This window comes from Onychomys torridus, chromosome 17 (assembly GCF_903995425.1).
Source record: "Onychomys torridus chromosome 17, mOncTor1.1, whole genome shotgun sequence".
NCBI classification, from domain to species: domain Eukaryota; kingdom Metazoa; phylum Chordata; class Mammalia; order Rodentia; family Cricetidae; genus Onychomys; species Onychomys torridus.
In genome coordinates this window covers 48,508,332-48,796,689 of record NC_050459.1, presented here as the reverse complement: position 1 = coordinate 48,796,689, position 288,358 = coordinate 48,508,332, and the positions used below count along the sequence as shown (strand labels likewise).

General features: G+C 36.4%; 1 protein-coding gene across 2 annotated transcripts; it reads right to left on the bottom strand.

The window, feature by feature from the left end:
- Positions 1–87,712: 87,712 nt before the first annotated feature.
- Positions 87,713–247,341, bottom strand: Glra3 (glycine receptor alpha 3). 2 transcript variants are annotated; one of them, XM_036166467.1, is made up of 10 exons: positions 246,849–247,341; positions 195,019–195,146; positions 183,948–184,015; positions 156,420–156,643; positions 144,122–144,204; positions 125,925–126,062; positions 121,916–122,130; positions 106,945–107,088; positions 104,678–104,722; positions 87,713–94,146 (listed from the first exon to the last, which is right to left on the bottom strand). In XM_036166467.1, the coding sequence occupies exons 1-10, from the start codon at positions 246,917–246,919 to the stop codon at positions 93,868–93,870; spliced, it is 1,395 nt and encodes a 464-aa protein (XP_036022360.1). In that variant the 5' UTR covers positions 246,920–247,341; the 3' UTR covers positions 87,713–93,867. The 2 variants fall into 2 exon arrangements, with proteins under 2 accessions (XP_036022360.1, XP_036022361.1); XM_036166468.1 differs by lacking the exon at positions 104,678–104,722.
- Positions 247,342–288,358: the final 41,017 nt, after the last annotated feature.

The following is a 288,358-nucleotide window of genomic DNA, read 5'->3' as shown; positions in this document are numbered from 1 at the left end:
GAATTCAAAGAACAGCTATGAGTGAGTGTGACAACATGCATTTAGTTGGTTAAAATTTTCTTTTTAAGTTCTGTGAAAAAAATTAGACAAGATGATTCAGACAGGCGCTGTCATAATTTTGTACTGTGCTCACATTTTTATTAACATGTCTCTGCTCTATTAATTCTAAAAGTGGCTTAACATCTGAAATCCTATTCTCTAAGTTTTCTCTCATTTATTCCTTTAAATAATTTCTTACCAAAACTCTATTATCATTAGTAGAGATGGACAGTAAAAATAAATAAATTTAGAAATCAATTCTAAATATTTCACAGTATAATAGAATATTTTACACTATCTATTTTACAGTATAGTGAAGAACAATGAATTTTATAGGATATAGAATATTCTCAACATATATAAATGGTGAAAGGCTGAGGTCACATATATGATGATTACTCTAACCTGATCATTACACATTCTATGCATGTATAGAACATAATCTGTTTGTTTCTGTCCATCAGTGAAATGTAAAAAACATTTTAAAAGGCAACCCAGTGTTATAGGAATCTAGTGTTCTTAGACACAATGATCAAGTATTTCTTCCATTTAAATTGCTCATTGTCATGAGAGAAACAAAGGAAAAACTATTAGAATGTAATCCAGGATGATGAACAGTATATCCAACAGTTAACTGAAGGAGAAAGAAGGATTAAGAAACTGCTGGATGGTGGTGGCACATGCCTTTAATCCCAGCACTCAGAAGGCAGAGCCAGGTGGGTCTCTGTGAGTTCAAGGCCAGCCTGGTCTACAGAGCGAGATCCAGGACAGGCACCAAAACTACACAGGAAAAAAAAAAAAAAAAAGAAAGAAACAGAAGAAACTTTACAGAGGAAGTAATACTTGAGCTCTGTGGGAGCTAAACAAAGATAGGGAAAGCTTATTCACAGGCTGATGGATGGAGCAGCATGCACAGAGACCCAGAAAATGAGGGACAACAGACAGCCAATCACCAGCAGCCACCTCCACAGACTCAGGTCTTTAAGTTGCTCTTCACTACTAATAGTACTATACTTGAGATGATGGAAACTGTAGTTGGTAGAATCTAGCTAGAGAAACTAGGTCACCAGTGTGTGCCTTTGAAGAGTATCTTGTCACCAGTACATATTGTCTTTCTGCATCCCAGCGACCATGAAGTAAGACATTTCTTCCCCCTGTATTGAACTATTATATTCTGCTTCACAACAGCCCTGAAACGTCAACCAGTCAACAATGGTGTGTAACTTGTAAAATCATAGGCCAAAATAAATCCACCCTCATTTTATACTTTTATTTCAAGTATTTACCATAATGCTGGAAAGTCTAGCATAAAACAATTTTGATTCATTCTTGTCCTTAACATTGCATTTTATATAATTGCAATATACAATGATACAAGAGTCATTATTTTATTAAGTTCTATGGCCAGGACCCTTGTTTCTTATTTCAAGTAGTCATAGCCAAATCATCTAAGGCAAATCATCTGAGAGAAAACTGTCCTAATCCTTCAGTCAACATAGGTTCTGGTACTAACTTATGTGTACTCTTTTTCCCTATTAGGCCTGAGGGGACAGCTCAAACACATTTAACATCACAGCTCTATAATTCCATACAAGTAATGCAGTGGAGGGAGTGTGGCAGAAATGAATACTTTCATGTGGTTGATATCTATACCATCTTATTAATATACTCCAAAGTTTGGGTGATTTCCACAGCTCACTGAACATTGGATGGAAACTTGACCTTGCAGATTATTCTATGTGACTGATAGTTGTGGCTTCTTCTATTTGGTTACTCTGAATGATTAGTCATAAAGCATTACCAGAAATATGTGAAGTATGAAGTATGTTAAGTACAAAGGATGGAACAGGGCATAAGAAAGACAGAGATGACTATCAGCAGGCACAGTGAGCTTAGGGTGTTGCGGCCTTAATGACCACAGACTCTTTGCTTTGGAATATGTTTATAGAAAAGCCACACAAGGGAACACTAATACAATAAGTAATAAGGACACAACAACATATCCATTGTCAGCAGCAATGGGAAGATATAAATTGGAAACAAATTTATGATGCATTTTGATCCATGTGCTTTTGATTTTCTTCTCCACAAGGGACTCAAAGACTGATTTGCTTAAATATTGGGAAAACAGCAGTACAAACACTTATAATGGAACATTAACCACAGTAGAAAGAGGGGAAAGGGTGGGTTCTTTTAGGAGGAATCTTAATTAGATCACAACCATGAAGGTACCATAGTGTCTAAATAGCAGAACGTTACAAATGGGGAAAACAGAGCAGTCTGAAAACACAGAGAGAAAAACTTGCATGCTTTCTAATTTGCCAAATGTAGATCACAGACTGTCTGAGTTCTAACTGGGTGTGGTAAGCTCTTCAACCCTCTTCTGTGCCATTACACACACACACACACACACACACACACACACACACACACACAGAAACAAAATGAAAATGTGGTCCTACCTAACCAACTGCAAATGATAAATGTAGTCTTAAGGCAGATAACACAATACAAGACACACAGCTTACTCTACTTACTTCTGACTGTCTGCTAATGAGTAAATTTAGACAACAATAAAGGTGTTTACAGAGTGTGACCTTTTCATTTCACATGTGGCATTATCAGAAAAGTTCACCAAAATATAGGCCAAAGCTTGTGATTTCATTAAATATACTTTAAAAATATTTGTGTGGTTGGCTTTTCAGGTGAGTGCATCTTAAGAAGTGTTTGCTCTCTGTTAAGAGTATCCTCAGGGCTGGATAGATGGCTCAAATGTTAAGACCACCTGCTGCTCTTTCAGAGGATTGAGTTCAATTCCCAGCAACCACATGGTGGCTCACAACCATCTATGATGAGATTTGGTGCCTTCTTCTGGAGTGCAGGCATATATACAGGCAGAATGCTGAATGAATGAATGAATAAATAAATTTTTAAAAGTGAAGAGTATCCTCAAAAACAAAACAAAACAAAATAAAAAAGTAGATTAGAGAACACTAGAAACCAACATACATTCATAAGTTCTTGTAATGAGACAATTTAGCTTTTTAGTCAAGGATAGTAATTCCAGTGTCTGTTTGGAGCACAAAACAGCATCTCAGCACAAGCTTCCAGATGATTCTGCACAGTTACTTTCAGGGATGATTATACATAGGTGGTCAATAGCTGTGATGGAGTGCGTGATTAAGTTAGCACTCTGGAAATTACTTTAATCAACACTAGTTGATGTTTCAATACAAGTAACCCGACCAATCATGAAAGGTCTTCATGGCAATGGTATGTTTTAGCACTTTTCATTTTATAGGCACACAGAGAGACAGATGTTCAATTGATACAATTTTTCTCATTAATAACTAAATAATTTTCCATAAAATTAATGACCCTTCTTATTAAAGATGGACAATTTACACTGGAAGACGGAGACAGTGAGGTAGCACACTGGGCACTGACCACAGACTCAATACTTTGTAGCTAAGAAATAAGTCTGAAAATGCCCCATGCTTTCTGGGGGGGATTTTATTCTTCACCAATTTACATACATGCTGAGCTTCAGCTGGAAACCCATTCTTGAAACTCAGGGGGTGTTGAGCCCTCTCATTTTGTTCATTTCAGAATAGAAACTTTAGGAAACAGAATGGCTCTGAGCTAAAGAATTACACCTCACTCTGCTTTACCTGTAGCTTGTGTCCAAAGATCAAAGCTGAAAGCCAGCTCTCTGGTGGACACTGCCCCTACTACAAGCCTACCCTGGCAATTTTGAGGACTGCCTCTAGACAATCTCCAAGCTGGGGATGAATGTCACTTCATAACAAGAGTCTTTTAAATAATTTGAATAATAGATCATTAAAAACAGTAATGTTTATTCTTTATTGATACGTGGATTTGAAAATCTAAAGTTGTGGAGAGCAAAGCTATGAATGGGCTCCACTTGGAACCTTGCTGAGAACCCTTCTTAGTGCCTTTCTATCTCTCAGACATGTATGCCATACTCTATTTACTTCCAATTTTGTGGGTACTATATAGTTCTGCATGTATCAGTTTCATCCCCAGCATCCCCTTTCACTGGACAAATACTTCCCTGCTATTATCTTCTGTCCCATTCCATCTCATTTCAACATGTTAAGTCTTCCTAGAGCCTAAGGACTGTGGCATTTAAAACAATACAATAGGACTAAACAAAGACGTAAGCCTATTTTTCCCAAGTAGGTCTTATCTCTATATTTTTCTTAAACTTTGTGACAAGAGAAAAAATAAAATGTTTTTCCCCATACATTTGTCTTTTTTCCAGGCAAATTCCTACAGCTGTTCAGCTTTCTGTCTTTTTATGTATCCTATCTCACTTCTTAGCTTTGCCCAACTATGCAGTGGATTATGTCAGAAAGCCCAGTGTTTCTATATCACAATTTCTTTTTGAAGCAAAACTCATAGAAATGCATACTGCTGCTGAAAAGTACTTTTAAGTATTGATGAAAAAAAGCATATGCAAATTCTTAAAAACAAGGATCAAAGTTTCTTACCCAAGATAAGATATCAGATAATGCTTACAATGGACAAAAAGGGTCCATGTGTTCTTATCTTATAACAGAATGCTTTTTGCTGGAAGTAATTTAAAAAACAATCAAGAAACCAGCCTAAATAATCCAGGTAACATGTCACTTATATAAATAATAAGCATTATTTAATCAAAGATGATACTCTATTTATTTACAATTTTTGAGCCTTATATAGTTCTCCATATGTCAGTTTTGTCCCCAGCATCCCTTTTCACCTGGACAAACATATCCCTGCTATGTATCTTTTGTCTCATTCACATGGAAGGCCAGGCATTGACAGAGCAAGCCAGATGATGTTTGCAACTACAAATAACATTCAAATTCAATTCAAATTGGCTCTTATTTCTTGCATGCATAGTGACTCTTGGGAGGCATGAGGAGACTGATTTCTTCTTGGATTGCTTAGCCATTGCTGTAAGCTCACGGAGTCAATGAGATACCGGATTGTGATGATTCCTATTGGCTAGTCGGGGGGTGGGTTGAACTGAAGGCCACAGGACTCACAGAGAATCAAAGCTATGCAATATATCACAGACAGAATGGATGCTGGACTAGCGAACACAGTTCTCCTGATGCTCAGTTGCAGCCAATCTAGTATTGAAATTGACTAAGGAGATAGAGTAATTTCAGACAACCTGCCATAACCATGGTTCTGCTGATGTTCATAGATGTGAGACAAAATGAATCACCCAACTTCTTGCTCTACTGTCCCATTAAAGAAAAAAAAATAATAATAATAAAGAGCTATGAGGTAAGGAGTCTTAAAATTCCATTAACTAAAAATTAAGCCATGTTTTATCACTATTTCATGGTACTTGACAAAGAATTCTCATTTCATAATGAATGACTCCAATAAACCTCAACACTTTTTTTTTTTTTTGATAAGAAATCTTTGGCTAATTTGAAAGGCGATTGCGGCCATCATAACATCATCTCCACAAGCATTTCCAAAGTTTATTTCAGACAAACACAAATAAGTTAAACCAATGCACTTGGTAGGCAAACATAGATCCAAGCTAACCCTTTCAAGTCCTTGCCGTCAAAGAGAACACAACTGCAAGTCCATCAGTTCAAGCTCTGCACTCAAGAGCATGAAGCAGGAAAACCATGAGTCTTGGGAGAGCTTGGGCTACTAAACTAGATCATATCTCAAAACAACAGTCAAAATGTAATCACTGCACTTACCTCTTTTATATCAAGTCTGTAATTACGAAAGGTTTTGGGTCAGATATTATCATAGAAACAACTCTTCTTTTTCTTTCTTTTTTTTTTAAGTGAGAACCTGAATCAGAACAAGGGCCTGTCACATTCCAGAGAACACTAAGGATGGGCACATCTGAACATTATATACATATACATTGTGTGTGGGGGTGGGGGGTTGGGGGGGTGGGGGCAAAACAGCTTGATCACACAGCTGTCATGACAGGCTTCTAGGCCCAGCGACAGCTTCTGGCAGACTCTACCCAGTGGGGCCTGTGTCTAAAGGGAAATACCTGAGGCCCAGACACAGTTCCTGGCAGGCAACACCTGGACCCAGAAAAAGCCATAAGTTGTCCCCACTCAGTGGGGCCTGCACCTAAGAGGAAATATTTGACATTCCAAACATTCCCTATACCCCTAAACAAATGTCAGCTAATGTAATCAATAAACAAATATGCACAGGATGAGCTGGCTTTTTGGAGCACATTGCCTATGGTGGGACATCTTGCACAGCCTTGATATAGGGGGGAGGGACTTTGACCTGCCTCAACTGAACCAGGCTCTGCTGACTCACCATGGGGAGGCCTTACCTTTTCAGAGGAGAGGATGGGGGATGGCTTGGGTGGGGAGAAGGCTGGCATGGGGAGACAGGAGGAGGGATGAGAGGGGAATCTGTGGTTGGTATGTAAAATGAATAAAAGTAATTCTTAATAAAAAAAATACTGACAGGTTGATGAGCTGGGTCAGCAGGTAAAAGCTCTTGTTGCTCTTACAGATGACCCAAACTTGGTTCCCAGCACTCATATGGGGGCACACAAATGTCTGCCATACCAGTTTAAGAGGCTCTGAAGTCCAAATTCTTCTGGCCTCTGTGGACACCGGGCACACAAGTTCTGCACATGTATGCATGCAGACAAATGGATACACAAAATAAATCTTTTAAAACAAACAAATAAATAAAAATGCACTCATGTTCCATTTTGTCTGATCATTCATGGGTAATGTTTTAAAAGCAACAAACTCCTATGGCACCCAATGAGCCGTAAACTCTAGCTTTCTGGACTTGTCTGAGTTAAGGACAGTACAGGTATTCAGTATCTGAGGAAGACACTCTGAGCTTGTTAAATTCCCCAGCAGGGCCCATCATCCTCTGTGACATAAGGCAATCTGAACCTTGAAACTGTAAAAAAGACACAGGAAAGGATCAAGCCAACTCAGTGCATGTTAAATCACTACAGGGTCTCTCCTGATGGATCCCATTAAAATCCCCAGAAGTCCATTTGGGTGGGCTTCAAATGCTTGTCTGTGCTATTGCCTGATTTAAAAAAAATATTTACTTTTATTTTTTCTCAATAGAAAAATATGCTAGTCAAAACTCCGTTTAGGTAACAACATGGTTTATTTAATATTGCATTAAATAACACTAATTTAATTGGCAAGGAAGTTGTAAAATATACACATCTAAAAACTGCCAATTTGAGCACCAAGTTCCCTACGAGAGCTCAAGTTTTATCTGATTCGGGATGTGGGTGATAGCAATACATGCTGGAATGCCCCATTCAAAATCAGTTTTCCATGGCAGCTCTTTTATTGAAAGCTTTATTTGTGATGATAATGTAATTTAGTTTTGGAATACATGGTGAACACCACAGTACAAGAGGTCAAACTAAGTTTCAATTTTTGTTTTGAAAAGAATCAAGAGAGGATCTGGAAGGATATTTTAATAAAGGTCCTAGATTTCAGGGTTTATTTAAGTTTATTTTCAAAAACCCATAGAAACTCTTTTTTAAAAACACTATAGTCAGCAAGTTCAAGTTATCTTAAAAGCAAGAAATTACTAGACGATGTCTTATTTTTAAAAATATCTATGCAAGCCATATATAGTACATATATTCTCATATTATATACAGCATCATATATACTATGTTATACACATATGTACTATATATATCTTGAGTTATCCTATACAGCAATATAGTGCTATTTGTGGTATAAATTGTATTGGTGTTAAATGAATATGTAGTTGTATACTTGAGAGTTCAAACTAACTGATAAAATCTTTTTGTCATCCTGACTGAAGTTGAATCTATGATAAACTGACAAATATAATAATGTTCTTCAAAGATCACCAAGGAATAGGCAAATTTGAGGTTTAAAAACCATCCCCACTGAATAAGAGTTAATTTTCCTTAGGCAATTAAAGATGTTGATTTGTGGGGCAGAGAGATGGGTGAGAGGTTAAGAACACATACTGCTCTTGTAGAAAACCGGTGTTCAGTTCCCAGTTGGTAGGTCTGGTGACTAATAACAACCTGTAACTCTGATCTTAAGGGTGTCTAATGCTCTCTTCTAGACTCTGAGGGCAAAGTCACTCATGTACACGCACACACACACACACACACACACACACACACACACACACTTGTAAAGAATAAAAATAAATCTCGAAAAAAGTTGTTAAGGTGTAACCCACAGGGCAGCAGAAATGGCTCACCTGGTAAACTGTGCACAAACACAAACATGAAAACCTGAGATTTGGATCATCAGGATCTATGCAAAGAGCCAGGCACAGAGACACTCATCTGTAATCCTACTGCTGGGGAGGCAGAGATAGGAGGATTCCTGGAGCTCTTGGCCAGTGATCTTGTCAACGGTGAGTTCCACATTCAGTGAGAGAATAATTATTCAAATAACTAAAAGTAACTAGAGAGAGATGAAGACACCTGCCATCACCCCCTGACTCACCAAACACACACATACACATGCCTACATATGTACACACACACACACACACACACACACACACACACACACACACACACACTACATCCAATAATATAGTCTACCTTTTCCTTCTTTTAACCTATTCTGGGGTTGGAACCTGAGAATGTGAAAAAAAACAAACAAAAAAAAAACAACAAAAAACCACAGAACTTGTTTATCTTACCTCAGGCTTTCTGTACCTGCTCTAGAATTCTTGCCTTTGATAATATTTCCCTTTTACAAATACACTGAACTCTGCCTAATTAACTAGTATCCTGCCTCACAAATCCACAGATTTCAGAGTCCACCACTGCCATGTTTTTATTTCCACAGTGGTCAGTTACTATATTTACCTATGGCCCACCATTTGGGGAAAAATGTCTGAGTGTAGAAATTGGAGACAGGGAATGAGAATGTCCTGAAGTGCCTCGTGCTCTTTTCCAATGTTTGTTCAAAGCATCTACTAAAGAAAATACAAGCCCAGAATCCAGTTATATGGCCTAGAGGTTAGGAGTCATTGCCTCCAAGCCTCAGTGGAGCTGAAGTTTTCCTGGTCCTGCTTGGCCCATGGTCAGGACAAATCTCTCACCTGCCAGTCCCACAGCCAAGTAAACACACAGAGACTTATATTACTCATAAACTATATGGCTGTGGCAGGCTTCTTGCTATCTAGTTCTTATTCTTAAATTAACTCATTTCTATAAATCTATACCTTGCCACGTGCCCAAGCATATTGCTTAAAAAAAAAATATTGAGAGATTTTTCTGTCCCATATCAGACCTTAAGACCTGAGCACTTGAGGTGGATTCCCAGAGGCTAAAGGGGGAGGGAATTAACTGACCCTTCTAGTCTACCTCTGACCTCCACATGCTGTGGGATGTTCTGTATGTCATATATGTTGCTCTGATTGGTTAAAATAAATAAAGTGCTGATTGACCAGTAGCCAGGCATGAAGGATAGGGTAGGCGGGACAAGGAGGAGGAGAAGGCTGGGAAGTAAAGGCTGGGGCAGGGAGATGCTGCCCGCCACCACCATGACAAGGAAGATGTAAGTAAGGTACAGGCAAGCCACGAACCAAGTGGCAAAGTATAGACTAATAGAAATGGATTAGTTTAGGATAAAAAAATAGATAACAAGAAGCCTGCCACGGCCATACAGTTTATAAGTAATATAAGTGTCTGAGTGATTATTTTAAACATGGGTTGTGGGACTGAGGGACCTTGGTGGCACCTGGAGAGAAGATCTCCAACTACATCCACACATGTGCCATGGAGTATACACACACACACACACACACACACACACACACACACACCATCCACTATAATATATAAATATATAAATAATATATATATATAATAATTGAAAAAGAGGAAAGTACAAATTCAACTAACAGCTATATTAGCAATTATGACTAATTTATTTTGGCTAATTCTATATTACTGTATTACTAAATTTAAAGCTCTAGACCCATTCACATTTAGAATCTTTACTCTGATGTCCTTAGTAGCCTAAAAATTTTGGAGGTCAAATGATATAGGAACAAAACATATTCACAGAAGCTTTTTATTTAATAAGAAAATGAAAGTCTTGTTTCTAATAGTTAAATCATAGCTTATAATCATTATCAAATATTTACTATATGTGCTAAATTGTATTTAACATATATGTAGAATACAGTTAAGTTGCCATTAAAATTGTATTTGCATAAAGTATTCATTTAATAACTGAAAAAAATTAAGATTAAATTTAAGTTGTAATGAAAGCAACTGGGGAATAAACAAAATAATAACTTTTTTAGGATGGCCAGTGAGTTTTCTTTCATTTAAAAATATTCTTTGTTTTATTATAGCCAGAAAAAATAGACAAACAGATTAACATATAGCAAATTTTTTATGTGTATATCGGATATATTAAATATTACATATTATTCTGAGTGGATCATAAATTATAATAGGTTTTATTAGTATATGTGTTTGGTTGCTTCAGATAAACAATCAGAGGTCAAACTTAGCACTAAAATTCCTGTATTTGTACATTGCCTGAGTCACATAATTCCATCCTCTGATTCTAGGCTATCACAACCAATGAAATTTCTCCAACCTAGACAGAGTTTCTTGATGTTCCAACGTGAGAGAAACTTTGTTCAATTTTAGAGTTGAGAAACTAGGACACGTTGGAGAGAAGGATGGCTCGACCCTGTCTTACTCACTCTTTCTGCTTCTAAGCTTCCTTCCTGCGGTGGGGCTGATAGCCAAAGAGAAATTGTTCAGTCATAGAATGTCCAAGATAGCAACCCATCTTAAATAGTGCTCTAGCCCCTTATTCCTGTCTATGTCCCTAATGAACCTGTAATATTCATATTCTTCGAGTTGTTAGGAATTTAAGATACTCACTAATACAATCTTCTCTATCTAATATTGCAAAAAACCATTGTGACATGCATGCTGACTTGTGCCACACAAATCACAAGCTAGTGAGTATGGAAACTATTTAAAGAGAAAAAGATTTACCTCAAAAAGTAACTGATTGTTCCATGATATAAAAATTTGTGTGTCACTGTATTTCGATTTTTGTTTTGATTTGTTTTTTTGTTTTTGTTTATCGAGACAGGGTTTCTCTGTGTAGTTTTGGTGCCTGTCCTGGAACTCACTCTGTAGACCAGGCTGGTCTCGAACTCACAGAGATCCTTCCGGCTCTGCCTCCCGAGGGCTGGGAGTAAAGGCATGCACCACCACCACCCGGCAATTCCGATGTTTTCTAACTGTGAACTTGTGAAGTAACAGCTCTAATAGTCTTTTGTTGTTGTTGTTGTTTTGTTTGTTTGTTTGTTTTGTTTTTGTTTTTTGTTTTTTCGAGTCAGGGTTTCTCTGTGTAGCTTTGCGCCTTTCCTGGAACTCGCTTTGTAGACCAGGCTGGCCTCGAACTCACAGAGATCTGCCTGCCTCTGCCTCCCGAGTGCTGGGATTAAAGGTGTGTGCCACCACTGCCCGCCTCTAATAGTCTTTTTAGAAATGAAAAGAATGTGGAAAACAACTTGAAGTGGTTTAGATGCAGAAAAGATGTTTAATAACATTACTGATCATGTCATACTTTTATTACTGGCATAGATTTAAATATATTGACAACCAAATTGAATAATCACCAACACAGATTTTGGTTCTGTCCTTGGTCTTTTCTCATCTACAAATCAACAGTGAAACAAAACAAAACTCCCCAGAAATTGTGATTCATAAATCCTTCTTAGTGTAGAAGGGAAACTAAAATGTAAATCTAAATGTGTACCAGCATTTGTTCATTTTCTAATTTGTTTATATTTATGTGCTTACTGTATTTTTCTGTTATAAAACATTTTACCCTGCTCTACTTCCTGTTCCTGCTTAAAGAGCTGTCCTGTTCTTGTTTAAAGAACTGCTTTTAACGCTGCTCCTCCTCACCCATTTGTAGAGGTACTTAAAGCCCATTCCTGCGTGTGAGTAGGTGATAAATACTTTCTGGAAGGCAATCCCCCAGGGGTACTCCTTTTAATTCGCTCTATTTCCTCTTACTCCCTTAATGGATAGTGACTTCTGTCACCTGTCAAAGCAAAACATGTCCTTACCCAATCTGTGACTTAAAATCCCATCCCAGAATAGCAAGCATTATCTAATTCAGTAACTTTGATCTAGTTCTTTAACCTCCTGAGACACTATGCACTGATGCTAGAACACTTGGACCAGACATAGCTTAGTAACAAACACAAGTTGTACATCAGGCTGGTGCTGATCAAAATTCATCTTTCCCATCTGCTCTTCAATTAATTCTTATGGCATCCTGGGCAATGACCTAGGCCATGTGAAAAAGTAAATCTGGAGCTAGAAAATTCAATACTGAGCAAATAAAATATCATGGTGTTTTAAATCGTTGTTTTCCATTATAAGAACCACTTAAAATTCTGGGACTGTAGAATTTATTTCAATCAAGGACTGCTGAAAACATTTCCTCTATTTTGTATTTTCCCTTAAAACTCATGTTTGCATTGATTTCCCCACCAACAACCACTCAGACTTTACTTATTTCTTTTAGTTTATATAGAGCATTCAGTTTGTTTTCTCAGTGTTAAGAATTGTTCTACCATATTTTGATTATCTCTAACAATTAAATCTAAATCCAAATCTAAATCCTAGAATCCTGAACATCAATAAATATCAACCCCCTGGCCTTTTGAGAGCTAAATAGTATAATTTTTGGGTTGTGCATACATGTTCTGATTTTTTTATAGATGTCTTAGGGTACATTTGAAAAGAGAAGATAATAATAATGCACAAATCTCTTAACTGTGAGTAAAATTCTTTTTAGCTGGTCACACAAGGATGAGAGAGAATTTGAAGGTATCATAGGAAATCATAGTAAACTACAAAGAGAAGTTGAAGCTATGAAAACTTAGGGGCACTGACAATGAACCCCAGAACTTTGGAACAGATCAATAATATTAACATGTGTTTGCTGCTCAGCTGGTGACATTTTGTGTAAGTTTATAAGAGGTTCCTTGGCCTGGCCCCCTTGTTTTGCCTGATGTGTAGAGCCAACATCTATGGAATCATTTATCACTCTCGCTTTTAAAATATGGAGAAAACCACAGAATGGATTCATCTGGTGCTATGAGGAGGAATTGATGTCCCCAGAGTAGAAATAGTCACAAGGGTGACATAGGACAGAGAAAAGTTGGCTATACACGGAATTATAGAGTAGCTGATAGCAGGACCAGAACTGTACAACTGTAAAGCTGGCTCTGCACTGCTGTTGAGGGGCATGTCCCTGTGGCCCAGACAGACCAGACCAGCTGCCTCCCAGACTCACATCCTGGGCCTTAGGTTGGCCCACTCTACTATCTACCCCATCTATGATCTGCTGGAATGTGTGAAGGGAATGGTCCTATGGAATGATAACTGCAGGATTCCATGACTCAGGGCAACAGCAGGATATCCTAGAGGAGGTTGGGTGAGCATCCAGTGATGGTGGTGTGCCAGAGGCCTTAACCCAGACCAATGACTCATTGTGATGAACATTTCATGGGTAAGGCTGATTGGACAAAAGGATGGATTTAGTGACTCTCCTCAGCACCCAACGCCACTAGGATGAATGAAGATGTGTTAGAAGATGGAGGAGAGAGGTAGGGATGTAGTTTTCATTTGTTTGTTTGTCTTATTTTTGAGAGGATGCCAGGGTTACAGTCATCTTAGAGAAGGGTCAGATAGGCCCTTGGACAAATTGTTTTAAAAAAAACCCACCAGAGGATGCACTGCCCCTTTGCCCCTAGACCAAGACAGTTAGGAGCTACACACCAGACATTTCCTGCCATAACCTAAGAGCTATAATATAACATAACTGGTGAAATAGACAGAGCACCAGGTACGTCCTGTGGGATGTTTTCTGCTGTTATAGATTATGTACCACAGCTGTCAGAGGGAATGAGTTTCCTGTAGATAAAAATGGGATGTCAGAGGAATGGATCTGCTGGCAATATGGATACTATAACATAAATTGTTAGAGGAGATGGCAATGTCCTTGCAGCTGCAGCTCTCCAATCAGTTCAAACCGAGCATCTCTAACCTGAGGTAAGTAAGCATCAATCCTGAGATTGTAACTATATAGAGTTGGAATTCTCCCAGATCCCCTACCATAATTATTATAAAAATCCTGCTTTGCTACTCAAGGTCTCTCCTGCTCTGCTGCTGTGTCAGATGGGCAGAGAGGCCTGAGTTAACTCGAAACAATAAAAAGACTCTTTGATTTTTGCATCGGATTTGGTCTCTTGGTGGTCTTTGGGGAACTCTGGGTACAACAGTTTTTCATTGTTTTTGGGGGGAGGTTGGGGAGAGATGCTGCAGGGGTGACGGGAGGATACAGAAGAACTGGGAGGTGAGTGGGATTTCGTGCATGAAGTAAAATTTTCAAAGAATCAATAAATAATTATGCGACATATGTAATATATTACATTCATGCACATACACAAACTCACACACACACACACACACACACACACTCATATATATTATTAGTTAAGTTGCTTCCTACTTACAAAATAAATGACAAGAAGGCCACAGGTTCCAGAAAAAAGTAAATCATATATGATATATGATGCTGATAATATTTTAAAATTTAACTTATTTATTAAAATTTTGCTTGTTTATTCATTTAGTGCATGTGTGTGTGTGTGTGTGTGTGTGTGTGTGTGTGTGTGTGTGTGCCTTGTAAAAGCTTGTGGACCCTGGAGATCCAAATCCGTTCAGCAGGCCAGCAGGGAAGGCCTTCACCTTGTGAGCCAGCCCTCTATTTTAAAAATTATTACAATTCACTATTGAGTTGACATGATTATACTGTCCAACAATGCCTATTTTGATCACATTAAAATTACAATTGACAAAGAAGCCTTGACTTAATAACTTTGTTTTTTTTTTCACAAAGGATAATTTATCTAAGTATAGTAACATTAATAGAAAGAGTGATCACCAATATTTTAAAAAATGAAGACAAATATAGCCCATATGAAACTGATAGAGCATTGCTACTTTTGTGTTAGTGTCAGAAATAATGCATATCAAGTATTTTTTAATAAATTTAACACCTCTTTAAAATGGTAAGATTTCAAATAAATTATAATTAGTGTGCATACAGGCTTTAAAAATAGATATCTAATATCCATTTGTTGTCCTCCTCTCAGCAAGGACTCCACAGGATAAAGAATTTCATCCAACCATATGATCTGAAAACAAGTCCCAGCATTTATATGCAATTGCTAATGGGTGAAAAACAGAAGTCCCATGGGTCCATAACTAGTTGTTTCCTCAAATGTGCATTGTGAAAGCCATAAAATTCAGACTAGAACTTGAGTTAGTTTTTGAGAAAGTTTTTTGATATTCCCCCATCTCACCTCAGTGTCAAAATAAAGCCCCACAGTAGCAAAAGTGGTAAGAACAAGTTTTAGCCAGCAGTAACTATGGCAACAGGGACAAAAGTCCAGAATGAAGTGATTTCCAGCTTGTATGGAGATGAATAAGTATTTTAAAGTGATAGTGAGGCAAAAAGAAGTAAGGAAGGATGTAGGTGGGGAGGTTGATAGCGTCAAGTAAAAAAAAAAAAAAACCACAGTCTGCTGTTAATGTGACTTAGGGGAGCCCTGTCCACACACAGATGGTCGTAAAATTGTCTTCCCACAGCAACAGGCTAACTAGATACCACCCATGCCAAATTGTCTGGAATACATTGTAAACCTTTTTAATAGATAATGGGTCTCTATGTAAATAACTATAACACAGTATCTGAGGTAAGCTAGTTTTATAAAGAAAGGAAATATCACAGTTTTGGAGGTTCCAGGGTAAGCCACTGGTATTGGCTTAGTTTTGGTGCTGGCTTTCTTGCTCTGACAGCATTGGACAATACATAGCAAGAGATAGAATCCACAACTGTCTGTATCTGGTTTGTATCCTTCTCCTTACAAAGCCACCAGACTTAACTATGGGATATTTCACTATAGTGACCTTATTTAAATCTAGTAACTGTCTAACAGGTCCCACCTCTCCAAACCACCACAGTTGAACTGAGTTCCCACCATAGATATCATTATTGTGTGATGTGAATGGCCCAGCTGTCTAAGTTCAGGAATAAGTCACATTGAAACCACAGTGGCAGCCTAGAGATTTCTCAGGCAGCTCCTTTAAAAGGAGAACTATGGCTTTCTTGGGATGTGGCCTGGAGCTAACAGACAGTATACTAGTGTTGTTTTCAAGCTTTTACAGATCAAGGTTTCTGCCTATTCAAGAAGGGGGTTTATACCAGACTGATGAGCTTCACTATGCTAAACAAAAGGAATTAAAAGAATGACCTCCTGGATTTTGATCATGCTGATTCTTGGACCTGATTCTTGCTTTAAAAAAATCTAGAGGAAAAAGATTCACTAGAGGAACCTGTAGCAAAGAACAAAAAAGAAATACTTTGCCCATGGCCTGCCCAGCTATGGCTGCTTAGTCATGTTTTCCACCATCCAGACTTTGCACATGTGCTGTCTTGGAAGGGAGGTAGTTGTTCAAAATCTCTAGAAGTGAATGAACCAAGAGAATCCCTGTGGAAGGCTGCCAGAAGCCAAGAGCAGTCATAAGAGAGTCAGCAGAGATGTAGTTCATTCACTCAAAGTCACTGTCTCAGAAATAATCAGCACTTGGTATCTGTTACCCTAGAGGGTTCCACCTGGTCATGCTAACTATCTCATTGAGTGTGAAGTATTGCATTTCAATATTTCTTGGCCCTATTCTGACTTCCACCCCCGACTCTTAAGGGTCAGAGGCTGAAAGGTGAGGGCCAGGCAGTAGAAGCTAGAGATGCTGAAGAACGAAAGTACCATCCATGCAAAAGAAAAAAGAAAAAAAAAGCAGTGTCCTCCCTTGGCCAAGCTTTTTTTTGCAACATAATTGAACTAGGGCAAAAAAGATTTAAATCTGTGGAGAGTTTGACAGTTTTATATGAAGGAGCAATTCCTCTAAAACCCGACACCATTAATTAATTCATGAGAATGGCTGGAAAAGCTGCAGCATCTTTGTTGAGGGAGAGACAAGAAAACTTAATGGAATGCATTTATGGAAGCATTTAGGGGGAGAGAACAAAGGTGCTTCTTGGCTATTCCCATTCCCATTTCAGTTGTACAATAAATCGCTCACATAAGTACCATAAAGAGCAATAAAAACATTTTAAATCAAGGAACCGACATCAAGGAAGTTTATCCAGTAAACAATTAGGCTGAAATTATTCCAAAGACTTTTGTTTTTGTCAAGTGCAGTGGAAAATTTCACATGAAAAACACACTATTTAAGAATATATACTGCAATTTGTGGATGATATCAGTTTTAGTGAACCTATACCTGCTGTGGGATGTTCTGTATGTTATGTGTGTTGTTCTGATTGGTTAATAAATAAAACACTGATTGGCCAGTAGCCAGGCAGGAAGTATAGGTGGGACAAGGAGAGAAGATTCTGGGAAGTGGAAGGCTGAGGCAGAGAGACACTGCCATCTGTCGTGGTAACTTTTAGATGAATAGAAATGGCCTAATTTAAAATAGAAGAAGAGTTAGCAAAAAGCCTGCTACATCCATACAGTTTATAAGTAATATAAGTCTCTGTGTGTTTACTTGGTTGGGTTTGGGCAGCTGCAGGACTGGCAGGTGAGAGAGGTTTGTCCTGACCCTGGGTCAGGCAGGAAAACTCTAGCTACACATGTCTATGTAGTTTTGATGGAAAACGAGGCTCAGCCATTAAAAATAAATGCTATATTTCACAAGAAAACTACATCCTTCCATGCAAATTAGCCATATCCATATCTGATTTAAAAACTCCAGAGGAACTTTTTAATGGATGAATAAAATAAACGTATCAGTACTTATTATTTTCACCTGTAGTTTAAAGGGTGGATTAAGAGCAGTACAATTCATAAAATCTGGAGTGTAATGCTGAATTTGAAAGAACATTTCCCTAGCTGTCAAGACTGAGATCACATGCTTCCTGAGGCTAGGGAAAAGATGGAGCTTGTGTCTCGGGGAATCTCCCATGAAAAGGACAGCAAGCCAGAACTCGAGAGCAGTGTGACAAGAAAACTTGTGTCCTGTATAATATTAGAGGGACAAGCCTTAATATTAATACTTTCCAGGGATTCAGGAAAGAGAACTAACGGCGAGGACTATTTTTGGGAAATAGAATCTCAGTGCACCAGGCTCTATTTGCTTTAATTCCTTTGGCATAACATCCTCTATACACAGCTTCAGTTCTATTCTCGTGCCTAGCTCCGTTCTTGTCTGATTTCTCTCTATATTTATCTGCTGCTCCCTCTAAGTTCTATCTTAATTCCCTGTCTTAATTCTGCCTCATCTAGGTCCTTTTCACCGTGTTCTTACCCAGCTAGGACTTCCCCATGGGCTCTTCCTTATGTTCCATCTCATCCACATGTACTCTCTGGTCAAAATCCTCCTTATCTCTCTCTGTTCTCTGTCACTCCACTCTCCACATTCCACCTAAATCTCCCAGGAATCCAGTTATAAACTCAAGCAATAGCAGTCCCCTGGTGGAGCAAGGTCACCAGGCTTGAATTCTACAGGGTCATAAAGGCAGGTAAGAATTTCCCTCAGGCAGTGACCACCAGGCTTTCTTTTACAATCCAAAATGGGAGTGGTAAAAGAGGAGGTCAACTGAGTGCTAATGACCAGTTAATATATCAAAAAGAGGATCTATGTACTCAATTTACATTCCTAGAAGCGGTTAGGTAAGAAGTTAGGGGTCTATTAGTAAGGTTGTATAAGAAAGGAGGATCTCACCCTAAATTGCAAAAGAAATAAAGCTATCTGCCTGACCTAGGAGACAGGTGTTGTTTTGTAATGGCCTTGGATGCATGCTAGGCATTTTAGATAAATACACTGTTAGGGGTTCTTGGAAGCACACCAGAAAATCATTTTAGGAACCAGCTAATACACATACATAAGCTAAAATGTCACCAAGACTCCTTAAGCCATGCCTTGACCTTTGGAGAAGTCCTTGACTTTTCCAAGTAGTAGCTTTTGTGATAGTAGCTGGATTCCATTATGTTTTCCAGCAGCTCACAGCACTTGTGTATCTGAAGAGTCGTCTTGTGTTCTTTCTGAAAGTCAAGATGGGAGTCTCTGAGCACTTCAGAGAGAAAAACGGGTCTCCATTTGAATATGAGATGTGACTAGACTTTCAGGATGAGACATACAGTTGAGGTGCAGGCAGCAGCATTGGAAGTAACAAGCATTGAAGACTTTCTTATCCATATTCTCTTCTCTCAACAGTCCTAATGAAGAACTGGAAGAGAAAGGACGAGGAGCAGAATCTAGCATGTTTTGAAAGTCTGTGATGCTTAAAAGCAGTGACAGGAACCGAATACTTCATAGAATCAAACCATAATGCTAGGCTCTCTCTAGGTTATCAATGTTATTTTCAACTTCAGAATTAATGGAGACATAACAAGTGACTTGCTTAGGTTCACCTGACTAGTAAATTGAAGAGTCTCTGTACAAAGACAAGACTTTCTCATTAGGAAATATTTTTTCCTATGATGTGAAAGAACACATCTTCCAAGGGATTTGTATTGAAGCCTGCAGTGCAGAAGGGATCACAGAGAAGATATAAAATGAAGAGTCTATCCCTACATTCAAAATCAACATGAAGACTAGGAAGCACCAACCAAAGACCAAATAATTTCAGTTGTTCCCCATTGCTACCTATGCTTGATAATGTTAACAATTTCAACTTTTCTGGTTAATGTTTCCCAATAAAATTCAGTGTATCTATTTATATTTCAAGTACTAGAGATATACTTATGCTCAAATACTGACAGTTCATATGATGTTCAAAACTAGTACATGTGGCATACTGCAAATGTGTCACACTGGTGACTCTATTCTATAGGTATTGGTATCTCACTCTGATTTTAGTCTACATGAACATGATAATTTGGACACTTTTATAAATATTTTAGTCACTCAGGTATAAAATTATGTGATGTCCTTGGCATCTTTTTTTCTACTTTTCTATCAGGGACTCAGGTTTTCCTTCCTGATTTCCAGAACTCTTCAAATAGTCTTTATTTATAGTCTTTGTAAGATAAGTTGTAATTACTTTTCCACAGTCTTATTCAATATTATGTTCAATAATTATGATGAAATCTTTTGATGAATAAAGATTGTTGTATTAGCATTTCTCTTATAGAGAACTGCTTTAATTCTTGTTAAACAGGAACCTCCCCATCCTAGGAACAGAACTTTCTGACCTGAGATTGATAGGATGTTACAGAAGGGTAGCTACACAGAGGAGGAGATGTTAACTAAGGCACAGCTTGATTTATTTGACCTTCTTGCAAATTCATTGGCAGGTGTTTGTCAAATTAGTTAGAAGACTTACAAAATTAGCTAGTGGGCATGTTCACAACTAGTCAGCATGGGAAATGAGCAGACAAATCATACAGCATATACAGTGCATGAGAATTGGGAATTAACATTAAGGATTGTGTAGGTAGTCTAAATCGCTAATAGAATCTTTTCTCTCTCTGTTTCTGTCTCTATATATGATACACATACAGTAATAGTAAGTAATAATAGTAGTATGATACATATGAATATAAAAGAGAAAATACTTCAAAATGTCTAAAATATTTGACAATGTGTTTCTCTGAGGAAAAGAGAATACCATGTGGGGAGGCCCTGCATATGTGCCATTTTCGATAAATCAACTTGTCATTTAAAAGTGAGACCATAGTTAGTCTCCACCAAGCACTTCATATTTAAGAAACTAAAAGATGAATATAATCTTCCCTTTTGTTCTTTCCTTAAATGATATCCTTTTAATTAAAGTTTGATTACAAAACATTTTTTTTCTAGATAAAGTACCTGCTTTAGCTTTTCATTACATAAAAAAAAAATGCCTGAAACATTCATCAAATAATGAAGGCAACTCAAAACTTTTTTTTTTTTTGAGACAGGGTTTCTCTGTGTAGTTTTGGTGCCTTGGATCTTGCTCTGTAGACCAGGATGGCCTCGAACTCACAGAGATCCACCTGGCTCAGCCTCCTGAGTGCTGGGAATAAAGCTGTGTGCCACCACTGCCTGGCAACTCAGAACTTTTACACCACTAGATGGGATGTCAGATGGTAATAGCAGGGAGAATATTCAAAGACAAAAAATCTTCTCATCTTATGGCTGCAGAATTAGAGGAAAATATGGGGAGTGGGTCCCACAACTCTGTTCAAGTGTAAACTCCCACTCATCTGGAGACATCCCAATAGACCCTACCTCTTAAAGGTCTCACGACTTCCCAACAGCACCATTCTGAGGACCAAGCCTCTGTGTGTCTTTTGGATGACATTCAACCTTTAAACTATACAAAGACTCTTACTAGCTCCATGATCTTGGACTTCCTAGCTTCCAGAACTGTGAGTCCCCAAATCTTTGCTCTTTATAAATTATCTAGCCTTTGGTATTCTCCTTTAGTGGCTCAGACTAAGACAAATGCACAACATTATGCCAAAATCAAAACTTAAGAGGAATAAATTAAAAAATTGGAGGGGTGGTTGAGGACTTCTTTTATCATGACAGTTAAATACTTTTAATTTGATTGTTAAGAGGGAAAAACAAACGGCCTATTGAGATCAAAGGATAAAGCAGAATTGGAAGCAGAAAAAGGTCTCTAAGCACTGCTTTCAGTGACTTGGCACAACAGCTTATTCCAGCATTTTGCAAATCATTTTAAAGATATTGTTAATTGTTCTTCAAAATACATTTGAAAATAAGCTCATATAAAACATGTTTTGATGTTATAAAAAATGTAAGTGCAGTATAAATCAAATTGTCTTTATTCAATGCCAAGTAATGCTTTGTGGCCTAAGGAGCTATTTTCACTGATCATTGGCTCACACACATATCAGTCGACTTGGCTGGGTTTCTAGAATTCTTTGGGTTTTATGTGAGGCGCCACACATCTATTTCCATTAATTGAGCCATATGCCCTTGATCTCCATGAAGCAAAATGTCGTCAGTGGTCAATTTGGTTAGTTAGAATTCAAAGAAACTACTGCTAGTTAAATACCTAGCCAGAAGAGAAAACATTAAGATATGATCAAATTTATAACAGACATCCAAAAGTATTATAAATGTCCTAGTTCCATCCAACAGCAAAAATTCTGTAAACAGAGGTGGGGACACACAGTTCATGGAAGCTTATTGGAACAATTCCTGTCTGACCTGCACCTCTTTGGCCCCAAATGCCCCTTGTATTATAGCACTGTTACATGTGTGGCTTACTTTATCCCAGGTATTCAATCCTGAGTTTACTTGGCTTACACTTCCACATCCCTGTTCAATACTGGGGGAAGTCATGGAAGGAACTAAAGCATGGTGTCATGTAGGCAGACATGGTACTGGAGTGGTGGCTGAGAGTTCTACGTCTAGTTCCCCAGGCAGGAGAAAGAGACTGAGTCAATAGGCCTGGCTTGAGCTTCTGAGACTTCAAAGTCCACCACTTAGTGCCAGACTTTCTCCAACAAAGTCATACCTACTCCAACAAGGCCACACCTCCTAATAGTGCCACTCTCTATGAGCCTATGGGGGCATTTTCTTTCAAACCACCACAGCTATCTTCTTTGTACAGCCCAGGGGTAGCACCTCCAGCAGAGGACTATGCCCTCCTACATCAATCATTGATCAAGAAAATGCATTCCCCAAGATGTGCCTATAGGCCCATCTATGATGGAGACAATCCTCAACTGAGGTGCCTTTTTCCAGGTGACTTTAGTTTGTGTCAAGATGACAAAAGCTAATCTATACCAGCTCCTTCAAGATGTTCTTTCCTTTCCACATACAAGCAATGGCATGTCATCCCTCCACATACACATACAGAGGCACACAAAATAAATAAAAACCTAATAATCATTTTTAAAGGATGTCTAGGAGGTTCAAGAATGTAAACAAAGTGTTTGCAAGGAGATTTGGCATTGGGTCCATAAATTCTCACTGCTTTATTTAAAAGTGAATTTACATATCAGTATTTATTTTAGTAACTCAATAAATAGATGGGTTTTAAGAACAGAAATATCATTTCATTTTCTCTAAACAATACTCATTTAATGGGGGAAGAGATGTATTTATTTCAAGGTTATAGAAGAACCTGCTTAGCCAAGAAAACAGATTTCTGAGTTGAAGAGAAAGTTAATGAACAGGCAAAATGTAAATAAAAAGAAAATTTACTAAGGAAGAAGTGGTTATTAGAAAGAAAAGCATTTATAAAAACTGTACAAATTAACTTTAAATCATACAAAAAAGGAAAGAAATACAACAAAAAATTGAAAGAACTTAGGTTTGTCTGTTCGGAAGACCTGACTCCACTGTTGACTGACTTGTTGGTTGTCCTCAGTGTCTTCATAAATAGACTTCTGTGAATCATGGGTAGTTAAGAAAATGTCTGCTGCTGCATAATAATTTTTTCAGGAGACACAGAAATTTATAACCACTGAAATGACCACTTTTCCACAGTCTCTTTGATTGTGGTAAGGGACCTAAGCAAGTTACATAATAGAATGCGTAGACTTTTAGAACAGAAGGTCTAAGAAAAAAAAAAGGGCTTGACTGAGTTCTATGAAGATGGTTGCTGATGAGATAATGTAATAGAAATCTATCCTAAGTGTTTAAGAAATATGATACTGTTAAAAAGTTAATGTGAGGGATGTGGCACTGTTGAACTAATTTCACCTACTGAATGTACAAAGGAAGTTATAAGTGAGTATTAAAACTGTAACAGTGAGAAAAGAACACATGATGAAATACATAGTATAGTGTTAAATGAAGAGATAGAATATCTATTCAAGAACTAAAATCATATTAGTCAATATTAGAATTGCATGTTGGGGTTAAACTTGTTCCCCAGAGACTATATAGAAGATGGATCTCATAACACTAAATGACATATGTTTAAACCAACCAATCCTACTCATACAAAGTGTACACAAATATGGAAACTCCACCCTAGTTTATGAAGGCTAATACACAAATAGGTTTAAGTTATTTAAAGAAATCATTCAACTCTCAATGATATTTTAAACTCACATTATTTCTTCAAGACATTTCAGGGATTCAGTGTTCATAGGATACCCAGTTGCCTTCAAGAGTCCACAGACCAGTTGTAGAATGAAAGACCCCACAACTCGGAGAAAAATAAAATAATCATGCCAAGATGGCATATTTTAGAGTGCCATATTGTGATCCTTTTGGTGGCAGCAATAACATAAAAATGCAAATTAAAAGCAGAATGATATATTAATGCATACCTAAATAAGTTAATATATAAAAAAGCAACCAGCTTTCTCAAATGTTGGATAAAATATCATGTCCTAGTAGGAATTTGTAGCTCGAGTTTTCTCCAGTCCTGCTCAGCCCAAGGTTAGGACAAATCTCTCTCATCTGCCAGTCCTGTAGCCACTTGGACCCAAGTAAACACAGAGAGACTTATATTACTTATAAACTGTATGGCTGTGGTGGGATTCTTGTTATCTAGTTCTTATATCTTAAATTAACCCATCTCTATTAATCTATATTGTGGCTTACCAGTACTTTTACATCTTGCTTCCTCTGTGTCTGGCTGGTGACTCCTGACTCAGCCTTCCACTTCTCAGCATTCTCCTCTCTCCTTATCCCACCTACACTATACTCCCTGGCTACTGGCCAATCAGTGTTTTATTTATCAGTCAATCAGAGTAACACATTTAGAGCATACAGAAAGACATCCCCAGCACTCCCCATTTTCTTTGGTTTCAAAAAGGAAGGTTTTAACTTTAACATAGTAAAATTACATCTAACAAAACAATTATCAAGCAAGACTTATAGTTATAATATCTAGTCTATTTGTATTTGGCAAAATTAAAGAAGATATCCTATCTATCCTATATTTGTGAGTGTAATGTTTCATATCTAACTTATCTTTTGTCATAACTTAGGAAATGATATCTATGTAGTCTTCAACTACACCAAAGTCCCCAGAAGGATATAATATTATCTCAGAAATGAGAGAAGGATGCAAGCAACTTTTGGGAGTCTTGTGAGAGTAGACAGAGAAAGCTGGTACCCTGGACAGTCACCCAAAGTTCTTCTGTAAAGTTAGGGCATCTGTCTTTAGCCCACAGGACAACAGTCTCTCAGTCACTTCTCTCTGTGTCCTGTAGAATGTCTGGCAGTTTCCTCTGTGAAGTAGGAACCTGAAGGACATTTTGCCAAGCAAAGTTCAGTGGTCGCTTTCCTATGGGTCCTGCATGTCCAGTCAATACATTTTTTTTTCAAGCAGTTCAGGCAAGAACATTTTCTTGCCCAAATGGCTATTTTTGCCACGAAGAAGATAAACTCCATATGGAGTGTCTTCAATGCCCATTTTCCTCTCTGAAGTAAGTTGGTGCTGCCAGGAGCAGACATGTCTCACTGTCCAGAAAGTCTAAATTTTTTAAAACATTTTAAATGTCATATTCTGTAGGTCTTTGAAGTGTTTGAAGATTATCTACCTAATTGAATTATATCTATGTGTTGGCAATGTCTTTCTGTATGCTCTAAATGTGTTACTCTGATTGATTGATAAATAATACACTGATTGGCTAGTAGCCAGGCAGGAAGTATAGTGTAGGTGGAATAAGGAGAGTGGAGAATGCTGAGAAGTGGAAGGCTGAGTCAGGAGTCACCAGCCAGACATAGAGGAAGCAAGATGTAAAAGTACTGGTAAGTCACAAGCCACATGGCAACTTATAGATTAATAGAAATGGGTTAATTTAAGATATAAGAACTAGATAACAAGAAGTCTGCCATGGCCATACAGTTTATAAGAAATATAAGTCTCTGTGTGTTTACTTGGGTCCAAGCGGCTGCAAGATTGGTAGGTGAGAGATATTTGTCCTGACTTTGGATCAAGCAAGACTGGAGAAAACTCCAGCTACAGGAATTTAAAAAGATGCCACCACTCCAGAAAACAGGTTTTTTTTTTTTTTTTTGTTGTTGTTTACTAAAAAGTCAAACGTATTGACTACCATATAAACCAACAACTTCTCTCCTATATGTTTGCCCAAGAGGAAGACAAGTATAAATCTACCTAAATACTGATTTTACTGTGTACCTAATGACTTTGTTTGTGATAGTTCAAGTGTATTCTAACAAAAATGCCCATTAATAGGCCAATAAATTATAAATCTGATACATACAAAGAAATACATGCTACTTGGTAATGAAGGAAGTCCCAATTCTGTGTGTGATAGCATGAACATATCTCAAAATAACCATAGTAAATAAAGAGGTAAACATGAAGGGATGCACACTGAATAAATGCCACATTTATATCACTCTAAAACTGAAACTAATCCATAGTGACAGCCAGCAGGTCAATGTGTGACTGTCAAGGAAAGCAGTAGTGACACCCAGGGAATAATAGAAGGTGCTCTCTTCATGCATGAAGAACAAGTTTGCTGTCCTGGTGATCGTTTCACAGGTTTATACACATGTCAAAAGTTCATGCTGCAGCTTTAAACAGTGCAGTGGATTTGTGATACAAATTGACTGAAGTTCAATTGCCAGAAAAAATAGGTTAGGATTTCAGGAAAGCACTCCAGACTATTCTAAAAGGTTAGAGGGAGAGGAAATGAATTATTGTGAAATAGTTTTATTTTTTCTTTATTCCAGTGTGTGGACTAAAGCAAATACAATCTGAAAACAAGAAATTTGTGTTAGAAATGTCAGTGCATGCCTGGAACCCCAGCAGTTTAAAGTTTAAGGCCAACCTGGACCACACAATGAATCAGAAACCCACCAGGGTTATAGAGCAAATTCCACCTAAAACACACACACACACACACACACACACACACACACACACACACACACACACACACAATACAAGGAGGAAAGACATTATACCCCTACCTACTCTATACATAAATCTTTATAATGACCTAACAAGCCTTTGCTAGTATCACAACTCAGAAATACTTCCTGGAGGATCTCTGAGCTATCAAATTTCAAACTAACTCTAGCAGGCAATTTGTTCCAATTTGCAATGAGAAGTTTAATGTCTCCTGAGGAAAGCCAACTCAGGGAGTCCTTCCAACTCTTGTGATAAAATCAGGAGGCGCTGCATGTGACAGAGGCTGTGCTGAGGTCCTCTTTCAGAACCAAGAAGATGAATGTCATTGGTTTCATGTCTTGGAGAAATAAAAGGCATGAAGCTTCTTTCTGCATCTTTGGTGTGAAGTGTGTCACTCTGGATGAATGCTTGTTCAGTAGCAAAATCTTCCTTCTGTCTCTATTGCCTAGGATGAGGGATTCTGTGTTGAAAGATGCTTGTATTTAATTATGTGTTACTAGTATTAGATTTATTTACTCATTTCAGCTTGAATTTTTAATTTTAACTTGTAATTAGAATGAAAGCAAATGTAGTCATTTTTTTGCTAGGATTTTTGTCTCCCCAAATGTTATAAAGCAAATTACTATTGTAGGGTTTCCTTGTAGTCCATACCTCCCAAAAGAGTACATCTGTAAAAGGGTAGCAGTGATGAACAGTTGTTGCAGCTATTGATGGATATGGATCATGGGTATATGATCATGGACATTGATCTCTTCTCCACTTAGTGTTGCTATGTATATGTATATGTATATGTATATGTATATGTATATGCATATGCATATTTGTTTAAGGCTGATCACTTGGGACTGAATAATCTATCTGGAGGCTTATCTCTGGAAAAGACTGATCTACCTCCTTCAGCAGCCATTAATTGCCTGTATTTCTTTATCTATAAGAAATATTTCAGGGTTCCACCTCTAGATGTTCCCACTAAATTTTATAATTTCTGCACTAAGTGATCGGCCATGGTTTTTATAAGCCTCTGACCACACTCAAAAGATGCTGGATGTGTCCAAATATACAAAGCACACCAATGTCTCTTTTCAAACTAAAATAAAAGGTACTGCTTTAACAGTCCCTTGAGGTTTTTGTTTTTTTTAATTCAATGGTGGTATCATTCATCAGACCATAACATGTCATGGAGGAATACCAAAACCGTATTATTGCTGATCTACCAAAGCTATGGCAGACTGCATGACTCCAGTTCTGACATTTCCCTGAAGCCAAACTGTAGAGGCTGTAGGGAGAGGGGAAAAACAGGAGAATCACTCCAGATGTACATCCACGTATCTGAATATGCATGTAAGCCAACATTAGTTTCCACACTATGATTCTCAGGAGTTAATGATGCCTGAGTGCTGGTACATGAATTGTAGCAATGTGTCACAATGGTGCAGACCACTGGCAGTAGCCTAGGGTGTGGGTGGGAGAAGACACAGGACATTCTCTATACTGTTGGCCCAGTTTTGCTATGAAACTAATCTAAATGAATGTTACTCTACAAACATCAGAGCTAGGAATGAAAGGACCTACCAAACATGTCATCCCACCCTGTATAATCTCCTTCACCCATTCCAAGGACACTTATTTGTCCCCTCTACACTTACTGTCTAGGACATCTTTAGGAGACTGCAGGAAGGATTATATAAATAAATACCCTGCAAAGATTTTGACCAGTGCCCAGGAAGTGGTGGCTGCTGTCGACCTTGTAATCATCATCTATTCAAAGATCCATAGGTTGACAATGCATCAGCAGTGATGTTCACAGATAATAATTCTGGCGAGTAAGTTAACTGTGGTTTCTTCCTTTCTTCTCCTCAAAGTAGATAACTGCCAACTTTTATGAGAAATAAAGGGTTATAAAAACACTAACGTTTATTTTAAAACACAAAACCCAATTTTTCCTTCCACAAAGGTATGTGGAAGGAAAGTCTAACAGAGAGAGACCAGAGGTACTATGAGAAAGAGCAAAAGTATTGGGGAGAAAAGTCAAAAGGCACATGTCAGATTTTGGGGGGTAGAAAATAAGAAAAAGGGTGTCTTCTGCGTAAGTGAATGTGGCCTACAACATAGAAGAACAAATGAGAAAGTTGTCAATAATTAATTCAGCCCACCCACAAGCATTTTGAAGCCTATTTATTTTGACTAAATATGAACATCGAGTAAAACCTAGACTATACAGAAAGAATACAGACATAAAATACCAATAATTAAAAGGAGGATACAGTATCCATACTGGAATTATAAATAACAATTATTTCCAGGTCCAAAGGAGGATTACAGTGAGGTTGAAACATAACCCAATATATGAACGTCTCACTTCAGGACTTGAACAACTTCTCACCTCTGTGCAAAGATGTGACCTCTGTCTCTTGCAGTCTTCACAGTGATAATATTGGCATGGAACCCAAATGAACTACAGAGTCATGGAAGCAGAACTTTGAAGAATCCTTCACTCCTCTCTATGTCACAGTGAGGAAGCTGATGCCAACCTTAAGAAAATGCTGTTCTGTTCATTTACAGTCTATACCTTCCTCAAGTTTCCTTTTTCAGTCTTGTTTAGGTTTCCACATTCCAGTGCAGCTACACTATCACTATTTGATGTTCTCATACTTAGAATCAGCTTCACAAGCTACTTAAAATGTCTTCAATAATGTTCAGTGTGTGCGGATTTTCCCACTACATGCTGTATTAGATTCTTTGGAGGATAAGAGCTGCTAGACTGAATCTGGACACATTAAAGGAGAATTTACCTGAATGGCTTGCAGGCCGTGGTGCAGCTTATCTAACAATGACTGTCTCCTCATGGAAAGGCTAAGGATCCAGTAATGGTTCAGCCCATGAGGTTGGATGTTTCAGTGGTTCTTTAGTCTATGTTGGAATCCCAAAGAAGCTTCTAATTCTGCTGAAGTAATGGCCTTGGCAGCAGGAAAGATGAACTTGCCAGTGAGAGTGAGAACAGGTAGGCAAAGAGCAGGCTTCTTCCACACCCCTTTACATGGACTGTCACCATAAGGTGTAGGCTAGATTAGGGTGGGTGTTCCCACCTCAAATTGTTGAATCAAGATAACCCTGCACTGATATGCTCAGATACTTGGGTTTCAGTTGATTACAGACGTCGTCAAGGTGACAGTCAAGATTAGTCATTACATATGCTAGAAGCAGATCACAGCATCTACTTAAAAATCATTGATGTTTCCTAATAGAGAAGAAATAAGGGATTTCTTCTGTGGTCCAAACTCAGTGACTATAACTTAGTGAATTTAAACACGGCTCAAGATCCACCATGAGCAGGTTTCCTAAGGAAATTCCCACCCCAGCCTTGGAAGCAACAGTTTAGCTCTGTGATATTTGTGTCAATCAGCCTCTGAGCTGATTAATGAATAGCAATAATTAAAACTCTCACTATTTCTTGTACTCTAATTGTTGAAAACAGTAAGATAACTTTGCTAGGTGGAGATTTACTAACATACCGATTGCCCTGATGACTCAGGTCTGACTTCCATGTATTCTGATAGCAAACAAACTCAACAAGGTACAGTCAACTCTAGGTGTCTAGGAGCAACTGACTGACTCAAGGACCTCTCACAGAGACCAAAATCTGAGGATAACAAGTCTCTCATATAAAACACTATTTTTGTTTTGTCTATTCACATCCTCCTAAGTACTTCAGTCACATTTAGTTATTTAAAACTAATTCAATATAAATATTAAGTTTATATTTGCTATTGAGTATTGTTTGGGGTTTAACAACATGAAAGAGTATACTTTACTCAGGAAAAGCACAATCATTATTGTTATAATTGAATTTTCTTTTTAATTTTATATAATTTTCTCATACAATTATTTCAGTCATACTCTTTTCCCTGCTACCACCCCACCCCAGATCCTCCACACCTCCATACCCACTCAACATCATGTTCTTTCTCCCTCTTTCTAAAAATTAAAAATCTAAAACCGAAACAAACAAAACACACAAAAAACACCACAGCAAAACAAAACTAAACAAAAATCTCACAAAAGACAAAAACCAAACAAATGCTATGGAGTCCGTTTTGTGGTGGCCAACTACTATTGAACATGGGGCCTGCTTGGTGTGTGGTTGATATAATCAGTGTTATTTCACTGGAGAAAACTAATTTTCCCTTATCCAGTAGGCATCAACTGCATGCAGCTTGTTGGTTAGGGATCTGGCATTGTCTCCCCTTCTCAGTGCTGAATTTAGTCTGGTTTGAATTTGTGCAGATCTTGTGTGTTATTATGTCTATTGATCCTGTTGTGTATAGAACTGTTTTCTTGGAGTCATCTACCACCTCTGAGGCTCTTCCACATATAGTCTTTAACTTTTAGGAGGTTGGTTTGATATTGATATCTCATTTAGGACAGAGGGCTCCAAAGTCTGTCACTCTCTACATATTGTTCAGTTGAGGGTCTCTGTGTAACTATCATCTACTGAAAGAAGGGGCTTCTCTAATAATGGCTGAGCAATGTACTGATCTATGGGTATCACAGTATGCCATTTGGAATCATTGTATTGTTGTGTTCATTTACAATAATAATAATAGCAAGTTTTTCCCTAATCTCAGATTCTTAGCCCTTTTGCAGCATCGAATATAGATTCTAGCTCATGGAGTGAGCCTTAAACCAATCAAAAAGAGGTTGGTCACTCCCATAACCTTTTTATCACATAATGTTGCATCTGTATATGTTACAGGTGGGCCATGGCTATAGATCCCAGAATTTGTAGCCAGGTGATATTGATGATTACTCTTTTCCTCTGGTAGTGCACAGAGTACATTCCAGCACTGTGAATGCAAGTCAGTAGCGGAGAAGCTTCTAACTGGGCACCAGCTCAATTTCTCAATGTTTGATGTTATAAAACAATGGCATCTTCAGCAATAAGGCATTACCAGCAGACTGTGGAAGGCAACCAATTGCTTTGGCAATGGCCTGTGATTTGTAGCCAGGGAGGTAGAGGGAGCAGGACCTATGGGACCTCTTCAGCCAATGACTCAACAATTTGTAACCCATTTCTGGCACTAGAGATTTTACTTGGTGACCTAAAATATCTAGTTGGAGCACTGTCTCTGTCATTATATGGTGACTCAGTTTAAATTTCTTTCATATATACCTATAGTTTAGGAAATCTCAGCAGTAGTACATTGCATTTAGCTTTTCAAAAGGCCTTTATTGCTTGTTTCCCTCCCTATATTTTCCCCTTTTACCCTTCATTCTTACCCCTCTCCTCACTTAATTCTTCAATTCTACCTTTCCCTTTATCTTTTTACAACACTAGACTCTGTTTGTAAATTCTTTGATTATCCCCTCCTCCGACTTGATCTGTCACAAGCTAGCTAACCTTATCTTACCTCAGTCAAAATGGCCAAGATCAATTAAAAAAAAAAATGATAGCACATGGCAATGAAGTTGCAGAGATAGAGCAACACTCATTCATTACTGACAAGAGTGCAAACTTGTTCAGACAGTATAAAATTCAGTATGAAAGTTCCACAAAAACTGAAAATTGATCTACCTCAAGATCCTGCTACATCATTCTTGGGCATACACCAAAAGGACTCAAAGTCTTACTACAGAGATACTTGCTCAAGCAAGCTCCTTGCTGCTCTATTTACAACATCAGAAGGTGAAACTAGCCTTGATGTTTTTAAGCTGATGGGTGAATAATTGAAATACAGTATATTTACACAGTAAACCATCATTCATCTGTTAGGAAAAAGGAAATTATGGAATTTGCAGGTAAATGGGTGGAGCTAGAGCAATCATCCTGATTGAAGTAACCCAGAAACAAAAGGTCAAATATTGCATTTTCTCTTATATATGGATTTTAGTTTTCAAGCTTTAGAGGTGTATGTTTCAATTCTTCCAATTAATCTTCCAGTCTTGGGTTGCTTTTATCCAAAGCCATGGAACTCATAGATATTCCTTCTTTTATAGTATCTTAGGAAATATAAAAAGAGTGTACTTGTAAAAAATAAAAAGCAAGTACAAGGAAGAAAGAAAATAGCCCAATAAAAATTAGAACAGTAGGAAAAATAATTAACAGGTTCTACAAGAATTATTATGAAGACATGGATGGCAACATGGCTGATTGGGTATTGGTGCTTTCTACCAAATCTGACAACCCAAATCCCCAGGACTCACCTGAGAAGTAGTGAGATGACTCCCACAAGTTATCTTCTGATCCCATGTGCCACATAGCACACTCACTTCTGTACACATACACACACATACACACACACTCACACACACACACACACACACACACAGACACAGACACACACACAGAGTGTAAAGAGTTATGAAGAGAAATTCTTTTGACACTACCATAACTCAGAATAAAATCAGCCCTGTGAGTGGTTAGCCTTCCTATCTGAAAGCTATGGAGGACTCTGAAATGGAACTAGAAGAAGTCTTCATGGTCTGAAAGAAAACTGAGGGTGGGTGGTTAGGAACAATGATTATGTGTTAACAAGAAGAGAGAGAAAAGAGCCATAATTTGTCCCAAGAAATCTCTGGCAGAAACAGGATTAAGGGCAATGGAATGCAAATGTGAGGCTAGAAGAGAAAAATCAATAACTCAATTGACAGAGGCAAAGGTGGGCAGGCAAGTTAATAGCAAGGATGAGTGGCCTGCCAGGACAAGTGAGAAAAATAAGACTGATTGTTGGAGAAGTATAGAAAGTCCCTTCCCATAAGTGCTTTTATACAGTCATACTTTCTCTCCCTTAAAGTTTTAAAATTGTAATTCTGCCTACAAGAACATAGAAGCTTTCAGAGGCATGAGTGTGTGATGACATTTGTTACATAAGTTAACATAGTTAATAGGCTTCCAAGGTATGGTTGAGATGAACACAAAGAAAACTAAGTCTGTCCAACCTTCATTCAACATTTATTTCCTTTTAACTAAGCTTTTGTCATGTTTGGCATAAAACAACTTCCTTTACCTTTCAGAGTTCTAAGATTTTGAACCACTTCAAACCGTGACTCTTCTGGAAGCAGTGTCCAAGATTCGACATAAAAAGAATGGTAGTAATTAATGTATTTCATTTCAAAACAAAACTAATACGACTCAGAACAAGAAAGGTGCAGACCATGCAAAACAAACCTAAAGGTCACGTGTCAAGTGCAAGAAGCTCTGAGACTTGACAAGCATATTGTTGCATAGAGGAAACATGATGTTTCCTTCACAATTACACTGAATGTTGTCATTTCTCTCTGTAAGCAAAATTTACAGACACGATGCTTTAAAGAACAATGACATGACATTCTTTATTTTGAAGTAATTATGTTGGGTTAGCAAAATTATTGTGAAGGACAAATGTCATGAATTAACATAAAAACATTTGACCTGAAAGAAATTTATGTATTGGGCTGGAGAGTTGGCTCAGCATCTGAGATCACTTGTGTCCTCTTGCAGAGGACATGGGCTAGGTTCCTAGCACTAACATGGTGGCACACAACAGCTTTTAACTCTCATTGCATAGTATACATACATACATGTAGGCAAAACACTCAGATATATAAAAGAATAAAATAAATCAATCTGAAATAATTGTAATTATTACTAAGAATTCCCTCCACAATATGAATGTTTCCTAATGTAACTCCAACCTCAATAATGCAGTAACTCCAGCCAATATTCATACTGGCTTACTACCATAACATTTTAGACTCAGAAAAATCCCAATGTTACATATAACTATTCAATGAAAACATGGAATCTAATTATATTAATTTCTGCTATAATGTAAAAATTGAGTTGCTATCAGCTATAATAATACAAAATATTTTCTAAATGGCCTTGATACTACTACTTAAGCATGGAAGCATTAGATAACCATATTGTTAAATCATACTATATTTTTTGAAAACTTTATAAATGTATATAATGTGTCTTCAACCATACCTCCAATTGGCTGCAAGTCTCCAATTATCTCTTCTAACTTTATATTTTCTTTTTGTATTATCTATTCATTTACTTTAAATTTATAACTCATCCATTCTAATTAGTGCCACTATCTACATAGACCTGGCATCCTCCACGGGAGCATAGGTACCTACAAGTGGCCATACTCCTAAATGAAAGTGGCTCTCCTTCTCCTAGCAGCCATCAACTGGCAATATCCACTCAGCTAGGGGTGGGGCTTACCCCTACCCAGTACCCATGAGAATTTTTAACTGATTGGCTCTCCTGCAGATAACCACAGATAACCACAGCTGCTATGAGTTCATGTGTTCAATAGCCATGGTGTGCTTAGAAGACGGTTTCACAGCATCCATTCCCATCTTCCAGCTTCATTATCTTTCCAGTTCCTGAGTCACCATGTTCTCTGAGTCTTGGGAAGGAAGTGTTGATAGAGATGCCCCATCTATGGCAGAGCATTCAGTCACTTCTACTTTCTTGGTTGGCTTTGAGGCCTGTTCCACAGGAGGGAAATCATGCCTAGTGCTTTAAGCATGGTCAAAATCCATAGCTAGAGAAGTCAGGGACCCTCAGGAAGGACCCAACAACATAGTTATTATGGCTAATTTTGGAGAAAGTTTCATGAGATGCTGAGAAGAAAGTATATTCTTTAGTGTTTGGGTAGAATATTCTGTAGATACACTAATTTGATTTATATCATTTTATCTCCAATGTCTCTCTGTTTAGTTTTTGTCTACAAGACCTGTCTATTAATGATAGTGAGGTATTGAAGTCACCCACTATCACTGTGTTAGGGTCAATGTGTGATTTTAGCTGTAGTAGTATTTCCTATATGAGCTTAGGTGCCCTGTGTTATATATATCCCTATATCCTCTTGGTGGATTTTCCTTTGATGAGTATGTACTTTCCTTCTCTCTCTTTTCTAATTAGTTTTGGTTTGAAGTCTATTTTGTCATGTGTTAAACTTGTTATACCTGCTTGCTTCTTGTATCCATTTGTTTGGAATACCTTTTTCTATCCTTTTATTCTAATATGGTATCTCTTCTTGATGATGAGGTGTGTTTCTTGGATACAGCAGAAAGATGGATCCTGTTTTCTGATCCAATCTGTTAGTCTTTTTTTTTTTTTAAATGGGGAATTGAGAACTTTAATACTGAGAGTTATTAATGAACAGTATTCATTGGTTGATATTATTTTCTTATTCTGTGGAGTTTTCACACCTGTTTTGAGTTACTGTTTTGGGATTATTTATTCTTGTGTCTTCTTGGGTGTAGCTAACATCTTCAGACTCATGTTTTCCCTCTAGGGCCTTTGGTAGACATTGTTTGGTGGGGAAATCCACTTAAATTAGTGTTAGTATGGAATGTTTTTCTTTATCTGTGCATTGTGATTAAGTGTTTTTCTGAGCATAGTAATTTGAGATGAAATTTGTGGTCTCTCAGAGGTGTTGAACATGCTTCTTTGGGTTTTCAGAGTTTTCGTTGAAAAATCAGCTGTTATTTTAAGGGGTCTTCCTTGATATATGACTTAGTCTTTTTCTCTTGTAGCTTTTAATAGCATTTATGAATTTATTATATGTTTAGTGTTTTATTATGTGTCATAGGGAATTTCTCTTCTTGTCCTATCTATTTTGTGTTCTGCATGCTCCCTGTACCTAATAGTCATCTCTTTTTTAGATTGGACATATGTCCATCTATAATTTTAAAAAAGTCTTCTGTTCTCTGGCCCAGATTTCTTCCTCTTCTTCTCTACTTATTATTTGTGTTTTTGTTCTTTTCAAGTGTTCTACATTTCTTAGATGTTTTATCCATGCATTTTTTTTTCTAGATTTAACATTTGCTTTGATTCAGCTTTCCATTTCTTCTACCTTGTCTTCAAGACCTGAAATCTCTCCTTCATGTTTTTTAATTCATTGGTGAGGCTTACCTCTGAGATTTTTTTTGTTTGTTTGACATCCCTTTCCAGTTGTTTAAGTTTGGTTTTTCTTTAGTGGCTCTATTTCTTTGTTAAATTCTACTTTTGTGTCTTGAATTGTTTTCATTATTCCATTCAAATGTTTGTGTTTTGGTTTTTTTGTTTTGTTTTTCGAGACAGGGTTTTCCTGTGCAGCTTTGTGCCTTTCCTGGAACTCACTTGGTAGCCCAGGCTGGCCTCGACCTAACAGAGATACACTTGCCTCTGCCTCCTTTAGTGCTGGAATTAAAGGCGTTCGCCACCACCGCCCGGCGACTGTTTGTGTTTTCATGGTCTTTACTAACACATTTATTTATAACCTCCTTAACGTTCTTGAACACATTTACAACTGCCATTTTGAAGTCCTTGTCATGTGCTTCAGCCAAATTGCTTTTCTCACGGCCTAGTGCAAGAGGGTTGCTGGAATCTAGACATTTGCACTTATGACAGTGGGAGTGCTTCTTGGCATAGATATCTGGTCTCATGTTTGTTGAATGGGTGTTCTGGTTTTCGGTTGCTGTTGCCCACTCTGGGTCATTGCCTAGTCTGGTCATGGGTGGTTCCTCGTAGAAACTGGTTCTGCAGATTGGCAGGTGTCACAAATGAATGCATGTAGCTAGAAGGAAAGGCTGAAGGGGGAGGCAAGAAAGAACTAGGCAGCTGTCAAAGAAGCTTTTTACTGTAGTGGGTGGTAGTTAATGTAGAGACACATTATTGGTTAAAACATTGCGGTTGGGGGAAGCTTATTATTGAATAATTTTACAACCAGTGTGCTTTCCATTTCTTGTTATCTTTGAATCAGTCTCTCATTAGGCTGAGTCCAAACTCCTAATGCATCCAACGATGACCCTGAACTTCTGATACTCCTGCTTCCACTTCCCAAGTGCTGATGTGTACCCCCACACTGATTTTTGTGCTGTAGGGGGCTGAACTCAGAGCTTTGAATATGATAGGAAGGCATTCTGACAGCTAAGCCACAACATAAGCCTCTAGACATAATTCTCAAAGGCTTAAATCGCGTCTTCTGATTTGGGATCCTCTTTTACCACAGTGCCTAGAGCTATTTGTATGTTAGCTACTGTACAGTAGATATGCATTATAAGTAACTGCTAGGGACTTTGTATAGTGATCCAACACTTGACTCTTTATATGCTTATTATCAAAGGAAGCTATTATCAGTGCATGTAGAGATTTTTCAATAAAGTAGAAAGCAATATCAACAATTAACACTTACTTTGCAACCTCTAGTTGAAAGCAATATCAACAATTAACACTTACTTTGCAACCTCTAGTTGAGGGTTTCTTTTTATTTTCTTTTTATACACAGTTATGGCAGGAATTATGATACTAATTATTGATTTGATTATTATTAAATTATTTCTATTTTAATATGATGAATGTTCTAAGAGGAACTGAAAGAAATCCTTGTTAAAATGATCCTTTACATAGTTTTCCATGGTGGCATTTTCAATACTTCCACACTTAATATTTGCCTTGTGGGTTAACTGCTACAAAGTTAAAATCCAAATCCGAGTTGAAACTTGTCACTCCAAAAATCCCATGCTCTGAAATAACAAGTAATTTCAATATTCTATGCTAAGAATAATTTTCAAGGTATAATGAAGTCTAGTGCCAAATTGGAAAGTCTGGGGAATACTTTCCTGAACTATCTTTTTTTTTTTTCTTTTGAGTATAATAGGGTAATATAAAATGGGAAAATACAGTGCCTTACTGTGCCATCTATTACAACATTGCTGTTAGCTGAATACACTTCTCTATCCTTGTGTAAAGAAAGGAGATGAGTAGGACGTGCCTCATAAGGAAGTACATGCTTTAAAAAGATAATGTATAGACCATGGGTCCTGAGATACAGCTTGCACAAAATGCTTTTTTTGTTATGTTAAATACTATTCATTATAAGGTTTTCTCCAACAGAGTGACACTGAGAATGTCAACCACTCCAGGACAAGCCCCATGTTCAGGCCTAGTTGACTAATATATGATAAACTCCATAGTTTTATTTATTTATTTATTTTTTATTTACTTATTTATTTATTTATTTATTTATTTATTTATTTATTGTGTGCTTTCATTTGGTTACAGTTTGGTGGATTTGATTCTTTTTGGGGGGGTGTTTTGTTTTCTTTGTTCCTGGGGATTTTGTTGTATTTGTTTTTTGTTTGTTTTTTGATGAAGAACATAAAGTTGGCTGGGTAAGGAGGGAGAGAAGATCTGAATGGACTTGGGAGAGGGGAAGAATATGATCAAAGTATATTTAAATTTAAAAATTGTTTCACATAATTAAAATATGGGTTATGCATTCTAGACCTGATTGTAATGTGAACTACATGTATCACACTTTAGTTATGTATGCTAAAATTACATGAAATACTATATGTACATGTAATACACATATGTATTGTATATGAAATATTTTCACATTTTATATTAATATTTATTGTAATTCTGCTCTTAATGGTATTTTAATTACCACTACTTCTCTTTTTTTGTAGTGCTATATCCCTGTGACATTTATATTTTATAAATAACTATATCTACAATAATATAAAGCATTTTATGGGTTAGTCAGTTATTTGAGTTCTATGTTGTTTTCCAGTTTACATAACAAGATACTGTCAAAAAGGAATGAAAAAGAACATTTCTGATACTGCAAATATTCTTACAGTGTGTTTTAAAGAATCTGTCTACTGCAGCTATGAGGTGAAAAAACTCTTTAGGAGAAAGAATGTGAATTGAAATAGGAAATAAAGCTGTCAGACTGACATATTCAGCCAACAGTTTATCATCTTTCCCCTGGAATCCTACACATGTCAGCTATGATTTCAGCACCACGTGTGTTATTTGTACCATTCAGCTTCCACCAATGAGCTGGATTTGATCATGTAGACTTGTGAAATACTTTACAGTGCAAGTGAGAGAGAAATTAAGAATGGTTATTATAGTTTTCCTTCATTGCCAATGTTGTCAATTACAGGACCAAGGTTCTTACTGTTCTCAGCTGAGATTAAAGGTGGAGTTAAAGGTCTCCATATATCAGAAAGTTAAAGGAGGAATTATAAGGGAGGAAATCCTGTGTAAGAACATTTATGTAGCTCCAAACAAATGGACTTCTCTTCCATCTTTTTAATTAAATAAGCAGCTGACTAGGAAAGCCTGTGGATGTAACCGTCTTGTTAAATAAGAAACACAGATTCAATTGCAGAGTTAAAAGCCATGAGGTCAGAGCAAGAACTAAAAACCTTACCATTCACTGTTTCTGCTGTCTTTCCTCTCCGCCACAGAGCTACTTCTGTATGTTTTTTCTTTTTATAGACTTTCTGTTCTGCTTTCCCATTGGTTGTAAACCCAGCCACATGACCTCCTTGTCACTGCCTGTCTGTACAGACCTCCAGGTCTTCTATGGTTGGTATTGGCATGTGTTGCCATGCTGCCTGTATCCTTGAACACACAGAGATCCGCCTAGCTCTGCCTCCCAAGTGCTGGGATTAAAGGCGTGCACCACCACCACCCAGCTTCTGCTATGGCTTGCTCTGACCCCAAGGCAACTTTATTAACATACAAATAAAATCACATTTTACAAATATAGTATCACCACAAAAGCCACAGTCTTGGGAATTGCTAATATAGCACTTTCTCTCTATGGAGCTCTGGAGGCAACAGGATATGAAAACAAATGGAAGCCAGCATTTACTTCTGGCAGGAAAGCCATGCATCCGGATTCTGAACTATATGAGGGACAGAGATTGAACAAACATTGTTCAGAGTAGCTTTTTTTTTTTTTAAACCATTATTTTAAATCTTGACTGGTTTATACAGAAAGAGCTAGAAACTCCAAATAAATGCATTTGGCTTAAAGAAGATGGAGTATACTTTAATCACGAGATTGGTGAATTTCTGGCGCTAAGTAACATTTACCCCTCAGAACTATCATCACATTAAAACAGATAAGTTGGTTAATGAATTTTTCTGAATCCTTTTAAAATATGCCTATCATTGACAATACAACATTTCTGTATATTTTCCCTATTATGTTGGAGGAATCATACATATCTGGGTATTATTGTGCTGTTTATATTAAATTTATCCTCCAGTCAACCACAATCCCACAGGACAAATGAAACTTAATTGTGAACTTATCATTTCAAAAACAGCACCTTTCTAAATTTCATGCAATTGAACTGCCATCATACCAGTTTCAGTTAGTGAAGCCTTCTGGTGGTGATTTGGTCATAAATATTCTTTCTCAATGGCTGAATGTCTTGATTCAAGTATTGAGTCCTCACCACAGCAATGGATTTCTGGTAAAATCAAGGAACTGGCATGCTCCCTATTTTGTCTTGAATATGCCACTTTGTTCATAGTATATCAGGACTCATCAAGTCTGCTTTCAGATACCAGCAGCATTCCTTTGGACTTCCCATCTTCCAGAGCTGTGAGCCCAATAAATCTATTTTTGATAAGTTGTCTCAGATGTTCTGCTATTGAAACACCAAATGAATTCCCGTCAAATCCAAGGAGAGAAGTATCTCATAGGACTGGTGAAGGAAGGTAAGGTTTCAGAGGAAGACTCTGAGAGCCAGAAGTATTCTTGGGTTGTTATGCTGTAGCAAGGGCTAGATTTTAAGGAGTAAGGAATACAATTCAAAAATTAAGTAGAAAAATAAACTCCCCAAATATTTCACGACAGAAAATGAAGCAAGATAACAAAGTCTCTAGGAAAAGACAGAGCCTCTATTCAGCTCTAATGATAGAATCAGTCGGTCCCACTCATTACTCCACAACACACATATTGGAATTTTGTGTTCAGATCTGACACACTATTTATAGCAACATATATCCAGAAGAAAAAAAATGATAAAGATAGTAAAGAGATGTGAAACCTTATGATGAAGATTCTGTGAATATCTAGACTGAAAAATGAGGCTATTTGGGAAAACACTTCTAAGTACTGAAGAAAAACATGAGGAAAGGGAACTTGGGTTTTTCTGTGTCATCCCAAGGGGGAGGATTAGAAGAATAGGCATTTGTTTTCTACCTAGGAAGTATTTTGTTGTTTAATACCAAATTAGCATTACATTTGCCTCATGTAACTAGGGAGAGTTACATCAATGGAGGTGTCAAAGGAATCCTAGCTTACAGTTAGAATGAATGCTGAGAGACCCAAACACAGGTGACTATAAAATGCCTTGATCATGATTATTATACCAAGACTCTACCACTTTACAAACTTAATTGTAGCTAAATTTCACTCAGTTTAATCACACAAAAGAGTAAACTGGGAAAGGGCTGTCATTACAGCTAGCATTGCATACTGAACTAGCTAACCCATGAGGTTCTTTATAATTTCCCATCCCTAAGTTCTCATGGAGAAATTTATCTAAAAATCTGGTCAGGACATTTTAATCATTTCAAAAAGATTCTATTATTTATACTCAGATTTTAAAACAACTTAGCTTGGAATTGTCAAGGTGCAACTTTGGTTTTTGTCTCTTTGCTATTTCATTAAAGGCATGACTTCATGCTGGTCCACACATCTAAGAAGTCATTACTCAGTGCCCCATTCCCAGAGAACAGGACAGTGGAATCTGAGTTGACTTACAGAATTTGAACAGGAAGATCAGATCTGTGGTTAATGTTGTAGAATAAGTCACAGTAATAAGGCCTTTTGAGTTCTCCATAATTTTTAGGAGAATCCAATAGTCTTAATGCCCAAACAATTGAGACTTACTACTTTATAATGCATTTACAAAATAATTAGACAATTGTTTCATTGTATGGTTATGTGCCAATGTATTAATCTAGTAATTTATAATTATTTGCTTCTCTATTTTGTTAACCTTTATGAAAATGATATGCTAATTGACATTTTCTTAGCACCTTGGAACTTACTTAGAATGTAACCTAATTGACAGTTCCTTGTTCTCTCCCTCCCTTCAGCCTCCCTCGATCTCTGTCACCTCTTTGCTTTGCCAATAGGACTTTGTCATGTACTTTATACCTAGAAATCAGGTACAGATTTAGAAATGTTGACACTCTTTCTCTACCACCAGCATGGTGCTGGCCCTCTGCCTGCCACTTCTCTATAGATAACTTTAAAATGTAATTCATCCAATCACCAAACCTAGTCTCCATTTTTCTTTTCTTTCTTCTGCTTTTTCTTCTTGAAACGTTGTTTCATTCTTTTTGGAATAGACTGATCTGGAAGTGGTGGTGATCCTCCTGCCTCAACGAAGTTCCTTCTCAAAACTCTTACTTGTCTACATTATCTCATCCTTGAAGACGCAGACTTCAGCTATTTTCTTCCTGTGTGAGTGCCAGCAGAAAACGGAGACACATAGAAACTTTCCTTGCATTTCTGACACAATTTGCTTTCTTCTTTATAAATTGTGATGGTTTTTGTATCCTGGCTTTTTCCTCTTCTTCCCTCCCTGTCTATACACTCTTTGAGAGGAGGGCTATATCCTATCTTGATCTACTTTTTATCCTTAGCACAGAATAGTAATTGACAGGTAATGATTTGGTAGATGTTTGTCAAACTAATGGTGGAGGAACAATAAGGTATTCTACAAAATGACCTAAGTATAATACGTCATCTAGAGCAGTCGGCAGATAGCTTAGGATGTAGGTCTTAGATGTTTTATACTATGCTCTTTTAGGAATCCCTTCCCTTTAAGAATGTCCTATTGAAGTAGTAAGTCTCATTACAGAAACAGTATAAAATATTCAAACAATTAGAAATTAAATTGTTAGACTATCTTACTGAACTAATGGAACTTATTAAAAAAACATTAGAACAATTAGAAAGTAAAAATCACCTCAAGCTAAGAAGAACACTACTGATTCCACCACATTTTTTACCCATTTGTCTTACAGGAAGCATTACTGTGTATTAATTGTAAGTAGTGATTTCTCATCTAGAGAAGGAGAGGATGCCTCTCTCTCCCCCAGACTCAGATTGGATGAATGAATATCAGTGGTGGAAATATAATGCCACTTTTCAGAATAACTCTAGAAAGCCGAATTATTATACATGTAATGAATAATTGGTATAAATGATGAGATGTTATGTATTAGATTGTGTCCTCCCCTCTGCACACAAATATGTTGAGGACTTTATTTAGAAATAAGAGTTCCCTGAGACTGTCAGTTATGCTTTGATCAGTTCATACTAGAATCAGGTAGGCTCTTAACTCACCAGGACAATTGTTTTTATAAGAAGAGAGCAGTATCAAGATAAAACAAGGAAAATGCCATGTGGCCAGACAATACAGACTAAAACACAACCATTGTAAGGCCAGAAATGAAAAGGGCGGCCGGCAAACCACTAGAAGTCAGATGGAGCCAAGGAAGGAATCCTCTCTGTGTTTCAGAATGAATGTGGCCCTGCTAACATCTTCATTTTAGACTCCTAACTGCCAGAAACAAGAAGCAACAAATTTGGGATGTGGTATGTCAAGCAGTTTATAGAATGTAGTTAGTGTAGCTTTAGCAAATACAGAAAACTGTAAAATGTTCTTAGATCTTGGGAAAAAAGCCAGGATTTTTATCAGCCCAAATGTACCATATAAGGAATGGAATCAAATAAAACCCTTTACTTTCACTTTCTCCTTTCTTTCTGTGGTTGACTCAACTCTAGAAATGCTAACTCTGAACTACATAAAATTATAAGTGAGACAACACTTTCATTTATTAAAATTTCAACTAAGATAGCACTTTAATGGGAACAAGAAAGAAACTGATCAAGGGATTTTGCATATTTGTTCATTTATTGTATTTTATAGATATAATAATACTCTGAATATTGTGTTTACCCATACTACTCCCACTTGAAATAGAAAATTAAGTATCTGCAGAATATGATACTTTAGCCTGGTATTTTGTGCTTATGTTGGAGCAGGGATGATTTGGAAAGCTTTGGTGCAACACACTAAAAAGGAAGCGCTTTAAACAAGTTCCATGTTCTCTATTCTATAACAATACTTGTTCTGAACATTCGAGACAGTATTGGCAAATGTGTCCTATAATGAGCTGAAAATAGACAGATAATTTAGAAAAAGGGGATTTTGCATTCATTATTGCACATAAGCATTAGAGCCATGAACAAAGTGTGAGACTTTCAACAAGGGCCAGGTGGTTGAAGTTTCGATAGCATTTGGAGCTATGCAAAGACATGGGCTTGCGCCTCATAGAGAGATCTGGCAATAAGTTATGAATGGGGGAGGTTGAGAAGTCTACTAAAAACAAAAGTTGCCTAGTTATGTAGTTCACCTTTCCAGGAAACCTTTAATATCTACTTGCCGAAGAACAAATAAAAGTTACCCTGTCATTGGTGATGTCCTCCAGTGTTTTCTTCAGTGTCTGTTAATCTTTCCAGGTTATTTAATGAGTTGCTGAGACACTGTAGTAGTTTCAATGTAATTGGTCCCCCATAACTTCATAGGAAGTGGCACTATTAGGAGGTGTGGCCTTGTTGGAGGAAGTATGTCACTGTAGGGGCAGGCTTTGAGGTATGTTTTGCTCAAATTTCACTCAGTATAACAGACAATCCACTTCCTGTTGCCTTCTAATCAAGATGTAGCCAGCACCTTGTAGCCATGCTCACCGCCATGCTCCCCGCCATGATGATAATGGACTAAACCTCTGAATTGTAAGTGAGCCACCCCAATTAAACGTTTTTCTTATAAGAGTAGTTGTGGTCATGTTGGATTTTCACATCAATAGAAAACATAACTAAGACAAAGTTCATACCAGGGACTGGGGTACTGTTGTGATGGGCCTCACATGTTTCTGTTTGGATGAATTTGGACTTTGGTACTTTGGGTTATCAAAGCAGTCAAATGCTTTAAGCACTGCTTAATGGACAGTACTACTAGGCGCTTGGAAGACAGTGGTGCTAATAGTTATTTGAATTGTAGGGGGGCTCACTCAAGAGGTTTTAGAGGAGGAGAGTGTTAATATGTGCCCTAGAGACCAGCCTTATGATATTTTGGTGAAGAATGTGGCTGATTTTTGCCCTTGTCTAAAGAGTCTGCCAGAGACTAAAGTGAAGAGATTTGGATTAGTGCCATTGGCAGAGGAAATCTCAAAACAGCCAGTATAGACTCTGTCTTGTGGTTATTAGTGTTAATGCTAATAGAGAATTTTATAACGAAAAGGAGCAAGCTGAACAAATGAAAAATACAAAATGTCTAGATTGAGAAAAGTGGTACTAGGAAGTGGAGTAGAGGTAAATCCCGTGTTCAGGGAGATAAATGGATGAAGAAATGGAATAAAGGGAGCGATGACTTCAGGGCAAGACCACACCCAGCTAAGTTTTCAACTTGTAAAAAGGAACTAAAGGAAAGCTTAGAGCCGTGTGTGGTGATGCACATCTTTAATCCCAGCACTGGGAAGGCAGAGGGTGGCAGAAACCTAAGTTTGAGGCCAGTCTGGACTAGAGACCCAGTTTCAAGGCAGCCAAGTTTAGGCAGTGAATAACAGAAAGCTGGTCAAGAAGCCATTGAATGAGGTGGGCCATTTCCAGCCCCAGTAAGCAGCAGAATTTAACAGCTTTGGCCATGTGGTTCTGGCTTTAGAGTTAAGGATAGAAGAACAGGCTATAGAATTTGCCTCCATGCCTAAGGAAAGCCACTGAGGCTAGGTCTGTATTAGGGGTGTCCCTGAGTGGACATGATTTCCATGTCTTCCTGAGGGTAAGCTAAAAAGTGTACAAATTCTGGAACTCACAAGATAGAACTAAATGAAATTGCAGGATACATTGAATTATATGCCAAGGTACATAATTTTTCTATTTTCTTCTTCTTAGCCATGGATCGAGTCTATTGATTGCATAAGATGTCCTGTGTGTATGATCTGTTTGAAAAAGCCACAGGACTAAAAATAGTGTCTGGCTTACAAAACAACAAAATCCTCATTTACAAAACATTTGAAAAACAAATGGCATAGTCATTACAAAAGACAGTAAAAGCAATCCCACACAATGTGTGACCTTTATCCCCAATATAATGGCTTACAGTTGTAGTGACAAGGTCCTGCATTCACTTATTACAGATCACAATCCCTGTGAAAGGTAGCTTTGTATAGCCACTTGTTCCTTTCTTTTAAAGTTTAACAATTGGTACTTAGGATCTAACTTTGTTACCATGCAGGGGAAATTGAAATTGGTTTCTTTAAGACATGATCATTAATGGTTTACTAGAAGACTTAATCAGGGAAGAGGGAACAGAGAAGCTCCACAGGAATAAAAAATAGGTTGTTAAAAATGATGCTTGAACTAAGTTTTCTGTGCAGCTGGCCCTATTGTGAAACAGAAACTCTGTGAATATTCATTACATAATTTTTAATTTTTTTCTTGTGGAAAATACACACACACACACACACACACACACACACACACAGAGAGAGAGAGAGAGAGAGAGAGAGAGAGAGAGAGAGAGAGAGAGAGAGAATGAATCACCATTACCACTATTGGCTACAAAGCAGAGTTCTTATTAGATGAGTGAATCCCATATAGTCAAGCTTTTAATTCAGAACAGCATCTAATGCTGAATGTTGACACCTAATATCTCAGAACTGTCTTTACAGCCATTTTCATCCGCACAGTTTACAAAGACATTTGTCTGAAAATGCATTTTTAAAAAACTTCACAACTATCAAGATACTGTTTTCACACCAGGAATCCTAGAAAAATACCCAAACTTCTACATGCAAGAAGCCCCTTACTGATAGGCTTCCTATCGGTGAATTAATGACACTCTTTTTGCATATTTAAGCTTGAGACTAAGGGAAGTGTACCCCCTGGCTACATCTAATGATTTTTGTAAGAGTGACTAATGAAGAAAATATGCAAAATACCTGCCTAGTACTCCTTAAAACTCTCAAGGACCTTAGGAAAGAAATGCTAACAGGCTGTCACAGCCATGAGATGTCTAATGAGACATGGCAGCTGAAAGCTCTGTAGTAACTTTGATGGGATCTTCAAGTAGAAAATGAACATTATGTTAAAACTAAAGTATCTGAATAATGTGTGGGCTTTATTAAAAATAATGTGTAAATACTGGGATATTAATTCTAATGTATTATCCTAGCATTAGCTATCAACAGCAGGGGAAAGTGGGTGTAGGATATATGGAAACTCTTTCTACTGTGGCACTCTTTCTGTACTTCTAAAATAAATTTAAAAATTAATTTTTTTATTTTATTGAAAATAGATTTTTTTCTCACATAACATATACTAGTTACAATTTCTCCTCTCTCTGTTCCTTCCATTTCTTCCTCACCGCTCATCCCATCTAGATCCACTCCTTTTCTATTTTTCATTAGAAAGCAAACAGGCTAAAGGACAATAATGAAAAAAACTTAAAATATGATATAAAAAGATAAACCCCAAACTAATACACTGTAATTGTACAAAACAAAACAAAACAAAACAACAAAAACAGAAGGAAAAGAGCCCAAGAGAAGGCACAAGAAACAGAGTCCCACTCATTCTCACACTCAGTGTGGGAGCCCGTTTTCAGGTTCTTTGTGGCTTTACCCAGCAGGTCTGCATAGAGAGGATGGTTAGGACCCACGGGCATGAGTGCAGGTGTCTGAGATGGTCTGTACTTGGCTGCACTGGGGGAAGGTCTTTTGCTCCATCCCTTGGTATCTCTATAAATACCCTGGAGCAGAGACAGGGCCCGTTGGAATAGGTTTCAGGCCCTCTCGAGGCTATGCTTTATTTTCTGTTTATTTCCACAATCTAAATCCTTTTATCTAATATTTCCTGATGCTTGCACTTAAGAAAACTCTGGGGAGCTGTGGGGTTGGTGGGTGAGAAACTTCATAAAAACTGGAAGCCATAACACACACACACACACACACACACACACACACACACACACACATATATATCTCAGAACTGTAGTATAAAAAGGGAGAAGGAAAACATATATAAATCTAATAAAAATACAAAATAATATGCTGAAATCAAAAAAGAAAAAAGAAACAAAGGAAAACCGTGACATGACATTATGAGACAAGGAACCTCCAAAAATGCCATTGAGTTAATTTCCTGTTGGCCATCTACTATTGGACATGTAGTTGTAAGAGTAGTTTGTTTCTCAAGTGAGTCTCCCTTGGGAGGAACTAAATTTTCATTTACAAGTGGCTATCAATTGGGTTAGGAAAGGGGGCACATGTCCTCTTCTCCTTTCAGTTCAGGGGTCTCATCTGGTGAAGACATGTGCAGGCCCTGTGGATGCTTCCTCAGTCTCTGTGAGTTCATATGTGTGCTGAGCATATTGATTTTGAAAGTGTTTATTTGGTGTCTTCCATTCCCTGTGGCTCTTAATCTCTCCCCTTTCCTCCCCTCTTTTTCAGCGTTCTCTCAGCCTTGAGGGGAGGGATTTGATGACAACATCCTGTTTAGGGCTGAGTGTTCCAAGGTCTCTAACTCTTTGCATGTCTGGATGTGGGTCTTTGTTTTTGTTCCCATCTGCTGCAGGAAGATGCTTCTCTGTTGATGGCTGAACAAGGCACTGATGTATGAGTATAGCAGAAGGTCATTAGGAGTCATTTTATTGCTACATGCATTTTAATTTTAGAACAATAGTGTATGGCTTCACCCTATGTCTCTGGGCTACCTAGTCTCCATTTCTTCATCACCCAAGCAGTGTTAGGCATGTTTTCCATCTTGTGGAATAGGCCTTAAGTCAAATCAGATGGATAATGGTTTAGTTAATCCACAAGCTTTGTGCTATGCTTCCACTAGAATAGCTCGTAGGCAGGATACCACTGTAGATCAATGGGTTTGTGTCTAGATTGCTGTTTATGTTTCTTCTTGTGTAGAATCCAGAGTACCTTCCTTTACCAAAGACATAGGAGGGATAAAGGCTTTGTGTTAGTACCAGCTGGACTTCTGCATGTTCAATGCGTTGTGTTGATGATGTCTTTAATAATGAGACAAACCTACAGTTGTGGCAACAGTCCAGATTATTTAGGGATCCCCATGGGACCCCTTTCACCAACAACTCAATTAAATGTAAAGCAGTACTGCTACAGTAAGCTTCATTTGGTGACAAGAGATTGCTAGTTTGTGCTCTACATCCCCCATTATCCGGCAGTCTCAATTAGATTGCCTTCATATAGGCATATATTTTAGTAAGCTTCTACTGTATAGGTTTCCATATGGCCCCTCAAATGGCCTTTAATTTTAGCTCTCTCTTCCCATATCCCCTCCCCCTCACCCCCCTCTTCTCTAACGTGCCTCTCTTGATCTTCATATTGCACCAACCCCCATCTGTCCATAACTATCTTTCTCCCTTTCTTACGGAGATGTAGCTGTCCTCCCCTAGTTTCTAACTCTACACTTAACCTCTGTGATGCTATAGATTATAGCTTCGTTATCCCTGACTTAACAGCTAGTATCCACATACAAGCAAATACAAGCCATGCTTGTTTTTCTGAGTCTGGGTTACCTCACTCTGGATTTTTCCCAGTTCCATCCATTTCCCTGAGAATTTCATATGACCGAGAGTGGTATAGCTGAGCCTATCTTCCTAAGGACCTGCCACACCGACTTCCATAGTGACTTATAAGTTTGCACTCGTGGGTTTCCCTTACATCCTCATTAGCCTGAGCTGTCACTCATTTCATTGATCTTAGGCATTCTGACAGGTGTAAGATAAAATCTCAAAATAGTTTTGATTTTAATTTCCCTGATGGCTAAGGATGCTGAAAATTTCATTAAGTGTTGCTCAGCTATTTGAGTTTCCTCTTAGGAGAATTCTGTTCAGATCTGTACCCCATTTTAATTGGATTACTTGTTTTCCTGATATTAATTTTTGAGTTCTTTATATATTTTGGATATTAGCCCTCTATCTAATGTGGAATTTATAAAAATCATTTCACATTCTGTAGGCTACTACTTTGTTCAGATGATGATGTCTTTTGCCACATAGAAGCTTTTTATTTTCATAATGTCCCAATTATTAACTGTTGATCTTAGTGCTTGTACTGACAGTGTTGTGTTGAAAAATCTTTTCCTGTGCCAATCAGTTCAAAGCTATTCCCCACTTTCTCTTCTATCAGTATATCTGGTTTTATGTTGAGGTTTTTGATTCATTTGGAGTTGAGTTTGGTGCAGGGTGATAAGTATTGATCTATTTGGAATTTTTTTTTTTAACCTGAAGCTATCCAGTGTGAACCAGCCCAAAGTGATGAAGATGTTGGCCTTTTTTTCCCCGATGTGTTTTTCTGCTTTCTTTATCAATAACCTTGTGTCCTTTGGGTATGTGGACTTATGCCTGGGTCTTCAGTTTGACTCCATTGATCAGTGTCTCTGTTTTTGTGCCAACACTATGTTGTTTTAGACACTAAGAGTCTGTAGTATAATTTGAGATCTGGTGTAACACAAATCTTGAAAGGTCTTATTAAATAAAAAACCTGGAGCCAAATATAAAGCCTGAAAGATCAGGAAAGCAGAAAGAAGCCAGCTCTGTTCTCACCACTTGGAGATCCTCAGCCAAAGAGAGCTACTTTCTGTCTACCCACACCTATATGCCTTTGTGTTCTCTCATCTCATTTCTTCTCCACCCAGCTACATCACTTCCTCTTCCTGCCCAGCTCTGTCACTTCTCGTCTGTCTGTACAGAAGACCTCCAGAACTTTATAATTAACCAGTGTTGGAATTTAAGGCATGTGCCACCATGCCTGTCTCTGTTCCCAGTATGGCCTTGAATTTACAGAGATCCATATGGATCCTTGCCTCCCAAGTGATAGGATTAAAGGTGTATGCTACTATTGCCTGCCTTCCATGTTTACTTATAGTGGCTTGCTTTTTCCTCTGATCCTCAGATAAACTTTATTGGGGGCACAGATAAAATATCACCATATATATCTCTGTCATTTCTAGATTTATGGAAGTTGCTTATAATGTACTTCCTGTTTACTTAGGCAATATTACATCCATCTGAGGTCTTTGATATTGTTGAAGACTAAATAATTATAATTCTCCTTTGTTATGATAAAAGACAAAAGACAAATTAGTTATGAAACTTTAGACACACAAGTATAGGATAGATGATAGAATATTTTCTTTAATTTTGCAAAATATAGACTAGATCTTGTAAATGTAATTCTTGCTTGATAACTGTTCTATTATATGTAATTTTACTATGTTGAAGTTAAAACATTCCTTTTTGATTAGAAGGAAAAGGGGAAGTGCTGTGGGATGTCTTTCTATATGCTGTGAATATGTATTGCTCTAATTGGTTGGTAAATAAAGCTGTTTGGCTTATGGCAAGTCAGCTTAGAGGCTGGCAGGAAATCCAGGAGAGAGACAGGAAGAAGAAAGGTAGAGGCTGAGGAGATGCCATCCTGCTGTCCAGGGAGCAGCATGTAATGGCACACAGGTAAAGCCATGGAATACATGGCAACATCTAGATTAATAGAAATGGGCTGACTTTAGTTATAAGAGCTAGCTAGCAAGAAAACTGAGCCATAGGCCATGGCCATGCAATTGCTAATTGATATAAGCCTCTGTGTGTTTAATTGGGTCTTAGAGGCTGTAGGACCAGGTGGAACACAGGAAATATTTGAGCTACAGTCTGGGATAGTGATACCTCTATCAGTTCTATTACTATTCAGAATTGTTTTAGTTATCCTGTTTTTTTTTCTTGTTTGTTTGTTGTTTATTTTCCATGTGTGCGTCTGTGTATGTGTGTGTGTGTGTGTGTGTGTGTGTGTGTGTGTGTGTGTGTGTGTTTCTATATTAAGCTGAAGATTGTCCTTTCAAGATCTCTGAGGCATTGTGTTAGAATTCTAGTGAGGATGGGGTTGAGTCTGTAGATTGCCTTTGGTAAGACTTAGGTAGATTACTACACTAATCCTACCAATCCATGATCATGGAAGATGTTTTCATGTGTTGATATCTTCTTCAATTTCAGCCTTTTTCAGTTTTTCTCATACTTATTTTCCACTTGTTTGGTTAGATTTACCTAGAGACATTATATATTTCTGAAGCTATTATGAAAGGTGTTGTTTCCCTGTTTTTTTTTTTCAGTTTTTGTGAGTTAATATTGTATACAAAAGAAATAAATACATATGCACATTGTAGAATACTTTCTGTTCATCACACATTTACATATGCACATTATACATAGGTTATAGAATTTTTTGTAGAATATATGGGGTGGGGCTTCATATAGCCCAGTTTGGTCTCAGCGTGACTATGTAACTGAGGATGACCTTGAATTTCTTATCTTCCTGTCTCTATATCTTGAGTTCTGTGAATACAAGCAGGTTCATCTACACAGAATTTTTTAAGTTCTGAGTCTTTTCTTAAAATTTATTATATTTGTGTTTTAATTTTACACATCAGCCATGGGTTCCCCTGTCCTCCCCATCCTGCCCCTGTCCCCACCTTCCCCCCATCCCCTCCCCTCCATTCCCATCTCCTCCAGGGCCAAGATTCCCCTGGGGATTCATTTAAACCCGGTGGATTCAGTACAGGCAGCTCCAGTTCCCTCCTTCCAGGCTGAACAAAGTGTCCCTGTGTAAGCCCAAGGTTCCAAACAGCCAGCTCAGGCACTAAGGACAGGTCAGGGTCCCACTGCCTAGGGGCCTCCCAAACAGTTCAAGCTATTCAATTGTCTCACTTATCCAGAGGGCCTGCTCCAGCTCGGGCCTCCACAGCCTTTGGTTCATAATTCATGTGCTTCCATTTGTTTGGCTATTTGTCCCTGTGCTTTTCCAATCTTGGTCTCAACAATTCACACTCTTATAGTCCCTCCTCTTTCTCGACAATTGGAGTCATGGAACTCCACCTGGAGGCATCATGGTCCCCGACCTCAAGCTCTACTATAGAGCTACCATAATAAAAACAGCTTGGTACTGGCATAAAAACCTACATGTGGACCAATGGAATCGAATTGAAGACCCTGACATTAACCCCACACCTATGAACATACAATTTTTGACAAAGAAGCCAAAAAGGTACAACGGAAAAAAGAAAGCATTTTCAACAAATAGTGCTGGCATAACTGGATGTCAATGTGTAGAAGGCTGCAAATAGATCCATATCTGTCACTGTGCACAAAACTTAAGTACAAGTGGATCAAAGACCTCAACATAAATCCAGTTACTCTGAACCTGATAGAAGAGAAAGTAGGAAGAAGTCTTGAATGCATTGGCACCAGAGATCACTTTCTAAATATAACACCAGTAGCACAGACACTGAGAAAAACAATCAATCAATGGGACATGTTGAAATTGAGAAACTTTTGTAGAGCAAAGGACACGGTCAACAAGACAAAGCGACAGCCTACAGAATGGGAAAAGGTCTTCACCAACCCCAAATCTGACAGAGGGCTGATATTGAGAATATATAAAGAACTCAAGAAATTAGAGATCAAAATGCCCAACAGTCCAATTAAGAAATGGGCTATAGAACTAAACAGAGAATTCTCCACAGAGGAAGTTCAAATGGCTGAAAGACATTTAAGGAATTGCTCAGCATCCCTAATTATCTGGGAAATGCAAATCAAAACCACTCTGAGATACCACCTGTCCGAATGGTTAAGATAAAAAACATAGAAGACAGCTTATGCTGGAGAGGATGTGGAGCAAGGGGAACTCTCCTCCACTGCTGGTGGGAATGCAAGCTTGTACAGCCACTTTGCTAGTCAATATGGTGCTTCCTTAGAAAACTGGGAATCCATCTCCCCCAAGACCCAGCTATAGCACTCTTGGGCATATACCCAAGGAATGCTCAATCATACCACAAGGGCATTTGCTCAGTTATGTTCATATCAGCATTGTTTGTAATAGCCAGAACCTGGAAACAACCTAGATGCCCTTCAACTGAAGAATGGATAAAGAGAATATAGTACATATACACAATGGAGTACTACTCAGCAGAGAAAAACAATGATATCATGAGGTTTGCAGGCAAATGGATAGATCTAGAAAAAAATCATCCTGAGTGAGGTAACCCAGACTCAGAAGGACAAACATGGTATGTACTCACTCATAGTAGGATACTAGATGTAAAACAAAGATGACTAGATTGCTACACAACTCCAGGGAGGCTACCTAGAAAATGGGACCCTAGGAAAGACCCAGGGATCACCCAATAACAGAGAAATAGATGAGATCTACATGAACAACCTGGATGACAGTGGGAGTAATGAAGGGCAAGGTTCAAGGGAAAGAAAGCTTAGGGGAATAGGAGATCTCAGCTGGATCAAGTACAGAAAGAGAGAACAAGGAATAACAGACTATGATAAATGATGACATGAGAACAAGTTCTGAGTCTTAAACCTAGGGGTTTATGCACATCAGGCAAGAACTCTGCCAACTTAGCTCATTTTTTACCTCCTTCCCTTCCTGCCTCCCGCCACCTAAACTGCCTAGCCTGTCTTTGAACTTGCAATAATCTTCTACATCAGCTTCCCCAGAACCAAAATTATAGACATGAATAAGTGTTTTGTGGAGTAAATGTTGGTATAAAGATGCTACCAATTGCGACTAGGGGGATCGCTTAGTCGGTAAGGAGCTGGTCACCAACCCTAACAACCTGAGTTTAATCTTCTGAATTCATATGGTAGAAAGAGAGAACTGATGCCTGCTAGTATCCTCTTGAGTGTGACACACACACCCATGCATGTGCTCACACACACAATAAATAAATACAAACATACATACACATACATACATATATTCATATTAAAATGTTATCACTTGGTGAGTGTTTATCATTCTTAATTAGTACTTTTTTTGTACAATCTTTGTAATAATTATTCTAGATTTGGTGGGCAGTGTTTTGTTCCACCTGGGGTTCTTGGATATCTTTTTTCACTTTCTCTAAGAGTGAAGAGCTCCTTATTGTTACATGTTTGAGATACAACCTAGGAGGTTTATGTTATGAAACTTGCCCAGGCCCACTGAAGCTAGTATGTCTTCAGAGTAATAAAAGATCTCCCCAGAAGGTCTTCTAGCAAACTGCTCCTTATGGTGATATTTTATTTGTACTGAAATGTGATTTTATTTGTATGTTAATAAAGTTACCTTGGGGTCAGAGCAAGCCATAGCAGAAGCTGGGCGGTGGTGGTGGTGGTGGTGGTGGTGGTGGTAGTGGTGGTGGTGGTGGTTACACGCCCTTAATCCCAGCACTTGGGAGGCAGAGCTAGGCAGATCTCTGTTCAAGGATACAGCCAGCATGGCAACACACGCCTTTAATCTCAATACCAACCATAGAAGACCTGGAGGTCTATAAAGACAGGCAATGATGAAGAGGTCATGTGGTTGGGTTTACAACCAATGAAAAGACAAAACAAAAAGTCTATAAAAAAGACAGGACACAAAAAGTAGGTCTCTTTTGGAGAGGAAAGACAGCAGCAGCAGTGAAAGGTAAGGTTTTCTGCTCTCAGCTATTGCTCTGACATCTTGACTTTTAACTCTACAGTTGGCTCTGTGTTTCTTTTTTTTTTTTAATCATCCAATTCTAGTATGATTTAATATTAAAATTTAACACTGTTGCATTACATCACAAATAAAATTTGCACCAGAAAGGGTCACAGATTAACATTCAACATCTTATGTTAAAGCAATTAAACCATTAAGTTGAAAGGAAACTTCCACATAGATGACATTGTAAAATTTGATGATTAACTTTGACAATTTGATACATTCTAGAATCACCTGAGAAGAGAGTCTTGATAAAATGTCATTTATATAGAATTGGCCTGTGGACATATATGTGGGAGATTTTTCTTTTTTCTCCTTTTTTTATTTATTATATTTGTATTTTAATTTTACACATCAGCCATGGGTTCCCCTGTCCTCCCCCTCCCACCTCTACCTCCTTCCCCCCAGCCCCTCCCCTCCATTCCCGTCTCCTCCAGGACCAAGACTCCCCTGGGGATTAATTTAAACCTGATGGATTCAGTACAGGCATCTCCAGTCCCCTCCTCCCAGGCTGAGCAAAGTGTCCCTGTGTAAGCCCAAGGTTCCAAACAGCCAGCTCATGCACTAAGGACAGGTCCAGGTCCCACTGCCTGGGGGCCTCCCAAACAGTTCAAGCTATTCAATTGTCTCACTTATCCAGAGGGCCTGATCCAGCTGGGGGCTCCACAGCTTTTGGTTCATAATTCATATGTTTCCATTACTTTGGCTATTTGTCCCTGTGATTTTCCAATCTTGGTCTCAACTATTCACACTCTTATAGTCCCTCCTCTTTCTCTACAATTGGACTCCTGGAGCTCCACCTAGGGCTCCACCTGGGGCCTGGTCAAGGATCTCTGCATCCACTTCTATCAGTTATTGGATGAGTGTTCCAGTAAGACCGTTTGGGTGTTTGGCCATCTGATCATCAGACTAGGTCAGATCAGGCTTTCTCTCGACCATTGCCAGTAGTCTACAGTGAATGTATCATTGTGGATTCCTGGGGACCTCTCTAGCACTTTGCTTCTTCCTGTTCTCATGTGGTCTTCATTTATCATGGTTTGTTATTCCTTGTTCTTCTTTTCTGTTCTTGATCCAGCTGGGATCTCCTGTTCCCCTTAGCTTTCTTTCCCTCAAACCTTGCCCTTCATTACCCCCACTGTTGTCCAGGTTGTTCGTGTAGATCTCATCCACTTCTCTGTCATTGGGTGATCCCTGTGTCTTTCTTAGGGTTCTGTTTTCTAGGTAGCCTCCCTGGAGTTGTGTAGCAGTCTAGTCATCTCTGTTTTACATCTAGCATCCTACTAGAGAGAGTACATACCATGTTTGTCCTTCTGAGTCTGGGTTACCTCACTCAGGATGATTTTTTTCTAGATCCATCCATTTGCCTGCCAACCTGTGTTTCTTATTTAACACGATGGTTACTTCTACATTTGGCACCCACATAACAAAAATTCATTAAAAAACTGCTTGGCTGGACAGTGAGTCTGGCTTCCCGCCTGGGCGGGCCCGGCTCCCTAGCTTGGGCCTAGCTAGGCTTAGGACTCAGGCCTAACAGACGTTAGCTACAATTGGTTACTGCAGCTGGAGCTACTTGCTTAAAAAGCTGGTGCTACCATTAATTGCAGTAGCTACATGCAACTGCAGATCAATGAGCTCCATGATTGCTAATTTAACCAGTAAATCATTTGCTTGTCATTAACCAAGAAACTGAATTCTATAAGAACTTGGAACTTTTAAACATGCAAAATAATTGTTGTCTGAGTAGAGTTCAGCCTATTGAGTCTGAGAGTTCTTCTTTAATGATATATTTGCTCTGGCTCTGTCATCAAAAGAACCATTCTTTATGTGTACACTTGACATTATGTGATAGGTGGATAAGCGAGAAGCTGTTGATAAAAGAATAACAAACATTAAAGTATGCACTAACTGTATAGCTTTATAGCTATTCTCCCTAAGAGAAATGTGGTCCGAATGTGTTATAAGATGAGACCATGGGGAACATTTTGCTTTTCACATCCACAGCTCCTGAGCGACTGTTGGCCATAAAAGGTTAATGTTCTCAATGCCTCTGAGGTGTACCTTTCAGTTTCTTGGCGGCATCAAGCAGAAGCCTGCCCACGGTGAACTCATACTTGGGACCACATGTGCCCTCGCCTTCCTCCTTTATTTCTGATTTGCTCTCTCCATCTTCTTACCCACCACCTTCAAGATTTCTGCTTGGATGAATCAATTGTTGTCATTTCTACCTTAGTGGCTGCTTCTGGGGAGCCAGACCTTACACACTCATCTTGCTGTGCTATTACTATTACTCATGAGTTCTTTATTGTTACATTGCTTCTCTTAAAATACATTATACAAGAAATAAAAAATCAGTCAGCTTATGGGAGTCAGTATACATGGGTCTTTAAAATAATGCATATACATTATTACCTGGTAAAACAAGTTACAAACTTAGACTGGCTTTTTCCAACGTAATGCCAAATTCTTATAAATAATGATATGATAGAACTATGAAAACTAGGCTGTTGGCTTCTTTCCCTCCAATCACTCAGGCATTGTGCCTACGGCTACATCCATGAGGATTTTCTTGGGTTTTCTTGCAGTTCCTTGCCAAATATGGTTTGTTTTATGTGCCATTGTTCATTAGAACAAGTTTAACACATTTACTAGCAAGCAAGTACCAACCAAACCCAACAGATAATGGTGTTCTAGGCTGTGTCCCAGAAACTTGTGTTTTCCTGTCTGTGAGAGATGTTTAAGTAACAGGAATCAATTTTGTGAATGACTTTTGGACTGCTTCTGATTAGTTAGTTCCAGTAATCATAACTTGAAAGCATGAGATGAGGCTAGATCTTAGAGACGACACTGTCTGCAATTGCAAGTTTGATGAACTCTGTGGACATTGCTTTAACTATTGCAACCAGCTTACCAGCTTGGTCATAATGACTTGATAGAATGTGTGCCAGCACAAAAATGTTCTGCTTATAAAACAGGGTTGACACCAGGCCAAATGCATAGTTAACATATTTCTAGTCTACGGGAAATTCATCTTCCTTAGAATTTTATTTTGGGTGTTTTGTAATCATGGTACAAATTGACACACACACAAATCACACACCACACTATTTATTGACAGCCCCTTCCTGTTAATTCAAAGGAAATATTGCCAATCTGTAAAACCATTGAGGGTTATGAGTTTTAACAACATACATTTTTCTTATCAGGAGTTGGTCACTCTGAAGAATCCCTCCACCATGACACTCTTCCCAGCTGGAGGGTAAATATGACTTTCCCCACAGATTTTCTTGTTATAGACCTGTGCATCAATGGCTTAATTTACTATATCATTGTTTTAAGTCTAGCTTTTCCTTAACCACAATTCTTGGGATATTTTTCTATGTTATTGAGTGTGACAGAAATTCATTTCTTTTCACTGTTAATAATTTGTCCAGTGAATTAATATACCAAAATTTATTTATGGAATGCCAATGTTCATGAGCATTTGAGTTGTCTATGAGTTTTGGTTTTTGTAAGTAAAGCTGTTACAAACATTCTTGGGCCAGGGATCATAGATGTATATTTTCATTTCTCTTGTGCAAATAGATAGGAGTGCAATTGGTAGGTCATAATGTAAGGGTATGTTTAACTTCATAAGAACTGCCAAATCTTTTAACAAGTGGTTTGTACCAATTTACATTCCATCCAGCAGCGTGGGAGGCTTTTGATTGCTCTCCAGCCAAAGATTCTGTCTGACATTTGATTTTAGCAACTTTCATCCTTGCATTCACGGTGGTTTTCATTTGCATTTCATTGATAAGTAATGAAGCCAAATAAAATGCTTTTTAGCCATGCATATTTGACTTTTGAAATGCAAGTTGTGCATCTCTAATTGTAGAGCTCATAATCTAATTTAAATAGCAGTATCTTCAGGACAGGAAAGTCTGAAGAAACTGCTGAAGCATGGTGCATTAATGTGTATTTGACAGCTACCAGATTAATGCAGGAATGAAAAGACAAGTGAATGACTGGGCTACAGCTACTGTAGGAATGCTTTTGAGAGCTAACTGCTAGGGAAGAGAACAAACACTACTGGGCAATCAGCATCACTTTAGCGATTTTGCTAATTGGAGTTCACAGCGGCTCTGGTTACCAGTCTGTGATCAAAGCTGCTTTACAGCTTTGGTGTGAAAAGGACATCTCTCTCCAAAAAAATCTTTATGCCTTGGTACATGCAGGGAAATACAGGTCAAACGGTGCTTTCTGAAGTTCTAGTTCCTTAAGCATCTTCAGATTTAAGTAACCATTATCCCGGTTTGGAATATTTTAAGATGGCACGTCCTTAGCACCTTCAAATTGGAACACAGAACGTAGTCTGCCATGCTGCTTCTGTAGACCCCTCTTTTTTCTTGCTATAAACAAAACCTGTCCACATGTAGAGTAGGCATTCAAAACCTTCTTCTGTCTGAAACCTCATCTTGGTCCAAAGCTTGTCTTTCTCTAGATTTTGATACATTTATTTCATCTTGGATTTTTTTTTTAACCTATCCAGTTAGTGGATACAAAATGTCTCATGGCATTCACTTGGAGCAACCTGGGATCTTCTCTCTTAAGTCTGCTCCAGCCTTCCTCCACTTACCTTCCCTACTCATCCTCCCTTACAGTGCTTAGCCCACTGCACACTTTGGAGCTGGGTTCACCTGCCCTGGGCTCTTTCCCCATCACAGGCGCTGTGATCATTAAGTCACACTTTCACTAACTTTTGCTAGTGCCAAGCTGGGCTTATTTTTAACAATTGTTACCTAAGTTGTGAGGAACATGTTACTTTGTTCATATGTAAGGGTATCTATGAGATCAATTTGAAAGATCTTTGCCAATCTCAAGTATCCATGGTTAACATAGTTTTAAATGCAGCCTTTTGTCTAGGCAATACTAGTACAACTAAATTTTTAGTTGCATGGAATTCTGAAATAATGTCTGTAAAGATGCTTTCTGTCCTAGTTAGTAATAACCAGGACCACCATCAGTTTTATTTCATGCTAGGTTTTCTGTGTAACTTTAAGGTTTATAAATACTTCTCAGTTTTTTAAGGTCAGTTGCTTTGGAATTCATACTATCCAGTACATTTGGAATGGTTACAGAGCAGCTAGGACAACTGTTTCATCTAGGGAAACTAAGAAGGAAGTACTTCTAAGGGTAATAAACTTGGAACAGTTTTGATAACTCAGGCACATTCACTTCTCAATTTGTTTATTCATGTATGTTTTGAGAATTTCGTGTTTGAGTTGAGTGTTTTCATCATTTCTCCATTTGGCCTCTCCAACTTCTTCAAAACTGGGCCTCTACCAACTATCACTGCAAATCAATTCAGTTTCAGAATAATGTGTCCTAAGGACACAGATACAAGTACAGACAAAAATGAAGGTACTAATTTTAACCCAAAATGATGAAGGAAAAGAGCTTCTATTCAACCTAAGATTTAAAGGGTGGGTAGCCGACATTTCATTAAGTCCCAAGTTCAGGAAGGGAGAAAATAAAAAGATGAAATATCTTCTTGTACATTTCGACAGGACACTGTGGGTCCTTCCCTCATTTGCTTTCACAGTATGTAGAAATATAGCAGAATGAATCGTCATTGGTTTACAGTTTATGGAGAACCCTGACTAAGACTTGTTCATAAGTTAAAATGCTGTTATGCTGTGTTCAGTGAGTCCACAGATATCCAGAGGAGAATGAGATTCGTTCTTGCTTCTCAGATTACATTTGTAGAGGAGATAAACTTCTAATCCCCCCCCCCCCATTTTTCCACAATTTCCATATAGGTCTGAAAATTAAGTGAGTATGAAACAGATTAATAGAAGAGAGATGTATGGGTTGTTATGTGCATGTGGGAGCTCCACAGGAAATAAAGATCCAAAGAAATAATTGGAGTTGAATAATCATATTCTAAGCTGAACAGAAAGAGGCAATTGTGAACAAGTCACTACAATGTGCAGGGAGTCTAAGGTAAAGTGAGAATTGGTTTCAACTTTATTGCAAATATTTTCAGCCTTGATTCCGTACCCTCCATCTAGTGTAGGAATTGTTTTTTATCTCCTGGTATAGGAAGGTTGGCACATGAGGCTTATAGAAGAATTTAATCACCCTCTATTAGTGAAAAAAGGGGGAGGTTTAATTGCCCTTGTTTTGACTGTTATTTAATCACCTTTTGTTCAAAATAATTCTCAGAACAAGCATATTTTATGGTGGCCTATTCTTCTGCATAGTAATGTTTTCACATGACTTACATTCACATTTTTTATGTTTTTCACACTTTTTAATTTCTAGTAAAAGACTCAGTTTCATGTTTAATAGTGGGTTGTAACACACATAAAACTGTACTTAAAATTTTTATTATAGAATGGTACATAGAGTCCAATTTCTTTTAGTTATCAAGTATAATGCTAAATAAGAGTAAGATTTTGATACTTGAATTGTATTCTTAAAATTTGTTCGAAAAAAATCCCTGAGAAAGTGTATTGGTTAGAAATTTTCAATGACGAAACATATCTAAGTACTGTCAATAATTAAAAATATAAATTATTGTATGAAGAACAAGTTGATATAAAACTTTATCTGAAGGGCTTGTTCACCAAAAAAAATTAGGAAAAATTCTTAAGACTTTCACAGTTTTTAAAAATCTCTGTATGTATGTGTGTTGTGGTGTGTGCGTGTGTGTGTGTGTGTGTGTGTGTGTGTGTGTGTGTGTGTATATGTGTAATTGTTATGGGTGTCTTTTTCTCTGGGCTTCATCAGACCCTGACATTGTTTTTGAACCTCTGTTTTAGGGGAAGCATCAGGTGTGGTAAAGATTAAGAAATGTTCTAATTTAGTATTTAAGTTCCGCAACAGAAAAATTAAAACAGTTCATTTAGAAACATTTAACCTACTGTAAAGGGAAATGAAGATAGACAGGATATTCTAAGTATTCCAGTATGATCCTCAGTTTATTCTATCCACAACAGAAAAATTAACCTATGAAAATTATAAGAAAGAGAAGTCACAGGAAGAGAAAGAAAGCTAAGGCCTTGAGAAACCGCCCTTCCAATCAGTGTGACGTTTCTTAGTACAGCCATATTGGGGAGGGCTAAGGTAGCAAGACAGGCTTTCTACAGTGGGGATGAATGAAGCGGAAAAAGCCTTTCATTGAGATGAAATTAAAACCTGTTAAGAAGTAAAACAGATACCTGAAATTACAATAAGCTAGCTCCTCTCTAAGTTACTATTATTGTGAAGACAGTAACTGTCTTAGAGTTATGACTGCTGTGATGAAATGCCATGATGAAAACAACTTGGGGAAGAAAAGGTTTGTTTGGTTGACACTTCCTTATCACTTTTAATCATCTAAGGAAGTCAGGCCAGGAAGTCAAACAGGGCAGAACCCCCGGGGCAGGAGCTGATGCAGAGGCCGTGGAGGACTGCTGCTTACCAGTTTGCTTCCCATGAATGCTCAGCCTGCTTTCTTACAGAACTAGGACCACCTGTGCAGGGATGGCACCGCCCACAATGGGCTGGGTCCCTCCACATCGGTCACTAATTAAGAAAATGCCACACAAGCTTACCTACAGCCTTGTCTTATGGAGGCATTTTCTCAGTTGAGAATTCCTCTTCTCTGATGTTTCTAGCTTGTGTCAAGTTGCCACAAAACTAGCCAGGATACTAACACTTCTGAGCACTTACACAGCTGTAAATGTGTAAATATAGGTATGAAGTTTATATAACTATAAACACAAATTTGATATTCATAAATTTTTAAAAATTATAACACGATCAAAAAACTAAAACTTTTAAGACATATTTTCCTCCTTTAAACAAAGTTCACCCAATTTTCCATGTGGATTACTTGCCTACTTATGTCTTCTATTTTCTTTTTTCAAGAATGTTTTAATATTACTTGTATGCTCAATACTGTTTCAAATGCTATTCATATAAAGGGTGGTGGGATGTAGCAGATTCTAATAAATATATAATCAATGTTAGAGCAGACAGCTCACTTGGGAAGAATGCTTGTTATACAACCATGAGTGCATGCATTGGAGTCCCCAGTACTCATAAAGTAAACCAGGCATAGATCCATGTGCACATGTAATCTTTGTAGTCTATGTGTTAGTAGAGGAATGTGGAAACAGGGCAATTCCTTAAGCTTGCTGGCACCTAGCTCCAGATTAGTGAGGGACCCTAAGTCAAACTAAGACATAGAATGATAGAACATGTCACCTGACCTTCCTCTGGCCTCCACATGCTCCTACATGGGCATACATATTTTCACACACACAGACACACACACACACACACACACACACAGACACACACACACACACACACGCATGCACACACACACACACACACACACACATACACGCACACATGCATGGAGGTGTACCATGCAAATACATCACACACAATTTAAATTTCATTAAAGGTAAAACAAAACAAAGAACTGTAATAAATGTTAATAGTATAGAGAAATGATTGAATTCTTGTCTTTAGGGAGATCATCCAGTGCAGACAGGCAACAAGCCCTACAAATTGTAATGCCCTGTCATAAATATAAAGGTAGAATAGTAACAACAACTGCAGGGATTTGGGAAACTTAGAAAAGAAAAATGTAATCTCTAGGAAGAGGCTGCCATGACTGAGCTATGTTGCATCCAGCATTTGGAAAAAGGTGCCTCTATTTAAACTGACAGAAAGAATTAGACCACACTGGCCAATTGAGAGAGGGAGTAAGTTCTCATGAAAGCACATAAACATGAGGTGACTTGTCTATGTCAAAGTCAAACACTATGAGCATGGCTTGATCGAGGCTGCTGATGATAGATTGTCAGAGTGCAGTTCAGGGAGTCTAAAGGGGAATGCAGTGAAGTAACTGTTACTCTGCTGAAACACAGTTCAGTGACTTCTCCTCATACTCAGGGCAGTGTCCCCATTTCTGGATGTGGTGTCTGTACCTCACAATCTGTTTTGTAGCCATTGTCTGCCTGCTACTGAGATGCCCCTCACTCCCTACAGCTACCTCATGCTGTACACCTTTCTGCTTGCCTCCTAAATAGTCTGGATGCCTTAAATATTTTGCCGACGTTGAAGGCCCCATGGGATAACTTCCTTTTCATGACCTCTTCTTGTTTCTTCATGCCATAGTTTCAGTTTTACTTGTCTGTGAAGCCCTGTGCACATGTGTGGTCATGGTACTCAGCAGATAACCATACCACCGACAATTTTCCATGGGGAGTGGGACACAAAACCATGTTTCCAGCTTCCCATGTAACCTGTACACTGAATGAGAATTCACCCTAAGCAGAGGCATGCGTTTCTCACTAGTCTACTCTTACCTAATTTCTTCCTGAAACTTCCACAGTTACCCAGGGGAGAGAAAGATAGGTTTTCTCTTGTTCCTTATAGCAAAGATTTTCTTTCAGTAAGATGTTGTAGGAGGATAGAAACTTTAACTTTACTCTTTGAGGGTAGCAAATGGTCTAGAGAATTATGTTGACATAGGACAAGTAAAAGAAAAACATACAAACTTTAAATTTTGCATGACACAACAACCCCTTTTCATAAGAAAGGGAGGATCCAAAGACATGGCAAAGCCCTCAAGGCTTTGTTTTTTGAGTGAATGCAGAAGAGCAGGTGTGGGGAAATAGGCTGTGGAGAGACTAAGGGAGTTGGGATTATTTTGACAAGCTCTGTGGAGAAGTTTCTTTCTGTGACATTGCTGAGGAGTCTTTCTCTTCCCCTGGTACAGGGAAAACATATTTCACAGGGGAAGCTTTATCTGCCACTCGCAGGAAGAACAAGGGAGATTGAAATGCCTCTCTTGCATCTGCTACTTTATATGTTCCTTTAGCTCAAAATAATCCTTAGATTTCAGAGGCATAATTTGGGCTGCAGGAAGAACACTCTGCCACTTTTTGTGCGGTTTTTTTTTTTTAAAAATACCTCTGGATTAGGTGAATCTTAACAGTCAATTTCACCAGATTTGGCCTTCTTATATTTGGAGGGAGCTTAAAGTATTCTGAAAATCCTTCTCTCGGTAAAGCCTTCTAAGTCTCTAATCTGATTGTAGTATAAAAACATTATCCTATACTTTAGTAGGTGGATGTTGGGTCTTTCTTTACTTTTCTATTCTTCTTCTTCTATCCTGATACAACTTGAGGTCAAAGAACACATTTAATAGAAAAGGAACAGGTTAGAGAAATGAAACCCATGGAGAACTCGATGTTCCTGCTGTCCTCTGGGTGTTGCCCTGCTGTGTTGGCAGGGCTGCAAAGATGCGAGGAATAAAGCAAAGCTTCCGGTCTTGATCACGTAATAGCAGAGTCGGACATTAGCAGGGAAGGCTGGCCCAGCACTTTAGCAGGGGCTCTGTCAAGACTGGCAAAGGTTTGAAGTGTTGCCGCTGCAAAACGGAACAAAAAAGTCAGCCTCACAGGGAACACTAAAGAAAGTAAGCAAATCAGTATAAGGTTACAATAATCATGCCAGGGAATGCCAAGGACTGACCTAAGACAGTGTTTATAGTATGCTGACTCTGCACTTCCCGTTTACTCCTCGTTTGTTTGCCCGGAGAAGTAAGGTGCAGGAGAGAATGATTAGATGGAATGGCATTCCTGAACTAAACATAGTCATGTGAAAGTATGCTTTTTTAAATTGGGATGGTATTTGGGTGTTTTATGTTATATGGAGAATACATATTTACAAGTTGTTGATTAGATCTAGACCAGACCAAAAAATAAATCACATAGAGTGAGAACAGATCATGTACTTTTGGGGCCTTTGAGACTTAAAACCCCTTGCATCAGTTTATTATCAAAGTAAAAAAAAAAAAAAGGTTAAAAATTCACGTAGAGAAGATCCAAGGAAGAGCACTACTAGGTAATGAAAGACTGAATTTGACTGTAAGCAGAGCTCTGAGAGGGATTTTGTTCACATGTGGAGTTGCATGTATGTAGATTCTGAATCAGTCAGTAGCTGTCCAGGTTACTTTTAATAGCTTGTGTACATATTCTATTTTTAATGTAGATAGTTATTTCTTAGTCACGGCGGTGTTTCTTCCTATGTTTACAAATCTTGACGTCCCTTATTTCTTCTCCTTCTTTCATTTCTTGTCAAGGGACCCCAGCGCACTGTTGACTTTTGCTCTTAGCTGTGCTGGGCATTGTTTGCTGTCTTCTCTTAGTGTTATGTGGTAGTTAGCTCCTCCAGCTTCAGCAATAATTTTGTTTCTTGAGAGATGTTCATGTACCATCTTCTCTGCCAGATGTCTCTGTCTGCTCACATTCAGCATAGAGCTGCTGGAAGCATATTGGTCAGCTCCCAGGAGAACAAAGAATCTCAGATTTACACAGAGAAGTTCAAGGTATGTCAGAGCCCAGGAAGGTGCAAAGGCTGGAGGGAGAGAGGCAAATATTATCAAACTCCTAGACTCCTGCCAAGAAGTTCAGGACAAACAAAACAGCAAGAAAAAAGTGGGTTGAAATGTCCCAGTCTGTTCCTTGGAACAGGTTTTGTGGTTTAATACTTCCTTTTGTGCGTAAGCCACGGTGGGTGTAAGTGGGCACTGAAATAACCTTAGGTGAGACCATCCTCCATCTCAGTGGGAACAAGGAAGAATGAGTCAGTCTGAAGCAGGCAGAAAGCTATCTCCATGATAAATGTCTCTACAGAGCATTCTGCGAGTCTTGTGGTTCCCTCCCACTTGCTTCTGTCTTCTTGGATCTTTAATTCTTTCTGTACCATGAGTGTTTGCTGTATCAGCTGGGGACCACTTGGATTTCACATTTTCTTCTGGTCTCTTGTCCATTTGTACCTATGTCTTTGTTTCTCTTGAATTTATTCTCATTTTCTTTTTGTGTCTCTCTGTCCACCTGCTTTTCTATTGGTTCTCAGGTACCAATTTCAAGTCGTAAAGTTTGTCCACATGCCAATTCATCTCCTGGCTTGTGGAACGGGGACAGGTACATTTTTTGTTTGTTTGTTTGTTTGTTTTGTTTTTGTTTTTCTAGACAGGGTTTCTCTGTGTAGCTTTGCGCTTTTCCTGGAACTCACTTGGTAGCCCAGGCTGGCCTCAAACTCACAGAGATTCACCTGGCTCTGCCTCCCTAGTGCTGGGATTAAAGGCGTGCGCCACCACCACCCTGACTTTTCACTTCCTGTAGTTGGATCCCAAGAAGTACATGGTCCTCTCTTCGTGGGTGTGGTTTCCACCATTTTAATTACCCACGCTGGACCACCAGGAAGAGAATTTAAAAATTTTAAGTATTGACCCCCCCCCCCCTTTTTCTACATAGCATGACCACTCTAGGCACAGCATGATTAGATCTTATGTTCTATTTCAAATTCCACGAGATTGGAATCACTCTGTGAACACCATATCCACAGTGTATATGCTACTTACCAGTTAGTTACTTTTGGTCATTTTTGTGGGATTGACTATTATGTGCAGAATCACAGTATTCTCTTCAAGAAATCCCTGATTTTAATGATAGCATCACTAAGGCACACTAGTTGTGACACTAGCAATTTGGGCTGCCAAGGGGTGCAGTAAAGGACTCCCTTTAAGTGAAAAGGCAGAAGCTCTTCACTTAATGACGGAAAAAAGATTAGGATCTGTTCAAGTTTTGTGTTGTCTGTGATTGGACTTTCACTAGAGATCTTGGAACATATTCCTCATTTATAAGGGGAACTACCATATATATACATAACCCTAGTTAGCATTTGAGGTATTATGATTTTTATGAAAGAAAAGCATCTTATCCCTAAACCCAAAACATCCAAAGATTAATAAATGTTATAGTGCTTGAACAAGAATTTTATAGCACAGAACATAAAACTTTAATTTTGTTTCATTTTAACTGCAATATACACGTATGTGTACATGAACTATTGTTTGCATGAGACTTTCTCATGCTGTACAAAAGATACCAATTTGGATTTCAATCAGAATCACAATTAATTATACAATCATTTGTCAGAATGGATAAGATAGTTAACCTTGGAGGCTTACAGTCCATGGGTCACATCTTAGTAACAAAATGCCTCAGGAAAATAGAACAAATATCCATCACCAGCATTGGCCGTTGTGTTCACACCATGACCCTGGCTGATTTCTTAGTTTGGTATGCTAGAACTGACTTCAAATTTGGTCTTCAATTCTGTTAGGAAATTAAACAAAGTTATTTTTACATTTGTAGCCTCTTTAATCCTTTCTCCTATTGAATCAAGTTGATGATGGAAACGTATTGGTAGCAACATGGACATTTCATTCTCGTCTTTGTAATTGCAGAATGGATTTCGGTAATGCTGACTATAGGATTGAGGTTGACATTTTGTCATATGCTTTTGCCATTTCTCAGGATTTGCAGTGCTTCTCTCTAACATGATCACTGTTTCAACCATTAAAATGTTTATTGAATCTTTTTCCAAGTCCGTACGTTATTTATATAGATATAAAAATTTCAAAAATTCAGTGTTAATGATTTCAAAATTTCTGAGGTAAATTTGGGGAATCAAGCAATCAGAAACAGACCATAGGGCAAAACTTTGTGCCTGTGGTCTCCCCTTGTGGTCTGAGCCACATTAGGACTCTATCCCTCATCTCCAGTGCGTTTGCAACGGACCAAACTTCCAGCTCACTGATCGCTCAGCATTCCATCCAACAGCAGCAATTAGGTGAGTTCCCCTCTTGGTTGGTGTGTAAACATTTCCCTGGGTCTAAGGAAGTGACCGTTGAGTTTCGGGCACCCCTCTAGTACTCTTGGAAGCAGAGGTACCCCCAACCATCGTCTTTAAGGCTATGGCTGGCCCTCTTCACCTGACCATACCTCTCATTCTCAAAGAGCTGTAATCAGGCAGTCTTAAGCATCCCTTCCTGTGCTCTCCCATCTTCTCACAAAAGGAGCCACAAGAGTCTCCCTATTTAGCCCTTGCCTCTGGATGAGTCCTTCCCCCTAGAGCTCAGTTTTCTCTCGCCCTCTCACTTCTACTGAAGCCCTGGTACCAGGCACCCAAGTCTCTCAGTTGGCTTAGCCTGGCTAAGCAGGACCCCTGTTGAGTTGGGTAATGACCCTCTGAACAGCTTGGTCCCTGGCCGGTCCTCCCTGAGTCAGGGGACTACAGGCTGCAGTGACTGATTCCCTCCCCTCTCATCCATAGGAACCCTGCACTCCATACCTTCTCATACCCCCTTGGGATGCCTTCTAGAAAATCTCAAGCCTTTACACCTGGCACCTGATTTGAAAGGCCCTAAACTTGTTTGCTTGTGCAATAAAGTTTGGCCTCATTATCCTTTAGATAATCAATCTAAATGGCCACATAATGGCACACTTGATCTCAATATTATACGGGACCTTTACAACTATTGTGAGCGATCGGGGAAATGGAAAGAGACCCTATATGTTAAAGCCAGTGAGAGAAATACAGTTTAGTTCAGATCAGAGCCATCTCTGCCCCTATCCAACTGACTTGTGAAACCAATCACAGAGCAGGACAGCAGAATCCTGGCCCTAGGACCCAGGACTAGGGAAAGAAACACAGCCTGTGTTTGGGACCTGAGCCAGAGAAATGAACACTTTATCCCCAAACCCAGAACCCAGGGAATATGCCCTGACTCTGAAACTAGTACCAAAATAACACTCTTGGCCCCTAGAATCAGAGTCAGTGAATGAAATGTGCCCTGGCCTTAGAGGTAGTGTCAAAAAGCCAAGAAAGGCCAGTGAAAGAAACACAGTTTGGCCCTGAAATCAGGGCCATCTCTGCCCCTTACTCACAAAACTGGCCAATCCTTGGGCAGAAAATAAACTAACCAATCACAGTTGACTCTGCTCCCTAGACATCCTATATAAACCACCCTGCCAGGTCAGTTGTGAGCTGTTCTATACACCCCAGTAGAGGCTGGACTCCTTCCTGAATAAACGTCTTTCTCAAAGGAGTATTGGGTGAAGACCTTCATTGATTGACTGGTGAGCAGAAGAACCTTGCTGGGATGTCTCATAGTGGACTGATCCAGCTGGTAACACTGAGCCAGAGATTGTGGCTCTCCAGGAGAGGAGCAGGATTGCTGTGTCCTGTGGGGAGACCATCCCCCATCACACCAGGTATATCCTGACTTCCCTGAAGAGTCAGGATACCCTTCCTTGCTGAAGCAATTCCAGGCCTGACTCTCCCAAGAAGGCAGGAAGCCTTCCTTTCCAAGGATGGGCTGTTTCTTTGCAGTCCCAGCCATCACAACTGTGCTAAACAGCTTTAGGTGTCTGGGACACCTTTAGGGCAGAGCTCTTGTTCTGAGTAGCTTGAGGTGTCCAGGATACCTCGCCCTCTAGGGCTGAACTGTGTCCTTACAGTTTCAGCCATCAATTTACTAACATTTTGGTGCCCAAACCTGGGACATAAACCCAGAGTTTTGCAGTTTGTTTGCTTACAGAAAGGCTTCCTGAATATTTTCTTAAGCAATGACATTTAACTGGAATGCTTCAATGACCCCCCTTTCCAGAGCCAGACCCAGACTGCAGTTTGGCGTCCATAAGTGAAAAGATTAAGAACTGAGTAGCAGAAACATCAGGAGGAACAGACACACATCAGTGGAATTCAGAGGTTGATGGGAAAGTGAGAAGTTTTTCTGATGTTTTGTTTGATAGATAAGAAATGTGGAAAATTATGGTTTTAGTTATGGTAACTGGTTTTAGAAATGATTATTTTTGTATTGATAAGGGAGCCATGAGGAATTTGGAACATTTGTGAATTGGGTTCTTAATACCGAATGGAGATTTATTGTAACATGGGTAATTGCTGAAGGTTTTGAGAGGGTGAAATTTACTGAGAATAACACATAACACGCTATGAGAAGAAAGCTAAAATTGAATATGACTGCCATAGACAGAGTGATGAAATTCCGAACATAGCAATGTCTGCTAGGTTTGGCTGTTTAGCAGTTCATTTGGGAGGTAAACATGGTCTGTTTAAGGACAAATACGGTGTGTATAATAATATTGTATTGTTTTATGAACACCATGTAAAGTCTTTGAGTCTTTTTTTGAGCCAGGTTGTGTTTATTTAAATATAATATTTTTATTGCTTGAGAATTTCATAGATGCAAACAATGCGTTTGGATCATATTCACCTCCTAACTCCATCCAGTCCCAGCCCTCCCCATTTTATATCCTCTTCTTTTTTATTATTAAGACATTTTTAATTCATTTTATATACCAACCACAGATCAATCCCCTCCCCTCCCTCCTTGCCCTCCTCGCCTCCCCTTCTATCCCACCCCCTATTCCCACCTCCAAGGCAAGGCCTCCCATGGGGAGTCAACAGAGCCTGATACACTTAGTTGAGGCAGGTCCAAGCCCCTTCCCCTGCACCAAGGCAGTGGGCTCCAAAAAGCCTGCTCATGCCCTAGGGATGGGTCCTGATCCCACTGCCAGGGGGCTCCTTTAGCAGATCAAGCTACACAACTGTCGCGCTATGCAGAAGGCCTAGTCCAGTCCCATGCAGGCTCCTCAGCTGTTGGTCTAAAGTTCATGAGTTCTCACCAGTTTGGTTTGGGTGTCTCTGTACATTTCCCCATCATGGTCTTGATGCTCATAGAATCCCTCTTCTCTCTCTTCAACTGGACTCCTGGAGCTCGGCCTGCTGCTTGGCTGTGGATCTCTGCATCTTCTTCAATCAGTTACTGGATGCAGGCTCTATGATGACATTTAAGGTGTTCACTAATATGAATTACGTGGGTAGGCTACTTCAGGCACCCTCTCTGCTATTGCTAGTAGTCTAAGGTGGGGTCATCCTCGTGGATTTCTGGGAACGTCCCTAGGACCCTGTTCCTCCCTCTCCCTATGATGTCTCCCTCTATCATGGAATCTCTTTCATTGCTCTCCCTCTCTGTCCCTGTTCCAGCTCAACCATTCCGTTCCCTTATGTTCTCTTTGTTTCTTTTTTTTTTCTTGATATCTATTTTATTCAGTTTTTTTTTAATTATTTAATTTTACACATCAGCCATGGGTTCCCCTGTCCTCCCCCCTCCTGCCCCCAATCCTGCCTTCCCCCCAGCCCATCCCATTCCCATCTCCTCCAGGGCCAAGACTCCCCTGGGGATTAATTTAAACCTGATGGATTCAGTACAGGCAGCTCCAGTCCCCTCCTCCCAGGCTGAGCAAAGTGTCCCTGTGTAAGCCCAAGGTTCCAAACAGCCAGCTTATGCACTAAGGATAGGTCTGGGTCCCACTGCCTGGGTGCCTCCCAAACAGTTCAAACTATTCAATTGTCTCACTTATCCAGAGGGCCTGATCCAGTTGGGGGCTCCACAGCTTTTGGTTCATAGTTCATGTGCTTCCTTTTGTTTGGCTATTTGTCCCTGTGCTTTTTCCAATCTTGGTCTCAACAATTCACACTCTTACAGTCCCTCCTCTTTCTCTACAATTGGACTCCTGGAGCTCCACCTGGGGCCTGGCCGAGGATCTCTGCATCCACTTCCATCAGTCATTGGACGAGAGTTCCAGAATGATGGTTAGGGTGTTTGGCCATCTGATCATCAGACTAGGTCAGATCAGGCTTTCTCTCAACCATTGCCAATAGTCTACAGTGGAGGTATCATTGTGGATTTCTGGGGACCTGTCTAACACTTTGCTTCTTCCTGTTCTCATGTGGTCTTCATTTACCATGGTCTGTTATTCCTTGTTCTCCCTTTCTGTTCTTGATCCAGCTGGGATCTCCTGTTCCCCTAAGCTCTCTTTCCCTGGAACCTTGCCCTTCATTACCCCCACTGTCGTCCAGGTTGTTCATGTAGATCTCATCCATTTCTCTGTCATTGGGTGATTCCTGTGTCTTTCTTAGGGTCCTGTTTTCTAGGTAGCATCCCTGGAGTTGTGTAGCAGTCTAGTCATCTTTGTTTTACATCTAGTGTTTCTTAAATTTTAATCAAAACCTACTTTAAGAAATGAGTAAATTACATGGGATTAATTTATAAGCACTACTGTTTTATGCTAGTTTTCCATAGTTTTATTTTTGTAGTTGTTTTTCTTAAATTTGATGTGAATTCATGTGAATTAAGTACTTAAATTTGGTACCTATAGATTTCCATGTTTACAACTACTATAAAGAGTTAAGTTCAGGCCAGGTGGTGGTGGTGGTGGCGGCAGCGGCGGCCGCGGCGGCCGCAGTGGTGGCACACACCTTTAATCCCAGCACTAAAGAGGCAGAGCCAGGCAGATCTCTGTGAGTTTGAGGCCAGCCTGGTCTACAGAGCGAGGTCCAGAGGTCCAGGACAGGCACCAAAGCTACACAGAAAAACTGTCTCTAAAAACCAAAAAAAAAAAAAAAAAAAAAACGTTACGTTCAGATTGCCTTGTAGTATTTAAATCTTATCTTTTCAAATATTGTCAGTTTCTTACTGTATTATATATTTGAAGAGAAAAGTAAAGTACAAATTTTGACAGTTTTCTAAGATTTTTATATTAACACTAAATTTTAAAAGCTTAAAGAACAAAACTACCGTTCTCCAGTCATATACTTTGATTGAATTTTAAACATGTTGTATTTATAGTGCCTACATACTAAAAATGAGGTAATTTTAATACGTGATAATTATAATCTTGTTTATTTATTTCCTTTTTTGTGGATTTTCATGTATGCATGTTTATATGTGTGAAAATGTTTATGAAAATATGTGTTTATGTGTTTGGAGGCCAGTGCACAACTTTGAGCATTGCAGCTTGGGAGCTAGCTAGCTACCTTGTTTTTGGAAAATTGGAACTGAAGTCTAGGGACCATATCTGGGAAAGCAAAGGCAAGAAAGCAAAGACACTGTCACTAATCTTAGCAGCAGCCGATTACATGCAGAGTTCGTATGAGTGCCTTAGTAATGAAACGGTGCACAGAGCCATGAGAATGTGATCACATAGTCACTTATTGCCGGTGTTTGCTGTAAGTCTTGATTGACATCACAGTTTCTAGAAATACCAGCTTTGCAATGATTACTCTATTCACTGCTCATTTCACAACTGCTTCTCAAGGGACTGTTGGTCAAGTGCATATTTTAAGAAGAAGGTAAGTTAATTCTCACTTTCTTGAAGTTTATATTCCCATAGCTACGATCATTCATAATTTTGTCCATATTTTCATAGCAAACATCACCTTAACTAATCCAAGTGTGCCTTTGATCCTGGTAGTCTGAGTGTGGCATAAAATGATCTTTTAAATTTCATTTTAATAATTATCATTTTATGATATTTTTCAGATACTGATATAAAATTTTTTACAATATTTGTAAAACCATCTTTTTATTATTTATTTTTAAGAAGTGAAAGCAAGAGGTAAGATTTTATGAACAATTGTCTGTGCCGTCTATTATTATTAGATACCTTCCACCTGTTTCTCTTCCTCCCACCCTAGCTATTTGATTAAGTTGGTGAGGTTTCAATACTGATGGTCTCAACAACAGTTCTGGACTGCTGTTCGAAACAAACATGGCAGAATCCACTTTCTGTTCTCAGTGGTCATGTTTAAAAGCACAGGGTTCTATGATCTACTACCCGCCTTTCACCTCCTAATTAGGTCTCCAATATCTATCATCACCACTGCATACAGTAAAAGAACTGAAATCTTGTTACACATTCGTGTTAAGCTCCTGGTTGCCTGGGATGCTGGCGACCTCAGAGTATAATGATTGGTAGAAGAATTATTCCACAACAATGAGATGTTTGTAAAATGTCATTGCTAATATCATGGCGAGTCATGGTGACTTTCAGAGGAATATGCACATTAACTAATCTTTTGTTTATGTCATAAGTTATGAGTCATAGGGCTGAATTGCTGTAACACACATAGCTTGGGGAATGAAGAGTGAATCTTCTAAAACATTACTTACATTGTTATGTGATACTGTTGAGAAACTTTTCCGCATTACTTTGCTTGTGCCCCACAGTAAATAACATTTTTCTATTTTCAATTGATTGTTTTATGATGTGAAGATTTATTATGTGGTTGAAACTATATACATGTTTTAAGTCCACACACAACATCAATCTGACCTCCATCTCCCCGCTTCATTGTATTATCTTAATACATGCAAAGTATCAATTCCTACTAAATTGCTGACATGTTTTCAGCATGGTTCATTTTCTCATTGGTTTTAATATATTGGATTGTGATGCAATTTACTGTGACCTCAGAATCAACTACAGATGTATGCAATATTTATCCTAGTAGCCACATTCACGCATTGTTTGTTCAAATTTTAAGTTACATGTGTCCCAATAAAATGCACTATTACAAAAGGATCGTGATGATTAAGATACTGCAGGTGGCTTCCTAGTTTATCCTGTTGCCAAGGGAACATAATGCAAATGTTAGTAAAGTTCTTACTTGTTTTCTTCATGTCTCACCAAGTAAAGAAACTCCAGGGTGATAGAATTAGAAGGAATTGGGGTAACAAAAAAGAATAAAACAACTTCAGCCTTATCATGGCAACAGTGTGTGAAAATTTAAGTTTTGGCAACAATATGAGCAACATTTAGCAGTCAGTTAAAGTCTTCTGTATAATATTTTTTGTGATAAATTAAAGTTCATATTTTAGCAATTTTTAAAACCACATTAAATGTTTATTATTTTATTTTGATTTATAGTTTCTTTTACTCTAAATTTCCCTTCTTAAAGGTATGTGTGGGGCAGGCCATAACTCCTGAATGTTGAGAAATGCTTGATACACACTAGTGATCGACTTGATCTATTAAAAATAATAGCGCATCTTTCTCTAATATGGAAGGACTTGGGGACCAGAAAAATTCACATGCTGTAAACTAGCTTGGTGTTATATCCAGGCAAAAATATTTACAGTTAGCTTAAAACAATGACTAAGTAAGCTAAGCTAAAACCCTGACATTGTCTCTGTTTTCATAATAACCAGCAATTATTAGGTGGGTAGATTCCATTGATTTCTTAATAAAATGACCATAATTCTGGCTGTTTAGATTTAAAGAATAAAATAATCATTGGTTCTACTAAATAATAAATATCCTTTCAATGAGAAATACAATTTTAATGGTTGTACAGGGTAAACAAAGAAAATCTGTATTATGTAATATTAAAGTTATAGATCAGAGTGAACATGTAAATTTTCAGTTGGTCCTGATGCTTATCCCTACACTTTATTTTTAAATTCCTCCATTAATTGAGATTGCAAAAACCATTAGTCTTTAGCATCTGAGGAACACACATGTTCTTTCTTGACTTTAAAATTTTTTTCCCATTAGAGAAGACTGGAGAGAAGCAACCTTGTTTAGAGTTGCGACACTCCGCCCTGGGTTTAGGTTGCTTTCTGCAGACGCACTGTCATTCAGTGTCAGATTTTTTTTTTTTTTTGCTTAGCATTTTTTTCTGGTTCTACTAAATGTCTCCTGACCAGGGTCCTTGGACCTAATTAGTGTCATGTAAACTTTAAAACTTCGAGATGACAAGGGCAGGGTAAATGTGGAAGGGGTGAAGGAGTGGAGCACATTTGGCTGACTTTTAATTGAACCCTTGTCTTGTTGAATTTATAATAGTTCCGAACTTGTCAGTAGTCATATGAAAACACTTTCTGTTGTAAAATCTACTGACTTCTGGCTTTTATGTTTGCTTTTCAGGTTTTGAAAATGACTGAAACAACATTTTAGGAATATTTTATTAGTAAATATACAGAGACTGGGAGTTAAATGGCTGCAACTTTCATACCGAATATCAAATAATAAATAAAAATTATTGTCAGCATCTTAAAGAATAAACATATACTTAAGGAAACACATGCATGTTTAAGGTGAACAACTCTAAAATGTTCAAATTAATTTATAAATGCCATTTTATTTCAAATGATCTCCTGGCCTCTCTTTCTCCAGGAGATGCATCTTAGCAAACTCAACATGGGTTTTCATGGCTGATGTCAGTTCCTATGTTTTTCTGTTATGATGAACTTTGCAGGCTGTTTACTTTTTAAAACCATATTTTATGGGACCGGAGAGATGACTAAGGGGTTAAGAGGACTTGCTAATTTGTTGAAGGACCTGAAATCAATTCCTGGCACCCATGTCTGCTGACTCACAGCCACTAGTGCTTATAACTCAGGGGATCTGACACTCTCTTCTGGCCTTTGTGGCAAACTGCACACATGTATACCCACACACATGCACACACACAAATGCATATATACACATGCTTTGAACTCCATATGTAAACCATGTTGGCCTTGAATTCATAGAGATCCTCCTGTCTCTGCCTTCTGAGTGCTGGGATTAATGGTGTATGATACTACACCCAACACATTTTTCAAAAGATATTTATGACTTAGAGATGAAAATTATGTGTGTGGTGTATGTGTGTACATGTTCATGTGTGCGAACATATACGTGGAGGCCAGATGTTGATATCAGATGTCTTTTTCAATTGCCCTTCACATTAGTTCTTAGGACAAAGTCCTCCATTGAACCTGGATGTCATCAATTCAGCTAGACTGACTGGCTACCAGGTCACAGAGATCTCCTGCCTCTGTTTCCCCAGTGTGGGGATTATAGGAACTCACTGCTATGCCTGAGTTTTTAAATGAGTGTTGGGGACTTAAATTCAGTTTTTCATGCTTGTGTGGGAATCCCTTACTAACTGAGCAATCTTTCCAGCCTCTGGCAGTAGAGAGATTTTAAACCCCATAACAAAATAAAACAAAACAAATAGTATTATATAGTTGGAACTAAAACTGATTATTTTGATAACATGTCTTAGTATATATATATATATATATATATATTTTACAAACCTGGATTGAATTTTCTGTAGTATTAGTGATGATTTTACTTGTTCAAAGAATTAGACCAATTAAGTCAATATTTTAAGATGAAAATTTCTCATGCTGGAATGTTGAAGAAAATACATATGAATTATCTTTGTTTATTCTACTTCTCTTTTTAAATAAAGTTAACTACATCTAATGTTTCCAACTTTTTGGCATTGGTCAACTTTAGAAAACCATGAATAAAGCACAGAGAAGTGGAACATGGTTTAATGTTAGGTTACACAAGGTGACCAGATCTTTGCACATTTTCTTGGCCATAGTTTATTACACACACACACTTAACAGAACTGAAAAGCAATTGGAAGAGAAATTAATGGCTTGGCAGATTTTTCATTGTACTATTGGGATTCCTTGTCTTTGATAATTTATACTTCTCTGAAATTTAAATTTTTCACTGTACATTTTTCTTATGCTTTATTGTAAATCAGTCACTATAGAAAAATGTTAAGCGTTTTTAAAAATTATTTATAGTCTCTAACCTTCTTACTACAATGTGAAGATCAAGAATATATATTGGCATTTATATATATATATATATATATATATATATATATATATATACACGGTTGACTACAAATATTGATCAAATTTGTTTTATTTCTTTAGGTTACATTTTATTACTTTAAAACTGATCTTTAAGTTAATTACTACCTAAAACTCTTACTTAGTGACATTAGTAAACATTGTTAACATTGTTATTTAGTAACATTGTTAACGCTGTAGAATTACTGAACTCATTGCATATATATATATTTTTTACTTTAATATAGTCCTTTATGGCACATCACTGCCATCAGTGAAATTAGACTTGTTTGATTTTTTGAATGTTATTTATCATTTCCATACCACTGGAAGGGGAGCCATCTTGTGGTTTAGGTTTAGTGTTTTGTATTTGCAAATGTAGTAAATTTAGGCATATTGTGCATGCAATCTAAAATTTCATATTACAGATATGCAAATCTACTATCCTAAATGTGCAAATTGCTCTTCATACACTTCAGATGACTTGCTTGCTTGAAGCTAAAGTTGTGCAGGTGTAGAAAAAAATCTTATCACTACCTGTAATATTTATTGATGTGATGAAAACCTTTCAATAGGAACCAAGTTGGTGGCTGTAATGCTTAGCTAAAATGTTACAGGAGTTTCAGCCACTTCACTAAGTAACATAGAGAGTAGTATCTGACATTACAATAGACAACAAGTTACCAGCTCTTATTCTCCTTATAGTTCTGAATCACGAGAATCAAATATTTTGATAACATAGGAACTTAAACATGCAATGACAGTATGTATGTGAGATCATAATATTTTACTTTTTAAGAACATAAAATTGGCTGGTGAAATGGCTCAGAGAGTAAGGGTACTTTCTCCACAAGTTTGAGGTCATGAATTTAAGATCTGGAAACGATGAAGGAAAGAGATACCAAATCTTAAAAGTAGTCCTCTGAACACTCATGTACTCCCATATTTCCCCATGCTCTTGACTGTGTACGTGCACACAGACACACATACATATACCAGTAATAAATTCAATTCAATTAAGAAAAGAACACGGAATATAGTGCATTGAAAGGCAGATATGGTTGGTATAGATGTAACCGTCTTGTTAAATAAGAAACACAGAGCCAATTGCAGAGTTAAAAGCCAAGAGGTCAGAGCAATAGCTGAGAGCTGAAAACCTTACCCGTCACTGCTGCTCTGTCTTTCTTCTCTACAAGAGAGCTACTTCCTGTGTCCTGTCTTTTATATAGACTTTCTGTTCTGCCTTCTCATTGGTTGTAAACCCAGCCACATGACTTCCTCGTCACTGCCTGTCTGTACAGACCTCCAGGTCTTCTATGGTTGGTATTGAGATTAAAGGCATGTATCTCCATGCTGGCTGTATCCTTGAACACACAGAGATCTACCTAGCTCTGCCTCCCAAGTGCTGGGATTAAAGGCCTGTACCACCCACTGCCCAGCTTCTGCTATGGCTTGCTCTGACCCCAAGGCAACTTTATTAATATACAAATAAAATCACATTTCAGTATAAATAAAATATCACCACAGGTTGGTAATAACAGAGCAATTAGTGGAACTATATTAACAACATTAAATACTACCACATCATTAATTTATCTTTATATTTGATTTTATGATATATTGCAATGTCTTAGGTTAGTTATTTGAAGATGATGCTCTTCTGCACATTTCTTCACCACATAAAATAATAGCATCGTCATGAATCATTCCAATCTTTTACTACTTAACTTTCACAATATAAACAAGCTATTGAAAACAACTAATTCAACATCAGGAAGTGAAGAAGGATGTGATTTAAAGTCAATTACATGGACATTTCTACCACCACTTACTTCTTGCAGTTTTTCTTTGCCCTTGAAAGAAAAACAAAAAACCAAAACAAAACTGCAAATCTAATACTGGATTGGCTTTAGACAAAGTATCAATTCAAATTCCATCATTTTATAAAACAATTATGTCTTTATCAGGGATTATTGATTACTTGTGAAAAGCACTAGCAGTAAAAGCAAATCAAATATCTTTGGATCTTTGTTCTGTTTTGTTTTGTTTTCCTGTGTCGCACAGGTTCCTTGAGATGTTGTTTCCCTTTCTGCCTTGCTTCTGAAAGTAGAAAGAGCCTTCCTGTTTCACTGAGGTTTGTGTGGACTAATACTATAGATACAAAAGACTAATGAGACAAAGGAGGCACCAAGAGATGTAGACAGTTGTGCTTCTTACATTGATTCTGCTATTTATGAAATAAAATATAGTGGAATACAATTACATCTTTCAAGGGATTTCATCTATTTTAAGGAACTTTTTGACATGTAGAACTTAAACTTTGAGCTTTTTTTTAATGTCAGAAAGTTTGACAATGTAAAAACTCTGTTTGCTATTTTTATTCCATGCTCTTTGATTCTTGTAATTTTTTTTTCCGGAGTTGAGGACCGAACCCAGAGCCTTGCGCTTGCTAGGCAAGCACTCTACCACTGAGCTAAATCCGCAACGTTCTTTGATTCTTAATACATTTTATTTTTCATTCTAAGCAACCCCCACAGGATATATGTTTCAAGTGAGGCCAATTTGAAAATGAAGAAATGATCTTGCTCTCTCTGATTCTCTACTTTGCCTTCCTCTCCTTCTCTTTGTTACCTAAGTATGTAGACATACATACTATGGGATGTTTTTCTGTATGCTGTGAATATGTGTTGCTCTGATGGGTTGATAAATAAAGCTGCATTTGCCTATGGCAAAGCAGCTTGGAGAGAGGCAGGGAATCCAAGCAACTATTTGGAGAGAAGAAAGGAGAGGACAGAGAGACGTTAGTCGCTGCTGAGGGAGCAATAAGATGTCAGCAGACTGGTAATGCCAGGTCATATGGCAACTTACAGATGAATAGAAATGGGTTAAGTTACAAGAGCTAGCTAGCTAGAAGCCTACCAAGGGCCATGCAATTGGTAATTAACATTAAGCCTCTGAATGATCATTTTATGAGTGGCTGAGGGACCGCAGGCCTGGGTGGGATGGGAGGAATGCAGGACTGAGGGGTCAAGTGGGACCTGAGAAACCTTCTGGCTACACAAACATACAAGCATTTGCAATATGTGTTTGATTCTTAAAAATAAGAATGAGATCAAGCCACACAAATAAATAATTTAGGCATGGGTGAGTAAATTTGTGTCAATAATACCCTACCCATCCAATTTTGTAGTATTTAATTTGGAAGAATTTTATATTTCTTTCCTTCCGAAAAGAAAAGCAGCATGCCATTGACGTAGAAAAAAGTGAATCTATGATGAATGGTTTTGAGAAGATTAGGAAGTAGAATGCTGCTCAATAGTGAGTATATGGCATTTAAGTTTTAAATATTCATTATGTGGATAACATATTTTCAGAAAAAAAAAACAACAACAAAAAACCCTTGTACCATATAAGCAGATCACTGAGGAACAGGAAAGTCTTTCCTTGACCAGAGTTTGGCTCTTTTCTTCTCTGAACCCTTTGTGAGTACTCTCTAACTTGATAATCTATTCTTGGACTGTGTAATTCAGGTTTAGTAAGGGTTCTGGCAGGTTATTCATGTTTTAAATCCAACTACCCTCGATATCCAGTAAACCTTCCTCTCTTCCTCACCCATCATATCTTTCTCTTCACCCTGCCTTCATCAAGAATGTTGCTGAGTCAGTTTGGTTAGACCGTCTCTGATACTGATGTTTCCTCAGTAATTTCCTACCTATTGACTTCTGCCTGTGCACCAGTCCCCAGCTGTCCTTGCCATACTCAGAATGGGACCCAGTTTTATGCTGAGGAGTGTTTATGCCTGTGGTAAATATTCTTGGATGAAGTTTACCTTTAGTGCTTTAGTTTACATGTAGGGCTGATTTTCTAGATAGCGTGCTAGCTTAGTTTACTCCAGTGAATTTTCAGAGGCTAGTCCAGTGGTTGACAAGAAGCAGCTGGATAGCACAGCATGTGGTCTCAAACAAGAGACACTATGAACCAAATAGGTAAGTGTTTCTGGCATACTACAGTTCTACACCTATATGTTCCACATTCTTGCTTAAGATGCCAGGAATGAGTAATTGGCCACACTGATTTATAGAGCGTAATAAAGAGGAAACAAAATTCAAAAGTCATTTGATTAAGGAAGGAAACAACTGTTGGCAAAAGTCAACTGAGAAAAAGTATGAGCAAACTAAATGTTTGGTCTTAATGTAAATGATAAATATAATCAGGATAATGATGGAGGTTTTAAATAATAGTAATAAAGCTGATTTGAAAAATCCTAGTCCACAAGTAAATTTCTCTATCTTGTTTGTATAATCATAATTCATTTGTATTTTTTTGCTTACATATTTTATTTATAGATACCTCTAGCCCTTATTCTTTGAGATGATTTTGCCCAATGCCCTGGCTGTTTTACTCAAGAGATTTTACTGATATTAAAATGAGAGCCATTATAATAGTTAATGAAGACCAACTTATTGAGGAAAGATGTATCAATTTAGCAAGGAATTTCCAATCTACAAATTTTACTGAATCTTGTGCAGTAAATCTATAAGGTTATGGAAAAGGTTGTTATAAATAAATTTTAGGTTCTGCAATAATAAGAGACATATTGTAATCCTATACCCCACAATGATAGTTTTAAATTATCTTATATGTGAAAGTGTCTATCACTGAATATTGTACTATCAGTGTTGCACTAACAGCATTGTACTATCAGTACATTCAAATCTCATTGTGTGAAGAACAAGCAAAAGATAAATTTGAAGATTAAAAAAATAAAAGATTACCAAAAACTCCATCTTGAAATAATGTCTGTGAATATATCAACTGAAAATGATTTATCCAATAAACAAATTTTAGGGAAAGGGCTCTCAAGCTAGACATTTATGCAAGGTCTTTTATTCTTTGTTATTAAAAAAGGAAGCACCCTGACAGATATCAATCTTCCTTGAGTGATATATCCTAGGCTTTAAAACCCCAGATGTGAGAGTTTCTAATAGGAGAAGTATAGTATGATTTTTAAACATAAGATAATGTAATTCTTTGATAAAATTTCGCTGTAGATAATTAGAGAAAAAGAGAATCACAGTCTTGAAAAAACATTAATTTTTATTATAATTTTTATTAAATTATCTGCAGTTACATGAGGAAGACCATATATTGTTCATAGGTTAATGATTGATTAGAGAGTTTGTTAGCTGCAAAATGAAACTAAATGTAATATAACAAAAAGCAACTTGATAAAACCGTGCATCACATTTTAATACATTTAAAGCTCAATGTCTTAAAAAATGTGACATTAATCTAGACAGAACAACAGACTCAAATATTCTACTCAGGAAGATACACTTTAGATGTACAGAAAAATAATTAGCATAATAAAATAGCAATACTTTTCTGTGGAATAGTCTTTTAGAATATTTTTCTCACTAATATTATGAAGTCACTACACATCATGTAAAGAGATTTCATCAAAAAATATATGACATGATTTCTTTTCATTTTGTTTCCCACAGTACATTCCATAATAACCCTAAAATGTCAAGCTGCTTAACTACTTTTTTTTTCAAAGTATCATCACTCATCATACATTTAAATGTAAGCATAAGGAAAAACCTTTGCATAATTCATAAAGCTGAAACAGTAGAGAAATGCAAAATTATTCAGACAAGTTCAAGTACAGTTTTACATCTGAAACCATTTTTGACATTTAATTCAGAGTCCCTTACCCCTCCAGTACATTAACAAGCTTGGATAGATACTGTGTGTGAAACTAGTATTCTCTGAAGATATCTTTTCTTAAAATAAAAATGTAATTGGTCATTATATTTTAATTATGCCTTTATTCTGAATAAAAATCATGTTTATTTCATAGTTTTTCAAAAATTTGTATTTCTTTCCAGGATTTTACATATCTTTATATCTGAAATGCATTTTGTACATTTTTTAAAAATTTTTTTCTTTATTATTATGTGTTTTAAATTTTATACATCAGCCATGGGTTCCCTTGTCCTCCCCCCTCATGCTCCAACCCTACCTTCCCCCCAGCCCCTCCCCTCCATTCCCATGTCCTCCAGGATCAAGGCACCCCTGGGGATTCATTTAAACCTGGTGGATTCAGTACAGGCAGGTCCTGTCACCTCCTTCCAGACTGAGCAAAGTGTCCCTGTGTAAGCCCAAGGTTTCAAACAGCAAGCTCATGCACTAAAGACAGGTCCCGGTCCCACAGACTGGGTGCCTCCCAAACAGATCAAGCTATTCAATTGTCTCACTTATCCAGAGGGCCTGATCCAGCTGGGGGCTCCACAGCCTTTGGTTCATAATTCATGTGCTTCCATTCGAGCTTGGTACTGGCATAAAAACCGACATGTGGACCAATGGAATCTAATTGAAGACCATGACATTAACCCACACACCTAAGAACATATAATTTTTGACAAAGAAGCCAAAAATATACAATGGAAAAAAAGAAATTATCTTCAACAAATGGTGCCGGCATAACTGGATGTATATGTGTAGAAGGCAGCAAATAGATCCATATCTGTCACGGTGCACAAAACTTAAGTCCAAGTGGATCAAAGACCTCAACATAAATCCAGCTACACTGAACCTGATAGTAGAGAAAGTAGGAAGTACTCTTGAATGCATTGGCACTGGAGATCACTTTCTAAATATAACACCAGTAGCACAGACACTGAGAGAAACAATCAATCAATGGGACCTGTTGAAACTGAGAAGCTTTTGTAGAGCAAAGACGCAGTCAACAAGACAAAGTGACAGCCTACAGAATGGGAAAAGATCTTCACCAACCACACATCTGACAGAGGGCTGATATCGAGAATATATAAAGAACTCAAGAAATTAGACATCAAAATGCCCAACAGTCCAATTAAGAAATGGGCTATAGAACTAAACAGAGAATTCTCCACAGAGGAAGTTCAAATGGCTGAAAGATATTTAAGGAATTGCTCAACATCCCTAATTATCTGGGAAATGCAAATCAAAACGACTCTGAGATACCACCTTATATCTGTCAGAATGGCTAAGATCAAAAGTACAGAAAACAGCTTATGCTGGAGAGGATGTGGAGCAAGGGGAACTCTCCTCCACTGCTGGTGGGAATGCAAGCTTGTACAGCCACTTTGGAAATCAATATGGCGCTTCATTAGAAAATTGGGAATCCATCTCCCCCAAGACCCAGCTATAGCACTCTTGGGCATATACCCAAGGAATGCTCAATTATACCACAAGGGCATTTGCTCAGTTATGTTCATATCAGCTTTGTTTGTAATAGCCAGAACCTGGAAACAACCTAGATGCCCTTCAACTGAAGAATGGATAAAGAAAATATGGTACATATACAGAGAAAAACAATGACATCATGAGGTTTGCAGGCAAATGGATGGATCTAGAAAAAAATCATCCTGAGTGAGGTAATCCAGACTCAGAAGGATAAACATGGTATGTACTCACTCATAGGAGGATACTAGATGTAAAACAAAGATGACTAGACTGCTACACAACTCCAGGGAGGCTACCTAGAAAATGGGACCCTAGGAAAGACCCAAGGATCACCCAATGACAGAGAAATGGATGACATCTACATGAACAACCTGGACGACAGTGGGAGTAATGAAGGGCAAGATTTGAGGGAAAGAAAGCTTAGGGGAGCAGGAGATCCCAGCTGGATCAAGAACAGAAAGGGAGAATGAGGAATAACAGACCATGATAAATGAAGACCACATGAGAACAGGAATAGGCAGAGTGCTGGAGAGGTCCCCAGAAATCCACAATGATATATCGTCTGTAGTCTGCTGGCAATGGTCAAGAGAAAGCCTGATCTGACCTAGTCTGGTGATCAGATGACTAAACACCCTAACAGTCGTCTTGGAACTCTCATCCAATAACTGATGGAAGTGGATGCAGAGATCCTCAGCCTGGCCCCAGATGGAGCTCCAGGAGTCCAACTGTTGAGAAAGAGGAGGGTCTGCAAGAGCGTGAATTGTTGAATCCAAGATTATTTTGTACATTATTAATTTAAAATAATTCCTATGTTAGAGGTAGAAACTAAAAGTTACTGCAAATAATTTCCATAAAACTTTTGCCATTTTTTTTAACCAAACAAACAATTTAATAATTCACTATTTTGCAACACTGAATACATCTTACTATTTGGCAAAGTGCTGCAGTGAATTTCTTAAATAAATTAATAGTAATTAGGATATTGAATGGTCAAAAACAGTGGTAGTGGGTATTAGGAACTGTACAGTGAACTCTAATTGGAATGAAGTGGCATTTCCCTCTAAGGTAGTAAACATCATTTTGGGATTACAGTTAATCTTTGCTTACACAGATTATGCTACAATGGAACAGACTGCTGCCCTCTCTATATATAAATATATATGAGAGCTAGCAGACAGTCTAAACAGTGTATTATTATGATCAGTAGTGTTGGATTGAACCGTGGGTCTTATATGTGCCAGGCAAGCACTCTTCCATTTAGCCACATTCCTGTGAGAAGTTATGTAGTGTTATGGATAGATCGTAAGACCCCAAAGAAAATGCAGTAATGAATTCTGAAGGCTTCAATGAGATTATGACTCAGTTGTTATATTCAACATGTAAGATTTTTACAGATTTCTAATTTTTTGTGTCAATACTATTCATTATTCACATATATTCAACTAAGATGGTCTTGTTAAAATTATTAGAAAAACACTGCACTTGGGAACTTCTATGGATTTATTGGTGCAGGCTAGACAATCTTGGGTCCATTTTTACAGTACTTGAAATTTGACATTTAAAATATTGTGCAGTTTTGTTAACTAAATTCTTTCTCCAAATGCACAAAAGCCAGCATTTTACTGCAAGTTTACAGTCTTGTTGAAGCCACAGAACAAAAAAAAATTGATACCTGTAAAGCAGCTCATTGCTCAGCCTTAAAGTTGATAGGCAATACAATCAGAATCATCTCATTGAAAATACAAATTAACAGGCCAGGAATATGTGTTTTAACTGTGCTCAGTTGGTAGGTATTAATTCAAAGAGCCTTGCAATTTCAAAGATGAGTTAAAAGTTCTTTCAATCACTACTATAACAATCTCCTCACTGTGGTAAAATACTTCTTATGTTTATGGGTTGTACTTTCACTAATTCCAATTGCCTTGGGTTGATTTTCAAATTAAATTGCCACATGGTTAGAAATCATACTAATGTGTTCCTAATATGCTGATCAAAATGTCAACTGTCTTATTGTCTTTACCTTTTTAGTATCAATGGATACTGAACAATTTGTCTGAGAAAGACAGAGCATATGCTGCTAATTTTAAAGAGTTTGTAATGTTGTCTACGTTGTAAAATGTGTGAAATCTATTTTGGAGTGGATTGCATTGGAGTGCTTCCATTTTCAAAATTTTGATATTAAACATGTTTCTTATTTTACTTTTCTTACCTCTCATATTCTCACAGGTCAGTTTTATGGAGTGTACATTTTATAAATAAAAGGAAATTTAGTGGCTATATTCTATTCTTTCAATTAACTAGCAGGTTAAGGTATTTCACAATGAGAATAGAAGACGATGTTTTCATGAAATGAGATTAATGTAATTTTAAAACTACATGAAAGATACACCTAATTATATCCAAATAGTCTGTTTAGTTACAAAATTATTAGAGTAGCTAAGAAGTCACCACCTTCTGTCAAGAATATAGTTTACTTTTTACAATTTTCATTATAACTTCCAATATCTTATATAGATACTGGGCATTCATAAAATCAATGCATATGATCATGTATGCATTTATAATTCAAAGTTTAAAATTAAGTTTATTAGTCTATATTTATACAATAAGAATTTATTATGGAATAAGGTAAATATTTAAGCCATTCATGATACTCTCTGTGTGTAGTAGAGCTGAGAGCTGGATTAGCTTTTTGGGTATATGTTATGGAAAAACTTCTGGAGAGAATAGAGATAGTGTTAAAAAAATCTCTTTCCCATTTCTGCAGTGGTTCTGATAGCTACCATAGTCATAAAGAAAAGATCTAGGTCTTGTAGTGACTGAGAAAGTGTCAAAAGCCATGTAGCCTAGTCTTGATCGGCATATGCATGCCTGTCCAATGGTTCTCCACGAGGCAAGACCTATGTAGATCATGTCTCACTTTGTAGGAACCAGTGGACCACACAAGGCTTTGTTGAATTTATGCAGATTATAGGCTCTTTTTTCTCTTATCACATTGTTGATTCCTTTGGTGATTTTTAGTTTTACTTTGTTAATCATGCACATAGTAGCTGTCATTTCCACTGGACATTCTGTTTCTTTATTTTTTTTTCCTTAGAATATTTTTTTCTTAGTATCAGCAAGAAGCTAACACTTTAAAATTTTTTATCTGGAATTACTAATTACAACTCCTAATCCTGGGAACTCCTTTGACTCAATAGAGGCAGTTAAAATTAATAGGTCTTGCTTTGAATAATTATTCTAAGGAAAAGATAGATAGATCCACCTTGTAGAGAAGAAGACTCATAGAACTGTAGTGGCAGGAAGTAATAGATACATATGAAAAAACAACACTTGGAATATTAAACAAGCCTTACAGTTCTGGAAAGGAGAATAAGGCATGCACACACAAAGTAGGAAAAATGCCTCAGGAATATTCATAGTGTCAATTGTTGAGAGTAAGTTCCCTGGACACCAAGCATAGAGTCATTGGTAGGATATGATATGCTCCAAAAGGAAAGCAAACACAATGGAAAATGGGGGATGAATGGATCCATCTTTACCATACATAGGAGTTTATATTGGTGGAAGAAGTAAGTATGGTGGGATGGGCAGAGTGCTTTATCAATGTCTGCCTTTTGTAGAGAGATTGAGATGTGGGACCCTCCTGTAGAAAGGGAAGCTGTATAAAAACATATCTTTCAGACATAAAAGAATGGTTTGGGTTTGAATATTGCTGTCCTTAAAGCATTGTACCCATGTCCATCACTTTTTAACTTTGTAGCCGCAAGTAGATGCCAGCTGACAGAAGTGCTGTGAGAACAGGATGTGTCTGGCTCGATATTTAGTTAAGCCTGAAAAAAAAAATGCTGAACTCTATGTCTAGAGAAAGGTTATGTATGGGTGGGGAGAAGTATTTGGGGAAGCATAAAGGAGAACAATGGCAGGTTTTGTAATGACTATGATGTATTTCGTAAAACATTGTGTATTTCTTAAAAGTCAAAAATAGGAGCCAATTATAAAGCTGTTCAAGTAAGCCTCGTAGAAAAACACTCTGTCAAAGTATAATTAAAGATGGCTTAAGCTTTTCGGGGTTACTTGAGGGCAATCCACCTGGAGGTCAGAAGTTTTCCTTGCACCAACACCCCTTCTCAGGATCTGACCCTGAGCCGAGGCTAGACCCCAGAAGGAAAAAAAGAAAAATAGAAAAGAAAAAGTTGTGTATATCTACACTAAAAAGAAAACAGATTACCTAAAAATGCATGTACTGTGGAATCAAATATTTCAAGTTAAAATGCATACATTTTAATATTAAATAAAATAAACATCATGTACAACCTCCTCATAGCTTCTCATATGGCCAATTCACGGTATTTTAGAGAGTTTCCACTGGAGTTCCATCTTAAGTGAATGGCAGTTAGTGTGTATATGGTATTTAAATTATTTCTTACCATTGATATTTTTCTGATTTTCATTTAAAAGATTCTGGTTTTGGACTCGGGTTATTGGCTTAGGAATTTTTTCCTTAACATTTGACAGACTCTGGTTCCAATCTCCAGTACTAAGGAAAAAAAGTCTCATTTGAAACACAGGCCTTTTGAGGCAAATACTTCAGGATGTTGTTATTATTCCAGTTGTAAAGGTTCTGTATTATCTCATTGGTTCATTACAGGGTATACATTCCTTTAAGCCCCTTTGATTCATCCCTGTTTGCCTTGTAAGGATTACCTCATAAGAGAAGGCTGTTTACAGTATTTGTGTTGGAATGCAGGGTAAGTGTAATAGAAAGAATTACTTATAAGGAAAGATAAAGAAAATGTACTTTTGAGATAGTAATATTTTTATAGAACTAATGTCATTCTTGACAAATTTTCTCATGGTTCATATATTACTTTCCAACTTTAGAGATTAAAAAAAAAAAAAAAACAACAGACATATAATGACCTCAAATATTGCAAGCACCTGTGGTTTTCTTTGGGGCATATGTGTGTTTGTGATCATTATTTTTTTCTGTTTGCTTCTGGAAGGTTTAACTCAATTTAAGTAACGTCAGAAAACTTTTGAAATAATATATATAAAGCATATAAAACACAGAAAAATGTATCCAAGCATTTTGCCGACTCTGAAGGGGTATAGTTCATCATTACTACAAACCCTCTGGCTAACTCTCAGCATAAACAGCATATCTTGTTCTAATATTTAATACATGAATATATTTCTATGGTGTGGGGTCATAGATGGCAAAGGATGATGTGTATGTTTAACTTTTAGGTGTGTAATTTTTAAGCAAAGGAAGCACACAATAACAAATTATTTCACTTGTTGACTGCATATAATCACAAACGCAATGTTCTTACCTTGTGTAAATTACTTATAAAAGTGATATTTTGTCTTTTATCAGCAGACACTGCCTAGCATGAATTATTTTTTAAAAAGTTGGTTTTAAAATCTATGGTTAGGTTTACTAAATTACAGAGACATTGAAAAGTTCTTAGTTTTAGATGGCAGTTTCTGCTGTGAGTTTTCAGAGTGGTTGAAGGTCAGAAAATAGTACCATTTGGTTAAAAAACAGTTGATTTTTCCACAACGCATGTGAGATTTTTAAATTTCTTGATGTTTTCACTTTATATAATTTTATAGACTAATCAACAATTAAAATATCTAAAATCACTCTAAAAGTTTTTCAAATATGCTATGAATGGCAATCATAATTAAGAAAAATGAGTGAATGAATCAGAGCTTGGATTCATTTTGCCAAGAATTCTGTTACATACTTTGTTGTAGTAGCTGCTGTGTGATTGAAAGACTAGGGCACAGCAGCTGAGATAATGCCATGGGCCAAGGATAAATTCCAAGCAAAATTGTTTTTACATTCCTCACAACTTGTGAATGACTATATTTTGAATTCATTAGCTCATAAAGATTAAAGCAATCTTTCTGGATACAGTTTCACTCATTTAGGATTAACACCCATGGTATTTGGGGCGCATGTAATTTTCATGAGAAAATGGTTCTTATTAAAATTCTTCCATGAATCTATTTTTACTTTTCTTGAATTTGTTTATATCAAAATGTAAGTACTTTAGTATAATTAATATTTAAAGTCTCATTCTAAACTAAATAGAAAAATCTTATTGAATTTTGTTTAATTACATGAAATCACCAAACATCCAGACAAGTCACTATTAAATTTAACAACAACAACAACATCAACAACAACAAACTGTGTTTGGCACTAATTAAAAATAACTGTAACACTTATTTACAAACAAAGCCTGTCTTCAGTATCTTTATCTTCATTCTTAGAGATGCAAAGATACATAGAATTTTTATATAACATGATTGCTTAAGCAGTTTATTTTAAATTTCCACAGAGACATATTTAATATCCTAAACAGTGGCTTTTATTTTGATCATCCAATTAATATTTTGTTACTGTATATTGTTTATACAATATTCCTATGGATAATGTTCTAACTGAAGTGAACTTGCCACTGAATGATTTTGTTACTTTCACTTTTAAATATACTATATACTATTACTTTTTATTATCTTCATCATTTTGTTATACTTGTTTCATGAATTTTACTGTGCAAATCTTGATTCCACATTATTTGCTATAAATGAATTAAAAATCAAGAAATGCCAAAGTAGTTACCATGTTTACTGTATGTGCTAGTATAACATATACAACATACATTGACGCTATGGAAAAAACAGATCATCTTGCAGTAATACGAAACAGGACCCCACAATGTGTATTTTGTATCCCCTAAAAGAACCAATCTTTCTCATTATGTTACATAAAAAATCAAAATAAACTTTTTCCCCATGTGCTGTTTTGATTCGTTGGCTATCACACGCACACACACCCACTCTGAAGGCAGAAGGGAGTTCCCTTCTGACTACAGTGTTTTTGTAATACCTTCAGAGACTTAATCCTGCTGCTGATGAATGTCTTCATGCCTAAGAATTTTATAGATAACCCAGTAGAAAATGTTAAAAATCAGAAACGCCAGTGGAAAGCAGGCTCGGGAGACAGTGTCGATCTTCTTGGCCCGGTCGATGAAGACCTTCCTCATTTCATCAGGGCTCTTTGGCATTACCTGGACAGCGTGGTTGGGGCCCTTTGGAAGTACACCATCTTTTGCTTGTAGACATGGCCCCATTCCATAAGCTGTGAAGCTGAACCGACTCTCCCTCACCTCATCTTCCTGTTTATAGAAAATACCAGGAGATGTTTTAGTAAGGAAACAGGGCGTGCAGTGCGGGACTTCAGAATCACGGCTTAACCTTTATCATGACATATGTTTGCTTTAATATGGAGAACAGATAGCCAAAGCACATGATGATGAGTTGACTTGAGGTTTTCCTTATCTTGCTACCTCATGGAGGAATGCTCATTAATATGACACTCTCAAAGGAAGTTTTAATAGAGAGCTAAAAATTCCGTGGTGTTTACATGTTTAAAGTATCTAAATTAGAGTAAGAAAAAAAGCTATTGAGAGATTTATTATCAATATGTGTATCTTAGAATTTTTTGATTATGAGTTTAAATGTACAAACACCCAACAAAAGGGAAATACACACCAGAATCATTGACTGAGTTTTTCTCTCTCCTGGAGACAACCATTTAATACTTATTTCCTACAACTCTAGTTACTTCCTTGGAAAATACAGCCTATCAGAAAATGCTGCTTGCTTTGTGCTATTTTTTATGTTGTTTCTCTATTTTATACTATCCTGTTGGCAAGAGCTATAGGATAAGAACATAGAGCATAATAGGTGGACGGCTACTTCCCAGATACTGTGGTTTGGTGAATTATGAATGAAATTTGAAAGAGGTTTACTCCATGTTCAAACAGTAAACTTATTATCACTTCTTGCCTCTTTGGCTAAGATCAACTGCAAATAATAAACATGTTACAAAGTTAAAATTCACAAATAATGTTTGAGATTATGCTATTATTTCTAAATATGAAAATGAAAGAGAAATTCCCATATATTCACATTTAAAAAAAAAACCCTAAATTTGGGGCTGGCAAAATGGCTCGGTGACTAAGTGTACTTGTTGCTTGAACAGATCTGAGTTTGGATCCTAGCACCCACACAGTGGCTCCTAACTGCATGTAACTCTGGCCCCAGGGCATTCACTCTCTGTCCCTTTCTGGTTTCCACAGGTACTGCAAGCACACAGTACAAATAAACTCACAAACACACATACATACACATAAAACGATGAATTAAAAACTATAAAACTCAATGTAAAATTAACAATTATACCATCCTTATGATAAAGAAATATGTTATTAACTAATATATAATGAAATCAATGAATACTTTAGAATGTGAGAATCAATGGTTACTGATAATAAGGGTCATTTTTTTTCTTTTTTTTTTTGCTAGTGAAACTGCTAGTTTAAAGGTACTAATTAATATATTTTATAGTTATAACATCTTCTATGATAGCTTTTTTTGTATTAGTCTAATAGGTAAAATAACTATGTGGTTCAACTTGAAAACTATTTGGTCTACAAACGTAGCTGCTCAATAAAGTGCATATTATAAAATATGAAGGTGAGAAATAGAAATAAGTATGGATTGAAAAAGTGAGAAAATAAAAAAGGTTGACTCAGTAATGTATGAAGCAGTTTTCTAGAATTATGAAGGGGAGGCAATCCCACCTGAAAGACAAAAGCATATAATTACTGGAAACATGTCAATTCTAACATTCATTAAGCAATTGGATTTGGCTGGAAGCAATTAAAATACAACAATTAAAATCACTTTAAAATAAAGCTTCCTTCCAAGTTACCTGTGACTACTGTTGTAATTTGGCAAGAAAAAAGAAAATGGAAGTCATTTTTTTTCAGGACTCTAGGAAATATGTTCATTTATGTGGCCATGTTTTGACTCCCCCAAAACAATTTTATGGCAAATTTATATTCAATTGTTAGTATGTAAATTATATATCATCATTTTTAGGATTTAATAATTTATGCAGATGTTTGCATCCCTGAATGGAAACATGTTATCTCAGTTATTTAAATTATGTGTGCAGGTCATTTAATGTTGAAATATAATATAGTATTTAAATTATATCAACCCACATGTTTAAAATACATCATTAAAACAGACAAAATAACTTTCTCCATAACTATTTGCTTATATTGGCCTATTAAATCGGAAAGTTCATTATCAAAATACTAAGATTTCATGATTTTACAATATATGTTTAACAAAACAATTCATTAACTACATTTCTTACCATTCATTCTGGACTATTTATTTTAAAGTCTTTGAGACCAAAACTGCTCCTATCAAGTAAAGGTTCTTTTTCATTGAAAATTAAACATAAGGAATGAACAACCATTTTTTTTTCTCTATTTTGTCTTTTTATACAACTGTCTGTGTGTAGTGGATTGACATCAGTCCTGAGCTGTTATGACATTCTGAGAAGAACCCTGGTTTCTTTCTTTCTTTCCTCCTCTTCTTTTTTTTTTTGTTTTTTGTTTTTGTTTTTGTTTTTTTTGTTTTATGAGACAGGGTTTCTCTGTGTAGCTTTGCGCCTTTCCTGGAACTCACTTGGTAGCCCAGGCTGGCCTCTAACTCACAGAGATCCGCCTGGCTCTGCCTCTCGAGTGCTGGGATTAAAGGCATGCGCCACCGCCGCCCGGCTACAACCCTGGTTTCTAAGGCATCATTTTCTTGAAAATATAAACTTAAGCTGAATGGCGAACAGAGTCAGTCTCATTCACTGTGAGCAACTGAACCAGCAGGGAAGGGTCAAGAGGGCTGTGTATATAGGTCTGTACAACTTCAGCCAGTGTGATTGACGGTATAAAGATTTGGTTCGAAACAAACTCTATGACTTCAGTGTGTAAAGGCAATCACATACCCCTTGACTTTTGTGCTTTCATCTATGTGAGTGAGGGGGTGGGGTGGGGAAGAAGCTGTGTTCTGGAGAAACAGCTCAGACTCCTGTAAGATGATGCTGAGGCTGAAAGTAGTTGAAAGATTGCTGTTGTTTTGAAAGTTCAAGTGGCAATTCAGTCCACACTTCAGCAGTGGACACAGAAGACATGTTTTAGAATAGTTTTTACTCAATATGCCTAGAAATTTTTCTTCTGATGTGCTCTAAGAGGAATCTGATGCTGATCTGCTCTGGGTTTAAAGAAGCAAAAAGATGTGCAGAAAACTATCGGGCCTGAGTCTTATTACAAGAATATGGATGGCACAGATTTATCCCCTGGGGAAGTATTATGTGGAAGAGCAATGAGATAAAAACCAAAAATTATGTGCCTCAAGATCCAGCGACTTCTTTCTTAATTAACCATCCTCATGAAATTGGAACGCACTGGTAGTAGCAGCCAGTGAAAAAAGCAGCTGGTTTTCTGACCTGGCTCAAGGTGAAAGCTGGAAAGAATATTTTGTTTACCCTTGATTACAGCTATAACCCCTGGCAGGCGTCATTTGAAACTAGGATTTATAGTTTATTGTGCCCAATAAAAATATATGAGCCGCATGTTAGCAAGTTACAGGAGGTAAGCAGTTAATTTTAATTATAAAGAAGAGAAGCTGGTGGGACATCAGAGGGGGAGGCAAAGTGGCTGGCTGGCTATTGGTGGGAGGTTTCAGTGGTCAAAAAGAGTCTAGGTGGGAAGAAAAAGAGTACAGAGGGGACTTTGACCCCATGTGCAGCTGAAAGAATAGAACACACTTTGCTATTTCTGCTCTGAGCCTATCTGGATGAGCCTTTTTTTTTTTTTAGTATAGTTTTAATTGGATGTATTAGAATGGGACTGTAACAATTATCCAAATCTTCATCTGAAGTAAATATCAAACACTATTGGCTGAGAGATGATACTTGGAATCCTCATCTCTGATTAAGTGATTGGAGGCTGGGTAGTAGTCCTATTAAGCTTTGCTAGAACAGTCTGTCTGGCTTTTGAATGAACTAGACAGATCTTGGCAGGCTGGCTATTGTCTGTGTTCAGTAGAGAATTCCTACACTCGTCTTCACACTCTGGATGTGGTGAAACTTCTTGAGAGTTCTGTCAGGACAAAGAAAGTACTTACGTTTTGACTGATGTTTCTGATATTTTCTTTTTAATCTCAATCTAATAATAAAGCCAAACACGGTATACATTTATGTGGGAGAGATACAGTTACTGTCTCCTTTCCTCCTGAAGAACCTTCATTCTCCAGCTTATTGCAGAAAACTGATGAACATTTTGTAGGGAATCACAGTTAAAGTTAATCAGTTAATGATGAATGATAATTTTTCTCTTCAAGGACCAAAGTCAGACAGTTTTGGAAGCTTTGGTAGCACATGTGATTGGGTAGTAGAGACCAATTAATCCAGACTCTGGGTTCAATATCATTGGCCTACATCTAGGAATAACTGAGTCTAAAACCTATAGATGCAATCCACAAGAATTGAAGGGAAAATTGCCAACTTGTCTGGACTCAACTATGAGAAAACCAACTACTGAACTCTGTTGGGTCTATTTTGAACTTTTATTAGCCCCTCTGTATAATGTAACTAGAATATAAATTATATTTGAAATGGAAGCAAGGACAAACTGAGAGACTTCAGGCTTACAGCCTTAAAATTCACCAGTTATGGTGGTATCTATTATTAAAATGCATGTAGACCACAGTTTCTGGGGAAAATACAAATAATGGAATTTAAAAGGGACTGACAGGGTATAGAAAAATAAAACTCTTGCTGTGAGCAAAGATGGTGCATTTCAATGATAGCTATGGGAATTCTCATGAACTTTGTTAAAAACAGCCCCGAGACTGAAGCAACCAGAACGGTATTGGTCCATAGTTTGTTCTGAGATATTTGTATAAGGAGTCATGTGAAAAGAGAATTTCAATAAGTAGTCCCTTATAAAATGAATAGCCTATATTTAGGGTAATTGTTTATTCAGGAATTTTCAGAGGTAACTTGGGTAGTTTATATCAAATTCATATAAAGACAGTTTATCTGGCAATGAGCCCCAAATGGAATCTCCTACTGAGGTGTCAAATGTCCTTCTGAACTTCATAATTTTGTCCTGCTTAGACAGAACAAATAACTTGCTTAACTAGTGGGAAGTCATAGTATAGAAAATATCTTCCAAAGATATTTTTCTACCACCACAAAAGAGTCAAATGAATTTCTGAAGTGAATTTTTGCAATTTCCTGAAAGGCTAGTCCTAAATAATAAAACAATGGTGAATCTGCCTTAGAATGTTATTATTGTTAGGTTATCAAATTAGAATATAATGTGATACAGTAATTTATTATAAAATTAATTTTGGTTTTGAATAAATGAGACATAAAATTATCTAGTGTTTATAAATGTTTCTCTTGATCTTGACAGTTCTATTCTAATTACCTCTCAAATATTTATTGAATATACTTCATATTTTGAAATAGCTTCAATGTATATTCTAATGAGCTGCATGTCACAAAAGCAAGTAACTAAAAATCATATGAATATTTGACTGAAAGGCTCTATGTATATTAGCTATTATCTAGTGATCACAAAATTACTGCATGTTTAAAACACAGATTATATAGAATAAAGATAGAATAGAATGAGCTAAAAATAGGCTATAATACATGACTGCTTAAAAAAGGGAAATGAAGACATTAGTTTAATTTACCTGGAGGCAAACTCCCTTATTATTCCTTAAGCCAGTTTCAAAGGAAGACAATGAAAAAAATTAAATGCCACATAGTTATTGTATAATTTCTTTTCATAAGAAGAATTAAAAAAACATTTTAAATTGGGAACAGAGAAAGATATTTTAGCAATTATACATCTGAGCTACACTGTGAAAATTCTAAGTGCCTTTTCACTGTTTGTGGGCCGACTCGTAGGACTGCATACTGCTGATGGAAATGGGAGAGGGAGACTCAGGGTGGTAGCCCAGATGTAGTCCTTTGGCAAAATCTCTTCGCCTCTCTCATCACAATGGTATATTCCCATACCTGTGAGGTCAGAATAGCCAGAATGAACTTGTATCTCATTCTAGGTCTTTAAAATGATGAATTGAAACGATGAACTTGGAATATGAAAGTGATGAAGGCAGGGAAATTGCCACTGAGCGATCACAAAACATCGAGCACTCAAGACACTAGGAAATATTGATTATGTGAATTGTAGTAAGATATAGTGAAATATAGTAAGATTATACTTAGATTACATGCATAATTTCCACCTGAATGTTTTTAGTAGATATGTTTCAAACATTCTTTACACAGTTAAGATAACGAATAGATAACTATAAATGTCTACTTGTTTAACTAATTTTTTACAAATTTATTGTCAAATGCATAAGTAACAGAGAAAGGTAACTAAGTTCACTTCCATTTGGCTTGTATTTAAATTTGTGGATTTAAAAAATTGTTAGTAAATATAATAATTGCTTATTTTGTTGAGGAAACATTCATTTAGAGAAGTCTGGGATCAGATAAAAGTCGGTAATATTCTTTAAAATTAGTATAAGATATTATTCAATGTACCTGTACATGTTTCTGTGGTGTTTGAAAAAATAAATCTTAAGGAAATAGAAGTATATTCAATCAAACTATTTCATAGTTGAAAGTCAAAAGTCAATATGAAATTCTTTGCACACTAGTTGAAGGAGAGCTTTGCATTTATTAGAAATGACTTAGCCTCAGAGCTGAGTGCATGCTTGATGTATTGAATGTTGATTCCAAAATAATTAGGGGCAAACAAGTGGTGCATTTTAAGATGAATGTTCAGGATCTAGATGAATTATGAAAATAGAATATAGATATTTTAAGGGAAAGAGGAGAAGTCCATAGCATGTTTTTAAAAATATATCCTTATTTCTGGTGTAATATTTTAAATTATTACAGTGAATAGTAGTTACTTATTGGAAGTTATGAGACTACAATTGGTGATATGTGGAAAAGCAGCATGCTTATTTTAATTAACTTTGAGATAGAAGCTATTATGATGTATTTCAATTTCAAGTAAGAAGGGATTACATTACTTGGTTCTTTCCTTTTAATATTTTATGTGTTAACCTATTAATTCTGCATGTGTTTGTGTGTGTGGATGTGCCAGGTGTGGAGAGTAAAGGCAATTGGGGAAGTCAGGTCTCTCCTCCCCACCTTGGCTCTGAGAACAGAATTCAGGTCAGGCCTTCATCCATTTTCATAGCAAGTGCCCTTACCTGCAGAACTGTCTTGCCAGACCTACATTACTTTATCGAATATTATTTTCATGAATAGTGTTCATCTGCATACACCTCAAAGGAGAAGTTTGCTTAATGTAAATTCTAAATAACTCTTTTGAGAAAATAATCAAAATCTTATATTCTTTATTCTACTTGAGGAGGTAAAATTTCAGTGCCCCATAAGAGTAAGTCTTTAGAAAAGAATTCTTTCTGGGTTTGAATTATAGAGAACCCCCTTTTTAAAGGTATACATAAAAATTGTAAGTCATATATATATTTAAAGAATATGTTAAGTCTAGACTATAGCATCAATAAATCTAGAATGGAACATATCAAATGACTTCATGTATGTGGGTACCATAAAGTTTCAGCCTCGAGGTTTCATCTTTTCAACCAAAACATTACATATATAGTTTATATTTGTTTTAAGACTGTAGAAATGACAAAACATGAGCCGGGCGGTGGTGGCACACGCCTTTAATCCCAGCACTCAGGAGGCAAAGCCAGACGAATCTCTGTGAGTTTCAGGTCATCCTGGTCTACAGAGCAAAATCCAGGACAGGCACCAAAACTACACAGAGAAATCCTGTCTTGCAAAACAAAAGAAAACAAAGAAATGACAAAACACAAGACAGAAAAAAATAGTTTACCCATTGAGCTACTTTAAAGAAAGACAACAAACAAATGTGCAGAAAAAGTAATGTTAAGGTATTACACCAATTTTCAATATACTGCAGTTAATGATATTTGTATTTTATAAAGACAACTGTTGGCCTAGCTAAACACAAACTTTGCTCATCATTTCTCAAGTATAACACTAGCTCGTTCCTATTTTATTTGCATGTGCAGATAATGCTTAGGAAGACAGAAGTTCTAGAATATTGTGCAGATGAATTTTCTCCTAGCAAAGCATTGCGCCATCACTGCTGGAACGTGGAGTAAGCTACATGAAATGCGCTGAAGCAATCCAATGTCATTCAAAGCGCTCAACAGCTAATGCGTGTTCAGAAACACCACAGTGTCTGTGCATCTCTCTGGACATGGCAAGAGTAACCTCTAACCAAAATACTTTCATATCATGCACACACCCACACACATTCAGCACTGGAGATAGCATCTATGACATGGCGCAGCGGGCGTCAGCACACAGCAGGCTATGAGAGTGTGGGGTGGGGAAACTTGGATGCAAGAGCCAACTTTTCCTCTTCCCAATAGAAAGGTTTCTTTTTTTCCTCTAATAGAAAAGACATGTCATTCCAAAGGTTACACATTAAGTTAAAGCCAAAACTAGAGTAAGTTATGAGAAAACATTTCTAGGATTCCGTCTGCACTAATGTAAAATCTCTTGTAAGATACTTTCTATAAAAGAGGCAATTTTGTTGACTTTGGCTATTCTTCCAAATAAGCATAGGGCGGGACACTCATGAAATTGTTGCTTGTGAAAATAGACACACTGTATTCGTTTGGTCTTATTGTGATTATGTGGATTTTAAGATTTGGATTGCTCAGAGCCTGTCAAAGCAGAATTATGTAGCTTAAGATGATAAAGAATTTGGTCATCCTACATGGTTATTAGTTTGAGAAAGATACTTTATTAAAGTCAAAGTTATCATTTCCATGTTTGTGCAATGCTTATCCTACTTGCTAAGAATAGTAAGTTCATACTTTTCTAAAGAATGTGTTTACATTACTATATTGTTTTCCTGTTGAAAACTGATTGTGAGATAAGGGTATATTTTCATTAAAATCTTTATAAAGTCATAATTAATAGAATGTGCAGTTTTCATTAAATAGTTTCTGAAATCTTTTTAGTTACTAATGATATATAGTTATACAGGTTTTTAGAGACAGATTTTACATAGGCATATATTATTTATTATATATTATAATATGCATGCTTGTATATGAATCTATACTGAAATTACTACATCTCATTATTCAGATTTCATGAATTTAAAATATTGCTAATAGAATAACTATAGTCAATAAATCACTTGACATTTTCAAAGATAAAACAGAGAAATATTAGGGTTGGGAAATAACATATACATTTGATTAACAAAGTAAACTAGTTAAGTAATTATAGATTCTAGGAGAACTTAATAAGTACTTGCCTTAGTTAGAGTTTCTGTTGCTGTGATAAAACAACATGACCAAAAGCAAGTTGGGGAGGAAAGAGTTTATTTGGTTTACACTTCCACATCATAGTCTCTTTGAAGGAAGTCAGGACAGAAACTCAAACAGGGCAGGAACCTGGAAGCAGGAGCTGAACAGAGGCCATGGAGGAGTGCTGCTTACTGGCTTGTTCCTCATAGCTTGCTCAGCCTGCTTTCTTGTAGAACCTTGGACCACCAGCTCTATGATAGCATCATCCATAATGGGCTAGGCCCTCCCCCATTGATCACTAATTAAGAAAACGCCCTCAAGCTGGATCTTATGGAGGCATTTTCTCAGTTGAGATTATTTACTTTCAGATGACTCTAGTTTGTATCAAGTTGACATAAAACTAGCCAATACAGTACTTTAAAGTAGCACTGGGTCAATATAGTATGTAAGAAAGTAGAGATGCTAAAAAATGTTCATTTAAAGTTGTTTCATTTGCTAGATTCTCAACTGTGGATGTTAAGAATGCACAGCAGAAACCATCTTGGGAGCTACTTTAAAAATACAATTTATCCAAAAATTTCAGCTTAGCAAACTAGTCTATTTGTAATGTAATTTTATGAGCCAAATTCTTGGGCTTTGGTACATTTATAAGTCACCCATGGACCAATAATCTAGATATCCTTCCTAGATATTTACACATCATGCATGGATGGGTGTCTTTGTGATATCTTTATGTATTTTTATTTACAAATTTGAAAAGATGTGATCATTAAAGCAAAATTGTTAATTTCTGTGTATAATCTTATAATGAACAGATTCTAAAGATACACAGACTGCACAAAAGCATTTTGGACCTCATTTTCAGGTTGCTTGTATAGCTGCTCTTAGAATTGTATGTCTAAATCCATTCTATATTTATTTCCTTATTTATTACGATTTTTTTTTATTGACTCTGATCTCACTTTATAGCTCTGGCTGGTCTGGAACTTGCTGTGTAGGTTAGGCTGGCTCAAACTCACAGACATCTGCCTGTCTGTGCCTTCCTAGCACTGGGCTTAAAGGTGTGTTCCACCACACCCAGCTCCAATTTCTTTTTAAGTTAATTTTCTCCAGTTCTGCGATTTCCCCCTGTGAAGATTACTACCACATACACACAATATTTTTAAATATATATTCTTAAAATCACTTTGACCAGTTATATTGAGCTATGAACAAAATGAATCATAACTTAGCCTTTAATAAAATTGAGGAAAGACAAGAGTGTAGCTCTTAGAAAAGATGATTGTCCCTAGCTGTAAAGAAAGGCTGTTTGCTTAGCTTTAAGTCAGAAAGGGGCTGTGTTTCCCCACCAAACACTGCCTCGGAGCAGAATATGCTGTCTGCTTTTTATAGATGATCACATTCCTCTACTTAGAGTTAAGAAAGTCCATTTACCGTGTCTGAGAAACGGTAAAACTTCTCCAGTGCAAAAGCTTCTGTCTGCGGGAAGGTAAAGTGGACCAAGAGGAGTTGAGAAACCAGAGAAGCAAGTCACATATAATTACACAATTGATTTCAATCACATACACCATTTTAGCATACATACGTTTCAGTTCATAGATGTTCACTGATGCAAAGTATCTATCCAAAAGTATTGAATCAAAAATAAGTGACTTTGTCCTGCATTAAATTTTAATTATCCTTAGTTCCATATGCTGCTTGGATATTTCAAGTAGTGATGAGAGAGTGATAAACCATTATAATTCTTGCATTTCTTTCTAACTTTTCCTGGCACACTAGTCTCTGGACATATTAATCTTGCATCTTTGCTGTGAGCTAAAGAACAACGGACACCAAGTACATCGAATATTTTTATCTCACTCCCACTTGTGGTAAAATTGAATAAAGAGGCACTTCAGTCAAAAGATTTTTCTTGAAAAGAGGAATCAGAATTGAATATCTAAATTTGTGGTCTGGTTCATTACCCAGTGATTTTAGTGTGGAGTGAGTATGAGATAGCAGTCATTTCCTGTTAGACAGCATATGCATGATACTTCTCATTTCTAGTCTAGGTAGCCTGTGGCTGAAGCATGCTACAGTAGATAGGAAAGAAAAGGGAAGTAAAGAAATGGAAAATGAAAAGTGCAAAATCAAATATTAATGATAAGGAAACCGAGTATTGCCCCAGTTCTAACAAACAATGATCAGGAAAATTCTGAGCCACTAACAGAAAGGCATGTGCTTTGGCCAGGAAAGCTGTGGTTCTGTTACAGTGTTTCCGTCAGTCTAAGAATCAGGAGAGAAAGGGTAGCGGAAGTCTGTGTGACAGAAATGATGAGGAGAAAGAGAGGGGGGGCCAGGGTGGGGATAAAAGTGGAAAGATAGGAGGAGGAGGGGAAAGAGCTGTAAAGGAAGAAGAGGAGGGAAGGAGTCAGAGGTGGTGGAGAAAGAGAGCAGGAAGAGGAGGGGGAAGAAGAGCAAGAGAAGGACAACAACATAATGGACCAGGGGAGGGTGGAAGGGTAATATGAGAATTAATCTCCTCATTAAAATACGTTTCAACAAATGAATGGTATGGTTTTGTTTTCATGGAAGCAACAAATGAAAAATCGAGCATTGTTTTATGTCAGTATAATACTGTCTCTGGGCTAATGCTCCTTTCCTGCAGCCTTTTGAGGATGTTTACTGGGCTTTGATAAGTTTTGGAAGTCAGTTGCCTTAGAATATATTTAGTACAGAGTGTACTTAAGCTGATAGTTTAATGGCTTTTGCTTTAAAAAATAGGTACTAAATATATAAGTAGTAAATAATTCATAAATTATTCAGTCCTTAAAATCATTAAAACTTCATATTGTATAAGGCAGATCATTGTCCTTCAGATCTATGTTTTGTTTAACTGTCTCAGTATGTAGAACTGTGGCAATACTTTGCTATGACTCCAATAGTGCTGTGGTGAAGGAAGATTTTCCTGTAAGTTGTCAGTTGGCACATTTGGACTGTAATAAGTAACCAACAGATCTATTGTTGAGAGAGATTTTCTGTTATTATAAAGGAAGATACCATAACATATTTTAATAGAGGAACAAGAACATTATACACAACCAAATTCAGCTAGCATGTTACTTCCACAGCTTCCCATGACTTCCTAATGATGCTCCAAATGCATTTTCTTATGGGTCCATCTTGGATCAGATATTATTAGCAAGGCAACAATAGCATTTGTTTTGTTTACCACAGGGCTTCAGAACAAAACTGTTTAAATATGAAAATGTGCATAAAAAGGAGATTATACTGCATGAACTCATCTTGATATAACATTTCCATGCAATTTACGGAAACAACCTGTTAGCTCAGAAAAAAGAACAATTTTCATGATTAAATCTGATGTCTGTATTAAGTGATGCTTTCGGGAATACTCTAGCATTGAAAGTAGGGGACGGAATGTTTATCAGACAAAGCATAAACAATGCTGCTCCTGGAAATATATTGATGACTTTCATAAAGAATATCATGTCATCGACATGATACATAAGTATAATTCAATACTACAATTTCTCCCCGAACCGATCTTTACACAGTTTTTAAAAGTACAAAAATGAAAGAATATAATTTCATTTAGTCTCCAATCCAAATTTTTCTCCTAGAAATTTTCATTAAACATAACAAATCGCTATGCACTGAAAATTGATATTCCATTAAACCCAATAAAAGTAATCGCTTACCTTACTCTTTCTCTTTCGTCGAAATCTCAGAAGTTCTTTGTGTTGTCTTGATACAAAATTCACTGCTGCATACTCCAGAAGTGCTGAGAACACAAAAAGGAGGCACACTGCCATCCAAATATCAATAGCTTTGACATATGATACCTGGGCAGGAGAGAAGAGCAAGAAACGAAAAAGCGAGAAAGTTAACTTTGATTGCTATTGCCCTGAAAACCAAAATTGATCGTTAGTTTTCTGATTCTGAATATGAATTACAAATCAGTTAGAAAAAAAATGAAAAGGGTCTATTCACTAAGAATTTCAAAGATATTATTTTTTACAAATTTTATGTATGAATCATAATTGTAGGATTTGAATATATTTTGTTATTGTTTCCAAGTTAGGAATTAACTCAAACAAAAGAGAAAGGCAAGATGAAATATTCTATATTTGAAACATTATCAAGAGGATACAAATAAGAAGGAAAGAAGCCAAATTGTCTTTATTTGCAGATGATGCAAGTTTATACATAAAAGACCCTAAAACTCCACCAGAAAACTTCTAAAGCTGATACATACTTTCAGTAAAGTATCAGGATACAAAATTAACATGCAAAAATGAATAGCCTTCCTATATACAAATGTCAAACTGGAATGAAAAAGATATCAGGGAAATAATACCTTTCATAATAGCTGAAAAAGTATCTTGGGGTGACTCTAACCAAGTAAGTGACAGACTTGTATAATAAAAACTTTAAGACACCAAAGGAAGAAATTATAGAAATAAAAGTAAATTAAAGAGAGAAGATATCAGAAGGTGGAAAGAGTTCCTATGTTCATGGATCAGTAGGACTGATACTGTGAAAATGCTCATTCAACCAAAAGCAATCTACAGATTTAACGCTATCCCCGTCAAGATTCCAACAAATTATTCCAGAAATTACAAAACCTTCAACTTCATATGGAAACAAACAAACAAAAACACAGGAAAACTTAAATAATCCTGTACAGTTAAAGAACTGCCAAAGGTATCATCACCCTTGATCTCAAGCTCTATTACAGAGCTATAGTAATAAAAACAGCATGGTTTTTATTGGCATAAGAACAGATATGTTGATCAATGGAATCAAATTAAAGGTCCTGTTCTAACACATACCTAAGGATACCCGATTCTTTCAAAGAAGCTAAAAAATACATACTGGAGTTAAAACACCATCTTCACCAAGTGTTGCTGGTCAAACGGGTGTCTGCACATAAAACAATGAAAATAGATCCTATCTATCACTCTGTACAAAACACAACCCCAAATGGATCAAAGACCTCAACATAAGACCAGGTATCTCAAATCTGAAACATTATAATGCTTGCAGTTACATTAAATTAAATAAGTAAATAACTAAATAAATAAATGTGTATATGAGTGTGTATATAAACATGTATATATGTATGTATTAAACAATGTTAACTTTTAAATATTATATTTTTACTATTTCTTTTTTAATTAGCAATGACTTTATTTTACAACTAATTAATTCACCTAAAATAATTTTATTTGTTCTCTATTTCAAAATTCTTCTTAGGCAACCCTTAAGAGTAGTAAGTGAAAAGAATCCCTTGCTTCTTCACCTCCTATTCTGACTATAATTATCATGATGTGCATGTATGAGTGTATATGTAATATTTACATATAAATAGACATACTTTGCACCATATATGTTTCTCCACTATTGAGCAATCTGCATGTAATTTGAAGACACAGTGCTAAACACTCAACACTATTAGCCATTATCTACTTAGGGCATCTACTATCTAATCTTAATACCCAAATAGCATTCTATCAAATAGCCTGACTTGTTGCATTTTAATTTCAGATCTCAGTAGTGTTTACTCTGGCACATTTGCTCAATTTCTCCTTGTTTTTGGTGTTACCAGTAGTTTTAATGAGTCAAGGCTAGCTATTTTACAGAGTGCTCTTCATAAATTTTCCTTGTTTTTGCTTGTTTGTTAGTAATGTCCTACCAAGGTTTCATATCCATTCTTTACTGTTTATTCTAGCAAGAAGCAAAAACTGTTGGTCATTTGGCTATGGTGAGGCCTTCCAGTTTTTTGTATTTTAAAGGTACTGTGTTCCTCCTGAGTATAACATTCTGAAATTATGTTGATACAGCTCTGTTGTAGAGCATGTATTCAGCATACATGAAACATCATGTTTGATCTCTAGCACCAACCTCCTAAAATTTATTCTGAATTTTCACAAGGTATAGTTAGAATTCATTGATGATTTTGTTTGACCTGATCTAATTTCATAATTATTTATGTTTTTAGTGATTATCCAATTATTATTAATATCATATATATTAGTCAGACTCCTACCTTGATAAATCTTTTAATTGTAGCACAATAATGTTATTGTTCATTTTGAAGCTCACAATATCCTTTTTTTGACAAGTCTCTGTAATTGTTTTACCATTTACTTTTTTTTTTTTTTTTTTTTTGGTTTTTTGAGACAGGGTTTCTTTGTGTAGCTTTGCGCCTTTCCTGGAACTCACTTGGTAGCCCAGGCTGGCCTTGAACTCACAGAGATCTTACTGTCTCTGCCTCCTGAGTGCTGGGATTAAAGGCATGCACCACCACTGCCCGGCACCATTTACTTTTTTAAATGACATAAGATGTGTCAAATTTATCTTGTACTGTTTCTTTACTTTGTCTTTAAGTTAGCCCACTTTCTCAGGAATCATTCCTTTCAGTTTTTAAGATTTACTTTTATTATATTTAACTATGTGTATATGTGTGGATGCACCTGAGGAGGTCAGAGGCGTTAGATACCCCTGACACTGGAGTTACACATAGCTGTGAGCTGACTGAGGTATGGTAAGAATCAAACTCTGGTCCTCTGTAACAGCATACTGTACCCTTAACCACTGGGCCATCTCTGCATTCTATAAGGAATAATTCTTTAGTGAAAAAGGGCCTTTTAGAAATGAAGGTCAGGGTGTTGGTATATTGAGTATTGAACTTTACAACAAAATGTTTATCTCATGCTCACACCACGTACTGTTTTGCTTGACCTGAATCGTGTTTTTATTTTAATTAACAAAGCCAGGAAACACACACACACACACACACACACACACACACACACACACACACACAGAGAGAGAGAGAGAGAGAGAGAGAGAGAGAGAGAGAGAGAGAGAGAGAATCTGCTACTTATCTACCTACTTGCCTATTTTCTATCTGTCTATAAATCCATTTATCCACCCACATGAATACACGCTAGTATCTTTGGTTCTATTTCAATCTTTTTGGAGTTTGCTCTAGCCTTTGCCATTTTCTATGTCACATCTTCCTTTAAAAGTGAGGAATTTGGCTCAAATATATTTAATTGTTCATCATGTATATTAATTAATATTGCTGAAAATCACCTCAGCCTATGTCCCCTTAGAGCCAGCTGTCTCCTGCTCCAAGCCTCATTTCTGAAAGCCACAATGCTCCTTTACTGTTCTCCATTGTCTCTGGCATTCCAGATGTATCCATTGGCCTAGCCAGTCCAGCCAGTCTCTGAGATCCTAATGGCCCTCAACCAGGATCCCATAAGCCTTGCATTCTCCTTGTCAGGAGGTCTGTGATGGCATTGGATTCCCCAGAACTAGAGTTACAGATGGTTGTGAGTTGCCATGTAGATGCTGAGTACTGAACCAGGTCCTCCAGCAGAGCAGCAAGTGCTTTTAACCACAAAGTCAACTCTCCAGTCTCACAGAGATTATTTTTGAGATTTTTTTTTAAGGGCAAATCTGACTACATTGCCTTCAAGTTAAAACTATTTTCTTATCATGAATTTAAAGGCTCAAATCTGTTTCAGGGCACATAAAACCCTTTGCTATTAGGCTCTAGCTTACCTTCCTTACATAAATCATCCATTTTGTTTTTACCACTTTCATCCAATATTTATTAAATGCCAAGGATTTTAACCAAGTTCTATTTTTTTGTGTTATAAAAATAGAAATGATTAATGGAACTTACATTGAAGCAATTAAGTAAGGAACACATAATAAAACTATGTAAGCAATAAGATAACAAGGGAAGTCTCAGAAAGGAAACACAGAATGATGGAGGAATGACTGGGCAAAGGAGACCACACCAGATGAGGACCTCTCTTGAGATATTTTAATCAACGATGTTTGCCACTTTCTTACTATGTTCTAGCTACCATTTCCTTCTTTGAATTTTCAGAAACTGAAAGTAACTAAGAAGTCCTTTCTTCATGCCTCAGCAGCTTTTGACTTGACTTTACCTTTGTCTGGACTATCCCTTTTGAATGACTCCTGTTTGTCCCTCAGATGTCAGCATAAGCTACTTTCTCAAGAAATCTTTTCCTAAACGCTGATCACAGAATAGCACTCTTCACTCTCTTCTCTTGCACAGCTAGAGGCAAAACCCCTCACTGCAGAGGTGCTGTTGAGACTTAGTGAAATGCCCGCTAAAACTCCCAGAGCTACCAAATTGCAAAGGTTAAGACTAGAATTGAATTGACCTACTATGGTAGACCTATAATTGGTCTACTTCTTGAGACCATGAACATGGCTACTATTCTATTACCTGCCCTTTTGACTAATTAAATCCTCACTACAAATTAAGAACAACACTGTACTTTGGAATTTAATTTGTGTCAAAACTTTCATCTTTAGGTTGGGGATTTAGCTCAGTGGTAGAGCACTTGCCTAGCAAGCACAAGGCCCTGGGTTTGATCCTCAGCTCAAAAAAAAAAAAAAAAAAAAAAAAAAAAGAAAGAAAGAAAGAAAACTTTCATCTTTAATTTTCCCCTAATAATTAAAAGTCAAAGTTCCTCTACGTTTGTTTGCTTTTGATCTAAAATCCAGACTATTCCCTCTTACAAGATAATGTGAGAAAGGAGATAGGGTCTAGGTATTTACTAGAGAGAAATAAAATGTCTTTTGTCCACAAAAATCAAAACTGTTAAAATCAGAGAAACATTTTTTTATCCTTCAAAATACAGCGAAGCGTCCTCATGATTATAAAAAAAACAAAGCAAGGTTTTTGATCTAGCTGGGGCCTAGGAGATCATTGTCCATTGAATTTATATTAATATGGGGAGGCGCAGTCAGCTTGATAACTTACTTTTAGCATCAGTAGAGTATTGAACCATAAACAGGACATCTGTATCACCAGTCCCCAAGGCTGATGGACGATTGTGGAAGAGGGTCTCAAGAGATTGGAAGAGCTAAAGGTCTGGGGGAACCAGAATGGAATAGTGTTTTCTGAACATGGCAGAAGCACTGCATTTATGAACTCTTAGCCACTGTGGTTGCCTGCGTAAAATCAAGCCAGTCAACATTCTAGTGAGAAGCCAGAATGATTCATGAACCTCTAGTCTAATTGTGGCACTAAGCACAGTTGAGGACTTCGGGGGAAGAGAGAGTCCGTCTTCATTACATTGATAGTTACTGGTAGGTTGACCACACTCCAGTGAATTATCCCACACCCAGGAGCACAAACTGGTCTCAGTGGATTGGTGAAAAAAATGTTATGAAAACCATTTCTTCTACTTTCAGCATTCTTTAGCTATCAGTAGTCTTTTGTGTAGGATTTAAAGATCTTGAAAGAGAGCAAGGAAGAATATATGGGGGGGTGGTTAGAGAGAGGAAAGGGAACATGGGCATGTGAAGAAAAGGGACATGGAGAAATGATGTAATTATATTATAATCTCAAAAAATGAAAGAGAAATGGAAAAAAATCAATGAAGTTGGATGGGGTCGGGAGACAGGGATGGATGTGGGAGGAGTTAAGATAACAAACGAGGAGTGAATTTGGTCAAAGCACATTGTAGGAAATTCTCAAAGAATTAATAAAAGTATTTTAAAAGTTTATAATATATATTCTGTAGACTTATGTTCATATTTCAGAAATACTATGCATTTCTTATATTGTTTAATGTCATAATTTAAAAATAGAGGAAATTTACATTACAAATAACATAAAAATATGACTGAATTTTATCATTACTGATGAGTTCCATGGATATCATAGACAGAACCAAGTCACCTTAGTTTTGGAGAGAAGTCATATTTGGGGAGCATACTTAAGTATAAGTTTCCCTATGTTTCACACTTAAAACATAATATAATGGAAGTTGGCTAGATGAGAATCTGCCTATGATGCACTATGTTAATAGAGAGCATCGAAGTCTCACTGGCTGGAAATAACGTGTACCATGTCCACGTTTGTTGAAATGTGGTCCTGGATCTGAGCTGTCACTGTAACTCTTTCTTGTGGCCCAGTGGTGGAGGAAATGCAGGACACTTGTGGTTGTCAGCTTGGGTGATTAATGGTACAGGCATGAGGGGGCATAGGTCATTTTGGTTAAAGTTCAGCAACCAGAACTGCTCAGACTCAACAGCAACTTAAAACAAAACAAAAAACTGCCATGCTTTCCAGGTTCCTAGCATGGGAAACCCAGAGGGAGTGGCACAACATTACCCTGAAACAGAGGGAGTCAGAGGAATGCTTTTCTAGTTTTCATTCTGAAACAAATGCATGCAGCCCTACTAGCTCAGGAGTTAGGATATTTGAATACCTTCAGATGATAATATAAACGAAGATTCACTGAAGAGCCAAGCACACTGCCTTCCAGGAAAAAAAGCTATCAATTGTGGGGGCAGAAAGGATAACTCATCTAAGCCTGAAACATGGCTGAGTATTCTAAATCCATGCTGTCAGGGAAAGCACAGGAAATCAGTCATAAAGAGGTACAAAATCTGCGAGAGACAGAGAGTAAAGGCGAAGGGCTCCAAGCTGCTTCACCCACGAAACGACTTTGTTTGAGCCACATAGTTTCAGAGAGGATGGAGAGGAAATAGAAGAGAAGAGGTGTGAGAGGACAGAAGAGAAGGAGGGGAAGAGAAAGAGATAAAGGGAGGAAAGGAGAGACAGAGGGAGAGAAAGAAGGACATACTTAGCACAGATGACTTTACTGTCATGCTCATCCCTCTCCCAGGTGATCACTTATTTGGGATTTAATCTTGAAATAATTTCATTCGTTCTCTGACCATGAGCGATAGGTCATAGCTATCATTAGACAACAGTTCATAGGTACAGTATCCCTCTGCAAGATTTTGATATTATCACTCAAGAGCAATGTTTTGGGTTTTGTTTCCTGACAAGCACATTGGGGGAACTGCATTGTAGAAATGGAAGCATATGCTAAGGCTGAGAGGCCTGCCCAGGTACACGCCTTTATAGTAATCTACCAAGTTGGTCAAAAGCATTACCATGGGGCCAGCAATTTCCTATGCTGAAGCTTATAGATACAATGCATTAATAGATGAAGATATGTTGGGTGTGGCTTGCTAATTGTTACTCAGACTGGTGCTCATCTGTCATTTCCACATATAAAAATTTAGATGCATTTATAAAGCTTCGATTTAAGAAGAGAAAATTAATTAAAGCAGAACCCGGCCTAAGCCTGCATGTAGACATCTGTCTATAAGGCAAATTTCCATGGGTCATTTAAGAGTGATCGCTTTGTCAATTTTTTTCTTCAATCTAAATTTGCTTTTCTTAAAAAAGAAATATGTACATTACAGAACATTTCAGTGTATGCCTTTGGGTAAGGTAATCTGTACTTCCTTCAGTGGCAATCCATCTTTGTAGATTTCCCCTGTTCCAAAAGTGTCAAGTGAAACCATGATGAATAAATAAGTTTGACTGTGGAATAAGCCAAGTGGCTCAGGCATACAGAAAAATATGTTTCTCAAAACATGCCAGGAATTTGTCTGCTTATGTGTTGTTTTCTTTTCTGAGTTTTTAAAATGCTGATCTCTATGACTTTTACTTAATTGTTTAGTTTTACTTAATTGTTTAGAGCCTGCATGAAAAACTTCACATTTGTCAAGTTTATAGAAGAAATATTAACCTGGAATGCATTTGGATGTTATCTAATGCCAGAGATGAAATAATTACAAAAAAGGGAAAGGGCAAACAGTGTGTTAAAGTCACCAGCTAAAGCAAATGGAATTGGCATTGAAAACATTGAAGGAGAGCACTAGGCACTAGCCAGTGATGACAGCAAAAGACATTCAGAGCTTTGACATTCTGGGGTTTTTAACCCATCGCCCTGGAGGGTGACTCTCAGTGAGGCTGCATTCTCTCTGATTATATGCAGACCCATAGTAAATGCACCATGTTTCTCATGCAACATTTATCACACTCGTAAAGGTTTTTACTTTAAGAGTTAAAATGCAGTGGAGAAGCCTTTTGTCCTGAGTTGCATTATTTTTAGTGACTGGACATCAACCTTCCAGTCACTTCAGGAAAGTGCAAGCAGGGAAGGACGAAAGGATTGTGAAGGTCACAAGCTACCTCTGCTTCCAGATTCAGTTCCCTTACTTCCCTATCTTCTATTGAGTGTGACTAACGTTTTCTAACATTTACAAGAAAACACGAAATCAATCTAGACATCACTAGAGAGGTTTCCTGAGAGGATGTGCTTAGACTTTCTGACATGCATAAGCTATTAACGTTTGACCTATTCATTTGAAGTTAAATTTAGCGTGTGACTCCTTGCTCCTGTTTTACGTGTTGGAGACTTTGCACTCTAGCTGCCTGCTAATTATGATCGTTTTCATTCTCATTCCTTTTGCTCAGGTGTCGAAGAGTGTAATTTATGACTTCAAACTAGAATCTTGGAGACAGATGACGCCTATAAGGGCCCTTCAAGGACCTATTTTTGAGGTCAAGGTCTTTCCCTCAACAAAAGTACAGTTGTCTCTTTTAATGCTTTAGGAAGTTCATAAATATGATCTGGGGGTATATCTCTAAATCTAACTATCACCTATCTATCTATCTATCTATCTATCTATCTATCTATCTATCTATCTATCTATCTATCTATCTATCTATCTATGTGTGTATATGTGTGCAGTACAGTATGTAGAAAAGGAGAGTTTTAGTCTCAAAATTGCATATGCAGGTTTACTTTTTTTAACTTTAGTTTTATCATGAATCCGTGTATGGTGCTGCTATGAAAATGTAAAATTTGGAATTTCACTTAAACTTAGGAAATTTATACATATGTCTATATGCATATATTCATGTAACAGCAATCAATAAAAGAAAAGAAAAGGCCATGAATTTAAAAGATAGTGGGGAACATAGGTATATGGGGGGAAAGGGTAGGGGGAAATTCTGTAATTCTAATCTCAAAATAAAAATAAATAAACTGAAAAAATATACAGCAGGTCTGTCTATATGTCAAGTAGAGAGAAAATGTTTATTAAATGCTAAATTTTATACTTTAGACTCAGTAAGCCTAGTAATTGTAGCAAGATGAAAGGACAACTGGAAATACCCACCAGTTTATCTTTTTATAGGTTCCACACACGCTTAGAAATTATATTCCTAAGATATTATTACATTATTAATAAAATATTTTAGGTTAATATGCATTATATAATGGGCATTTAATGAATAAGGTTTGGGTAAATGATCCTTTCACTTTCTGTTCATTTTTCCTTTTTTTTTCTCTTTTTCCAAAATTAGCATATTTGAAATATTTATATTATTAAAGTAAAAAACTGCAAGTAATGAATTGAATATTTTGTTCACATTCAAATGTCCTATGATAAGATGATAATGCAGCTTAGGTTATTATGGTACAATAATAAAGTAAAACTGAACCCAAATGTGTTGTATTTTTTCCAGACTTGCTTGAAATACTCTCATTTAACTATATTTTGTATTTAAATAGTAAGAACAAAACCCTGCTGGATGGAGTAGCTTTCCACTGCTATAATAATAAGATGGTCTGATTACTATATGCTCCCCTCAGTCAATTTATATTGCCACAAACATATAACTTACTGTTAAAACCCACTGAGTATTTTCTAGACCATTGAGAGTGTTTGTTAATTAATTTTAAGAAACTAACAGTAAATATACCTCCTTCCATTTTTTATCTTTTATTCTTTCAGTTTATATAACCCACAAATAATGTGTGACAACATATTACATATTAAGAAAACATAATGATTCCCTTTCAGTTTGTATTAGCTAGAGTTACTTCTATAGCTGGTAGTAAAACTGTTTATATATATTTTTTAAGAACTACTGTTTTCACCAGAAAGATGAAAATGGCATGGCTGCTTGCTTTTTAAAGCCAAGTATTGAGTAAATAATTGAAAAGCTCATGTTGTTTAAATGTGCATGTGGTACTCAATAAACACACACAGACAACGTTAGGTTCTGAGGATGGAAATGTGTAAAAGATGCTTTGTCCTCTCATAAAGCTACTTCTGATGGATTTCACAAACAAATTAAACCAAAGGGGAAAAAAGAAGAAAAGAGAAAAAAAGAGGAAAATAATTGAAATACTATGTTCAAGGTACTGTCCCTCAACCCTTAAATACCCTTTAGTCTACAATTTGCAATATATTTGACCAGAGGCTTCTGGGCCTCTGTGATAAATTTAATTAATTCACTGTCATCAGACTTTCAAGTATTCTTTGTCCTTTTATTGTAGCAGCTTTTTGTAAATAGGATAGCTGGAAGGGTAGGGATAGAGTGGAGAGATCTACATGGAATCTCCCTATGAATTTCCCACCTCTTTAATCTCCATTCCTTCTCACTTTTTGTGTCTTTTCCCAAAACCTATATGAATGAACTAGAGTGCAGTCTAAGAAAAGGCACAGAGTTTTAGCAGATAGTATCATTTGCTTGTCACTACTTCTCTCCTTCTTTCTTTCCCAAAGATCCCCTGTGCATGGAATACACTCCCCATCCTTTGGGTTTGGCCATGGAACTTGTATAATTTTGTGGGACAAGAACAGAACTTGATTCTATGTCAACTCTGACTCAAAGGTTTTTTTGTTTGTTTGGTTTTTTTTTTTTTTTTTGTACCTGCTTCATTTCTAGTAATCATGCACTCTTCAGTTGAGAGGGTGGGGCATATGGCTGCTAACCATAGTTACTACATGATGAGACATAAGGAGCAAATCAAACCACTTCACAGTCTAAACTCAAGGCCACTTTCATTCAGCTGATCTCAAGCTAGCCTAGAAGAGAACAAGATAATTCATAATTTTATGTGCAAGAAAACATGTCACTAAGTCAGTATGATTGTGTTGTCATCTGTTATGCAGAATAATTGCAAAGAAATAAGACCTAGATAACACAGAGGACCAAGAATCTCAGGATACATAGTGTTGAGAGATAGAGTTTGGATGAACTTTCTTTCAATCCAGGTATTTTCAGACCCTTTCTAAGGTTGTACTGTGATGGATGCATGTGTATGGCAGAAAAGTACCTAAGGTTAATCATTAGAAAATAGATGTTTTTAGATGTTCCTATCTGAACTATATATTAAGTTAAAATTGTGCATGACTGACTCTTTTTCCACTCATGATTTTCATCAATTCCTCTTAAGGATGATTGCTTTTCTGTATTTGAAAATGGATAACACAATGTTGAGATTTGAATTTGAACATCTTTGGGGAAATAAGTTCTACCTTTAAGCAAATAGACCTATTTTGTAGATAACTGGAGATGGACCCAGGGAAAATAAGAAGAAAGAATGAAGTCTTTGAGTAACTTGGACTAGTCTTTAGCTGGAGGAAAAAGATCAGTCACAGTCTTATTTTTTTTTCCCATTTCTCTAGTTGACTCATGAAAGTTGGAAGCCCAGATTTCCTGCTCAGAATCTCTGGAGCTCTCTGGCTTTGCCAGTTCCACATATCAGCCTTATGAGTGTGTCAAAGAGAAAAAGGAACCTTAAACCACTCTCCCCTCCATCAACCTGTGTTGGAAACAACTTGCCTGTCGTATGTCCATATTCCACCCCTGACTTCAGCCTTTCTTTGACTCTGCAGTGTGCCATTCACAAGCACTCCTCATTTTAACTCTAGAATTCTCAAACATGTCGACTTTCCAAATCCATTTACTGTCTTTACCTCTGCTGCTGGCTGGCCACCATCTACAGTGGACTACCCCAAGTGGCTTTGCGTTCTTTCCACTTGAGTTTGGCTCCTCCTGTCTCACACTCATACAGAGTGAGAACGATCACTCATCTTAAAAATTTCTTCAGGTTGCCCTACTGTTGCTGATAAATCTAATGATTACAAAGAACTATAATGCTGTCCATGACTTGAACCCATAATAAATATGTTTTGCTCATTTACAGTAATCCCATGGTGCAAGGAAGCACTTATAAATGTAAACTGTCTTGAAACTTTGCTGTCAAGAGAATTCACGTGACACCTCTTCTGACCAATTGATGTATGTACTGCCAAAGTGCTACTAATTTCAAATTCTGATGAATGGACCACATGTACCTTCTTGCTTTGGAACATGACACGCTTGACTTAGCATGGCATTACAAAAGCCCAATCCAATTGATCATATTAGAGAAGAATCTCAAGGAACTGCCTAAATATCTTCTAAGATTCTTTTGTCTGAGTCTTGACTAATTTCCAAGCTTCTTCTATCATACTGGAGATGTACTAGCATAGAGTCTATGTTAAACACTAAGCAATTATCATAAGTTAATGATGTATTGTTTCTTCCTGTTATTTAATAATCTGTTGTTATTGTAAGTCCTAAATGAAATTTGTTTTCTACTTCCTAGTTTGTAGCAGTAGGAAAATGGTGGATATCACAGTGCCAAGGTTGACTTTTGTGAGCTCTTGGAGATTTCAAACAGCAGATGGGAATCTGTTCTTTTAGGTGACTGTTTTTAAATGTATAGGTGAATTCTCAGTATCTAATCTATTTACTTTACTAGCCCTCAAACAAATATACAAACAACCTCCCCCAAAATCAGAATTCTAATTTCAAGAGATCTTCTGTTCTTTTGAGTAGACTGATCCAGTATGTTAGTGATTGTTGTTTACACAGAAGAGTTGGACCTTCTGAATTTTAGTATGTCTAATTAAATATGCTAAATCTCTTGTTCTTTATTTATAACATGTCAGAGATAATTTGTCAACCTTGTCTTGTCTTATGACATAACTACCATTGAATTTTTTCTGTAGGTAGAAATTAAATTTCTTGTGGGACAGTGTCTGTATTATTAGAATGAGTGGTCTTATGAAAATGAATATGTAGAATTGAACTCCTAACTGAAAATTTCTTCTTTCTCTGAAATCCTGATGAAATTGATGCCTTTAAACAATCCCTATTTTATTTTTATATAGAGAATAAAGCTGTCTCAGACTGGCCTCTCCATTTTGCTTGCACTTGTATCCCTGTTTTACCATCTTAAATTTTTGATTTCTTTATTTCTGATTTTTCTACTCATACCTTTCAACTCTCTCAGTCCTGTCCCATCCTGGGTCCTGAATAATTTTCTTCCTCACCCCACAAAACCTGTGAACTCCTAAAATGGTGCATAGGCTGTCTTTTTTCTAACTAACTCATGCATCAAGTAAGATTTCATTTCCAGTTAGCTCAGGTATAAGACAAATATGAATAAATTTCCATTATAATTTGACCATGGAGTTTCTACTATCACCCAGACTCCTTAGAATATTCATACACAAACTCATAAGCATTGAAAATCAGGTTAAACAAATAAGCAAGTTTGTAATTTTTCACAAGGGTTGTATATTATAAAAATGCAAACTGATTTGGACTATTTAAAAGTTATAATAAAGTGTTACTAAAGGAAGATATTATTTTGAAAGACAATCATCAATTCTTCCTGAGAAAGGTAAACTTGGTTCAACACCCAATTCTTTCTATCTTATGTAACCTTTGCAATAATTATCTTGTGACCAAAGTGTATTTACTCACATATTTTAACTTAATTAATTGAACCAGAATACATTCATAGAAAACACTAAGGGGACTGTGCATACATTTATAATTAACCTCAGGTAGCAGGTACAACATCAAATGTTCATGATAAACTAATATTACTTTATTATGGTGAAGTTCATTATTTTAAGAATAAATAGGTTATTGTGTTGGAAACTTTAGAGACTTTCTTTAGATCTGTGGTTCCCAACCTGTGGGGCATGACTTCTTTGGAAGTTTCACATCAATATTCTGTATATCATATATATGTATGTATATATAATGATCTGTAACTAGACCATTTTCTATAACTAGAAAAATTATAGTTATGAAGTAGCGATAAAATAACTATGGTTGTGGATCAGCACAATATGAAGGATTGCATGAAAGGATCACAACATTAGGAAGGTTGAGAACCACAGCTTTAGATAATAGATACTTTGTAGAGATCATCTTATAAGAAGAAATTAATTTTCTGTTTCTATCTGGACACATAGATAAGCAGAAGCTCATACTTATCTTTCAGTATATTTTACTGAGAGAGGTATTGAAAGTTTTACAAACTTTACAGAGCAAATGGTTTAATTCTGGGCTATTAGAATGCACTCAAATTGGGTAAGCACTCTTTCCTATTGACCTACAGCTGCCGGGAGCCAGAAGGTAGGGTCACAAGGTAATGGAAACCAGGCTGTAACACTATGGAATCTGCCACAGTTCTTGATGGGGAGTAATTACTATAATGTTTTCCAGGAAGCAATTTTGTAATACATTATCAATGCATACAGCTCTCAGTGTCTCAGTTTATGTTCTAAATATATATTAAAGAAATTGTATGAAAAAGTTCTCTATGTGGGTATATTTGGACATACCTATGCATTATGCCAGCATTTAAAGTTACCATGTGTACAAATTTAAGTATTTTTTCAATGTATTTTAAGTATTTAAATATAAAGATACAGAAAAATTCCATGGTGCGTATGATGACTGTTGGCATTTCAGTAATAGGAAACCATTATACATTATGTATCAGATATCACTAATTTACTTAATATTTTCCTCCAGTAGCTTCATTTTGCAGGAATTGATGCTTTAAAAATCAATAATGAATATACTGAATGAGTTTTTGACCAATCTAGCAACAACGTTTTTATGCACGCATTACATGCATGTCCCCTCAGGACACTTACCTTTGGTAAGGAAGCCCGGGATCCAGAACTCTGTGTGGTCATAGTAAGCACAGTGGTGATGCCCAAAGCTACCCTAGCTGGGGCTGCATCCATGTTAATCCAGAATGAGACCCAAGACAGAATAACAATCAGAAGGCTGGGAATGTACATCTGGATCAAGTAGTAGCCCATTTGCCGCTCAAGATGGAACCGCACTTCTATGCATGTAAACTTTCCTAGTTGTTCATTAAAAAAAAAAAAAAAAAAGCCCACAACAATTAAAAGTCAGGTTTTTTTCTGCCAACAAATGTGACTTAATTTTCATAATAATTTTAATGTATGAATTTCTACTAAAATGAAAAGACACATTCAAATTGGGTTTTTTCTTTTAGATATTTTTTTTCTGTTTGCATCTGGAAACAGTGTGACTAGGGAGTGAACTCTTCCAGGAAATAGTATGTAATTTATATTTTCATGTTCAAATAGATTTTCATACTTGCCAAAGTTCTCACAGATTTATTTTTTCAGTTTCTAACACTTGTCTGGAGGTGTATTGAACAATGCATGATTAGTATACAAAGGTTATCTATATTTTCTGTTTCTGGCACTTCCATATACTTATTTAGTCAGCTGCTGTTTGGTTCAGAGATCTTTATATTTCCTTTAAGTGCTAAGAGATAAATGCAAATGGAGATGAGTGGTTCCATAAACAATACTACAAAAAACTAAGTATGTATTATTTTCCATCAATAACTTTTGAGATAATCTTAGAACACACTGAAAAATAAATGAGTTATATTCATTGTATAAATGTATGCCTTTGCGCCTCTGTTATATATCTCTGTTTATGCAAATAAAGGTTATGAATGTTTGACTCAACATTACATTAATATTTCTATCTATCCATTGGTTTTACTTCTGTTCATTTATTTTGACTGTTTTGTTATCAATTCGCCAAATAAATGGTCTTCTAAGTGATTTGATTCTTGGTGTTATTGTCTATTATTTTGAGTAGGGTGATGTTAAAAAGCTCATATACTCCTTAAGTATCATTCTCTGATATGACCCACAGGAAAAAAATATCAAAAAACATGACTGGGAAAACTGCTAGTGTGTGGTAAGGGGTGTCTCAGGCAGAGCTCCTGTTAATGAAACGAGCTCATAAGTGATGGTAGAAATGAACCAAGCTTCTGGAGGAGAAGAGAAGTGATGTCTGAACTTTAAAATTTCAATAATAGCTTGCAAGATTTGGGGACAGAGGCATCCACTTTTTAATATGTAGCAGTCAGAACCTTGTGTAAGCCATACATGATCCTTCAGTCAACTTATCAATGGAATGATTAAAGACTTCTGTCATATCTGAAATTATTTTGATTTTTAAAGTATTATTAAGTATAAAATTTAAAAGTTTTGCTATAAAGAAAATGACATAGAGTAAGATTAATTGAAGTATTTTTATACCAATATTAATCCATTAAGTAATCTCACAACAAAAGTGGAAGTCATTTACTTAGCATTTGTTTAAGTTCTCCAGGTTTCATGTAATTCTCAAGGAAAACACAAGCTTTCGCTGTGTATTTATTTTAAAAGCACTTTATAAATATTGCTAGGCTGGAAAATGAAGCCATACACATGTGCAAGTATTATGATTGTACCTAAAGGCACATATAACTATATATGTAGGTATGCATACTAGTTTGTGCACATGTGCATTTTTTAATGTGGTTGTGAAGGGAAAAACATGTTAACATTGGGCCACAGTGAAGAGAGGAGACTATCACTCGTGCATAACAAAATGAATGTGTTAAGCAACAGCAGGAAAAGAGGAGGTTTTTTTTAAAGAGGAATTCACATGAGATGTATCACATAATCCTGAAGGAGGTAAACTTTTGGATTTGTGCAATTTAGGTTTTGTTGTTGCTGTAGCTTTTGATTTTTTTGTTTGTTTATTTTGATATAATCTCACTATGTAGATCTGACTGCTGACTGGCCTGGGACTTGCTATTTAGACCAGGCTGGCCTGATAGTCATGGGGATCATCTTGCCTTTGCCTACCAAGTGCTGGGATTCACAGCATGTGCCATCACCCCCAGGTATGCAATTCATCTATATTGAAAAAACGAATAACTTCAATAATTTTATTTGCCTTGGAAAACTGGGCATTTATAACTGAGGGTTTTCGCATATTCTTTTTTTTTCTTTTATTTGCAGAGGGAATGTGTGATATATATGCCTACATTGGAAAACAATTAGAATAGGAATCTTGTATGTTGGAGGCATAATATGAAAAGAAGTTTAAAGTGTGATACAAATTAGTCACATATGTGAATAAAAACATTACCAGCTATTTCTATATCATTTTGAGCAGTGATACTTTGGGCATATTTTCATCTTTTGTATTATACAAATATTAGACAACTAGGTCTTCTAGAAAATTCCAACCCAATTAATTGCTTGACGTAAGCACTCATAAATGTGAGCCAAAATATAACAGTATGCACATGTACTTTCTGCTAAGATGAGTCTCCTGATCCTGTATCATCAAAATTCTCCACCAGATGATGTCTACAGAGTCATCTATGTTCTCTTTTGAATGTGTCCTTCTAAAAAAAAAATCACATCCTTGGAGAATCTGTGAGTTTAACTTTATTCACAAACATTGACTTGAAGATATAATCAAGTTAAAACGAATTCTTTATCTGTATTAATGGGACCCTATTCTAATATCACCAGTGTCCTTGTAAGATGAGAAATATTTGGCTGCAGAGACATGGATGCATGCAGAGTTCAGCATGTGATTATTGAGAAAGAGACTAAAGTGATGTATTTATAAATCAACAAATGCCAAGAGCTGTCAGAAATAGGAAACTAAGAAAATGTCAGGGAAGGAACATTCCTTGGAGTCTCTAGAGTAAACATAATTTTGCTGACACCTTATGTTTTATATTTAGCTTGTAGAGCTTCGTGAGAATAAAATTCTGTTGTTTTAATCTATGAAATTTGTGGTAGTCTGTGATTACAGTCTGAGGAAACTAGTGTACTGCCATATACTACCTCTAGAAATCTTTTCAATATATCCTAAAAGAAGTTACCAGTTTCTCTGTCCTTAGAGAAATGGGCAAGGACATTGCTATTGATTTGTCAGTCTTTAATTTTATGCTTAGATGTTAACCTTGAATTTGCTCATAAGTTAGGTAACATCTTCATTTGTGAATTGAAAATGCTAATTAAAAATTAGATATTGTGAGTTAGTTAAGGAGTTATGGGAGACTGGGGAGGAAAACAGAGCTTCCAATTCTGGGAAATGCTGAGGTCACAATGAAATCCTGCTTTACCATTATAACATATAAAGAATGGCTGATGTTAGCATGCCAGCATCAGGCCAGATGCACACCTCTCTAGGTGGAAGCTTGACTTGTGGGTAGTTTAATGGTATTTATAGTTGGAGTAGGTTTATAGGATTAGCCAACGACAGTTAGAAGTGAATAGACTTCTTAAGGTTACAAATACCACATTGAGTTTGTTAACCCTCAGTTTTAGTTGTTAAATATGGTATCTTCTCAAGACACAAGGTTCCCCTATCAGTCCAAGAAGTAACTGAAAATAGAGATCAATAAAAATAGTAGAATAAATAGAAAATAGGAAAAATGTTTGGAATGCATGAAAATATGGCAAATGATGTAATTACTTAAAGCAAGTCATTTTGTTAATGTATACAGTCTTTACTTCTAAAAATAGTTTAATTTATTTTCCTATAGAAATAAAGAAACATGTTTATAAACATGACATTACGCACATATGTGTTGTTCCATAAAGAATTTTCAAGTGCAGCTGAGCATCAAGCATTTCTTTGGACTCATACAAATCAAATATGACAAGAATCAGTGAGTGAAAGCACACATAAATTTTGAAATTGTCCATTGTATACATGAGCTAAAGAAGTTAAAATTAACACAACATTATAATTTTAACCATCTGTATATTGTAAGATGAGAAATTATAACCATAGAGAAAAATACTCAGTCCCTACCTGTATTGTAGTGTTTAGTGCAGTATCGCAAATCTTTTTCTTCTTTCAACAGAAACTGAGGCAAAGTGAGTCCTTCAGCCACTTGTACTGGTGCCTCATCTTGCCATTCAAAAATGAGATCATTCATTGTGTACCCAACTAGACAAAATGTTATAGAAATGTTTGTAGCCAAAGGAAGACATTCAAATATAAGCAATAAGAACTTTCCTGTATAGTCACATGGAATGAGAGGCTCACTAAAACTTAGTCTTCAATTGAATAGTGTATTTCCTGATTTCACTTCACAAAGGTCTATCAACATCGATGTAAGAAAATGAAGTCCACTTGGAAGAACACAACATGGATGGCAGTATTTATTCTTTCATGGGGATAGAAAGCTCTTGGATTAATTCAGCATTTTTTTTTTTTTTACATTATTCCACTACCTTTAATTTCCAGGAATACCCAATAAAGCCAAATAATCCCTGTTTAGAAAATGAATTAAAGTATAAATATCTCTGGGGAAACTATTAATGCCTTATGCCTTTCTTGCTTTAATCATCTCAGCTTATATAACCTGCTTCTGGGTCCCAACTCCCAACATGGACAAAATAATTTGAAAGTGCAGGGTTGTTCTATTTGATAAAACATACACTTCAAGTAGTTTGACACATGGTTATGAGCTCAGCATAGACTTACAAATGAGTTTTTCAATAAGTCACAAATGTTTATTAAGTTAAAGTATCAGATTTTGCTTTGGAGGGGCTTAATATGAACAGAATTTTATCTTTCCTAGCTGAAGGAAAATTATGGAAATGTATGCTCCAGTGCTATTTGTCATGGTGGAGTCTAAGTGATGTGAACAGGGCTGCTACTGTTCTCATCAGTCAATTCCATAGATTTAGAAGGAGAAAGGAAACATGATGTGACTCCTGAATTAAGTCAACTGATTAAATCGTTGTTACTCCTATCTTTGGAGCTGTGTACAGGGGTGTTTCTAGCAATATTCATGCAGTGATTTGGTACAGCTTTTGTGTAGGTTAGACAATGGGTAAGAAGGGAGCTCATCACTCTCCACTCTCTTTCAGAATCTTCCAGAGACAGTGGAATCTGGTCTAATTGCAGAGGCACTCTGGTGTGGGGTCTATGGGTAGAGGAGACCATGGTGAAAAGTGTCAGTGAACAAGTGTGCTTAGATGCCCTAGGATTTGGCTGACAAGTTTCACAGGCACCATCAGTGTCTCGAGTCTCAGTTCATTATGGAGCAAGAAATATTTGGTAGCATCTGTATGGTCATACAGATTTAAAGGTGCCATGTCTGAAGTTTGGTTCAAAAAATAGATATTTAAGTACAAGTGGTTCTCAACCTTCATAATACTGGAACACTTTATTACAGTTCCTCATGTTGTGTTGACCTTAACCATAAAATTATTTTCATTGCTACTTCATAACTGTAATTTTTCTATTGTTATGAATCACAATGCATATCTGACATACAGCATATCCAATAAGCAACCTCAAAAGTGTCACTATCCACCAGTTGAGAACCACTGCTCCAGACTTAGTGGTTGGTTTACTTATCCTAGAAAATCTTTCAGTGAAACATGAAATTAATAATGATTGGATTGGTAATAAAATAATGATTGATTCTTTTTGTTGCTGTTTTGTTTTGAAGACAGGGTTTCTCTAGGTAACTCTGGCTGTCCTGGAACTCACTTTGTAGACCAGGCTGGCCTCGAAGTCACTACGATCAGCTTGTCTCTGGCTCCCTGAGTGTGGGAATTAAAGGCATGTGTCACCACAGCCAAGCAAGAATGATTCACTCTTATTCATAAATCCCTTAATATGAGCATTATAGATCACACTCTGCTTAAAGACAACACAAATGCACATTTCTCAATGATCTAAAGACAGTAAGATAAGCTCAAATCCTATCTGCTGTCAGATGAGACATGTATCTTACAATCCATACAAAGAATCACAGAAGACAAAATATCTGAGATTTTTTGCCCCAATTTAGACAGATGAATAAAAAGGTAAGCTAAACCTTTTTCAGTTTTGACATAATAAAGGCTTTGTAAAATCTTCTGGAAACAGAAACTAGCTGCCTGAAGTTCCATCAAAGCCAAGCTCTAATTTTTCTCTCATCCAGTTTATAAGAGCACATATAGCTTGTTATGTGGTGAATAACTATTCACATCACACGGTCGATGAAGGGACATTTCACATCCATATTACTGTATTTATTTACAACTCACAGCAGGTTTAAGCTTGAAAGTGGATGGTAAATAAGATGACTATGTTTAAAGAACATTTCCTTTATTCTGAGTAACATATGTGTTCGAAGGAAACGTATGGCATTATTGCCTCAGAAAACCTTCAACAAACTTTAATAGATTCTCTTCCACAGGGTTCAAATTGTTTTTATATCCTTTTCTTTTGGCTAACAAATTCTTATAGAAGCTTAAGAATATTAAGGGAAACAAATTGGGTAATGAGAACAAGGTGATAAACTTATTTGCCTTATATTGCATAATAATATCACAATGAAAAATAATTTACACAAGGAACAAAGATTTTAACCTGAACTTATTCAACAACTTAATTTTCAGTCTTTTAGGATATCTTTGGTTTTTCCTTTTCCTAGTCAACAAGATGTTATTTTTCTCAATGAAAAATATTGATTCAGCAGGATCAATAGACAGTGAGAAGTTTAAATTTAGTAACAAATATTGCAACTTTGATTCCAAATGATTGTGATTTAATTTTAACTTTGGAAATGATTTAAAATATGATTAGAGCTACTTTATTTATCTACCAATATAAAACCCTTTTAGTTAATAACATTATGTGAGAACAATAGTGGAAATGTTTTCTTTGTCCTTCTTTTGCTTTTAAAAGTAATCAGCATATGGATGATGAGTTCTTCTCCTAAGAGCAAAAGGATTAGGTCCCTTAGCAGATGTTGAGAGCAAGAGCTTCTTGGATACATGTGGTATGGCTGGTTTTTCTAACCTTGCTCCAGGATACAAGATCATTCTTCTATGGCTGGGCCCTAGCATCCAGTAACATCTGAGATGGGTACAATTGTGCTTTGAATGTTCTCATTTGTTACCATGTCAACAGGGAGACAATTTCAGCCATAACCTCTAAGGAATATTTATTGCCAGTGAATTAGCTTTCAGTCATTGTTCTAAGATAATTTTCATCCTTTTCCAAACAACAGGATATGGAAGCTCTTTATTTTAAACCCCTTGGTAGATGAGCTAAGAATTGAAATTTCTAGCTCTGAGTTTATGGGACTCTATGGAACCATCTAGAGTCTAGACTATTTCCAAGGAACACAACAATAATAAATCAAAACAACTTTTTAAAAGAACTTTTGGTTAGTTTGTCTCTTTGTTTATCTTTTTCCCACTTACTCAATGAAGATCTCACCTATACATTTCATCTATTCACTTAATCTAACTCAACATGCCATATTGACATAGGTCATTTAGATGACTGCCTGTCTTGACTCAGGCCACCTGGCAGGGAGATGGCAGAATGACTCTTAGAAAATCTGAAGAGAAACCTTACACAGACACTTTCATTTCCAATTCCCTCTAACTTTCTGAAGCTTTTGCCATCTTATCAAGTATCCCTCTGACCCTCCTGACCACCATATTACTTCAGGGGAAGTCCTTGACCATACCAATAGATATCTTTCCATATTATTTCACTCTGAACACTTCTTTTTAAGTGTTTTACACTGGATTGGATTTTTGTGTATTAGACACATTAGACAGTAGAAAAATTTTCTATTTTCCAATATTATTACTGGGAATTCACCTATCATCCCATTTATGATCTTTTCTCCCATTACTTTATCTACTATAGGTTATTCACCTCTTCTTATTTCTAAAGAAATAAAACAAAAATATTTTCACTGCAGTATCTTGAGTAAATGAAGACTTTAAATATCACCACATCATTTAAAGTTGACATGAACATGTGCTGACGAAGAAAAGTAAAATGTAGATAACGATGGAAAGACAGAAAGGTAGGAACAGTGAAATGTTATGGCCTTGTGCAGAGGTGCGCACTGTGGTGAAACTTCTCTACCAAAATTCATCCACAACATTAACACAACTTTAATGAAAATTTTACTGTGCTCCTCAACTGGTAGTTAATCTGAAGTACAAAAACACAAACCACCTCGACAGTTGGGAGAACAGTGTAGACAGTCTGCCAGAAAATGAAAATCTAGACAACTAAGGCTGTAGTCTGTAAATGATCAAGTAGAGAACTGCCACAGAAAATAGAACTCAGAATCAGAACAATGAAGGGAGTCGTAAGGGAAAAGTTACACTTTAAATCAGCATGGAAATGTTCTAATAAATGATAATGGAAATTTTCTGTATTCCTAGAAAATCAGAATACAATCTAGGTCCAGATGCCCAGTGAGTATAGGTAATTCTATTCTCTGGGGATTTGATTTTTATCCCTGGAACCCAAGGTAAAAGCCAAGAACTAACTATCAAAAGTCATCTTCTGACCTCTAGACCTGCACCATAGCATGCTTGTACCTGCATAGATACTCATGTATGAACATACACAGAAGCAATAATAATAATTATAGTAATAATAATAACATAGTAAATATTTGTTAAAATAAAACAAAATTTACTTGGATTTTAAATTGAGGTATAATCTATGCTATTAAACTTATGGGTTAAAACAATAACATTTTTGTATAACTACCACACACATAATAATTTATTTACAACATTCTAGGTTTAATTATATGTGCATTTGAAACAGTGTGCTATGAAAATGAAATAAAGTTTTGTGATATTGGTAACATATACAAAATAGAAATATGTTTATTCAAAAGGAGACTCTGGGCTAAGAATATATTTAAGTTCAATTGGAACTTAGAGATTTATTGATGAACATTTATTTTTAAAATTAATTTTAAAGGTAATTCAGAAAAGCATTTGGCCTAGCTGTCTCAAAAGTTTTTAGGAGAGAGACAGAAAAGTATTTCTAGTTTGTTCTAGTTTGCAAATTCTTGTGTTCTTAATCAGCATCTGGATTTTAAAAAACAAAGGGAAGAAAATACCCACTCCTGGCACAAGCTGATTTTTGCTGGGAGAAATATTACTCAAGTCACTTTTATGGACTTGACAAGGAACAATTGCTATGTCAAAATGCATTTAACTAAGATTTCTTTTTATGATTTGTGCATTTGATTTGAAATCCTTTTCCATAACTCATAGTGTCACATGTGGTTTCATTTAAATTGGGAAGTCTGCTAAATTAAATATCACTTACTTTCTCTGAAGCATTCTGGTATTACCGACTTAAAACTAATCTTAACAAATACTTTGAAGACTAGAGTTACTCTAGCTTTTTCCTTGCTATTTGGCATCAAGGTGGAAATACAGAGTTGTGGTCTTCTTAAATGCCAACCAGAAAAATCATTTTATTCACATTTCTCAAGATTTCATAAGATTGATATAGATTGAACACACAGTGTTAAAAGTTCTTCCAGGAGATCTCCATTAAAATTGGAAAAGGACCTGACCTTGAGCTAGACCATTTTAATGAGAAAAAGGTGTGGTGGTGAGCTGGGTTTTTGCAGTAGAGCCAATACAGATAGACACTGCCTGCCTACTTCTTTGGAATAAACTTCATGTGGTGGGAAAGCAATTCAGTGTGACTGTAGAAGGTCAAAGCTTCAGGACTGTTCAAATACATGAAAAACTTTTTCTCAGAGGCCTCATACCACACCAAAGAGATCCACCGTGAGCCTAAATCAGTGTGCCAGTACCTAGTGGTTCAAAGTGTTTGGAGCAGCTACTAGAAATGAGCTGCATTTATCTTTTTGAGATTTCTTATGTTTGATGTTTCACAATATCACTACTCACTTCTCAAAGACATAATCTAAGATAGTTCAAGAGAAGGGTTTTTTTTTTTTGATGCTAAAAAGGAGACAAATTTCAGAAAGTATTTAAAGAGTGTCCTGAAATAGTATTCATAGTGCTATACAATTCAATTTTAAAATGATTGAATAGATTAAAAATAGAAAATTCAATTATAAAAATGTAACATAATTACTCTACAAACTGGAGTACTATAAAATACCTAACATTATAATGTATTTGGAGAAGTCTAAGGAGAAGTAAGCAGCATGGTATTGGTCAGATTCCAGACACTAAAACTGACGTTTAATACATAGTGCAATAAAATATAGCTTTTAGTGAAAATTATTTAGTGTTCTGTAATTTGCCACATTACAATTAATACTTTTCCATTCTTATGAAAACTCTAACCAAAGAAGAGTATTGCCAAAGACAAAACATGAGTGATGACTTACACCCAGGGCATATAACATCAGCTGTAACTAAAGGAAAAATAACCGTGTGTCACAAAATATTCAAGTAATTAGAAGTAAAATTCTGTTTCACTCAAAATAATTAAGTTACACACCAAAATAGGTAATAATTGAAACAAGTACGGGTTTATAGGAGTTTATAATACGTTATTGTGAGAATTACTGGGGTACTAAAACACCTCTAGGCTAGACCATTTTCAAATCACTGAAAATGTCACACCAGCAAGACTTAGTTGTTGAAATGAGTCTTAATTAACCATTGAAATTGCAACTGAACCAGAAGTTCAAAACAGTACTTGGTTTAAATTGTGCCAGCATTATTCGAGAGAGTTATCACATGTGAAATCATTAACACACCTATTTACTTACCCAATTTTGTTATAATGTATATCTACATGATATTTGTGTGTGTGTGTGTGTGTGTGTGTGTGTGTGTGTGTGTGTGAGAGAGAGAGAGAGAGAGAGAGAGAGAGAGAGAGAGAGAGAGAGAGAGAGAGGTGGGGGTCGAGGAGAGTTCTTGTCCACAAATTCCTAATTATATGATGATTTGTAATAGATAAATATAAAAACTTAATTTGGGATATAAAGATTTTATATCCAGGGGATACATTATGCTTACATTTCATGAAGAAGATAGAAATTGTAGTTACATTAAAGATTAAAGTTTATGTATTTGTGCTCTAATAAATTAAGCTTGCCTGGAGATAAGAGGAAAAAGCCAGCCACTATATTAAATATAGAAGTCAGGCAATGGTAGCACATGCCTTTAATCCTATCATTTAGGAGGCAGGGATCTGTCTTGATCTCTGAGTTCAAGGCCACACTGAGAACAGAGCCAGATAAAAAGGTTGATTATTGAATCTACTTTTAGAAAGCAACTACTAGTTTTAAGTATTTTACATTGGATTGGATTTTTGTGTATTGTATACAAATTATGTATATTGATACAAATTTGAAATTGATTTTGTTAGAAAATTCTGTATGTATATTTCTAATCTTGTTAAAGATATTGTACCTATACAGTTCACTTAACAATGTAATGCAATTTGTTAATCCTTGAAAGTTATTATTACCAAATATCAGGATGTAAGGAAATGAACGTTAGTAATTAGTCATTACAATAGAACTTGTAGTCTAGGTATGTTTTCAAGGTCAATCAGAGATATATTTTAGATAGATATGTCATCTTCAAACCCTTCAGAGATCTATAGACTATGGCATTTAAAATGTTTTAATAACATAGATTTTTTTTTCTTTTGTTTATTACTATGAGACATGTCTGCTCCTGGCAGCACCAATCTACTTCAGAGAAGATATGTGCATTGATGAAACTGCAAATAGAATTGACTTTCACTATGGCAAAAGTTAACTACTGGGCAAGAAAGTGCCCTCGCATTGACTGCTGACAGTATGCTGTCCAAAATGGACAAGCAGGACACAAACAAATGACTGTCAATCCTTTCCAAGACAAGTGTGGTTGCAGCTTTGGCAATAGGCATCCTCTGAGGCCAGGGCAAATAACAGAAATTTCCAGAATTAAAAATCCTGAATCATTACAGGATGGCAGGACACTGGCAGAGTTCAAGTTTATCTGGTACATTCAATACTTGCACTGAATGTGGGGTCGAGCTGTAGGCTTTGCATACATCCTGCCTCATAAATAAGTGTGTCAGATATGCTAAACCTGTAGGCCAATGATGATGCACCAACAATGCAGAGAAACCTCAGGTTACTGTCCAGACACCTGGCTGTTTCTGTCATAACTCACATTTTTTTTTTTCGGTTTTGTTTTGTTTTTTTGAAACAGGGTTTCTCTGTGTAGCTTTGTGCCTTTCCTGGAACTCACTTGGTAGCCTAGGCTGGCCTCGAACTCACAGAGATCTGCCTGGCTCTGCCTCCCGAGTGCTAGGATTAAAGGCATGCGCCACTCACATTTTTTGGAAGTTGCTTGTTTTTACTTCCTGTTTTACTAGGTAATATTATTTCTTTCCTGGGTCTCTAAGGGAGTTGAAGATTAGATAGTTATAGTAGTTTTTCTTGCTAAGAAATTCAGAAAAGAAGCTCACTAAGAGATGTAAAGTGTATAAATTTGAAAGACATCATAAGATAGTTTTCTGTTGATAATACAAGATAGGATAGAAAGTGAACTAGGTACATTTTAGATTCATCAAAATAGGATAGATAATGGAATATTTTCACTGAATTTGTCAAATGCAAATGGACTGGACATTGTTGTATTTATTGTATATATTTTATATAGTTATTGTAACTATTATATATAGTTTTTCTTATATTAGTTATAATTTTTTTTATTTTAGACAAAAAAGGGAAATATGGTGATATTTTATTTGTGCTCTAATAATTAAAGCTTGCCTGGTGATCAGAGGAAAAAGCCAGCCATATATTAAACATAGAAGTCAGGCAATGGTAGCACATGCCTTTAATCCTATCATTGGGGATGCAGGAATCTGTCTTGATCTCTGTGAGTTCAAGGCCACACTGGGAACAGAGCCAGGCATGGTGGCACAAAACTTAAATTCCAACACTAGTTAACCATGGAGGTCTGTACAGACAGACAGGAAGTGACAGAGCTGGGCAGGAAGAGGAAGTGATGTAGCTGGACAGAGAGAGCAAATCAGATGGCAGAATAGGAAAGCATATAGGCATAGATATACAGGAAGTAGGTTTCCTTGGAAGCTGCTGAGTTGGTGAGGTGAGGTTAGCTGTGGCTTTTCTTATTCCACTGATCTCCCAGGTTTTCACCTCAATATCTGGCTCTGGGTTTTTATATAATAAGACTGTTTAGCAATTTGTCTACAGAAGTTTAATTACAAATGAACATGTTAACTATATTGAAGGAGGTTTTATTTTCTTGTGTCCCAATTATTCTCACATAAAATTCTTGAGTTCAAAATGACTATGTGGGAAAGAATTATGAGACTCTGACTTCAGGAAAACAATCTCTATCTCTATAAAATATTGTATCATTTATAGATAGTTTAATTTCATTGTATTTATATATAAAGATATATTGTAGAAAGTATTTGTGGACTTGCACATTGTAATTCTTATGTTAAATCTACAGTTCTTTCAGAGTTCAGTCAATTCTAAAATGGCATAGAACTCCTTTAAACCTTTCAAAGTCTAACAATTTGCTGAGTGTTTATCTTATATTTTTCTCATTTCTGCCATGCATTTTTCATCTCAAGCCTTACCCAGCCTGAGAGAAACAAACAAATCTCTAAGAACTAGATGTTCCATGTTAGATATATTTTGAAGACTAGGACATTTGGGACTATTAAGAGTGCATAAAATTGAACAGGCATTTCTTAAGAACTGCAAAGACTCTGAAATTCTCTGGAATGTGAAGACAACTCTTGTCAAAGGACTAGAAAGAGCCTAGTAATGGGAGTCTTTGGACATTGTTGCCCAATGGGACAAGTAGACAGCAAGTAGCCAAAGGCATTGCTATCAGTTTTTACAGTTCCTGAATGGAACTTTTTAAGTTTACCTCATTAACTCACTAAAATGTCACTCTTCAGTCACACTTTTGTATGCCTATAAAAAATAGACTATTGTCTCCAAAATTTCAACATTTTTTTTTTTTACTTATTTTCATTTGTTTTTGCTTTTCTATTTTCCTCTTAATTATCATTACAGACATCTCATAGGGTGTTTGTTTACTTATTGGTTGGTTTTTATTTTCTTATTGATCCATAATGTGAGTATTCTACCATCTCTAGATAACACCTCTTTAGTTGTAGCTATCAGATTTATAATCTTGTATATGTATCTAAATATTTTGTGGACTCTGAGATTGGAGGTGACCTTTGTAGCATCTAATGCAGCTCACTTGTCTTACAAAAGAGACACACAATAAATTTAGAAAAGTCATGTAATTCTTAACAAAAGACTTGCAGGCATCTGTGTGGGTTTTTTCCCCCTTGAATTCCTCTGGCAGATGCCAGTGGAGTCCTTGGCTTAAGGGGTATTTGTGACTGTACTGTGGAGTCATGTCGAGGGAGAATGTTACCCAAACTTGGAAGAGGCTGCTTGTATGTGGCCATTTATTTTGAGTAGAAAGAAAATAGAGTTGCGGGGGATGGGGGGGGGACTAAAGTTACCTGGAGAATTAACTAAAAATGGGCATGAATGGTGACAACTTTGAGTAGAGAAAATAGCAAACTCAAGAATCACAGGGAAAAAGACAGTAATGCTTTAAATTGCAGGTGATCTTTGGTGCTAGGGCAATCTTGTGGAATTAGTTTTCTTTTTCTACCTTTGCATGGATCGCTGTTACTGGCCTTAGGTCATCAGGCAGGCACTTTACCTTCCTTGGCCCTGTTTCTATATGATTCCTGACTGGGAAATTTCTAAGCTCTAAAATGCAATGCATGAAGCCACTTGTCTTTACAACAATATTGAGAAATGAGTATTTTAAAAATAACCAGACTATGAGATCTCTATCCTCAAAGGTGCCATTACTACTGCTCTAAGAAAGACATTCAGCATGGCTTTGTCTCTTGGCCCTTTTGGTTTTGAGCCATAGCAAGATCCTCCTAGATATTGGTATCTTGACCTTGGGCTTGGAGACAATATATTTCTGTCTATTTGAAATTACCCACTATGCAGATTTTGTTTTAGCAGTACAAAATCAATCAAAGCATATGCTTTACTACAATCAAAGCCTTTTTTATTTAAATCTACACAAGCCACCTCTCCTAGGTAAGTGTAGCTACCAGCCCTCAACCAAGCCTCTTTTTACAGCAAATGAAGACCATCACAGAAAATTACAACCGGACACGATACAGAAATTAACCAATTTGAGGAACCTAGCCTCAGTGGATACATATATTTCACAGCTCCTTTGTGTATGTTTTGAGGGAACATTGGTGAAGAGCCAGAGGAAGGACTGTAAAAGACAGAATATCCACATGTATTCAGTGAAACAGTCCATCCTAGAAATGGCTGTATAAAGAAGACCAGAACAATGGCAATAGCAATGGGTACATTAACATGGAAGAGAGAAATATTTTTGAGGCCCCACCCTCAGACAAGGAGTTATAGACAACTAACAACTTCTGGAAAAAGGAAAACTAGCCTCTCTTAGGGATAAGCTCCCTTATTGGTTGTCCAGTGCAGAGCGATCAATGCCATATACCTCAGACACATCATGACAAACACACACCATAATAATAAATAAAATTTTTAGGAGCTGGACAAATGGCTCAGTGCTTCAGAATACTTGCTACTCTTCTTGAGAACCTAAGTTTGGATCCCAGCACCTATATTGGATGCCTGTAATGCCAGCTCTAATGGATTTGATTTCCTTTTCTGCTCTCTAAGTACGTCTGCATTAGTATACACACACACACACACACACACACACACACACACACACACACACTCATGCGCACACACACACACAAATTACAACTTTATAAATTAAAATAGACATTAAAATTATCAAAAGGAAAAGGGAAATTTCCTGAGTGTGGAGAACTGAGAAAATCACATTGTGGAGAAGGCCTTGGTGCAGCTTGAGGAGGATTATAAGGAGCACCAGGAAAATGACAGGAGTTCACTCACATTTTCGGTTTCCTAGGTAACAGGGATAAGGAAGGAAGTAGAGCAGGCAGGGACTTGGTGCTCTTATTTGTGAGAATCCTTGAGTTCAACATGAACTCAACTGCACTCCACTTCGCTGCCCTGTGCAAGATATTTCCATATTAATGACTGTAAAGACGGAGCATTATCCTAACTTCTCTGGGATTACAGAGACAAACACTGGTGAGCAAGAAAGATTGTCTCCTAACTCCATGGAAAGGATTTAGATGGTTCATCAGTAAAAAATGTGAACATTTCAGATAAGACATTGAGAAGGAATACAATGTAGCAAGTGATTGGGGAGCAGAGAAGTAAACATGGAAAAGAGTGGGCAGAAGTGACCGAGTAAAAGTATACAGATAGTCAAGCATTTTCATCTTTGCCTCTGAGGAAATATAATATTCTAAGAAAGGAGGATGGTCTACAGGTCAGATAGAAGATATGACGTTGCATCTGAGAAAGGTCAAAATTAACTACATACGGTTTATTTTATTTTATTTATTAGGTTTATTAAGTGGCAGGTGCTGAGTTAGTGATAGCAGAGCTAAGTACTGAATCCCAACAAAATTAAAAGAAATTGCAGGTGGGAAGGCAGAAAGAAGTGGTAACCAGTAGGAACCTAGTTTGGGATCATAAAGGTAAAGCCATGTTATATAAATATGACACCATAATCGTGTTATCAACTCTCCTGTATTGCTAACTGACTATAGAGACACTTAATTTTTAGATAGATATTTGATATGTCATAATATTCTTAGAATTTCAAGATGATTTGATCACCAGTCATTGATGATGGTTTAGGTGGCCATCAGCTGGTAAAAATGCATTTTATCTCAAGGGTAACAAAAGAGAAATATCTGTAGTGTATTGTTGCCAAGTTTTCTAAGGCTTTTCCTTTGGGAAATGTGTAATGGTGTGCAGTTCATGTATCTGGATGACGAGCTAGCCCAACAAGACGATTTTTAACTAAAGGGAAGGGTAGAGACTTAGTGTTTATTCTAGTGAGCTACATGGAATACAGTTCCAGTCAAAAGTGGTTGCTGCAGGCTAATGCTCATGGGATGAATTACTGACAAAGCCACCAAGAGGAGGCTCCCGACTTAGCGGTTGAGGCCAATTTTAACACTTGGGAAAATAGCCAAGAAGAGAGGAAATAGGAAAAATATAAGCCAACTCTTTCTTACCAGTATTGGGTATTGATAGCTTGTGGAGAAAACTATAATAGTCACAGTTTACAGGTAGAACTCACCAGATAGATGGCTGATGCTTGCATCATGACTTTGAGAGTTTCTAAATCATTGTTTGCTCTGTTTATTTTATTGTTTTATGCCATTTGGAAAGACAAGATCTTTGAGCATTGTTGGCTTATCTTTAAGATAAAAATAAACCTACAGTGTGAATTCTAATTGGTTTTAATAATTAAAAACCCAGAGTTACATATAGGGGTAAATGCTAAAAGATCAGTGAGACAAAGGAGTTAGCTAAACTTACCTCTTACCTCACAAATTCCTCAGCTTGGAAAAGGGGGGGGGGTGAACTCCTGTCTCCTTCTGTTTTATATTCCTTTCTCTGCCCAGTCATATCACTTCCTGTTTCCACCTCCCTAGTGCTGAGATTAAAGCTGTGTGCCTCCCAAGTACTAGGATCAAAGGCGAGAGATCCCAAGTGCTGGGATTAAAGGTATGTGCCATCACAGCCTGTCCTCTATGGTTAACTAGTGGCTAGCTCCACACCTGATCTCCAGGCAAACTTATTTGTTAGAGCACAAGCAAAATATTACTACATAACCTTATTTCATTAAGTTGTGGTTATGATTAAAGCAGGTAATATATTTGAAAGATTTAACACCATAATACTATTTGTGACATCACTTTATAAGCCAGTGGCTGCATTCTGTTTTTTATTGTATTGCCTTATTTTTGCAAAATCTGGTAATTGGAAAGTCCAATTTACAAAGATATGAAGTAAAGAGGTCACAAAAGTCACGGCTTTTGTGAGGGGTGGGATCATTAAAGTTCAAATTGGAATTTATTTTACAAGTAACACATTCACCCATTAATACTTTTGTCTTGAGAGAGCTTTTTCCTCCTGACTCACATCATAACTACAGAGATTAAGTAAGAAATACTTTGGAAACGAGAACCATCTGTGTCTGAGTAAGCAAACAAAAAGCACAATGTTATCCTAAACCTAATCCAAACTCCTAAATTATGAGTTTGGATAGCAGTAGAAATTATTAGGACATAATTGTAAAAAAACAACCACAAGCTCTATTATTTTTATAACTAAACTTAGCTTAAGATCCTGAATAAGCAATCTGTATATCAGACCCAGCTATAAAATCTACCTGACAATGTCAATAATAAAACACTTCCACATTTAGAAGTTCTATCCCAAAGCTGCACAAAAGCATAGTCTATTTTTAGACATCTCTATCCCCAAATCCTATTAAAGTATGTTTTGAAGGTTTTTTTTTTTTTTTTTTTTTAAATTTTTTTAGTGGTTTCTCTAAATTGATTCTCAAGCCCCTTCCACCTTTTCAAAAATATGCTTTTTATTGATTTAGGGCAATGTTTGAGAAAAAAATATATTTCTTTACTACTCTGTGCAACTTTTTTTGAGATTGTAATTTACTTTCAATATTTTTCTCTTCCTTTTTCTCCTTCCAAGCCCTCCCATAAGCCCTTCAAATTCTTGGCCTCTTTTTTCATTAATTGTTGTCACATGTATATGTGTATATGTTCGTGTGTGTGTGTGTGTGTGTGTGTGTGTGTGTGTGTGTGTGTTATATTCCTAAATATAACCTTTTGAATCCATATGATGTTACTTGCACGTTACATGTATGTTTTCAGGGCTGATCTTTCGGCAGTGGCTTTTTTGTTGTTGTTTCTTCATTTTACTTTTCTGTCACCAATTGGTCTTTATGTAAATACCCCCCATCCATAATGTCCTGTCCCTATGTTGTCTTTGGATACGAAGCACAGGATTAAAGTTTTGCTGCTGTGATGATAATTAAGGAGCCTGTCCTCCTTGACAGACAACTGGCATTACCAGCAGGAGGGGAAAATTTAAAAGTGTTTTTATGCTGTGAATAAAAAGCTAGAAATCAAATACAGGAAGTGGCAAGAAGCTCTGTTTTCCTGTATTCGGCTTTCGATGTCTCTGGAAATGTTCTGAAGAAGCCAGATAAGTGAAAGACCTTGTGTGCCAGCTCCTGGGTCCCACAAAATAGTGTGATTAGCTTTCCTTATTTATTTTAATAATATTTTATTTCCTGTTTGAATAGTTCATGCATGTATACAATGTGTCTTGTTTCACCCCCTTCTTCCTCTCCCCTAGAATGCTAAACACATTTCCCTCTCAACTTCAATATTTAAAAGAAGTATTACTATTGACCCACTGAGTCTAATTACTGCTGCCCACAGTATATGGTCACCCACTGAGGAAAGGGCAACCCACTCGTGACTACTTTTCAAAAATTTATTGACTATTGTTCTCTCAGAAACTCTCAAGGACTAGTAACTCTCCAGTTAGGCTTGAGACTTTGATGGCCCTTCCCCCACCCGAGCTGGAATCTTTAACTTTCTTGCTTTTGTGCAGGTCTTGTGCACACAACCACAGTGGCTCTGAGCTCTACAACTCAGCTGTCCCTCAAATGCTGTGGTTTTGTTCATCTCTTTATCAAATAACATTCATAGACTACCAAACTTCACTCTTTGCTCCTGCTAGCTCATCACCCCATCTTCTTCCGGGTTTGTAGAATTTAGCTTTGATGCTCGTTATTCTTATCATGGTGGTTGTTCAACGATAACACTGGTTTTGTTTCCCATTCTTTAAATTCCATTCATTGTATACCTCCTAAGACTGAGGTACATTGAGTTTAATTTGTCATCTGTGGCAACATTTTTCTAGAATTTCTTCCCAATAACGTCTAGATGAAAGGTTTCTTAAGGGTGTGGCTCTTGTAGTGATTTTGCTTTCTTTCAGTAAATTCATCTGATTTCTTGAGCCAAAATTCACATGTTTTCTTAATAATTATCTTCAGTCCTAACTCCCTTTAACTGTAGACCTAAATATCTCAAACCACAAACATGTTAATGTTGCATTTATTAACAGCCCTATAAATATTTCCTTTTCATATATTCCAAATATTTCTTAGTGTGTTTGACATTATCCTACTTACATGATTGTTTTAGCTCTGACTCACAGGTACCCAGAACCTTTTCCTGCACACTCTACCCAGCATCTCTATGGCTCCTGTTCCTCCCACATTCATTCCCCATTGTTTCTTCTTTTTCTTTTTTCTTGTTTTATTTGTGGGGGAGATTATTAGAATTTTCATCCAGGACCTCCTTGAACATGCTAAGCAAGTGCTCTGTCTACCACTGAGTGATGTCATAAATTCTCTCTTATGTTCTTACTTTTAAAAGGGACACACTAAGTAGCTCAGGATTGCCTTGAACTCATAATCCTCAGTTTCCCAAATACCTAAAATTACTGAACCACACTGTCCTGTTTTTTCCCCATTTTCTATTCCTATTCTTGGAATAGTATGAACTTATTGCATAATCTTGGTTCTTCAGTAAAATAATCTGTGAGGCAAAGCATCTGCTGTAAGCTCATGGTTCCATTGTTGTGTGCTTGTGATCCAAACACGGGGACCTGATTTCAGTCCTCACATACCCATAAGAATTTGAGTGTGCCCTCAAGCACAGTGCTGGGAGGTAGACAGGAAGATCCCTAGAGATTTTTTGAATTTCCAGTAGTCAAGTGAGTGAGCTCCTAGCTAAAGATACATAAGCAATAAAGTAGACAAGCAATTGAAGAAGACATTTGACATCTCCAGCCTCCACATGTACACATTCACCTGCACACATGTGTTTGCACAGGCACAGACATACACACATATGCAATAAATAAATAAGTAAATAAATAAACAAATACCAAATAATTTCTTTGCTCCTTAATGTTTGGAAAGTTCCCCTCTGACCTCTGAATAGCTTTCAGTAACCATGGCACTGATGATCTGTTTTGTCTTGTGATCTGTTTCACCAATTGTGTGTGTGTGTGTGTGTGTGTGTGTGTGTGTGTATGAGTGTTGTTTCTCTATGTCCTAACATTGACCAAGATACACAATCAACTGTCCCCAGGTTGCTTTTCTTTGTTGCAATAGAGTCCAATGAATGTACTGCTGCTAGACATTTTTCATTGCTTAGCCCCCCCACTTGCATAACTTACTATTTAAATACCCCAATTTTCAACTGCTTTGACATTTTATCCATAAAAATGTTTGATATTTAAGAGACACTTACAGAATGAACTATTTCAAATTTAAAGTCAAGAGTTAATAGCAAAGAAATAGATATTTATAGGTCCTGAAGATAAACAGCTAGGTGGGGATGCAAGGGTTGGGCCATGCTCCCCCATGAGTTTTGTTCGCCATCTAGTGGCAACTCTACCTCACTACAAGACTCTCCTGTAAGACTATGAAGTTTGCAGATACATTTTTCAATTTTCTTTAGGAGAGATTTCAAAAGAGAGCTTTCTTTAATATATATTACATAGTTCTAGAAATAAATTCTATATTTACTACTAGTTCCTTTTTATGAAATACTGTAAACCATTTTATTATTTATATACTAATTACTACATACATATTTACTATTCATATACTGTTATAGAATTTATATTATTATACAAAGGTTTCATGAAACATGCACCTGTTGCCTTGTTTTATGTTTGCATTAGTCAATGATGTGTATGGGTCCATTTACCAAGATGACATTTAGAGGAAATCTGAAAGCTCTATCGAGTATCTGATGCATTAAAAAGTCCTTTCTCCTGAGGTGACACACACAACAAATTCAGCAAAAATATCAAACATGAATTAATGGAAAATATAAAGTGTGGATCCAGGTGGCTAGTTTCCATCAACTCTGGTTGTATTCGCATTACCCAGACACTGTACGGGATCATTTTCACAACTGAAAACATGGGAAAAAGTAAGTTTTTGTTGTAACTATGAGGTGATGGATATGCAGAAAATGGACCTTTGAAGGCTTTTGGCAAATATAGACGGCAGTTTGTTTCTATTGATGTGCCCATTTTACTTTTATTTACTCGATAAACATGCGCCCAGAGGATTACAAAATAAATGATCTGTCTAGCCACTAAAACTTACACCCCCTGCATTTAAGAAAATGCTCAGGAAGAAGTAGTTGCTCATACTTACAGCTTTCTAGTTGCATTATACATGTTTGTACATCCATTGGGAAATTCTTGAGATCCATCGGACAGGACAGTGTCAATGTTAACCTGAAAGGATGCAAGGAATTCTTTTCAAGGCAACTCTTTTACATGGACACATGAATATTCTATTGCCTAGAGAAAACATTCTTTATGTTGACAGTGACAATAATTGTACTGCTGCTTTTTTTCAGCTTAAGAATGCTATTTATTCTGAAATAACCAAGTATTTACAAATTAATCTGTTTTTTTTTTTGCAGGAAAGATAAAGTATTATTGCAAGTATAACATTCTGCACATTTACTTTTTCATTTGTTTATTAATTTTTTTCCTCTTGTAATAGAGTAGAAATGCCTAGAAGAGGCCTTTCCTTCCAAAAGTGGTTCCCAGAAGGTAAATCTGAGTGTGGATTCTATAGAATTATCAAATGACAAACGGCACATTTCATTTAAAATCCTATACTACTATAATTTAAGAGGTCAATGTACTCTGGAAAAGTGAAATTCCAAATTTAGAAAAATGAATTGTAGAGGAATAGTCCTATATGACAAATCTGGTCATTTTTGCAGCTCTCTCTGGGAAGTTGTCAGTGGATAGAGAGGTGTTGAGCACAGCAAATCTGATGAACTTGAATGTTTGTTAGTATTGTGAGCAGTGGCTCCTGCCTCTGGCTTGAACATTCTACCAGGTCCCATAGGAACCAGGAAATAGTTCTATAGAATCATGACATAATTTCATGCTCACCAATCCAGTTTCTGGTTTTTATTCACATGAAGGAAATGCAGAAGTTCTACACCAGAATCCTACCCTTGCAAAGAGAACTCTTGTACTCTCAGAGACTCAACAAGTATGTTCCATATGATCCATTACATATATATGTGTATATATATATATATATATACATATATGTTTGTATACACATACATTTTATATTATACATATATTAACACATGTATATACATATATATTAAAATATATTACTGATATATCTTCCATTTTTACCAAGAATTTGTGGTTTATGAAACTGGGAAAGAGGAAGAAAGGGAGGTCCAGATGCATGGTCAATATTCTTCTAAGTTCTTTTTGGAGAAACCCCACTCAGCCAGTTTGATTAATTTCCTCACTGAAATCCACTGTACTAATGAGCATGCCATGTGGTTAGTTTGCCTAAGCTTTGTAATCAGAGGCATATGACTCCAAACTTCCTAAGCAACAGCTTTCTCATCTCTAAAAGGAAGATGGCAGTGGCGCCTACTGGAGAACTGAGGTGTGGAATCCTGAGTTGTGTGTGGAATATTCTTTGGCAAGTGCTTGACACATAGGAAATACTGAATGCTTATTAAATTTAAATGATTGACGGGTGACTCCCCCATATTCTCCGCCTCAAAATTCTAATGTGTGGGCATAAAGGTAAATTAATTAAATAATACATGAGAATTATTTATACTTGGACAAAAAACAAAACAAACTAGCAATCTAACAAATACAGCTATGTTCTCTGAAACGGCATTTTTATGTAGACTGTAGACATAAAGTTACAATGATATATATAGTCTCTAGTGCATATCTTGCTGACTTAGGTCCAGTTAGAAGTGTTCAGGAGACATGAATGGACAGACAAATGGGACTGCTGGATTTTTAAGAGTCCCAGAAGGATCATTAGGTAATTCATTCAAGCTAGAGTCCTTAGCAAGCTAAAATAATCAGAGATCTCAATATTCAAAAGCAGTATGTTTTTTTCTGGTCTTCCTAGCTAGGTTAAGTAATACCAAGTGATAGAGTGTATTTCCACATACTCTCTTCAAAAGACAATTTTAAAACTAGGTGGACAAGATGTTCCCTGCCTTGTGAAAGGGTTTATCAGGAGAAGGCATATGCACATTCTGAAATGCACACATACTCATTTTCCAACTATCCAAGGCTCTTGCCAGCCAGTTTCCAGCACTGACTTGCAGAATGCTCTGACCTTTTGTGAGGAAGTAAAAAGTGTTTTCAGATTCTTTTCCACACTCTCACCATGTATGTGCTGTCAAATTTATATCCTGGCTATTTCTCTGGCTTAAGACAAGAGCTGTTATATAATTCCAACAGGGAAAAAAAAAAAAAAGAGTTCAAAGGAATTATTTGACTAAGCAAAAACTGTTTGCAGAAAACCTGTTGCAAATCATAGTCTATAAAAACCTATTTTTGACTTTGTTTTCATTTATTTAATGTAAAATATTGATTAAACAAAACACTGATTGAAAACAAGTGTCTGCTGGTTGCAATACTGAATTTGTTTATCGAAATAAGACATGCAAATTAGAGATGTGTTCTGACCTGTGTTCTGACCACATCAAAGTTAACTAAGTAAAGAGTCAATGACTCATGTTCTGTTTTGGACTTGAATGAGAACTTGTTGAAGGAGGACACTGAGTCCTCTTTCTGAGACAAGATACGTAAACAGGATATGGGCTTCTTACTGCCTCCCAAGAAGTCTTGGATTACTGAAATAGTGACTTTCAAAAGGCTGACTCATCTATGAAAATCACTGGACTCATTAAAATTTAATTATTATCCATTTTTAAAGTAACATTGCTTACAGAGTTGTGTCTGTCCCAATGTCTGAAATTAAATGTGTTTTCTGGCCCCATCATAGCTTTTTAACTCAAAATAACTGTTTATGTTTTATTGATATATAATTTTATGCATAATAACTTTTTTGCTAAATGCATTATTACAATATCTCCCAAAATTTTGTAATTTAGTTACATAAATACAATGTCTTTTGCTCAATAATGTAAGGAGCTTTGAAAGAGTTCTTGTAATACTATACTAACACATTCATGGCATTTATTTATTTTGTAGTAGGAAGGAGTCCAAATATTTTGTAGATAATAATTCATAAGACAGGTAAATAATATTCACCCTCTTTAAGTGAGAAAACTTAAGAGTTAACATAACTAACCTGATATTATGTAACAGAAATGGGCAAGGCAGGATTTACAACTTGATGAGGGTATGTCTAACCTACATTCCAAAGTCTTAACCTTTAAGAACACTGTCACTCAAAAGCATTGGATTATTTCAGTTTTATATATTACAATAACACAAGTATTGATAAAATGCATACACTTAGTTCTTAAATGTGAAGAAAGACATATAAATAATCTTTTTACAATAGTTAGAAAGATGAGATTAGGCTGCAGGAAGCATAAATTTCCCCAGTAATTTTACATAATTGAGTGGTTTGTATGTGATTATGGATGATTTCACAGGGAATAAATAACTGAGAAGAGATCCAAGCTTAGAAACACCAGGATAGAGATTAGAAACTGTTACTATGAATTAAATCTAGGAGGAATTTTTTTGTCAATTGATCATTAAAAACACATAAATCTAACCAACCTATCACAAAAGCAATAGTATGACTGATGATCCTGTGGGAAGTTTACGTGAACAAATCACAAATCTTAAAAAATGCTTGTTAATAGACGTGTTACATTCCCATTGTAAATAGACTCTCCAATGAATGAACAACATTTTAGGAAGCATGGGCTGACATAAGTCCCTTTTTGTTTACATCCATTAGTATCTTGTCAGTGATCAGAAATAAATATATATTATGCAACTACACTTTAATTGCTTACACAATTAAATTTCATAGAAATAAAAATTTTATCTAGCTCAAATTAAAGTTGAAATTGTGATCACCCAGGTGCATGCAATACCTCTGGAAAAAAATGTCCTTGTTATTTGATTTTAAAAGTATGAGGCTTCTGTGGTATCAGTAGCAAAATTACTAGTGTGCTATTGGAGCAGCCACTATTTAATATTCAACTGGCTCTGACGTGCTTCGATGCCTTCTGATGAGGATCGTCCTTCGGTTAACTTTGTTTGCTTTCTCTTTTGGAAAGATTAAAGTGAAAGCATCAGTGCCTATTGTATGCCTGCCACCATGCTAAATTGTTCACATTCATTATTTGGGGCTTGATTTAGTTGCTATTACTGTTTTCATATATAGAAGGAAAATGATGGTTTCTTTTTTGAAGGAAAGAGCCTTGTCTCAAATCACAGCTAGTAACCAGTATAGTCCAGATCAGGGCTGGAAGATGTAGTCAGCCTTCCCAGGGCCTCAAGTCTTCCCCACATCTCCTGCTGTGCATACCAAAACTGAGAGCCATGCCAGAATTTTACTTGTACCATGTCTAAGGATTAAAGACTCTGCTAACATTCTGACATGGGAACACACTGTTCACTTGGATAAAGAGAAGGCTTGTTTGCAAATTTGCTTTAAAAATAATGTGTTCTCCCACTATGTCTTCCAGAGTCGTCACATAACTGGCTGTACACATATATTCATCCAAACCCATTGCATTGGTCCAGGGAGACTTGTGGAGATGGGAGAAATGTTCTTGCTGCTTGCTTTCCCCCAATCATAAATTCAGCTATTTCTGACTCAGGAATTTTGTGTTTTCAGGAACCATAAAACAGATAGATATAGGTTAACTTTATAAGCAGGATAAAATATAATTTGAAACTTAATCTTGAGGTAACTGTCTAACTTCAAACCCCTCATCCAAAGGCAATTTATTTAAGTGTAATTAGTATAATCCATAGATACGATTTAAAATTTTAAGTAGTTCTGTAAATTGTAAAAAACAGCCACGCCAAAGCTGGAGAGTTGGCTCAGTGATTAAGAGCATTTGATGCTCTTTCAGAGGACCTGGGTTTGGTTTCCAGAACCTACATGGAACCTTGTGGCCATCCATAACTCCAGAGGATCTGATGCACCCTTGGACTTCTGTAGGTCCTTGGCACATGTGTGATGCTTATAAAATCCTTATGCATTTAAAATGAATCAATCTAAAAATATATTTCTTTAAGTTCATAGCTTTATTACCTCAGTTCTACTTCCTCAGTATTAGACTTTCTTTAGCTATTTGTTGATTATTTATGTTAATATATCTATGCTATTATAAAATGATTGCATGTGCTATTTAGTTCTTGAAATTGTCTGTGTAATAGCCTATAAGGGAAAAATAAGATTTTTTAAAAAGTCTCATAACATATTCTATGCATACTTAACTTCCCACCAAGCCCAAAATATACTTGTAGTGAAACAAATATCTCACAATTACATGTTAGGAGTCTGTGATTAATGTTTTGTAATGGTTGGTAATTCGCATAATTACTGCTATTGCATAGTGATTTTTTCCTTGGTATTAGTAAGTGTCTCATGTTAACCATCTTTACACTTTTGTATTCTTATGGCTGCTTCAAATTCTACTCATTCTCACTGCTACTTAATCCTTCTTAGTGGTTGAACACAGCAGGGCGTCTGTATGCACTGTTTCAATGGAAATTCCTCCTTTTTGTCTGCTCTGCCTTTCAACTCATGCTTGGGCTTCTTTACTGATGCTCAGATTTTTACATTCTTCTGCCATCTGATGTGTGTGTGTGTGTGTGTGTGTGTGTGTGTGTGTGTGTGCACGCACACACGTACTTTGATTCTACTTTCTTGGAAATTTCCTCTTCTTACCTAAGTTTTTCCACTGCTTGCTCTTATAGTGTATTAATGTCTTTATTTTCTTTTTCATTCCTAGAAGTATCATTTTATACATGCAATTGTGTTTGTCCAGAGAATGTAAAAATACTCTTTTTTTGGCCTTTCTTCAGTCATGTCTTTGTTAATGTTTCTTTTACTTTTGTTTTCTCTTTCTCTTTGCTTGTTTCACTGGTATCTGCCATTTAAAAAAATGACAAGATATTTTCAAGTGGCTGTTTCTGAGACTGAGACACTAAAAGTTATTTGGAATCAACTGAAGTGAGATTGTTTATTGCATAATATTCATAGCTATAGGATGATATGGCAGTAGAATTGCCAGCATCTATGGCTCTTTTCTCTAGGGCAGCTAAGTTCCACGAGAAATATATTTATCTGTGTACTGTCAACAGATGTTTCATTATGACTTTCAGAACCTTAGTGTTCATCAAGGCATGTGACTATTTCCTTTACAACCTCATTACATTCTTGTCTTCTTGGTTTGATGTATCTTGAGAATTACAGATGATGTCTATATCTTTGCTCCTGGAACCCTTGGAAACACTTTTTGATGTTTTCTATCCTGCTTCTGTCCAAGTCTAAAAGCAAGAAAAGAAATCCTTGATTAAAGAGCACAGGTGATGGAATCACAGGTGGTTCATCACTGATGTTCTTGAAAGTTTAAATCCATTCTCCTTTTTTTCTTCTTTATTTTTCATTTTAGTTTTTAGCTATCTTGCAGTTTTTTGAGGTCCTTCTTGCCTAAAATTCCCAAAAGTTTGAAGATCTTAATGGTTTTCTGTCTTCTGTTATTTTCCACTTTGTCTTGTGTTCTACCATCTCTGTCTAAGTCAGTTCTCACGTTCATTTCCAAGCTTCCTAGACGATGTTCTCCTCATGTGTCTGTTGTTGATTTGTTGTCTGATGGTTTCGACTTCCTGTGCACTAGAGCCATCTTCCTCTGTCACTCAGTTCAACTAATTGTCTTAGTGAGATTTAAAGAGGAAATGCAGGTGACTGCCCAAGTTCACTCGCTTGCACTTGTCAGGACCTTCTGCCTTCTTCAAACAGGCAAGGAAGCCAGATCTCACACAAAACAGCACAGATGCTCCATTTGCAAACTGAACAAGATTTGTTTTCCAGTTCAGTTATTTTTCTAACAAAGAAACGGAAGATTTGGAGCATTTGAAGATTTCAAAGTCCTGTGATATATCCAAAATCAACTCACAAAAATTGTTTTTTGTTTGATCATTTGATCCAGGATACAGGAATGACTATGAACCAAAAGACCATCTGTTTCATCTAAATTCATACTGAAAGATAAAAGACGCATTCTGAATCATTCCATAGCCTTTTCTCCAAATATTAGAAGAAATACAAGCTATCTATAATGGATGACACCATTTACAAAACAGAAAAAAAGCACCATCATTCCTCTATTTTCCAAACAAAATACTTCAGAATTTACAAGGAACACAGTAATAAGGTCCTGATAGAAATGATAGAAATTCTCTTTTAAATAAATGTTGATTTATTTTTAGCATAATGTATTTTAACTGGAGGAGTTGTTTTGGTCTTAAAAGTATACAATATATCTGTTTTATTGGATGAATCCCAAATGGATAGACTTCATTGTTATACGATTTCAAGATATATTGTTATCAAAAGTTCCTCCCCACAAAGGACTCTTTTATTTTAATAATGTGGGAATGTGTGAGAGCTTAGCTCTTACTTGTTAATTAACATTTTTAACTTTCAATGTATTTGTGGGGGGAGGGTTCCCTGCATGTTGTGACACACATGTGGAGGTCAGATGACAACTTTCAGGAGTTGGTCCTTTTCTCTCAGTGTATGGGTCCTAGGAATCAGACTCATGTCATCAGTTGCTGTGGAATGTGCCTCAACCCACTGAGACATCTTGATAGCCTCATTTTCTGCATAAATAAATACCCATAATCTTATTGGATACATTTCACACACACACACACACACACACACACACACACACACACACACACATGCGCACGCGCGCGCACACACACAATTTCAATTCTGTCAAATGAAATAATCAGCACACTCTAATTTTGCAAAAAAAAAAAAAAAATGATTGTTCCATGATCCCTGGTGTTATATATTATTAAGAAACTTTACTTGAAATTTTTATTATGTGTAAATGGGCATCCTATAGCACATGAATGAAGGGAAACTCACAGGAGTCAATTATCTCTTTCCACCTTGGGAACTGAATTCAGGCTGCTAGGCTTGGCAGCAAACATCCTTACCTGCTGAGTCTTCTTACCAGCTCTTGTTTTTTCAAATAACCTGTGCCACAAGAAAGCTATCTGGACAGGTTATCAGTTTTAGTAGAAAACAGAATGCTACAATTGACAAAGGTATGTATGTATGTTTCTTGACATTGCACTCAGAAATTTTCACATACCGAACTAACACTCTGCCACAGAACAATACCAGCATAAGCACAAATACAACCTTTGAATTATCAGGGAAGAATTAAACTTGTTCCATGTGTACCTTACAATGGATTTCTTGATAATCACCATGAGTCCACAGCACAGAAGGGTCAGGATGCTGGTAACGAACTAATGGAATCTGTCACATACTGTATGTATTTATTTTGTAAGTAATACATAACTCATTTTTAAAAATCCAAACAACATAAATTTACTTAGAGTAAAATCAATAGTTCTTTATTGTTGCATAAATCCTACCTCTCATTTCTATAACTGATCATTTTTAATAAACTTATGAGTTTCCTTCCAAAGTTCTTTCATAGATCCATGCACATAGGCATGTGCTGATTAAATGGTGATAGATTTTAAGAAAGGTATTACAGACTGATTTTATCATTGTGCACACATCACAGGACATACTTGAGTAAGCCTATTAATAGATGGTACAGCTTATTGCACATCTGGTGTACATAATCCATGAACTGCATGTTTACACAACTGCCAGTGCTGTAGAAGCTTGACCCCATCCTTATCACGAACAAGTGAGTAGTGTATTGTGTGGCAATCTTGCAATGGTTATAATGCCACTTGATCAAAGAAAATTTCAGACTCATTTCTTTAATTTGCTTTTAATTATTTAATTTCATTGGTGTGTATGTACATGTGTGTGTGTGCCTGATTGTGACTGAATGTGTACTTGTGTGTATAGTTGTGCGGAGGCCAAAGGATAGATACTCTTAGTTGGTTGCTCCTCCTAAAACCTCAGCTACCATTCCCCATTACTCTTTCTTTGTTCTTCTCTTTCTTCTTTTGGCCTACAAATGACCATGTAGACTTTGCCAACCAACTAGCCATGCCCCAGACCTGCCTGTTTCCACCCTCCTAGCAATATATATATATATATATATATATATATATATATATATATATATGTATATATGTAATACTTTAAATACATTTTTCTATAATTATACATTTTACCATCTTTTCTTCCACCCATACTCTCCCATGTATATCCTCAGCTTGCCCTTTTTAAATTTATGGCCATTAAAATATATGCATATATTTTTTACATTTGCAATATATATGTATATGTATTCATAGATATATAAAAATAATCTGTTCCTTACACAAGCAGAATTATCCCAAAACAAAATAAGCATAAAGCATTTCTCTTAAACATAAATGTATGTAGTAGGCTGATATTATTCAATATATTCATGTGTACCTTATATAAAATATTTAATATCATAAACCTATCATTGGGTTCAGCCATATTCTTTCTTAAAATTCATTTTATAATTTTATAGGTATGAATGTTGGCCTACATGCAGATTTGGGAATCACATATGTGTCTGGTGCCCATGGAGGCTAGACGTGGTTGTTGGATCCATAGGAACTGTAGTTGTAGATTATTGTGAGCCACAATGTTAGTGCTGAGAATTGAACCTGGGACATCTAGAAGAGCAGTCAGAAATCCTAACTGCTTATTTAATGAACATGTAAGATACTTTGTGTTATTGCCACAAGAGGTACCTTTGTATGCAGATTTTATATACACACATTATATATGTAATTTAGGTTTCTAGAAATAAAATTACCAAATTATGGAACACATAGATCTTGTCATGATTTAATAAAACACATTGTCAATTAATAATAGCACCAATATAAGCCTACTGAGTTTGTAGTTGACAACACTAAATAGTATCAGCATCATTAATTCTATGTTATAAAAATGACAACCTGATTGATGTTAAGAATCCCACTGACTTGTTAAAGCGTATTTTCTATATATGTCTCATTTGTTAGTTTCATTTTCTTTGCATCAGTTATAACTTGAGCTCAACTGTCGAAGGTAATTTAGTAAGCTCAAGATAAGAAGGAAAAAATACTTATTGTATTTACCCAGTTTCTGCTGCTTTTTGTTTCTTGTTGAAATTTTATCGTCTTTTCCTTCACTACTTCTTTCAGTTAGAAAACTTCCTTAGCTATACTCTCAGAATAGATTTACTTCTGATAATTTCACCCAGTTTGTTTTATCCATGAAGGCTTTCATTTCATCTTCATTTTTGAAAGAAGTTGTGTTTCTAATGCTAAAGTTCTACTTTTTTGCTGATACTTTGTATTTTTTATCTAGGCCAAGCCTATTTGTAACTGCTCATTGAAGAATTTTTACCATGGCAAAGGCCCATCCAATATTTAATGTCCCTGCCATTTTGATATTTGGCATTCATTTCCCCTCTTCTGTGATTTTTCTAGTCCTTTATGTGATGAATGAATTTCAACTAAATTATAGACATATTTATATTATTTTGTTGGACTTTGGGTCTTATTTTAACTTCCCTTTTTAACTAGATGTCTCTGAAACTATAAGGTGGCTACTTGGCTACTTCCATGTATAAGTAGAAGTCAAGGTCTTCTAACCAATCTCATATTGATCTGTGAGGGAATAGGTTCCTACTTACCCCCACCTACACTACAGATGGACTGGCCTTATTACTGCAAGATGATTTGAAAGTCTTGAGTGTCCATGAAATTCATGGGACACTATCTAAATACAGAAGAGGGATTTGTTTCTAATGGAAGAGGGGAGTTCTATATGGGAATCCTGATGCTTTAGCCTAGGAGTGTGATCACAGGCTGTGGCATTGAAAGGTGAGCTGACTGTTTATCCCTGACTGTGACTCATGCAATGGGATATCTCACTGTGGCCTCTCTGGATTGAAAGCCTAGGCTCACATCCTGAGCATGTTGGCTTTGAAGCCAGACTGAGGTTGTGTGACCTCTCTGTTGTCATTGTTCAGTATTTGGCTGGACTCTTGAAGTAGTTCATGTTTTTCTCTTGTTAGGATGTTGCTTTCCTAAGCAGACTAGAAGGATAAACTAAGCTTTAGCTGGGACTTATTTTTGTCAGCACCTGTTGCAGCTTCTGGGTTGACAGCTTCTTCACCTCCAAGTCTGTGATGTATAAGGCCAGAAGAAAATGTCAGGAATCATCCACACTGCCTGGTCCTCAGGTTTCAGAGACCACAGTGAGCTTGTTTACTCCATCCACCTCTGAGTATTTCTAACATCTTCTTATACGCATTGTGTGTCCAGTGCTGTTAGTCGTGTTTAGGTAGAATAAGGAAATATTTGTCTGACACAATTTCCCAGAAGTTAAACTCTTACTTTTCTGATTATTTATTCTGATAATTTCCTGAAAGATTTCAGAATTCTCTTGTCCAGAACTGAGGTCACCATGAAGCTATTCTTCTATGTAGGATCTGTCTTAATAAGTACTCCTAGAACTTCCTTTATATCATGAATTTCACTGATTTATAGGTGTTCAGAAATGTGAACAAATTGACACTTTCAGGATGCAAAAAAAAATCTATTAAAGGGAAATATAGGCACATGAAAGAGAAAAATATAAAAAGGCATCAGAATACGATAAGATAAAGAGATGAGAAGCAATACAGAATAACGTAACTTGGAAAATCTCTTGGCAGGAAATTTTTTAAAATTATCATGCCACTAAGATTAAAAATTCATTTTTCATGCTTATTCTACTACTTGGTAAAAGTAGAGACACCTTTGACATTAGCAAAATAAGATGAAAATGAAATACCTCTATTCCTTGTGAAAAGAACAATTAATAAGAGCAAAAAATGTAAGACAAAAAGGGAATTAATTTTAGTTTTAAAGCCTAAATATAAATTCTAATTTCATTTACAGTTAAGAACATGATACTGTTGATACATATTTTAACACTGCATGTCAGTTTAAGCATGGTGTATTTCTCATGTGAGAAAGATGGCACAAAATTAGTGTTTATCACAGCTAAGAAAATAACTATAAAATACTTTTTTAACAATAATTGATATATTTTGGAAGAGTTTTAAAATATGAAGATGATTAAGTATATCCCCGTAAATAGTTGCTTTCCTGTTTACTGTACCCATTCCTATTTGATATTTAATGACCTACCAAAGTCGGATGAGTTTTAGAGCCTTGATATGTGACTCATATGCCTATCAACTGTCTTTGTGAATCCTGCCAACTTGCTTATTTTAATAATCATCACTGACTTGTTAAGATAGATTTTTGGAATTCATATTTTCCCTGGATTAGGTACTTATGATTATTGTTATTGATTAGACATATTTGCAATATCATACATTAGGGCAACTCAAGTGGAACAATAAGTTTCCCCCACATTTCAAAACTATTTCAGTAGAGATAAACAAAACAAACAAAAACCAAATCCAATTTTACCAAAACTGGCTTTTTAAGTCTCTGCTTACCTTATTGAGTAAAGGACATTTCCATTTTTGAAAATTCTTAGCAGTTTGTTATCTGTGGTGACTTCATGGAAGTTAGCCCCCTTCTCATTAGCAAAGAACAAGTCCGGTTTCCAAATGGAATCCAACATGGATGGGTCCAGGTCCAAAGAATCATCAGGGTATTCACTGTATGCAAGACGAGGATCATTCCATTTCTGACGAAGAAAAATATTCACTCTGTAATCCTGAGAGAGAGAGAGAGAGAGAGAGAGAGAGAGAGAGAGAGAGAGAGAGAGAACAGAAGTAGAAAGAGGCTTTAAAAAGTACAGTGTACCAATGTCCGTCACTGTGGCTTCACCAATAGCAACATGGGGCACTATGAGGAATGTGTAGATGGTGGAGGAAACGGTAAAGCTGCAGCCACGTTTTACTGTTTTGACTGTATTCTCGGTGACCCTCAAGTCTTCTAATAAAAGGCCACAGAGGATGATTGCTCATCACTCTTTGTTTTTCCCTTCAAATTTTACTTTCCTGGTTTGTCATATTAAAATGTTAGAAAGTGGGTAGACATTTGAAGCTGAACACTTTCTCCACTTATTTTTAGAAACATTTATTCTAAATAACTAACAAGATAGAAAGTTATGTTCTTTTCTGAAAGCTCTCTGTCATACAAAAATAATAATGTATACTTTGGGAGTTATAAATCACGTTTTTATTTTTGTTCTTTTGAGGCAAGGTCTCACTGAACAGCCTTTGTAGGTAGGCTTGGAACTTACCATGTAGACCATGTGGGCCCAGAACTCATAGAGATGCACTTGTCTTTGCCTCCTGAGTGCTGGGATTAAATGTTTGTGTCACAGCACCCCACATGAAACACTTGTTTAATATTTAACTTTGTTTAATGTTAAACTTTATTTAATATGACAAGTCTTATAAAATAAGTCATTTAAGAATAATAAAAGATGATTTGTGAGCACTAAAAAAATAATAATGGCTAATCCCAGCAATGTTTTAAGGTAATATTTCTAGTGACATTTTCCAGTAATATTTGTTGGCCTTCCACTCACTATGCAGCCAAGGATGAGCCTGAGCTGTTAATCCTTATACCTCCATATCTCATTTGAAAAAACTACAGGTGCACCTGACCATGCCACATGGATGGACTTTTATTATTACAATTTTGCAGTGGGTAAATCTATAGACTTCATTACACATGATTTAAGCATATGCCTGAGGAAACTTTTAATTATCTGGAAAATACTGGAGCTATACAGAGAAACTATCCAGCCATTTCTTTATTTCTTTAATATCAAACATGGTAAGCAAGCCATAGAAAGAGGCTTCTGAACTCTTGGACTTTATCATTTAGACAAGTCAAATTCATGTTTTGCCCTGAATATTGAAGACACAATCTGATCAGTATTTGGGCACCAACACTACTTCCCTCCAACTGCAACTAAGCTTACATACCAGACTTTCCCCCCTCTGCCTGATAGATGGTCCATGCATCTTCCTCTGTCTCTTCTTGTGGCTGTACTTGATCATCTCAAAAAAGAATATAAGCACCACTAAATGTTTGGCATCTAGTAATAGGAATAGATAAATTCCTTAAAATTAGGCGAAATTTCTTTTTAATATATTAACCCCCTCTTCCAACTCACCCAGGTTTATCCTCCCTCCCCACATACCAAACATTGTGTCCTCTTTTTATTCTTAAACCCATGAACTCCAGTTCGTGCTGCCCATATGTACTTCTGTGTATGGGCTTCCACTGGAGGGTTTCCACTTACCATGAGCTACTTATAGATTAAAGAAAACTTTCTCTCTAAGTATCTATAAATTGCCAGTAGCTTCTCAGCTAGGGATGGGACTTTGAGTCCATATTCCCTCTCCATGATGATATTTAGTATGCCTTGGGATTATGCAGATTTTGTCATAGGGACAAAGTAATTTTTAATATGCATATATATATATAGGTTTATATTATTTTTAAGATGTTTCTGATACAATTATCAATAGATTTCTGATTTTAATTAGAAAAGATATATGATTTGAAAAAAATTAATAATTCATGGACAAATTAAAAATAATCCAGAATTCTTCCTTTCTTAAGGAGTCTTATCCAAGGCTGCTGGCTAAATTAAAAAGTGACCATAAAATTAATATGTCAAAAAAAGAAGAATAAATACAACTCACCCAAACACTTAGGTACTATAGTTTTCTAGACTTTTCCAATTCTGAAGCACTGTGCAGAATAAGTTCTGTGTATCACAAAGCATGGAGCACTAATACTCAATGGTGGTGTAATTGCTTCTAGTCCTGTCTCTGTAATATCCCCCATGTTGTCTGCAACATCTGCTCCAGGAGCATCCACAGGGAGGGTAGTCGTCTGAGACCACTGATTCTGAAATAATAGCCTATTGGAAAAGCCTCATTCATTCCTCAGTTACTAAACCAATAGGGAATAAAGTCATTTTATACAAACTATTTGGAGTCTTTGAAAGGTTATTTCAAAACTCCTCCTGAGTTCCTCTTCATTATCCATATGTTTATTCTCTTAGAAAAAGTCAGAATAGTTTTTAAATTACCAAAAACTATAAAGGAATATAATTTTGTACCAATTCTGAAAACAGAAGAAGAAATATTGGTTAGAATGTAAAATGTATTAAACTGACAGAAATATATTCTTTGTATCATTCTGGAACCTCTTTGTGTATTTAAGATTGGAAACCACAAACCAAGAACTTGCCTTCATCCTTACACATTCTTTTCAAATTTGAATGTTTGTTTCAATAAATTGAGTTCATTTAATTTGGGCAATCTTAGTTTTGTAGAGGAAACACTGGCACACAGCCAGTATTTTTAGTAGCTGCTGGATATCAATGAAAAATAACAATCACTGTTGCTCCTTGGTTTTGATGTGAAAGGCACTCTCTTAATGTGTGCGTAGTAGCAACCCACAAGTCCCCACTATTCCCACTATCTTCTTCTACCACAGATGCCTATTTACATTCTTATTCAATTCCCTTTTATTTGAACACTTTCCTTCTTTATTTTGGCCAGAATAAACAGGCAGACTACTTTCTCACAGCCAACAGACGGGTGTCAACAGACGGGTGGTTAGGAATTAAAACAGTTCAACTTCTTGTACTATGCTTCTACCTACCACTTCATTTTATGTTACACCAAATAGGAAAACAGAGCAAGAGTCCTCCTGGTTTAAGAATTATAGAGACGGAAACCTGCCACTACTGCTACTTCCCTTCAAAGAGCCAAATCTGTATCTGGAATTTTACTCACTTCAACTTAGAATGAGTTATTTTGCTTAAGTGTATTGTTACTTGTTAAGAATCACAAATACATGTTAAAATGAGGACAACTATCCATGCATGACATTCATTTGCAATATGTGTTTTACTTATGTGAGCATGATCTGCTTGTTATTTTGGGGCTTCTGTTAAATAAATATCTTTCCCAACTAGAATAAATAACTCAAATCATAAAAGTCATTAAAGATTTGGGAGGCAATAAAGTCGTTAGAGCGTGTCTTGTTTTCTATCAGCGCTAAAAAAAATGTCCTTCACCATTCAAAGAATTCTGAAAATTCCTCCCAACTAATAGAGAGCAACTTTTTGAAGAGGCCAAAAGGCACTTGGTACTTTAAACATGAACAATGTCCTCATTGAACCTCATTTTGAAGACCTTCCAACTAGTGAATTTCTGGAGTATCTTTTGTAAATTGTGATACATACACTAAGTGTTAAACATGTATTATTGTCAGATGCACATAGGATTAGCCATTGGTGTGACATTTCATACTTTAATAATATTGTATAGCCAGAATAACTATTCAGTTGCATATTATTTTTGTTACCCCAGAAGGAAAATCTGTACCCACTGTGCAGCCTCTTATTTCTGCTTCCAACCACTGATAACCAGTACTCTGCTTTCAAACTCTAAGTCTCAGTAGTACCGGGCACTTCAGTTAATTGATGTGATACTATCTGTGACCCATTGTGTCTCGGTTCTTTCCCTTAGTATAATGTTTACAGGATCTGTAAAGTGTATTTAAGAATATAAAGATCATGTTTAATTATTAAACACTTACTGGGAGAATTCTACCTAAAGTTGTCATACTTTCCGAAGATATGCATGTTTTTTACAATTAAATTATATATATAATTTTAATTACTTCAATTACAGATATTATATACTTAATTCTATTTATTCAATTACATATATATATATATATATATATAGTACATGCTATCACAATAGACATAAACATTTATAATATGTATAAATGTACATAGATTTGTATATGTTCCATCATTAACCAGAATCATCATAAAAGATGAAAACAGTATTATGAACTGATAGAATGTACTTACTTCAACTGTGAATCTACCTGCTTCATAACATAATCTCACATATTAGATTTGGGATTCTATTTAAACATGGAAACAACTACCAGCTTGATCTATCTTGTATCACCAACACATTTAATGGTGGCAATGTATAATAGTCACAGTGTCACTATTCATTTTGAGCAATCAGATTGAATTAATATCATGTTATTCATATTAAATCAAATGATTTAATTAATCACTTGAGATTAATATTTCACCAGTAACTAGCCATGGAGGATTTCTTTTGAATCTATGTAAAATAAAAATTTAGCAAAGATAATTATGCAAACCAAGCTTCTTCACTTCAAAATATTCTGATATAAAGGTCTAGTGAGATAGATTAAGGCATTTGTAGGCATAAGCATGAGAACCTGAGCTCTGTCTCCCAAACCCACATTATTTTAGATGTAGCTTGGTGTCATACACACACTTGTAATTCCAGAGCTTTAGAGGAGACAGGTAGACCACCAGGGCTCACTGGCCAGCCAGACTACTCCACTCAGCAGCTTGATTAGAGAATTGGACTCTAAAATCAACATAGGCAGAACCTGAGAGACGATACCAAAATTATTCTCGGGTTTCATACATACATGTAGACACACACACACACACACACACACACACACACACACACACACACAATCTAGATTTTGGTATACATGTGCATATTTTCAAAACATAATCTATTATTTTGGTATACTATTTTTAATTTCCTTCACAACTTCAATGTTCTTTTAAGATAACAGCTTTGTTTTTGGGGCAAAACACACAGTTTAGTAAACATGAACAAAGGAATAGATATTATTGGCAAATAATTTATGTTATAAATAAAATTTTGGACACACAATTAAAATATTCTAATGATTATTTTGAATACTTTCAAATAGTTTTGAACTCTAGGATTTCTTCATTTTAAAAATATAAACTATTATTTACATTTCTAAGTTCTAAGTCATATGTTGTCCAGAGGAATTTTATAATTAATGGGAGCTTATTTGGTATACACCATTTACTATGCACTATCATGAGGTGAAGTTTTAGAGGGTCGAACATTGTTCGAGATAAGATTAAGTTGTTTTGCATTTGTTTTCTTCTGAGCAATTTGGATAATTCTTTAGAGACTGTTGATTTGGACATTGTCCAAGAAGCTGTGCGGATGCTGCTCACTGTACCATAAGATGCCGAGGAATTCATTCCCTTGAGAAACTCTTATTGAATGCTACAGCCTTACTCACATAGTTCTGGAGAATAAGATAAAATACTTGCAGCTTCTGAGGCAAATGAACTGAACGTTGATTTGTTTCTTACAATTTACTGCTGCCTAAACAGTACATAAACAACCTACAAAATTTCAGAACTAAAAGGGAAATGTAATGAATCATTATATATTATATCTTCTAGGTGGAGAACACCACTAGCATGAATAGTTCTACATTTTCTTTATTTGAGAACATGTAGACACTTTTTATATTTTTTGCATTTAAAATATCACTGTATTTCCCCTTTCCCAATTTGTCCTCAACCTTCTCCCATGTACCCCACCACCTTGCTAACTCACAAATTCATGGATATATATATATATATATATATATATATATATATATTATGTAATATTTTAGAGTTGAATGTAAGGTATCAGTTGAATGAATGTAAAGTAAAGATATATTGCTAACCTGTGGTATGTTTCTATTTTTCATACTTGTATCTGGTAATCTGTGTCATCTTTTAGTTGGATACAGTGTGGGAATGTTAGTATAATTGAATGTAAATCTGAGAATGGGTTTAGCATGACACTGATGTTAAAACTCTGAGAAACACATAAGTACCATTATTCCATTTCCAAATCATGGTTTTGTCCTGGCCTATTTCCAAATGTATATTATATTCATTTCTCTCTAAAATTAGGTTGGTGTTTGCACTCGGCTCCTTTCATAAGAGGAAAGTTATTTTAACTGATTGAATTCCCGCAGACTGCAAGCATTAAGTTGCTTTACTAATGCCACATGACAGGCAAGCATTAAACCTGAGACCTTGTCATTTCCCTTCAGGCTAAAGACTAACTCAGCATGCTACACAATGTACTGCCTTTTGCAAGCGATGGTGTCTCAAAAGCAAGGTGTCCCGTGTGCAAGCAGATTATTTCCTGTTGGGTACTATGTCCATCCCCCTCACAGAATACTACTGTGTGACCTTTTTTGACATCATGTGGAAAAGGCCCTGCAGCATCTTCTTCTCGCCTACAGAGGATCACTTTTTTTTTCTCTGTCGAGAAATTCTTCCTTTAGTAGTGATGACAAATTGTTCCAGTACTCTTTGCTGAGGATTCTAGAATGATATCTCCTTACAGTGTTTCTGAGACTTCCTAGAAGAAATGATTTTAAGCCATATTGAGTAAACTCATACCTCAGGATGTTTCTTCAGCTTTCAATGAAAGCATTTATTTTTCTCAGGTACACAGAATGATTGGTAAGATGAATAAGTCTCTAGCACTCTTATGTAAGCAGTGATTTAAAAAATAATAACAGAACAATGGTGAAAATCCAAGTGTGACAAAACACAAAACATCTTAGCCTTTTTATTTAAATGCAGAAATGGGATGGTAACAGTACTATTCTTTGTTAGGAAGCTGATAAACTGAAATTGGATCTGTGGGTTCAATGTCTATGTGCATGTTGACAAAGGGCTTGCTTAATTCATTTGGAGGTGGAAGGAAGCATTGTTCAGTGCATTAATGAGCTATTTTGAGAAATGAGATTTGAAGAGTGCAGGCAATAAAACTACCTTCAAGGGCTGAATTCTTCAGAACGAATTAAGTTTTAGAACATATTCCTCCATGATCAAGGTACTAAAAATTGTCAAGGGCAAATAATTTAGCCCTGCTAAGTAATGAGAAATAGAAGGCCCATAAAGGAGATTGAGGGAGTAGATAGCCACATTCAGAATCAAATAGCTCCTCAGCTTTTACAATGGATAATTCTTCTAAACCCATGGCAAACTTTAAAAGGGGAAAAAAATGTCTCCTTTGTTTCAGATGTTTTCTTCTGCTTCTTTGTTTTGAGATAAAATGAACGTAGGCAGAAATTCAGACCTAATATGAATAAAATAATTCAAATCTTTTTTCTTATATTATCTTCCCATTAGTTTGTCGTAAAATTTCATTTTTACAGCATGCAGATGATGCCTTGTAAAGCCCCTCTTATAACATTTTATCTTTCTTTTTCAAGAAGACAGAAATTAATGCTTCTGGCAAGTGATGCATCAAAATGACCTCCCAAATCTCAAAGATGGTAGCTACCCCATATTGCAGAGATAGTCAGAAGAAAAGTGCACTCTCCAAGATTTCACACCACCTCAGTTCAATCCCAGATATCACAAAAGCAAACAAACTCATTAACCACCTCATGATGGTTGTGCTTGCTAATGCCATAGATAATGTTCTGTCATTCGTAGTCCCAGGTCAAATAAACATGGTGACCATGGGGGAACTGCCTCCAAAAGGTATTCATATCACACAAACTTACAGCATTCAATGGTAGATGCTTAGTAATAGGGTCAGTGGACTTGAAATATATAAATAGTTCATTAGAAAAAAAAATTCTACTTGTTCTGAACAGTTAAGTTAATATGAGGGTCTACAAACAGTAGATCCAGATCATATTATTAAACCAAAAATTTTACTGATTTATTCAATGCAGCTTCTAAATAAAACTTTAAGGCATCCCAGGCCAGACATGCACGTCCCAGATCAATCTATTGTAGTATCTTAGCAAAATTTACAACTTAAAGAAAAAGAGGTAGTTTTTTTTTCCGTTTTTGTTTTGTTTTGTTTTGTTTGTTTGTTTGTTTGTTTGTTTTAAGAACACACAGCACTATTGAAAGGAGAATGGTAAATAAAATGTTACAGATGTCTCAAGGCTGGAAATACCACCTGCAGGTGATTACCTGTAGCAGCAAGGCAGCAACAGAAACCAAGTGACCCACTGGCCATGGCTGGGGCTTAGGGGGTTCCATATCTGCAGCGATGGTAAACTGGGTTTCAGTCCTTATCACTAATCAAAATCCCTTGTATTCATCAGTTCCCTGCTGCCCAAATCCACCAGTGGGCATGCACCCAACCTTCTCCCTCTCCTCTACTGTCTCCGAAACTCAGTAAATATAGTAGATGAGCTTCATGTTTCTGTGTCATAGCTTGTTTTCAGCTTCTTGGAGCAACACAATCTGAAGCAATAGGCTCCCCTCTCAAGACAGAAACTAGGTTAGAGTTCTCTGAGAGGTAGAGAGAAACAACAGGTTTGTTTTATCCAATTCTTATCTGATGTGTAGGAGTCACCATCACATCAAATCATTCCACTGCATTCAGGGTTTATGAGGACTGGAGAGTCATCTTGTAGCTGGGAATGCTAAACGGTTGTTACCAGGACTACCCAGATTCCCTGTGTTTGTTGCCTTGTTGCCTTTTTTATGATTCTTTGTGAAATTCCTTTCTTTATCTCTTTAGATTACCTTCTCTCCTTTATTATGCTTACTCTTTTAATTTCTGGAGTCACTCAGAAGATGATTTTAATCCAACTTCTTACATGGTGGACAGAAGTCAGTGGAGAGATGTGTAATTGATAACAGTGCAATGAATAAGAGACTTCATGCCCATCCATGAACACAGACTCTTTACTAATCCCACCCACACTGATTCCAAGGCTCAGGGAGTATTCCAGAAGAGGAGATCAAGGAAAATGTAAAAGCTGGATGATGGCACAAGGTATTGTGAAATGCTGTCTTCTGGGCATGGTGTGACCATCATAGCAACTGTGGTTACCTATGTAAGATCAAGACAGACAAAATCCTGGCATAGATGTTGTAGATCATCCCCAGGATCTACTCCATGCTGAAGAACTATTGGCAGTGAATAGTTGCTGGGGTTAGGAGAGTAATTCTTTATTGAAGATACAGCAACTGATAATTTTTCATACTCTAGTGCATGGCCCCACACTGATTCACATAGAGGCAGCACAAAGTAGATTTAGTGAGTTGTCAAAAAAAAGAAGGAAAAAGCCATGTAGTTGAGAGGGGTGTGTGATGAGGGTGGTGGAGAGAGAAAGAAAGAATAGGTATGATTATATTTCATTGCATACATGAATGAAATTCTCAAAACTAAAAAAAAAATAGAAAGTTACTTATACCAATTTTGTTGCCATTGGTAGAAAAAACAAAGAATAATCTTTGCAGGGAGTATTTTGAGAGTAATTTTTACCAAATATTTAAAAATATGATTTAATAATGCTTACATGAGTGAAATAAGAGGATAAAATACCACAGATTGTAAGTTAAATAAAACCTTTTCTTGCATCAATATGGGAATAAGTCTGAAAGTAGTTAAAGTGTATCTACCTGCCAAATGACCAGAAACTGGGGCCAAGTTGGGCAGGTCTTCCCCAATGGCTGGGGCCCAGGGGTGGGACCTAGAGGAGGGGTATCTCTAGCTATGACCCCAGGCATGCACCTCTGGTCCAGATGGGAGTTCCGGGCTACAGTTAATACAAATGTCAATTTGCACACAAGCACACTTACCAAGTTTGAAAAATAGCATCTGAAAAAGATACATCACTATAATAACAATAGAGAGAATGTAATTTGGCTTTCAGCCTACATGTATTACTATTTTGCAAATATATGGAGAAATAACATATTATTTCCTTCTCAGAATATCTGTTTGCTCATCCCATGTACCACTGAACACAGTGCTAACTGTACGCCTGAACACAATACAAATATGTTATCTGGGAGCTGAAAATGTAGGTAGTTGATAGAACATTTTCCTAGCATGTATGAGGCCATGAATTTTGTGCCATGAACATAAAAACAAATAACTACAATTATCAAATCTGGACTTTCACTTATTCAGTCTCAAGAAGTACAATGTTATTCTCAAGGGAGCACAAATATCATTCTTGGTGGTTGAGGAAAATCTTTCTCTTAAGAAATATTCATAGTAGATAAGTAAACACATGTTGTAAATGAAGTGTTAAAATTTCATGGGGAAGTAACTTAAGGGAAAAGCTACATAAAGGCCTCTGTAGGGAGGCCTAATGAAAAAACAGTGTTTGTCAATAACCATCTTAGGGAAACTGAAGCAAAGCAGAGATACAAATATATATTTCGTTTTCATGTCTACTGTCAAGTATTGATTAATAATTTTAATCTTATGCTGCATTGGATGAAGGATAGCAATTATCTTTATAGCTAGTTACAATGGGATAGAGTCAAATATATTTAGAGTTGGAGTTTTTAGCCCATTGAAGCTGTTTATTGAAGCTATTTCACGAAATGTTAATTGAAAACATTTGGTGTGTTGTGATTCAGTGAATGATCATGAAAAAATTCAGTGTGTAAGGAGCACAAGAGGAGCTGGTGTGCACCAGAAATACCTAAAAATCAGGGGAAAAGTGAAAACACAACCTAAGGCAAAAAGGAGAGTTCCATCGGAGAACTGGTTTAAATCTCTCTTATTGGCTCAGATGGAGTCTGGTTGATTTGCAGAAAGCTCTGTTAGAGAATCCAAAAGCAAAGCTATTTTGGAAGAACAAAAGTGAGTAAAGAGAGAGAAAAGGGAAGAGAGGGAAGAGACAGAGACACAGAGAGGGAGAGCCAGGGGAGAATATTTCATTGTTCAAAGGTCTGGGGAAATTTTTCATGTGCATTTCCTGTCTCACGGATAAAAATAATGTTCTATTCAACTCAACTGATAAAGTAAATGAGGTCACAAGTGAAGGTTGCCAAGGATTCACTTGTGAATACTTGATGTATCTCTTTAATATTGATAGCCATATGTTAACATGCTCATTTTTGTTGATTGAGACCTTTAATATTACTTTGTGACAGGATTATTTGTCTTATGATTTAGCTACTCTCTGGAGTGTTGGCAATGTTCCACAACAACTAAAGAATAACTTGAAAAGGATTGTTCTGATTACAGTACTACTGTGTTACTGAACCTAATTTTTTTTTCATGTTCTCCATAGGGCAAAGGGTTTATAATTTCAAGTCCCCTTGAAGAATTTGAAAGCAATTTTTTTCTTTCATTATAAACCTAATTTCCATGTACTAAGTTCCTTTTCAGAGAGATAAAAAAGAAGGAGATCTAGAGGGAGATCATGTCCAGTAGGAAACTCCCATTTTCCATTAGTGTTTTAAGTAATAGGTATTACTTACCTCTTAACCTATACATGCTGTATTTGATAGGGCATAGTGGCACAGACCCAGGTTTTTGCCACCTTGGTTTATGTTGAGCCCTTCTGATACACAGTTAGCTGGACTTTTGTTTTGTAAACAGACTGATAAGAGTCAGGTCACAACTGAAAACGTGCCTTCAATTGGTGTGACAATGCTTCAGTGTTAACTTTACCTTCTACTTCTGCCAGACTCAGGGAGCAGCTGAGGAACAATTGAAATTGTTTGCTAAATAATTACAACTAATTGATATGCAAAGTGACAAATTTTGACTATCATCAGTCATTTAAAAGAACATAATCTCCAATCTTATTTCCTACTTTATCGTTGGGAGTTGAAATGATATTTTGCAGTGTATTATTTCAGCATCTCACCATCTCTAAGAAAGCAGTTTAAGATGGATGCCAGGAACTGTTCATGAGATCTTGTCATTTTTGCTGCATTTGGTCATCATGCAGAAGGTGTTTAATTGATGTAGTAGATAATAGTTACTTGGCAAGCCCACCTCTAAAGAGATCTACATATAGACAATACCTTCATTGCAAATTCAGATTAGAGACAGATGAATTAAATTAAGTGACATGTATCTGTCCACTTACATTTAACACTAAAGAATTAAGCACAAACCTTTCAAATCTATAATCATTATGTAATTAACTTTCTAATCTACAAATCATAAAGAAACTCTCAAAAGACAAATGGTCTAAAAGACAGATGTCACAGAGATGAGCATCTCAAACTGCCCTACTCTTTATACTTTCTCTCAGTCATCAACATCTTTTGTCTTTGGCACATTATTTTTTCTCCTATAATTAAAAAAAATGCTTTTAAAGTATGTGTTTGAGTTGTGGGTTTTGTAATATTCTTTACAGGAAATTTCACAGCCGAGAAAGATCTTCAGAGAATCTCTTTTTGAGTGATGATGGTTTAAAGAATGTCTTGTGGGTGAATATATCAAGCTGAGATATATCCATAAATTTGATGGGGGTTACTAAGGTGTGCAACAATCTCATACACCTATTTTTTGCAACTATTCCCATAAATGAGCCTATTTCTTCTTGATGCTTCAAAACAACAGTTCAGAACACATTCATACTGCTTATCACTGGTTACTCATGCATGGATTTAAAAGTATTCCAGACCAAAGATATTACTATATTTGGGTTGGCTTTACTACTATAAAAATAATACAGTGAGGTCAAGATGTTAACAGATCCAATGTTAATATTAAAAGGCTTTCCATTTGCTTCCAGGCAATTCCCCAAAGAAGTGAAATGAGTTATTTAATCTGTAAATGTAACACAGGATTGCTCTCTGAATGCTGTAATGGCACTCATAAAAAGTGAGAATGCCTTTATGGGAACTTAACTCATTGGCAATGGATGTGAAGGACCAAGAAGTCATTTCTGGCAAAAGTTACAAAAGAACAAAAAAAGACCTCTTTTAAATTGGACACCTTTATTTATTTTCCATTGTCATGAAAAATATGTTACAGTGAATTTATTAGGTAATTTCTTTTTAATGTCTTAGGTTTAAAAAGCATTCTTGTATCACCATAAAAGCTGCAGAGTCTCTAATTTCTGAACAAATTTATTTCTTCATCAAAAATTAAGTAATGATCATTGCATCAATATAGCTTAAAAACCAAATTCTTTCTGAGGAAATATCGAAGTATATGGGAAGATAGATGGAGAAAGACAAGTGTATTTAAACATTATTAGCACACATTCATTTTATTGGGAAATGAAATGTTTGACTCACATTTTGCAAGCCACAGCATTGATTTAAGATGGTGACTGAGATTCAGAACTGCAGAAATACATGAAATGACAAAAATATATTGATCCTTTATTCACCCATGTCAAGCATATTATAGCAAACTATCTTTGGGGCAAAATATGTTTTATTAGCCAGAATACAAAAATTACCTGTCCCCATGGAACAGCATGAGTTTAGGTGATACTTTAAACAAGTATTATATTAGTTTATAATAATATAGCAAAGAATGTGTGTGGAGAGAAATATTGCCTTACAGATCCTGTGGTCACAAAAGTTTAAGTAAAAATTTGTACACAATATTATAAAGAAAAATAAAATCATTGAAATGTAAATTGAGTAGAACAATATGATTTCGTTGAAGTTTATTTGACAACTCTGGACCAGGAGCATGTACCATCAATAAATCTTACAAAGCAGCATGCAACGTGTCCTCAATGACTATGAGTGAATGGCCTTAATGAAAGCTGCTGTGGGATAATGCTTTTGTACACTGGTTTAATAAAACACTGATTGGCTAGTAGCCAGGCAGGAAGTATTGGCGGGAAAAGCAAACAAGGAGAATTCTGGGAAAGGAAGGCTGAATCAGGAGATGCCAGCCCACCATCCAGGGACCAGCATGTAATGGCACACAGGTGAAGCCATGGAAATTGTGGTGACATAGAATCTCTATGGGCTGAGTTTAAGTGTAAGAGCTAGTCAGTAGTAAACCTGAGCTAATGGCCAAGCAGTTTTAATTAATATAAGCTTGTGTGTGTTTATTTGGGTCCAAGCAGCTGTGGGACTGGTGGTGACATAGATTTGTCCTGACCTTGAGCCAGGTGGGACCAGGAAAACTTTTAGCTACAGAAAGCCATTGAATAAATTTCAGGAAAGGAATATAAAATGATTTAACAGGAAAAGTAGACTAGATAAAGGCAATTAGGAATTTTCTGTAATTTTTTTTTTTGACAATGCTAATTCTTAAATGCAGAAACTAAAGGGATGAAAACAACAGAAAGTGCAGAGATTAAAAACCATGGGAAATTTCAAGTAGGGAGGACACAGTACAGCAAGCTTTTTGAAACAACAAATATGCAAACATTAGCATGATTATTCTTCAGAGATAAACACTGGGGGCTGGAGCAATGGCTTGGTGATTAAGAAGACTGGCAACCCCAGCAGAGGACCTGGGTTTGATTCCCAGCACCCACACTGTGGCTCACAGCCATTCATAATTCCTATTCTAGGATATCTGATGCCCTCTGGCAGACATACTGTGAACAGACATACATGCAAACAAAACATTCAGACACTAAAGTAAAGATATAAAATTTTAAAAAGGTAAATATTAACCCTAAGTTCAGACAGCAGAAAAAATATCTAGCATAACAATTACAAACATACCCTTATTTAAACTAATTAAGAGAAAGACCCAAAACACCAAGCCATCCATAAGAAAAATACAGAGAAGTTGTTACAAAGGTCCTGGGAATGGAAGTATTTCTTGACAACAAAAGCTATGGTTAAGCTGATGCAATGGAAAAGTCTAAACAGGGCTGGAGATATGGCTCAGCCATTCAAAGCTAGGATCACAACCAAAAATATGAGGCAAAGTCTAAATAGGCCTATTTGGGGACAAGAAACAGAACTTGTTAAATGCCTTTGGACAGGTAAAACTGCTGGGACAGACCATGTACTTATGAGAGAAATAAGCTTTATTGTTGGGAGCTGCGTGACCTAGTTTTGGAGCAGTATATGAGTCCCATGGGTCTCCAGATGAGGCAAAAGCCCACGGAGACAGTCTCACTCGTCAAGGATCAGTGGACTTTGGGACAGCACAGAATACCAATGTTACTGCACAGCCTGTATGCCCTCTTTTCTCCTAATATTGGTGATTCTCTTGGTTTTAGTATCATTTTGTCAATTATGCGTGGGACAGATATGATCATTGTCCCAAACCCCATCTTTTTCTCAAATATTTTCCCTAAAATTCTTTGGGAGCTGTAGCTTCTCAGGTTTTTTTGTTCAGGGATTCCAGCTGTCACTTCAGAACCCAGATGCTGTTCTAATTCAGTGCTGACAGGATCAGAGGCAGAGCACCCCTATTTCTGTAAATATGTTTTGATCATGTAGATCTCATCCATTTCTCTGTCACTGGGTGATCCCTGTGTCTTTCCTAGGGTTCCGTTTACTAGGTAGCCTCCCTGGAGTTGTGTAGCAGTCTAGTCATCTTTGTTTTACATGTAGTATCCTCCTATGAGTGAGTACATACCATGTTTGTCCTTCTGAGTCTGGGTTATCTCACTCAGGATGATTTTTTCTAGAAACATCTATTTGCCTGCAAATTTCATGGTGTCATTGTTTTTCTCTGCTGAGTAGTACTCCATCGTGTATATGTACCATATTTTCTTTATCCGTTCTTCAGTTTAAGGGCATCTAAGTTGTTTCCAGGTTCTGGCTATTACAAACAATGCTGATATGAACATAGCTGAGCAAATGCCCTTGTGGTATGATTGAGCATTCCTTGGGTATATGCCCAAGAGTGCTACATCTGGGTCTTGGGGGAGATGGATTCCCAATTTTCTAAGGAAGCACCATATTGGTTTCCAAAGTGGCTGTACAAGCTTGCATTCCCACCAGCAGTGATTGTTATTCTTGAAAATGTGTGCCTATGTCAATCACCTTTTAGTTTTGTAAAGACAGGATGTACCAGGCTCGGTATTTGGTCAAGCTAACAAAATGGTAAGTGTTGGTTTTGGTCTAAACACGTTTTGATGTAAAAGCTGGGGGAAAAACCACATTTGACAGATTTGTTTTTGCTGGCAGTTCATGTTGGAGGATGAGAAAAACTTGTCTGTTTTTTATGGAAAAACATGCTTGTTTTCAATGTATAAATAAAAATGGTTGGAGTGCTTGGGGCCGGCCTCTTATATGTAACTCATCTGGTGGTCAGATAATTCATTCCTTCACACCCATGCCTCTTCGCCATCTCAGGACATGACCCTGAGCTAAGGCGGGACTCCAGCACTTTACAGTAAGTGTCTCAGCCAATAGAGGAAGAACAAACACATCTAGCTAGTTTGGGAATAAGCATCATACTGACTTCAAATAACTTTTTAAAGTATGTGAGATAATAAAATTATAATTCAGAATTCCAAGTTAACACTGATAAAATTAACTTTAGAAAATTAAATAGCAAATTACAAAAATATAGTTAATTATGATAAAGTAAGGGTCATGCAAAGAATTCAATTTATGCTTTGCCATTTGGAACCCAATCAATGCATTCTGTGATATGAAAAAAATAAAGGAGAACTCACACAATCACTTTTTTCAATCCTAGGATATCACTGAAGAAAACACAGTGTCAATTACAACAAAATAAAGTGACTCAGCAGGTAAAGATACTTGTTGCCAAACGTGAAAAACTGAATTTGATCCCCAGTTGCATAGGGTGAAAAGAGAGAACTTACTCTAGTTAGTGGTTCTTGACCTCCACATAAGTGCCATGGCAGACATTCTCTCTCTCTCTCTCTCTCTCTCTCTCTCTCTCTCTCACACACACACACACACACACAGGCCTGTGCAAACACACACACACACACACACACACAGGCCTGTGCAAACACACACACAATAAAATTTCAAAAGGACACTTAACAAGCAATTAAAAAAAATCTTAGTCTGATAAAGGTCACTTAAGGGAGAGATACAATTGATATTCTTTTAAGGGGAAGTTAAAGATATGTTTATATAGTATTTAATTTCAGAGATGTACTTTACATAGTCATGGTTTTTATAGAAATCTTCATACAGAAATATCATAGACTTCAACCACATTAATTCCTTCACATTTTCTCCATCTTCCCCCTGCTGATGGGTCATCTAATTCCCTTAGCTAGTTTCTCATATATGTGTGTATATGCATGTGGAATATGTGATATTTATATAAAATAAATAATCCTCAAAAAACAGAAATATGCCTTATTTGGCTTTCTGAGTATGGTTTATTGCACTTGATACAATAATCTCAAGTTGTGTCCATTTTTCAGAAAAGGACACAATTTCAGTTTTTTTTCTTTTTAGGTAAATTAATCTCCATATATATGCATATGTATATCACATTTCCACTATTCATCTGTAGATGGATTCGCTAAGGTCAGTCCATAGCTGGTTATTTGTGTACAGTGCTGCAGTGAATATTGGTGACATGTTGACCTGGAGTCCTTCTGTTATGTATACAGAAGTTGTATAGCTCACTCACAGGAGAGTTCTTGTTTTAGTTTTTTGAGTAACCACTTACTAATTTCTACAGTGCTTGGACTAATTTACATTCCCCACAGCTATGTATAAGAGGTCCTATTTCCCTCACCATTCTCACTATGATTTTCTGTTTTATATTTTCTTAATGATAGCAATTCTAATTGGAGTGAGATGAGGTCTTAATGTAGTTTTAACACACACACACACACACAACACACATACAACTTTACAAATGTTCATTAGATATTAACTATCTAAAAATAAAAAAATGTTTATAAAAGATTTTAATCTTTAGTAAATACATATAAATATTTAGGAATAAGCTTAAAATACATGGAGTCTTAGGGTTTTTATTGCTGTGAAGAGACACTGTGTCTATGACAACTCTTAGAAAGAAAATACTTCATTTGCATAGCTCTCTTACAGTTTCAGAAGCTCAGTCCATTATTTCAGAGGTTCAGAGCATGGTAGCATGGAGGCAGACAAAGTACTGGAGAGGTAGCTGAGAGTTCTACACCCTGCAGGCAGCAGGAAGTTGACTGACACACAGGGCAGTATGCTGAGCATAGGAAACCTCAAAGCCCTCCCCCACAGTGATGCACTTCCTCTAACAAGCCCATACCCACTCACCAAAGCCATACCTCCTAATAGTGCCACTCCCTATGAGATTATGGGGGCCAACTACATTCAGACTACCACAAATGGAGGAAAACAATGCAAGACCCTGAGGAACACAAAATTGCTGTGAAATTGCATCTCCGAGAAATGTCAGAGAAGCTATCTCTATGCAGTCTCAGCAACCGAACTGCCTAAATGATACCTGAACAAGGAGAGAAACAACAGACATACTAACATGGGAAGGGAAATCTCATGAGGCCCCAATGGTGGGTAAAGAACTATGGCAACTTAGGAACAGTTCCCGTTGGTTATCCAGTACATTACCTACAAGGAAAATTATAAAGACTGAGATGGTTGTACTTATATATTTAAGGAAAAACAGATAGAATAGCAATTAAATAAAGAAGTCATGAATTTGAAAGAAAGCAAGGCTGTGTACATGGAAAAGGTTGGAAGGAGGAAAGGGAAGGGGGAAAGATGTGATTATGTTTTGATTTCAAAAAATAGAAAAGTAGTTATTAATAAAATAATAAAGTCAAAAACAAGGGAAAAATTAAAAGCAAAGAGAAGTGATTAGATATAAAATATGTGTAAGAATTTATCAGATTTTATATGCTACTTTGAATGACAAAATTCATAAAAGGGCCTGGAGAAATGGCTCAGTAGTTAACAGCAACTGTGACTTTGGCAGAAGTCCCTGGTTCAATCCCCAGCACTCACGTGTTGGCTCACAACCATCCAAAATTCCAGTTCCTATTGATTTGATGCGTTCTTCTGACCTCCCTGGGCAACATGCACACACGTGGTACACATATATACATGCATGAAAAAACAGTTATGTGTACACAATAGAATAAAAAAGTTATATTTTAATTTCAGAAAAGGGAAATATATAATTATGAATAGAAATATTTAACATTTAAAAAATGCATTTCTTATCAGTCATTTACATACTAATATTTAGTTTTGGAATTTGAAAACATGTCTTTAATCTTTGTGATAAAGTAATTTGAACAAGAATAGATTAAAACAGCACAAAAATGTATAAAAATAATATGTTAGGGAAGCTGCCCTACTAAATATCATTTTTTTTTCCAAGACAGGGTTTCTCTGTGTAGTATGGTGCCTGTCCTGGATCTCGCTCTGTAGACCAGGTTGGCCTCAAACTCACAGAGATCCACCTGGCTCTGCCTCCTGAGTGCAGGGATTAAAGGTGTGTACCACTGCTGCCCAGCTAAATATCATGTTTAATCTAAGAGTATATCAATTAGCTACAGGCAAATAGAATATTGACATGGATTTGTAGCCATGAAATGGAGAAATATGTATGATAGAGTCATTATCAAAAATTAATGTGGATAACCATTTGGTTGTGAAATGAAAGCAAATTGTCACATTTCGTACCATAGACACGTGTTTATTTAGAACTATATATGGACATAGGCATATAATAACTACTTGTGAAAAAAAGAGGCCATAAATTTGAAGGAGAGTAGCAAAAGATATATTGGAGGATTTTGTGGGAAGAAAGGGAAGGGAAAATGTTGTGATTATATTACACTGAAAAGATATAATAAAACATTCTATGTTAACTAAAATCTATGTAGCAAAAGTGTTTTAGCATAAAGAAAAAGAAAATACATGTACTAGCTTGGATAAGTGTAAGGTTTCCATAAACACAATTGTTTAAGTAAAGTTAAAAATTTTAAGATAAAACAAAAATCATTTATGCATCAAGAAAACAAACACATTGCAGTAAAGACTACATAAAAATATATTAGCCAAATAATGCATCTTCAGATCATTTTATGAGTAACTGTGTGGGGAGTGTATATATGGGTGTGTACCATATACATAATAAAAACAATCATAAACAGGGAGAAGATAAAAATGAATTCTCCACTAAAAGACATTTCATCCTGACCATTCATCTATTCTTTCTATTCAAGAAAATAAATGATAAGCAATAATTATTGCCAATTTTATGTCAATCATAACTTAAAAAATAAATCTGAATAAATTCTAAAAGTGATAGAACTTGAGAAACTGCTAAAATACCTATTAGGCATTTAAAACAGAATGAGCACTTTGGAAAAAACTTAATAATATCTTAGCCAGGTAATTCCACTTCTGCTTAGTATACTATATAGAATATACACATCACTAGATAATGGATAATGGTTGATTTTAAGTAGTGTTCTTTTTTAGTAGTGATAGAAACAAATATTTGATTGTTCCATGAAATGTAGAACTAGTAAATATAATGTTGAACACTTATTAAAATGAAAGTTGAACAATATTAATTTGTATGTAAGTTTGGGTCATTTCCCAAGACATGAACTTGAGCAAACAAAATAAAACTGGTTACATGTGAATAGTTCAGTATAATTGTTTGTTTATATTTTCATGCATATACCATGAAGCTTATATCTTGATATCAAAGGCTTCCTTTAAGTACACAGGGAAGCCACTCTTTAGACTGAAATAAAAAGCTATACCTCTGTGATGTTTAATTTTATAATATGGTGATAATCATATTAGCTCTTATTACCAGTGCATCTTTGTATGTCTAAAACTATTTGATTAAAATATTTTTGAAAAGAATGAGAAGTTTAAAGATTATGTTAACATAAGTGTGCAGACTATTAATTTTTATGCCATATTGCTTTAATATCTCCAATCTAACTACTAGATGATCTAAAGTAATACCTGAAAGTACATGATCATTGCAACAACAAAAAGTTGAGCCTAGCTTTTGTGTAAAGTATTTAAACACTTAGCAGTTTGACTGTTCTCTGAAAATACAATGAACTCTTGATTTTCTTCAAATTCTTGTTATACATCTATGCATATAAAGGTAACTGTGAAGCTATCAAAACAGAATCTGAGTTTTCATTTTTACTTTGTAAAATGCCTGTATTCTATGAATGTTGACAGAATACAATATTTCAAGAGTAAATGCTGATTTTCATCACATAGCAGAGAAATTTCTAGTTCTCTAACATGTGTTAAAAGATGAATGGCAACTGGTTTCTTGGATATGTCTCTAAGCCACTATAACTATTTGGTATACTGATATAGATTCATATCCAAATGACTACTTTCATACCTATTAGTTAAATATAAAGCTCACGATACAGGTGTTTCATCTTAGTGTGTAAGCCTTGCTTACAACTCAAACATTGATTACATGAATACACACCATTTGACTCAGTGGTCTTAAGTTTTTCTTTATGGAAATATTCATGAGATGTTTTCAGCTCTAGACCAAAGCACAGGACAGATGTGACATATGTGTATTCCACACCTATACCAAGCACTCCTCCATCACACGAATATTATACAATATTATACATTGATCCAAAAAGTAATTGTGAAATGTATTTTAAAAGGCTTAAAAAATAGAATGTCTTCTACAGGAAGAATAATGTTATCTTCAGTTGAGAATAATACTGTCTATTGAAATGGGTAGATTCAATAGTTGATAAGCTCCCTCCAGCAGAGGGAGCTCAAATATTTGGGTAATAAGAACAATGAAGACAGTTCATAAGGTTGTTAATTAGATGTATATAGGATAATTATTTAGTCACATTAATCTATGAATTTTCAGACACAAAGATATAAATGAATTAATTTTAAGTAATCTACAATTACATTCTGCTGTGGATCTCTCTGTGTATAAATAAAATACTGATTGTCCAGTAGCCAGGCAGGAAGTATAGGCAGGACAAGGGAAGAGGAGAATTCTTGGAAGTAGAAGGCTGAGTCAGAGAGTTGTTGCCAGTCACTGCTATGAGAAGATGTTAAGATACCAGTAACCACAAACCATGTGGCAACTTGACTAATAGGAATGAGTTAATTTAAGATAGAAGAACTAGATAACAAGAAGCCTGCTGTGGCCATTTAGTTTATAAGCAATATAAGTCTCTGTGTGTTTACTTGGTTGGGTCTAAGCAGCTGCAGGACTGGTGGGTGAGAGAGATTTGTCCTGACCATGGGCCTGGCAGGACCAGGAAGACTCTAGCTACAAATGGTGCCCAATGGGTTTCCACCTAAAACTTGACAAAGAAGATTCTAAAACAGAGCTAAAAACCATGTCCTAGGTGTCTTTCTCAAGTTAGCAGCAGCCTGTGGGTTTGAGCTACTCTGTGGTGGGTTTGTGGCCTGCCTGTGGGCTTAACCTATGCTATGTTACACAGAGGTGTCTCCAAGCTGCGTACTATGCTGTGTATTGGACATACATTTTGGTAGTTAAGAAAAGAAGAAGAAGAAGAAGAAGAAGAAGAAGAAGAAGAAGAAGAAGAAGAAGAAGAAGAAGAAGAAGAGGTTTCTGGGCTACCCGATGTTTTGATAAAAGCATAGACCCACTGTTTCTGAGAGTTGATGGTTCCCAGAGCTGGTGGTAAACTGAACCACTACAATGTTGGGAAGCTGAGGTGGGTGGAGCCAGCAGCCACAGTGGCTGCTTCAGTCTTAGAAATGCTGCAGTTTAAAACAGTAGACTCACAATAAGATACATTCAGATGGAACAAGACTTTAAATGCTTTACAATGTGTGTAAAAATGTATGTAGGCTTGAAAGAGACAAAAAGGGTGATATATACAATTATATAAAGAAATACATAGTTTAAAAAAATAAAGTCTTTAAATATACAGTAAAATTAATATAAAAAATAAGTCACGTAAAGATGGATATTACATAGAGAATCTGGATTGTGTTGTCTTTGGGATTCTTAACTGCAGAAAAACATTTGATTGTAAAAGCTGTTGAGTTAAGCCAATATGTATATATATTTGGTTTTTCGAGACAGGGTTTCTCTACGTAGCTTTGCACCTTTCCTGGATCTCACTCTGTAGACCAGGCTGGCTGGCCTCAAACTCACAGAGATCTGCCTGGCTCTGCCTCCCGAGTGATGGGATTAAAGGCATGCGCCACTACCGCCCGGCCAATATGTATATTTTAAAGGTAACTTAACTTCAAAATTTAGATTTAAGGATAAGTTGCTTTGGAAAGGAAGCTCTGCTTTTGTTTCCACAGAAAGCAAGAGGCTATGGATTTGTTCCAGATTAAGATACATTAGGTTTGACCAGCTGAAACCCTCTAAAAGGTCTCCGATGACACCATGGCCAAGATGACATCCCAGACAGTTTCAAGGCAACTGGCTCAGATAATACACCCTTACAGACTACTCCATAATCCTAAAATTTTCTTTGTGTCCCCATAAGATACAGTACCCCCATCCAGCAGGAAGGAGTAAGAGAAGCTATGCCCAAATTCCCAAATATACCAAGCTGGCTTTGGAGATAGAATTGGCTTAATCCTTCTCTAAACCCAAGCATATTACTAAAAGAAAAGGTTAAGAGATTCTTATGTCCCATATCAGAAGAGCCCAATGGTGTGGGACAGAGGAAAGCCAATATTTTTATTTAAAAAAGGTTGATTATAAATACAATCTTTTTCTAAAGAAGAAAAGGGGATATGATATAGATATGACTGGATGAAAGGGTAGGTTAATGAACCTACTTTTAAAGAGCAACAACTTGTTTGAAATATTTTACACTGGTAAAGATTTTAGTTTATTGATACAAATTTAATTTTGTTATACTGTGTGTATATTTCTATTCTTGTTTAAGGTATTATGTTTGCACAGCTCACTTAAAATTGTAATGGATAATTAATAAATAGATTAATAAAAAGTCATCTATGATAGTCAAACTTGTGGCCATGTTAGTTAAGTGTTCTAGGTATACATAGATATATTTCAGATAGATAGGTGATCTTCAAACACTTCAAAGACATACAGAATATGGCATTCAAAATGTTTTAAAAACTTTGACTTTCTAGACATTGAGACATGTCTGCTCCTAGCAACACTAATCTACTTCAGAGAAGATAATGGGCACTGAATTAATTCATTATGGAGTTTGTTTTCTTTGTGACAAAAGTTAGCTACTGGGCAAACAAGTACCCTTGTGTCGACTGTTTGATACCATGTTTTCTAAACTAGACATGCAGGGCCCATAGGGAGGTGACAACTGAACTTTTCAAGGTGAGATTGTCCTTCAGGTTCCTGCTTTGCAGAAGAAACTGCCAGACATTCTACAGGACACAGGAAGAAGTGGCTGAGAGACTCTAGGCCTGTGGGCTGAAGATGGATGCCCCAACATTGCAGAGGAACTTTGAATGACTGTCCAGGCAGACAGTTTTCCCTGCCATTCTAGTTTTTGGAAGTTTACAATACTCTTCCTGTTTACTTAGGTAATAATATTGTATCCTTCTGAGGTCTGTGATGTAGTTGAAGACGAGATAGCTATAATGATGGGTTTCCTTGGTTATGATGAAAGTTAAATTAGATATAAAACTTTAGACTCACAAATATAGGATAGATGATAAAATATTTTCTTTAATTTTGCCAAATACAAATAGACTAGATATTATAACTGTAATTCTTGCTTGATAACTATTTTGTTATATGTAGTTTTACTATGTTGAAGTTAAAACCTTCCTTTTAAATAGAAAGAAAAGGGGAAATGATGAGTGATGTCACTCTGTATGCTGTGAATGTGTTGCTCTGATTGGTTGATAAATAATATGCTGATTGGCCAGTAGTCAAGAAGGAAGTATAGGTGGAAAAAGTAGATAAGGAGAATTCTGGGAAGAGAAGGCTGAGTCAGAAATTGCCAGCCAGGTACAGAAGAAGCAAGATGTGAAGGCAGAACTGAGAAAAGGTACCAAGCCACATGACTAAATATAAATAATAATTTAAGTGTAAGAGCTAGTCGGTAATAAGCTTGAGCTAATGGCCATACAGTTAGTAATAATATAAGTTTCTGTGTGTTTACTTGGGTCCGAGCAGCTGAGAGACTGCTGGGTGAGAGAGATTTGTCCTGATGACAGGTCAGGCAGGACACAAGAAAACTTCAGCTACACATAATCTCTGGGGTTTTTATTAATCTTCAGTTATACTTGCTCATAACTTTCAAAAAGCTAGGGAAATTTGCTAACATTGCCTATAGGGCTAACATTTACTAAGCAATATGTAGAAATGCAAATTTTTGTTATGCTGTAAGAAGGACATAAATCTGAGCCATGTTTGTTATGTCTAATATGTACAATACTTTGAAATGCAAAATATTAACAAATTTAGTCAGCACAGTCATACTGTAGGTATAATGGACAGTTTACTGATAGGCTGGAGAATCATTACAAAGACTAGAATCCTCTAGTAACCTAAAAATTAGAGTTCCTCTATCTTTTTCAAGCTCTATTGCCTTACTCTACTAAGATGGCAAATTTTTCTAACTATTGTTATGGGAGGTTTTCTGGAAGCAATTTTGCACAGGAGAAATAAAAGGAAATGTATTTTCAGGATTTTAGGACTGCTGTACTTGTATATAGAAGACACTAAAATGAGAGAGTTGCCAGGGGGACTTAAATATAACTCAGGAATGACACAAGAAAAGGCCAGTTGTAGTTTTCTTTGATAATTTAGATGCAGCATAAATATATACTGGAGATGAATCAGAGCTAAATATCCAATAAGACTGTAGAATATGCTAGTCTCAAACAATTATAATTACTTTAGACATAAACTCTTGACAGAATCACACTGTGATTATAAAAGAAATTGTATCATTTTCTGTGTTTGGATTAGTACACAGTTATATGTATTTATATGCTGTGTTAAAGATGATTCTATGAGTCTTTATTGTGCATTGAAGTTTGAACCTCATTATTCTTTGCCAATGCTTTTCCTGTCACTATACTGCATTAGAAGGGAACCATTGAAATGCTGTTTAATGTTAAGTATAGCAGCAAGCTGAAGAAAAAGTTGCCTGAATGGTTCTTTCTGTTGAGATGAATTCCTTTCCTTTCTGTGTAAAACCTAAACAACTGACAGTGAAAATAATTTCCACATTAATTTAGCAATTTTTGTCATTATATTTCATAAGAAATTTCATTATTGTATGGGTCGGAAATATGTAAATGATTATAATTTTTTATAACAGATTTGGGGATATTAGTCTTTTAAGTATTTCATATGATGGTTTAATTAAGTCTACTTGGGATATTAATGCAAATTATTTTTGTTAAGTTTAGGAATACAGTATAACTAGGTAATTTAAGAACCATCACACTTTTGTTTTAAATGTTGACTGATAGATTATTTTACAGTTATTCAATGGTTCAATGACATATTTTTGCCTTTTTATATCAGCTAAATTTCTCAATTAGTACAATAGATCAAATAAGAATATGCAACATAATATTTAATTAATGTTAATAATTCAAGACAAAGTTGGTACATAATGATTAACTTTATCTTTCTTTTTTTGTTTTTTGTTTTTTTTAAACAGAGTTTCTTGGTATAGCTTTGGAGCCTTTCCTGGAACTCACTCAGGCTGGCCTTGAACTCACAGAGATCTGCCTGTCTCTGCCTCCCAAGTCCTGGGATTAAAGGCATGAGTCAACACCACCTGGCTTCAGCTCTTTTTTTATGGGGCCTTATTAACTTCATTTTATGTACTTCCCTTAGTAAGACAGCAAAGGTAAATGGAAAAAAAGTAATTATAGTTTACATAGATTATCTTAGTTTTGGGTTTGTTTTGATTTTTGACACTGAGGTCTAAACCAACATCTTCAATGCTAAGGGATCCACCTGGCATGAAGCCACATCTCACCAGCTCCCTGTTTCCCCTTCCCTTTTTCATTTGATAGTGTCTAAGTAAATTTCCTAGGCTAGCCTGCAGCTCACTCTGTAGCCCACACAGCACATGAACCTATGATCTTTTTGGCTCAGACTCCTGAGTAGCTAGGATTAGAGGCCCGTACTTCCAGTACTAGTGCTTCTTATAGATCTTTATTATGTTTGGAAAATGCTTCATTCATCTGAAAAGGGAATTTAGTAAGATACATAAAAGTATGGTGTAAGTAGACTGTAAGCATGAAGAATAATTAAACATCAAGATGTTTACTAGTATGCATTGGTGACTGTTGCCGAGTACTAGAAATAAACAATCTGGTAGAGTTTTAATTTTAAATGGAAATTTAACACTATAGTGTTAAATTAGAAAAATCCAACCTGTTTTTTAATACTTTTTTTGTTCTCCAATATACAATTTCTAGATAGACATTATCATCTACAGTTGACAGTAATTTAGTCATTCCACTAATTTCATTTATTAAAATCTCATTATATCCAATTAAGTTGTAAATTCCACTAAGGTAATTACAAATCAATCCAGTGTGAAACTTGTTACCAAGTGGACAGGCTTACCATAGTCGTTTCTGCAATGGAGCCAAAGCTGTTTATGAATATGTTGCATGTGACATTCACTGGAGGACCTGCAAAAAGAGAAGAATATTTTAAAGGCTAATAGATGCATACCTAAAATATTTTCAAGTGATTCTGTGCTTTTCATTATTTGCAAAAAAGAATAGAGGTATTTTCATGTATGTTTATAGATGTGTAGCCCTGCAGACAGTTATTTTGGGAGTGTGGGTGAAAAATCTCAAGGTTGCTGATGTCCTTTGAGCAGTAACACTGTCTAGTATATAAAAATGTATTCTAATGAATATAGAGATTGAATGTACATGAAGGTCTATTTTTATGATCCACAAAGACCAAATGGAGCCAATTCTGGCTGACCTCTCATATAGAGATTCAATGTACATGAAGGTCAATTTTCATGCCCCACAAAGACCAAAATGGAGCCAATTCCGGCTGATCTCAGGCTTTGTACAGGCAAGGAAAGGAGAAGGAAGAGTCAATTTTCTTAATCTTGAATTTTTAACTGTTTTGTGACTGTATGATGAGTATAGTCTATGAGTCACTTTAGAGACATTTTTTGGTCATTTTCTTAGGATGATATTTTCTGTCTCGGCATGTCACCTAAAATTTTGTTTAAAATTAGTAGTACTAAGTAAGCTATGGTAGTATATAGCTAGATAATACATGGTGGTACATCTCCACCTCAATACACACATTTATCTCCAGTCCACACATTTTATTGCCTTTAGGTTTTATTCTTTATTGCTCAGTGAGTTACAGTGATTTAACTGTAAACTAGTTACTCATTTTTTTTTTCTGTGAGCTTTGAGGCCAGAATGGTTGAACAGTGGTTTCTTGAGTTCCTTGAGCCTATAATTACCTACTCAGTCAGGGAGTTTCATTTTCTTTGGAGACATACCTTCTATGCTCAGAACAATATGGCACTCTATCTTAACTTTCTCTTCTTATCACAGGGCCCAAGATCAGCCAGAATGGTCTCCTTTGGAGCATTCGTTGGGTTTGCAGATAGCAATCCACCCCTACATAACCTCCAAAGTTGTCAGAACACAGGAGAGTGTTTCAAAGTTTCACAAGCGTCTCACACCCCAGATCTCTTTAGGATCTTGAACAGATGCTTGCTTGCAGTTTGGAACAAAAGAGAACAAAACCAGTTTCTGATTGTTTTCAATAAATGTGCAGAGAGTCAGGACTTCCCCTAAATGTGTTGTTCTGAGACAAGTCAATTATCAAGTAACTTCTGCTGTGAAGCTCCAGACAGGCCACACAGTGACAGTTCTCACGGGCTGTATTGTCTAATGCGCTCCAGCGGTGTCCTTCTTCTAGAAACTGCTAGAATGATGTTGCATTTCAGGCTACTATAAACCTGGACATGACATCAAATTTAAATGTCTTTTGATGTTAAAGAATTCCATCGGTTTTTCTTGAATAAACACTTCCCAGGCTGTTACAAGCTTGTGCTTTATTTTTAGGATCCAGAAAGCTAGTTTTGATGATTCTGCCTATGTTTTATTGAAAGAGGTGATTCCTCACTCAACCATTATACAGTCCCTTTTAAAGGCCTGATGGCAGTCTCTATAATTTCAAGGAATTTTATTTTTATTGCGTCCCCTTACACATTTTTTTCACAAAATGTCTGAAGCCAGTGTACAGCAAACGGAAGATTCACAGAGACACTAATGTAACAGAGTTGGAAGATCTGGGATCGGTTAACTCTAGTATTTCTCCCTGCCCAGTACAGGATATTACTTATTCCAAAATAGTCCAAGAGTGGGCAATATTCTACCATTGTACATTAACATATCCAAGATATCAAATGCTATAGGGGAAGTTTTAGGTGCTATAAGTAGCATGGTCACACACACACACCCCAATAATAACAATAATAAGAGAAAGATTCTTTGTGTATTCACCCAAAGTTATCTAAATAAGACATTTAATGGTGTAAATGTCCATTCTGATGTTCACACCAAAGCTGAGGACTGATTCTTTTCTTCATCTGTTTGTCTATACCCCAAACACAAAATTATTTTTATAACCTATTACCTGTACGGAGTTAAAATTTCATTTTATGATATATAAATTTTCTAACTATTGCAGCAATTAAAATATTCTCCAAGTGTATTGTTAATTTATGAACAAGTTCTGAACATCCCTAGTTGATCAGGAGTTTGAACATAAAGGTTTGTGTATGGCATAAGGAAACTAGTTTATACTTACAGAAGAGCATTGTTCAAAGGAAGAGTGGGTCATTTAGACTTTTACAAACAGCTGGGAAAACTAACTAACCTAGAAAATACCTATAATTTCATTTCATTTCTTACAGATCCTTTTTCTGAGACTGAGAATTGTATTACGTATTCCACACAGCTTCCCCCATGAGTGTCATTAATTGACCACAAGGTCTGAAATACTTAATTGCCTATCTATGTATTCAACTCTACAGATACTGCAGTAGTTTCATTTTTTCTTGGACATATAATCCAGAATATTTTTCTATATCAAAGCAGTCAACCTGTTTAAAAATGCTTTAAAGTTTCCTTATCTGCAGATGCATTGTTGTATTACTTTCATACTTAATATGCAGTTGGGTTTTCTTACAAAAATTAAGCTGGAAATAATGTTATCCAGCATTGCCATGGAAAATGATGATTTGTGATCTTTTTAAATGACTTAATTTTCTTTTGAAAACTGTGTCTTCTAGGAATGATGATGCCATATTCAGAACTTGTGGATATATTAAACATTAACTTGGAGAATATTTACAATGCTATAAAAATTTTAGAAAGCAATGGGACATACATATAAAATTCTAACTATGTGTGGGTAACATGATTTTATATTTGGGGTATGGGTAGATATATAAAAAATGACTCAATCTTTATCTTCTGTGTGAATATAAAAACATATCCCTACAACATTAAATTTCTTGTTTATAAAAGCCAAACCAATTGAATGCTGAGCTTTGGAGCCCAGTCATATTGGATACCTCTCCAAAGCACTTTCATACTTATGGCTTAGGGAACTTGTAGAACAGAAGGTCGAAAGATGGCAAGAGCCAGCAGATCAGAGAGTTTGCTGTGAGACTGTGTCTGCTAGTCATGTCAGAAGCAATATCCATAAAATCTTACCAACAGGACTCTCCACATGTGAGCTGAATAAGGAAGCACTAATGAAGTCCCCAAGGTGGACAGGGAAACTCCCATGAGACCTCAACCCTACACACACAAAAAAACTATAAGCATGTGTGTAAGGCTGGGAGTGGGAGAAGTAGTTATCTCCAGAGGAGGGAACGATAAATGGTTGTCCAGTGCTAAATGCTCAGCCTGGAAAACATACATGCAAGTAACATTATATAACTGAACAGGTTATATTTGGGACTATATATGTATAATCATATACATAAATTAATATAATGCAATTAGTCAATAAAGACACACATTTGAAGAGCAGGGAGGGGTATATGGAAGGGTTCAGAGGAGAAAAGAGGAGGGAGAAATACTTTAATTACATTATAATCTCAAACATAAAACTGAAAAAAGAAAAAATCAAACAAATGAACAAAAAATATCATTTTGAGATAACTTGAGGTAAATGCCCAAAGACTGTGGTGGCAAGAGAAAACTGAATCTGTTCTACCATTTCTTTCTATTTCATAAAAAGGAAGTGTGAAGTCACAAACAAGTGTTAGAGGTAAGTGTTTCCTTCACTTCATGTAAGTCTAAAGTGATAGGCTCGGAAAATACACACAGGTTGGATGGTATCCTTACAATCTGAAAGGAGCATTTCACACATGCAGACTGTTTCCTGGGATTCCACGTAACAGTCGAACACTGCTATTTTCTTTTGCTGCTTACAACAATCCAAGTCTCAGGATCATTCTTTAGTTTCAGATTAGTTATGTTATACTTTCTTGATTTTCATTTAGAAAAGACAACCACAAATTCACTAGTGTTAGTTTAATTCACTTTAAAAATAAAATGCAGATGGAGATGCAAAATAAGATGCAGATATGTGTACTCTGGGCAAGACAGGCAATGGAACTTCTAACAGTGACTAACAGTCCATTCTTCGGTTGAAACTGAGATGAACTAAACAGAAGGAAGTGACTTGCCTTCTTTGTTTTATCAAGAAGGGCCTTTGCTATAAAAGCTTTATTTCCACTAGGCATTGAGTAAAGGTGAAATATTCTTTATTTATAGTATCATCTTTTAAATGTGATTTTTATCCACGAAGGTGTGAACAATAGCAGAGAAAATAAAATGGGGGCAAAATAATTGAATAACTTCTATCCCAATGCATTTTTTGAGAACAAATCCTACAGGTCATATCTTCAGCATCCCAAGAAGCTTTAAAAGGGGGCTTTATTAAATACCATATTAGGAGGAGAAAGCACTGAAATTTTTATTTCCATAAAATATGGTAATGCTATCCTGTATTGAACAGGGGTTTGAACATAAAGGTCAAAAAACGTCACAAGGAAACTAACATGTTTCTACAGAAGAGCAAAGACAAAAAGAAATATAACCAGTTATAGCTCTACAAATGGCAGCCAGTGCCACGCCAACATGTCTCCAACAAGACGCAGAAAACTGTTTCCAAACATAAAGTCATTTTCACATTTAAAGTGAAGATAAAGGAACTCCCAGTGGTCTCAGCTCTAAGTCTTATACTCTGTCATGTCAGATGTATTTTTTTTTTTGCCTATGTGTAATGCACACAAGGGCTATTTGATATTTGGTTAACTACTTATTACTTTGTGCATTCTTTCCCACAGAAGAAAGGACACATGAATTCAGGCATCAAATCCTAATTACACTTTTCAAAAATACAGCACGTACACATTCAAAAGACACGCTCATATGTAAATAATATTGGTTTTTATATCATTTTGAAATACTAAATTAAACATCAATTTGGTTATAAAGGTCAATGTTTTAGATCCAGGACTCTTATGATATCCAAATGTTTGATATGTACTTCATAATCACCTTGGGGCCTTTATAGACTCTTGATAATGTGACTATATGAGTGCATTGATTAAATTTTGTCACCTTGACACAAAGTAAAGGCACCTTGGAAAAGGAAACCTCAGTTGAGGAATTGCCTCGATCAGATTTGCCTATGGTAAGCCTTTAATTAATTAGTTAATTTTCTTGATTAATGATTGATATGGAGGACCAATTGTAGATGATGTCATTGCTGGACAGGTGTCCTAGGTTATATGAAAAAGCATGCTGATCAAGCGAGTAAGCATATTCCTGCACGTGCTCTGTCTCCAAGTTCCTGCCTTGGCTTCCCTTTATTTTGGATGGTGGCCTGTATGCCAATGAACTCTTTCATTCTCAAGTTGTTTTAGTTCTTGGCATTTCATCAAAGTAACCAAAAATAACTAGAACAAGGAGGTATTTTTGCACCTTAATTCTAATGATGGACAAAAGCTTTGGAGGATAAGATATAGAAGATTTTTGTAATGGTATGAGAATACTATAGAATGAAACTATCTGAGTACAGTGAGCATAGAGACAGAATTAAAGAATGATATGGATACAGCACTGTCATGCTTTAAAGAAACTGTGTTCTATCCATAAGGCTGGTACAGGTCCGATAAGCCAGCAATCTTGGAACATCTGTTTTTTTTTTAATCTTAAGAATTATTATTATATCTATTGAAAACTTTCATGGAGTATGAAACTCTGAGAAGACTGTAAATCTAGTTGCTATCACAGGCAGCACCTGTTTAACAGTCCTTGGCCAATCTGTTACTTCTCTGTGCCAATGCAAAAGCTGTTATAGCCATCCAATACACCACTATGTTTAGCAACAGAGCAAATAACTGCTACAGCATCCATATGGCAAACTGTGCTTCTAAATTGTTCATTACAGTCGACATCCTTGGCCTGAAAAGCAAATGACAGTACTTGCAGATGTTTTCAGCGGCAATTTTTCTTTTTAATGTCCCTTAAAGACATAGAACATAGCTTTTAAGCTTAGAGATGAAGGCAAAGCAGAATATCAAAGTGCAATTCAGACACTTGGTGACGATGTTATTTTTAATCACAGTGGAGAAAGTGTTCATTAGGCCAATGTAGAGCAAACAATTAAACAACCCAGATTTTCATAAGAATGACTCTAAGGAATTTTTAGCAGAATTCTGTAGCAAAGCTTTACTCTTCTTAAAGAAATTATAATTGAAGATGAAAAATAACCAAACTTAGAGATTTATTTTTATTTTAGTTAAGGGCACATACATGTCACTTGAGAGAACAGTCCTGGTTTTTAATGAGCAAAATATTCTTAATGACTATAAATAAAGATTTATAATTTACACTTTAAAAATAAAAATAGAATTCTGTTTATTCTATTGCTTCACAGAAATGCAGTTCTATTTTTTTTTTTTTCCAGGTGGACATTGTAAGACAGGTTTCTGTGCCGGGTTACCTGAGAGCTTTGATACCTACTGCAGGAGAGAAGCACTACTTCAGAGAAAGTCTGAAAGAGATGACATGCTAGGTAGAGATCAGGTGAGAAGTGTGTTAACACAATGAGAAACCTGGTGAGGCATGTAAGACCCAGGAAAGGATAGGCCGTGTGTCCTGTGTATTCCTAGTATACAGAGGGGGATTTTGAATGACACTCTTCTCAGGATGACATGAGCAAGCAGGATTTCAGAGTGTAACCAAGTTGGGGAACAAAGGAAATGATGTAGCATCAGAATTCATTACATTTTGATCAAATAAATAATTATATGGAAGGTAATGGGAGTCAGGTTCCTGCTCTCAGATGAGAAAGTTAAAATATGGAAACTGAGAAACTGGAATACTTTATAGTATTGTAAGTATCATGTAACATCATGGTCTTCAGTGACCACCCATAAGGAAGTAAAAACAGAAACTTGCAAACATGTCTATATGCAGTGCTTGTACATGTGTGTTTGATATTTCTCCTACATGTAGATATATTTTTATTTTAATGAGTAACAATGTAAGTACTCCATGTGAAAGTTACCACTAATGATAAACATCAACATGACCTATGTATGATAAGATGCAACCTATACAACTTCAGCCAAGATGCACTATTAAAAAAAAAAAAAAAAACAGTTGAGGAAATACTTGACAAATGCAAGGTAATTTATATTCTTCTAAGTAACTAAAAAAATATTTTAATGCCAAGATCTTTTTAGATGTCTGTTTGTTTTCTAATAAGAGATAACAAAGGGGTATGGATTTGGGTAAGTAGTGAGATTGGAAGGATATGGGAGCAATTGAGAGAGAGGAAAACTAATGAGAATATAATATACGAAAAATATCTATTTTCAATTTTAAGAAATGAAATGCTGTTTCAAACTAAAAGAGACAGTGATTGTAAACTGGATAGAATTGTTAGGGAACCATCATTATTTAAATAGCTGATGAAGCATGATTGGGAATTTGGAAGTTAGATGGAGATGGTATCTTCTTGTTATATTGCTAGTTTTAGTGGTTGTCAAAGCTAATTGTCTTGCTTCTAATAAAGAATTAAAGTGTCATAATTTCAGACCACTAACTTACATTGAAATAGTTTAATGAAAAAAGGTGAGTTTTTTTTGTTTAACTTGTTATTTTGCTAGTTAGAGAATGTTTTGAAATTAAAATGGCATAATTACTATATAAATATAAATTTGAAGGTATATCAACAGACTGCAGAGAGCCAACTTGAATAAACATACCTAAATCACAGCTTCTCCATCAAGGGATCAGGGAATATAATGGAAGAAAAGATAAAAAGATTGTCAGCGGACCAACACATTGTCTGTAAAACAGCTTTTTCCTAGAATATGAAAGGATATGATAACGAGAAAGGGGAATTTCTTGTGGCTTCACCACTACGCAAAAGACTAGAGGGAACTAATGACTGCTGGGAGGGGAATCAGAATTTCCCTGGGGTGAGCTTGCTTTATGGTTGTCAAATGTAGAGTGGTATAGGTCCTGGAACCATATATACACAATCAACAATAACAGACTCACCAGAATATATTTATATATTTGGGCATTTGTGCCTATCCAGGTGCAAAAACAGTAATTTAAATGTTTGTGTATTTGTACAAATCAATATGCAACACAACAATGAAAGAAAAAGAGTCTATCTAATTTGGGGGGTGACGCTCAGGAGTGATTAGAGGGAGGGTATCTGTGAGGGGCTGGAAGGATGAAAGGTAACGGGAAAAGTGATGTAATTCTATTTCAGTTAAAACATATGTTTTAAAAGTAAAAAGAGAACTAAAGTAAAATATACTTTGAACATGTAGACATTTATGATTATAGAAAAGTTCTTGCTCAACAGACTCTGTCACCTTACAATGTGTAGATATGCAAAGAGAAAGCTGCATCTCCAAAATAGCAAGAAAAATAGTGTCTTGGTATACAGGAAAAGAATATAAAATCCTTAAAATATTGATCTTATATTAAAAATATATAGGGACAATACATTAAGTGTTATGCAGAGAATGTATATATATAACATAATGTATTTATATTTACACATATGTAAATATAGTCAGATAGACACTAGCAGTGTTAATTGATTTGTAATATGTTCAGAAAAGTATTAATATAGAGAAATATTGCAAGTAGAGAGAAAACACCAGGATACTGTGAAAGCAAATCATATTATTTCTATCTATAAAAAGAGTAAACTGGGGCTGGAGAGATGGCTCAGTGGTTAAGAGTACTGACTGCTTTTCCAGAGGACCCAGGTTCAATTCCTGGCACCTACATGACAGTTCACAACTGTCTGTTACTCCAGTTTCTGGAGATCTGACACTGTTATACCAATGCACATAAAATGAAGTTAAATAAATTATTAAAAAAGAAAAGAAAATATTTTCAATTATTTTTTTAAAAAGAGTGAACATTAGAGATAGACTAAGAGCAACAATATAAAATAAATATTTGTGAGGATTTCAGAATCGAGTGATTATTGACATAGGATTCTCTGCTGAAGTCCAATTTATATTAAAAATCATGAAAGGCCAATGGAAGGGACCAACAGCAGTAACAATGAAAAGAAGCAAATTCCAAGAGTGGCGGCTAGAATATTTTAGTTGAATACAGTGTTATTATAATATGATTAAACTTTTATTTGCTATTCAATTGTGCTATTAAGATCTTTAAGTTTCAAATGATACCAGAAAAATTTTACTTCAATAAAGACTTGAAAACAGTTTTCATTCTGTCTAGAGAAGATGATATTGCCAAATAAAAGTGAGAAGTAATTAATGTACCAAAGAAAATGGGAGGAAGTTCATAATTAGTTTAATGGTTAAGGATGATTGACAGATAAAATAAAGTATGAATACAAGTGAAGACTGAATGGAACAGGAATGAAGAAAAGGACCTCAGAAGCATCTTTCCTCTTTTCCTATGATACAAGCCTCCTGCTGTTATTTTGGGGATCTTTGAAACATTGTAAAGAACGTTGTTGACAATTTGGACAAACAGGATATTTTTTCAGTGCCTAAGACAAAAAGCCTTCTACCCCAGCATTGGCAATTATGGTATATTAGGAACTCTCATTGTTAGAGAAACCATGCAAGAAGGGAAAGAGGCTTTATTTGGCTCACAGTTTTAGGGTATACAGTTCATCCCTGGCAAGGAATGCATGACGGCTGGGACCAGCTTGGTCCAGGTAGTCACTTAAGGCATGGCTTCCTCACAGTCTGCAATGAAGCAGAGCGCTCAGGCCAGGCTAAAATTTTCAATTCCAGCAAGCCTTCCTCCAGCTAGATATTACCAGCTGGAAGTTATACCACACCTCACAAGCTGGAGCCCAAGTACTCAAACACCTGTGTCTGTAAGGAATACTTCACAGCCAAGCCATTGTACATGACAAAAGTTAACACTCAACACCAAGCAAAGGTCTGGCTTGGAAAGCCTTTCCTTCCGATTTAATTTTCAAGAGAGAAAATATACTTAAAAAATGACAGAGTGAAAAGAAAGAGAAAAAGATTGGGGAGAAGTACAAAAGGTGCCATGATGCCTGTGCAAACCAACTTGACTGTTCTGAACTAAATTGCATTCTACCATTCATAGAGAATTTGGTGGTTTGATATAAATAAACAATATTAATAAATACGATTTTTGCTATCATCTTAAAATTTCGAATTTTAGTGCAGTGAAACTATACTTACAATGTAGAAATGGTAAAAACATAACACGCTTTTATGACGTTGTATAGCCCATGAAAACAGTTCAACAGAAAGAGAAAGCTCTAGAGCAAAGGAGGGGCTCTAGTCCATCAATTATGATAAATTAACTAAATCGATAGAAGATACCAATAGTGGACAAGCCATCAGGATGCAAGTATATGCATTTTATAATTAGTGTTTTCTGAAACATAAACTGCTATAACAAATGCCTCTTAATTTTCCAACAAAGGTTTCCTGGCAAACCAGAGCTCAAAAACTACGTCCATGTAATCCCTATCCTTAATAATAAAAAATGGAATTTATTATTTTTTTCTAGTTGTCTCAGGTTTACAGAGACATAGATAGAAATAAATACAACCTAAACTCTAGATGTTAAGCTTTTGTTCCAGATGGTGAGATAACAGATAGGCATTAACACACACACACACACACACACACACACACACACATACACACACACACACACACTCCTGTAATAAAAAGTTGATATAAGTAATACAGCCGTTTAGAACCCAGGCATGGCGGTGTATACCTATAATACTACATTGCTGAGAATGAGGCAAAAGCATGGCCATGAGCTTGATGACAGCTTGAGCTACATGGAATACATAACAAGGTCTTGTCTCAGAAAAATCAAAACCAAACAGATAACAAATAACTTCTAAGGAGAGAATAGTACTGTTTGTTCACAGTGGGCACATTATACTATCTCCGAACATGCAAACGGGCTTTTCTTTTGCAGGCACAACTCTTATTCACACAGCATGTCAAAGACTATTTGAAGTAAGCGTTCCAGTTTCTGGTGGAATCAATTTGAAAACCTAACTTCTTTAAGCACTCTGCACCCGAGGAAGTCAACAGAGCAGCTACCTTTGAAGTTAGGCCGGATCCTCGCATCATACCCAGATGTCCTCCCCATCAGCTTGTCCAGAAAATCGGAAGGTGACATTGGAGCACTTCGCGATCTCGCACTGTTTGTCTCCTTCGTGGCAACCAAGCTGCAAATGAGAACAAAGTGAGAGATTTTACAAACAGAAATCAGACATCGCCTCCTGTAAAAACGCAATGTGAAAGAAATGTACACATCACACAGTGAATAATACAAGACAAATGTTTATGGATTTATGATCGATGATTGTAAAATCTCACATGAATTCCTTCATTTGTTCGAGGTAGTGTTATGTTGTACTAAACCTGGAGACAAAAATCTATTTCCAAATTTTTAAGCTTTCCAAATTTGTTTACTCAGACTTGATGTCAGATTACCATTTTGGCTGACAGTATCTTTAGTGCTTGAGGTATAAAACTGTGAAAGTTTAGCTGTGGTATGTAATTTTCTTTGCTTTTATTGAGACAAAAACTTCCACCTTTTAGTTTTTGTGCATTTTGCTCAGCGGAAACAAAATGACTCTAAAATGTATAAATAATAATGTTCTTTATTCAGTGAGAATGTTTCCTCTATTAATAACAATTCTATTAAATTCACTTATTTGCACTTGTATGCTGCTTATCATCTGTTGTATACATTTTGTTATGATCCCCCACCCCCACCCCCACCCATCAATGCCTGAAGCAGGAGGGAGAGCTGGGCCTGTGGCCATAAGAGTAGGAGAGCTGTTCCTATCCCTCCCAGCTGCAACACTCTAGAGAGCAGGCCATGCATCTCACCTGGGCAACGAAGTAGTGCCAACCCTATTGGCAGAGGTGTGGATGAGCCAACCCCCGAAGATGTAAGCATGGGGAATCTGTCTCCACTACTCATTTGTCACCTGGTGGTATGGGTGGGAGAGATGTCTCCCTTACTCTCCCTTCCATTACGGCCTGCAACAGACAAGTGAGCTGACCTTCCCCCTTGTCAGCAGCAGCACTCAGGAAATCAGTCCCTACTCCTTGCCTCGGCAGCACAGCAGAGCTGGCCAAGCAATGTATATCTTTACCAGAAAATGAGAAGAGGTTATTTATATAAAAATAGCTGCTGTTGATATTTGGGTGTTTGAAAATTTCACTGTATGTTCTTTTCAGATACATCAAGAAGTATTACATAGCATCATGGAAAATGATATTACTAAGATGTGAAATTAAAATTTATACTATCTTTTTCATTTTTGACAAAAGTAATTATATTTCTTTAGTGGATAAAAAATAAAATTTTAGTACTATTCCATTGTATTCACATTGTACTTTTCTTTCTAAAGATCTGTTTTCCTACTTTTCGTTGACTTATTTCTAAAATAACTTTTGAAAATACAATGCAATATCAGTCTTAAAATATATTATTAGATCCAAAGATACATCTTTCATCTCATAACAAACAATTATTTATTCTTTGTAACTAATTATCATGGTACTTTGACATTTGAATTAGTCTGAAGACTCACATACTAAAATTTTCTAATAGTTGGTATGAAGATCTCATCTGTGTAAATTTTTCCTTTAAAAATCTCTCCAAACTCAAGTACAGGTTAGTACTTGAATACTAATGACATTTGACACCTTGATTGTCTAGAGAATGTGATCACATTACTTAAAACCAGATATCTATAGTAAGAAAATGCGTTGAAGAATAAATATGATGAAACAGATTTTATTTGGCTAATGTGGCATATTTCTACCTGTGAATATCTTGTTCTGATATGTAGATATCAATAAGATATAGAAGCTACAGTTCACAGTGGTGAACTGTGTTCTACCTACAGGCATTTTGCGTGTTTGCTGATCTGAACAGAAGCAAGACAGCTTCCTGCTAATCTCAACACATCATCTATGAGTCTACTACAAAGCATACAGATGCATTCACTATATTATTATCACTCCCAAATTCCTGGTTGAAAATTTCAAATTCTTAGCAAATACTACCTGCTTTCAATATCTCAAATGCTCTTTTGGGAGAATAAAAAAGAGAAAGTATAATTATTAGTATTTCAATGTGAAGATGAGCCTTGATCATTTTGTCCATTAATAATTCATTAATTAAAATATTTTCATATTTTATTTCTTTTGATATTTGTTTTTATTAGTCTGTATAGTAAAAACAATGGATTTCACATATGTAAATAAGGCACCTTGGTTAAATTTATATCCATTTCAGTAAGTCAAATATTGCAATAATTGTATTTTTATGAAATTTGATTTGAGTTACACCCCTAAAATTAAACTTGAAATATGCTCTTGTCCCCAGAGTTTTGTGTTCTCAGTTTTATTCCATAAAATATCATAACATCAAATCACCAGGAATGCTAACATTAAGAATCTATTTTTGTTAAGGACAAGAATTTTGTGAGAAGAACTTCAATAAATTATTTATTAAGCAACAATTACTGAAGCCTGGCAAAGACTCTGCATTATTACTGAGAGAATTTAAAGGAAGAACAGATATAAATAGAGAAATTTATTAAGTTAAATATATATGCATATATATATATATATATATATATATATATATATATATATCACTTAAATTACCAGCATTCTGTTATACCAAATGAAGGCATTCGTTGTCTATAAAGTTAATATTAAAAAAATTGGGAGAGAAAATATTGCATTAGTTTCCTGTTGTCTAGTATGAAATATGAAGGATGTATTTCTGCAAAATAATCTTAGATGTTTCTGTGCACATCAGGAAATCCATCAAAACTGTCTATTTTCTCTAAAAAGCAAAAATGGATTTTATTGTCAAATATTACCTTATTATTATGTAGGGTGAAAATTAATTTTATCCTAAATAAAATTAAACAAAAATCATGGTTCCATTGATTTCACACATAATATTTAATACAATTATTTTCTAAGTTAGTTAGTTACTAATTTATGATGAATACAGGGTTGGGAGGGAGACAGGATAAGAAGGGATGATGAATTATTTTTAAAAATGTAAGATTTCATAAATCTTTTACATAGGAAAATGTTCATCAAAAATAAAATGACCAGACATTTAATACATAAATACTTATAAAATGTAATATATGTCATAATACACTTAAATAGTTGCATACGCATACAACTAATTTTGATTTTGAGCATAATTTATTAGATATGATTCACTAAATTAAGAATAGTAAGTAGTGACTCCTAAAATACATGTGCATGATATATAATATGTGTGTGTGTATGTATATATTTTAGAAACATTATAGAGTATTAGGTTTCAATATGGATTTTCAAAAAGGCCTTAAATACTCATTGTCCCTCCCAATATTCATACAATGGGGGAGATAATGTCCCAAATAGACATTTTATGGCACCTAAACACCAGTGCCAGAAATGGGTTATGTCATTGATGAAAGGGGTGCCAGAGACCCCTCACAAAGTTCTCAGTCCATTGCCAAAGCTACTGATTACTGTCTGCAATGATGGAGTCCCACTGCTGAAGACACACCTGTTAGTTCCATTGAATGTGAAGAAATCAATCTGGATCCCAACTAGCAGTTTCACCCATTCATCACATTCAAAAGTACTTTGTACCTTACCTAATTGGAGAAAATTAATCATCCATTTTAACCAGTAACAAACCCTGTGACCTACATCAGAGACATGCCTACAAAAATATATTGATAAAACAGTGGTATGAATGCTATCGGTACAACCAATTACTTTTTTAAAATTGGATTTAAGGCCTAGTTTGTAAGAGGGAACCAATGCTAACACTGTTGAAATGGCTAAGCACCTAAAAATAGATAGGTCATGGGACTAGGGGGAAAACCTACTACTACTATTCTACTAAAGAAATACAAAAACAAATGATTCTTTATGACATACTGTTATGACTATAGATTAGTTCCTTGCTCAGTCCTCATCAAGTAAACTTCTTCTTGGAGTAGGTGGCGATTGACACAGACCCATAACTAGACAACATGCAAGAGAGCTTGGATCATTCAGTCCAGTATTTTATCAAATCCCTTTCTGCAAGGCTCAGGAATCTGAGGGAAACAGGAGATGGAAAGATTGTAATAGCCAGAAGTGATGAATGGCTTCAAGGCAACAGTATCTGATACACATATGATCACCCAGAGAGTATGGCAGTATGCACAAGACCCACACATTTTCAAACCAGAAAGTCACAGCATTATGAATTGGAAACTGACGCAAATTCCCACACCTAGTCAAGAAGCTGTTTATAATTGATATCTTCTGGAACAGGGAAAATCAATTTTCTCTAATGGAGTACCACCTGATGTTTCAACCACACTTCTGGGCAGATCCCATGCATCAGGCCAATATAAAATGGGCTTCATTTTTCTGTTTTGTTGTTTTGCAATTTTATGAGTTATTGGTTTTCTTTCTCTTTAGTTTGTATGCTTTGACTTTAAATTTTTGTTCTTTGTTTTCATTTTCTTTTTATGAGAGAGAGAACATGAAGTTGGGTGAGTAGGAAGGCAGGGAGAATCTGGGAAGACTTGGAAGAGGGAAAATAATACATCAAAATATACTGTATGAAAAATTTAAATGAAAAATTTAAAGAACGGTGGAGTGTGTATGACTCTTCTCTGAGTCTTTGAAATATTCAAAGCGTCATGCGCTGCTATCTTTGGATTCTGTGGGCAGTAAGTAGGCACTGGGAAATGAGAAGGGGGTGAAGGAAATGATCTGCTACCTGCTGTCATCTGTACTAAAAGAAAAAAACCTCACTTGCTTGGTTAGAGTCACACCAAGATATAGTGTTTGAAGCTACTGTAAAGTGTGTTGATTTCTTGATTCCTTTCTCAGCTATTTATCATATGTAGTGGGTAGCCATCCCAGCATTGGCCTGGAAGTTCCAACACCCATTGAGGCTTCAGTAATGATCACGCCCACAAGGCGGGGCAGAGGAGGGAGCGGAAGAGCGAGGAGCAGGAGGAGGTGGCTCTCTTGGTTCCGGGACGCGGGACGCTAGAGGTGGACCGAGCAGAGTTCTCCAGAGAACGCCGCCGGACTACCCTATACCTTTGCCAGACCCTGCGACCTACCCCTTCATTTGTAAGTTACCCCACAAAATAAACCTCCCTTTTAACTACGTGGAGTGGCCTTAATAATTTCACCAATAATCATATAAACTTTAATCCAGCCACTTGACTAAAGGTGTTTATCAGCTGTAGGAGTTCCCTAGTAGAATATTTGGGTTCACTTTTAAATACTATCATATCATCTGCAACTAATGATACTTTGATTTCATCCTTTCCAATTTGCATCCGCTCGATGCGGTCTTACTGCTATAGCTAGAACTTCAAGTACTATATTGAGTGGGTGTATAGAGAATGTAGTTAGAGTTTTCCTGCCTGGCCCAGTCAGGACAAATCTCTCTCACCCGCCACTATGGTGAAATTATTAAGGCCACTCCACATAGTTAAAAGGGAGGTTTATTTTGTGGGGTACTTACAAATGAGGGGGTAGGTTACAGGGTCTGGCAAGGGTATAGCACAATCCGGCGTTGTTCTCTGGAGAACTCTGCTCGGTCTACCTCCAGCGTCCAGAGTCCGGGAACCAAGAGCGTGAGTTCTTCCCGATCCTTTGTCTTCCGCTTCCTCCTCCGCCCTGCCTTGTGGGCGTGACCATTACCAAAGCCTCAGTGGGGGTTGGAACTTCCAGGCCAATGCTGGGATGGCTACCCACTACAAGAGAACACACAACTTTGTCTTGCTCCTGATTTTAGTGGGATTGCTTTGAATTTCTCTCCATTTAATCTGATGTTGACAATTGGTTTGCTATATATTGCTTTTACTATGTTTAGGCATGTCTCTTGTATCTCTGATATCTCCAAGGCTTTTACTATGAAGTGGTGTTTGATTTTTGTCAGAGGCTTTTTCAACATCTAATGAGATGTTCACATGTTTTTTTTTTTCTTCTTTCAGTTTGTTTATATGGCAGATTACATTGACAGATTTTCATATGTTGAACTATCTCTGAATCTCTGGGATGAAGCTACTTGATCATGATGGATGACCTTTTTGACGTGTTCTTGTATTTGGTTTGCTTATATTTTATTGATCATTTTTATATCAATGCTTATGAGTAAAATTGGTCTGTAATTCTCTTTCTTTGTTGAGTCTTTATGTGGTTTGGGTATCAGGGTAACTGTGGCCTCTTAAAAAGAATTTGGCAATGTTCCTTCTCTTTCTACTTTGTGAAATAATTTGAGGAGTATTGGTATAGGCTCTTATTTGAAAGTCTGGTATAATTCTGTGTTAAAACTGTCTGATTCTGGGATGGTTTTGGCTATTGTGAGACTTTTAATGACTGCCTCTATTTCCTTAGGGGTTATAGGTCTATTTACATTGTTTATCTGCTCTTGATTTAACTTTGGTAAGTGGTGTCTATCAAAAATTTCCCATTACTTTTAGATTTTCCAATTTTGTGGAGAACAGGCTTTTGAAGTATGACCTAATGCTTCTCTGGAAGAACACTTGACCAACTATATTCATAGCAGCTTTATTTGTAATACCCAGAACCTGGAACCAATCAAAATGCCCCTCAACTGAAGAATGGATAAAGAAACTATGGTACACTTACACAATGGAGTATACTCAGCTGTTAGAAAGTGATATAATGAAATTTGAAGGCAAATTGATGGAATTAGAAAAAAATCATCCTGAGTGAGGTAACCCAGACCAAGAAAGACAAGCATGGTATGTACTCACTCATAAGTGGATTATTAGCTATAAAATAAAGGATGACTATGCTGCAATCCACACATCCAGAGAGGCTAGGTAACAAAGAGGGTTCAAAGGGGGATATCCAGATCTCCTTGGGAAGGAGAAATAGGAAACATTTTGTGTGTGGACTTCGATCAGGTGGGGATAGAAACATGAGTGATCAGGTTGAGGGGTAAGGGGAAGAGTACTGTAAGAGATTACTGCAAAGGGGCATTTTAGGGTCAGGTTAAAAACCTTGAGCAAGGGAATCTCCCAGGAATCTACAAGAATGACCCCAGCTAAGACTCCTAGCAATAGCAGATATGTAGACTGAAGTGTCCATCTTCTATAACCAGACAAGACTGCAAGTGGAGGGAGTAGGAAACCAACCCAGTCACATAACCTTCGACCTATAGTCTGTCCTGCCTATGGGATGTGGTGGGGCCAAATCCTAGAGATTGAGAAAGTGGCCAACTAATGACTGGTCTAGCCTAAAACCCATGCAAGGAGAGTAAGCCAACCTCTGACACTGCCTGGAGCACCAAGACCCCCAAATGATGGATGACCTAGAGACCTAGGATAGAACCAAACATGACTGGAGGGAAAACAGCAATGATGCCTAATGATATTCTACTCATAGATTGGTGCCTAACCAAATTGTATTCAGAGGGGCTTCATCCAGCAATTGATGGAAACATGAAGACCCACAGCCAAACATTAGGAGGAGCAGGGAGAATCCTGCAAAAGAGGGTTGGGGATGATTGTGGAAGCCAGAGGGGTCAAGAACACCACAGGCAAACCCACAGAATCAACTAACTTGGGTTTGTAGGGGCTCATAGAGACTGAACTAACAACCGAGCAGCCTGCATGGGGACTGACCTAGGCACTCTGCATGTATGTTACAGTTGTGTGGCTTGGTCCTCTTATGGGACCCCTAACAATGGAAGCAGGGGCTGTCTTCAACTCTTTTACTGGCTTTTGGTACCCTAGTCATTGTGCTGGGACATCTTACCCAGCTTTAATACATAGGGAGGTGCTTAGTCTTACTGGAACTTGATATGCCATGTTTTGTTAATATCCATGAAAGACCTGCCCTTTCCTGAACAGAAATGGAGGAGGAGTGCGTGGGTGGGAACAGAGGAGTGGGTTCAGAGGAGGGACTAGCATGGGAGGAGGCAGAGGAAAGTGTGGCTGGAATGTAAAAGGAACTAATAAATAAGTAAAATAAAAATCTCTTCACCTTTCACAATAAAAATTGCAAGCAAGCTTTGCAGGTTGATAACTATAAAATATACAAAAATCCTGGGCAGAGAAATACTGAAGTTTTGTTTCCAGTTAGTATGACTTGAGTGTGTGTATCTATCCTCAGTTTCTATGTTAGAATTCTAATTCCAAGCTGATGGTGATAGAACATGGAACTTTGGGCAGCTCACTAGAATCAGGTAGTAAAGGCATGGTAAGAGACGTCCCAGAGGTTGGTTTAGCACCTGCAAATATGAGGTCACAGTGAGAAGACAGTGGTCATTGATCCAGCAGAACTTCACCAGACACATATTTTTGTGGCTTGATGTTGGAATTGATGGTAGCACTATAAGTAATAAGTTTCTGTTGTTTATATGACATCATTTACCAACAGTTGATTACCATTTCCTTAAATGGGCTAGTGTAGAGCCACACAATTGGACAGACATGTTTGGTTTTATTTTGATAAATTTAATTTTGAGTGAAAAGGACTTTTTCCTCAAAAAAAAAAAAAGCCATCTAATCATTGCCTATGAAATATCTCTTTTCTTTTTCTAAAAATTGTAGAGACTTCATATACAATGAGATTTTGTGTCAACTATAATTCTTGCTCTTATATGTTCTTCTTAAAATGTACTTCTAACACAGTAGTATGTGACCTTGGTACCATATTAACATTAGCTTTCAGGGAATTGTAATCATTTTAAGTATCGCATAATAAAACACACAAGGCTCAACATTCTAAATGTTCTCTCTTTTAAAGTGTCAACATCATCTGTACATTCATATTCACAAATATATATATATATATATATATATTTTTTTTTTTCTCAAAACCTCAAGATAGAACGAGGCAACGAGAAATTACAGGATTAATTTAAGATAGTTCTTCTGAAAATAAACTTGATTATCAAGGACATTTTTTTTTTTGTTCAAACCTCTCAGTACACAATGCTAAGATATTTACAGCAAGTTACTATGACTGTGGGCAAATTAACATGATCAGTACTTTTAAAAGAAGCAAACTTGACTCTCTTATTTATGAATCTTCTCAAAAATCTGTGTTAATTAGCTTCCCTCCCACACTTGGCTACTGCTCATTTTTATGATGTTCTGAGAATCTCACTATTAACTTCATTTGGAAATTATGTATGGCCTCAAACACATTGCCTTCAAAGTCTTTTTTCTTTATTATTATTATTATTATTATTATTATTATTATTATTATTATGTTTTAATTTTACACATCAGCCATGGGTTCCCCTGTCGTCCCCCCTCCGGCCCCAACCCCCACCTTCCACCCATCCCCTGCCCTCCATTACCATCTCCTCCAGGGCCAAGACTCCCCTGGGGATTCATTTAAACCTGGTGGATTCAGTACAGGCAGGTCCAGTCCCCTCCTTCCAGGCTGAGCAAAGTGTCCCTGTGTAAGCTCAAGGTTCCAAACAGCCAGCTCATGCACTAAGGATAGGTCCTGGTACCACAGTCTGGATGCCTACCAAACAGTTCAAGCTATTCAATTGTCTCACTTATCCAGAGGGCCTGATCCACCTGGGGCTCCACAGCCTTTGGTTCATAATTCATGTGTTTCCATTAGTTTGGCTATTTGTCCCTGTGCTTTTCCAATCTTGGTCTCAACAATTCACGCTCTTACATTCCCTCCTCTTTCTTGATAATTGGACTCCTGGAGCTCCACCTGGGGCCTGGCTGAGGATCTCTGCATCCACTTCCATCAATTATTGGATGAGAGTTCCAAGATGACTGTTAGGGTGTTTAGTCATCTGATCACCAGACTAGGTCAGATCAGGCTTTCTCTCGACCTTTTGCCAGCAGTCTACAGAGGATATATCATTGTGGATTTCTGGGGACCTCTCCAGCACACTGCCTATTTCTGTGGTCTCTTATTCTGTGTTCTCTTTTTCTGTTCTTGATCCAGCTGGGATCTCCTGCTCCCCTAAGCTTTCTTTCCCTCAAATCTTGCCCTTCATCACTCCTACTGTCATCCAGGTTGTTCATGTAGATCTTATCCATATCTCTGTCATTGGCTGATCCCTGTGTCTTTCCTAGGGTCCCATTTTCTAGGTAGCCTCCCTGGAGTTGTGTAGCAGTCTAGTCATCTTTGTTTACATCTAGTATCCTCCTATGAGTGAGTACATACCATGTTTGTCCTTCTGAGTCTGGGTTACCTCACTCAGGATGATTTTTTCTAGATACATCCATTTGCCTGCAAACCTCATGAAGTCACTGTTTTTCTCTGCTGAGTAGTATTCCATCGTGTATATGTACCATATTTTCTTTATCCATTCTTCAGTTGAAGGACATCTAGGTTGTTTCCAGGTTCTGGCTATTACAAACAATGCTGATATGAACATAGCTGAGCAAATGCCCTTGTGGTATGATTGAGCATTCCTTGGGTATATGCCCAAGAGTGCTACAGCTGGGTCTTGGGGGAAATGAATTCCCAATTTTCTAAGGAAGCGCCATATTGATTTCCAAAGTGGCTGTACAAGCTTGCATTCCCACCAGCAGTGGAGGAGAGTTCCCCTTGTTCCACATCCTCTCCATCATAAGTTGTCTTCAGTGTTTTTTATCTTAGCCATTCTGACAGGTATAAAGTGGTATCTCAGAGTCGTTTTGATTTGCATTTCCTGGATAACTAGGGATGTTGAGCAATTCCTTAAATGTCTTTCAGCCATTTGTACTTCCTCTGTTGAGAATTCTCTGTTTAGTTCTATAGCCCATTTCTTAATTGGACTGTTGGGCATTTTGATGTCTAATTTCTTGAGTTCTTTATATATTCTGGATTTCAGCCCTCTGTCACATGTGGGGTTGGCGAAGATCTTTTTCCATTCTGTAGGCTGTAGCTTTGTCTTGTTGACCATGTCCTTTGCTCTACAAAAGCTTCTCAGTTTCAACAGCTCCCATTGATTGATTGTTTCTCTCAGCATATGTGCTCTTGGTGTTATATTTAGAAAGTGATCTCTGGTGCCAATGCATTCAAGACTACTTCCTACTTTCTCTTCTATCAGGTTCAGAGTAACTGGATTTGTGTTGAGGTCTTTGATCCACTTGGACTTAAGTTTTGTGTACAGTGACAGATATGGATCTATTTGCAGCCTTCTACACATTGACATCCAGTTATGCCAGCACCATTTGTTGAAGATGCTTTCTTTTTTCCATTGTACATTTTTGGCTTCTTTGTCAAAAATTATATGTTCATAGGTGTGCGAGTTCATGTCAGGGTCTTCAATTCGATTCCATTGGTCCACATGTCGGTTTTTATGCCAGTAACAAGCTGTTTTCATTACAGTAGCTCTATAGTAGAGCTTTAGGTCGGGGATTGTGATGCCTCCAGAGGTTGTTTTATTGTAGAGGATTCTTTTGGGTATCCTGGGTTTTATGTTTTTCCATATGAAGTTGAGTATTATTCTTTCCAGCTCTGTGAAGAATTGTGTTGGTAATTTGATGGGGATTGTGTTGAATCTATAGATTGCTTTTGGTAAGATTGCCATTTTTACTATGTTAATCCTGCCTATCTGTGAGCATGGGAGACCTTTCCATTTTCTGACATCTTCTTCAATTTCTTTTTTCAGGAACTTAAAGTTCTTGTCATATAGGTCCTTCACATGCTTAGTTAGAGTAACCCCAAGGTATTTTATATCATTTGTGGCTATTGTAAGGGGTAATGTATCTCTGATTTCCTTCTCAGCCTGTTTGTCTATTGTATATAGGAGGGCTACTGATTTTTTTTGAGTTGATCTTGTATCCTGCTATGTTGCTGAAGGTTTTTATAAGGTGTATCAGTTCCTTGGTTGAATTTTTGGGGTCACTTATGTATACTATCATGTCATCTGCAAATAGTGAAAGCTTGACTTCTTCCTTTCCAATTTGTATACCCTTAAGCTCCTTATGTTGTCTTATACCTCTAGCTAGAACTTCAAGTACTATATTGAATAAGTAGGGGGAGAGGGGACAGCCTTGCCTTGTTCCTGATTTTTGTGGTATTGCTTTGAGTTTCTCTCCATTTAATTTGATGTTGGCTGTTGGCTTGCTGTAGATTGCCTTTATTATGTTTAGGTATGTTCCCTGTATTCCTGATTGCTTCAAGACCTTTATCATGAAGGGGTATTGGATTTTGTCAAATGCTTTTTCTACATCTAGTGAGATGATCATGTGGTTTTTTTTCTTTGAATTTGTTTATATGGTGTATTACATTGATGGACTTTTGTATGTTGAACCACCCTTGCATCCCTGGGATGAAGCCTACTTGATCATGGTGAATAATTGTTTTCATGTGTTCTTGGAGTCTGTTTGCCAGTATTTTCCTGAGTATTTTTGCATCAATGCTCATGAGGGAGATCAGTCTGTAGTTCTCTTTCTTCATTGCATCTTTGTTTGGTTTAGGAATTAGGGTAATTGTAGCCTCATAGAAGGAGTTTGGTAATATTCCTTCTGCTTCTATTGTGTGGAACAATTAAAGAGTATTAGTATTAAGTCTTCTTTGAAGATCTGGTAGAATTTTGCAGTGAAACCATCTGGTCCTGGGATTTTTTTGGTTGGGAGACTTTTAATGACTGATTCTATTTCCTTTGGGGTTATTGGACTATTTAAATGGTTTATCTGCTCTTGATTTAACTTGGGTATGTATTACCTATCCAGAAAATTATCCATTTCTTTTAGATTTTCCAGTTTTGTGGATTAGAGGTTTTTGAAGTATGACCTGATGATTCTCTGGATTTCCTCATTGCCTGTTGTTATGTCCCCCTTTTCATTTCTGATTTTGTTAATTTGGATGCTCTCTCTCTCTGTCTTTTGGTTAGTTTGGATAAGGGCTTGTTTATCTCGTTGATCTTCTCAAAGAACCAACTCTTTGTTTCATTAATCCTTTATATTATTCTCTTTATTTCTATTTTCTTGATTTCTGCTCTCAATTTGATAATTTCCTGGCGTCTATTCCTCCTGGGAGACTTTGCTTCTTCCTGTTCAAGAGCTTTCAGGGGTGCTGTCTAGTCAGTAGCGCGAGATTTCTCCAGCTTCTTTTTCTTCATTTTCATTGATCTCTAGGAAGTTTTTAATTTCTTTCTTTTTTTCTTCCTTAACCCATTGGTGATGCAGTTGAGCATTATTCAGTTTCCATGAGATTGTAGGATTTGTGTAGGTTTTTTTGTTGTTGACATCTAACTTTAAACCATGGTGGTCTGATAGAACATAGGAGGTTATTCCAATTGTTTTGTATCTTTTGAGATTTGCCTTGTGGCCAAGTAGGTGGTTGATTTTAGAAAAGGTTCCATGGGGTGCTGAGAAGAAGGTATATTCTTTTTTGTTCAGGTGGAATGTTCTGTAGATATCGATTAAGTCCATTTGAGCTATAACATCAGTTAAGACCATTATGTCTCTGTTAAGTTTCAATTTGGCTGATCTGTCCAGAGGTGAAAGTGCAGTGTTGTAATCTCCCACTATTAATGTGTGGGGTTTTATATGTTATTTAAGCTTTAGTAATGTTTCCTTTACATATGTGGGTGCCCTTGTGTTTGGGACATACATGTTCAGAATTGAGACTTCATCTTGGTGGATCTTTCCTGCGATGAGTATGTAATGTCCTTCATAATCTCTTTTGATTGATTTTAGTTTGAAGTCTATTTTGCTGTATATTAGGATGGCTATGTCAGCTTGCTTCTTAAGACCATTTGATTAGAAAGTCTTTTCCCAGCCTTTCATTCTTAGGAGGTGTCTGTCTTTGAATTTGATGTGTGTTTCTTGTATGCAGCAGAAAGATGGGTCCTGTTTTTGTATCCATTCTGTTAGTCTGTGTCTTTTTATACGTGAATTAAATCCATTGATATTAAGGGATATTAATGGCCAGTGATTGTTCATTCCTGTTATTATTTTTATTTTTTGGTGGTAGTGTGTGTACTTTTCTTCTTTGGGGTTTACTGCTGTGGTGTTATCTATTGCCTGTGTTTTCATGGGTGTATCTGCCTTCCTTAGGTTGGAAATTTCCTTCTAGTGCTTTCTGTAGGGCTGGGTTTGTGGATAAGTATTGTTTAAATCTGGTTTTGTCTTGGAAGGTCTTGTTTACTCCATCTATGATGATTGAAAGTTTTGCTGCATATATTAGTCTAGACTGGCATCCATGGTCTCTTAGTGTCTGCATTATATCTGTCTAGGTCCTTCTGGCTGTCAAAATCTCCATCGAGAAATTGGGTTTTATTCTGATGGGTTTGCCTTTATAAGTCACTTGGCCTTTTTCCTTTGCTGCCCTTAATATTCTTTCTTTATTCTGTATGTTTAGTTGTTTAGTTATTATGTGGCAAGGGAACATTTTTTTGGGGTCTAGTCTGTTTGGTGTTCTATAGGCTTCTTGTATCTTCATAGGCATTTCCTTCTTTAAGTTGGGAAAGTTTTCTTCTATGATCTTGTTAAATATATTTTCTGTGCCTTTGAGTTGGTATTCTTCTCCTTCCTCTATCCCTATTATTTGTAGGTTTGGACTTTTCATGGTGTCCCAAATTTCTTGGACATTTTGGGTCATGACTTTGTTGGTTTTAGTGTTTTCTTTGACTGATGAATCTATTTCTTCTAATGTATCTTCAACACCAGAGATCCTCTCTTCCATCTCTTGCATTCTGTTGGTTATACTTGCCTATGAAGTTCCTGTTAGTTTACTCAGATTTTCTATTTTCAGCATTCTTTCTGCTAGTGTCTTCTTCATTTTTTCTATTTCCTTCTTCAGGTCTTGGAGTGTTTCATTGCTTTTTCATAATTTTCTTTCGGGGACTTATTGATTTCTTCTGCTTTAATTGTCCTTTCCTCTAGGATTTTATAGCACTCTTCCCATTTTTTATTTGTCTGTTCCTCCACTTTATTTTTGATTTCTTCTATATGAGGCTTTAGCCTCTTCATGATGTTACTTATAAGGTTGTTTCATCCTCCTCCTCCTCCTCCTCCTCCTCCTCCTCCTCCTCCTTCTTCTTCTTCTTCTTCTTTTTCTTCTTCTTCTTCTTCTTCTTCTTCTTCTTCTTCTTCTTCTTCTTCTTCTTCTTCTTCTTCCATTCTGTGATGTTCAGGTCTAGATGTTGGAGAAGAGCTAGGTTCTGGTGATTCTGTATTGCTCTTTATTTTGTTGTATGTGGTTCTGCCTTGTCGTCTACCCATCTCCTTGTGGGTTCATTCTTGGTCTTATCAGTGTACTTGGTCCAGACAGAGCTGACAGATTTAGGGAGCCTCTCTCTGGTCCAGATGGAAGCTTTGAGCTGCATGGGAGTTCTGGTCCAGATGAGAGTGCTGGCCGGATAGGAGCTGGGGGGCTGCACTCTGAGTCTCAGGAAGTCCCTGGGGTCTCCTTATCTTGTCCAGATGGGAGCTACTCTTGTCCAGATGTGAGTTCTGGGGCAGGATGGAAGCTCTGGTCCAGATGGAAGTTCCAGGGCAGATGGGAGCTGGGGGCTGGTCTCTGAGTATCAGGAAGTGGCTGGGGTCTCAGGCAAATGGGTGTGGGGGCAGGGTATGGAGACTGCAGGGTCTGCCTGCAGTTTTGGAAAATGGGAGCATTCCTCAGGGCCCACCAAATGGCCAGAACCTTGGCCAAGTTGGGCAGGTCCTCCGGGATGGCTGGTGCCCAGGGGTGGGACCCAGGGGCAGTTGCCTCTCTGATTATAACCCCAGGCACTCACCTCTGGTCCAGATGGGAGTTCTGGGGCGGATGGGAGCTGGGGGCTGGTTCCTGAGTCTCAGGAAGTCCAAAGTCTTTTTTTTTAAACCTAAGTTTTTTACATACTATTTGTACAAAGACACAGTAGTGGGAATTTCAGAAATTCTCTAAATATAATTTAAATTGAGAATTTCAATGCAATAGAGTTTGTTCATATTCACCCTTTATCATCCCCCAATGACTGTCAGATTTACCATCAACCTTTGATCCCATCTCAACTCTGTGTCTTCTTTTTATGTAAACTATTCACCAAGTCCAATCAGTGCTGCCCCTACAGTTATGGGAGTGGAGCCATCATCTGAGCATAGTCAGCCTACCAGGGACCACACCCTTAGAGATAACTGACTCTGCTACCCCCAGAAATCATTGATTATCTATAGCTCCTCCTTTAGGTTCAGGGTTCATGAGTCCCTGCCCCCTTCATGCTACAATGGTGATTGGCTTGAATTTGTGTAGTCTTATGCGGGCACCCATAGTTGCTGTGCCTTCATGGATGCAGCAATACTGCTGGGTACAGGAGTCATCATTTCATTCTTGTCCTCTATGACCTCTAGATCTTTTTACCCTCTCTTCTGAGATAGCCCATGAGCCTTGTGAAGGAGATGTGAAACAGATGTCCCATTTGTGAGTGAGCATTCCACTGATACATTCTCTGTACTTTTATTATTTGTGAGTTTCTACATTAACTATCACCTAGTGCACAAAGAATTTCTTGAATAAGGCCTGAAAGCTATATTACTATTTTGGATATAGAGATATGAATTTACAAGACTGACTGATAGTATGTCCATTTGGCAGAATGATACTAGTGGGTTCCCCAATGGAGCCTTTTAAAGTTTAGAAGAATCCATCCACTTAATTAATTTAACTAAACATCAAAATTGTCAAGAACTTTGAATAATATAAACAGTTTTTCTGGTGGACAAAACAATGACACAATATAAATGCTTTGAAATGACTTCTCATTATACTCTCTTTTATCTATCCTTGCTAAATGGGTGTTCACACCATAAAGAGGAAATCTGAAATTTATAGTGGGGAAAAGTGATGCAAATGTAACAGAATTCTTTGCGTGTGTGGCTACAAGCTTCAATGCATATATTTTTATGAGCTGATTTGCACAAGGTGACCTGTGAGGAACAAATGAGTGTTCAGGTTCTAAGCAGAAGTGTGGAGTGTGAAACAGAAAAAGTTCACAATGTCTTCTACATCTCCATTAGCCAGTCTTGTTAGGTTATCACTCCCTGAGAACAGAAAGTCCAGTTGTTACTGCATAGCACTGTCTGAATGAGACTAAAACACCCCCCAATTGGAAAAATAAGATCCAGATGGAAGAGATCAGCATACTATCCATTTCTTTATGCATCGGTGTAGGAAGAACTAAAGAGAACCCAGTCCATTTTAAAATAAGGGATGTTTTGATCATTCCAAACCAAAAATAATACCGTATTACAATTAAGACATTATTAGTAAATATTTTATTTTTCATTTTTTATATTAACCATTAACAAGAATATCAAAGTGGAAAAATAAAAACAAGATTATTTTGGGACACCTGTGCAGGATCATAAATAAATAAAAATTAATGGACTACAGGGATCTTGATTCTTGCTACTGAGAAATGTGCCAATAAAATATGAGTATTGTTTTTTAAATGATCTCCATCCTTTCTGCAATCTTATGAGTATGGGGAATTCTACACTGCCAAAAGAAATGACAACTGCCTCCAGGTTTCTTAGTCACAGAATTTCTGTAATGGTATCACAAAAACCTTGGTAGGTATCATTAACTATACATTACAGATGAAAAGATCACATCTACAGATGAGTTTGCAATGATCCTCGGATTATTCACACACAAAAACCAGGCTCATATTTTAAATCAAAGTAAACTTTCCTTTCCAAAGTAATATAAATGAGTATAAAAATGGGTCTTTTGTTCTTAGCTAATAAGAAAATCTTGTCTCTTCTACCAACTATACCTCTTTATAGCATCATTTCTTTCAGTGCTGAAACTATGCTGTTATTTCTCTTTTTAACAAAAAAAGAAGAAAAATCTTTTCTTGAGGAACAAAATAATACACAATGAAAATGTCATGACTAAAACCCGAAGAGTAAAAAAACTCATGGAAGCGAATGTGGCATCTAGGTTTGTGTTTCCACTATGTTAAGCAATAAATTTTTGGAGCAACAACTAAGAACTTAACAACAGAGTTCAGATTTTGCATGTTTTATAAGCTTAATGTGACAATTACACCATAGACTCATTGAAGGTGTAGATTAATAAAGACTGAAGATCTCAGAGAATTATAATTGTTGGCAAAATAAACAGAAATACAGAGCTCCTAGAAGTATTTAAAGTTCCATTTGAATCATCTGTTTCTGAGATTATATTGGAATACAGTGATCCTAGATACTGACAAACTACCATTGTAAGCGAAAGTATTTAACAATGTAACAACCATTTAGGGAGAAAGAATGAACCAACACCCTAGGTCTCGGATTATCTGTCTGTCTACTCTCTCTCTCTCTCTCTCTCGTTCTCTCTCTCTCTCTCTAGGTGCATATGTATGATGAAGAGAAAGGACTAATAATAAAAATCAGGATAAGAATATAATGAAGATTCAGATAATAACATCACCATACTATAAAATTCCAGCAAGGGGTTTACTTTTATTTGCCAACCAAATTAAAAAGATGCAATTTTGAAGCAAATTAAATTTAAGAGCTCAAATGCCTTAACAACAGATTAGGTACAACTAATAAGAGGATCAGTCATTTGGAAAACAGAATAAAAGAAAATGAATAAAAGGCAACATGGAAGGATAATAAAATGACAACCAGAGAACAGAGTAAGAATTACTGCCAGGAAACTGAATAGCTATGAAATAGGAAAAATAAGGAGGATGACTGGAGAAATCAACAGTAGCAGTAACTAAAGGATTCATTGCTGAAGATACCCTGAAACTAAACATATTGAGCTGCTAAACACTATGTACTAAGATTTCTATGGACTATTTACAAATAATCCTTGATGTATGTGCAATGTGTCATAAAAGCAGGCATGAGAAAGAAAACCGTAATTTTATTACTATTATTATTATTTATGTTGAAGATAAAGCCCAAGGTCTCAGGCATGCTCGAAAAGCACTGTACCACTGAGCTACAGTATAACAAGTCCAAATGAACAATATTCATTTCTATACAAAATATATCTTTATCATACAAACACTTATTTTTATTAAGCACTTTAATAGTCCTGTACTTTGCATTCTTCTTGATGTCTGTAGCTTCATGAAGGTTGATTATCTCATGGGTAATGAATAGGATACTTGGTAGTTTGGGCATGGGCTGATTTCAACTGAAAAAATCAAAAGGCCATAACACAGCTAATTAACTCACTAATTTGTAGTTTCCTAATGACTTATTTATTTTAAAGAAAACTAATTAAAGGTTTCAGAGTACATAGGAATTGCTCAGAATCAGCTTAACAGTTCTTATTATGTATTGAGTGTCTAGGATAATTGAACAGAAGGCCTCATGGAACAGTGATTAAAGGCTCCAGATGCACAGCCAGGAGCCTTCTACGTGTTCCTTTCCTGTCACTAACTAGTTATTGGGCCTCGGGTAAGCCAGAGATTCTTTCACCAGTATGAAAGCAGTAACTTAAAAGCAATATACATTTTTCTCCACAGAAAACTTTAATGAAACAAATGGCAAAACATATTAAAACATTAAGAAATTATGATAGTTTTCTGTTTGCATTTAGCGCCATGACTCTTTGATTGAAGTCAAGAGAAATCACCTAAGCTAATTCATGTAAAATGTCCTGGGTGCCTAGAATGGCATCTGAGAAGCTGAGTAGAGAAAATACAGAGAAATCTCAGTAATGAATGAGTAACATAAGCAGAAAAATAATCAGATTGACTCATCCCTGGCCATGAATTCAATTCCCAGTTGAAACTGCTTCAGCAAGAGAGATTCAATGTCACATTAAAAAGAGGTCTGCCAAAATGGGCATTAACTAACACTCTTTTCTACTCACCTTTTTGAAAATTCTCATTCATGACATTGAGTCTGCTATAACTCAATAATTGGATCTTCACATAAAAACATTTTTGAGTTTAGATTGAATTTTTTTCAATAGATGGATTTAAATGGGTTTTGCTTCTGTAATATATCTTAAATAATTCAAAGTGATTCTATCTGTATAAAGCACTGAAAATATGTAAGGAGAGTGGCTGTAGTTCAGAATTTTAGACAGAAAAATGCTTTAAAGGACAGATGACAAGAAAAAAATTGTACTGGTCCATCTAGATGTAAAGACATAAAAAACCCAGAAGGTCAAGAAGGTTAGTGAGGTTGAAGTAAAGCAAAGGTGTCAGCACAATACTAAGAGAGGTTGGAGAGCATGATGAGTACTACATTACTAAGGAATAAGGAAGAGAAGAATCTAGGAGATTCATAAAGAGTTTCCACAGAAATTAAAATTTATTTCTACCTTATGTGAAGTAGAGGAATTTTGCAATAATTATAGAAATTCTAAAAATATGTAACTTTTGACATGCTGTTCATTTTACTGGCTATCCTAATTTACTCCATCTTAATGTTGACTGGATTAGTGACTGAAAGATGGCATATAGTATTTTGGTTTAGTAATGAAATGTATTGTTACTTCTACCATACAGAGTGGTGGATTATTCTCTCTGGGAAAGAAGGGGATCCTGCTGTAGAGATACTGAATATGTTAGATGGAAGAAATTGTTCCTGTAGATTTTAGCAACTCCCCAGATGGATTCTCACCCAGAGCCAAGATACCATGTGACTATAGTTGTGGCTGATGATTTGATATAATATCAAGAGAAATTAAGCTAAGACACCTGATCAAACAGTTTAACAACCTTGACCCACAGAAACTATGAGGCTAATGAAATGCATTGCTATTTTAACCACTTACATTAAGGGTAATGAACAATTACCAAGACATTTCTTTGTAAGCACAATAGGTTGAAGCGCAGATTGAAAATAAATCTTTACTATATCATGATTTGCTGTCATACATTTTTTTAATCGAACAACTAGTCTACAGGAGAACATCTAAAATAAAGATATAGTTCTTTGTTAGACGAGTTGCTAAATTATATTAATAAAAAAACCCAGAGCCAGATATTGGGGTGAAAACTGAGAGATCAGAGGAATAGGACAAGCCACAGCCAACCTCACCTTACCAACTCCTCAGACTCCAAGAGAGCTACTTCCTGTATACTCACACCTGTATACCTTTCTGGGTCCTACCATCTTACTTCCTCTCTCCCCCCAGCTATATCACTTCCTATTTCCATCCAGCTCTATCACTTCCAGTCTGTACAGACTTCCAGACCTCTGTGGTTAACTAATGCCAGCCACCATGCCTGGCTTTGTTCCCAGTGTGGACTTGAAATCACAGAGATCCAGATAAATCTCTGCCTCTCGAATGCTAGGATTAGAGGCATGTGCTTCCACTGCCTGACCTCTAGGTTTATTATAGTGGCTGGCTTTTTCCTCTGATCCCCAGATGAGCTTTATTCGGGTGCACAAATAAAATATCACTACAGTTCTTGCAAATATGCTTCTGAAAATATGATTACTCAACTGCTAAAATTAGTACTGTCTCAGAGACCAATAAAAACATCTGCTATTTGAGTTAGAACATCACTGAACATTTGGAAGGATAGGACAGAACATCTGAATGTTATGTTATCTTCCCTCTTGAGATTTCTACGCAAGTTTATGGTCCTTGTTCTTATGTCATGTAAACATTTTTTTGAAGTAATATTTTTCTGTGTCTAAGAAGTTTATTGTTTTCAACTGGATTTTTACAATAATTAAATTAAAGTTTATAAATACAGGCTGGAGATATCAGTGGCAGAGCATATTTATAAAATCTAAAAATACTTCATTTTAATCTTCACAGTGAAAAACATAAGCCAAAATCAAATTATAAACTGAAATCTATATAGCTCTGCAAAATATATGATTAAACTAAATACTTTATGTGTGAAACTTTCAGACAAATTATATTTAATACCCCCTACAGAATAAAACAAATTTTCAAAACTCTTAAGCTAAACTAAACAGAAAAAAATTATTATGGAGTATAAACACTTAGAATGTGAGGACTTGGGAAATGACTTAGTCTGTATTTACTGTGCAAGCACTAGGACTTGAGTTTGAATCCCACCACACATGCAAGCCTATAATCTCAATGATGACGAAATAGAACTAGATACCCCTTGGGTTTACTGACCAGCTGGCACTGCAGAATCGTTGCACTCCTTGTTTAATGAAAGACCCTGTCTCCACAGTGGTGAAGGCCTCAGGAGAGGGCTCAGTTGGAAATAGTTTTAACCATGCAGATGTTAAGATATGAGTTTGAATCCCCTGAATCTCAACCAAAGCTAAATGCCATAGAATGAGTACAAATAATCCCAGTGCCTCTATGGGGATATGGGAAAGCATGCAAGAAAATCTTAGAAGTTTTTGGGCAAACAACAAATAAACCCTGTCTCAAGCAAGGTGAAAAGCAAGACCTAACACTCACAGTTATTTTCTGAGATCCACATAAGTGTGGTAGAAGTATTGTGGTATGAACACACCCACATTCACAGATGTAGCTACATACATACATACACAGAGAGGAAGGGGGGAGGGAAAGAGAGAAAAGAAGGAGGGAGGGAGAGAGAGACACAGAGAGAGAGAGAGAGACAGAGAGAGAGAGAAAGAGAGAGAGAGCATAAAAAATAGAGCTTTAGAGTCATACATACATATTACATCTTCTCTCAGACCTCCACACCCACATGCACACAGACACAGACACACACACACATACACACACACAATACAAAAATTCATAGATTATAAAGGTAAGACAATAAAAGCATTCATGTTTCCACATCATGTAAATAACATAAATGTATACGACTGAAATAACATGTATGTATATGGCTCCTTATGTATAATTCATTTGTGTATATTCAAAAAATATGCCTATATTCACATTATTGTAGCTATGTGGTATCAAAATTTTTACTGTAAACTCTGCATGCAATAGAAAGTAAAGTCTTCATGGCCTGAAACTATACATTGAAGAGGAAAATTGTAGGGTATTCTAAGACTCAAAGAAAAGCTATCAATGTGATAAAATGGAAAATATATGAGAGTTTATATTTGATAAGATGTTCAAGGGATATTTTATAAGGAACTGAGTTGTGAGTCAAATATGGGGTAGAGAGAAGGATATTCAACATATAGGGAATGGCTACTCGAAATTAATGGTACTGTGAAAACTCAACCCTCTATAGGAAAGGGTGGTATAACTTCATTTCTTACCTCAAACCACAGATATAAGTAAACTTAAAGTAATTTAAAAGCTCTACAAGCAAGTAAATAGTTAAATAAAATATTTGAACTACATCGAGAATAAGCATGCATAATCATTTGTCTTGAAATGCACATAGAAATAATACTAAGTGACTGGAGGTGTAAGTTTGTCTAAGAAAACAACAGAAAGGAGACACAAAGAACAGTCACATTCAAGTCCCTGAAGACAAAAAGCAGAAAATAATCTATCCCTGAATGTGTACATCTTACCATGTAGGTGATATAAAGAAATTGATAAAATACATATTTTTTTCAGAATAAAAGTAGTTCATTTAAGTTCAGGGTAGGTTGAACTAATGGAGAACAATGTTCACTTACTTTTAGTACAACTGTAAAACATTAAAATTAAAGAGATTCTCCCAAAAGATCTTGCAAATGACAAATTAGTTCTCTGCAACAGAAGCTTACTAAGGATATAAATCACTCTTAAAGGAAAGACCCATGACTAGCAGTAGATAGGCAACAGAAAGCAAACTCCACTGCCTCTTTGGAGTTTTTCTTCTCACAATGTTTTTGTTGTTGTTTGTTGGTTGTTTTTTAATCGTTCAGGCCCTTTGTGTTTGTATCATGGCTTCCAGTTTCATGGTTTTCTGGGATTCTTATGTATACTAACGTGTGTCTCTGCTTCTACATGTCTTTCTTGTGTTTTATTGTGTTTTTCTTCTGTTTGATTGTGTGGTTTGTCCTATTTATATTAGTGGTTTTGTTTGTTTTATCTTTCTTTATTTTATTTTGTTTTGTTATTATTCTTTATATTCCTGATTTTTCTTCCCTAAGGGGAGACAAAAAGGGTGTGGATTTGGTGGGAAGGGAGGGGGGATCTGGAAGAAGTTGGGGGAAGGAAAACTATAATCAGAATATATTATATTATAAATATCTATTTTAATAAAAGAAAAGTAAATAGAAAATGTACATATAAATGAAATAAAAATCCATGTAGACAGAACAATCCTATAAGCAAAACTAAAATTTTTTAAAGAAAAATCCAAAAGACTGAAACAAGAATGACTTTTATCTTTTTAACTATCATTTGTGGGTATTTGCAAGATAATAAGTTAAATTTTATATGATTGAAAATTATTTTTGCTCAGTACTTATACACAAGAATTCGGTACAATCTTTAAATCAAGTGGAGAAACAATTAAGCAGCCATAATCCAATCATTGACCAGTTTCCTGTGAAAGCTCCCTCTGGAAAAGCCTTTGGACTGCACTAGAGTAAACTGAGAAAGCGGACCAAGGAAAAGAATCAACAAAGGATCTTATCTAACTTAGAAAACCAAATTGTGATTTTCATAGACAGCATCAACTCAAAAAGCCTTACGGAAGTGTAGGAAACCATTTGCAAAAGAGTGTACGGACATACATATTTCAGAGGAAAAAAAAACTGTATTTCAAAGAAAAATGACAGGTTGCAGCTTAAGAGAAATGCAATGCATGCTGAAAGAGAGTGTCTTAATTAGAATTTCTGTTGCTGTTCTGAAACACCATGACCAAAGTAAACAGGAAAGGAGGGGATGCACTTCATCTTAAATCTTGCAATCTGCCCAGCACCGGGGAAGTTAGGGCATAAGCTCATGGCAGAAACCTCCAGGCAGGGCTGTGGATGCAGAGGTTGGTGAAAAAAATGCTTCTACTGACTTGCTCTTAGTGGCTTGTGCAGCCTCCTTTCCTAGACCATAAAGGATTATCCACACAAGGATAATATCACTCCTGTGAAATACAGCCACACACTGCTGCAAGCCTTGGGGAAATGTAATGGAATTCAGCTACTATCACAAAAGCTACTACTTGGAAAGGTCAAGGACTTTTCGAAAGGTCAAGCCATGGCTTAAGAAGTCTTGGTGATATTTAGCTTTTGTATATATATATATTAACCAATTTCTGCAATGATTTTCTTCTATGTGATGTAGCTTCCAGGAACTTACAACAGTGTATTTTATCTGAAATACCTATCAAAAATCTAAGGTCAAACAATCTCCTGAATTAAAGTAAATTAAGCTCAGACCCTCCTTTCTTAAATAACCTTAGTGGTATTTATACTAACGTTATAGACTCCTAACATTTACCTAACCACCTCTAGGAATGTAGTTTGAGCACATAAATTCCCTTTTCTGATATGTTAACCAATTTTAGCTCTTAGTTGACCTCTTCCTTTACCATTCCCCTTTTGGGTTGTAAAGAAAAGCCTGACAGTCAGTACCTAAGGAAAACTCTTGTCTACATTTATGGCCCTGTAAGAATTCAAGCCTGGTTGGAGGAGGTGGGAATAGGGGGTGGGCTGGGGGGAAAGGCTTGGAGGTGAGAGGAGGGACGATAGGGGAATCTGTGGCTGATATGTAAAAGAACTAGAAAATCTCTTATTAAAAAAAAATAATTTGAACCAGCTCCCATCCTGCCTCAGAGCTCCCATCTGGACAAGAGGTGAGTGCCTGCAGTCATACTCAGAGAGGCCTGCCCCTAGGTCCCAACCCTGGGCACCAACCATTTGGGGAAGACCTGCCCAACTTGACCCCAGTTTCTGGCCATTGGGTGGGACCCCCCCAAAGGTTCCCCTTCTCCAAGATCCCCAGGCAGACCCTAGAATCTCCACACCATGCACCACATCCAACCGCCTGAGACCCCAGCCACGGCCTGAGACTCAGAGACCAGCCCCCAGCTCCCATCTGGCCCAAGACTTCCATCTGGATCAGAGAGAGGCTTCCTGAATCTGTCAGCTCTGTCTGGACCAAGAGTGCTAATAAGACCAAGAACGAATCCACCAGGAGATGGGCAGATGTCAAGGCAGAAGTGCATATAACAAAATAAAGAGCAATACAGCATCACCAGAACTTAGCCCTCCTCCAACAGCTAGACCTGAACATCACAAAAATGGAAGAAACAGAAGAAAACAACCTTATGAATAATATCATGAAGAGGCTAGAGGCTTATAAAGAAGAAATAAAAAAATGAAGTAGAGGAACAGACAAAAAAATGGGAAGAACGCTATAAAAAACTAGAGGAAAGGAAAAATAAAGCAGAAGAAAACAATAAATCCCTGAAAGAAAATCATGAAAAAGCAATGAAACAGATGAGGGAAACATTCCAAGACCTGAAAAGGGAAATAGAAAAAATGAGGAAGACACAAGCAGAGGGAATGCTGGAAATAGAACATCTGAGTAAATGAACAGGAACTTCAGATGCAAGTATAACCAACAGAATGCAAGAGATCTCTGATGTTGAAGATACAGTGGAAGAAATAGATTCTTCAGTCAAAGAAAACACTAAAGCCAACAAAGTCATGACCCAAAATATCCAAGAAATTTGAGACACCATGAAAAGACCAAACATACGAATAACAGGGATAGAGGAAGGAGAAGAATACCAACTCAAAGGCACAGAAAATATATTCAACAAGATCATAGAAGAAAACTTTCTCAACTCAAAGAACGAAATGCCTATGAAGATACAAAAAGCCTATAGAACACCAAACAGACTAGACCCGCCCCAAAAAAAGTCCCCTCGCCACATAATAATTAAACAACTAAATGTACAGAATAAAGAAAGAATATTAAGAGCAGCTAAGGAAAAAGGCTAAGTGACTTATAAAGGCAAACCCATCTGAATAACACCCATTTTCTCAATGGAGACTTTGAAAGCCAGAAGGACCTGGGCAGATGTAATGCAGACACTAAGAGACCATGGATGCCAGCCTAAATTAATATACCCAGCAAAACTTTCAATCATCATAGATGGATTGAAAAAGACATTCCAAGACAAAACCAGATTTAAACAATACTAATCCACAAACCCAGCCCTACAGAAAGCACTAGAAGGAAAATTCCAACCTAAGGAAGTCAGATACACCCATTAAAACACAGGCAATAGATAACACCACAGCAGTAAACCCCAAAGAAGAGAAGTACACACACACTACCCACAATACCACCAAAAAAATAAAAATAATAACTGGAATGAACAATCACTGGTCATTAATATCCCTTAATACCAATGGACTTAATTCACATATAAAAAGACACAGACTAACAGAATGAATACAAAAGTAGGACCCATCTTTCTGCTGCATACAAGAAACACATCTCAAATTCGAAGATAGATACTACCTAAGAATAAAAGACTTTCCAATCAAATGGTCTTAAGAAGCAAACAGGTGTAGCCATCCTAATATCCGGCAAAATAGATTTCAAACTAAAATCAATCAAAATAGATCAAGAAGGGCATTACGTACTCATCACAGGAAAGATCCACCAAGATGAAGTTTCAATTCTGAACATTTATGTCCCAAACACAAGGGTACCCACATATGGAAAAGAAACATTACTAAAGCTCAAATCACATAAAAAACCCCATACATTAATAGTGAGCGATTTCAACACCCCAATTTCACCACTGAAAAGATCTCCCAAATTGAAACTTAACAGAGAAATAAAGGACTGATGTTATGTATCAAATGGAATTAATCGATATCTAAAGAACCTTCCATCCTACAAAAAAGAATATACCTTCTTCTCAGCACCCCATGGAACCTTCTCTAAAATCAACCACATACTTGACCACAAAGCAAATCTCAACAGATACAAAACAATTGGAATAGTCTCCTGTGTTCTATCAGACCACCATGGTTTAAAGTTAGATTTCAACAACAACAACTAAAAAAAACCTACAGAAAACCTACAATCTCATGGAAACTAAATAACGCTCAACTGAATCATCAATGGGTTAAGGAAGAAATAAAGAAAGAAATTAAAGACGTCCTAGAGATCAACAAAAATGAATACACCACATACCCAAACTTATGGGACACTATGAAAGCAGTGCTAAGAGGGAAATTCATAGCACTAAATGCCCACAGAAAGAAGTTGGAGAAATCTCACATTAGTGACTTAAAAGCACAACTGAAAGCTCTAAAACAAGAAAAAGCAAAGTCTTCCAGGAAGAATAGACACCAGGAAATTATCAAATTGAGTTCTGAAATCAATAAAATATAAACAAAGTGAACAACGCAAAAAATTAATGAAACAAAGAGTTGGTTCTTTGAGAAAATCAACAAGATATACAAGCCTTTATCCAAACTAAGCAAAAGACAGAGAGAGAGTATCCAAATTAACAAAATCAGAAATGAAAAGGGGGACATAACAACAGACAATGAGGAAATCCAGATAATCATCAAGTCATACTTCAAAAACCTCTACTCCACAAAACTGGAAAATCTAAAAGAAATGGATAGTTTTCTGGATAGGTACCACATACCTAAGTTAAATCAAGACCAGATAAACCATTTAAATAGTCCAATAACCCCTAAGGAAATAGAATTAGTCATTAAAAGTCTCCCGACCAAAATAAAAGCCCAGGACCAGATGGTTTCACTGCAGAATTCTACCAGATCTTCAAAGAAGACTTAATACCAATACTCTTTAAATTGTTCCACACAATAGAAGCAGAAGGAATATTACCAAACTCCTTCTATGAGGCTACAATTACCCTGATTCCTAAACCAAACAAATATGCAACAAAGAAAGAGAACTACAGACCGATCTCCCTCATGAACACTGATGCAAAAATACTCAATAAAATCCTGGCAAACAGATTCCAAGAGCACACCAAAACAATTATCCACCATGTTCAAGTAGGCTTCATCCCAGGGATGCAAGGGTGCTTCAACATCCAAAAGTCTGTCAATGTAACAATATAAACAAACTCAAAGACAAAACCACATGATCATCTCACTAGATAAAGAAAAGGCATTTGACAAAATCCAACACACCTTTCTCATAAAGGTCTTGGCGTGATCAGGAATACATGGATCATACCTAAACATAATAAAGGCAATTTACAGCAAGCCAACAGCCAACATCAAATTAAATGGAGAGAAACACAAAGCAATTCCACAAAAATCAGGAACAAGGCAAGGCTGTCCCCTCTCCCCATACTTATTCAATATAGTACTTGAAGTTCTAGCCAGAGGTATAAGACAATATAAGGAGCTTACGGGAAAACAAATTAGAAAGGAAGAAGTCAAGCTTTCTCTATTTGTAGATGGCATGATAGTATACATGAATGACCCCAAAAATTCAACCAAGGAACAGCTTATAAACACCTTCAGTGACATAGCAGGATACAATATCAACTAAAAAAAAATCATTAGCCCTCCTATATACAACAGACAAACAGGCTGAGAAGGAAATCAGAGATATAGCACCCTTTACAATAGCCACAAATGATATAAAATACCTTGGGGTTACTCTAACTAAGCATGTGAAGGACCTATATGACAAGAACTTTAAGTCCCTGAAAAGAGAAATTGAAGAAGATGTCAGAAAATGGAAAGATCTCCCATGCTCATGGATAGGCAGGATTAACATAGTAAAAATGGCAATCTTACCAAAAGCAATCTATAGATTCAACACAATCCCCATCAAATTACCAACACAATTCTTCACAGAGCTGGAAAGAATAATACTCAACCCCATATGGAAATACAAAAAACCCAGAATAGCCAAAAGAATCCTCTACAATAAAACAACCTCTGGAGGTATCATGATCCCTGACCTCAAACTCTTCTATAGAGCTACAGTAATAAAAATAGCTTGGTACTGGCATAAAAACTGACGTGTGGACCAAAGGAATTGAACTGAAGACCCTGGCATTAATCCACACACCTATGAACATATAATTTTTGACAAAGAAGCCAAAAATGTACAATGGCAAAAAGAAAGCATGTTCAACAAATGGTGCTGGCATAACTGGATGTCAACGTGCAGAAGACTGCAAATAGAACCATATCTGTCACCATGCACAAAACTTAAGTCCAAGTGGATCAAAGACCTCAACATAAATCCAGTTACTCTGAAACTGATAGAAGAGTAAGTAAGAAGTAGTCTTGAACGCATTGGCACTGGAGATCACTTTCTAAATATAACACCAGTAACATAGACACTTAGAGAAACAATCAATCAATGGGACCTGTTGAAACTGAGAAGCTTTTGTAGAGCAAAGGACACGGTCAACAAGACAAAGCAACAGCATACAGAATGGGAAAAGGTCTTCACCAACCCCACATCTGACAAAGGGCTGATATCCAGAATATATAATGAACTCCAGAAATTAGACATCAAAATGCCCAATAGTCCAATTAAGAAATGGGCTATAGAACTAAACAGAGAATTCTCCACAGAGGAAGTTCAAATGGCTGAAAGACATTTAAGGAATTGCTCAACATCCCTAACTATCTGGGAAATGCAAATCAAAACCACTCTGAGATACCACCTTACACCTGTCAGAATGGCTAAGATCAAAAACACAGAAGACAGCTTATGCTGGAGAGGATGTGGAACAAGGGGAACTCTCCTCCACTGCTGGTGGGAATGCAAGCTTGTACAGCAACTTTGCTAGTCAATATGGCGCTTCCTTAGAAAATTGGGAATCCATCTCCCCCAAGACCCAGCTATAGCAGTGGGACCAGGACCTGTTCTTAGTGCATGAGCTGGCTGTTTGGAACCTTGGGCTTATGCAGGGACACTTCGCTTAGCCTGGGAGCAGGGGACTGGATCTGCCTGGACTGAATCTACCAGGTTGAGCTGAATGCCCAGGTGTTTCTTTGCCCTGGAGGAGATGGGAATCGGGGGTGGGCTGCGGGGAAGATGAGGGAGGCAGGAGGTGGGAGGACAGGGGAATACATGGCTGATATGTAAAATTAAATTAAATTATAAAATAAAAAAAAGAATTCAAGCCTGGTGACCTTGCTTTAGCTAGATCACTGCTATCGCATGGGTATATAAATGTAAACCTCAGAGACTGATAGAGGATTTTGACTGGAGAACTAGATGGAGAACTAGAAGAATGAGATGGAAGATAAGGAAAAGCCAGATGAGGAAGAACAAGATGAGAAAGACCAAGATGGGGCAGACCTAAGATGAGAGATTTAAGATAGAACTTAGAGGGGACAGCAGATAATTGTAGAGAGAAATCAGGTCAGAAAGAAGCTAGGCATGGGAGCAGAACTGAAGCTGTGTGATAGAAATTTACCCCAGAGGAATAAAATAGATGGACAAAAGAGCTCTGTGTACAGATTCTTTTCCCCAAAATAACTCGTGCCGTTTGTAACTCTCCTCTGGACCCCTGGAAAGAAGATTATTAAGGCTGGACCACAATAATTTTCTAAAACACAGACCATAAATCAAGGGAATGTACCACAGGCTTGCTCACTGGCCATTCTGGTGGAAGCATTTTCACAAAGGAGGTTCCATCGTCTGAAAGGATGCTGTCTAATCTGTGTTAAATTGACGTAAAAACCTACCCAGAACAATTATTCAATAAAGACAAAAATAATTATAAAATTAAAAGCAAGCAAAATGTGAACCAATAGCGAACAATATGAAGTTATTTAAATGCATGAAAATGATCATCAGAGTTAAAGCAAGCATTTGAAAAGACATTTCTTTGGGAACACAAATACATAGGATGCAGGACCAGGGACTTCTATGAAGGTGTTTTTTTAAAAAAAATTTTTGATATATTAATCCATATACAAACTTTTCTTTGGAAGAATTTCAAAATAAAGGATTATAAATAGAGCAGAGTTTGCTTAAGATTTGTGGAATAGACTTTTACAAACAAGAAAAATTGAAAAGTCTTACGTGAAAAGGTTTTTTAATACCTACACTTACTCATTTTCACCTTAAACTATTCCTAGAAAATATTCAACATGCTAAGTTCTGTTTGAGGGACTCTGGATTCTACAATAAATAAAATGAGCACAAATCATCTACCTCATAGAATTCATATTATAGTCAACCAGAGCATTATAAGCCAGAAATAAACTTCATTTTGAAGATGATATTTGTCAAGGCACTTGCTGGATTCATGAACTTTACCACATGGATATTTATTATATTTTGTTATATCATACCATATTATGTTATGAATGTATTTAAGGAGACTAGATAATGTCATGAAAAGATTAAACAAAATGGAAAAGAGAAGAAATGGAAGGCTAGAGGTGAAAAAAATCCCAGCAAGCCAAGGTGAACACGTGAGGTAGAAGGTCAACCAGTGTAGTAAGGTATCCTGGAAGCCAGTGAAAACAAAGACGTTCAAGAGGAGGAAGCAATGGGCCAGTCAGGAAGAGCTGTTATCAATCCAAGTAGATGAAAACTGAAAATTAACCATTCTATTTTTCAATATAGAGGTCAGTGTCGGCTGAATGCAGCACTGTTAGGAAGTCAGTGGAAGTCAAACTGAATGGACTTGAGAAAACATTGGAGAGCATATGACAAAAGGGCATAGCTGAAATGTAACGTCATTACAACAGTTCACAATACTGAAAAAGTGTGTCTTTTTAAGAAATCACATTTAATCAAAAATAAATTCAGTAAGACACTTGTAAAGTAGATAGCTAACAGCACATTACTATTTGAGCTATACAAAGGAATTAAAATCATTTAGAAAACAGTTTCCATAGAAGAGTGGATAGTGTGTAAATGCACAGTTTATACAAGATAAACACATTTAGCATTCAGCAGTTTTCTCACATGTGGTGGTAACCAGATAGTGTCCACTTCAATGGAGAGTAGATGTCCTTAAAATTGGTAAAAGTTTTGAGTAAGTGGGTAAAAGATAACTGTATTTGAAATGCATATACTAAAACACAGGATGGATGTAATTGCTGCTTTAAGGGGATACTCTGTGGTTTATCTGAGGCATGTACACCCCACTTTACTCAGAAGCTCATGGAAAATAAGGGAGGAGAAGAGCTGAGCTCTGTGTGCTTGGATTCTTCTCCTAAACTGCTCAAAGAGAAGTCTCCCTTATCTTTACTGTGGTAGATATGGGTTAGAAGAGGGAGAATGACCGAATTTTCCATGGAACTCTCCCTCACCTCTTTCCCTCCCCCGCCTCTTACCTTCTCTCTTACTCTGAGAGAAAGAAACACACAATAGACAAGTAAGGCAGTGTTATGCCACCATTAATAAATAATTTCCTTGTCTTGAAAAATATAAAAATCCCCAACTTATTTATACTGAGACGCACTTTCGTAAGTATGGAATGTGACCTGTAAAGAAGCTTTAGGTTCTTTAGTCATGCTAGAGAGAGGACCAGGGCAATACTGGGGAATAGTTTATCTGAAGTATTTGGATTTCTGTACTGACAACCAACCAAACCAGGCATTTCCTAAATGATTATTGAAAAAGCAAAATTAAATTCAAATAAACAGTTTGGGATGGTTTTGAAGTAAATGCCTATGGTGATTGCATCAAAAGTTATGAATATGTATTCAAGATAGTGACAATTATTGCATTAGCTGCTACAACTTCAAACCTACAAAATGGCAGATTTTGTATCCTCCCAAAAGGTCAGAGAAATATGTATCAACCTTAACTTCTATTTTTTAAAAAAGTGTGAAATACTGCTGACTTCTTAAGATGACTTGCATATTGTAGAACATTGTTAATAATTACCATGACTTTTCTCTTCCTTAGGGGAGAAATTATTTTAGTTATCTTTTCTTTTTGGCATACACACATACACAAACTTCTTCCTTTAGCCTTGGATCTCTCATCTCTTCAGGTTAGTTTTGAAATCTGCTTATTCTATATGCATTCATTTATCACACACAGCTAAGACACATGTGCACACATACCTAATCTCACACTATACACAAGGGTTTCACCATCTCCATGAATGTTGCATCTTAAAAAGGAGCAAAGGACATGCTCTGCATCTGGAATATGGAATATGGATAAGGTCCACTGAAGCTATAATAGCAACTACTCACAGTTCAGAGTGTGGCCTGATCACTGGTAACTAGGTTATGAATTTTGTTTACTAGAATCTTATTAATTATTTTACTTAAGTAGCATGCTACTTCAAATTTCCTTTGCTTGATTGAGTCAGAAGGATTACTTCTTGACTTGTCACTTACAGAACAGAGCTTATGTCATATGTATAACTCTGTCATTCACCACTGTTCATTATTGATATGTAATATAGTATATCATTGTATTCTCCACAAGACTGGAAACTTCATGTAACTTTCTTCATGGGGAATGAGATGAACAAGGAACACTAACACACTATTTGCTTTAGTTTCTAAAAAACCTTCCAATATTCTGTTTGATAAAGGGTAGGTTGCTCAAGGTGTAACTCAAGAGAATTTGGTTCTTTAGTACATACTAAATAGTTTTTTTTTTTTTTTTTTTTTTTTTTTTTAGAAAACAAGATCTTAGAAGACGATTTCATTAACATTTTGAATGACTAATGTTAAAACTGCTACATAAAATCATCAGTGAGTAATTGTCTAAGAGTGATGTCTTTGTTGTGAATTTTATCTAAAAGCATACCCCTGAGACCTAAAACATAGATAATTCGTTTAAAAAATATAAATTTCTTCTTAGCATGACCAAAGTCAATCATATACAAAACACCAAAATCTATGGTAAAAGAAAAATGTTCTTAACCTCACCAATCAGGAGCGGCCTGGACTGTCTGGGATGACTTTTTACTTATATTTTAACAATTAGTGAAATTCATCAAGGAAATACACACGGCAGAAATAGTACTAATTTATTTTAAACTTACTGATTACTGTTTCAACTAAATTTACACCAATGTATATTTTTAAAGTACATTTTAAAAATAAATCCTCAGTGCAGTAAAATTCAAGATATAAAAGCAGGATATTTTAAAGCAAAGCACTCATCTCTCAAATCCCTAATGCAGAAAGGAGATGTGCAGAGAATTTAAAATGGAATCATACTCAAAATGTGTTTTGTAAATGGCACTGAGTCAACAGAACACTGACACTCAGATTTTCATAGATATTCCCATTTGTGTGACTGTGAATGTTTATGTGAGTGATACATCGCAGGGGAAGGTGCTGTATTTAAAGTGTGTTTAAGACAGACTGAAGATATTTCTTCCTGTGGTTCAGGCTGTCTCACATCTACCTCACTATCATATTCTTTGAAGGAAGAAAAAATGACATAGACAAACCATTAATCAAATAATACCACAAAAGAATTTATGATTAAAAATGCCAAAGACATATATGTAACAACTGATATGGTATTACTAAGTTTCTCAACAATGAAAAATTCAAGGTTTTTTATTGGACTACATTCCTTTTAAGAAGTAAAAGTGAAATAAAAAAGTCACAATCAAGGATGCTCACATTATACTACAAGCTAATAATCACTCTATACTTAAACCAGCATACAGTGTTAGTAAGGAACTCCTACATCTTCCTACCTCCTCTTCTTCCCAGGACCTGACCTCCACCCCAGCCAACATCCCCTCATCTGACTTTTAAACGTTGATCTACATGTATAATTTTTGGGGTGATATGAAAATGTTTAACCCTATATATAGAAGTTGCCTACTTTAGCATTAAAATATTTTGTTTTTATTTAATAAAGCCTGTCATCTACCTACCACACACAGACTGCTTTATGATAATCGGTTGTTCATGTCAAGATGCAAACAAAACAAAAACTGAACAAAATAACTCAGGATTATGAGTGAAAATATAGCCCCAGATGTATTCATGCTTTCATGTAGCACAAATCTTAGACACGTCTTATTAATAAAAACAAACCCGGAGCCAGGTATTGGGGTGAATGCTGGAAGATCAGAGAAGCAGAACAAGCCACAGCTACCTCACCTGGCCAACTTCTCAACTGATCCTCTTTCCTCAGATTTGAAGCCTCTGTGTCCTCATCCAGAATGAATCTCAGCTGAACTGCTTCTCAAAAGCCTGAAAGCTTAACTAGCTCTAGTTCCTGGTCCTCATGCCTTATATACGTTTCTGCTTTCTGCCCTCACTTCCTGGGATTAAAGGCTCACTTCCTGGGATTAAAGGCATGAGTCACCATGCCTGGCTGTTTCCAGTGTGGCTTTAAACTCATGGAGATCCAGACAGTCTCTGCCTCTGGAATGCTAGGATTAAAGGCGTGTGTGCCACCATTTTCTGGCCTCTATATCTAGCGGCTGTTCTGTTCTCTGACCCCAGATAAGTTTATTAAGGTCACACAATATTTTGGGGAGCACAATACACCACACTTTCATGCACAGGTGTGCAATAGTATAAAGAAAGTAAAATGTTTGAAACAGGGTATCATATTTTTCAGTAGAAAGAGTAGCCAAAACTCTTGATTCTAATTAACACTGTCAGATGTTAAGCCCCTCCTTTTCAATTTGTTTTGTTTTGATGATGATCTTGTTTTTCTTTGTGAAATAGTCTTATTCCACAGTCCCGACTGACCTTCTTCCGGCCAGCCTCCCAAATTCTGATACTAGAGGTGTGCCCCGCACCTGGACTGCCTATCATCTTGGACAGAGTGAACAGTTGTCCTTTGTTGTTATTGTTGTCCTTAGACAGGAGAGCCTCATGTGGCAGTCATTAGGAAAAACAAGCAGCTGGTGTTAATCAGATGGCATGAGTTCTACTCATGGCTTTGCCACCCAGATTCTTAGGGCCTAATGCGGACCTTCCCCTCTGACCCTCGGCCTCCTCCTTCGTAGTGGCCATGAAGGAGGCCCTGAAGGAGCTGCCGCAATGCTGGCCCGAGCGAGCAGCTCCTCACCGCAGTGCCGCAGAAGGAGCAGAACTGCATTTGTAGTTACTTGAGCAGCCGTCACTCATCTGCTTTACTACTATTCATATTTATCTCTGCTGATAACCTGACCTCCTCCTTCCCAAGAACAACTGGCCATTCAACTGTCTTAATTATAAAATTACAACCTCTCGCGTCTCTATAGCCCATGACGGACGCACCTAGCCTAACATCCGTTTTAGTTCCAAAGACTTCATCTCTTGTGCTTCAGAAATTGACCCTTTCAGCTCTGGCTCTCACATCCCGTCTTCACCTTTGTCAGACTCTTTGCTCACTTTTTCTCCTTACCTTCTATTGCAAAGCATTTCCTTATTCGTGGACTTCTTTTCCATAGACAAGGGATGCAAACCTTCCATTTCTAATCTAGTAAGTTTTCCTTACATGTCCTATACAGTTTTAGGTGCATGACAGAACTGGGGAAAGGTTCTGAGTGGTTCCATCCATTTCTTGCCTCTACCATTACCTTCTTGTAGGAGGGAATGGGGGGTGGATGGGTGAGGGATGACTGGAGGGTTGGGAAGAGGGAAGAGGGAAGAGGAGGGTCTGTGATTGGTATGTAAAATGAATAAAAAGCTCCTCAATAAAGAAAGAAAAAATAATACAATAAAATCAATAGAAATTAAGAGTAAAATAAAGCTATCAAGAACTCTCTCTTTTGGCTCTTTTCATTTTTTTTCTCATCTGTATGCCACGATGGATTGCATGTATGTTATGCTAATGCCCATAGTCAGCCCCCAGTGTATGTGATGTCTCATGGGACTAGAAGAGTCCATAATCCAGAGTTCTACATGAACCACCAGGCTTTTCACTTACAGCAATTGAATGTATACTGTTAATATGGAAGTGCTGTAAGCTCTGCCTCAGAATACTTGCTATGCAATCATGCATACTTTCAGATCTATAATCACTTCTGAGGTTTTCCAGTAACTGAGAAAGTCATGGATATCAGTTCTCTTTCTCAGTCCCCTTCTATGTGTGTGTGCATGAGTGCATGTGTTCGTGCATGTGCTCATGCATGTGTTCATGCATGCATGCGTGTGTGTGTGTGTGTGTGTGTGTGTGTGTGTGTGTGTAACTTAATTTACAAGCCTTCTCTACACAACTGTTACTTTTATTTATATGCTACTTTTGTCAGGGTGTTATCATTTACTATTGTGTGTGTGTTTGTGTGTGTGTGTGTATGTGTGTGTGTGTTTGTGTGTATGTGTGTTTGTGTGTATGTGTGTGTATGTGTTTGTGTGTGTGTGTGTGCGCGCGCGCGTATTATCCTATGTTACTCTCTGCTTCCCATATGCAATTAGCTATAAAGTTTTTCCTCCTACTTTATATATGTGGTCCCCTTTTTAATTTTAGAATATTTTATTGCATTGAGCATAGTTTAATTCCTCTAAGACTCAGTTTATCCCTTTCTAATGGTGAAATCACATTCTTCTCAATTTTCTTTAGTTTTTTTTTTGTTTTTTTTTTTTTTGAGAGAGATACCTGAACCTCAATCTGATCACGCTTCCTATGGGTCCATAAATTCTTCTTTCTCTAGTTAAAGACTGAGTTCCACAAGGCAGAATCTCTAAACCTAGTACTCTAGTACATTAAGATTCTTCCAAAAAAAAGTGAATATGCAATTTCTGTATTTAGTGTACTGCCTAGAACTTGATACTTGACTAGAAAATGGGAACATTTGAACTTTGGGATTGTTTCTAAAATTGGGCTTCCTCTTTTATTCTGGTTTGTCCTACATCTCAAGGAAGCAATGCCATGTCAAGGACAGCAAAAGGAAAGGCTAGAAGGGTTTGTAAAAAGCCCCATGCTAGTCTTGGTGTTCATGCATCCTCAGATTTTCTTTTTTCTTTATTTTTAATTAAAAATGTTCATAAAATATATTTTGATTATATTCCTTACTCTCTACATACTCTGTTTTTTTCCACTAAAAAAATTGTGATAGAAAACTGGGTGTGGTGGTGTACACCTTTAATTCCAGTACTTGAGAGGCAGAGACATGTGGGTCTGTATAAGTCTTAGGATATCCTGGTCAGCACAGAGAATTCTAGACTATGGGTACCTAAAAAGATACTGTCTTTAAAAGTGACAGAAATATAACTCCCTTAAATTGATATTATTCAGCACCTTGAATTCCTTAAAATTAATCCCATCTGAACTAAAATAATGATTTTTTTTTGCTATAACTAAATAATTCTATGACTACAGTGGATGTTAGTTATAAAATAGATTTTAGAAGGCAGGCCATTTATGTCAAACAAATATGGAGTCATTGCTACAATGCTCAGTAAATTTCTGCTAAAGAAAGATTTTCACATTTTGATCATGTCAATGTAAAAAACATATTCTATAGATGCACACAGCTGTATACATTACACTTTAAAGGCAGCATTGTTGAAAAAAAATCACTCAGTCCATAGAAAAGTCACCAAGCCTCTCATTACAAGAAAGGAAGTCTGACCTAGAGTATTGTCTCCACATTTCTTGTTTGGATGTATACTCACAAACGAATTCAGAGATCAGACAAAATGTAAGACTTGCTATTTTTGAAAGAAAAAGTCTAAAATAAGCTAGCTGTTTCTAAGGAAAGCTTATGATTTTACACTGCATTCAGAGCTTAGATCTTAATTTTCTCAGGTCTTTGATATATTTTTATATCCATTAAACTTTTCCATTATAGGCTCAGCTGTGTGTTGACATATATGAAAACATGAGACATGCACAGAAAATGATAAGAACTTCGAGTTTTTTAAGTAAAGTAAAATTTGAGTTTTATATTATCTGAGTTAAGGAGAAATATTTGGGCTAGAAATAAGATTCAAGTCTACTATAATCTTGGAGAGACCAGCAGAGATCTGCAGTAGAATCTCTGTCTTTGATGATACTCATGGTGTAAGATTTTCAGGAAGAAGGAAATACCCTAAATCCCAAGGGCTTAAGGGAGAAAAGAAGGATTCAAAAGTCTTTTCAAGTATCTTAAGATCCTTACAAAGCAACGACTTGAAGAAGAGTAAGATGTACAGGAGTCTAATCTATATAATCCTTGCTGCTTCTATTTTTCCCACCACATGAAATAAGAGGCAAAAAAGGACACAAAGAAGTTCATGTATTTGTATAAGACAGCAGGATGTGCTGCACAAGGAAGGGTTCTCTAGTATGCCAGCAGACAAAGGAGAAATCTCTCATTAAAAGGTCATTGAATAAATAGTAGATATACCATTCAATGCATCTTAGCATTATTATTAGCAAGGAAGTAGTTTCTAAAGTAACTCTGTTTAAAAGTTCTCAGAATTAGGATTACCTGACATATTTCCAATTTTTAACTCTGGCCAAGAAAATAATCATTTTTTAACATTATGAAAACCCGTAAACCTATGTGCAATTGTGTGTATGTGCGTGTGTGCGTGTGTATGTGTGTGCGTGTGTGTGTGTGTGTGTGTGTGTGTGTGTGTGTGTGTGTGTGTACATGGGTATGTGTCTCTGTGTGTGATGTGTATCATAAATCTATTTGCATGCAGGTTTCTTTGGGTATGGATGTGTGTACATGTGTATACTTACCTGCGAATTCCACAGGAAAATGTTGGATGTTGCCCCATCAGATGCCACAGTGTGTTTTTGGAACAGGGTCTATCACTGGGTTGTAGATCTCATCAATTTTGTGAGATTTTCCGGGTAATAAGTTGTTGAGGTCATACGTTTCTTGCTCCCTAGTGCTGGGATTACGATCAAACAACCACACATTGTTTTACAGTGGCCCTATAGACAGAACTGGGATCCTCTTCACTGCTCAGGAAGCACTGGCTAAGCCACAGCGCAACTCCCTTTTCTTGATTTTTTTTTTTAAATTACCAATAATTAAAGTTCACTCCTTAAACTTCATATACACAAAGTAAACAGATTGTAAGTGGTAGGACTCAACAAATACATACAGCGAACAAATGCCAATGAATTAGCTTTTCAGAATATGATCTTCCCTTACAATCAAGGAAGGCAAATAGCACATTTTGTAATAGAGAAAACATTATTTTAAAAAGCACTTGCTGATATCCTACAGATCTTGCAGGAGAGGGTCGTCCCAAAATAGCATAATGCATGCATTTATTTAAAAGAAAATGGGGGCCCCTGTGGTTAAAATGTCACTGTGAAGCTAACTGTACCTCCATTTTTTTCCCTGAAACTTTGTCCATGCTAATGAAGCAGCTTCCACTTGAAATGGTCCTCGCTCCATCTGGAGCTCTGCATCCACTTAAAATTTCCCTTTTCTTTAGAAAGACTTTCTGTTTGTTTCTATACTCAAAAAGTATGGTTTTGCTTTTTTTTAAATGTTTGTAGCTATTACTACTTTTGGTAGTTATCCATGGTTAAATTTTCAGTGATTATTGACAATAAATAGTTTCTTGGAACTAAATATTTATATGCATATAAATAAATAGATTAAAAGAAGAAACATATCCTATGCTATCAGCATTTTTCACTTCATCTAGGGACTTGGAAACAGGCCAGTGACTGATCTGAGAGCTATAACAGAGACAACAGAAATTTAAGTGTGACCTTCAATATGTTAATTAACAATTGATTAGTACCTAGCTTGTGTTCAGGGTGGTCTCTGGTTTATGTTTCTTATTTCCACTGCAGATGCATTAACAAAAGTAAATGAGGGGTTAGGGCAACAGTGTAGTCAGTAAATCATGTGACATCCAAGTACAAGGGTCTGAGTCTGAATCCCTAGAACTTTTCCATATAAAAAGGCCAGGTGTGGTGGCAGACATCTGCAATCCTAACAGTACAGAAACAGAGACAAGACCTCAAGGTTCATTGACCGGCCAACCCAGCTAATCTTTGAACAATTACAAAACAACTCTCCCTCAATATATAAAGTAGATGATGGCTAACATGACACCCGTTGTCCTCTGCTCTTCAATACATGCATACATTCACTCACAGACACAAAGACCAATGACACTAAATGATAAAAAGTCAAAATTGATCTAAACATCTATCCCATGAATGAGATTGTGCTTTATGCTTTGCTGGCACTTGAAAGGGAAACTGTTACAAGAGGTTTCATGCAATAGAGAAGGGCAGGCAGGGATGATCCTCAGCAGGAACAAGGTAGGCACAGGTAAGGGAATGGTGGGGAAGAGAAAAAGTTAAGACATTTTCTGGAAATTCTTTTCGGTGAAAGGATGGAGAACAACATACCCAGTAGTAAATAGTATCACATAAGAATATGAATGAATGAAATTATTACTCTAAACCCCTCACCAAATATCCTCTTGAATGGTGAATGAAAAAGATAACATTGTCTATGGCCATGCTTGAAGAGAGTGGTCTTTTTGAAACTGTTAATTTACTTTTAGGACAAGTAAACAAAACACAGGACTTCTGACCAGAAGTCACAGAGACCTGTTTGTGTGAAAGACATTCATGTAAGTCATGGAGAGAGACGAGGAATAAGTCACTGTCTTTGTTATAAATGAATTTACATTTTGAGTATGGGTCATACTCAAACATCCACCATGCCAGGAGACACATGGCATTGGCACCTGGAAGAGATGTCCTCACTGAGACGAGAGATGAGATTAGAGGTGGTTTCCTTGAGAAGGTGACATAAAATGCGGAGAATTTAGCCAGACGAAGAGATGGAACTCACATTTCCCCCCACTCATTTCATGGAGGAAATGGGATATCATTTCACTGTGTTCTGCCTGTTTATCTTCTTCCAGGCTCACACTTGAAGCCTTATTAGGAAAGTCTGAACATGAAATTTTTTGCAAGTCAAACATCATTGCTGATTCTTCACATGCTACTGATAATTCATATTTTCTTCTACTTTTTCTCTTGCTAGAATTTTCTATGAATAAGTTGTAAAATTTTTGTTATAGCTATACTTTGCTTTCTGTATTTACATAACGGGACTTTCTAGGGCAAACACCAACACTAACTACCGGGATTCTGTTTTATAAGGGCATTATAACTTTACATATGAGATTTCACATGTGCTTAATGCCAATATGAAAACCAAAATTCTAACTTATAAAAAAGAAATACAGCCTGGTGGTGGTGGCACATACCTTTAATCCCAGCACTTGGGAGGGAGAGGCAGGAAGATCTCTGTGAGTTTGAGGCCAGCCTGGGCTACAGAGTGAGTTCCAGGAGAGGTGCAAAGCTACACAGATAAACCCTGTCTCGAAAAACCAAAAAAAAAAAAAAAAAAAAAAAAAAAAGAAAAAGAAAAAGAAAAAGAAAAAAAAAACAGTAAGTTACAATGTTCCTTCATAATCATATGTAGATAAAATTATGACAGACATCCAATAGTGACATTTGTTGTCACTTAAAATATATTTGTAGAAAGCCTAACAGCTTCTTAAAACCATATTTTTATGAAAAGAGAAGGTGCTAATCCTTGCCACTTTGTTTTTAGAAATACTTAATGTTAAACAAAGTTGGTAGTTAAATTACACAGTTTGTTTATTGTCAAAGCTGCAAATATGTAGTAATGCAAAATAAGCAAAAACATGCTTTATTTCTCAGTTATGATTCCAGGTGATATAACTGTACAACTTTAGCATAAGAACTATCACAACATGGTGGCAATCATTATACTATGGCTTATCAGTAGCCCAAAGAAGCTAGGCAGAATTTTTTTACTTGTACAGGGATTTAAACTGTTAGTATTAATACATGAGTATAAGCACGTAGAGTACATGAGCAAGAGATATACAATGTGTCTATAGCATAATAGTTTCATGGAGTATGGTTAGAATAGTACATAGAAAATGATACTTAAAAAAAGCAATAATAAAAATATCTGAGAAATAATAATAATATTTTAAAAAATTGTAAAATAATTTGTATTGCATTACACAACAAAATTTCAAGTCCCCATGGAATAAAAACAAACAAATCCATTACTAGCCTCTAGATGTTTCCAATGTCTATATGTATTTTTTTACCTTGTCTCACAGTAGGTAATATTTTCTAATGGTAATTTGTTTGATTATATGTCTTATATGAGATACTGAATACAAAATTTGCTTTTTATGTCATATGGTAGATAAGCAGATGCCATATCAGGATCTTTTATTGTTTGTTGAGTTTCTACTACTCCGTGTATAATATTGAATTAAATGTTAGGGAGGCATTGTTCAGAAATGAGTCCATCCTTGAGGAACCTATAATTTTTAAGGTGAAAGAAAAATTGATGAAACTAAAACACAAATATGAAAGTGATACTTTGTGTGTAAAGTGACTGACTGTCAAAATGTAGGTTTTGCACCCTAGAAAGAAAATGCAGACATTATTGCACACATTTTAATTCAAATCATAGAAGGGTCCAGGCAGAACTTCCAAAGCAATATTAACCTGGAGTTCTTGAGCTTCCTGCATGGAACAACAGATTGGAAACTGGTCCTGATTCAAATCATGATTCAGATATAGCAGGAACTTCATCTAAAATGTAAAATATCTAAAAAACAAAAATAAGTAAATAAAACCTAAACTCAGAGTCTAATATTTACATGTGTGTACATAGGGAAATCCAGCTTACTTTGGATAGCAGACATAGAATAACCTTTTTAATTTTTATTACTAAATTATTTAACAAATATATTTTATCATTTCCTAAAAAAGAAGTCTAAATGTGGAGAATTTTTGAATCTTCGGGAATGGCCTTTCATTGTAAACATTTGTCAGATGTTCTCAGAGTTAGGTAGGAGTTGGATGGCCCAGTTACCATCATGGCAAGCCTAATATACTACTCTAGCCATACGTTTGTAATGCTATCAGAACTACTTCAAGGTTTGCTATATTTGATGTAGGAAATACACATGGTTGCATGCCCTCACCAATTGCCTTTGAAATTCTCCCATCCATTAACACTGTAATAGAACCAATACACTTAACTTTCATGTCATTTTTAACTGCACCCCCAAGGCTACTACTGTGGATTAAATTGACTGTGAGTTACCAGTTCTCTTACTTTCACCAAAGGAATGTCTAGCATGGAGATTTTGCATTTCAGAAATATTCCTTGTTGGGGGCCACATCTACTGATCAGTTTCTTTTTCTGATGGCACCTGAGGATTAAAACCCTAATTCTGGAAAATGCATGTGGTTGGCATGCAGTTTCAGCATGGGTTTACCTCTGCATCTGAACCGCTCAATAGATTCACACACTTGGTTGGTTCTTTCATAGAATTCCCGCATCCAATCCAAAACCAGATGGGGCAGCTCATTATTCCCCTTTCCTGGCTACTTCTCCAAGCAAAACAAGGCTACAAGTTGTACCATTCTTGAATGAGAGGCAACAAAACAAAGACAACCAAGGAATAATCACATCATGGTTCTATGCAGACATGTGCCAGTATCAGGTGTTTTTAGTGAGCATTTGTAGTCTAAATAGAAAAAAAAAATCATATGGAGAAGAAATAGAGAGAAGCTTGGTGGGACAAGCAGTGGGGATCCATTATGTATTTCACATGATATAAGAGATCAAAGCTAAATGTTTTCTAATTGCACCATGCTCTGTGTTCCACACTCATTGAACATATGTGTATTTTTCATTCTTTCTTGTTTTTGTCTTTTTTTAAATTTTTTTTCTCTCTCATACATTACATACTGACCACAGTTTTCTCTCCCTCAATGCCTCTCAGTTCTCCCTGGGCACCTCTTCTCTACACCAGATCCACTTCTTTATTTAACTTCAGAAAAGAGCTGGCCTCCCAGGGATATCAACTGAACACTGCATAACAAATTACAATAAGACTAGGCACAAACCTCCATGTCAAGGCTGGATGAGGCAACTCAGTATGAGTAAAAGCTGTATGTGTGTAATTTGTATGTGTATACACATGGATGTACACACACACACACACACACACACACACACACACACACACAAAAGTGAAGGTACATAGACCTGAGTCTGGAGCTCTTGCCTTTTTAACTGGTGAGCCATCTTTCTGCCATATATTTGTATTGTTTATACCTTTTATGTATGTTTTTTGTATTCTTTTTTATTAAGAAATTTTTTCATTCATTTTACACACCAATCAAAGATCTTCCTCTTCCCTCCTCCGCCCTGCCAGCCTCTCCTTCCCAACTCACCCCCCACTCTCTCCCACAAGAAGGCAAGACCTCTCATGTGGAGGCACATGCAGTTGAGGCAAGTCCAAACCCTTCCATGTGCATCAAGGCTGTATGAGGTGACCCATCATAGGTAGTGGGCTCAAAAAAGCCCCCTCATGCACCAGGGATGGATTCTAATCCTACCGCTAGGGGGCCTCCCAAGCTGATCAAGCTACACAACTGTCTCTCCATGCAAAGGGCCTAATCCAGTATTCTTTTTATGTACATTGCTAAAATATACATTGGTAGGATTTAAACTACTGCACATCCGTACATACCTGAGGGATGGCAGGACACAAAGATTGCATCTCAACTTCAAACATTCTAAACCACTTCAGTGGCCTCTGTCTAAAAATGGCCCAAACGTTTTGTGCGATTCTAATATTTAAGTCAAATTTTTTGAAGAAAAAAACAAATTGCAGTTTCTAAATTATAAAGCAAGGCTACATGAAAAGATTTTTTTCTTGAGAATTCACTAATATCAGTATTTACATCTTGTTTTTAAATTTCTGTACTGAAGATTGAACATAGGGCTTATGCTTATTCTTATGTTTACTATAAAAGTGTTCTACTGACGGGCGGTGGTGGCACACGCCTTTAATCCCAGCACTCTGGAGGTAGAGCCAGGCAGATCTCTGTGAGTTCGAGCCAGCCTGGGCTACCAAGTGAGTTCCAGGTAAGGCGCAAAGCTACACAGAGAAACCCTGTCTTGAAAAACCAAAAAAAAAAAAAAAAAAAAGTGTTCTACTATTAAGCTATGTCCCAGCTTTACTTTATTTATTTTACATCTATCTATCTATCTATCTATCTATCTATCTATCTATCTATCTATCTATCTATCTATCTATTTATTTTAGTTTTGAGACAGGGTCATGCTCTGTGGCCCAGGAAGGCCTTGAATTTTTAGTCTTTCTTTCTTATGCAACCCAAGTAGCTCAAATTACTGGAGTTTGCCACCATGATAGATTAGATTCTATTATCAACTTTTAGATTACATGCATGTTTTTACACCGGGTCTTGTTATGTTAATTTGGCTGACCATGAATGAACTCTCTTGAGTAGCTAAGGCCACGTGAATGACACTGCACCCAGCCATTGCCTATAATTTTGAAGGAAACTCTGTCTCTTGAAGAGAGAGATACATAACTATTTTGATCCAAGTCCCAGTCTAACACTATCTCTACAATAGTAACTACTGAGTAATAATTAAGTCAATTGCACCTAATTTTATTCATATTCCATTGCATTGCATTTACCTCCCTACTAGTGAGGGCTTATTATTTATGTTTATTGACATGTGTGTGTGTGTGTGTGTGTGTGTGTGTGTGTGTGTGTCTGTGTGTCTGTGTTTCTGTAAGTTTTTATGTATTGGAACATGTACATTCCACAGCACATTTGTGGAAGTCAGAGGACTTTTAGGAGTCCGTTCTCCCCTTTTATCATGTTGTTTCTGTGATTATAACTTGGGTCATATGACCTAGCAACAAGCACCTTGACCTGAGCCGTCTCTCCATCCCTAAAGTTGTATTATGTATAATTAAGCTTAGTTACTATGTATTGTTAATAATTAAGCAAAGAGAATATGATCATAGAACATACACTATGATTTTTTTCTAGTAACTTTGTCAATCACCATTCCTTAAATATGGACTGTATAACTGTACAACTACCTATTCAAAATATTCTTCTCTGATCATTGAGCAAGTATTTGACATGACTGATCCAGAACAACTACCAGACTATCACTAGCTTTGCTGACTCAAGTTTCAGAAAACAGTTTGTATGTTTCTTGACACTTGGTCCCACTCTCTCTTCTGTGCTTTAAGTCTTATGCTTAGGAAGGTAATAGTTCCCCAGTCAAGCATAGCTAGCCATGCTTGGCACACAAACACATGCACAGAATTTGGTGAGTGAATCCTACTGAAATTCTTAACGTTATACATAGGAACACAATTGTTAATTGGCATACCTTGGTACAGAGTTCTATGAATAAAAAGAAATTAATTTTATAGAAGAAAGGGTTGTTTTATAAACTGCAACATAGATAGACTGGAATGCTGGGCTATGATTCATCTCTATATAATTTTTCATTCAAAAGCAGAAGACTCACATATGTGAAGTGGAATTTCCTAAAACTATAAAAATTATTGAGACTGTGTTACCTCATGTAATGAACCATAAGTTTATTCTTTGATATATAGTACTTTTCTGTGTGTTACATAAGAAAACAGATTTCCCCAGAAAAGCCACTTAAAAATATTGTTCTCACCTTCTAGAGCATAATAAAAAATCAAAACCAAAAATTTTAAGTGACAAAATATTTTGGTAGATTTCAACGTAATACATTAAGACATGTTTACTTCTCATTAGCATTGATCTCTGAAGTTTACACAGTCAGGTTTAGCCACAAAATGTTATGATTTATTCAAGTAGCAAGCCTCTATTGGTTCTATAGCTGAGCAGTGGTGGCGCATGCCTTTAATCCCAGCACTCGGAAGGTAGAGCCAGGCGGATCTCTGTGAGTTCAAGGCAAGCCTGGGCTACCGAGTGAGTTCCAGGTAAGGCGCAAAGCTACACAGAGAAACCCTGTCTTAAAACAAAACAAAACAAAACAAAACAAAAAATGAAATGGGGTAGTCTGTGGTCCACCACATTAAAGAAAATTTTGTTACTGGTTTTATGTTTTGGCATTTATTCTGCAAGTCCTTCTTAATCATCACTTATCTGCATTTCAAAGAGAGCTGAACAGTGATGTTTTGTTCCTGGTTTTATTAAGATGAAAACTAAAACTCATAAAAAAGTACTTAATAAAACAGCAATAATTTAGCAAAATGAAAAAGCTCTAACACCTTCAATACTTAAAAATTAATATTCTATGTCTATACAATTTTGAAACATAAACTTATTTAAAGATCCATCTTCTTTAAAATATCCCAAGCCTGACATGTCTTCCTCATAGATCTAATTGCATTGTGGTAATAAATATTTTGTTCTGATAACTTTGACTGATTTTAATAAACTTATTTACCAAATGCAGAAATCTTCTGAATATAAAAAAAAAAAAAAACCTGTAGTCTTGCAACAGTCATTAAGGACCGCATTAGACATGCTTATAATATCTTATCATTAATCTAGTTATTTATTAGTAAACAAGAGGAACTTAGATGTCACTTATAGGAATAGAATTAGGTACAATTGCTTTGGGAACATGGCAGCATCTACCAAATTTTAATATACTCATCTAACCATACTCATGCCTGCCTTATGATCCAGCAATTCTTCCAGAAAAAGATCTTAGAGCTGGCATACACAGCACACACACACACACACACACACACACACACACACACACACACATCACATCACATCACAAGATGTTCAAGGATATTCATGGTAAATGTTCAAGGATATTCATGGTAAAATTATAATAGCCCAAACTAGTCCATGAATATAGCTTGTGAGTTCATTAAGAGAGCCATGGGTAAGTTGATTGTCATGTGGTCATACAAGGTACACCCATACTTTAATGAGAGTAAGTTCCTACTACATACAGTACCATGGATAATCATACAGGCATAGTGTTCTGAAAAACGAATTGGTTGAAAATTATTCTTTATTTATAATGTGCAAGAAAAACACATTTGTGGCATAAATGCAAGAAAAACATACTTGTGTCATAAATTAGGATAGCAATTACTTTAGGAAAAGGTGATGTCTTTGAAGGGGGAGATGGAGGTGGTGGCTGGTGTGTGCATCTATGTGGTATTGACTGATACTTCTAATTCCTGGTCTGTGATTTATTCACCTGGGTATGTTCCCTTTATGAAAACCTTATCTAAATTTTATGTATATGTTTATTTTAGAAATATGTATACTATTTAAACAAAACTCTTAAAAATCTTAAAAAACCTGTAAAATTATTTGAATCAGAACTTTATAAACTATTTTTCTGTTTGATTGGTGCTCTTGCTCCTATATTGCCCTGGAAAGAGTTTGCTAATATATAATTATGTTGTCATAGTGATTGCTGCTGTTCAATGGGACTGTGAACTGACTATAGCTAACAGGAAAAAAGTACATACTTCAAATCAATATCTTCACTTTTCCTTTTCTAGTAATAGGATACAAGTAGATTTAGTTAACAAAGAATAATTTCCATGAAGGCATCATACATCATTTTCAATAAGGTAATCTTTCATTCCTATGGAAATCTTTTAAGGCCAACCACTAAGAGTGAAAATACCTATTTTTTTGTATGTTATTAAAGTTTTCACAGAACAATGACCTAATCTCATCTAATTCCTATTTAGGATAAAGTTTTCCCAGACTTTGAAAAGAAAGAAAATTGATGAACAATGGAAGTAATAAAATAGCTCTTTATTGGTAGGATGTCTTTTTCTAAGAATTTATGATTAGATTGTTCTTTTAAATTTTTTAACCATTTAATGTTATTGAGGATAAATTATAATTATCACATTAGCTTTTTGTAAATTTCAATAAAAATATCACAAATCTGAGCACTCAATGATGAAGAATTTATATCTAGTTACAATAAAAATATTGTGATGAATTGTCATTACACAAATTTTAGTTCATTGACTAATACAACTCAATTACTGACATATAATTTAAATCAAATAAACACTTTTGCTTTTTAAAAATGCATAGTATCACCTTTGATATAAAAATTATAAATGATTGTAGTAGAAAATATCATGGAAAAATGATCAGTTTATTGTAATCTGAACTTTGTTCCACTTTCCATGACATTTTCATACTCTTGATATGTTCCCTATATAGAAAACCTCTGTCAATTGAAAATTACAGAAACTTGTAAAAATCATATTAAAATCCTTTTCACTGAAAATACTGTGATTTCAAGCCCTCAATATAGAAGGCAGTCAACATTTGGACAAAATGTAATTTTCGTCTCAATCATTTCAACTATTACATACACAGGCGTGCCAGAACAATATGACTTCATGTAAGGCAGCTCAGGAGAGCCATACCTTTTAAGGTGGCCAAAAGAATAAAATGAGATTTACTAGCATAAGAAAGATTTCTTATACCAGATGGAAATCAGAATATGCTTAACGAACACAGTTGTTCTAGCTCTTTAAGTTTGGAATGCTTGAAAAGGGTGTCAGCCATTAAGTGAAAATCCCACAGTAATTATGAGACAATTGTAACCTAAAATTAATGTTGCTAGTTTTAAAAATCTATCTGAACAATCTTGCTTTCATACAGCGTTTGACTAACAATGGGATCTCAAGTATCTGAACTCTCACATAGCTTCTCTTAGTTAGTCTCTTCTAAGTAACTGTAAAGTAGAAAGCCTAGCTAACATGATTGGGACATAGTAAAAAAATGTCATATCACAACAATTTTACAAGTTGATAGGCCTTTTATGCTGCTTGCTTCCAAATGACAACTGTAGGCATAGAACATATCTGATGTTTTATTAATGATTTTGCCTTCATGTATTGAATTAGGTCACTGCAAAGTAGTACCTTAAAGTCCCTGTTTTAACTCAATCTCTGCATTCATTAAAAATGACATTTCTCTGATCCATAAGTGCCTATGTTTTATATTTTTCTTTCTAATTTAATGATGCCTCATTTTTGAATTCTTAATGTTTTGCAACTTTTTAAAAGAAATTAACATTCAGAACACACAACTCACCATTCCAAAGAGTACTCTAAGAGAAATATATGAGAAGGAAAAACATGTATATTTTTTAAAACATTAGATTTTAAACAGTAACGTAGGAAGTGTTCAGTTACTTAAATACACACACAGTCAGTGAAAATAACAGAAAATTACACGTTTCTAGAGGTCTCAGTAGAGGCTCTTTTAAACAGAAAAATGTGATTTAAGCGACAGGTTCAGTAAGTCAGTACACAATCACACATTTCTCAGCTTCCTCATTAACAAGTGGTTGCACTGGCTTATTGAGCTCTTAATGAGACTGTTAATGTAAGTGGACTTACCTCAGTAGCAGTGCGGCTTCCCAGAAGTAAAATCCAGAAACTAGTGTCCGAAAGTGTCTCACGTGGGCCATGATACAGAGCGATATTCACAATCCTGGAAAGAGTCTTATCCAAGGCATGAGGGACCAGAGAGGCAGATATGAAAACGTGCCATCTAACCCCTTCTGGGGCTGGTAGATACAAACGCTTGGAAGGCTTCAGCACCTCAGACAGCTCCCGCAATACTCCGAAGCCCTCTCTTTCCAATACTTGATGTTTCCCTGGACCCTTCCTCTGAGCACAGAGCTACAAATGTACGTGCGTGTGATTTCACAGCGAAGCCATAGAAATGAGTGAGACTGAGAAGATGCGTCAGGAGTGCCTACGTCCTGAGCAACAGTTCCCCAAAGCTTTCAGCAGGAAAGGACCAGCCTTCTTTTGGCTCTGTCTCACTGGTGGAAGAATAGCAGCGTCAAAATTGGGAATGCTGCTCCATCAGGTCCAAGCGCCGGAATCTCGCTCTCCACCTTTGAAAAAAAAAAAAAAAAAAAAAAAAAAAAACCACCAAGCGCGGCAAAGACAGGCGGGGGCGGGGCCAGAGGACTTGTCCTTCCCGCCAATCACAGCTGCACAGCGGGACAGAGTGACAGACCACTTACCAGGCAAGGGAGTGCTCAGCCTTTCGCCCCTTAAAAAAGGAAGGGGCAGTGTCGAATTGGTGCAGAGCCTACTAGGCTCCTGGAGGGAGTGGAGAAGGAAGCCTCTGGGATGAAAGGGGGGGATTCAGCGGTTCCCAGGATTAGGGGGCAGAACTCCGTGGGGATGTTCCCTCCTTCACGGAAAAGGCACGATTTAGTGAAGAAGGCTTACACTGTAATGCTAGAGTGAACCCACATCCTTGAAAAAGGCTTGGGAAGCTGGGTATGTGGTGCACATGCGGAGCAGAATCAGTGTGTTCTAGAAGCTTCTGATGAGCCTGGCCAGCTTGCAGGCAGTTAATTGACTTCAGCGCTGATGAGCCTTCTGAAAAGAGAAAGGGGTGAAGTCTCCTAGAGAGACATCACTGAGACACCCCACCCCCACCCCCCGTGGGCGCCCCAGATTTCCAAGGTTCCCGGTGATTTTAAAAGGAGGAGCTAGCATATAGTACTAATTGATTTATCTCCTCTTTCATCATTCAGAGCTCAGTCTGTCTGTTTCCTCCATGCTCCATTCTTCCTCTTTCTTCTTCCCATTCAACTAGCACTAGTGTGTGTGTGTGTGTGTGTGTGTGTGTGTGTGTGTGTGTGTGTGTGTTTATGTGCGCGTGCATGCTTGTGCGTGTGTTTCTGTGAGAAATAGAGAATCTGTGTTGGCTGTTGGCCAGTATCGAAATGTTCACCTCTTCTGGCTTATTCAGAAGTCCATCGGGAATTTATTCTGAAAGCTCTCCTTTCAACTCTTAACTTCTTCAACAGCTAAGCAGCATATTAAGAAATGTATTCTTAACCTATCTTACAATATTTTTCATAGTTGAATTCAAAGGGTAGCTCACAATTTAGGTGCCTCTGCAACACTCCATTTAACTGGACATATTACAAGTGTCCATGTGCTAAAATAAGTTGCAGTAAATATTCTTTAGGCTGTCCTACTTATTAGACCATATTATTCTCATCCAGTCAAAATAAGAGTTTTCTGAATTTATATCTTTACTTTAGAAGACATTTTTCAAGTGACTTTTTAAGTTTAAATCATAAACTAAGAGAAGACTCATGTTCATACCACTCTTTTTTATAGCTGTATTACATTTGTATATGTGTATACATGCACATATGTATGTATGGGCATGTGTATACTATGTTTGGAGGTCATAAGATAACTTTTAGAGTCTGAATACTGTCATTTCTTCTTGTGAGTTTGAGATCACACTTGGTCATCTAGCTTGGCAACAAATGCCTTTACCTGCTAAGCCATCTCATTGTCTCTGAGAAGATACTGAGACTAAAGCAGAGTCAGGGACCATGAAGGAAATCTGTTTACTGGCTTTCTTTATTATGTCATCTAGACCACACATGCCCAGAGGTGGTATGCCACCCACAGTGGTCTCAGGTCACCCACATCAATCATTATTAAAGAATATGCCTCATGAACCAATCTCCTGGAAGTAACTCCTAAATTGAGATTCCCTTTCCCTGATATGTTTAAGTGTGTGTCCAGTTGACCAAAAACGAACCAGCACAATATTGATAGAATTAATGATAGTCAACTTTATTTGTAATTAAGGGTTAAAACTCAAACCATGGGGTACAATATTAGAGCTGTTTGCCTGGTTTCTAGATCTGAGTTATACAGTGCCTCTGTTGCATCTCTGAAAACTTCCTTCAAAAATAGTATCTACTACTTGAAAAAGCCAATCTTTGTAGAGTTATGAAGAAACATGGAGAATGAAGAAGAGAATAATTCCAACTGCTATTTAAACAAATGAAATAAACTTTCTGCATTCTGGAAGATGTTCAAGATGACTGTCCTAGCAGTTTTGAGTAATTTTTTAGAATGGTTCTTTTTTTATCAGCTGATAGTAGTTCCCTTTTCATTATGTTTCAAATTCATGGCATCATCATTATTATTAATATTATTAGTATTAGTATATTCTAATATAAAATTCATGTCTGTGTATATATACACATGAAAATATGTAGATAAAAGCTACTGTGTCCATTTGGTTTGTCTAAGTGTTTTCTCTTTTTTTAGGTTGTGGTATAATTACATCGTTTCCCTCTTCCCTTTCCTCCTTCTAAACTCTCCCATATAACTCTCCTTGTTCGGTAGTCAATCTAGGATGCTCACAGTGGGAGACATTGTCTTCCCCCAGGGAAGAGAACACAAACTGGCTACCGAATAACAAATGGTCAGCCCTGAAAACACATATCCAATCATTATTATATAGGCAGAGCAGGTTGTATTTACATATTTACTTATGTTTGTATGTAACAACAGTTTATGCTAAAGAGTTCGCATAAATTCTTAAACTCTGAGAAGCATATTTTGCATAAGTGACTAAGGAGGAAACGGACAAAGTCCTAGATCACTAAGGTTGAGAATATGACTTGAGATCTGGAACAAAGGCGCTTTATCCCGACACCCAGCAGGGGCTGGCAGCCCATTTGCTCCTGCACCATAAACATCATTTTGCAGAAACTAGGCTTCCTTTGCTTGTTTACTGCTACAGCCAAATTTAAGGCTAATAGAGAAATAACAAACATCCAGAGAGATCTGTCTGTATAAACAGACCTCATGCTAGTGAAATACATTTGTTTTTCGAGACAGTATTTGAAGAAATAACAAGAACTCAATGAAAATTAAGTTCATGGCAATCCTACATGCTTTCTCAATTTAGTAATGCTGATTGGCCAAATAATTACTTCAGAAGGGAAATTAAAGGCCCGCTTCATAATAAGCTCAAGCCATTTTAGTGATAAGGAAGACACAATAGAAGAATCATTTCAAAGCTCAGAGATTCAACTTCTGAGAGAAAAAACAAACAACCAGGTGCTTAAGTATGGATGAAGTGAAATAACAAAATTAGACTTGAATAAGAAAGAAATGATCGAAGTTTAAGAGGTAAGAAGTATACAATATATGATAAAACAACTCAGTGAGTTGAAGAATTAAGAATATTAATGTGATGAATCTTACTAGGTTATAGGCAGTTTTGAAGTGAAAATAAATGTAGTCAAACCCTTATATAATTAATACATGCATAAGCAATAATAAGTTACCCTTAGCTTTCATCCAGATGTTTTAATCCAATAATATAAAAAATAAAAATTAGGCAAAATAATTTAGCAACTTATCATAGGAAAATGGGATTTTATTACAAAGTAGATCTCATATTTAAAAAAATCAGGTCTTCCTCAATATAAAGAAATCTGTGAATTCTGGCATGGTGTATGCCTTGACTCTAAGAAATTGACAGACAGAGCAAAAGGAAGACAAATCTGGTCTATGTGGATCTCCTAGCCCACCTGACCTGTATATTGACACCTTGCATTAAAAAAAAAAAAAAGAAACAAAACACAATGAAAAAATAAATTCACAGAATAAGTTATTAAATCTAAGAAATTAAGCACTAAATTATTTATTCAGTTTGGTAAGCACATAAAAATTTAAAATTTCAAGTAAACCAGAAATACACAATTTTGAATGTAACAAATACTTTCAAATTGCTGAATAGACTATTATGTTTAAATTAAGGCTCTTGAACTATTTCATTCAAATGTGTAAGTTAGTCCATTATTAATATTACATGTCTTAGAGATTGTAGAAATGATGAAAGGCATAGAGAATAATGAAAAGTCCTTTGTCTACTTTAAAAGTAGGTAAAATAGAGTATCGTTTAGGAATGAGAATATTCTGAGTCTTCTGACTAGTTTCAAAGAAATACCATTTTATAGCAAATAAAATAGAATAGTTTTACACTGGAGAGAGGGGATTAAAGACCATATTCAAGTAGAAAGGAAAAAAAAACACATTAATGCCTTAGTAGTATGTTTGGTATTAAGATCATATTCTTGTACTTGTATAAGATAATTTATAAAACCTCCAGTTCTTCAGTCTTCACAACCCATGTGGTCTCAGGGTTTGGTAGTGTATGCCAGCTCTGGCTACTGTGCATTCCCCAAAGTGGATAGAGTGCTTAATGATAGGCTTCATGCATTTAAGAAAGTGGAGAATATAAAATAAAGCTCTCTTTTGTTTGATGTTAAGTACATAATTAGTTGTGACAATAAAGTTTTATGTACATGGAAAAGAAGAAGGAGAAGGAAAAGAAGGAGGAGAAGACCCGCCATGCCCAGTACACTTCTATTGGCGCAACGAGTTCCAGGGATGCAATTTTCCTGAATTCTCACTCAGGATGGGCTGCGCTTTCTCTTAATTCAGAGATGTCCATGTTCCCGGAGGAAACTCCAGTAAACTCACTGGTTTACTTAGCTAAACTTGGGTGGAATCATTTTCTTGTCCTATTAGTGTTCTATGTGAGTAAATAGACATTGCTTCATATTTCTCCAGGCAAAGTCACACAATATGACAAAATCTCATGATGTGTAAATATTTACAACAATAGAAAAATGGCAATAGTTTTAAAATCCTAATTATTCAAGTGTAACATTTTTATTCTTGAAGGTAAAATGTATTTTTTTCACTTTTTCCTACATTTGAATTATCCTTAAAATATTTTATAATTAGCCTTTTTAAGACTAATTTAAAACAGATATTCTTATTTAAACATGCTGTGAAAATACCATTTGATTATGTTTTATATTTTTCTATGGAATAATGTTTTAATTTTTAAAATATTTTTGTGAATTTTATTCAGTAGTACTACATTTAAACCATTACCCCCTGCTCCTGCTTACAGCTCTTCTTGTGTTGCCCCCACTAGTTCTTAAATTTATGATATTTTTTCTTTACTTATTATTGTTACATATTTTTATAAATGCAATCTGCTGTGTTCACTTAACTAAATTTTCCCTGTTACTACATTAGGCTTTAACTGTGTATATCTTAATGTATTTCCTTTTAGATGAAATATATACCTTTCTTGAAAAGTATTTTTTCCAGTCAGATATTATAGTAACTTTAATTTTTTATGTTTTGCAATAGAATTTTCCTACGTGTTTTTTTCAGTGTTCTATTTATTATTCTCCCCCACTGTGTGTGTGTGTGTGTGTGTGTGTGTGTGTGTGTGTGTGTGTTGAGATTGCAAGTGTGCATATATATGCTACAACATGTCTGTGGAGATTAAAACACGATCTTTCCAGAGTTAGTTCTCCCTTTCTACCTTGCGTGACACAGGGTCATTCTTATTTCTGCCACTTTCTTGAGTATTTGGCTAGCTGGCATGAGCTCTGAGTAATTTGCCTGTTTCTGCTTTCCATCTTCTGTAGAAGGGTTGTGACTATAGATGCATGTCACCCCATGCATCTTAGGAAACAAATTAACAAGTAAAAACAAAAGTAACAACAACAACAAAAAACACCTTTATTTTCACTCAATTTGTCCTTCTCGTTAAACTTCAAGCCAGTAAGTATTGGGATAGTTTGTTACACAGTGGAAGCTAAAAGGTATACTAATGATTATGTTAAGTTTAGATTCTTTTTGTACCTCTCAGATCTTTATATCTACTTGTAACTGCTATATAGGGGTCCATAGAAACATCATTTCAGAAAACCTGAAGATACAGGTTTCAGAACTAATCCAATCTGAATTTGAATACTGAACCTTCCCTTTACTTTGAAATTTAAAATGTCATAGCCTCTATACTTTAGCTCCTCATCTAAAAATATTTCTTACAAAAATTCCTCAATTTGCTCGCTATATTATTTTGTTGTTTAATTCATTAGGTCCATTTTTTTGATGTATAATTCCTTAAGTAATTATATCAGGGCTATAGGTTATTTCCTTATGTCAGAGTGACACAGTGATGATCTTGATCTCATCTGACTTTTTATTTGTGTATGGGGCTGGAACTCAGGCTATTAGACTTACATGCTCCTGCTTTAACTTGTTGGGTCATCTCCAAGGTTCCTGTTATTTATCACTTAAGAGATATTTGTCAATGTGTTAATTAAAAACTACTATGGTACCAAATTTTCAAGTGATTCTCCAACTTTATTTTGTGCACCTGTAGACACACAGTATGTTATCTTAAGGATAATGTAACTACTTAAACAAATTAAAAGTTTGTGATCAAACTTTATAAAATGACATTGGTTTTATTTTGGCATGTACAATATAGATGTGGTTTTGAATGACAGTTGCTTTCACCTAAAGGGTGAATGTGTAGCAGTGTAAACAAAGAACAATTTGATACTGTAAATGAAAAAGGGGAATTCTAAATTATTGTGAAACATCACATACATCTACTTGCTCAACAGGTTTAGAATGCCTTTGTCTAAACTCTGCAATTACATCACTTACAGAATTTATCATAGATATTAGATATTTTAATTCATATACCATTCTGTCAACAAGGCCAGAGATTCACTCTTAAAAACATTATACTCTCTAAATGTGTATCACAGGCTTCAAACTTACTGGAGGACTTAATAGAGAATATAAGATAAATAAGTGTCTGGAGAGAATAAATAGTTGTGCAAGTTTAATTTAGGGGGTTACCTTTTGTTGTTCGTTGTAGCTTCTACCTGGGAAGATTGAGTTACCTGAATGCAGTAATGATAAAGGTGACAAATGACCTACATATTAATTCAGCCTGTTTTGATAACAATAGGTATTTTTCATATTAAACATAAACCATGGGGCCAGATGTTCCTGAATTGGGTTGCAAAGCACATCTCTCAGCATCCTGAAACCCCAGGTTCTGAAACAGATGACTCACAATGGCGGCTAGAAATTTATGGTCACAGTAGTTAGAATTTTAGTCATTCCCTGAGTATTATTGAAGTTGTTTTCTGAATGGCTTCGAACATTTATTTAGTCACCCGGAATATATAATATGCATTTTGTGCTTATTGTGGTAGCTGATGAAGAAAAATGTTAGAAGCATTAATATTTTAAGAAGATACTTTTATTTTATTTTATTTGCGCCTAAAAGTAATACAAGGAGGGAGATATTTATTTGCTGAGATATCTGAGATTTTAGGAGGACTTTAAGAGCCATCAGCAGATTTGCAATACTGCCTCTCCTGGCTTGAGTTTACTTTCCAGTACTGGTACCTACTTTTCTTTTACCTTGTTCAAATTGTGTTATTAGGGAGCTTCAGTGTCATATCTATAAAATTATTCATCTATTTTATATTCATTTTATGTGTTTCCTATGCTTCCATTTCCGCTAAAGTTCTGCCCCTCAAGAATTATTTAAATTTTCATTATTATTTTTGATATCTGTAGCTCTTATCTTTCAATTTATCCATGAAAAGGACTAACAATTTAGTGACCAAAGAAGATAATTTTGTTATTGATGCAATTTTTAAAATAATAGCCTTACTAAAAAATAAGATGTGTTTTGTACCATTAGTTACTCTTTGAAATATACAATTCAGCAGTTCTTAAGTTTTTCTATATAATTTTTGCTAGTGAATTTGTAGCATTTAAACTCTATCAATGAGCCTCACACCCTTTGACAGTCTTTTAAATTCCTTTCCTCTGACAAGAACTAAGCTATTTCTTGCTTCCATAAATTGGCCTATTCTGCATATTACCAATAAATGGCACCATGCAAAATGTGGTAAAGAAATATCACTTTCTTCAATATACCTTAATATTTTTCAGATTGGCTGAAAATACTTTGATATCTCAAATGTTATGCCTACCTATTAAAGTGCTTATGGATTTTGTGTGTGTGTGTGTGTGTGTGTGTGTGTGTGTGTGTGTGCCTGAATGCAACTATGTGTGTGTGCCAATGCAAGCCTGTAAGCACATAATTGTGCATACACAGACCAGATCTACCTTGCTCGTTGGGACAGGAACATGGGTTCACTAATTCAGGATAGGTTGGCTGGTCAGTGATCACCTACAGGGATCTGCTTGTCTTTACCTTCCCAGCACTGGGATTACAAGGGTACACAGCTCCAGACATTTTTTTTTTTTTTTTTGAGTGCTAGAGATTGTACTCAAGTCTTTATTCTTGTGTGGCAAACACTTCTCCCAATGAGCTACCTAAAAGTAATAATCAACATTATTTTAGAGTAGGTACAGATAGGCTCAAAGCAAACTTTAGAGGAATGCTGAGAGGTGTCATAAGCATTACTAATGCCACAATGCACAATGTCCCCAATAACTGAATCCCATAATGCAATGATGTATTTGCTTAAATTGATGAAAATGCATTAAAGCATCGTTATCACACAAATACCATAGTTTACATTAGAGTTTATTATTTCTTATATTATCTGTGTGGGTGGGGACAATTATACAGTGGCGTACAGCCCTTTGTGCAACGTCAGAGAGTGGTTGGATAAATCCGCAATCCCTCATGCTTTCTTTGTCATACCTTATTTCTTCTTCAAACTAACAGTCACTCTACTACTCGTGGTTTTATGTGCCACCTTTCTGGAATTCCATGCATGAGTCTTGCTCTTCACATTAATTTGTGCCATTTAGGATGCCTGTATGGTTTTCCATGGTTCTATTGCTCCTTTATTTTTAAAACTAACTAATACTCCACTGTTTGGGCACAACACAACCATTTGCTTATTAGTGTATTGAACATCATCCTGGTTATTTCTATGCTTTACAAATTATCAACAGAGATATCTTTATATATTTGGTAGATATAAAAGCTTTCAATTCTCTTAGGTAAATACTGATCATGACTGTTGAATTTTATGGATGAAATAGTTTGGTACTTTTTAATAAACTGTCAGTTTGACTTCTAAAATGAGATTATTTCTTTTTATTTCAACTGGAGGTTCTTATGGCATAACTTGCCAGCTTTGGTTCTATGAAAGATTTGGGGGTATTCTTAGCATTGTATAATGATATCCATTGTTTTATTATATGCATTTTCCTAGTGGCATGATGTAGAACATCTTTATGTGCAATTATTTATCTCCTACCCCTATCTTTTGTGAAATGTCCATTGAGGCCTTTGGCTGATATAAAAATTGGGTAGTAATCTTCCTATTGAGTTTTGAGATCTTTGTGTGTACTTTTTATACTAATATCTGCTGAGGTTTATATTGTGTAAATAATTTCTGTCACTATGTGATTTGACATTTTTCTCTTCATAGTTTCTTTCACAGAGCAGAATTTTACATTTTGAACAATATTTTGAGTTATATTTTGAGTTAACTGCTGCAAAGATTGTAGGGTCTGTTTTGAGCTACATGTTTCTGCATGTGGATTCCAGCTGTCCCACTACTGCATTGGTGAAGGTATTTCAGAGGGCTATCAATAGATAGGATTTAATAGGCAGATGGGTGGAGAAGAAAGACTGATTAGACTGACTCATATAATTCTGGAGGTTATAAGATCACAACCTGCTCTAGGGACCCTAATACTCCAAATGTTTGTGTTAGTCCATGTGTGAAGGGAGGCAACTGATACCACTCAGTCTGAGGCCAGAGGCTGACAATCTGAGGGTGTTTAAGACCTTAAGGGACGTTTAAGTCCCCAGGACAAAGGCTAGAAAAACTGGAATTCTGATGTCTAAGGGAAGAAGGAAAATGTATTCCACCTTCAGAAAAGGGGAAACAAATAGCATACTTGGTCAATAAACCAAATCAACTGATTGGTACATGCACACTCAGAACAGATCTTATCCACTCAATCCACCAAACAACATGGCAGTTTTTAGGAAACACCCTCACCAAAATAGCCTTTTACTAATAATGATCTAGGAATTCCTTAATCTTGTCAACTTGTCCCTTAAAGTAATCATCTCAAGATCTTCTTGTTAAAAATATTGCACTTTCTTAATTGTGTTCTTTTTGCTTTTAAAATGTGTTCTTTATGCATTTTCTCAAACTCAATATTTCATTGACCTTTTGTCTATCATGTTGCCAATACTACATTTTTGATAACTATGGCTTTAAGACATTGTTCCCCTTAACAGTTTGCTCTTGTCTCAGCTACTTTGAAGCTTTTGACTCTTCATACATGTTACTGATTATTATTGTTAAGAGGAAAACTGATCCCATTATCATTAGTTGGTGATATCTATCATTCTTAACATTCCTAATGAATTTATTCTCTGGAAACTGTCTGCTTTATTAAATAGTGTTGCCATGATAGATTCTCTCTGTCTCTCTGTCTCTCTGTCTCTGTCTATCTGTCTCTCTCTCTGTCTCTCTCTGTCTTTGTCTCTCTCTCTCTCTCTCTGTCTCTCTGTCTCTGTCTCTCTCTCTCTCTCTCTCTCTCTCTCTCTCTCTCACACACACACACACACACACACACACACACACACACACACACACACACCCTTGGGAATTCTGGTCAGCCAGTCTAGCCAATCAGATTCAGGAAGATAGCAAGATTGAGAAGAATAGAGGAAGACACATTGACCTCTATTGTCAATACCTCATACAAACATGTGCAAGTCCACCTACATAAATGTGCAAACATTAAGCATACATGCACACATTATTGAGGTTCAAAATGATCTTTAATGTAGATGTAGTTAACTTAGTACCTCTTTGTTTTATTTGTTCTTTGTTCCTGTCCTTGTCTTCCATTGTATTTTAACTTTCTAAAAGTTTTCATAAACATTTTATGTGATTCAATCTTTTTTCAATTTGAAGAACATGGTTATATTTGTTTTATTTTTAATGTTTATATTTTTTTATGTTTGCTCTACGGTTGGCACTGATATTTACAATGAATCAAATTCCACTTCAAATGGTAATATTCCTCTTTGTGGACCATTTGAACTTCTCAGAATAACAATGTGTTCCAATTCCTTTCTCCCATTCCTTACACAATTTGTTTTCAACTTTACTTTTATGTAAGCATGTCTAAGCCTATATTTATAATGTTTACATAATTAGGTTGAATTAAGAACAGGAATACTAAACTCTCTATTTTGCCCTAATTTACTTTTTTCTCAACTGCTCTTCAAATTTTAATAACAAATTGTATTACTGACCTTTTTACTTCCCTTTTGAAAACTCTTCCTTCAAGATAGCTCCCCACAGAAGGCTAAAATCTTACTTTCTGTTTCTTGAGAGAAATCTGTTTTCCTCTACATGTTAAGTGCAATTTCTTGAGATGTGAAGAATTTGGGTTATTGATCTCTCTCTCTCTCTCTCTCTCTCTCTCTCTCTCTCTCTCTCTCTCTCTCCCCTCCCATAATACTTTAATGTTTCTTTGCACTCCATCATAATGATCCTGAGCAGTCAGATGCAATTTCTATTTTACTCCTCTCTGTTATGTTTTAACTATGGCTCCTTTCAGGATATTTTTTCTTTGTTTTTGATAGCCTGCATTTGAATATTATGTGCCTGGGTATAATTGTTTTGGCATTTGTACTATTTGGTGTTCTCTGAGCTTCCTGGACCTGTTGTTTAGTGTCTGATATTGATTTTGGATAATCCGGGTCATTATTCTTTCAAATGTTTCTACAATCTTTTAACTCCTTTAATCCCATTGCTCAGAAGGCAGAAACAGGCAGAGTATAGTGAGTTCAGGGTTTGCTTGGTGCATATAGTGAGTTCCAGTCAGCCAGAACAACATAGTTAGGCTTTATCTTACAAAACAAGAATCAACCAAAAATAATAAATTTCCTTTCTGTTATACTTTTTATTATAATATATTTTGAGTCTTATAATTTCTATATCTCTACTTGTATTACCTATTTTGCATGCAGTCTAATCTATGATAGCCCTCATCATATTATTTTACATTGTCACTTTGATAATTCTTTTTTCTTAAGAATTTTTTTATTCATTTTACATGCCAACCACAGATCCCCCTCTCATCCCTCCTACCATTCCCCCAGTCTTCCCCCACAACCACCCCACATCCCCTCCTCCAAAAAGGTAAGGCCTCCCATGAGGAGTCAGCAAAGCCTGGTACATTCAGTTGAGGCAGGTATAAGCCCCTCCTCACTGCATCAAGGCTGTACTAGGTGTCCAACTATAGGTTCCAAAAAAGGCCAGCTTATGCATAAGGGATAGATATTAATCCCACTGCCAGGGACCCCTTAAACAGACCAAGCTACAGAAATGTCTTTCTTATGCAGAGGACCTAGTCCAGTCCCATGGAAGCTCCATAGCTGTTGGTCTAAATTTTCCACTTGCTTGGTTCATTTGTCTCTGTAGGTTTTCCCATCGTGATCTTGATGCTTACTCATAGAAGCCCTCTTTCCTCTCTTTGACTGGACTCCTGGAGCTTGGCCTGGTTCTTGGCTGTGGATCTCTGCATCTGCTTCCATCAATTACTAGATGAAGGCTCTATGATGACAGGGTATTCACCAATCTGACAATTGGAGTAGGCAAGCTCAGGTAACCTCTTCACTATTGCTAGTAGTCTAAGCTGGGGTCATCTTTGTGGGTTCCTGGGAACTTCCCTAGCATCAGGTTTCTCCCTATCCCCATGATGTCTCCCTCTATCAAATTATCCCTTTCATTGCTCTCCCACTACATCCCTGTTCCAGCTCGATCATCCCGTTTTCTCATGTTCTCATCCTCATCCCTTCCTTTCTATTGCCCATGTCACCCCCAGTGTACTCAGGAAATCTTACCTATTTTCCCTTCCCAGGGCAATCCATGCTTCTCTCTAAGGGTCCTTCTTGTTAGCTAGCTTCTCTAGAGCTGTGAGTTGCAGTCTGGTTATCCTTTGCTTTACATCTAGTATCCACTTATGAGTGAGTTCATTATATGTTTGTCTTTCTGATTCTGGGTTACCTCACTCAGGATGATATTTTCTGGTTCCATCCATTTGCCTGCAAATTTCATGATGTCATTTTTTTTCACATCTGAGTAGTACTCCATTGTGTATATGTGCCACATTTTCTTTAACATTCTCCTATTGAGGGGCATCTAGGTTATTTCCAGGTTTGGGCTATTATGAATAATGCTGTTATGAACATAGTTGAGCAAGTGTCCTTGTGGTATGATTGAGAATCCCTTGAGTATATACCCAAGATTGATATCATTGAGTCTTGATGTAAATTGATTCCCAATTTTCTGAGAACTCACCATATTGATTTCCAAGCCACTTTAATAATTCTAATCTCTGTCATATATGAGACTGATTTCTCTGGCTCTTGAACCTGTTTTATCATATTATATTCAATGTGATTATTTATATTAAATAGTAGGCTTGACATAGTTGAAAAACAGGTTTCCGTGATAAAGTAGTAAAGTGTGGAACTAGGGAAGGATTTCTAGTCCTATGATTAGGCTTCAGTGTTTTATAAGCTTGTGTCCTGAACTATGAATTTCACAAATACTTCTGATTATTGCTGTCCTGTAGACAAATCTTCCAATACATAAGGTTTGCAGGAAAAATTCAGACCAAAATGATAGCATTTAGACTTTGATAATATCCCATCATATTTGGACTTGGCTAAGTTTTCAGTATAGAAAACAGACTTTTTCAGGAAGCATGTTCTATCCTGTAGAAAATGGTGTCTTTTCTCCTTGCCTGGTCACAAATATGAAGGGGATTTGCTCCGGTGATCACTGTGGGGACTTGTGGAGCACCAGGAGGTGAACACATGAGAACCTGCAGGATTCCAGTAGTGTTGATTAAGTTCTCAGACTTGTGCACACAAACTCTCCAGCAATTTCTCAATTTCTACTTAAATTTTCAAACAGGTGACAGTTCCCATTGCAGTTCCCACTGACAAGTCCTCCCTGTCATCTCCAAGCTTTCTCTCCAGTCTTGAGGTACAACTGACTTGCTTGTCAGATTTGGGGTGCACTAATTAGTCTTGTGACATACCGTGCTCTATTGCTTTCTCGTTTGCTCACCATTTTAATTGCTATTAGGACAAAATGGTGGTTTCCAAACCACATACATGCTTTATGCATGCTAGAACTACTAAGTAAATAATTCTATTTAATTGGAACTCATTTATTATTTAAGGTATTTTAAAACAGTAAGGTGATTTGGGGTATTTTCTTTTTAAAATTTCAGCTTAAACCATATTACTTTTATACTTTAAGCATATTTTAAGGCATTTCTAGGAGAAAAAGTAGTCCATGTTTATGTATCAGTGAATATATAAAATATGCCAGAGTTAATTTGTAAATATTAATGATAAATTTGTTTCTTCTAAGTTCATCAAAACACTTAGCTAACTTTCTTTAGACACTTGAAATTGTGCTTTTCTCTAACAATGGTATTTAGCAATCTGTAAGGATAATCCCTCCCCTTCCTACTATTTGGGCTTAAACCATCCTGACAGCAGGATGTCCTCTACAGAGTGCGCACTTTCTTCTACTTTCTATCAGATCATTCACTTAACTCCTGAGGAATGACCTCCATTACCTATTTTCTGTCCCACTTCTCAGCTTCATGAGCTAGGTCCCCCCTTTATAAGCTAAATACCTCTTTGCATTTTCTGTTGCCGATAATAATAGCAGGGCATATGTATTAAAATATTTGAATTCAAATAGAAAGACTGTCAATTACTTATGATGAAGACATCAGTATTTATAATTAGGGCTGGGGGTATATGAATGTAGCTCAGTGGCAGAATATTTGTTTGCCTGACTTATACATAGCCTTGGGTCTAATCCCAAGTGCTTAAAACAGTGATGATAATATTTAAGACTGGGGATATAATTCAGTTGGCAAAGTGTCTGCCTAGCACCTATCTATCTACCTATTGATTGAAATATCAATTGATCTATCATTTATCATCTATCTATATCTATATCACATACATATGTATGGAGAGTGGAGATAATTTATGATTGATATTAATTTTCTTTTACTCACAATTTCTGAATATGGGAGAGACAGAGACAGAGAGAAAGAGGAGATATTTTTTTCTATAATATACATTTGAGGGCATAGAGCAGATTGATGGAGACAAGCCTGGAGATTTGGCAGCAGTCCTGGTATAGTCAACGGGGTCCTCAACATAGTAATAAATAACAATTGGTGCAGACATTATCACCAAGGTCAGCCTCAGGGACAGACATTGAATCTGTAGCAGTGATAGCTGCAGTTATGTCTCTAGTGAGTGTTGGTAGCATAGATGACATTTCTGAGAAGCAGTATACTGAGATATTCAGTAAACAAAAGAAGACAAAAATGTCCACACAAACATGCTGTTACCACGGAGACAGCTAACTTTGGGGGCCATCAGGTAAGGCACTTTCTTAGACCTTTCAGTATCTTCTATTAAGAAATTGAAGGTGGCTTGATTTCCTGCAAAATAAATAGGTATATGTTGAGCTATTACAAATAAATGTTTCCTTACAATCAATCTTATTCATGTCATTTAAGAAATAAACTATGAAGGACTGAATAGACAGCTCAGTGACATGTACTGCATGTACTGCTGTTTGTCAAGAGTATACAAGATCTGTTCCCAGCATCCCTATCAGACAGTTCTTAACTGCTGCATCTCAATTCTGGGGCATCTGAAGCCTCCAGCCTCCAAAAATACCAGCACATGTGTACACAGAAGCACATGCATGCACACAAATAATTAAAAAGTAAATATTTTAGGAAGGAGATAAACTATGAAATATGTTCAAAATCAAAATGAACTCAAAAGATTTTCTGTACACATGAAAATACAAAAATCTAAACCAAAATTTTACATTGTCTCCAGATTGAGAATACAGAAAAATCTCCTTTTTTAACGTAACTAAGTTCTTTCCCCAAGTTCTCTAAATAGAAAGCCAAGTTATCTGTGGCTTCATATAAAAAAAAAAACAACTATGAGAAATATTATCCCCCATATTTTAAAATATCCTCACAAGTAACAAGATTTTTTCTCTTATAAAGCATATTCAAATACCTATTTGGCATCTTAAGTATTTTCCATCATAATGTGAAATTTAATGCAATTCTAATTCACTTGTGGTGAACTGAAAGTTGGCAATGTCTCTCACCAGCCTTGCAAAGAACTGCCAGTGTTCACTCAAACTATTTTCTCACGCTTGTAAGAGAACGGCTCTTCCTCAAAAACAGACTTTCACAGGTACTGAGAAAATCAGTCTTGAACATTGTTCTATTTTATTTTTCTCTTGATGCTGTGTAGATGTCTTGGTGAATAACAGTGCAAAGGATTACTATATGTCTTTTTCTAATTTATAGCATGGGGAAGATACTTTATTTAACCATCACTTTAATGTAGTTGGTATGACCTACCAGATAACTGCTGGTCCAGTGTTCAATGTGTATATTCACTTTTAAGGCTTAGAATCTCAAGCACATACATCTGCTCACATACCATGGATCTACAGTGTATTCAAACTGGTATTTACCCTCAGAATACTTAGAGGTCGGAAAAAAACTTAAAGTAGCTTTAAATAAAATTACAATTGCACATTTAAAATCCGATTTAATATTAAATAATGATCTTTGAGAGGAAATTCAGTCTATACAAAATTCAAGGGCATTTGTGAAATTAAATATCAATTGTTTTTAGACAGTTTCTTTTAACTGCTTTAAGAGTGTGTACACATCTGTGTCTGTGTGAGTCTTTGTGTGTGTTTAACCATACCATAGTTATTACATTCTCTTCTACCTATGATGTTACACATTTAATATTTCATGAAACTGTATCTAGGAATACATTTTATTTAACAAGAAAATGGCAATGATATGTATAAACCTATAAAGAATGATACATAAGCTACTATTTCTCATGTATAAGATTTCATAAATAATTAATTGCTTACTTTGTTGCTTTCAATTACATTCATATTAAAATATAAATTTTTAACCTTTCTTTTTTCTCTAAGTCCTTGGTATAAGATATTAATATATAAATCTTAAAATTTAGGACAAGTGTAGTAACAGTATTGTAAGAACTATATCATATATGCATCAAGATAATATGTGTGAATTAATATTTATGTGGATTGCCATATATTTCAGTACAATACACCTTCAAAATATAAATTTAAACATAATTCCCTATAACACTGTGGAATTATTAAGCATGGAGACTGTAGTATATTAACCATAGGAACAACCACTCCTTAAAAATTTGAAGAAAGTGTTACATTTCCCTCTTCAACCAAGTGATGAGTTAGAGAGATCCATGTAATGCAAACGACAGATACACTAATTATGACTTGACCCTGGGAGTAAGAAGTTTGTAGAAACTATATTTTTGTAAGATTACTGTCAGCTTGAGAGTACTTCACTCACATGAATTTTCACTGCACCCAATCCTTGAATTAAAATGTACCCTGAATGGAAGCAAGATCCCCTTCCCCTTAGTGGTCCCTTGCTTATAAAAGTCTATCATTCCCATGCACATTGAGATAAATTTAGTTCTGAAATATTACATGCAAACATTGGATTTTAGTTGTACTTGTCCTCTCAAAAGTGTTACGTTTTGAAGGGATGGTTGAGAGCTCATGCAGTCTTATAAAGTAATGAATAATTAGGGCTCTGACATGTGCCATTCACTAAATAAATTGATAGAATCACAATCTCTAGAAATCGCTGGAGTTGGCAAAAGCTAGGATGCAGGCCTAATAAGAAGGATCATGTCAGTGGATCATTTGTTAGAGATGGTTGTGCCTTGTGTCCTGCAGGTTTTGTCTATCTGTTTATCAGCCACTAGAAAGTGAGCTTCCTTCTCTGCCACATCAGCATCAGATTCTGAATTGTCACAGGGACATTACCCTGGAGCCAGCCAACCATGGACTGCAGCTTCTGAGACCATGAGCAAAAAAGAACAGACAAGAAAAAGAAGAAGAAAACCTCAACAACAACAACAACAACAACAACAACAAAATACTTATCTAAAGTTGTTTATGTCAGCTGTATATCACAGTGACATGATCGAACTAACACAATCAATTTGCAAATTCTTATACTATTAATCTGACAACAGATTGATCAAACTCTATACATCAGTGGTAGATGACTGCCCTAGCATGTGCCAGGCCTTGGGTTACAATTCTGAATATTCAACATGCAAGTACAAAAGATGATGAAATTCACATATCATATCTGAAATCCTGGCACAGGGCAGGGGAAGGCCAATATGTGACTGTGTTAATTTTTGTTGAATTAGGACAAAAATCTCCCAAAGCTAGAGTATTCAATAATGTGAAAGCCTTTTGAATCATTTAATAGTGAGTCTCCCAGATCTCTTTAATTAACTATAGGAATTTTAGAGTTCTTCAGGCTATTGACCCTCATCCCTCTCATCAGGAGATGGAGAGAGAAGAGGTTATTTTGAAAGCATCTGCTAAAATGGATTTTGCCAAATGGAATAAACTTCACTGAAACTTGTGAAAGATCTATACAAGTTTGGATAAACTGCTAAAAATAGGAAAGAAAATACCGATAATTGGACTGAAAGTGACGGCCGATGTGCAAAGTGAAAGGAAGTTGTCAGATAGCTAAAATTCTACAAGAAGAGGCAGGCTGATGAACTACTCAGCTGCAAAGAAATGTGTTATCTTCCCCCAGAAAGGAGAACTGTTGAGTGTGAAGCTGGCTGCCACTGGAAGTTACCCCCAAAGTGTGAAAAGTAATCAAGCAATGCCAAACATTTGACCACACATGTTTCTAATCTGTCTACCCAATAACCACTCTGGATCTCTTGTTTTACTTGGTGTTCAGCCAACCCTGCTTATATTTATTAGTCTATGCTTATCTCACTGTTTTATATTGCTGTCACTGACCAATTATGGAAGAAGCCACAATCATAACTGGGTCTGATTTAGAAGCAGAGATGTGGAGCTTTGGGATTGATGTTGCAGTAATAAAGACCCTTTATAGCTTTGAGAGTTTGTGAGTGCATTGTTCATATAAGGGATATGAGTCTGAAAACCAAAAGACAGATTATGGATAAAAGACTGTAGGATGGTCTGCCTGAGGCCTTCCTAGTGTATATCTTTATATCATATGTTTTTACTGATTGTGAATAGAACTCATAACTTGCTTGGAATGATGTAATTCAGCAAAAGTGATGAGATGTCAATTGTGTTGTAATCCTGAAAATTCCAGCATGCCCATGGTAGGGACTTCTTCTGGGGTGATGCATTTGAAGCAAGATATAATATGGTGAAGAAGGGTGGCTTCAAGAACTATGGCCTCTAGTTCTTGAGTGAGTCTCTGGCATGAAATTGAAGGTCAGACCTTCAAACACAAAGAAATAATTTGTGGGGTGTGGTGGTGCACACATTTAATCCCAGCACTTGGGTGGCAGAGGCAGATGGCTCTCTGAGTTTGAGGCTAACCTAGTCTATAGAGTGAATTCCAGGACAGCCAGGGCTACACAGAGATACCCTGTATTGAAAAACCAAAACAACAACAATAATATAAAATAATAATAATAATAATAATAATAATAATAATAATAATAATAACAGCAACAACTTCAGGGACAGTGGAGACATATTTTCTCCCAGGAAATCTTCTGATGAGATCCCCACCATATCTGATGCCTGGACTGTAGCCTTGTTTATCCCCAAGCAGAAAACAGATACAGCCATTCTGACTTCTAAAGTGAAGTCATGTAGTAATACATGAAAACTATTTCGAAGATGAAAATGTTTAGTCATCTGCTGTACAACAGAGATATATAACACCAGGAGATAGAAGAGGGAAAGAGAAGACTGGAGTCTTTGATATGGGGGGGTGGGGAAGGAATGCTAGGGTTTTTTTTTTTTTGATTATCCAATTAACATTCTCATAAAAACGCTATTGAGCCAATCTAAATGTGGCACCTATCTTATGCCTCCCTCCTTTAAAACTGAGCTGCTCACTTGTCACCCCTCTCATCATGTTACCCTTATTTTCTAACCTTAAAAACACTTTCATTTGTTTTCTCAGAAACATCTAGTGTCGGTATTTACACTTCCGTTAGACTCATAAATTATGTGATAGTTAGTAAGTCCTTAGTTGTTCCTTTCTCTAGAAACATGAATGACCTTTGTAGGTGGTGAGGTTGTGACTGCCCTCTTACTGCCTCTGCTTCTGCTCTTCTTCTTCCCATATGGTTCTACTTTGTCTCCCATGGGTCTTGATCTGGAATACACACCCACGTTTAGTTCTGTTACTCAGGTTTTCTTTAAATTTCGCCATGGATCCTGGTGGGTCCTGTAATGAACTTGAAACTATGTAGCAAGGCATTGAGTGGTCTTGGGAGAAGTTGGGTTCCTCACCTTCCCGAAAGGTCTCTGCTACTTAAAGACTTGAAAAGAAAAGAAAAAAAAAGGACTCTTCATATCTTAAATCTCAATAATGCAGTTGCCACCATCCTCTTTGACCCTCCCATGAGTTCCTCATCTGAGCTGAACTGTATGCTTTCCTATCTCTTCCTGTCTGCTAACTCTTAAATATTTACTACTCCTGTGTGCTTCCTGGCTGGTTTTTCCAGTAGATAAGGAGTTCACTGACACCAGAATTGTGCCTTATTTAGCCTCTGATCCCTTGTCTTTATAGGATTTAGAGTAAATGATAAATAAAATTTACAAAACTGTAGAAGTAAAATTCTCATTAATGTTTAAATTTAGTTTACCATAGAAGAATCTTCTGATTCTGAGGATGCAAATACAACTACTATCTTTGCATGAGAGATTAGATGATTTTTTTTTTTTTACATTCTGTAGAAAAAATTTAAAGTTCTATTGGGATACAGTCATCCTTGCTTGATGATAATTTTTATTTATTGCATTTTTATTTATCCTTTGAGAATTCCATCTAAGATGATAATGTAGCAAAAAGAATTGTACAGTTTCTTATATACAATATATTGTGATCATAATCCCCTCTACCCGTTACCTTCTCATGTCCTTTTCCCACTCCAGATGATGTCTGTCTTCTTCCAACTCCAATTTTCACATTTCTATTTTGGGGGCAAGATTTGTAGGTGTCCAAGTTATTGTGTGTTTATGACTGCAACAGCCATCTCATATGCAGGATAGCAATTTACACTATTCTCAAGTTCTCTAGCTCTTCATAGCCTTCCCCTCTTTTTTCTACAATTTCCTCTGGGCCACAGAATGAGTGGTCTCGATGTTCCACTAAAGACTGAACCCTTACCAGTTCCTTTCTCTCAGCAGAAGCTACAAGTCTCTACTTTGACTGTTATCCAATGCTAAAAAAGGCTTCTCTGACTAAAACTGAACCTTTTACCAGTATACAGGTATAAACATTATTTAGAAGCAGTTCATCTACTTTTAGTGAGCTCCATTTATCACAGGGTCGATAGTAGATCCCCATAGAGTCTATGATCTCCCTAGCCATATGCTTTGGACCAGGTTTGCAGTACCAAGAATGTATTTCTTCCTGTGCAACAAATTAGGAAGCAGTTTGTTGCTCTGATCACTCATTTCACCATTGCCTCTGTAAGCACATATTGACTGCTACATATGGAGTCTATAGGTAGGCAAGTAAGAACTAGGGATGCCCTTTGATCCTGGACTGTTAATTCCGTCAGACAAACAAGCCTTTCACTTTGTTCACCACTGTGAATAAACTGCTGGGAAACATATGAGCCTTATCTGAACACAAGCTAGATGGTGTTGGATGTGGTTAAGGAGACAGTTCAGAGAATTGCACATGACATCATATATTCTATTTTAATCTCTATTCACAGGAAGAAATCTTGAACTGCCTATGCTGTTTAGATGTATAGACTTCAGGAACTGATTATGATTGTGTAAGGTCACTGAGTTGGAGTAACCTTGATTGATGAGTGGCTTTGTAAGGACAGACATTATACACAGATTTTTTTATGTGTGTAAATTTACTGACTCTCATCATGTGTTGCTAGGTGAACTGTGTCCCCAAGTGAATTTCTGTTCTTTATAACATGCCTGTTTTAGTTTGTAATTAGTAACAAAACATAGACTACTATGTGCTGCTATAACAAAAACCTTAACCTGGATAGATAAACAAACAAATGTCTTTATTTCTTATCATTCTGAAAGCTGAGTGTCTTAGAGGAAGGTGTTGGCATGGCGTTGGTAAGGATGTTCTTTCTGGTTCAAAAAGGATGGAGAGAAATCCAAGAACTCCTACTATTACATAATTCAACTTTTGTAATTCTCTCTTTATGCTTCCTTTTGAAATAATTATGTCAAGTAATATATATACATATACATATATATATTTCACTTAATCTGCATTTACCTAATATGTGCTTCATTTATTATAGGACACCCCATATATTTCAAATTCTACCTAATTATCATTCAGGAATGAATATAAAAATAGGAATAAGGAAGGAAGGCATCAGTAACAGGTAAATGCCATATTACAAAGCAGCCTTTTCCTTTTATGACTAGTGTTAGTGAGTTTTGCATTACTGTGACACAATAAACATTGAAATAAGGAGAAAGGCTCATTGTGCTTCACGGATTCAGAATTTTCTTCATGGGAGCTTGGCTAAATTACATTTGGACAAAAGGCAGTCCATTTCAGTGTGTGGTAGAAGAATACCACTCATCTCCCAGTGCCAGGAAGCAAAGAGAAAGAGAGCTTGCTCTGAGAACAGCATCCCTTAAGGCCATTAATCTGTGATTCAGTTGATAAGTTAATACATTGGTAAGGTCAGAGACACCAGAGTCTAGTTACCGCCCTAAGATGCCATCTCTATTGAGAGTTTCTACTGCTCAGATGCCACTGTTGTATGCTGCTGCTGTGTGAAACAGCCTCTGATGCATGGGACCTTGTAAGGGTAGGCATTTAATAACCAGACAAAAGCTCTTTCTCTTCCCCCTCTAGAGCAGGGAGGGCTTCTAAGTTTTCTTTCCCACTTGTGACCTCTTTTCACCTGAGACATTTTATTGGCCTTTTGATATAAGTACATAATGCATAAATATATACATGCAAAATCAACTATTTACTGGTAAAAAAACCTCTAAAAACTGTTTTAAGCCAATACTTTACCAGAATTTTTATTTTATTTTTACCTTTTATAAAGGATGAAAGCAAATTTTCCTACTAATGAGATGAATATACTTGTTTATTTTTACATAGAAAATTAAATATTGGCTGAAAATTAATACTACAAAATGTCTTCAACATTTTTCAGAGTTCATATATGCTTTGATTTTATAATCATCAATATTGAGAATGTCCAATCACATAAATACACAATCAAAATATGTTCTAGGCTATTTCCAAAATTACTTTTTTTAAAAATAAAACTCAAGCGAGAAACTGAAACAGTAATTTTAAAATAAAATGTTCTGACACAAAGCAGCCTAAAGATATATTAATTTGATATTTATACGTGGGACAATGAACATATTAAAAGTAACTGTTTTCTGCATTTAAACTTTTATGTTTCTGTAAGGGCAGAGAACATTGCACATATAATAAATACACAACAGTTCATAATATACAGCAGGCTTGACTCTTACAGAGATGGTTAGGCAGTTTTATTTGATGGCATGCTCAGAGCACAAGCTGTGTGTTTATAAAGGTTAATTTGAAACCAGGTAATATAGCTTCATGCTTTTGGAAACACCTCAGGTTTATTATATTTTCGAGTTGAAATTAATTCCTTCTTGTTGTGTGTTCAGAAAATGTTTCCTGTTGCCAAGTTTTTCACAGTACCCACATTTTCAGTTATTCAACCCCTTACGGGGTCAAGACCAATGTGTTTTGGTTTGCTTTTAAGCTCAAAGCTCATACAAGGCACTCAACATTTAAGATTCTCCAACAACAAAAGATTAAGGATGCAATGTTGTGCTCTATCCCTTGGAAAGGCAAGGAAACTCTTAGTGAATGTGTATTATTGCCAAGGACTGAAGACTTAGACCCCCAGGAAACTATATACACTTTCCTATAGGTCAGGTGTGGAACCGACAAAAATCTTCATTTGGTCTAAGTGAGAATACTGACAGAGTATTTATAATTGATTGATCAGCACATGGAAAAACTAGCGACTGTAGCTTCCTCCTCCTGGATTTTTATAGCCTGGTATTGCTCACCAGTAGACTTAGCCTACTAAGACTAGCTAACCCCTTCATTCTGTGCCGTACCTACCAAACACACTGTAGTTCCTCATTGTTGCTATAGTTGATGTCATTCTTCTGTCAGAGTGCACGCAACCTACCTGACCACAGCCTTTCTGTGTGCCTGTGTCTGTGTGTCTGTCCTCTCCTTATTCCTTTGTCATGCTACCCTTTGTCGGGTTTCCATGGCCAAGCCTTACTGGACACTGCATACTATGTTCTATTAGATTCCATATATTAGATTATTAACTTCCTAAACTTTTACTCCAGAACTTTTCAAGTAATTGGCAGGCTAATATTTTCAGAAATCCATGATGATACTTACATTTAAATCTGCTACAAAAGCTAGCGAGAAGGTATATTTCTTAGCAGTTTCCAAAGGGAACGTTTTCCTTCACCATTGTCATGCATCTTGATAATCACTGAACTATGTCAGAAAAATCTTCTCTGAAACTGACTGCAGTTTCTCTGTCCTTTCCCTTCTACATTATTCTCCTTTCTCCCCCATTTTCCTTCCTTTTGTTCTTCTGTAAAGTGGCCACAGGAATCTCACACAAGGCCATATATTTTGAAGTAGATACAAAAATAAGGTAACAGGGAGGTCTGGTCATCTGTTTATATAATTGACTTATTCTATCTATATTTACTTGGGCTGGTTCTCCCATATACCACCTTCAACTTCTGCTAGTTTATTGTTTATTGTTATGACACAACAGGTCAGCCAATGATTAAGTTATGAATCATAGAGTTATTTCATTCCACTTGAGCATTTTTTACCATGTCTTTAAATTTAGAGATTGTATTACAAGTTAGAAATATCTCATCCCCAAATCTCATTGGCCTATGCTTTAACTCCTTTGTATTAGTTTTTCAAAGATGCATCATACAATGATATTTTTCTATATCAGGGGTGGATATAATGTGACCTATGGCAATATGTGACTATGGGTCATTTTGTAAAGTTCTATTGGGATACAGTTATATTTCCTTGATAATTTTTATTTATTGCATTTTTGTTTGTCCTTTGAGAATTCTATCTATTTGCTAATTATTGTATCCCCCCTCTGATTCCCCCATCTAATGCCTCCTGGAATCCCTCCAGTACATCCTTTTCCTAACTTTGTCTTTCTCTTTTTAAAAACAGTTTATCTCAGTATATCTAATTAGTGCTTCCCACATAGTGGAAGACTATCAATTGGAAATGACTATCATTAGTCACAACCCCAAAGTTAAGATGATCATCTGCCCCATTTCCCATCAGCTACCAATAGCTCTTCAGCTACAAGTGGACTTCACGAGTCTTTCCCCCATGCTTGTGGGAATTTTTCTTGCTTGAATGAGTCTTTTGCGTGTACCAGTTTTGAGAGTTCTTGAGTGCAACAGGTATGGCATGCTCTGAAGATGGCATTTTACAGCAATCTTCCCTATTTTCCACATCTCACAATCTTTCTGCCTCCTCTTCTATGATATTATCTGTACACATGGGGTTGATATGAATGTACTATTTATGGCTAATCACTCACAATCACTTACTCTCAGCACTTGCCCCCATTATGAGTCTGTACATTAACCATGACCCACTGCAAAAAGAAGCTCCTCTGACCAAGGTTGACAGCAGCCCCAATCTAAGGCTATAAGAATAAATATTTAGAAGTCAATATGACATCATGATTACTTGGCAAAAATCATAATAACAGGGCTGCATTTGTACTCAAATGTTATGATGGTAGAATTTTATAGTTATCATACTACACTTCTTGCCAGAATTTCAGACAACCTTACCCATTACTCTGAGAGTTGCTGCAGAATCTACAGTTAGTATAACTGAAATTTAACTATCTGAGCTTTCTCACCATATCCAACAGAGACACCATCGCCCCCTAAACAGCAGGAAGCAGTTCTAAGAAAATGACGCCCCTTCTCCCTAAGGTTTCATATTTCTCAGGGTTATGGACAATGGTTCTAGGGTTGGGGGTGGAAGAAACTGTTAAACTCAGTACTCTCCTTAAGGAAAGAAAATGTCTCAAAAAAAGAGGGGAAAAGAAGAGATGGAATGGATAGGTATAAGATATTATGGTAGACTATTGTATACATTAGTAAACAAATTTAGTAAAATAGCAGCCTTAGATAATTTGCACTGTTATGAATTCTTATATGTTGATACAAATATAAACTTTTTTATATTCCTATTTAAGATCATTTGTATATTGATACAAATTCGGAACTATGTTTGTTATAATGTACACATATTTTTACTCTATTTGAAATATTTATATATTGATACAAATGTAAATTTATATCTGTCATACTGTATGTATGTTCTACTTCCATTTAAGATATTCTGTATACTGATATATATTTAGGATTATTATCATGTTGCATATTGCACTATATATTCCTACCTCTGTTAAAGATATTTTGTGTATTGTCCGAATTTTAAAGTCATTGTCCTTTTACTGTACATTTGCTTACAAACTGTTTGCCTTGTTTATCTGAAGCTTTAGTCCTTAGGTTGTTTAGATAGATAAGACTTATAGATTTATTGTCACATATGCTTGTCATCTCTATAATTATGTTAGTTAGGTTATCCAGATTTATAAATACATAGGTCAGATGGACAGGTAATCTTCAAACACTTCATAGACCTAGAGAATATGGCATTTAAATAACTTAGAATTCTGTTGACGTGAGAGACAATTGCTCCTGGCAGCACCAATTGGATCCCGAGAGAATGTTGGGCTTCTAAGACATTTCCTTTTGGAAGTTTGTCTTCTTGGCACAAAATGGCCTACTGGGCAATGAACTGCCCTTGCCTCAACTGCTGACAGTACGAATGCTGTCCTTTCTGGACAAGCGGGACACAAGGAAAGCGACCACTATACTTTGCCAAGACAGGGTAAGATGGTCTTTAAGAATTCCTGCTTCTGAAAATGGTCTGTCAGATACTCTAGGCCTGTAGCCAATTTGAATGGACCAAGGATGCTGAGAAACATTAGGTGACTGTCCAGGCTGCCAGCTGTCTCTATCTACTCTTGCAAGACTCCCAAAAGTTGCTTGTGTCCTTCTCCCATTTCTCAGGTATTATTATATTCCTTCTCAGGTTTTTGATGAGGTTGAAGACTAGCAGTTATAGTTACAACTTAGCATTTGATAATTACAACAGAGACCTCCAAGACTCTTGAAGCCTAAAATATTCCCCATGTCAGTCATTTCCAGAAGAGACTTGTTGATTTCAGCTCGACACTATCTTTTGATCAACAGTATTTTTTTGATCTGCTGCTGATGTGATTTGAATAACACAACAAATACAAGCTAGTGGGCCAGCTTGTATTCTGAGCTTCATTGTAAACTGCCAGAGTTATGTCACTCCGTATATGAATCCTCAGTTTTGGTACATTTTTTTTTTCAGTAATACAAAGTATATTCTAAGCACTGCCTTCATTTTAGTGGCAAGGAGTTCTATTTTCCCAGAAAATACTAGCTGGTTAGCTCATTAAAAATTTCATCAAAACCTGTATGGTAAAGCACAGCTGTAATCCCAAAACTTTGAAGACTACAGCAGGAAAATTGCAAGCCAGGGAGGCAGGGTAAGACTTCTCCAAGAAACAAAAATAAAGCAGACAAAATCCAAACAGCAAAATATCATGTGTTGCAGTGCCTTTGTATTAGCCAATATTCCAACAATATATATAGAGTATTTTATTATTTTTGTTTCTCAAGGTCTCCACAGAGCATCAGAAGAAATGGTCTGCGAAATAACAAAGCCATCAGAATCCCTTCCAACATGCCGTGACAGAATTGGACAGACGAGATTTGGACCTGGGGCAATATCATGTGTTATGTATTTTCTGCTTCAGTGAATGCTTTTGATTTTCATTCCTGATGGTCCATGAAATGAAATTCATGTACTAGGTTAATAGGGACTATATTAATTTTTTCCCGTTAGTGTGGCTAATTATTGCAAAGTTAGTGGCTTAACATAAATTTGTCATCCTACAGTCTAGCGTACATCTCACAAAAATAAGATTTAAAAAAAATTAGCAGGGTGCATTCCATTCTGAGGGTTCTTGGAGAGAGTGGCTTGCTTTGTCATTTCCACCTTTGTTGGCTCCATACTTTACTTGGTTAACAATGGCGGTCTATGTTCTTCTTGGGGTGCCTTTCTATGTGTCCTTCAGGTATATACTTCCAGGTTGCATTCAACACATCAGGATAAACCAAAGTAATTTCCCTGTACTAATAAGATTGCTCTTTGGTGACCTTGCCTGTTTTTTCCCTGTTAATTTTCTGTATGCACTGGTTTAGGGACTCAGGAAATGGACTTTTTTTTTTTAATGAGGTCATTTTTGTGGCCACCATAGCTGCTTATTGAGTAAGAATTTTCTTACTTTCTCTTGTGTTGCTTTCTTCCAGGAAAATATATCATGGTCACATGTAAATGGATATGCTACTTAATTAAATACTATGACTTGTACTGTCATATGCCACAGCTTACTGAATTTTGTTTTAGAAGCCACTGTTGATGAATTAATTAAATATGTGAATTGGAAGGAAAGTGAAATATGAATTCTTTCAGTCTGGCTTCAATTTCAACCAATTGACACAGAATACAGCACTGTGAATTTCTATTTTGGCTAGGGAGAAAAGTCCATATTGGAGACTTCTGTTTATTGTTTTCTACAATAGTGTTCTCATTCCACAACAGAGAAGTAATTCTGTGGTTCTGCAAGCAGCTGGGTAAATCACTGTGAGCACAATCAGGGACTTCGAAAATAATAAGGAGTATTAAATTTATGGAATGTGTAAAGATAGATGCTATATGAGTCTGTCATAAAGCACCTGCACCCTAACTCCAATGGCTAGCGTGTTGTGATGTTTCTTTTTTTGTGCCAAGCCTGGTTCAGACTGTACTTCTAACAGCTCAAGAGGGATTGCAAATTCCTCATTTCAAAATAAACAATTACTTTGAATAATGAATGCAGACCATTTGGGGAAAAAATGAAGCAATAGTTCCTGTATATATTTGTGGTACCATTATAATCATTCAAAACAAAAACCTGGTTTAACCTTTTTTTAACTTCCCTTTTTATTTCTTCTTTGTGTCTTTCATCTCGTGCATCTTGATCCCATTCATTTCCCATCCCTTTGTATCTTCTGCCCTCTGCCCTTGCAGCACCCTCCACCCCTGCCAAGAAAATTTAAGAGAAAAGAAGAAAAGAAAAAAAATCTCCTCATGGAAGCTGCAGTGTGACACAGTAAGTCATGCAGTAAATACTTTTGTCTTTTTTTTTTTCAAATAAATCTTTATTTGCAAGTGTTCATTGCAAAGACTCATTAGTCTGGTAACTTTTTAACCTGTTAGTTTAAAAAAGAGTTACGTATATTAAGGGAGATTCCCCTCCATGGATACATTTTGTAATATGGAGCACACTGCTTATGTTGTAGTTGGTGTAGTTCTGACATAGCTTCTAAGGTATCTTTTCCCTGGCGTGTGCCCCATTACTTAACCACCTTTCTCAAATATGGAAAGTATTAACAAATATGCGTTCACACTTACATCCAGACTATCAATCATTTGACTTAAAGCTAATCAAAAGGCAGATTATCTCAATGGGGGTGTTCTATCCAGACAATTCCCTAAAACATATTTGGGCCTTTCTGAAATCTGAGAAATTGGGAATTCTGAAAGATGCCCAACATAGGCCAAGTGGACAAGGACCTAATTGTAGCCTGTGGTCTAAGAGCAATCCTTGACTTACACACACACACACACACACACACACACACACACACAGAGAGAGAGAGAGAGAGAGAGAGAGAGAGAGAGAGAGAGAGAGAGAGAGAGAGAGAGAGAGAGAGAGATGGAGGGGGAAGAGCTCAGTGCCACTACTTTAAAGAATGAAATTCTTCTAATACCTGAGTGACTTTGAATGAAGGGCTGTATAATCAATTGCTAAATCTGTCCTGGGGAACACTTCACTTTCAATTTAATGATACTCTTGGCACAGACCCTAGATAACTTGTATCCAACACTGATTTTGCAGAAAGAAGATGGGTGGTGGTAGTGTTTTAAAATACAAAGGCTTCAGTAATTAGTGAAGCGAAAATAGAAAAGAAACATGAAAATTATGTGATTAACAATGATTTATAAGAATTCTTAGTGTTTTAAACTGAAGGGAGCAGGCAAAAGCACCTTGGCCTGAGTACTGCCATTTTGATTTCAGACTCCATTTTACTTGTAGTGTGAAGTAAAGCCCAGGTTTCCTACCCCTAGAGGAGCTGAAAACTTTCCAATGGCTGATCATCTTCCTCCCTAAACCATAGAAATAGTTTTCATGCATCTTTAGTTCTTTAGAAACATTATGGTTGTTCCTAACAACAGAAGGAACAAATGAATCTGATTGGTTGAACTGAAAGGCTTACATTGTATATTGGTTGACAATGATGTATTGGAGGAAGCCCCTAATCTCTAAATCCTGATTGGTGAAAATTGTAACTGTTACTTGGCAGCAAATATTTGTGAATTTTATGCTTACAAACCCCTCTGCCCTTGCATGAGGCTTTCAGGAGAAACAAACTCCCAAGTCCTTGTCCTGAAGCCCTGATCGATCAGTGACCAGAGGCTTATGTAGCAAATTATTAAAATCTTTGGAATTCATAAGTGTTGTCTCTCTCCTTCCTTGTGGTGCATAAAGCTTTAAGTGTAACAAAAATTCACTGCCAAAGGGATGCCAAGACAGAGAAGGGAACAAATTCCCCTTTCTAACTCAGAAGCTTTCTCCAAATGAAAATGTTTTATAAATGAAAAACTCATTTTCTCTAAAGGTGTCTCACTGTATACACAATACACTCTTAAGGCCAGTTCTCCCAGCCAACACAACAAAGTCAATGGCATTTTGGGAGGTACCTTGTCTCATAATACTTTGTAAGGGCCTTTGTTTGTTTGTTTTGTTTTGCTTTTCCTACTTACAGGTCCTTTGAGTATAGATAATAATTTCCAGCTTTATATTTTTATGATATTCCTATGTGTAAGAATTTTTGCTTCTCGGCATCTCTGTATGTTTCTTGTGCCTTTTCATTGGCTCTCTATTTTTTTTTCTGTTACATCCTATTATGTTTTTTTTTCTTTGTTTGTTTGCTTTAATGTCATATTTATTTATTCATTTGTTTGTATATTTATTTATTTAGTTCTTTTGTGATATTTGCTTTTTGTTTTGTTTTGTTTTTCGAGACAGGGTTTCTCTGTACAGCTTTGCGCACCTTTCCTGGAACTTGCTTTGGAGACCAGGCTGGCCTCAAACTCACAAAGATTGGCCTGCCTTTGCCTCCCGAGTGCTGGGATTAAAGGCGTGCTTTCTAATGAGTGGGAAAACCAGAAAGAATGTGGATTTGGATGGTTAGGGGATGTCGGGAGAAGCTGTGGGAGGAGAACTATAATCAGAATATATTGTATGAAAAAAATCTTATGTTCAATTAAAAAATGGAAATTCTACAACATATGGACAAGGAGTGGCCCACAGTGCTGCTTCCCAGAAAATACTGGAAACAAATTGTGAGCAATAAATAAGTTCATGTAAAAATGCAAGATTATGTATCTTAAGAGCCATAAAGTACAGAAAGTGCTAACCTGTACATTTCTAAATTTTGAAGCATATAGATAATTCAACAAATATAATGACTTTAATTTAATGATCTGTAAAATTAAATTTATGATTGACATATTTCTCATTATCGGGGGGGAAAAAAACTTATTGTCCCAAGTAAACAAAATGGGTCTTATGCTCTATTACATCAAGTAGACCAATCATTTCATTAGAATAAAAGCTGCTATGTGTTTGGTGTCATACTGCAGTAAACATTTCCATTGTTGGTGTGTGTGTGTGTGTGTGTGTGTGTGTGTGTGTGTGTATGTGTGATTTTAACTACTTTACATTTATAGGAAATTATTTAATTATGTTGGACCTAATCAATACAATCACAGCATCTCCTTGTGATGGTATTTAAGAGCATATGAGATGTTTGTTTTCCATTTTGTACATTTAATTACAAATCATATTTATCCACAGTAGTGTTTTATGATCTATTTCTCCTTCATGATTAGCATAGTGTTTTGGTACAAGCCTAATGCTAGAAATGTTGTTTATTTCTTATTTCAAGCAAAATATTTTCTCTTCTTAATTATTATAGGTATAGTTCAAACAAAATGCACAATTGTATTCCTTGTCCTGTTCTCGGCAGATATATACTATTCTGCTTCAATCAATATAAGCATGTAGTTTTACATTACATGTTATCTGTGTGTAGCTCTTGCCACTTTCTTTTGCTAATTTTACGTAAACCTATAATTTTAAACTGCTTATTTGTATCTTTAAATACTTTTTAGCTACTGCTATGAAGGAAATGTTAGAAGCACCCATTGTATTTATTGACTTCATATCCTAAATTTTCCTTTTGACAATAATTTCATTAATTACTAAGTTAGATAACCTACCAGTTTAGCACATCTAGTAGGTAGGGAATAAATTATTTTAACACAAAGCATGGCTTTCATACTATACTGATGACTTCTATTTCACATCCTTATAAAATGTAAAGGTGTTTTTAAAAATAAAACCAATGACAGAAAAAAAAGCTATTGTTCCTGAAAAGTGGCATGCTATATAGTGAAACATCCCCATAAATAGAAAAAAAATGCAGCATTTTGAGGTTTGAGATGAAGTCAATCATTCAGATTATCACAAAAAAATGATGTATTCTAAAAAAGTTAAGTATTTATTGTATGCATTAAACTTTCTAGTCTCTAATTCATCAGTATGCTCATTAGTTAAGTGCCCATTGTTCTTACCTTATCCATGTTAGAGTTAGTGTTCTTAATTCTGCAGAATACAACCAAAGAGAAATAGAAACAAAAGGAAGAAATTTACCTATAAATTAGCTCTTTGTTTATTTTAGTGTTGTTCCTGTGTGTACATTTTTACTGCTGAGCATGTAGTATTGCATAGCCAATACAGGCTTATCTTGGAATAGACTGACTCTCCCACTCTCACCTGCCATTCATTGTCTGTAACTCTTCATCTAAGGGTGGGGCCTTGTGAGATTTCCCTCATCCATGTTGGCAAGCCAACTGGCAATATCACTGGTCAAGTCTTATTTAGGTAGCCATACTGTTGAAATCCCCTAGGTAGAACTTCCTGTCCCCTACAGAAGACAATCTCACAGAAGTCATGCTAGTCTGTGGTTGATATATTGGGCACCCTGATAAACTTATCTGGGGGTCAGAGAACAGAACAGTCACCATATTAAACATAGGTTTAGGCAGTGGTAGCACACGCCTTTAGTCCTAGCATTCTGGAGGAAGAGATCCATCCGGATCTCTGTTAGTTCAAAGCCACAGTGGAAACAAGCCATGCATGGTGATATATGCCTTTAATTCCAGGAAGTGATGGCAGGAAGCAGAAAGGTATATAAGGCGTGAGGACCAGGAACTGGAGTCCCTTTAAGCTTTTAGGCTTTTGAGTAGCAGTTCAGCTGAGATCCATTCAGATGAGGACTCAGAGGCATTCAGTCTGAGGAAACAAGATCAGCTGAGAACTTGGCAAGGTGAAGTTGGATGTGGCTTGTTCTGCTTCTCTGATTTTTTAGAATTCACCCCAATGCTAGTCCTCTGGCTATAAAATCTTTCAGCCCTGGGACTGGAGAGATGGCTCAGAGGTTAAGAGCACTGGCTTGTTTGTTCTTCCAGAGGTCCTAAGTTCAATTCCCAGCAACCACATAGTGGCTCACTACCATCAATAATGATATCTGGTCCTCTCTTCTGGCATATAGGCATATTGTATACGTAATAAATAAATCTTTAAAAAAATCTTTCAGCCCTCTCTTCCAAGATGTTCCTGAGGCTTTAGGTATACAAGTTATGCTGTAGATGTATTAAGTGGCAATAGCCAATCCATGGTAAGTTGTTCTCTGAATTTTGAACAGTCACAGGTTTCCATGATGATCTCTTTCTGCTACAAAAATGATGCTTCTTTGATGAGAGCTGAGAGCTACATTTGCCTGTGGGCATTAAAATGCAGTTAAATGTTATCCTGTTTTATGAAAGTGACTGTAATAGACTCTTCCTCTAGGTTCTGTGGCCTCACCAGCCCTGGGTAGTAGACTGAGTTTACTGTGTCATGAATGAATTACCTTCTACTGAGTGAACCTTAAATCGAAGTAGAAGGTTGCTAGTTACCCCCAAGATATAAATGCAACTCTTGAATCTTTGGGGCTATCTTGTCTTGATGGTGATAGCTGTAGTCTGTAGGCTTCACAGTTGGGTAGGGCTATTGATAGCTTGACCCCTTGACAGCATGGATAAATAGTTCCAATGAGTCTCCTAGAAGAATTCCTGGCTGAGATTTTACCTATGTCAAGTTGCCAAGTGACAGAATTGAACAAAATAAGAGGGAAAATAGTCACAATGGCAAAGAGTTCATTTGTGGGTGTTACAGATGGATTAACAAGTAAAAGTTTAGAAAAAAAGCTTGTAAGTGGTGTGAGAAAGAGCAAAGACTGAAGATAAAAGCAGATCAAGTCCTTTAATAAAAAATATGTGCATAGATGGGTGTGGTGATATATTGTGTACCCTAATAAACTTACATGGGAATCAGAGGACAGAGCCAGCCACTAGATTAGACATAGAGGTCAGACAGTGGTGGCACACACCCTTAATCCTATCACTTGGGAGGCAGAGATCTCTGTGAGCTCAAGACCACACTGGGAACAGAGTCAGGCATTGGTAACACACACTTTAATTCCAGCACTCATATCTCATGTCTTTGCTTAGGAAGGACACATGCCTTTAATCCTAGGAAGTGACATGGCTGGGTAGAGAATGATAGATAAGGTATAAGGAGACAGGAACTAAGCAGTAGTTCAACTGAGACCCCCACGGTTAAGAACTAGTGGTTTGTTCTATGCCTCAATGATCTTTAAGCTTTCATCCCAATATCAGGATCCTTTTTTTATTAATCTTTTAAGATTCATGTTACAGATGGGAAAACTTTTGCCATTTAAGATAATCCCCCAAATTAATAAAGTGGAGGTTAGCACTCTAAAGTTTGGACAAGAAGTTGTATGTTGGAGAATAAGAACAGTATAAAATTAACTAAAATTTTTCATTAGAAATATTTTCTCTTGTTATTTCTTCTCTGGCCTTCTCTCAGTTCTCTAATATTACCAGGTGGTTCAATCCAAACCGAGGCAAATATTGCATGGATGATGTGAGTGGGTCACGTGGGCTAGACTTGGACATGCTCCACATCTGAGAAGCAGCTAAGCACTGCTTACACTCATAGTCTTTCATTCTCATTGCCATGCTTTCTAGTCTTCATGCAAAGCCTATTCATTTCTGACCCGAGAAACCAGGAAATTCCGATCATAGATTTCTACTTAAATGTGTTTTATGATGTAAGACCAAATGAGCTCATACTTTCAAGGCAGGTGAATAGTATTCTGTACATATCCAGCATCAGTCCAAGTTTGTATTAAATTAGAACATATAGTAATGTTTTATCATCTTCCTAGAAAGGGAAAGATATATATCTCTGCTTCCAGTGGTCATAGAATTGGTAATACCTTAGTATTATATCTTACAAATTGGCAAACTATATTCTAATCACCATATACATTGGGAAGTTTTAATTCAAGTAGATACTGTAAATGAAAAAAATATTCTGTCAACAGTTTAGCCTGTTGTTTACCATAATTTTGTTTTCTCTTGTAAATGTGCCAATTTAGACAGTGATAAAGACAAGATATAATTCATGTTGGCTGAAAACTATAGAATAACTATATATAACTGATAAAAATAAGAGATTGTAAAAGAGGGTACTTATATACTTATATAATCATATCCCAGATATACAAACATTGTTAATACCTTTACACAAATCTGTGTTTAAAGATTACGTCACATTATTGACAAAGTAGGAGATGTATCACTGCTCTGCAAGCTTGCTGTATTCTAAAGCTAACAGTTTCTGACAGGTGTTCCCATTATGTAATAATGTAACCTCAACATGAAGCTATGCTCAGTGCAAAACATGTAATCACAGTTCAAAACTAGTATCTTAATTAGAATTATACTAATGAAGAATTGCTAAGGCAATAGTTCATTCTGAAATGAGGAAAGCCAATTTTGATTTAATCATATTTAAATGCTAATTTGAATGCATTTAAGTATGTTCTGTAAGCATAAACTGAATTATTGTCATTATTGTACTGATTGTTTTGTGTCATTTAATTAGCAATCATGGTATCTTTGAGTTTAGAAAATATGATGCCCTTAGTTCTACGGATTTTTAATGCATTTTTTTCTGTAACACAAAATACATTATATAACAGTTTCTAAGGCTAACTTGGAAACATCAGCATGCCTGTGGCCACAGTGGTCTCAGAGTGATGGTTTGTGAGAGCAACCTGAGTGGAGGGTGGTACAATGTGTGCTGACTATTCCTCAAGTCATAGAGTAGTGCTGACTCCTTGGCATCACCCTGAGATCTGTCCCTGTGAGTGCTATAGTTATCTATAATGCTATTAAGGATAAAGGAATAAAAAATATTTCCTGTCGTTTCAAAGCTGTTCCTGGCTAGCAACATGAGGTAGCAGAATTGATGAGTTATTACATTTTCTTTATATGATGTTCCATATAGATTAGTGGGTTTGTCACATATTTGATAAGTGTTTCTAATATAATGTTGTTTTTCTGCTTTTATCTGATTAAATACTGCTATGTTTACTATTTTAATCTAGACCCTACTTTTGAAGAGAAACAACATGAATGCTATTACATAGTAAGAACCAACAAACGAATGTTAAATATGATACAGAGCAGAATAAACAAGTAAGAAACTTCTAAAAGGTGCTTTTTTGGAACATATAAAAACCTATAGAAAGAACTCTATAATGATTATGAAATGTTCATTCATCCTGTCTTAAGATTTTCCATCTCCCAGGTATACTAAATATTAAATATTTAAATAAATAAAAGTGGACTTTAAAGAGTATAGAATTCTGTCAGACTTATTATAATCATAACCATTTAAATAACTACTAATATCAGCATATTATTTTAATTTGAATTATTTTTAGAAGAATATAAAAATCATCTTGCATGAAATTTGATGACATGTGATATAAACAATTATTGAAGTTTCTGTCTAGGGAATAGAAGATAAATATTAATATTTATTATTTAACAATGCTTTTTATTAATTCATTTTACATATCACCCTCAGATTCCCCTGTCCTCCCTCCTCCCACACCCCAGCCTTCCCTGCCAACCCACCCCCATTCCCATCTCCTCCAAGGCAAGGTCTCCCATAGGGCATCTGCAGAGCCTGGTGCATTCAGATGAGGCAGGTCCAAGCCCCTTCTCCCTGCACTGAGACTGTGCAAAGTATCTCACCATTGGCACTAGGTTCCAAAAAGCCAGCTAAAGCACTAGGTACAGGTCCTGGTCTCACTGCCTGGGGGCCTCCCAAACAGTTTAAGCTAATCAATTGTCTCACTTATCCAGAAGGCCTAGTCCAGTACCATGGGGGCTCCTCAGTTATTGTTCCACAGTTCATTGTGTTTCCACTAGTTTGGCTAGTTGTCTCTGTACTTTTTCCTGTCATGGTCTCAATATCCCTTGCTCATAGAATCCCTCCTCTCTCTCATCGATTGGACTCCTGGAGCTCCACCTGGGGCTTGGCCATGGATCTCTGCATCTGCTTCCATCAGTCACTGGATGAGGGTTCTATCATGACAGGTAGGGTATTCAGCCATCCAATCACCAGAGTAGGTCAGTTCAGGCACCCTCTCAACCATTGCCAGTAGTTGGCAGTGGAGTCATATTTGTGGATTCCTGGGAACCTCTCTAGCACTCTGCTTCTTCGTATTCCCATGGTGTCTTCATTTATCAAGGTATCTTTTTCCTTGTTCTCCTATTCTGTTCCTGCTCTCCTAAGCTCTCTTTCCCTCAACCCTTGCCCTCCATTACTGTCCCCTCACCCCCAGGTTGCTCATGTAGATCTCATCCATTTCTCTGTCATTGGGTGATCCCTGTGTCTTACTTAGGGTCCTCTTTACTAACTAGCCTCCCTGGAGCTGTGAGTTGCAGTCTGGTTATCCTTTGCTTTACATCTAGTATCCATTGATGAGTGAATACACACCATGTTTGTCTTTCTGAGTCTGGGTTACCTCACTCAGGATGATATTTTCTAGTTCCATCCATTTGCCTGCAAACCTCACGGTGTCATTGTTTTTCTCTGCTGAGTAGTACTCCATTGTGTATATGTACCACATTTTCTTTATCCATTCTTCAGCTGAGAGACATCTGGGTTGTTTCCAGGTTCCTGCTATTACAAATAATGCTGCTATAATATAGTTGAGCATTTTTCCTTGTGGTATGATTTAAAATTCCTCAAGTATATGCCCAAGATTGGTATAACTGGGTCTTGAGGGAGATGGATTCCCAATTTTCTGAGAAACCAACATACTGATTTCCAAAGTGGCTGTACAAGTTTACATTCCCACCAACAGTGTAGGAGTGTCTTGTTCCACATCCTCTCCAACATAAGGTGTCTTTGGTGGGTTGTTTTTTTGTTTTTTTTTTTAAACTCTTAGCCATTCTGACAGGTGTAAGGTGGTATCTCAGAGTGGTTTTGATTTGCATTTCCCTGATGACTAAGGATGTTGGAGCCATTCCTTAAATTTCTTTCAGCCATTTGAGCTTCCTCTGCTAAGAATTCTCTATTTAGCTCTATAGCCCATTTTTTAAATTGGACTGTTAGGTATTTTGATGTCTAGTTTCTTGAGTTCTTTATATATTCTGGATATCAGCCCTCTGTCAGATGTGGGGTTGGTAAAGATCTTTTCCCATTCTGTAGGCTGTGGTTTTGTCTTATTGACCATGTCCTTTGCCCTACAAAAGCTTCTCAGTTTCAACAGGTCCCATTGATTGATTGTTTCTCTCAGTGTCTGTGCTACTGGTGTTATATTTAGTAAGTGATCTCCAGTGCCAATGCGTTCAAGAGTACTTCCTACTTTCTCTACTATCAGGTTCAGAGTAACTGGATTCATGTTGAGGTCTTTGATCCACTTGGACTTAAGTTTTGTGCACTGTGACAGATATGGATCTATTTGCAGACTTCTACATGTTGACATCCAGTTATGTCAGTACCATTTGTTGAAGATGCTTTTTATTTTCCATTGTAGAGTTTTGGCTTCTTTGTCAAAAATTAGGTGTTCATATGTGTGCAGATTAATTTCAGGGTCTTCAATTCGATTCCATTGGTATACATGTCGGTTTTTATACCAGTACCAAGCTGTTTTTATTACTGTAGCTGTATAGTAGAGCTTGAAATCAGGTAACGTGATGCCTCCAGAGATTGTTTTATTATACAGGATTCTTTTAGCTATCCTGTTTTTTTTTTGTTGTTGTTTTTCCATATGAAGTTGAGTATTGTTCTTTCCAGGTATGTGAAAGAATTGTGTTGGTATTTTGATGGGGATTGCATTGAATCTGTAGATTGCTTTTGGTAAGATTGCCATTTTTACTACTAAGGTGTGAGGAAACAGGAACTAAAGCAGTTTATCTGAGACCCTTTTGGGAATTTCAGTCAGAGAATTTGTGGAATTGGTGAGGTAATAGATGGTGGCTGTGGCTTGCTCTGCTTCTCTGATCCTTCAGCTTTTAACCCAACATCTGGTACCAGGTTTTTTTTTTATTATAAGGCCATCTAAGATTCAAACAACATAGCACTTTTATATTAAATGAGTTGTAAGTTATTTTCCATAATTAGAGTTTCAAAATGAAGTACTTTATTGTACTAATTCCCTATTTATGTTGTAGCACATTGCAACATAATAGTTTTGGAACACAAATTTGTTATAATTCTGGAAGCAAGAAGGCTGTAATGAAATCTTCATTGCTAAAATATTGTTAATATATTCTTTTGATTAATTTATTTCTCTCATCCTAGTGGGTTAAATGGTAATTAGTAAGTATTGGATTCCAGGTTGCTGTGTTGCTCCATCGTTGATACAACAAGTCAAATCAAACCAAATTAATAAATACAGATTTAATAAACAAGACAATGCAAAGCAGAGCACTCCCAGATGGCTCTCAGGAAGGCAGGAGGCAGTATACAGAGGACAGGTGGCAGATCTATGGGCCTGGTCTTAAATAGCCAGTAGGCATGGTCACTGGCATCTCTGGGGGAGAAGCCACCGATGATGGGGTTTCTGGAAAGGGGCAGAGTCTGGGGAGAAAGAGAAGTGGGGCTTCCACCTAATCATCCCAGACTCTGAGTAAATGGATGCCAAGAGCTCAGGTGAAGCTTCCACCAGAACAGTAATCCTTCAAAATATATCTATATTCTAATCCTTGGAATCCTGCATGTTGCTTTCCATGGAAACACTCCTCTGAAAATTTAGTTAAAGACATTGAGATATGGAGATTGCATTGTATATTCTACGGGAAAGAAGGATGTAGCTGTAGGACAAGGAATAAGGACCATCTATAGACAATGGGCAAGGAAAGCACAACTCTTCCATGGAGTCATGATGATGGATGAATAAGATCCTGCCAACCACTGTATCCAGAGTTTGAGGCTCTAGAAATATGAGAGAATAAATTCATATTTTGAATATCACTAAATTTGTGGTAACTTGCCACAATAGCTACAGAAACTAATATTTGGTTTTTAATTATCTATTTACATTAATTATTCTATCAGTTATTCTAGAAGTTATATTTTCAAGTTCTATATTCACAGGTTAATATATTTGAAACAGGTAACTATTTAAAACAATTTATAGGCTTGGTTTAATCCTTTTAAAATATCAATGGCATTCTTTTTTGTTTGTTTGTTTTGGGTTTTTTTTGTTTTGTTTGGTTTGGTTTTGGTTTTGTGAGATAGGGTTTCTTTGTGTAGTTTTTGA

Excerpts from the sequence above, each read along its gene's own strand:
- Glra3 (XM_036166467.1), bottom strand. The coding sequence starts at position 246,919 with ATGGCCCACGTGAGACACTTTCGGACACTAGTTTCTGGATTTTACTTC. Across the intron at positions 156,644-183,947 it reads CCATTGCAGAAACGACTATG|GATTACAGAGTGAATATTTT; the intron begins GTAAGCCTGTCC and ends TCTCTCTCTCAG. Across the intron at positions 126,063-144,121 it reads TATAATGCAACTAGAAAGCT|TTGGGTACACAATGAATGAT; the intron begins GTAAGTATGAGC and ends CATTTTGTCTAG.